Raw genomic sequence first — 229,813 nt, 5'->3', positions numbered from 1 at the left:
GGGGATGCAGTAGCCTTACAGGCCAGATTCAGGTGTGGCATCCTCTGCAGCCGATCTCACTCAGGTTCATCCTTTGTGTTCCATCCCCATCCCTCTGACGCCTGGCGTCTTTTCTGGCTTTGAGCCATGAGTTTCAAATGACCAGTTTTTTTTAAATCAATGATGGAGGAGGGAGCCCACTTCCACCTTTATAAATACCTGGAGCACCCCTGTGTCTCCTCCTGTATTCTCTGCTGCTGCTAAAGACAATATGATGGCTTATTATGCTATTCAAAAACTTTTTCTGTTATTAAAGTGTGCTTTCTTGTTTATAAATGTATGATTTTAAAAGAAAAAATGGCATATTTAACTGTTTTGCTGTGATCTTGTTATTTTGTCTCCCCCACCAAAACAGATAACGTTGTACAATGAAGAACTTTGAGAGGTGGAGAGAGAGAAAAGAAAGCAGGGTGCAAGTGTACATAGTACCTTTTGCTCAAGAAATAGAAGGACTAGAACTATATATATCCCCATGTGCTTGTGTTTAAATAAAACACGGAGAAGATTAGCGAGTAGTAAGAGCTGTGTCAGCCAGGGAGTGGAGTGGACGGAAGCAAAGCTGAAGGGAGGCCCTTAGTAGATGCTTTTTAGTATTGTTTTGATGTTTTGAACCATAGAATGTATTATTTAGTCAAAATAATTAGAAATATTTTGAGGGGGGAGACGGGGAAAAAGTATTAGCAGTAGATAAACTGCCCGTCATCTTTTTTTAAAAAAAATTCTATAGCCATGTAGACCCCACTCCCACCCACCACTGTAAGAGTTGCCTTTTCTTTTTTATTTTTCTTTCTCTGAGTCAGAGTCTCACTGTATAGTTCAGGCTGGCCTTGAGCTCACTTTGTAGCCCAGACTGGCCTCAAACTGATCCTCAGCCTCAGCCTCCCAAATGCTGGGATTACAGGTGTGCACCACCGTGCCCAGTTCTTTCAGGCTCTTGACATAGATTCACTTAATTCATCTACCAACCTGATGAGCTAATACTGACATTAACATCTTCATTTTACAATGAGGAAATAGGAGGTTAAGGAGACAGCCATCTCGCACAGCTAATAAATTGCAGTTGTAATTTGAACGCATGTTTGTCAAATCCTGGCTCTCCCAAAAATCTTTGTACCAACATCATTGCACACTTGGTCGATTACTTCTTTAGGGTACATTAGAAGTGGGTGCATTACATTTTTTATTAATATAAAAGTGCCAAATGCCATTGTGCATTTGTGTTATTTTACATTCCCATCATAAAAGCGTGAGGACACTCACACCCCTACACGATTGACCAAACTGAGTTACACCAAAATATATATTTTTGTCCAAGACAGCTGACGAAATACGATTCATTTTTAATCAGATTTTATTGCTACATTTTAGATATGCGTAATGACCACACTTATCGTAGAGAATTTGTACCTGTACTGGAAATAACTTGATTTTTTCACATTTCCCTACACTCCTGCAGTCTCTCCCTATTTACAAAAGCTGCGTTGCCATTTTCCCGTCTTTTCTCTCTCTTTTTTTTAACTTTTCGAATTACGATTTGCTGCTATTGCTCTAGCCCTTTCACGCTCGAAAGATTGCAATTAAGTCATCCAGACTCTCTGCACAGTCTCCATCTCGCCGGCAGAGGGCGCTAGCCACGACGCGATTCTCTACTGTGGTCCTCATCGGCCTCTCAGGCATAGTACGCGTGCGCAGTTTCCTCCTCAGCTGTCCATCTTTGTGCCTGATGGATGTCTACCCGGATGCACTCTACGGCGCACTTCTCAGCCAGGGCAGAACTGTGGGAAAGAACAGCGTGTTCCCTTGGTCCAGAGCGCCTCTGGGCCTCTGGCGAGAAGGGTGCTGGAACGGAGCTGTAGGGATCGGGCGGCTGGTTGGGCAGCCCAGGAAGGCGGGGCGGCGGGGCGACGGGGCGGTGCCCACGAGGTCTTGGGCGTCGGTCGCCGGTGGCGCCGGAGGTGGGCACGCAGCCCCTGACAGGACAGGTACAGAAGCGGCGACCCTGGGGAGCGTCGGCCCCGCCACCTGCCGCGTGACTGTGAGGTGGACTGCGGGGACTGGGGGTCCGGCGCTAGCCTGCCAGGCGCGCGGCACAGAGCCAGGTGTACAGGGCGGGGGCCGGCAGGGCTGGGCCGCGTCGGAGCGGACGCCCGCCGGGGTCTGGGGTCTCTGCCTGAGTGTTGGACCCCTGGGTTGTGCGACCCACTTGAGCTCTTTGGCCTGGCAGTGTTCGCCTGGGCTCAGAGTCCCTGTACCTCAGAGTCCTGTAGAACTGCTAAGGTCTCCTTCTTTGCCGGGAGCGTCCGAAGCATCCCTGAACTCATACTGAGCCAGAGGTTTCCCGTGAGCACATGAATAAGAAAACTGTGCCTCACGAAAAAAAGAAATCACTGAAGGCTAAAGCATAGGAACTTGGACGAGGGTTTGGTGTGTGTGTAGTCCTATTTTGGGGGTCCACCGTACCTGGCGAGATGACTCTCCTGAGGTCATCTAGCTCATTCCTGTTGACTTTAGGCAGGATCACAGCTAAATCAGCTAAATTTAGAAACTTACCCTCATTGCAGTGAGAACAGCAAGCTCTTCTTGACCATTTGCTGAGTATGTATACTTAAAGTACTGAGCATCAAAGAGCTAAGAGGTCAAGATTGACATTCTTTGCCTGTACACTGGCAAAGCCTAAGCTGTAGGATGTTAAAGGAGATGATAACTTTTCTTTCTTTAATAAAAAGCATTTGGTGCTCATCTGTGTTTGGAAAATTCACAAAGTTTTCTAATATGACAGACTATTTCACAGCCTTAAGAATGATAATGTTATGCATCAGGAATGTTCAACTCGGGGTACATATGATGAGTTGCTCAAAGTTTACTGGGAAACTCATGCTGTTTTTCATGGGTTGTGCCTCTGTTTAATGTCTGGTGCAGTTGGATATGCAGTTTCAGAATTAGAAACTCGTTGTGTGGAAGGGGCATTGTGGGTTAGTACTTTTCCAGTGTTCATGAGGTGTTGTTAAAGTACAGATTCTGATTAGTTCTAAATTTCTAACACATTCCTAGGTAATGCTAATGTTTCTGGCTCATGGACCCCACTCTTGAGTAGAAGGGTGCAGATCACTGGATTCAAAGTTAGAGATCGTGTTCTGCTCCCTGCTCTCCAGATAAACTGTGACCTTGGTTAAGTCGCATCATCTGTCCAGGCCTTACAGTAGGAGTCTGGTCTAGGAGATCTGTACAGCTCCTTTCAGATGTAAAACACTGTAATTATAGTCCAGTTTTCCTTGTGATAGTTTAATTCCATATAAAATATTCTTGTCAACTTAGCAAATTTTGTGCTTTGGCTTAAACATTTCTAATAATGAAGAATTAGATACAAAGCATCCTGCTGCCTTCCTTGGGATTGATAGCACAGTTAGGTTGTTCTTCAGGTTGCTGAAATATTTTTCTGCAATTTTCCTGTTGTTGGTTCTAGGTTATTTATTAGAGTTGAACAATACAAAAGTAATCCCTCTTTGTAGAAATTGATCCTTAGCCTGGCATGGTGACATGTGCCTGTACTCCCTGCAGACTAAAAGGTGAAGGCAAGAAGATGAAAAATTCAAGCCTAGCCTGAAGAAAGTAGGGAGGCTCTCTCTCTGAAAATAAAAATACACAAACGAGCTGTGCATGTAGTTTGGTGCAAAGGCACTGGGTTCCAGTACTGTTTAAAAAAAGTTGATTCTTAATGACAGCTATTCCTTCCCTCCTTCATGTTTAAGGAATTTCTTTCTTAAATCTGCATGTAATGTGACTTTAACTGGATTTTGAAGAATGGATTTGGCTCACAAGACTATAGAATGCATCATGAGCTCGAAGTGGTGCAGAGATGAGACCGCATATATCAGATCTAGGATTTTGTTTGATTAAAGCAAAAGACAAGATGGTAGGGGGAAATGTTGAACAGATCAAACTGTATTTTTGAAGACGTATTTGTCTTACTGTGGTTGGAAGTGAGGCAGAGTCAGGCTTCACATACCAGTCGTAGAGGACTTGCTTTGATGATAACAGTAATGCCTTTTTTTTAATATACAACACTACAAATTACAAAACTTTGTGTGTGTGTGTGTAATGAAGATTAAATCTAGGGCCTTTGCACTAAGCTACATTCCCCCTTCCTCCTTCTTTGAGAATAGTCTCACTAAGTCACTAAATCACCAGGCATGGGCCTTAATTTGTAATCCTCTTGCCCCAGACTCCCATAGTTAGAAGCACAGCCATGTGTAACCATGCCTGGCTCTAGATCATAGAACTTCTACATGGGCCTGATGTCATTCAATTTAATAATTTTGTGATGTAGACAGACCAGCAGACAAAGCACCAAAAAAGAATGGCAAAATGATTTACCATAATTTAAAAGCTATTGAATGGCAGACCCAAATGATGACATTGATAATGGAGGAGAATTGAAAGGTGCTGGAGGTAATACTAAGTCAGAATTGGTAAGTTAGGCCTGACTGCATATGACAGTACAAAGACGAAATTGTTACAGAAGAGTCAAAATAGTTGGGAGAATCATAAAACCATTGACAGCTGCCATTAGGTTTTTTTTTTCTTTTTCTTTTTTTGTTAGCTCTATCATTGCTAGTGGCTACCTAGAGTTACAAATTGGGAGAGATTATAGTAGGTGATTCCCAATTGCTTTGCCTGTCTATAATCACTGGGTATTTCCAGGGGGTTGGAAAATCTCTCATACCAAGGGAAATGCAAGCTGGGTCTTCAGTGTCTCTCAGAGAAGAAAGAAATGAGACATGGCTTGAATCAATCTTGGAGATTCTGACTTTGGCTTAATACCATTTTTCTTTTAAAGTTGAGACTGGTACCAGTTGACCCTGGCTGATGGCCAGATTAGTTCAGTCTGCTTTTGGACTGTGTACCAATCTTAATACATTCTAGGGGCTTCACTGAAGCAGAATAGGTCTTCAAAGCCTCAACGCTGTTTCCCAGAAAATCTGCATTTTGCTACAGCCCATTCTGTGATTCTCTTACTTGAGGTTTAATGTCACTACCAAATTCCGTAAGTCCTGGGGCTGTCCCTTAACTTTTAGTTTATTAGTCTTTATCTGGAAAGCAGAGGGAGAGAGACAGAGACAGAGACAGACAGATAGAGACACAGACTGATTTAATGTCCTACCACTGGTAGTGGTTTTTAAGGGTGCAGCTACTCTCAGGGACCATCAGAGCCATATTATGCCTAAAGCCAGGTGTTGGTACAAGCTTCTGTTCCTTGTTCACAGTGCAGTGTGCATATTTGATGCTTAGATATTTGAGATGGATAAAACGCTCTCCGGAAAGAAGCCATGACACAATAAAGTACACAGTATTTTAAATAAAATATAGTTTCAAAATGGAGATACTGCTAAGGTGCTGTGGGAAAAATCACTGGCTCTGCTTGGAGAATTTGGGAAAGTCTTCAGGGAAGAGGTAATTATTAAGCTGAGTCTTGAAGGCTGAGGAAGGAGAATTGTTCTAGTGATAATTGCAACATTTGCAGAGGTATAAGAGGAAAGGTAAGCAGATCCAAGTGTCTGGAGTATAAGCGAACTTTGGTATCAAAGGAGAGGCAATTGATTGACTGATTCACCATGGGTTTCAGTGGCCCAGTAATGCTATGCTAAGAAGATTCAATTTTGTGGGCAGAGAAACCACTGAAGAGTCTAAAGACATGATTGCATTTTGGGGTGCTAACTGTGGAGATAGACTGAAGGAGGAGAATCTGGACCAGGGGTTTGGGAGACTTGGGATAAGAGTAGTTAGGAGCTGAGTGTGGTGATACAGGCTTATGATCCCAGTACTCTGGGAGGCTGAGGCGGGAGAATTGTAAATTCAAACCCATTTTGAGCAATTTAGCAAGACCCTGTCTCAAAAAACCAAAACAAAGCAAAGCAAAATGCTGAGGATATAGCCCAGTGCAAGTCTCTGGGTTCAGTCCCCAGTTGTACCACACACCCATGCGTATGTGCATGTGCACTTGTGTGTACAGCCCCCTACACACACAAGCTAGTTAAGACAGAATGCTGAATTAAAGATTAGGCCAATGGGATGGACGGGAGGGGACACATCTGAGCAATTTTAGAGACAGAATTAACCTGAGTAATGACTAGTTGTTGAGAATGAGAGTGAGGGAGTTGTTGAGGATGACTCAGTTTTCCAGTTTGTGTGGGTGATGGTGCCAGGAGCAAAGAGGGGATACAGAAGAGGAATCTCTCTTGAGGGAGAAGACCTAGAATATTTTGAGTTATCTTGAACTTGTAGGGTCTACAGCATGGAGTGGACAGGTAAAGAGAGGAGCTGAGATTCAGAAGAGAGTGTCTGCCTAGGACTGATAGGTGTAGGTGGTAGCTGAAGTTGTGGGAATGGACAGACTCTCCCAGCCACACTTGTAGAAGACTGGAAATGGCAGAAGAGACCTGAGGGATGATCGTATAAGATAAAAAAGACAGTGTTGCCCAGGAAGCTGAGAAAGGAGAAAATTCTTGGGAAGGGATCAGCAGTTCCGGTTGCTGTAGGGAGATTAAGTAGGACAAGTTTGGGAAATGCACCTTGAAGTTGGGTAGGTAGGAGATTATGATCACCGAGACTCTTACAGTTTGTGAACAGCTTCAGTGGAGTGGTAGAGACAGTGAGATTTCAATGATTTTAGTTGTGCATGAGAACTGAGCATAGGGAGCATGTACTCACTAAGAACTTCTGCAGAGAAGGGAGGATGAGAGAGATTGCTTATGGAGGAGGAAGCAGGGACTAGAGACAGTTTTCCCTAGAATGTGAGAGTGCCAAGCATGATTTCCTGATGCTATGTAAGAGCCAACAGAGAAGGTGCAGTAGAAGAAGGTGTTAGAGAAAGATGATTGCTACATCAGGTCCTCTGAGGAGGGAAGGGAGGTGGGCCTGAGTAGGAGGAAACAAGGAATTTGGGAAGAAAGACCTGCAAATATATCTACATTTACAAAAAAACCCTTACTTATTAGACTGAATTTTCTTTTTCAGCATGGTAGTTGTAGTTATTGGGGTGGGGATGGAGGTGTGGGTTTCATAAGAAATAGGAACTTCAAAGCAGTAAAGCAAGCTTGCAACAACATTCAGAAGAAAGATCAGAATTGCAGTAAACTCCAAGAGTATCAGTGCTCTCCGAACTGGTATCTTACACTTTTAAGTTTCTCCTGGTCTTCCTCACAATAACAGTGCTTACATTTATTGAGTGCTTCATACCATGTACGGTTAAGTGCTTTTCAGGCATTCTTATGTGATTTTTTTAGTAACTGTCTCTTTAGAAAAGTGTTATTGTTACCCCTATTTTACAGAAGGAAAAATTGAGGCATGGAGGATTATGTAGGCTTCATATTGCTTCTGTTTGTTGAATGTCAGAAGTGAAATTCCTTTCTGGAGTCATCAGAGAAAGCAGCAATTTAATCCTAACTCCTAGTTTTTAGACTTTGAAGCTGCTGAGGAGTTACTTAGGGTGCTACTCTGGGAGCATCATGGCAGCATGAAAGGGCAACGCAGTGGAGTTAGTGTTGGCTGCCAGCCTTTTGTGAGTACGTAGGGAACTGAAATTCTTGAGTGATTTTCCAGCATCCTGAACAGAAAGACAAGTGATTGATAGTGATTTTTCAGGTATTGCAGGCTGAGACTGGCACCTGAGATAGTGAATAAGGAAACCTTGTTCCCAGCCTCATCACCCAAAAAAAGAAATTTTTTTCTACTGTGAAGTTATGAGACTAGGCAGATTTACAAGCTTACATAATAACATAAAGATTATTAACTCACCTTATGTGTTTTCCCAGTGGGTATGATAGACAGGGTTTGCAGGTAAGGTGCTCACCTGACCGGAGTGAAAGGGGAGAATGACGAGATGGCAGGATGGACAAAAATGAGCTTACCTTTTTCTGCTGCAGCCACTGAAGCATCATCTCTGTGTCCTTCCTCTTGAGGTTGCCATGGTTACACCTTTGCATGGTGGCTCAAGGAGATTGATTTCCATTATGATCAAATGATGACGTGGGTTTAAAAAGAGAAAAGACAGAGTGATCTGCTTCTGGGGAGTGGCCCCAGTGAGCTGCCAAACAGCAGAGCCCAGCATAGCCGAGGTGGCTGTGGCTTTGTTAGCTGCTTTAGCTTTTGCTGAAGTTGTGAAATGGTGCATCTTTCGCTTTAGAGCGCAGGCTCAGGATTCCCTGCCTGCAGGGTCCTAGTGCCAGGAACTTGCTGGTTGGTTGAGGAAAGAAAACAGCAAGAACTTCAAAACAGGCTAAGTAGGACTCCTGCTGTTGCTGGGAGTGTTGTTGTTCTCAGGTACTGGGCTGAGTGTCTCTTGCATTCCTATAGAAGTTCTTTTATTGAAGACAAGTGAGATGTACTGTGTAGCTTTCCTGCCTGACTCTGGAGTTGGACCTGAAAGTCGTTGGGTATGTTTTGGGAAGTGACACTTTGGGAATAGGTAACCCTATAGTCAGATTGAGAATGGGCTACAGACATTTCTGAGAATAATAGAGTTGGAGAGATGAAGGAAGTCCATTTAGGGTCTGCCCTTCTGTATGAGATCTGTAAGGCAGTGCAGCAGTAGGGCTTAGGAACAAAGGGCTACGTGCGTATCATTGTCCAGGGCTCCTGGAAAGGGTATCTGGAATCCAGTTTCACCCATTCCCTTCTCAGCAAACCTTCCCCACGGGCCTTTTCCCTTCCTAACTCCTGATAGGTTTACACTCATGCTTATCTCTTCCTTACTGGTGCTTTCAAAGGTGCACATTTTGTCCTGTTGTCCAATTGCCTGGGTTTCAAAGCAGCTCCTATAGGAGTGGGATCAGGCAACGCAGATCCCACTAGTCCAGAATCAAGATTTGATGACATGAGATAAGAGACCAAAGTATCAGGGGATGTTGGATTGCTAGTAACAAGGTAGAAATGGTTCTGGGTAGAAATGCTAGTAGGAACAGAAAAGCTTTTTTCCCCTAATGTTTCCTCCTTACCTAAAAGTCTACTTGTTTCTGTCATTTTCTGCAAGATTATTGGTAGCTTGTTTGCCACATGCAAAGATTTTTCCCTCCTCTTCCCATTTTTCCGAGATAGTTTAGTAGTACTTAATGTGGTGGCGGAGGAAAATGGATTATAATTCCAAAGAGTATGTGTCTTTTCCTTGGTTAAGAACATGTAACTCAGGAGAGCACTGTGGAATGTAAGCTGGGGCCCAGTAGTGCTATGGAAGGGGCCCTAGCCGTACAGCTAGTCAGGTGTGTTTCCCTGCCATTTTTGGTTATAAGATTTAGGCAAGACATTTGACCTCAGACTCAGTTCTGTCCCCATAGAATGAAGGTAGTGGAATCTGTTTTGTTGGAAATATTTTATTTTGAGAGGATACATTTTCTTGCAGTTTTAAAAAAATAGTGCAGAGAGATTACAGTACCCTTAGTTTTCCATAGTAGTTAACATCTTGCAAAATGATAGTACAGTATCACAGGTAGGATACTGACATTAATAATCAGTATTCTAAACACACATAGTTCTAAACAGTTCCATAACTATAAGGATTTCTCATGTTGCCCCTTATAGTTTCACCCCTTCCCATCTCCTTTTTTTTTCACCCCATTTGATTAATAACTACTTGACATCACTCATCTAACAAGTTGCTATTTGAAGGCAAAAGTGAAATACATGTTTTAGTATGTGTAGGTAAATTTACCCTAGGGAAGGCTGTAAGAACATTGCTATTTTTTTTTTCTCTTCTAAGATACTCATTTTCCTTTCCTGTTGCCCAAATTCTGTTAATGTTTCAACCATCATTCTTACATTAGTCGTGCTTGAAAATGCCCCAGTTCATTTGTTGATTTACTAATTAATACATTCGCTCATCTACCTATTTGTCCGAGCAACATTTGAGTTTTTCCTGTGTATACAGCATCACTGATACACCATTGCATTAATGATGAGATGATACCTATAATATATTGAGCACACACTCTGTGTCAGATATTGGCTAAATGCTTTATTTAAGTCTTACTTGTTACAGCATTTCTGTAAGGTAATACTGTTTTCTCTTTGCAAATGAGGTAACTGGGGCTCAGAAATTTAAATATCCTGCCCAGAGTTATATGAATGAGAAATGGGAGACCCAGAGCTGTATCCAGGTCTGTCGCCAGAGCCCATACACTGTCTCTTTCCTGTGTCGTGTCCGTCCTAGGGCCTTCTCAGAGCTGTTCCAGTATCGGTGATTAGCTTCTTTTCATTCATGACCTTCATTCACATCCTCCTGACTCCATGCTCATTACTGCAGCAGCCTCCTTGCTGTAATCTCATCTTTGCCAAGTTGTTTCTGCTTCCATTGTGTCCTACACATGCCACCAGTTTGATCTTCCTAAAATAATTTCACTATGCCACTCTACTGCTGAGGAACGAGACTAGCTTCCTGTTATTGGATCAAGTCCATCTGTCTCTGCCTGATGTTAAGCTTTTGTCTATCCACACCCTCCTCCTAGTACCTTTCAGTAAATATTTGACTCCACTAGCTAAAGACAGCTGGATCATAAAGAGGAGAAGTTGTGGGCTTTGCTGTAGGCTTATAATAATGTGATAGAACTCATTTAGAATTTTTCACTTCAACTAAGCTACCCTTCTTTAAACAGAATTATTTCTGTCTCTACTCATACAGTATTCACAACTTATTGTTCTTTTGGGCCTTTCCTCTCCACATAGCAAAGCAACAAACAAAATAACACCATGCACCATGACTATAATCCCAGCATTTGAGAGGCAGTTCAAAGCCTCCAGTTCAGAGCTGGCCTAGGCTCACATAGTGAGTTCAAGGCTTAACTGAGCAACATAGCAAGATTCTTCCTCCACCAAAAAACAGAACAAAACAATGCCTTGATTTAAGGTATAGTCGGATACTCCTTTTCTTTCTAGTGCATATTTTTCCTATCTATAATTTCTTATAATATTTATTGTCTAGACATCATATTTTAAGATTTATATACCAGCTGGGTGTGGTGGCACATGCCTGTAATACAACACTCTGGAGGCTAATGAAGGAGGATGGCTGTGAGTTTGAGGCCTGTCTGGGTTACATAGTGAGTTCAAGGCTGACCTGAATTACATAGACCCTGTCTCAAAAAAAAAAAAAGAAAAGAAAAAGAAAAAGTACACACACACACATTCTCTCTCTCTCTCTCTCTTTCTCTCTCTCTCTCTCTCTCTCTCTCTCTCTCGTTAGCATTCTGTCTGTAATAATTTGTATTTTTTCAGCATTAGTATTCTTTATCCCTCCCCCCCCCCCCGCCCCAGTAGTGGGAATTGAACCCAGGGCCTTCATCTTACCGTTTTTTGAGACAAGGCCTTGCAAAGTTGCCCAGGCTGGGATCAAACTTGGGGGTAATAGGATTACAGGTGTGTGTCACCACACATGGCTTTCTTTTTACAAAATACTTTTATGTGCTTAATCTTGAGTCTCATAACACAGATATAAATATGGCAGATATTTTTCCCATCCTATAGGAAAATAAACATCTCTCAAGAAGTTAGTAACTATGTATGCATGTATTATTCTTGAGTTGTGAGCTGTTCTTAGAATTATGACCCTAGAGCATCTCTCTGTATCTTTAATCCTATCTGGACCCCTAAGAAACAATTCTCCTCCCCTGCAATACCTAAGAAGGAAGGAACCTGGAAGACATACCTCCTTGGAGACTTCTCATTAGAAAGCATAATCTCAGCAGGGGGTGATAGCATACAGCTGAAATCCCAACCCTTTGGGAGACCAAGGGAGAAGGATCAAAAGTTCAAGCCCAGCTCCCGCAATTTATATATTTTTATTTATTTATTTTTGCAGGTGTTTTTCAGTTGACACATTTTAGATATACACAGTGATAACATTCATCATAGGAACTTTGTATCTATATGTGATATATCTTGTTTCTTTTTTCCCATTACCTTTCTCTCCCTTCAAGCCCTTTTCCCCTCATTTACAAGAGCTTTGTTTTCATTTTTTCTTTTTTCCTTGCCCCTTCTTTGCTTTCTCCCTTTCTCTCCCTCATTCCCTTTCTCATTTGAACATATCCATCCCATTTCCCAATGTAATATGTTTTGGTCCTCATGTACACTTTTGATTTCTCACACCAGAGAAACAATGCAGTATTTATACAAATGTGTCTGATTTATTTCACTTAAGAGTATGGTCTCAAGGTATATCCATTTAGCTAGGAATGTCTCATTTATTCATCTTCATAGCAGAGTAGTAGTCTGTTGTATAAAAAAAGCCCTACATATGTATCCATTCATTGGTTGATGGGCATTTGGGCTGTTTTCAAGATTTAGTGGTCACAAACAGTGCTGTTATAAACATACATGTGCATATTATCACTGTGGTATGCTTTTAATTCTTTGAAGAAGCTACCAAAAAGAGAGTAGCTGGTTTGAATGGAACCTACAGTTTTACTTCCTTTGAAAATTCTTCACACTGATTTCTACTGTGGTTGCATCAGTCTGCAATTCCTCTAACAGTGGAGGAGGCTTCCTTTTTCCCCACTGACCCCCAAGATTTATTACTGATTTCTTGATAATATCCATTCTTCTGGAGTAAGATGGAATTACAGCTTTTTTTTTTTTTTTTTTGGTAGTTTTTTGAGACAGGGTCTCATTCTGTAGTCCAGATTGGCCTTGAACTAACTGGTTAGCCCAGGGTGTATTTGAACTCTTGGCAATCCTCCTCCCTCAGCTTCCTGAAGCATTATTTTAATTTACCTCTTTCCAATGACCAGTGATGTTGAACATTTTTTTATATGTTTATTTGCCATTTTTACTTCTTGATCTGAGAAGTGTCTATTCATTTCAAATGCCAGTTTTTGGATTGGGTCTTTAATTTTGAGGGATCTGATTTTTTTGAGTTCTTTATATATTATACATATTATAGTCCTTTGTCTGAGGAGCTGGCAAAAAAAGTTTTTCCCACACTGTGGGTTGTGTCTTTACTCTGTTGGTTTTTCTTGCAGTGCAAAAGTAATTTTAATGAGATGAGATCCCATTTGTGATAGTTCCTGTGTGATTGAGGTTTCTTTATAGTGTTTGTTTGCACCAGTGTCTTTAAAAGTTCTGTCTATCCTATCTTTCAGCATATTTAGTGTTTGTTTTAATATTTGTATCTTTGGTCCATTTCAGTTTTAGTTTAGCGCATGGCAAAAGATATTGGTCTAGTTTTAATCTTTGGCATGTGGGAAAGAATCAGGGCAATTTCACAAAACCTGTCTCAGTATAAGAAGTGGCTAGGGTGTAGCTCAGTGTGAAGTTCCTGAATTCAGTCCTCAGCCACCCCCCCCCCCACCCCATTCACACAAAACCATAATCTCACTATTTTAAATAATCTTTTATGAAAGTAATGTGTGATTATTAAAGAATTTTTTGAAATATGGAAATATAAAAAATAAATCATCTCATTGGGTGTGTTAGTAGACAGGTCCCAGGGGCAGGTTGCTGATGTGGACTGGACCTTAGGCTACCCGGGGAAAGTGGAGCTCTGTGCTTGTGAACACTGCTTTTAGTAATCCAGTTGAATCTGGTACTTTTGGGGTTCAGAGCCTGATCTCTTGTAACAACCAAGAGGGAGGAAGAATGATTGTGACACTTTTGCTAGCATATATCTGGGGAGCTGGAGTAAATGTGTGGAATTGCCCCCATTATTGCCCTTCCTCTGCTGGTTTGGGGCAGAGCCTGACTCCTTTGGCCTAGTGTGAGGTTGAAATCCAGACTCTGAGTCCGTAGGTTAGAGTGCAGGGAGATAGAGGAGTACTTGCTAATGTCACAATCATTCTTCTTCCCTTTTGGTTTTTATAACAGCTCATGATCTGAATCCCAAGGGGTAAGAGATCCTGATTTTGTATGTATGGAGGCTCTAGGCAGCTGATAATTTTGAGGTATCACTTGATACTTGTGAGCCTGCTGAAGCCTCGTATCCTAGGGGTGGGAGAGACAGTGATGGTAAGAGAGTACAGGCTAGGAGAAATTCTCAGGATGGTGCTGTCAGCTCTAGGTCTGTATCCTCCAGAAGTGAGGGCTGAGAGTCTGTGGTTGGGCCTGTCCGTTCTTCCTCTCTGCCCCTCTTATCTGGCCTGAGAGAAGAAGGGGAGCACTAGGACCCAGAGGCCAGCACGGTTCCTGACAAGTCTAGAGCAGCACTAGCGCAGAGTGAGACTCATCAGCTGGCAGGCAGGATTCAGTGTTTCTGGGTTCAGGATCCTCCGGCAGCAGAGAGGACCAGCTCATCTGTCCCCAGCACAGCCCCCGCCCCTGTCCCTGTCGGCCACTGAAGGAGGCCCATGGACTGGGGAGGGCTGTGACGGTCCTGTGTGGGTCCTTGGGGCCCAGGGTCCTGACCCTGCTGCCTAGGTTTCTGCCTTTCTCTCTGTCTTTGGTCAGCTGGGGGAGGGGTTATAGCCCGGGAGTGCAACATGGCCCAAAGCAAGAGGCACGTGTACAATCGGGTAAGTGGCCCTAACCTGGATGGCCCTGGGGTGGGGGGGATGGTGCTGGAGAAGGCCTGAGTGCCTGTGGACATCACTGCAGTGGGGGCTGGGGCAATAGGTTGGAACTTGGCTATGGGTACTCACAGACTGTTTCAAAGGAGACTTGGAGCCCTAATGATGACAGGCTGGACAGGTTTTGTTTCCTAGAGTTGGGCCCTAAATGGGCACTGACAAGGCCCGGCTTCTGACTTAATTGGCCTTTGGGGTAAGGGGTTCCTGAGGGGCCTCACTGTCTTGGGGACTCAGCGTATGTTGGTGGGTCAGAGGGGGCTGATAGCAAGGTCCTCCTTTGTTGTTTATTGTTTGCTTTCTTTCCTGCCTGAGATTGAATCTGTACCCACTGTTGTGTCCTCCTGGTTCTGAGAGGCTCGTTGGGAGCTTGGGGGAGTTTCTGAATTTGACTATAGCCTTGATGTCATTGGAAATTTCCTTTATCAGCTCTGTGAGATCTAGCTTGCTGTCCAGGAGTGATTTGAGGTCCTGAGCTCCTGAAAGCTGTGTTCCTCCCTTCCTGGATGAGCACTTTGGAGAGGGAGTTAGGGAATGACAGGCTGGAAGTATTCGAAATCTTCTCTGGCTCTGGCAGGCTCCCTTCTGAAGCTAAGTGAAGGTATAAGAAAGGAGCACCACGGAGTCCTTAAGACCGTAGTTAAGAATCTTGCCTCACTACCAACTTGCTGCAAGGCCTCTGGTCCATGGAGCTGTTACTGCTAAAAATGACTTAGGTGTGATTTTCTTCTAAACCATGAGCTGATTTGGAATCTAATTTTGTGTTGTGTCCTGTCATCACGGATGCTGAGAGTTTCCCAAGGATAGTGTTTTTAGTTCATTCCTTTGCCTTGAACATCTGTGGAGTGATAAGATATCCATTTGCAGTGCTGGGCAGATGAAGTACAAATGGGACAAATTTGAGGTACCTGATACACTTGGCCTGTGTTTTTCTTTTTATAGCAACGTGACATGGGAGAACAATCCAGAGCCTAGGGCCTGAGTGGACAGAGCAGGATATAGGCCAAGAGGAGGGGAGTTGGATGGCTGAATGGGTTTCTGGGAGGCATCAGGGGTATCATCATGGCTATGTGGATGGGTGTGACAGGAATCAAATCAGGAAGGAGTAGTGGTGACTTGAGGGCCTGAAAAGTGTATTGGTTATATGCCTCTGAAAGGGAAAGGCTGGAAAGAGCTGTATGAACCTAGGGAAGACAGATGACAGTTGAAAGGGAAACAGAATGCGGTGGAGACGCCCACTGAATCACCTATCTTCCCAGCTCAGACCTCTGAGTCAGGGCATTAGGCTATGAGGAGCCTGGTATAAACTGAGTTACTTGTTTAATTTTTCTCCTTAGGAGCAATATTCCTGAGAAAATCACCATGTGGCAAATTTCACAGGGCTATCAAAGAATTCTGATGTTATAAAATTTAAATATAACTTAAAAATTCTAGGAGATTCTGAGGAATTTGGAGACGCTTTAGAAAGACCTATCACTGACATTTTTTGAAGGGGAGTTTGGAGGCCTAACTTCATCCTAAGTATCAGGTTCAAGGAAACAACTTCTGGTCTATTTTTTATGCATTAGGGTAATTTTTTATACATTAGGATACCACCTTTGACCTAATGCCTCTGACTGAGTACATTTGCATGTGTGTTTCTTTCAGACGCCCAGTAGCAGCAGGATGAGTGCAGAGGCAGGTGCTCGTCCTCTGCGTGTTGGCTCCCGTGTGGAGGTGATTGGAAAGGGCCACCGAGGTACTGTGGCCTATGTTGGAGCCACGCTCTTTGCCACTGGCAAATGGGTAGGCGTTATCCTGGATGAAGCAAAGGGCAAGAATGATGGAACTGTTCAAGGCAGGAAGTATTTCACTTGTGATGAAGGGCATGGCATCTTTGTGCGCCAATCTCAGGTACATATACCTTACGTCTCTGTGTGTGTGTGTTAGTACATGCATATATCTTCTGCATGTACAGCTGGTGTGTCAGTACTTCCTTTTCCTGATTGTGGGCATAAGCTTCTGGTTGGGAGAGTGGGAGGTAGCAGCAGTGGGAAGATTGGCAATTCATCCTTGTGAAAGCTGCCCTGTACTCTGTCTTGCTTGAGGACTGGGGAGGGACCCATATTAGAGTCTTTATTAATCTGGATGTATTGAGTCTATTCTGTGGCTTCAGATCCAGGTATTTGAAGATGGAGCAGATACTACTTCTCCAGAGACACCTGATTCTTCTGCTTCAAAGGTCCTCAAAAGAGGTAACAGCCACCCACTTAAGTTGTCTTATGTCTGGAAGTCCTAGCATTTCTTGTAATGGAGGGCCACAGTAGATAGTGAAGTTTTTCCATCACAACCATATTCCTGGATTATATCTCCCCCAGCCCCACCATGATATCGTCTGTCCCTAGCCCTTTATACAAATGCACACTTTGTTTCTGTTTGCTTTCTGCAGAAGGAGCTGATCCAGCTTCGAAGACTAGCAAACTGGTGAGTGGTTTGTTGGTGGGCATAGGGAGTACGAGAGAGAGAGAGAGAGAGAGAGAGAGAGAGAGAGAGAGAGAGAGAGACCCAAGGCTAGGTAGAAGCAGTAGGTAAGTCTGAATTGAGATAATGTAGTATCTTCAGCCTCTCTGATAAGGATGCTTCTGAGTGAGTTGTTGTATTAGACCTAGAGTGAAGGTGGTAGCAGGGAAGGACTATTAGGTTCCAGAAGTGCAGGGTCAAATGGGACTGAGTGGAGGGTAACAGAAAGGACAGGTCTGACTTTAAGAGTGTGGCCAGCTTCCTACATTTTGCTACCTAAGATACCAGGATCTAAATAGTTTGTGGGTAGGGTAAGGTAGAAATAGAGGGGAAAGGAGCTCTGTTATTCACAGGTGGTGACAAGGAACCAGGCTTTCTGCTACCTGTTTAAGACTGTATGCAGAGGGTCCTTCCTACTCCCCTGTACACTCTTCTATACTGTTGTGAGGCAGGATGCAACTTCTCTGGACCAGGGTGTAGACTTCCTCAAAACAGATCCTTGAGGAACCACTCATTTCACTCAGGGCTTGATACTGATCTGCTCTGTCCCCTATCCCCTGCCTGTGTATGCCTGAGTTGGTATTAACACCTACACCCAGATTGTCTGATGAGCTAGCACAATATGATGTCTGTTTCTAACTCTGCCCTTTCCTACTCCTCATGCAGCGGGGACTGAAGCCTAAGAAGGTGGTGTGTTTACTGTTTGTGCCGGGATGGGTGGGGGCCATAAGCCCTCTTCCCTGCTGTCCTGCATGTCTTTGGCCTGCTGCATGCACATGTGTGTAACCTGGGGGGTGGGATGGCCAGAGGATATGGTGGCCTTGGCTTCCAGAGCTCCTTTGAGGGGTGCAAGGACATTACGCTCAGTGTCTAGTCCAAGTAGCACTCACTAGAGATAATTTCTTCCTGCTCCCACTCCTAATTAGAAATGCCAACATTTTCTGTAAACAGTGGCAACATGAAATAGAGTGTTTACTGGCTTATGGTGGTTTCTCCCTTAACTGAGTTTAGACAGCAGTGGAGGGTAAACTCGAGGGAGGACGGGGCTTGAGAAAGTACTAGGTAAAGTGGTTGTGTAGAGAAACAGGAGGTGAGGGAACTGCACAGAAGGAACAGTTGGAATCCCTGAGAGTCTGCCTGCTTGCCTCTGATGGGTCTGCCATTGCGTTACCTACCCCTGCTGTGCCTTATCAGTCTTTCCTTGTCACCTTCTTCCTCTGGTATGTGCCTGAGGCCCACCTCTCCTCCACATATATAGAGACTTTGCTGTGCCACCTGTCTCTTCTCCAGAGTTTTAAGCACATAGAAGTGCTTCCATGACTACTTCCTCATGCCAGCCCCTGTTTTGGGCTTATGCCTAAGCTGTCTCTGTCCTGCATGTACTCTCTGAGCTTTATGTATGTGCTGTGTGTACTGTGGTTTTCTTGTTGTCATCCTCTGTCTGGCCTTTCTGATGTTGCATGGAAAGCTGCTGGATTAGGGCAGTGGGAAGTGAGAGGAAAACTTATCCTTTGACTCCTAATTGGTAATGGGGCCTCACTTTGGAGTCTTGCCATGGTAGAGACCGCATACTAGTTCTTTGCTTTGGGTCCTTAGTCCTGGTTCCAGGTGGGAATGGGACTGCAAGAAAAACAATGCTCTAAAGGATGCTGGGCCCATTCTAACATCATGGAAACTTGGACCATCCCTTGATTATTATCTCCTGGTTGAGGCTCCTATCTTACTTCAGTCCCCTGTATAGAGAACATGAAACTGCAGTCTGAGATCTATGGAGGAGTTGTAGTTGCAGCCTTACATGTCCCTGGCTGGGATCTGAGCCATGCCAAACCCATGGAAATGTGGCAAAGCCCAACCTGGACTGGACTGCCCATCCTGGCTTATAGCTCCTTTTAGTAGACAGTATCAGTCAGGTAATAGAGTACTCCTGTTCTCCAGTCCTCCCACCCTGGTGGTTCTCTCAAATCACTTAGCCAGGGCCTCTCCTGTCATTTCCTGTGGAACAGAGAACTAGATCCAGAACCAAAAAAAGTGTGCTTTGAGGCGGGGGCAGAAGAGAAAACATAGATGTCTCTGCAAAGTACCTCGTCCTTTCTGGAAAGGCCCTAAGGGAGAGTTTTAACCTGACCATTAGAAGAGGAGCCCAGCACTATCATCAGAGTTGATGCTGTCCTGATAGAATGTTTTCCAGGGTTTCTTAACTATTCTGTTGCTCCTCAGAGCATAAGCTGGATGCTGGAGGGGAGCTCTGGGTATGTGTTCCTGATGAAACATTAGGGTGTAGCCAGTGTGTGTAAGAGAATTGGAAGCAGTGGGGTCGTAGGAGGAGCAGAGTGCAATTATGAAGAAAGATGGAGCAGGGAAGCCCTGTGTCCCTGCCCACTGATGCCATCACCCCATCAGGTGCCATTTCTGGCATTGTCCCTGGCCCAGTTTTTGAAGCAAGCTCTTGGGGATGGGCAAGGGAGGGGGAGGCAGAGCCTGAACCTGTTCTTTGGAGGAAGCAGCAGGGCGGGCTCTGCGCAGGACTTTGTCCAGTCATGATGAGAAGGAGGAGCCAGCAGGGTCCTGTGTGGTTGCTAGGTGACCGAGGAACATTGGCTCCACCCCCATGAAGCAGAGGAGGGTGGGTGCATGACGTCAGGTGAAGCTGGTGCTGCGGCCACTGAGGCTGCCATCAGCCTAAGCTGGTGAACTCGGCCGGCTGGGTACCGCTCTGGTGCCTGCCCGTGCCTGGTTGTCCTGCCGGGCACCTTCGGTGTCCTCTGTGTTGGAGCGGCAGCCGTTTGCAAGCTGGGAAGCTGCTGGCTGGGAGCTAAGGCTGCATTGTTGGGATTTGATGCACTAATCTCCTGTCTCGCCGCCTTTCCCTCTGTTCGATCTCTTTCCCTCCCTCCCTTCATCTGCCCTTCCTCCCGGTGTTTGTCTATCCTTTCTGTCCCTCCTTCTCTTTCCTCTTCTTGCTTTCTTTGGTTTTCTGCAATGATGAGACAGGCACCGACAGCCCGAAAGGTACTCTTGCTTGCTCTGGTCCTGCTGCTGGGTTGCCAGGTTGATGGTGGCAGTAGGCTGCTGGGGTGGGGGTGGGGGCTGATTGACTTCATCTGTCTACCTGGTTGGGGGAGGAGTGTTAAGAAGAAGGGAGGGGGCAGGGAGAGGAGTGTATCACCACTGTGCCTCACCCCAGGATTTGCCCTGTGCCCTTCCTCTTGGCTCTGATTGAGTCTGTGTTCCAGGCCTTGTCTCCAGTGGCCTCATAGGCTTAGGCTTCAGGAATCCCCTACTGCAAAAAGGCGTGAGAAGGTTTTCTGTAGTAGAGCCTGAGAAAGCAGACCCAGCTGTCTCAGTGCCCCTAACAGGCCTGCCTGCCTCACCCAGCCATTCTAGAATGACTCTTGGTGGTTCTCCCAACATTTACCACCCTGGGGTTTGTGTCAGAGGGCTTCCAAGAGTAGGATAGGGACCAGAGAATATTGTTTGACCCACAATGATGGAAGCTTAGGCTCGGGTTGGAGGGGTGAGGATAGGTCTCCTTGGGCTCGGTGTCCCCTGGAAACTGGGCCCAAGCCAAAACTTATTTTTGCCAGATCAGTGAGACACGGGGCAGTAAAAATACTCTATAGAAATTGGAGTTAATCACCCATGTATCACTTTGCAGTAATCTGAAATGTTTCTGGATTTGGTTTACAACAGTAGTTTCTCTGTGCTGCTCCCCACCCCCACCTCCGTAGTCCAGCTGGGTGGGGTTACTTTGCTGAGCTCTGGGCTTCTGCTAATGCAATATTCATAGTCCTGACACCTGAGCCCTCTGCCTCAGGGATGGGTACTGCTCCAAGATGTAGTTCTGGGGAGCTGGAAGGATTGCTGCGTTGCAAGGCTCTGACCTCTCTTCGGGGCTTTTATCACTGTTGTCAGGGAGGAGGGTCTTTCTAGGGAGTCTACAGAGTCTGGCATTTGAGGGAAGAGGCTGATCTGGGAAAGTCCTTGGGGAGTGGTAGATGGGCGGGGCCTCTGGCTCTGGGTTTGAGTGGGAGAAGTTGTCCACAGAAGGCTGGGTCCCTGGAGATCTCCTCACAGCTGCTGCCTTTGGTCTCTTGTGGCTCAGACTAGGAGACGAGACTTCTGGGGTTTCCAGGTTGTCTGAAGGGGTGAGGCCTGCAAGGGTTAGGCAAAGCGGGAACAGGAACCAAGGGGAATAGGAATTCTGGTTTCTGGAGTAGGAATATGGTGATTCACTGGAGGGAGAAGGGGATGGGATGGTGTGGGGGAGTGGTGGCTAACTATAGCCCGTTGCTGTTACTTCTGCTCTCATTGCTGTCCCTTTACTGTCTGTCTTCTGCCATTGTCCTTTCTTTCCTGACTACTTCTCTTCTGGCTCCTGTTGCCTCTCCAGACCACAACTCGGCGGCCCAAGGTGAGAACAAACAGGCCTCTGCGTAAAGCCACTGCTGAGTGTACACATGTTTCAAGCATGTGCATGTATGTGAGCATGTGTACCATCAAGTAAAAGTTGGCCGTAGTGCAACATAGGTTCTTTTTGAGGGGAAAGAGGGCCCTCAGTTTGGTGACAGGGGAAGGATTAGAAGAGGTAAAGAACTCGGCAGTATAGGATATCAGTAAGGTGAGTGTGTCTGTGAAAGCCTCTGGATAGGAGCATTTGGATTGCATGTTCTTTCTGAGTGTCAGCCCACTAGAACTTTGGAGTTCAGCACTGCTAGGGAGAGCACTGGGCAGGCTTGTCTGCTCCAGAGCTTGAGGCTTCAGGGCAGCTCCTCAGCACCCTCCTCTACCAAGCCCCACTGTGCTCTGGGAAGGCTACCAGGTTAGAATGCCTTTGCCGTGGGGAACTAGGTTCAGAAGGGTGTTTCAAGCGGAGTCTTAAGTTTACAAAACTTTCATTTTGGCCCTTTTGCCTGTGGAATCCCTTGACAGCAAGGGAGCGCACTCGCTTGACTTCCAGAGAGTAGGAAGGGCCTGGCAGTAGTAGAGAGCCTGTGCCTCGCTTGCATTTATTTTTATTTATTTATTTGTTTTTTTGCACTTCATTTTCAGCCTGGTCCTCTGTGGAAACATGAAAACTGAGAACAATCTCTAATCTGTACTTTCTCTCTGGAAATGATACTGATATATCTTGCTACTCTGGGGGAGTTAGGTGCAGACTCAGAGTAAGGATGGGCATGGGAGTATTAAGAAATTGCTAGAATGATCACAAGTAGGTCATGGGGAGTTTGGGGGAGGAAAAGATTTTGTTCTAAAGGATAGTGCCATGGCTGGGAAGAATGTGGGGCCTGTGCCAAAGGAGGAGCCTTATAATCTCATGTTTTGTCCCGTCCTTTTTCCCTTTCTTCTTCCCCTCCTCCCTCTGTCCTTTGTTGCTTTGTGACTCTCATCATTTTCCCTCCCTTTCACTCTGTCTCGTTCTCATTGTGCTTTCATACTCTGACTTTCCCTTCTCTGCCCCTCCCTTGCTATATTCTCCTGCCCTGTCTCCCTCCCTCTTACCGCACCATTCCTCTGTTCTCTTTCTGGTCTGCCCGTCTTCTCTAAGCAGCCCGCTCGCCCAGCCAGTACTGGGGCGGCTGGGGCCAGTAGCTCTTTAGGCCCCTCTGGCTCAGCCTCAGCAGGAGAGCTGAGCAGCAGTGAGCCTAGCACCCCAGCTCAGACTCCATTGGCAGCACCCATCATCCCCACGCCGGTCCTCACCTCTCCTGGAGCAGCACCTCCACTTCCTTCCCCCTCCAAGGTAAGAACTGGGATTTGGGGCTAGAAGAGACTAGAAATGCCAAAGTGCCTGTGACCCCTGGCTGAGTCATGGAAACTTTCCTGTAGTTGGAGAAAACCTAGAACTTGGATTGCAGAGTTGGGGACCTAACATGGGTCCTAATGTGGCCCTAACATGGGTGTCTTGCTAGTGGTCAAGCTACTACTTCCTGCCCTTCTTTCATATACTTTTGCTGCATATACTGTGCAACAGTTTCTGCTCAGATTTTTACATGCCACTTGTTTTTGATGCTAGGACTGGGGTGGTGACTGCACACATTTTTGTCTTCTCTGCTGTTGCTCAGTCATTTTGGGGAGCAATGTTGGTCTGTGCTCAGATCATGGGGCCTCTTATTGGCAGGAAGAGGAGGGACTGAGGGCCCAGGTGAGAGACCTGGAGGAGAAACTGGAGACCCTGCGGCTAAAACGGGCAGAAGACAAGGTAAAGCTGAAAGAGCTGGAGAAACACAAGATCCAGCTGGAGCAGGTGCAGGAATGGAAGAGCAAAATGCAGGAGCAGCAGGCGGACCTGCACCGGCGCCTCAAGGAGGCACAGAAGGTGGGACTCGGGATGAAGGGAGTGGCCGGGTAGGATGAGGGTCCTGAGGGTGTGACTGGAAACTGGATCGGTGCCAGAGTCCAGAATGCCATGTGAGGAAGAGCAGCACAGACATTTCTATGCACATGCCCACCCAACTCGCCCCTCAGGAAGCCAAGGAAGCGATGGAGGCCAAGGAGCGCTACATGGAGGAAATGGCAGACTCTGCTGATGCTGTTGAGATGGCCACTCTGGACAAGGAAATGGCTGAAGAGCGGGCCGAGTCTCTGCAGCAGGAGGTAGAGGCGCTGAAGGAGCGTGTAGATGAACTTACCACAGACTTGGAGATCCTCAAGGCTGAGATTGAAGAGAAGGGTGAGGGCCAGGACCTGTGCGGGCAGCGGGTGAGAGACAAGGTGGAGGAGGGAAGGCAAGCCTGAGCACTGCAATGGTTTTCCCCAGGCTCAGATGGGGCTGCATCCAGTTACCAGCTCAAGCAGCTTGAAGAGCAGAATGCTCGCCTAAAGGATGCCCTAGTGAGGTAGGCACCTCTCCTGTGCTCGGCTCTGGAGCTCACTCTCTGGCCTCTGAATGTGTTAGAGCACCCATCACCTACTGATTCTGTCACACGCTCTCCCCCTTTTCTCTTTCCCACTTCTCCACAGGATGCGAGATCTTTCTTCCTCAGAGAAGCAGGAACACGTGAAGCTCCAAAAGCTTATGGAAAAGAAGAACCAAGAGCTAGAAGTTGTGAGGCAACAGCGAGAGCGCCTGCAGGAGGAGCTAACCCAGGCAGAGAGCACCATTGACGAGCTCAAGGAGCAGGTCTGGGAAGCCAGCCTGTGCCCAGAACCCCCATACCTGATTCTCCTCCTGCCACCTATTAGCAGCACTTTTCCTCATCCCTTCTCCATAACAGGTAGATGCTGCTCTGGGTGCTGAGGAAATGGTGGAGATGCTGACTGACCGGAACCTGAATCTAGAAGAGAAAGTGCGAGAGTTAAAGGAGACTGTAGGGGACTTGGTAAGAGAAAGGTAGACCCCTGCTGGAGAGTATTTGGAAGGGACCTGCTGAGACATTGACGCGTGACCCTCGACCTTTGAATAGGATTGTGTGGGAAGCCTTGCTACCCTGACCTTGCCTTTGCTTTCTCACAACTACCTTGTGTTCCAGGAAGCAATGAATGAGATGAATGATGAGCTGCAGGAGAACGCACGTGAGACAGAGCTGGAGCTACGGGAACAGCTGGACATGGCAGGTGCCCGAGTGCGTGAGGCCCAGAAACGTGTGGAGGCAGCCCAAGAGACAGTTGCAGACTACCAGCAAACCATCAAGAAATACCGCCAGCTGACTGCCCACCTACAGGTGCCTGCTCACACCCCATTCTTTGCCTGTGATCATCCCAGGACTCCCCTACTACCTTGCTGTGTCTCACTGTCTCTGCTCCCAGGACGTGAATCGGGAACTGACTAACCAGCAGGAAGCATCTGTGGAGAGACAGCAGCAGCCACCTCCAGAGACTTTTGACTTCAAAATCAAGTTTGCTGAGACTAAGGCCCATGCTAAGGTTAGGAAAGTGGGTGGTGGTATGAGGCCAAAGTGTAAGGGATCCCGGCCTGGATGTAGCTGTGGGCTGACCTGGTATGAATTTCATATTCCTCAAGGAAGATATGCTTTGTTTTGTAGTTTGAAAGACTGCTGGCCTGAGCTTGACTTTAGCATGGATCCTAGTAGAGCAGGATAGGGTGCTTTTGGGGCTCTACCTTGGCTGAGAGCCTTCCTCCCTATCCACTGCACAGGCAATTGAGATGGAGTTGAGGCAGATGGAGGTGGCCCAGGCCAACCGGCACATGTCCTTGCTGACAGCTTTCATGCCTGACAGCTTCCTCCGACCAGGTGGGGACCATGACTGTGTCCTGGTATTGCTGCTTATGCCTCGTCTCATCTGCAAGGTATGGCCAGTTATTTATTTGTACAATAAAAATCTGTTGAACTGCCTCTGTGAGGCAGGCATTGAGGTTGCTGAGTGAAGATAGCAGTCAGCATCTTCCCATAAAGAGTTTATGAGGTAGCAGAGGAACTTAGAGTGAACAAACTCAGAGATGACAGATGACTATGGAATCTCCATAACTGTGGATTCAGCCTGCTGTAGTTCAAAAATATTAGGGATAAGTGATATCTGTACTGACCATGTATAGACTTACTTCTTGTCATTATTCCCTAAACAATATATGTGGTATTAACATTTATGTGGTATTAAATATTATAAGTAGCCTTGATGATTTAAATTATATATAAGGATATACATAAGGTAGTATGTAAATGTTGTGGCATTTTATATAAAAAAATTGAAGCATCCATGGATTTTTATATCTGGGGGCAGTTATGGAACCAATTCTCTACAGATTTAAGAGATAGCTATATTACAAATTGTGTGTGTCTGTGTGTGTGTCTGTGTGTGTGTGTGTCTGTGTGTGTCTGTGTGTGTGCGTGCTGTGCTGTGGTCCTAGGGATTAAATCCAGGGCCTTGTGTATGCAAGGTAAGAGCTCTACCACTGAACCCCAGCCCCAGCCCAAATTATGTGTTATATAAAAGAGACTCTTTGAGGGAGCATCACTGGGGCTCTGACTTAAATGAAAGCAAAATATAATATATAACTGAAGAAATAACATTTTAGCTGAGAACCAGAAGATGGCTAGGAGTTAGCTAGGGGAATAATTGGCAGCATAGCATTCTAGGTGAGAGATAATGTATAGAGATCCCTTTTCGGTCCTTCTTGCAGTCCAGGAAGGTTTATATTGTAATCCCAAGGAGAAGTTATTGAAATTCTAGTGAGTTAATTCCAATCTATCACTTTCAGTGCTATCCAAAGCAAGAAGAAAGATTCTAAGACATATACAGTTATGGGGAGCCAAAGGTTCCTAAGTCTAGCCAAGATGGTGATTCACTGGAACGAAGGCCACATCCAGAGCCCAACTTGGGTTTTATTGATTCTCCATGAGGAGAGTGGTAGGAAAAAGGCAACTGCCGTGGCTGCTATGCACAGGGCTACGTAGAAGGTTTGAGATCACCTCTGGGACATGCATAGGGCAAGAAATGCAGAGAGTAATCTGCATAACACAGCTGAGGTAGTATCTAATAATTTGGGGTCAGTGCTTCAGTGCTTCTGATGTATAATCCTGTTTGCCTTGGGAAGTCATAGAGGCTTGGTTCCAGCCGATAATGTGGAGCTCAGCTCTCCTTTCCGCCGGCTCAACCAGGTATTTGGGGAGTCAGTGGGAAGGGTAGCATTGACCTTTTGCTTTGCTTCAGATATTATACATCAGCTCCTCAGCCAGCCCAGTTTACATTGTTTAAATTGAAGGGACAAAGAAATAGCCTTTCTAGCTCTGTACATATCAATACACAGAGATGGTGCCAAGTTTATCCAGAATTGCTCTTCTTTGCAAGGAGAGTCATCTGGGTGGATCCCCACAATCAGTGGGGCAGCAGCTTTAAGTCAGGGAAGACTTGGTTCTCACAGTCTCACTGCCCTTTCATTTCTTATACCTAAATCCTCACAAGCTCCAGTAACACATCATTACCTTTCCCTAGCAGAGACTAGGACTCTGCTTTCTCTCTCTCATCTGTCTGTATCCATGCTTCCCACATAATTGTTAAGTTGTGACCACTATTCCTGAGTCTGTTCTCCAGCCTCTGCTCTAAGTTCTAGGTCCCTGGTCTCACTGCAGGCAGAGCTGATCCGGAAGCAGGCCCAAGAGAAATTTGAGCTAAGTGAGAACTGTTCAGAGCGGCCTGGACTTCGAGGAGCTTCAGGGGAGCAGCTCAGCTTTGCTGCTGGACTGGTATACTCACTGAGCCTGCTGCAGGCCACACTGCACCGCTATGAACAGTAAGTGACTCCTGCCCTCTGCTCCAGGACCATGGGTCCAGGATGAGCTGGAACTGAAGTTCCTTGGAAGACCTCAGCCTCACACAACCCTTCTCTGGTCTCTAGTGCCCTCTCTCAGTGCAATGTGGATGTGTATAAGAAGGTGGGCAGCCTCTATCCTGAGATGAGCGCCCATGAGCGCTCTTTAGATTTCCTCATCGAGCTGCTGCACAAGGATCAGCTGGATGAGACTGTCAATGTGGAGCCTCTCACTAAGGCCATCAGATACTACCAGGTCTGGGACAAGAATTCAGGCCTGGGGCAAGAGGGAGGGAAACTTTTACCTGGTTTGAGCTATTCAAGTAATCAAGGTTGTGTATCAGACTGGCAGCTTGAGACCTGTTTTACTCTTTGATAAACTTGCCTTATGACACAGCCGCCTGGTGGTTTTGGATTCTGCAGTACATCTGGAGATTTAAAATGTCCAGGACTTACGTTATAGTTTGGAGAGAACCACGGCTTCTTCCACAGACTGAAGGCTGTTTTGTGTCATCTCTCCCCAGCACCTATATAGCATCCATCTTGCTGAACAGCCTGAGGACTGTACCATGCAGCTGGCTGACCATATTAAGGTGAAGTGTCTGGATTAGTGGTTTAGTTCCCTGTACAAATCAGAAGCAGAGGACATTACATCAAGGGATCAGGCCCCCAAGGTGTCACACAAAACTAGGATAGGGCCACCAAAGCCAAATCAGGGAGCCCAAAGAAACCACTTATAAATGGGGATCAGCACAAGGTAGAAATTTTTTAGAGATGAGATGAGGTAGAACGTTTCTACCGGGGACTGATGACCTCACGCTTGTGTCCTTACAGTTCACCCAGAGTGCCCTGGACTGCATGAGTGTGGAGGTGGGACGGCTGCGTGCCTTCTTGCAGGTGAGCACCTATCTAGACCCGTGAGAGCTCCTTTTCCTTCTTGGTCTGCACCCCCACCTCTAGTGCTGACTTAGTTCCCCATCCATTTCCTGTTTCCTGCCTAGGGTGGGCAGGAGGCTACAGATCTTTCCCTCCTGCTTCGGGACCTAGAAACATCTTGCAGTGACATCCGCCAGTTCTGCAAGAAGATCCGAAGGCGAATGCCAGGGACAGATGCCCCTGGAATCCCGGCTGCACTGGCCTTTGGATCCCAGGTTTATGGCTTTGAGTAGGGAAGGGAATGAAGTTGAGGAGAACTGGGGAATGGCCTAGCATGTTAAGATCTGGATCTGGTCAGGGAACAATACTTTTGGGAAGCTGGGAACTGTAATGCTGCACTCAGGATGGGCTCTTGACTACAGTCTGTCACATAGGTATCGGACATACTCCTGGACTGCAGGAAACACTTGACATGGGTAGTGGCTGTGCTGCAGGAAGTAGCAGCTGCTGCTGCTCAGCTGATTGCCCCCCTGGCAGAGAATGAGGGGCTACCTGTGGCTGCACTGGAGGAGCTGGCTTTCAAAGCAAGCGAACAGGTTGGCTTGGATGACTGAGTAGAAGAGGATGAGAAGTTAGTGGCCAGTGCGGGGCTCTTACTCCTGCTTTTGGGTCTTTGTAGATCTATGGGAGCCCTTCCAGCAGCCCCTATGAGTGTCTGCGCGAGTCATGCAACATTCTCATCAGCACCATGAACAAGCTGGCCACAGCTATGCAGGAAGGGGAATATGATGCTGAACGGCCCCCCAGCAAGGTAGATGGAGATTTCCTTGGAGGAGCACCTGTGGCCTGGAGGAGCAGGACTTGTACAGTCACTGCTAATTATGGGAGGCCAAGGAGGCAGGAAATGGGCATCTGGAAAGCAGTGTCTTGCATAGATGGCAAGAATATTTTCCCTGTAATGATCTCTCTGAAAGGAGCATTTTGATGATATCTGCTCCCAACCCCCACCCTTTGACCCACCCTATTTCTTAGCCTCCTCCGGTTGAGCTGCGGGCTGCAGCCCTTCGTGCAGAGATTACCGATGCTGAAGGCCTGGGTTTGAAGCTTGAAGATCGAGAGACAGTTATCAAGGAGTTGAAGAAGTCACTCAAGATTAAGGTGAAGATAGGGGTAAAATGTCAAGTGAAATAAATCTGACAGATGAGCTTAAATATCTCATGGTTTCTCTCCTATGAGAAACCTAAAGTTTAAATAAATTGAAGAGCAAAATAAAGGATGTATAGTAGGAAACTGGGAGATAGATCACTTGTACAAGGGAAGGGGACCAAGAGAAGGAGCAGAGTGGAGGAAGGCGAGAAGAAGGGGAAGTAAAATGAATTAAAACGTGTTGCATGCATGTACAAACTCTCCATGATGGGTGTGATCATTATGTACTGCAAACATAGAAAAAAGAAAAAAAGGGTGAGAGTACGGTAGACTTGGGATTTGGGGCCCAGGAAGTATGGTGGGACCCGGGGCAGCAGCAAATGCAGGATTAGGACTGAGACGTTTTGGGGGAAAGGGAGCATGGGAGCTCTCAGGGAACTTTCTGTTCTTCCTTTGTGTTTTCTTTTCCTTTCCTGTCCTTTTTCTTTTCTTTTTCTATTTTTTGGTACCAGGGATCAAACTCATGACCTTGTGCTTGCTAGGCAAATCCTTATGCTACTGCGCTAAATCCCTGGCCCTTCTTTTCTTTTCTTTTTGTTGTTGCTTTGGTAGTGCTGGGCCTTGCACATGCTAGACATATACTCTGCCACTCAGTCACATTCCCATTCCTGTCTGGGAACTTTCTAGCTCATGTGGTCTAATCTAGGTCTTGAGGATGTGGGGAGGATCAGAGAACTAGAAGCTCCCTGTCTTGTCCAGGGAGAGGAGCTGAGTGAGGCAAATGTGCGACTCAGCCTGCTGGAGAAGAAGCTGGACAGTGCTGCCAAAGATGCGGATGAGCGCATTGAGAAAGTACAAACTCGGCTGGAGGAGACCCAGACGTTGCTGCGGAAGAAGGAGAAGTCAGGCACCTTCCCTGGGTCCCTACTTCCTCCAGCCTCCTCTCATTCTGGAGGCTCTCTAACTCCCCCCCCCCCCTTTTCCCTTCCCCTCATAGTGAGACTTCCCATTTTTCTTCTCCATTCCAATTCTATTGTTTTACCCCATCCTAATCCTGTGCTGGCTCATATCCATCTCCTCACCAGCAAGGCTACCCCAAGGACCTATCTAAACTGGAAAGTCAGGTGGGTTCTTGAGGAAGGGACACTGCCCAAACCCACATTCTCTTTTACAGAGAGTTTGAGGAAACAATGGATGCACTCCAGGCTGACATCGACCAGCTGGAGGCAGAGAAGGCAGAGCTAAAGCAGCGGCTAAACAACCAGTCCAAGCGAACGATTGAGGGGCTCCGGGGGCCCCCTCCCTCAGGCATTGCTACGCTGGTGTCTGGCATTGCTGGCGGTGAGTACAATGGTTTAGTCAGTGCCGGCCCAGAGGACACTGGCTGTCTTGCTTTGGAGGACTTCGCTATGGTTTGACTTCTGCCTCTCTTCCCTGTGGATGTTCTACTAAGAACACGTTTGCCCAGTTTCATTCTGTGCTTGGTTTTACAAAATTTTCACTTTCCCGGAAGATATGCACAGTTCCTCTGACTAAAATAGGGCATGCCAAGTTTGTCAGGGAAACTTATTAAAGTGCTGATGACAGTTGGACCCTGATGGCCGGCCCTTTGGGATCTGGCTGTTAGGTCCCAGCTGTGTGTTCCTGAGGGTCAGTCTGCTACAGTCAAATTTTCCAGCTTGCCTGAAAGCTGCTTTTGCCTTTCCCTCTGTTTTGGCACCTTGTTTCCCCACTGAGCTTATGTGGCTTCACCTTACGGCGCGGTTGTCTTTTTCAGTGTATGATTCTCCCAGCTTTACTTCCAGCTTCTACTGTGACTTTCGCCTACTTGTTCAGTATGGGTAGGGCTCAGAGTTTGTACAGCTTCAGGCCACTTTTCAGTTTTCTGGGTAAGGAAGTGGCTGCTGCATCTTGGTTCTCAGCCACCCCATAGTTTATTTTGTTTCCCTTTCAGGTTCTTTCTTACTCTTTTCATGTCCAGAAGACACCTTGTTGTCTTAGGATTAAACCATCTGGACCTTCAGACTTTCCTCACTGGTCCTATATCTGTCTGTCTGTTCTTTTTTTTTTTTTTTTTTTTTGGGCCTTCTTTTAATATGTGTTTGCAAGATAGAAAATTACATGCACTAAAGGGAGTTGATACATGTATATAACACATCTTGGTGCTCCTGTGTCTTGTCTACTTGTTCCCATCAAAGTCCCTGTTACTGGTGCTGCTTGCTTTTGCAGGGTAACCAAGTACTATGATGTTAAACTACTGTGATATAGACAGCTACATGTTCTTTGGGGAAGGTCTTCAGAATTATCACGCTATACTGTTTTAAGCAGTTTCTTTAAACAAATGTTGGTTTTGAAATCATAAAATGTCCCCAAGTCATGAAACTTTGCCTCAGAGCAGTGGGGGAAAATCAGAAAAGAATGTGCTTGTATCCTCAACCCAAGTTTTGCTGCTGGTAAGCACAAAGGGTACCCGCTCTCTGGAACATTCTTCATTCCCTTCTTGGAGCTGGAGTTAGAGATGGGGAGAGGAACAGCCCCACATCTCTGGCATGCTCACTTTGCTATTCTCCTCACAACGTGATTTATGGCCTTCTTCCCCCTCCTTGTTTTTCCACACAAGTCTACTCTTAACTCCAAGGACAGGGACAGAGGCTCGTTGTTGTAAAGAGGGTAGGATGATTAGACAAAGGGTTTTCCTACAGGTTGAGTCCAGGATTCCTCTGGTATGTCCCTCATCTTAAACTATCTAATTCCTCTCTCCTCTTTTCCTGCTTCCCCATGGGCTATCTCGAGCACAGAAGAGCAGCAGCGAGGTAGAGACCCAACCTGGCTGGGGCTTACCCGGGTGGTTGGCAATGGGACTAGGGGAGCAGGGTGCCACTTCCTGCTGTTTGGGAGCAGCTAGGATTGGAAGTGCGGAGAATGTAGAAAAGGAAATAGCCGCAATGAAGCCGGTTTCCTACTGGCACTAAGGACATTTGTTTTGGTTATCCACAGGGGGCGCTCCCGGGCAGGCTCCAGGGTCTTTGCCAGGCCCAGGGCTGGTGAAGGACTCACCTCTGCTGCTTCAGCAGATCTCTGCCATGAGGCTGCACATCTCTCAGCTCCAGCGTGAGAATAGCATTCTCAAGGTGAGCTCCCAGGAAAAATTGGGGTGGAGGATGGAGCATACCTGTCCCATTGATGATGCACGGCAGAGGCCTTCTATCATCTCTTAACATTACCCCTCTTTTTTCTCCCACAGGGAGCCCAGATGAAGGCATCCTTGGCAGCCCTGCCCCCTCTGCATGTTGCAAAACTTGCCCTCCCACCCCATGAGGGCCCTGCTAGTGAGCTAGCAGCTGGAGTGCTATACCGTAAGACCAGTCAGCTGCTGGAGACATTAAATCAGCTGAGCACGCACACTCATGTAATAGATATCACTCGTTCCAGCCCCGGTATGTATCTGTTGACCCCTGAGACCAGTAACAGACCCCTTCCACTTCCCAGGGTAGGATGAAAAGGCAAAACCCTTTGCCTAATCATCCTACCCTCTTTACGACAACGAGCCTCTGTCCCTGCCCTTGGGGTTAAGAGTAGACTTGTGTGGAAATTTTGCTCCTGCTCAGGCAGTGCCTGCACATAGATGCTTTTCCCAGCAGTGTCCTTTACCTTCAGTGTTTCCGTCTGATTCTCTCACTGTCTATCAAGTGCCTGCTCTGTGAGAGTCTATTACCTCCACTCCTGACTTAGTCCATTTCACCTGCCAGCCTGGGCCTTACTAGTTTTCCCTTCCAACAGCTGCCAAGAGCCCATCGGCCCAGCTTATGGAGCAAGTGGCTCAGCTGCAGTCCCTGAGTGACACCATTGAGAAGCTCAAGGTCAGCTCAGACCCTGCCCTTCCCCACCCTACTGAGATCTCTTCAGAGCGTTCATTATAGAACCAAACACCTTTGGAATTCCTTGGGGACCAGCCCCATAGTAAATGGTATAGTGGGGAGAAGTGGAAGGGAAAGCAGAATTTTTGCCTGGGGTACTGTGACTGTCTTGGTGCAAACATAAGATGTTATCAAGAAAATGCATGAGGTGGGGTCATCTTAGGGTGTGCAATTTAAGCTAAGTTTGAGCCGTGATCACTTTGGGTAGAAATGTTTGGGCCTGGCTTTTTAGCAGCATTAGAAGCTGAATTGAGTCTTAAAAAATGAGGCTCTGTAATGGAGGAAGTTAGAGTGGGTATGTGGTTGGAGGTGAGAGCAAAAGCATAGCAATAGAGAAGACTTAGTCCTGTCCTGGCATTAGTAACTGTGAAACCAGGGAGGTCTTGTACCAGTTGTAGGAGCATCCCCTAAATGAATTCTTGTGTTTCCCTCCCCAGGATGAGGTCCTTAAAGAGACAGTATTGCAGCGTCCTGGAGCCACAGTCCCCACGGACTTTGCCACTTTCCCTTCCTCAGCCTTCCTCAGGGTAAGGGTGTCCTGGGGCATGGTGTGGAGTGTCCAGATGGGCCCTCTTTTTCCTGCAGAGTTTGAAGAGACCTCTGGAGTCTCATATCCAATAACTGCACACACTCTGCTTTATCTGACAAGTCCAAGTCTTTCTTGCAAGTAACTCACAATTGCTTGCTGTTCTGATATCTTACCATGTAAAACAGTACCTTCCATGAATTTTGATAGTATGAGTCAAAACTCCTTTGTAAGGCAGTGTACCACTGTTCTAATTTAAAAAATTGATCACAGTGGCCTAACAACTCAAAAGCCTCAGTCTTCTAGGGGCTGCCTTGGCAGCAGGGACCTTTTCAGTGGCCCACAGTTGAAGTGGACCCCTGACCTGAGATCTTCTTTCCTCTCCAACCCCAAGGCCAAGGAAGAGCAGCAAGATGACACAGTCTACATGGGCAAAGTGACCTTCTCATGTGCAGCTGGCCTTGGACAGCGACACCGGCTGGTGCTGACCCAGGAGCAGCTGTACCAGCTTCACAGTCGCCTCATCTCCTAAACACTCCTGCCACTGCCCCCTTCAACCCTCAGCCTTCCTGGTGCCACTAGGCCCAATGCACAGCCACCTCAGCCAACCCTAGGTAGAACTATGTGGGGTAAAAATTCCTCCTGCCCTGTTCCCCTCTGCTCCCATCTTTGAGAGTCCTACTCCTGCCCCTTAACCTGAGTTCCCCCACTCCCAGGCATTTTCCATAATGTGCTGTTCACCTGCTCCCTCTTTCCTGAGGGGCCTCAGGGCATGTGGGGGTGGGCTGAGACCCCCACCACCAAAGGTCGAGTGTGGTCCCCCTGATTGAGGACTTCACCCCTTTATTAAAGCAACTTCTGCTTCAGTACTTTCTGTGTGATATTGGCATGGGCCACTTGGCTCCGGGCAGGAGTGGATGAGAAGAGGTGCTGAAGAAGCGTTGTGTCAGATTCGAGGGTCCCTCTCAGTAGTGACCAACACAGTGCCGTGCCCCCAAATGTGTGTGCCGTGAATTGCTCTGAGCAAGGGGAAAAGGACTAGACTTAGGTGTAGGTCTGCAGGTTCACTGGGGAATTTGGGAGAACTGAGGGTGGGTAGCTCTGCTAGCCCTGCTGGGTTCCCACTGTTCTTCAGTCCAGTTTCTAGAGCTGGGATGCTGATGTGATCACCACTCCAGCCAGCTTTGTGGTGCACTGACAAGAGTCTCCTATTAAACCCAGGAGCTTTAAGAGGAACATTCACTAAACAAGGGGAAACCAAAGCAATAAACTGGTAAGAAAGGATGAAAATTATGAAAACTATTTCTAAATCCTACTATAAATTATTAACGTGGGGAGCTACTTAAAAACGTTTTTAGATTTCTGGGTCATGACCTAGACTTACTGAAGAACCTCAAGAATTGGGATCCATTGGGCCTGTGAGCAGTACCCCAGCATTTTAGAACTTAGTTCCAGTTTAATTTAGTTGGCTGACTCCTTGATATGCTCTTTTATTGTCCATTTGGGGAAAAATATTCTGTCCACACTCCCAAAGGGCTGTGATCCAGGTGAAGAAAGAATTCCTTGGTGCCTTGGAGCTGTGTGTGTGGGCTGGGTCCTCCACTTGAGCAGCTTCTCATGAAGGGAAGGGGCAAGCCGGAAGAGTGACTCCAAGCTGGGATTCCAGGAGCACATTCATTTAGAACACCCAAAGGCAAGGTAGTGAGACGTAGTATTCAATTGCCCACTCCGTGCCTATAACCTTTCTTAACTGGGGTTCTGAGACACAGTGATTTGAATGATTTTCCTGAATACTCTCAAGGATGCTACATGGCCAGTTCCATTCTAGATGTATAAGATATAACTTGTTAATTACAAAGGATGCCTTAGAATGTTAGGGCTTAATTTTCACAGAACTGGTTAACGGGTTACTATGTCTTGATGCCAGATAGTCTTTACCTTATCCCTCCAAATTTGGCTTCTCTGGTGCTAAGGAGTTGCAGTGCCCTGTCTTTCCCCTGTGCTTGGATTGTATTCCTGTCTTTTCTGCCCAAGCTGCTGGCCTGCCTTCTGATTGGTGGTCAGCACACTGAGAGCCAAGACTGGGCAATTCTAAAGATACTTTTGAAAAGGGAATGCGGTTTTTTGTTTCATCTTTTTTCCTTGGTGGTAGTTTTTCAATTTTTGATTTGAATCCCAGACTCTCAGTTACTTGCTGGCTACATCCCCATGAGTGCCCACAAGTATCTGTCTCAGAGTTGATGTGTCTTAAACTGCTATGATCTCTTGTGTATTGGATGTGACAAGCCACAAGCCTGTGTCTTTGACTCTCCTTCATTCACATTAGCTAATGTACCCAACCCTGTTGAATTTTTCCTTCAGTATGAACCTAAATCTGTCCACTTTTTCACCTGCTTCTTACTGTGTGTGTAACTTCTTGCTGTGGGTATTTGGCCTCTGTTGCCTTTCTTGAGCCAGTTCTTCACATGGAGGCCAGTGGGACTTTCTAAAATGCGCACTCATCCATGTCATTCCCTGCTCTAAATCCTGAAGAAGTCCAACTGGAGTGAAAGCTGAAATGGTTCTTTCTAGTGTCTAGGATTTAAAGTTTTATATTCATTAGAAAGGCACTTAACGGCCATTCATGATTTGGGTCCTGCCCACCTCACCAGCCTCTCAGGCTGCTCCAGTGTCCTCGTGCTCCAGCTTCAGTGAAACCTGGCACTTGCCCTGCCACGCTGCGCTGTCTTGGGTTCTTCTCATGATACTAGAAGAGAATGCCATCTTTCCTCTCCTCCTTGCTGTCCTGGTCTGCACACCTCATTCTAAAGTTGAAATAGTGTTCTTGGGTTGTTTTGTTTTGTGGTTCTGGACGCTGAACCCAGCTCTGAACATGCTAGGCAAGTGCTATAACACTAAGGTATATCCCCAGTCCTCATGTTCAGTTTTTGAGATGGCTGCAGTGTTACCACCTCAAGAAATGTCCAATTCATGTCACTTATTAGACGCTTCTTTCTGAAGACAGGTTAGATTTTTTGTTTGTCTGTTTGAAATAAGGTCCTGCTATGTTCATTGAATTCACTACATAGCCCAGACTGGCCTCAAGCTCGTGGCGATCCTCCTGCCTCAGCCTCCTAAAGGCTAAGATCACAGACATGAGGCCCCACACCTTCCACTGAAGACTGTTTCCTTTATTCTAGGAATGCTTGAATTTAATTGCTGTCATATCTTGGTAAGGCTTCTGATAAGATCTGTTTGCTTATTCACAGAATGGAAATGACATGTTTTTTGTAATGGCTAAATGAGCTAACACAAGCATTGAGCACTGCGTTCAGCACACAGTAGGCTTCTTTATCTTCTTCAGTGTGTACCCCTCCTGTACTGCTTTATACTATTAAGTGTCCGTCTCCATTGTAATTGGCTGTTAGCTCCTCCATCTCCCTCTCCTTCCAGACAGACTCCTTTAGTCTGCCTTCCACCTCTGCATCGCCCAACACGCATAGCTGAGAAGGAAAATGGTGTTTCATTCTGGACAATGGATGTGAGGTTTCTGTGAAAACGTCTGAGTGGAGATGTTCATTTGATAAGTGGGTCTAACTGGGTCTTGAGCTTAGCAGGAAGCCCGCCTGGGAGATAAAAGTCAGGAGCATATCAGTGGTGATTGAAGAAATAGTTTGAATGACTTTATCATCGCAATTCAGATTACTTAAAACCAGACTTGGGGCAAAATTTAAATGCCAGTGCTTTAATTGGAAGGTGCAGTCCTAGAGCAGTGAGACTGAAGGAATGGAAAAAAAGTTTTGTTTAGCAAGTTGCCCACCTTGCTTCACAGGGTCCCAGCTGGTCCTCTGCCTGTGTGAGATGTCTGGACAGACTGCACAGAAACACCAGGCCTGGAGTTGATGGAGGGGCAGAGAGGAAGTTCACCTGCCCTCCCTCTTCCCTGTCTAAAGTCTGCTGTGGGGAGTGTTAGCTCCCTCTGTGTAAGGCGATTGTATGAGCATCGCAACTCCTGAAGTACTGAGGGAACAATATGGGACCAACCAGGCTGTAGGAGTCAGTTAGAGATGGAGGCCTGGGAACCAAGCAATGTTAAGAGAATCCGAAGCAGCAAGTTGTCCTGTAACAGTGTACCGGGTGGGTGCACATGCTGTAATACAGCACTCGGGAGGCTGAGGCAGGAGGATTGCCATGAGTTTAAGGCCAACCTGGGCTACATAGTTCAGGACCAGCCTGAACTACATAGTAAGACCCTGCCTCAGAAAACAAAACAAAAAGATCACACAACATAGCCTGAAGGAGCATCTACTGTGCCAAGCAGTGACCCAAAGAGAAATTTGTCCCAGTGTCAAAGGAAGAGACTGAGGAGTTCAAAGGACAAGTGTGTTCTGGAAGGTGACCGCTAATTCACAGACTCCTGGTGAGAGTCTTCGTGAGATAGAGCAAAATCAAGGTTGTGCTGGTGACCAAAGAAGGGGAGCTCCCTGCACTGCTGCCTTCCAGGCAGCATCAGCTTATTATGGGGTGTGGTGGGAGCGGTAGAGTCAGTGGGTGGCAAATGACGATGGGAGTGGTTCTGGAAACTACAGATAAGATAGGAGGCCTGGCAAAGAGCTTTTTGTACCAAAGACAGCATAGCATGGTAGTGGTTGCTTTTGCTCTGCCCAGATCTGATGTGACAGAAGGAAGACAGTTGGCGGCCTGTTGGTAGAAGCAGGGTATGAACATTCTCAGTCCTGCCCTAGGAGCTCCTTCTTCTTGGAGGATTCTTGGACAGATTCCCAGGAACAGCATCACTTCCTCTAACATGGAAAACCAGTTTGTGAAGTAAGAAAATCCCAACTCTTGGGAAGTTTCTTAGTATCTCAGCATCAGTTTATCTGTAATATGAGGCTAATGGAACTTTTCCTAAGTACTATTCCTTAGGTAATATTTAGAAGGAAATAGAATGCTTGACACAGATGCTTAATTTAAAAGGATACATGGGAGAAAAAAAGAAGTAGCAAGATACATCATGTATAGGAACAAATTCCCTATGATGTATGTTATGTGTATCTAAAATGTACCAAAAAAATTGTTTTTTAGGAAGGATACATAGGAGACAGTACACCATAGAAAAGCAAATGAAATGCACGCAGCCGTATTCCCAAGACAGATAACCCTTGTAACACCAAAGCATGAGTAGTCTGCTGTCCCAGCTTTCCTGTGTGGTTACTATCATATTTTCCACTACAGGCACTGTTTCCTATTCATAGCAGGCCAACATTGAGGGGAAAACTAAACTTGAGGCATTCCCTTACCCCCTCCCCCACAATTTGAATTAATCTAGCTCACATTTTTTGTGTTGCCCCAGTGAGGCAGGGGTGGGGACCATACAGAGACCCAAATTTGCTGCTTGCTAATTCTACGGAATGTGTGAGGACCCTAAAATAAGCTCACTGCCAGCCTTGGGGCTGAATGTGGCTAAGCAGTAAAGTGTAATCCATAGCTGAAGTGCATACTGGGAAGCTTTATAGCACTAGTAATTTCCATGACTCTGAAAAAGGCCCACGGCACCAGGAGAGTGCGCCTCTCTCCATCTCTGTCCCGTGTGCCAGCCGGTCACTGCTGCTCCTGGGGACAGACAGCCTCTGCTGCTAAAGTTCTCAGAGCAGCAGCCTGGGGCATCTGGCCTTCGTCTGTCTACAGAAGGTTGCGGACTTAGGGTCTGAGACTTAGACTCTTGCTCAAACAACTGGTGCCAGAGTAAACTTATATCCCTCACTTATTTTTATTATGGAAAATTTTAATGTACTAATGAGAGTAGAGTATAGTAAATCTCTGTGTACCATGCTTTTCATTTTATAGCTGGTCTTATTCCACCTATAATCCCTGCTCCCCTCCCTGCAGATTATTTTGAAGCAAATCCAAGACATTTATCATTTAATTATTTCATTTTAAAATATTTTTGTTCTGTTTTGTTTCTTGAGACATGGTTTTGCTGTGTAGTTCAGGCTGGCCTTGAAATCACTACGTACCCTAGTCTGGCCTCAAATTTATAGTAATCCTCCTGCCTCACCATCTCGAATGCTGGGATTAAAGGCATGGGTCACCAGGCCTGGTTTACGTATTAAGTTTTTTTAGTATTCAAAAAAAACATAGAGCTCTTTAAAAAGCTGCAATACTACTATCAAACTAAAAATAATTCACCAAATGTCCAGTGTTCAAATTTCCCTGCAGTCTTTTTTGTAGTTCACATAATAAGTCCCTGTACTATAGCCTACAATGGCACACAGACACCTGACACAAATACTGTTTCATTTATATTCTTCATAAAAGAATTATAAAATTATATTCTTTATAATTCTTTTACATTCTCTAAAAGCAAAAACTTCAGCACTGGGTCCAGCACTGTTCTATACTATAATATTGCAGCCGCCAATTGTGTCCAGTGATAAATAGTATTGGCAAGATATCAAGGGAAGACCTGAATTATAATTTTATAATTATAAAAGAATTATATCCTTTTCCCCCCCGTGTATCTTTTTAAGTTAAGCATCTGTGTCAAGAATTTTATTTCCTTCTAAATATTACCTAAGGAATAGTCAAAAGAGCCGAGGATGTAGCTCAGTGGGACAAGCTCCTGCCTGGCAAGTGCAAGGTCCTGAGTTTGATTCTCAGTCCAAAAAAAAATAGAAGTAATTACATGGCTTGCAAAGTATTTTAACTTACGTATGGTCATAAGACTGAATAAGTAGCTGAAGTATGATCAATAAGGGTAGGCACTTAAAAGTCTCAAATATCACTCTAAAACTGTTTCTCCACCTTTCATTACGTGGTTAGATAGCAAGACTTTATGTTGAAATTTTCAGTTACTATATATAGTAGCTTAAGATAATGAAGCTTTAGAAAGCACAAAAGCTGTCAAAATCCATAGCCTCATCACATGCTTTTCTAGTTCGTTTCATTTCTTTATTTGTAGTAACCAAGTCTTTAACCCTAGCAAACCTCTTTAAGTCCTTTTAAATCAAGAGATGCTGTCTTGGGGCTGGGGATTTAGCTCAGCGGCATAAGCACCTGCCTTGCAAGCAGGCGGTCATGAGTTCGATCCTCGGTACCAATTAAAATGAAAAAGACAAAAAAAAAAAAAAAAAAGAGATGCTGTCTTCAACTTGTATTCAGTTTGTCCTCAAATTGGCAGTGGAAGGTCATCATTCATTGATGAACTCTATAATAAGGTCTTCAAGACTATCCACTGGCTCAGTGTTGGGATTCTGATTCTCAAATGTCTTTTTTTTTTTTTTTTTTGCCAGATCCACCTTTTGCATATCCTCTAGTGTTTTGTGTTTTTTAAAATTTTCTTTCTTTTTGACTTTCCTTCATTTTCATAGGTGGTATTTTCTCCTCCGTCTTTTTAGGTCTTTCCTTGATATCTTGCCAATACTATTTATCACTGGACACAAATGGTGGCTGCAATATGATAGTATAGAACAGTGCTGGATCCAGTGCTAAAGTCTTTGCTTTTAGAGACTGGAGCTGGTGCTGACGTTATGAGAGAAGCAAGAATGTCCCCACCTAAAACGATCTCCATCTCACTGCCTCTGTAACTAGATCTGGAGTGACTGATGAGGTGACATGATTACTGATAGAGGGGGCGTAGTGACACCTCCAGCTGGGGCTGGGAGTGGAGTAGACTTGGACCTCTAGTCCCTTGCAGTTCTGGGCTTAGGAACATCATCTCTTGGTTGTAATGTTCACGTTAGTCAACTGTATGGTTGGACAACTCAGATACCTGCTTTATCCCTCTTACAGTGATTTTGCTGACGTTAAAAGCATTGATCTGGCCAATGACAATGAAAGTACCATGCCTGCACCACTGTCATCATGGAACCACGTTACAAAGTAGAAACGAATCTATCTGTGGTGCCAAGATATTATTCTACTGGTGCTTGAACAAATATCTTCCCTAGCATTTTATACCCAAATTGCGATAGGTGTTCTTCCTTTCTAACATGATTTGGAGGTAACAGCCTATGCAGACTGGTTCAAATTCTATCCTGTAGCACTGTTGGAGGCATTTGTTTTCTGACTTGGCCACTATCCTGGCTCTCTTGCCTGTTAAGTCTCTTTAATTTGTGGGTTATTTATTGCTTGCCTTTAAAAATTTTTAAATTATCTTTTTCAGTACTGTGGGTTAAACTTAAGGGCCTTTTCACAGAGCTATGTCAAGTCAGCCTTCCTTCCTTCCTGTCTGCCTGTCTATCTTCTAAAGAAAAGGTCTCACTAAGATGTTCATGATGGGCTCAAACTTATGATCCTCTGTTGCAATCTCCCAGAACGCTAGAATTAACACATTGGCGATGAGGCTGTAATTCGTATTTTTTTTTAAACCAGAAATCAAACTCGCAACCTTACACTTCCCAGGCAGGTGCTGTGCTACTGAGCTATACACCCGGCTATAATTCATATTCTTGCTGCCAGGGGACTTGAGCCACATATGCATAACTGTCCCCTGCTTGAATGTACCACTTCTGTCACCAGTGGTACATGCCAGTTGATGGAGCAGTCATGCATGTACCACTCATGGTTCAAGCCAGCAGGAATGTGTTTGGTGCCACCACGCCTAGCTTCTTGCTTGCTTTTCCTTTTTATTTGTTAAGGGGACTATTTCTCAAAGCCTGTCCTATATAGAAGTTGTTCCATCTTCTAGTGGGTAGGCCCACTAGAAGTTTCTTCAGTGTTCTGAAATTTTCATTGTAGAGATCTTTTACTTTCTTGATTAAATTGATTCCTAGAGGTTTTTTTTAAAAGCTATTTTGAATGGAATAATTTTATTGATTTCTTTCTTAAGCAGTCCATTATCAGTATATAGAAACATTGATTTTTAAATGTTGATTTTACATTCTGGTACATTACTGAGTTTATCAGCTCTAAAGTGTGGATTAAAAAGAACCTTCATTCTCATGGTGTTAGATTCCTCTGTTTTCTGTATTTCTTAATTATTAAATAGTTAGATTTACAGCAGTGGTTCTCAAAGTGTACCCCTTTACTAACATTTGTCAAAATTACCTAGAGAGATTGTAGGAAATAATTACCTTCTACCTACCCCAGAGAATCTGCCATGAAGATCATCGTGTTAGTGTGGCCCATGATCCCATTTCTATGAAGTTACTCACTGAAGCAGAAAAATCAGAACAGCTGGGGTGCTAAAGTGTGAAATATTGAGTGAGGTTATAGTTATTTGTTATTATTTATAGCTTTTTGTCTTCTATCAGTAAAAGCTTTGGATTTTTTTTTTTTTTTTGGGTACTGGGAATTGAACTCAGGGCCTTGTATTTACCAGGCAGGCACTGTGCCACCGAGCTACATTCCTCGCCCTGAATTCTATTATTTTCTTTTTTTTTTGCATATTATCATAGCAAATGGAATGATTAAACACTTAGCTGATCTAATTTACCTTAAAAACTGTATGGTTACTCATGGTTCATTTGTTCTCTGTTCTTCCCTAAGTAAGGGGATAACTGTTCACTGTCCCTGATGCTTAGGCCACCAAATCTTGACTTTCTGTAAAATAAGATTGCTCGATATGGCAGACCCTTTTCACTCAAGATTGGAGTTTTAGGTTACTTACAGAAGCAATAGCCAAAAGCACTTTGTTTAGAAAGATTCTTGGCCAGGACTGTTAGCTGCTGCACTAACTTACCAAGGTTCTGTGGAGAGCACAAACTACACTTGTTTTTTCCTTTCCAGAAGAGCCCCTCTGGTCTTAGTAGAGAGGGTCAGCCCAAGACTGGCCATCCTGGACGGAAGTCTGGGCCTACCCAAGCAGTTTAGTAAGAACTAGTAAGTGGAACTGAACTTGCATGAACTCCAGGAGTAAACACAACTTGTGTACTATGCTGTGAAATCAAACTTTCTCCAAAGTCGCAGTGAACAAGTCGAAGGTAAATCATTTCTAATCTGTTTTGATATTCCTTTGTCAAAAACAAAAAACAAAGGATAGGCTACATACATTTATTAATACTCATGGAACTAAAACTAAAAGTTGATTTTTCAATATATAAATTTTAAGAAATTGAAAGGATCACAAAGATTAACATGGTAAACCATTATTACACCTTATTGAAGTTTTCATAGATACTAGAATTAACAATGACATTGAAAGTTCATTTTTAGTGAACAGTAATCATAAGTGTATTTTGGAAAGTAGGTCATTATTCCTTTACTTAAAATCAAGCCAGTGTTATTTGAAAAGTAACATGGGTATGAAACCAGTGGGAGGGCAAAACGAAGAAGGGCAAAGAGGCTGGAACTTATCCTTTGTACTTTTGATGGACATTTGGGTTGCTTCCAAGTTTGAGCACTTATAAACTATGTTACATAAACATCCTTTCTTATTCACGTGCCCTGATATACCTATGCAAAGCTTCTCTAAGGTAATTAGTTGGTCATTTGATTTGTATACTTTCACTTTTATCAAATATTGTCACATTGTCTTTGCAGAATGGTTGTACAGTTTTATGCCCCTACCAGTATGATGAATAATGTTGATTGGATTCAAATCAACCCCTTTGGGTAGGGGAGTAAGGAGGTGGGAAGATAAGGCTGGAGAGGAATGAGGAAGCTAGGGAGGTAAAGGCCCTCAGTGCCAGTCTCAGGAGTCTGATTTATTTGACTGCACTGGGAACAGAACAAAATGCAAAAGATGAATTTTTAGAAAAGTGATTCTTTATTTTATTTTTGGTACTGGGAATCGAACTGAGGACCTCACACTTGCGGGCAGGTGCTGTGCCCCTGAACTGTATCCCCACCTCAAAAGGTGAGTCTTTAAAGGTCTGTATTGGTTTTTTTTTGCGGTGGGGGAGGGATAAGGTGGTGATGGTGGTGGGATTGGCTTAGGCCAGCAGCAGGACTCAAATTCACATAAAAAAGAGCATAAAGGTTATACTGACCAAATGCTTGGGCATAGAGAATGGGAGCATCCCAGATCTACCAACTCTTGTCTATGTATAATCCAGTTATACTCTCATAATTAACATTCCTGGTGGTAGTGTAAACTGCTACAACCACCCTGGAAAATAGGGTGCATTATTTAGCAAAGAAGAAGGTGCATATTATCCAGCAAAATATATCAAAGCAAAACAAATACACCCTTACAAGAGAAGACAAGACCATTGACAATGTCAGATGTAATAGAGAAGTCTATTGCAAATAGACCTTACAAGTGTCTGTTGGGTTTGATAAAGGGAGGTCGCTGACATGCTTTGCCACAGAAATGCTTGTGACCTGGTAGAGAGTGAGTAGGTGGTAGGAAAGGCAACCTGAATATAGGGTCTGTTGTCAGGCTGGTTGGCTGAAAACAGACTCAAACACAGTGGTTAGAATTGCTGTATGTGCATTTTGTGCTCAAAACAGCATTTCAAACCAGTGAGTTTAGAATGTATAATTTGATAAATGGTGACACAGGGAAAGGTGACAAATCCTTGTCTGACACTGCACTCCAAATTAAAGTCCAGATGTATTGAATATTTAAATATTTAAAAGAAAAACCTAAACTTGAGGGTGAGTAAAACTTTTTCAAAACAGGCAACAAAACTAGAAAATATGGATAAATTTTACATTAAAACTTATTCTCTCTCACTGGAAAAGAAGAAAAAAATTGAATGACAGATGACAAACACAGTAAAGTATTTACAAAATAATTGACCCCCTCTATGTTTATAGGCTTTGTATTCAGAGATTCAACCAAACTCAAACAAAACATACAGAAAAATTTGTATCTGTATTCAACAAATGCAAACTTTTTTCTGTCATATTCTCTAAGCAATATATTTAACACCTACTTGCATAATATTTAAATTGTATTAGGAGGGCAACTCACCCGGGACCCATTCTGTCTTTCTCTCAGACAGAAGCTTTCTTTATCTCAATAAATATTCTACTCTTAACCTCTGTTGTTCTTAAAATTCATTCTTCGATTTTAGAGAACACAAACTCATACTGGACGTATGATAGGTCAGGAGTTTCATTCCCCTATATCATATGAAGGTCTTCCACCGAGATCTTTGGATGGAGACATGGGCAACTCAATGCCAAAGCCCCTTACTCCTTTGGAATGCATTCTTAAACACTGGAAGATATTCAGCCCTTGCATGTTGAAAAAGAGCCAATTGGTATTTCTCTGCATAAGTGCATTGCCTACCTACAACCTAGAGCCAAAATGGAACACAGAGGGAAATTATGATGTTCTTTTACAACTAAAATCATATTGTAAGAAAGAGGAAAAATGGTTAGAATTGCTGTATGTTCAAACTTCATATTAAGAAATAATTCTTGTCTATGCTCCAAGTATAATTATAATCCTTATGAGACCACTCCATTCATAGATTGCTTTCTCTCAGTGACTTAAAGCAAATCAAACTAAAACTAGGAAAATTTGCAGATGACCTTGATAAGCACATCAATGTCTTTAGAAGATTTATTCAGATCTATGCGCTAGGCTGGAAAGATATAATTGTACTCTTAAATCTAGTGAGAGACAAGTAGCATTCTAAGCTTATATTGCCTTTGGAGATAAATATCATATTGTTAATTTTAGAAGGCCAGAAGATAGATAGGGAACTACCAATTCCCACTGGATCACAAGCAGTCCCTATGCAAGACCCTTACTGGCCTAATGACCAGATGGGTGATTGGATTAGAAAACATTTTCAGATGTGTATTCTTGAACGTCTAAGAAAAATAAGAAGTAAACCATTCAGTTATATACAAGAAAGAAAAGAACACCTCTCTGCCTTCTTAGATCATTTACGAGAGGCATTAGTAAAACATACTTTCTTAGATCCTGATTCAATAGAGGGATGAATTATTCTTAAAGATAAATTCATTACCCAGTAGCCTCAGATATTAGAAAAAGCTACAAAAGATAGCCTTAACTCCAGATAGTTCACTTGATTTTTTTAGTAAAAACTGCTTCCTTAGTATTCTATAATCAGGACTGGGTGAAAAACAGAGAAAACAGAGAGACCAAAAAATGGCTGCCTTTATTGTGACCTTAAAAACACAGACTTTAATTCTGATTCTCGGGGTCCCAAGAAGAGCTCAACGACGCAAGCCAGGCCTTAAAAGTCTCCCCAGGCCATGACCGACTGCAAAGGAGGCCACTTGAGGCCAAAGCCCCAGAGTTCAGGCCCATCCTTTCAGCCTGTCAGTAGGATTGAAGGCCCTCCGGGCACTCATTTCCTCCTCTGACCTGACTGTCATCTCTGCCTGTCATCTCTACAGAGGAGCCCTGAGTAATCATGACAAAAGACCTAAAGCTGTACAGCCACCAAGATGACACTGCCTGGTGTCTATTAAGGGCTGTTAGATAGAACCTCTGTAGAATATCTGACTGTCGATCAACAACTACGCCCCTTTTCAGCCTAAAGAAGCCAGATTGGTCATCACTCATTTCTCTCACGCAGTTTGGGATACTTCTTGGGGGGTGGGGTGGAATGTTATAGGCAGCTGAGCTAGTTAGAAATATTATAGGCAGTCAGACAGGGGTAGGCCCTCGAAGAAGCCAGCACAGATGTCTGATGACCTTGGAGGAGACACACACCTCTTGCTGTGGGCCAGATCTCAGGACAGAAGGCAAAACAAATCTAAGTATACCCTTAAATATAATCCTGAGGGATTCAGTCTGGATCACCTCGAGAAGTCAGGAGTCACCATTCCAATCCCTGGGGAAGAGTCACTGCTCTCTAAGAATGCCCACCTTCTACGTGACTTGCTTCCCCATTTTCCCCAATGTAATCAATTTTACCAGAGCTATTAATCCTGTTGGCTAAACATAGCTCTGTCCTACCTCATGCCCATCTATCTAATAAGTTCCCAGTTTTCCCCAATTTTAGACCCGCCTTTCTTCATGGTTTTACTCTATAAAAATCCCAAGAAAATATAGAATCTTTGGTAATCCACTTGGAACTTCTTTTGTCTCTCTCTCAGACAGAAGCTTTCTTTCTCTCAATAAATATTTCTACTCTAAAAAATTTTGCATTAGGAATAAATAATATAGATTATTTAAAGTATATGGGATAGTTTACAATGATTCTCTGGAAATATGACACCATTTTATGTAAGGGACTTGGTCAAGCATACAAGGATTTTGGTACTGGAAGTGGCCTCTCCAATGCATCCTTCCACATGTCTGTCACAGGTGGGCCCTAAGTCCAGGGCTCTGGCCTTTCCACTGAGGGAAAACTCCACATGATCTAGACCAAGTGAGGACTTTAAACCAGAAGATAAGCTGGGAGTGGTGGCACATGTCTGTAATCCAGCATTCAGGAGGTCAAGGCTGGAGACTGCAAATTTGAGACTCATCTGGAATACATAATGAGACTCTGTCTCAAAAAATTGAAACACATGCACATGCACACACACACAGCAGAAGATAAATTTCCTATGTGAAAGGGAAAGCGAACTGAAAGACAGACTGCAGAAAGGATCGGAAGAAGAGGATCGCGGTTATTATTATTTTTCCTTTGTATTGAACTCAGGACATTCTGCTTGCCAGGCAGGCACTTGTACCACTGAGTTAAATCCCAGCATAGTTAATCTTTAAGCAGAGATTCTGGCCTCTGATTTTCTTCCTATGAGTCCAGAGGCAAGTAGTATTCCCTGAAACTCAGTTTCTAAATTTGGAAGGTTAGGCATGAGGGTGCTCCCCTTGCAGCACTGTTGCGAGAGTCCTAAGTAGCCAGACATGTGTGTGTCCAAGACCAGAGCCTGGCATCTGGAGATGCCCTGACTTCCTAGCACGCTCCTCCGTGCCCCCCATGCTTCTCCCTCCATCTCCTCCCCTCTAACTTCTTTCTTTTCTCTTTCATCCCCTCACTCTTTTCTCCCTTCTCACATTCCTCCAAACGTCCTATTTTTCCCTTTCTCCTTCTTCCTACCTTTACCACTTACAGAAAAGGAAGTTTTAAAAGGAGGACAAAAATTAGTATAACATCTAGGAAAATCAGAAAGTATGCAAATTTTTTTCTTGCAGGCTTTGGTGTACTTAAATGCCTTCTTTGTTTTCTTTGTCTGTATGCTTCTCTGAAGAGTCAGAATTTGGGTTTTGCTGAGCTGGGGTGGTAGTGGGATGTGGAATTTTCTCCTTGATCTCATGCCATGGAGAAAAGAGCCAAAAAGTCTGATATCTTTTTCTGAGGTTTTTCTGTTTTAAAAGAGCTGATTCTTCCTGGGTAAATGCCTAGGCTGTGTCACACTTGCACAAGCTAAACAAGCAAGTAATAACCCTCCCTACGATGCACTGATTAGATAAACCAATGAGAATCATTGAAGGCTCAGGCTTTAGATTAAAAAACATAAAACAAATGTTACTTTTACAGTGTCTATGAATAGACAAAGACTTTTTGATTAAAAAATAGTTGATGAGACCACAGAGGAGGCTCTATGCTAATAACAGAGGTAGAAAAAAAGAAGAGGTGGGTGGGTTCTAACAGCAAGACCCACCCTAAAGGGATTGGATTTGAGGGCCCAGGAACCACACGGCACTAGGGGTAAGTAGAGTGGATTTTAAACGTGTGGAGTTGCAGCTTGGTTGTAGGTTCTGATTTGGGAATGTAAGTGAAAGCAAACCGAGTAGTCCAGGCAGGAATCCTTACCCCATCTTAGGTCAGGCGAGAATCTTTTTGCTTTCTGCTAAAGGCTATAGAAAACTTAGATGACAAAGATAAGGGGCAATCAGACGGCTTAAATTAAAATTAGTCTATAACTAGGGCAATAATAGAATGGCGCAGTCATCCTATGTAGTGTTGCTATTTTGTGCTTCTGCCCCGACCCCAGCGTTCTCTCTTTTGCAGAGGGAAGTGGATGTGTGTGTGCATCCATTATGCGGCGTCAGACTTGTATAGTGAGTGGCCGAGCTCTACTGTAGATGTATTTTCTGTACAGAGGCCTCACTACTCTCTTAAGTCTTATGCTCCTGAGTGGTCAGTCTTGTGCCTGTTTCATGCTTTTTCCAGTTTAATAAGGGTTTTTACTGCATCTTCTCTGAGTACCTAGAAATATATAAAAGATGACACTTGTAAAAAGAAAAAAATCTGCACTTCAATTAGCTTTCTGGCTCAAAGAAGGAATCCTTTTATCAAGGATCTGATTCTTGGGTCTTCAGGGAATGAAAAGGAGGAAATACATGAGGTCTGAGAAACTAGTTTGTACCTTTTTTCTATGGAAATAGCAGGCTATATCATTCTTATGCATCAGGACTCCTGGAGATTAGTTGACTTTCCAAAGAGTCAGCCATCTGTTGATGATGTTCTGGTTTAGTCAGGTGAGGTAGCACACACTGTAATCCCAGCACTTGGGAGGCTGACACAGGTGGATTACTACAAGTTTGAGTCCAGCCTCGGCTACCAAATGAGTTCAAGGCCAGCCTGAATTATATAGAGTGAGACTTTATCTAAAAAATTATTATGGCTTTGACACTCAGTGCCCTTTGCTTTGTGGGCTTCTGTCCTTGACAGACGATATCTTACTCTTCCTCTAAGCAGGCATCTGGGAATTCAGCTGTGAGCTCATGAGCTGAGGAATGTCCCCAGGAGTACCCTGGAGACCAACCTGCTGAGCTGTTTCCCTGCCTCACACTTAGGTTGAGCAGACCAATTTGAGGAGAGTAATCTTTCCCTTTCACTGCTAGTGTTCAGTAAGCGGCTTCTTGGCTGACTGAATGCCTGTCTGTCCTCCCTCCAGTTACATTTATCTTTTCAGAGAGGCAGTAGCTAAGCAGTTAGTAATAGAGATATTTAGACATCTCTTTTACCTCCATGGTGCTACAGATAAGGAAAGTGGCCTTGCCAATAAAGGAGGCTCTTTCGCACAATTGACATCATAAGGAATGGATGGTGGAATGTGTCCTCCAATGTTACCACTCTGCAAACCAAAATCAACTGGTCGTGAGCTGCCTTCCTCGGCCTGAATCTGTAAAGAAGTTTGTTTCCTGAGCTACTTGAGATCGGTCTCCCTACCATAAGAGTGGTGCTTTGCTCTCTTTCTGCTAATTTGTTATCCCAAAAATACATTTTTGGATAATTTCATGTAAGATTAAGGACAAGATCTCCTGAGGATTCTCTTACTCAACAATGGATTTAACTTGGTTTAAGGCCCAGTAGATCACTGTCTTGCTCACTTCTAGGAGGATAGAAACTGAGCTGAGCTGAGCCCCACTCTTATTCCAAAACAGGAACGGCCCTAACAAAAACAGAAAATGACCATCCACATTCATTTCTACCCCATCTCACTCTAATCTGGGAAACCAGCAACATTATCAGACTTTAAAGAACACAGACTCTGTCTTTAGGGAGAATCAATTCAACTCAGAATCAGAACTTACTATCTCCCTAATACTGGCCTGGATATGAGATGAGTACAGTAATGCCAAAGGTCTTCCTGATGTAGAGTAATCCCTCTTGGAGAGCAGTTCAGCCAATAGCCATGTCAGAGCCTACTGTGTACCTGCAGGGAAATTTCCTAGGCTTTGGGAACCATCTGGGGATAAAGAGCACAGGGACTCTGACTCCAGAGAGCACACAATCTAGCAAGGGAGGCAAGATGCATGCATATTACTTACCAAATGAAGATAATATTGTGAAACTATTCCACTGGACAAGCATAACTCACAAGGTAAAATTAGAAAGCAATTTGATTTTTGCCTCACACACACCTCTGCTAGGTTTATTCTGAGATGTCTGGCCTTTCTTTGCCCCTTAATGAAGATTTAGAGAAGTTATATGATTGTTCTGGTTCTCGTTGGTCATGGTCTCATTTAAAGAATTGTAATGTCTGGTCCTGTGTAATAATCCAGCTTCAATCTGGATTTGGCATGAAGGCCACTTCCCAACCTCAGTTTGCTGCTTTGAAAGAATGGAGTCTATGTTGGATAGTCCTGACTGAGAGTCTTTGGTTTCTACTCTTTCTCACTCATTTAGTGATGAGGAGGACTTTCTATTCTCTCAGGATTATTACCTGGGGAGTCAGAAGAGGAAAGAGGAAAATTCTCTCTACATGTTTGTGAGCGTCACCCACACTAGAATTCTCAGTAACATGTGGTGATGCTCTTTTATGGGTCCCGGTCTGAGCCCTTCGTTAGACCCTCCTGGACCAACCTTTTCCACCCACAGCTGATCACTCCTCCGCTCACCTTCTCATTCAGGGAGAAAGCCGATGTGACCAGGTGTGAATTTTCCCTCTTTTGATCCCACTTCCATTGCTTCCTTTCTTTTCTTTCCCTGGTTTGCACAAAGTTGTTTCCTTTTCTGATTTTGAACGCCAAAAAGTCAGCCAGCAGAGCCAACCAGATCTGTCTGCATAGAAAATGACACCAAGAGACCAGCCTGCTGTACTCTTTTCCTGCTTCCTTTTTTTTCCCCAAGAGTCCTTTTAGATAGTACTGTTCTTTGTTGTGACTCAGTGGTTCCTTTAATTAATCGTTACTTTTAACATACACTAATCAAAGTCACAGAGAAATATTTTATTATTGAAATTATTTTTCATAACTAAGCACAACATAATTTTACTATTTTAACCTTTTTTGTTAGTATGAGGATTAAGCCCAGGGAATAGTGAGCTACATGCCAGGCATCTCCTACCCCTTTTTGTAAAATGTTGACATAAGGTCTCTTTAAATTGCCCAGATTGGCCTTGAACTTGTGACCTTCCTGCATTAAGCTTATAAGTAGGTAGGACTAAAGATGTGTGCCACCGTGCCTAGCTCCATCTCAACCATTTTTAAGTATACAATTCAGTGGCATTCGTTACATACATAAACAACCATCACCATTATTTTTCTCTAGAACTTCTTTTAAATCATCCCCATCTAAAATGGTACATTAACACTAACTCCCTGTTTTCCACTTCCTAAGATGTGAGTAATTGGCTTTCAGTTGCTATGAATCTCTATGAATCTGACTATTCTAGGTACCTTGTATAAGTGGAATCAATCATATGGTCTTTGTCCTTTTGCAACTGGCTTATTGCATAATGTCCTCAAGGTTTATCCATGTATGTAATATGCCAGAATTTCATTCCTTTATAAGACTGAATTCTACCATATATATATATATATTATTTTTACCCATAATCTGTCAATGAACAATTGGGTTGTTTTCACCTGCTTTCCTCCTTTTGTGAAGTATGTTGTTATGCACTTTGCCATACAAGTATCTGCTTGAGTCCTGGCTTTCAGTTTTCTTGTGTCTGTATCTAGAAGTGGAATTTATCTACTTGATTTTGAATATGGAATGTATCCAAGACAGGAATCAGGTTTCAATTTCTTCCACGTGTTCTCATGGTCATAACTCAGGCCCTGGTGTTAGCCTGAGCCGCTCCATCTCTGGAGTATTAAATTCCAGGATCCTCCTGGTACCACCACTGTTCTCTAAACTCTACCCAGCACACTGATCTATCTCATCATGACTCTTTCCTGCCACTTCACCTGCCCCGTTGCCAACCTTCCTGTCACCCAGCTGAGTTTCTTGGCCTCTCTGGAGGCCCTGCTGGGCTCTAGCTACACCTGCCTGGCAACCTTAAATTCTGTTGCATGGTGCCTAGTTCAGAGTCAGCCCACCCCTGGGATCACTCTCATTTTAAAAATCTCTGACAAAGTAAGCATAAACTGGAACCCTTTTGAGACTGCAAGGGAACACTACCAATAATGAAGCTAAGAAGGGCAGACAGTGACTGTCCAAGGCAAATCAGAATGCAAGTTCAACCCCACTCTTAAGGAGCAATCACATTTAATTTCAGCGCGGAGATAACATGTGCTGAGTCCAACCAACGATTAAGTTGTTGCTTTCATCCAATGCCCAAGCTTCTCTTCTAAACTGATTTTTCTAAAATAGTGCATTTCTCAACACTCTTTAAAATATCCATCCTTTGGAAAACCAGTTTGGGTCTCTAAACTTGAGAGTGCAGAAACATTATTTTATTTATTTTTATTTTTATTTTTTTGGTGCCATGACCTTGTGCTTGCCTAGCAGATGCTTGTGCTGCTGAGCTAAATCCCCAGCCCTCATTAGCTTATTTCTAAAAGTCTCCAGCTTCCATTTTTAAAAAGAATTGGCTCTGAGTTTCATTTGTAGTTTTCACCTTAGAGCTGACATGGAGTGGACTGTAGATCCTAGACCTCAAGACAAAGGTCCCTACCCTTGGTGCCACCTGTCCCCATGCCATCTGGCCCTTGCTGTTGGTGCCTGCAGGTCCTTGGCGAGATCCACGTCTCTCTCCATCTCATTGTGCTGCCTGAGTAATCTTGCCTGGGGCCCTCTCATCCTGTCTACCCCCAGCAGCTGTTTGTTTCCTCCCTTGGAAGACACAGGTTGTCTCCGTGTTCAGACCTACGGATCCATGAGGGGCGCCACATTCTCTCTAGGGCTCAGGCCAGGAAGCAGGGGTCAATAACGAGGACTACAGGACCCACCATCAGCAGTGATTCTCAGCCTCCGTCCACCCTTTACTTGCCCTAGGGAACTTTCTGGGTAAAGAATAGGGAGGAGATGGGCTTGAGATTCTTTTGACCACTTTCTCTCATTTTTTAAGTCTAGATCAGGGATCTTTCTTATTTCCCTAACCAGCTCCTTCACTTCTTCTTATTTTCACACAACCCCCTGAGACAGTGAGTATCACTAGTGTGGCTATTTGAATGGGATAAAGGGAAATGAATTTTCAGGCTTGGGGCGGGGGAGACATTTGATAATATTTCAGAACATTATTTTGCAAGGCATGAATAAATGTCTCATGCTAAGTGTGTTTCCTTGTACTAATTGCTAAGGTTTTATAGTTTCTTAGATCATGTAGGAAGGCCTCCCAACCCCATCCTTTGAGCCAGTTCAGCCATTTATCATCTGTGTGAATTTGGGCAAATTGCTTTATCCTTTCTAAGCTTTAGTCTCTTCAAATAAGTGAAGAGACTAAATAATAATAATAGTTTATATCAAAAGTGCTCACACTTGCCAGGAACTCTTTCAGATGTTTTATATATGTTAGTGCATTTAATCATGGGTGTAAACCTGTGGGGTAGCTATTATTATTATTCCCATTTTACAGATAAGAATCACATCTCACAGTTTAAGTAATTTGGCCAAAGCCATGTGATCTCCTGCACTTAGCTACTGTTCAACTCTGTTCTCCATGAAGGTTAATAATGGCCTCATTGGGTTACGATGGGGATTATGTGAGTTAAACACCAAATCTCTCAGCCCAGAGTCTTGCATAAAGTAAAAGTTCAGTAAATTCTAAACTAATGCTTTAGCTAGTGTGTGGAGGGTGGCCTTTACCTATAACTGCAGCACTCAGGATGTCAGGGCAAGAGGATTGCTGAGTCCAAGGCCAGCCTGAGCTATATAGGAAGACCCTGTCTCAGAAAAACCAAAAACAAACACTCTCACACAAACCTAATACTTTAGCCACTGGAATTATATTTGAAATGCACATAAAATTAAGTACACATACAATGCCTTACTTTAGGCTTATACAGATATAGTAAACATGCATTAAGTTTGCACAAAACTGACACATAAAATCTAGATTTAAAAGATGGAAACCTTGAAAAAATTTTTTGAACATTTAACATATCCCAGGTTTCCTACTCAGGAATATGGTGCTCTGTTTTATATTCCTTAGCAAAATTTTATCATATAACTTCTCATAAGACATGCATTTCTTTTTTTTTAAACATGAATTTCTAGCCAGGCATGGTGATGCATTCCTGTAATCTCGGTACTCGGGAGGCTGAGACAGGTGGATCATTATAATGTCGAGATCAACCTGGGTTACAAAGTGAGCCTGAACTGCATAGTGAGATCCTGTCTCAAAAAGACAAAAAAACAAAAAACAAAAAAAAAACAAAAACAAACAAACAAAAAAAAAAAACCATGCAAAAACATCTGGAGGTAAATTTGCCTAGAAATGCTTTTTTTTTTTTTTTTTTTTTTTTTGTCTTTTTGAGACAGGGTCTCACTATGCAGTTCAGGCTGGCCTCAGACTCAAGAGTTTTTGCCTCAGCTTCCTGAGTGCTGGGATTACAGGTGTGTGCCACCACTCCACTGCATATTTCGTCATTATTGAAAGTGAAATCTTCCCCCCATGATATCTTTTAATCAATGTTAATTAGATTCTCATTAATGACCCATACACACACACACAGATGCTTGCAGGGGGGTGACTTTCCAAAGTCCTCCCACTTTGGGTTGACAATATCAAGATCACCCATCCTCCAAGGTCCTCTAATAGGAAGTGAGGAGCAGCTTTCCAGGGAAGGCATAGGTTGGTTAAGACGACCAGAACACTGTCCCCTAGCTCAGAACAGCCTGGAGGAGGAGAGGAAAGGGGCCAGCCTTGCTCCCCTCTGGTCTGAGTCCATCTAAAGTCACATCCAAGAGATGAATTTCCAGGTACCCACAGCTCCTCTCTGGCCTTCGTGATTTCCAGTAGGGTCTACCGACAGATGGTTCCAGTGGCAGATTTTCCAAGGACCAGGCTTGCCACTTTGAGGGTCTGGCTTCCTTAAGGAGAAGGACTGTTGTCCAGCAAAGCTTCATTTTTCTCTCACGAAAATAATCTGGGGTCCCTAACACGGTTGGTGTTCCGCCTGCCTTCATCGAAGACCTCTAGGGGGCAGCAGAGGGTAGAAAGAGGAGGCGAACCGAAGCGTGATGGAGGTCAGCAGGGAATATTTGTTCCCAGACAAGCAATAAACACTGCTCTCCTCCTGCAAGGTGGCAAGATACTACTCACTCCTTCCCTTCCTTTCAGAAAGGACGGACGCGTTGCCAGTGTTCTGGGAGTGTGATAATTACACTGGTGTTGCCAGTTAATACTATGAGTTATTCCCTGCCGGCCAACACTGACCCGAGTTCATGTTCAGTGATTCTAAGAGAAGCAGATGTGATTACTACTCCCATTTTTTTTTCAGTTGAAGCAAAACAAACAACCAAAACCTGAACCAAACCAAGACAAAATACCCAAAAAGTAATTTGTCTAAATGTCCAGAGGTTACCGAGCTAGGATTTGAAGCAACCATTGTGCGACAGGCTCTGTTCACACACTACTGAACAAAATCCTTGTCATGTTATAGGGACAGACAGAAATAAACAGATGAACGTGCAATGTGGTTTGGGATAGAAATTCTTTATACACAAGCGAAGCAGATTTAAGGACCAAGCAAAACATGTTAGATGTGCTGGGCAGGGAAGGAATTTTTGGGTAGGTGATATTTAACCCAACACATGAATCAGTGTGAGAGAACACAGCACGTAGCCAATATACAGAATGGCAGAGGTAGGTGTGTGTGTGTGTGTGTGTGTGTGTGTGTGTGTGTGTGTGTTTGTGTTGGGTAGTGGGCAGGGAAGGAAGGGAGCGAAAGGTTTAGTCTCCTGTTGCCTGTGAAGAAGCAAGAGGACATGAGGGAATGAATCATGCTAAAGGTTGGGGAAAGAGTAAGTGCAAAGGTCCTGAGGTGGAAGTGAGCTTGAGGTATTAGAGGAATAGCAAAGCATGCAGAGTGAGCTGCAGCTATAAATCACAGCAGCAATTAAGGAGAAATAGAGACAAGGAAAGGAGAGCACCTATCCATAGTATAACCTGCATGTAGCCTCTTAAATTTTCTCAGCTTTAAGATGTCTCATCTTTTTCTGCCTTCCTGTGGAGTTCTGACTCCATCACAGTATGTTCCCTGGTCAATCCTGGATTTGGTTCAAAAGCAGCTAAAGCCGACAAGAATCTGGGGCAGCCAGTTATTGTACCACCAACCAAAGCTTGGTACAAACAATCTGGAAGTTAGCACTGCTCATACTGAAGTGAATCTTGCCCAGCTTGAGAGGATTGTCTCATAGGTAAAGGGTCTAGAAAAGCCTGCCAGGCCCCAAGATGACTCCTTAGTCCCACTAACAATGCTTAAGCCTGCAGGCCTCGCCAGGCTAGACAACCTCTTCTGTCTTCATGAAACTTGCCCCATGTCTGAGTCCTTATCAACCGTGCTTAAACCCCACCAAGCAGGACTCAAATGACACATAGCCAAGAGATGAACAGCCAGCCGTGTCTCCAAAGAACTGGAGGCCCAGAAGTCAAATGCTACAAATTGCTAAGCATCTTTGGCAAGCCTCCTGCTAGGGTCTGGTGAGTAAACTGGGCCCATGTTGAGTGCTACTTTGTCTGTGGAGCTGCAATCTAGGACTATAGCAGTGGTGGCAAACCTGTGGCCACAGTGGACATGCAAAGCCCACCCTGTCAGCATGCAAGCCAGCTTGCCCCAGCAGCTGAGCATTAGGTAATAGTTGTTTTTTTTTTCTAAACTAAAACGACAGTATTCAGGTTTTGCACTGTTGGCATTTTGCAGTGAGTTAAATGGGTTTTGGGTTGCAGGTTGGGCAGTCGGTCTCTAAAAGATTTGCCATCACTGAATAAGAACCTGAGTGCTCTAGTCCCAGATTGATACTGATTTCTTTCTTTCTTTTTTTAGACAAGTTCTTGCTTTTAAGTTCACAGCAATCCTCCTGCCTCAGTCTCCCAAGTGCTGGGATTACAGGTGTATGCCACCACGCCCAGCTAATTCAGGATTTCTTTTCAAGTTTTATGTTTTAAAATTTTATTTATTTATTTATTTTTATCAGTACCGGGGATCGAACTCACGACTGCCTGCTTGTAAGGCAGGTGCTTATGCTGCTGAGCTAAATCCCCAGCCCTAAAATTTTATTTTAAAGAAAATAAAACCACACAAAACAAAACAGAATAAAGCCAATCAAAACAAAACAATAGAAGCGATACAGGACCTCAGAACAAGATAATAGGAACCAACAATGGCTACTATAATACTTCTTGTTATCTTCAAGACTGTAACACTTTTGACAGCTGGAGCCAGATGATTCTCTGGTGTGGGGGCTTTCCTGTGCACTGCAGAATGTTTGCAACATGCTTGGCCTCTACCCACTTCAGGCCAGCAGTACTCTCCCTCCAGGAAGATGGAACAAAGCAGGAAACAAAGATGTCTCAGATACTGTCAAATGTCCCCAGGAGGCAAAGACACCTTGGCAGAGGCCCGCTTGGCCATGCTCTCCTTTCCCCCATCCCCATACGTGACTCTCAGCTGTTAGCCCCTCTGCTAGTGAGGAAGCGTCCAAAGCACTCCAAAGCATTTATCCCTCTGCTGAAGCCAGCCAATGAACCAGCCTCTGCCCACAGTAAAATGGAAGAAGGCCAGAGGGCAGGGAGATGAGGTAAAAGGATGGCCTGATCTTTTCTCAGCAGTATGTTTTTCCTCTTCCTTTTCTATGTTGAGAGAGGACCTCGCTAAGTTGCCCAGCCTTGGCTCAGATTTGCAGTCCTCATGCCTCGCCTCTTACAGTGCTGAGATTACAAGCATGCCCACCATGCCTGGCCTCCACAGGTTTTTAGCTCACAAAACTAAACCATAAGGAAATTTGGGAATGGAGTTGGTTAAGGAATCATAGGATGAGGCCTTTCTCTCCCCACCCAATCCCCTCTCCAACACACACACCCCACACTCCTCTACAGCTCTGTGTATTGGCTGCATTGCTGAAGACTCGCTTTCTCCAGAAACGAAAGCCAGCTTAGCACAGGAGGAGAAACATAATGGATGGGCTGAGTTTCAGACCAAGATAATGGCAGGACAAACATAAGGGGTTATAAATAGCAATGAAGGAAGAGAGAAAGGGCCACATCATGAGGTCCAGACCAGAAAGGGAGTAAATGAAGCCATAATGGGCTGGTGTGTGGGGAAAAAGATGAAGCTGTTTGAAGGTTAGAGGCCTTCCTTGGGTTGAAAAGCAGGAAAGAAGGGAGCCAGACATCAGGGAAGCCCCGACATCTGACCCAGTTTCATTAATATATGTCATTCTGCTATTGAGGTAGATCCACTTAGACTTACAGAAGTGTGGAGGACTACAGTTTGGAGGAAAGTCAAGATCAGTAAGTCAATCTCTTCCACGCAGGCTCTCTCAGCCATTCATTAGAACTGGTCTTCTCTGTGCATGGGAGCAAATGAGAAGTAACATACAAAGCCCAAGCAGCTAAAAATTAAAATACATGTATGATAGAGCTGATTGGAGAGTACTGTTTAGGATACAATCAATTCTCCTAATTTTGTCCTAGAATCAACTGCACTGACCAACAGCTCAAAGACCTGTAAGCCACGCATCTCTCCTAACTGCAAGCCATGCATCTCTCCTGGGAAGCTGCCTCTGGAAGGAGGAAGAGAGGAAAGATGTGCAGGCTTTCTCTAGGAGAGTCGGTTCGTGAGGAGGAACCCAGAGGAACCTGGGACATGGCGCAGGCCTGCTGTATTCTATCAAATTTTCTAAGTGAATGGGCTGGTTATTCCCTCTTAGGTAGAGAAGTCTTCCTTTTCTTAATGCTCCAGTAGACACAGAAGCACCACATTACAGGGCGAGGTACAAGCTCTTGAAGGTTAGCTCCTAACAACCACCAATTCATAAGTGCAATTTCTACTGTGAAGAACACTGGAACCCAGAGAGGTGAAGCGATTTCGCGAAGATCCCGGAGCTCTGGAAACAGAATAATGTCCCCCAGTTTCCTAATGACAAAATTCTACCGTTTACCCATTTATCCACAGCAAGTCTCATGCATGCAGGGTAAACAGCAGGTTAGTGACGATGTTCTTCTATGACCTACGAAGACTTCTGCCTCCTCCCGCCTTCACCCCACCGCTCCGCTTTCTCAGTCTGTGCCTCCACCTCCGTCCACAGCAAACACTTCTGCCTACACCTGACATTCCCATCTGCCCCTTCGGCCTCCATTTACACCTGTACCATCTCACACCTCCGCCTACACCTGACCGCTTCCGGCTGTGTCTCTACTATCATCCTCCTTCCACTCATGTTTCCTAGGAAGGGATGAGTAGCTCTTGTACTTAGAGAATCTGGTGGAGTACAACGGGCCTGGGCCTGTGCCGTCACCCAGTGTCTTCTGGGTTTCCTCCTCCCAGAAAAGGCCCGCACATCCCTCCTTTTTTCTGCAGTTAACCCCTACGTGTCTACCATTTCCTCCATCCTCCCTTTTCTCAGCAGGAAACAAGCAGCTCCCTTGTTTGAGTAGAGAGGCAGGCAGGAACTGCACAGCTATCCACATGGCTCTAATCCAGACAGTTTTTCAAGGAGTTAGATCAAAATTGTGTCCAGTGTTTGATGTCATTTGAACTCTCCAAAAAGATGGACTTGGGTATTTTGTGAAAATTGGGATAGTGGTATCTAAACATAGGCACACGTTTATACAAACACATCAACTATCATACTGATTGCCGCAATACCTAGGCCATGCCCTAGTATGACAGCTGAATGTTTAGGTGCTTGCAATGTGATACATTGCAGTGGTTTTTAAATCTCTAACTATTTAATGCTGAAGACATTCAAATGAGTTGTAATTTTGAGCCAACTTGGTCAGCCTGGTATGTCACAATAGGTTCTTAGAAATGCTCTTGCCCTCTCTTGACCTTAGTTTTCCCCAGCATAAAATGGGCAACCTTGAAATGGAGCTAGATCTTCTCCAAATTTTCTTCCAGCTTGAATATCCTTCTAAGAATCCACCCCCCCCACCCCCCCCACCCAAAAAAAAAGTCTGGGATAGAAACCATGCAATGAGATAAACCAGCATTTCAAAATCAAGGCTGGAATATACCACTGTCACAGAAAGATCACCAAGTTAAAACCCAAGAAGAAATTTAGAACCAAGTCATAGAACCAAGTCATCTGCTTATGAATGTGGCCAGCTGTATTCAGACTGTGCTTTACTCTGATATATCAGCCGACTAGGCACCAGTCGCTGACCCTGCAGGAGTGTCCCTTCCCCCACCCTGATCACATGGCTAGCCACCACTGAGCCCCAGAAGTCAATCTCCAATGCCCCAAATACTGCTCAGCCTGGAAGCCACAGACAGCCCTTCCTGCCACCCAACAGGAGCAGAGCAAGTGGCTCTGGCTTCCCGGGATTTGGATCCTGCTTTCCGAAAAGCACTAATAACAGGAAGGTAAGTTTGCAGCTTGAAGCTTCAGAGACAATAGAGAATGCTAAAGGATAAGAGAAAATGTGCTTTCTGGTAGAAAGAGTACTTACGAGTGAGTTCCACACATACTGAGAAGAATACCAAGAAAGCTGGATAAATCCTCCAAATGAATGTTGGATGTTTGCCTTTCCTTTAAAAATTATACCATATTTGTCACCCTCGTGCCTTGAGCTCACTGTTCTGGGCGTAAATACTTGTTCCAAATTAACAGAGATGGCAGAAGACTCTTGTCCTCTCTGACACCTTGGTGCTTAGTTCTATCTTGTTCTTATCCAATAGAGCTGAAAATCTTTTCTCCTCTAGGCATGTAAATTTCTGTTGTCTTTGCCGAATTTGTGAGATTGGCCAAAAATACTGGCAAAGTATGTGAAAAGCCTAAGACCTGCCTCTTCTTCAAAAAACATGGGAAATAGATTATATTTATTAATATAACACCTTGGGATAGAAACAGAATAATAAGGAGCCCTTTCTATTGCATTTGTTTATTTCTAGGTTTTGGGTGTGGTATCATGTGCTGTTGCTCCTAGTGTTTTGGGTCATTTTCTTTGCTTGTTTAGTTTTTTTTTTCCTGAAGCGTACAGGGTGCTTGCTCTGCAGGCCCTGAAGTGATGCACAAGCTATTAGCTGCAAGGTGGCCATTCCCTGGTTTTTAGCTTGGTTTCCTAAAGCCCAGCATTATCCCATGTCATACTTATCAAGTCAATCCATGAAATAATCCCAGGTGAGCCCCTGGAAGAGTCCTTTCCTGAGATACTTCAGGCTAAAAGAGGGGGGATCACCAAACACCCTGCTGGCTGGTTTAGAGTTCTCAGACATAAAGGTCAAATGGTCTAAGAGAGGGAAAAAGGAAAAGCTAACCTGTAAACGAGACATGTGTTTTCTAGTTTTCTTCCAGAGACATGGTGTCTAATCCTGAGGATGTATTACCCACATTTGGCCTTTCTTCTCTAATAATTAAACTATTCTGTTTGTTTGTTCCATATCTGGAACAAAGTGGCTACTCACTAAGGACTTGTTGGGTAAAACTGATGTGTCCTCATGGGAAGGAATGGGTCTTCACGGACAGATGATTTCATCACCAAGGTTTTGATGCCTAACATGTGCTGTGCACCTTTAAAGGCTGGCTGTATAGCACATCTTTCCTGTACTGAACAGGAGGGTCGACCTGGGCAGGAATCCTCGAGCTGTTTGCCAGGAAGACACTCTGATCCTTAGCCTTCATGGCTTTCAGCGTTAATTTTGTCAGTAGAATTTTTGATTCTCAGGGATCTCAAATGGGACTTCAGGTTGGTGGCAGGGACGATGATATAGAAAGAACCTTTGAATGACTCAGGACAGAAGAGGGTTTTGTCTGACCCCATACTACAAAACCATGATCAAGACCAAGGCAATCTATGATCTAAAGATGGATGGGAGAATCATGGTGAGTTAGCTGAGCAACAGAGAGTCTAGGGGTAGAGAAAGCTACCTTTGCAGGTCATCATTTGCTACATGCCAGGCACTATTGCCACAGCTCTTCGGCAACATGTTACAGCGGATGACTATTACAGGCTAGTCCTTTTTGGATGCAAGTAACTCAAGCCAGCTGAAGCTGACTAAGGAGAAAAAGAGGGGCTTACTAGAAGGCACCTCAGCCAGACTTCAGAAATATCTGGGACCCAGAAGCGGACAGCTATGAGAAACCAGTACCGGACTTCCCTGTGTCTTCTATCTTTACTTGGCGTTCTCTTCTCTTTCTCCTTGTCTCCTTTCTTTCCTGACATTCATCCTTTCCTTCTTTATTTTCTGATTCTTGGGAATCAGAAAGTATCCAATCTGAAACCTGGCTGTGCCATGACTGATCCTGTGACCCAGGGCAACTACTTAATTCTTTTTGTCTCCATTTCCTGTCTGTAAATGTGGGTGGAAACTGTGTCCTCACTGAATTATAGTGAAGATTAAAGGGGATTATGGAAGCAAAATATCCAATAGTCAATTAGTATACATTGTATGAAATGCTGGAGGTAGAAATTGTGTTTCATGAATTAGGCCAGGGATTTCTCTGGTGGGCAGTGCAGCTGTGAGCCAAGAGGGAGCTACTACAAACGCTTTCCACATGCCCAACACTTGAAGATGCTCTGAGGTAGCCTGGGTTCTCCCCCTCCTTCAGCGTATTCCTGGGAGGGAGCGTCCCTCTGGCCCTGAGAATGTAGGAACCAGCTAGAGGAGGTGGGGTGTGTGGGATCGATGGTCTCAACTAGTCCAGAACTGTAACAAATGCATCTGCCTGAATATTAGCTATATGATGTCTATACTTCCAAAGTTTTATGCAGTTCTCATCTGTATTTGTATCTGTGTTATGATTTTGTATTCACTTCTGTTTGTTTTCTCAGTTGAGAATCCACAGTACTCCTAATGAGAAATAACACATTTTTAAAAACATGCTGGAAACGATTTCATCTGTATAATCAGGGACCCTTGATTGACAACATTAAAAAGTGAACTCAAATATGAGAAAAAGTAAGGTGAACAGCTCAGTGCTACTAAGGAGTCTGTTGTAAGATTATACAGCACAGGGAATCTCTTTGGGATCATTTTGCCGCTGGTCTTCTTGAATGGTTCTCTCCATGAGGCAGGCACAGTGGTGACTCCAAGCTTAGCAGCTTAGCAATGCCAGGGTGAACAGTGTTTGGGGATGGATCCAGCAGAAACGTCCTGAGAACTGTTCTGACTGGCCCAGCTTCGGGCAGGGGCTCTCTGCGACTAGGGCTGGGAAGTGTTTGGTTGGGCTTCCTGCTGGGATTTGGAGGACAGAGGGGGAGCCAGGCCCACTAAACCATTTGAAGGTGCTTCTGTGTGGGAAAGGGCATCTGTTACGCAGGTTTTCTGTACTCAGTACTGTGCCGGAGGAGGAAGCAATCAACTTCCACAGAACTGTCAAGTGACCCAATTCAATAGAAAATAAAAATTGGGAGTTATTCCCTTAAAACAGGCAATAGTCAATTCCAATTGCCATTTCCCAGGCAATGGTTTTAGCGTCTGGAAGGCTGAGGCAGGAGAATTGAAAGTTTCTTCCCAGTCTGAACAACTTATCAATTTAGTAAAACCCTGTCTCAAAAATAAAATTAAAAAAAAAGAGCTCAATGTGCAGGTCCTGGGATCAATCTCTAGTATCACAAAAATAAATTTTAAAAAATTAAATTAAAAAGTTAAATTTAAACCCCAGAAGTCTGTAAGTATAGGATCTGGATCAGCAGCCATTGCATCAAACAGGAAATGCAAATTTCCAGGCCCACCACAGATCTACTGGATCTACATGCCTGAGGGCATAACTGCAATCTTTCCCTTTTTGTGAAGATTGAGCCCAAGCCTTTGCACAAGCTGGGCAAGTGCTCTACCGCTAAGCTATATCTCTAATCCCAGCAACCTTCATTTGAACAAACCCTCAAGTGACTCTGATGCACACTTAACTTTGAAGACCACAGTCTTTTTTTTTAATGGAAAAAAGATAAAATAAATTTCACAACAAGGTAATAGGAAAATGACAATAGTTAATACGTTGCATATAGTTAACTTTAAAGTATTTACTCAGAGAACAAGGGTGAGGATAAAAATTTTTCAATCAATATTAGCATGACCTTCTTTTCTGTGAATTAAGAGACATTAATAGTATAACAAACTTGCATTTTTTTCTCTTTTCCTTTCCTTTCCCCATGCTGGTTTCTTTTTTCTTTTAAACAATTTCTTCCCATTTCACAATATTTATTGTACAGTTTAGACTTTACTTACTCTTCCAATTTCCCATATAAAGGAGACAATACGATGTTTACACATGTGAGTCTGATTTATTTCACTTCTGAGTATGGTCTCAAGTTGCATCCATTTACCTAGAAAAGTCTCCAGTTTATCCTTCTTTATGGCTAAGTAGTATTCTATTGTATAAAAAATACCACATATTTTTTATCTGTTCCTCAGTTGATGGGTACCTGGGTTGTTTCCAAGATTTAGATATTACAAATTATGTTGTTATAAATGTGACTGCACATACGTTCCTGTGATATAATGTTTTTAATTCTTCTGGGAAGATACAAAAGGGCAGAGAAATAGTTGGGTCAAATGGAGCTTCTAATATTAGTGTTTTGAGGAATCTCTATACTGATTTCCACAGTGGTTACACCAGTCTACACTCCCACCAACAGTGGAAAAGGATTTGTTTTTCCCCACATCCCCTCCAGCATTTGTTATCCTTTGGTTTCTTGATGATAGCCATTCTTTCTGGAGTGAAATGGAATCTCTATTGTTTTAATTTGCATCTCACAAATGACCAATGATGTTGAACATTTTTTCATATATGTATTTGCTATTTGTATTTCTTTGTCTGAGAAGTGTGTATTCATCTCAGATGCCCAGTTTTTGGATTGGATCTTTGAATTTGTGGAGAGGCTGAGTTTTTTCAATTCTCTATATGTTCTAGATATAAGTCTTTTGTCTAAGGGACAATTGGTTAAAATTTTTTCCCACTCTGTGTGTTGTCTTTTTACTCTGTTGATGATGTCCTTTGACGTGCAAAAGCTTTCCAATAAGATGAAATCCCAGTTGTTGATTCTTTGAAATATTTCCCATGCAATTGGTTTTGTTAAGCCCAGCGTCTTATAAGGTTCTTTGTTTTATAGTTCTGCTACTACTTCTGTTTGGTTGGTTGTTTTATATTTTGAGTCAGGGTTTTTCTAAATAGTCCAGGCTGGCCTTGCACTTTCTGTGTGGCCCAGCAGGCCTCAGACTCATTGTGACCCTCCTGCCTCAGCCTTCCAAATGCTGGGATTACAGGCATGCACTACCATGCCCAACCTAGTTGTGCTATATTTTTAAAACATCTTTCTCTTGAAACAAATAGAATTAACCTTGACTTTCAGGTATGTAATTATCACATAAAGAGGAAACGCATGTCATCGATATATGTGTCTTAAAATGTTTAAAATAAATGTAACATATACTTATTATTTAAAAATCATTTAATGTATGTAGGAATATGATAAAAAGCAGTAGAACGCTATCCTGGCTCCCCCTATACATTATAGCCCACTTTCCACAGACAACCACTAGGAATTCTTTTATGTTTTTCTTTGTTGGTTACTTGTGCCCGTCTAATAATGATGCTGATATATTGATAGTTTATCTATCTATGCAAAATATCAAAGATAATAGGTAAGATATCAGCATTAAATCTTATTCCTCCCCATAAGTAACCTAATTAGTGTGTATAATTCCTCTGCATGATTTTGTGTTTCAATTACTTATGAATGGAGCAATAACAAATACTGACAGTTTTATGTGTTTTAAAGCATTATATACCTTCACTTCAAGGGTGCTGAAAAAAAAGTTCTATATACCATAGTATTTATAACTTTTTACAAATTGCTTTTTAAAACTCATTATGGTTTTTAGATTTATTTATTTATTTATTTATTTGAGGCGGGGTCTCACTACACAGTTCACGCTGGCCTTGAGCTTACTTTGTAGCCCAGGCTGGTCTTGAACTTGTGACAGTCCTCCCGCCTCAGCCTCCAGAGTGCTGGGATTAGAGGTGTGCACCACCATGCCAGGCTTTTTTTTTTTTTTTTGAGAATTATACATGTTGACATAAAAATCTAGTTCATTTATTTTTAAAAGTAACATAAAACTTGGTTAACAGTTTATTTATTTATTTATTTATTTATTTTTGGTATCGAAGATGAACTTGTGGTTGCCAGGTAGCTAAACTGGGCTAAATCCCAGCCCAACAGTTTAAATGTGTAAGGCAGACATTTTCTCCTGCACCATGAAACCCAGAGATAACAGCCCAGAGCTCAGTTATATTTTCAGGACATCATGCTAGTTCTGTCCTGATTTATGCCTTTGGTCTTCATACCTGTTTCATGGTCTTTGTGTAAAATGACTGTTTCATTTCAAAAGGTTGTATCCAAGGTCTGTGTAGAAACAGGAGTGAAGTGTGTAAAAGATGAATTCCATTTCTGCTGTGCTTGTCACTTTTTATCAGGAAAATAAGCTTTCCTAAAAGCTCTCAGTGGACTTTCATTTAAATCTCATTGGCTAAAACAGGGTCACATGACAACGCCTGATGTCATGGACCATCAGCCCTCCATGCATGGTTTATACAGATCACAATCACACCTAGGGTTGGGGAAGATAGCTTCCAGTGTTCATGGTCCTGTGCCTCTACTTCAACAAAATAGGGTTCTGTACACAGGGAAGAAAAAAAGGGAATGAATGTCGGACCATGTAGTAAATACTCCTGCATGAGTCTCCTTTTCCTCTAACAGAAGAGTCTTTTTTTTCCTTTTTGGTCTTTTTGAGACAGAGCCTCTCTATGTAGTTCAGGCTGGCCTTGAACTCATTTTGTACCTCAGGCTAGTGTCAAATTTGCAGTAATCCACCTGCCTCAGCCTTTCAAATGCTGGGATTGCAGGTGTGTGCCACCACACCCAGCTCAGAGCAGTTTTATTAAATTATTACACTGTGTTTTCCCAGAGTTCTTTGTCATATGACTCAGGTGTGGTTGAGAAACAAAAGTTAATCATAGTAGTTTAAATAGGTAAGTGGTTTTATTGTTCTCCATAAGATGTTCAGGTATAGACCACCTAGCACCATTAGCATTAAGGACATAACTCTTTCTGCCCCCTCGTATCTATAATTAGTGTGTGATCTTCAACTTTATAATCATAAGATGGCTGCTACACTTCCAGGCATCACATCTATGCTCCAGAGATAGGGTTGCTAGATAAAATATTGTTTTTCCCAGTTGAATTTGAATTTCATGTATCACTGAATATATTTTGTTTGTATAAATATATGTGCATCAAATTATATGAGACATATATTAAACATTGTTATTTATTTGAAATTCAAATCTAAGTGGGCAAACATTATTTGCTAAATATGTAAGCCCTGCCTACAAAGGAAGAAAAAAGGAGAAGCCAAGGGCCTGTCTTCTCTAGCAGCTTTATCTAGGAAGGGACTCTGACCCCAGGTTTGTCCTCTCATCTCGTTAGCTAGAAATAGCAGAAGGGCCCCTGGGGAAGTGCTTATTTTTAGTTAGCTATAGTGCTGCCCTGAATCAAATCAACACAAAAAGAAGAATGGGTATCAGGCAGGAAGCTTGTAGCATCCTCCCCAAATGTTTTCTACCTGCCATTTCCCCCTCCAGAACAGTTACATCCATAGGTGACACATAAAAACGTTTTCCAACAGTAAACATAGTGTTGACTGACACAGTTACAAACAAACTGACCACAGGGAACAAGGCCAGCCATTAAAATCACCCAATCTAGCCACATTGGAGGAAACCAGCTCTGCTGATACCACTTTTTATGGCAACGATCCTCTTGCCTCAGTCTCCCAAGTGCACATATTTATACAATTTATAGAATTATAAATTAGTATTTATTCTGACTATACATAGCTGAGTGTGTGAGTGTGTGATGCCATGTTTACCTTTCCTTTCTATGAGTCTTTATTCTTCTAATTTATTAGCTTTTATTTGTTTGGTGGTGCTGGGGATTAAACCCAGGGCCACATTACATGGTCTACCACCGAGCTATTCCCCTGACCCACTATAACTCTACTCCTGACAGATTTAGATGTCTTTCCAAACACATCAAGATCGTTTTTCACACCCAGATGTTTTTCTTGAAGGCGTTGTGTCCAGAGCCTGCTCTAGGAGCCCCTCAGCCCTCTCCGGGCTGCTGCTTGGCTCTTTCCCAAGCACTGGACTGTCAGTCTTGTGTGGGGAAGTCCATTTTCCACATCCGATGTTCCTTTCTAATGCTCCCTCATCTTGCTGGGGTTCATCCTTTAATTCCTTCCTGAGGAGAACTGCATAAGAGGTTAGGTGTTGAGACATTTTCTGGCTGAAAAATGTCCTTATTCTGCTTTCACACTCAGTTGACGGGCTGGTTAGGAATTCTGTGTTGGGAATAATTTTTCTTACTTTTGCAGGCATGATTTCCGTTGTCTTGTAGCTTCCCCTGTAGCTGATGCCCATTCTTGTGACTTACTCTGTATAGGTGACTCAGTTCTTCCAGCAGCTTTTACGATCAGTTTATCCACGATGTTTTAACACTTCGTGCTGGTGTGAGTTGGCACAGATTTTCTTAAAATGCCTTTTTCCTGGGTTGCCAAAAACAGACTTTTTCGGTAAGAAAATGCAAGTCTTTTGGCTCCTGGAAATGCTCTTACGGTGTTCCCTTGGTAATTTATTCTTTTTTCAATCTCTTTTTTGGGAACATCTTTTGCTTTTGATGTTTGGGTTTGCTGGATTGATCTTTTTACTTTCTTGTCTTGACTTACTTCCCTTATTGTATCTTTTTGGTTTGTGTTTTGTCATCTGATATATTCCTTCAACTTTGTTCCTTTTTACTAAAATTTTTCTTCTAACATATTTTTAATTTCCAAGAGTTATTTTCTATTCTTTGAAGTTCCAGGTTTAAAATATTCTACATTTGGTCGTTGTGGAAAGAAAGTTTTTTCTTTGTTTTTATTTGTTTTCTTGTTTGTTTTTGAGACAGTCTCACTATGTGATCCAGACTGGTTTTGAACTTGGACTATGTAGCCCAGGCTGACCTCAAATTCATAGTGATCCTCCGGCCTCAGCCTCCCAGGGCTAGGATCACAGGTGTGGGCCGCCACGCCTGGCTCTTGTTTCTTTAGAAATGTGATTTGTATGGCTTTTATGGCTTATTTTGCTGCCTTTACTACTTTTGTCACCTTGGACTTCCTCTTTTCCTGTTTGTTTTTGTCTCTGCCATTCTGGACATTCCTATTTTGCAGTGGAGCTGCATTCCCGTTATTTTTGTAATAAAGAATCTTTTTATTAACCTTATGGCTCGGAGCTGTATTATGTAGACGGGCTGGATATGTGGCCCGAGGGACTCACAGTAAACGATTAGATGGAGCCCTGTCCATTTTGTTAAAAGTTCGAAAATGTAAAATCTATAAACCCTGCAGTCTCCAGCATGGAGAGTTTAAGTTTCATTCCTAATTTTTTTTAACCTCTTCAATTTCTGGAGAAGGAGGGCCATTCTAGGAGAATCTAAAATGGAGATCTGAGAATTTAACCTGCTGCTTAGGGAAATTAATACCAGCTTTTTTGTCTTCAGTCCTATTCTACATTCTGGTCTTTAGATGTACCTACTACTTCAGATTTCTTCTTCTTCTTCTTCTTCTTTTTTTTTTTTTTTGTCTTTTTCCTTTTCATCGGTACCGGGGATTGAACTCACGACTGCCTGCTTACAAGGCAGGTGCTTATGCCGCTGAGCTAAATCTCCAGCCCCTTCAGATTTCTTCTTTAAAAATTTTTTTGAGACCATTATACATAGGTAGAAGCTATCTAACCCTACAGGTTCAGATATAACTTTAAAAAAACCATCTGCTCCTAATGTTTGTTTATTTGGTGATGGTGGGGGTTTGACACAGGAGCCTCACACCTGCTAGGCAAGTGCTCTATCACTGGCTACCTCCCAAGAACTATTGACTTTTCACTGTAGAAAAATTTTCAAGAATAACAAGAATAGAAGAAATGCTGACTCTTTTGTATCTATAATTAATATTCATTGGTTTAGCTCAGTTTTTCTACTTCTTTTAAAATTAACTTTGACATTTTTAATATTTTTAAAGTATCTTTTTTATTAATCTTCTGGCTCAGAGCTATAGCTATAAAAACAGATTGTCTGGATTGGAATCTCTGCTTCTCTACTTGGACACTAATTAACCTTTCTGTGCCTCAGTTTCCTCCTTAAAATGGAAATAATAAGTCAAGGAAGGTAGCTCAGTGCTAGAGCACTTGACTGTCACTTGTAAGGCTGTGAATTCCAACCCTGTAACTGTAAAAAAGTAACAGTAATGTTATTTATCTCATAACATTATTGAAAAGATTTCAATTAAATCATACATGTAAACTACTTAAAACAGTGCCTGGCACATAATAATAGCACCAATTATTTTTTTAAGGTTTTTTTTTTTTTTTTATCGGTACCAGGGATCGAACTCAGGACCACGTGCTTGCAAGGCAGGCACTTATGCCGCTGAGCTAAATCCCCAGCCCCTATTTTTTAAGTTTTAACATTATTTGCATGAAGTTTTTCATGTCATTCTTTTATAATTTTAAATTATTATATTTTTATGTAAGTCTATTTTTTAGTGTTGTCATTTTTAGTGTTGTCTGCTTGTATTTTTTTTTCTTCTTGATTAATCCTCCAGTCCCTGCCTGTATCAGAGAGTGAGCATTTACATTAGGACATTTACACTAACATATGTCCCTAGCCCTTTTTATTTTTTATTTTCAGACAGGATCTCTCTAAGTCACTAAATTACCCAGTCCAGGCTTGAAGGTGTGACTCGCCTTCCTCAGCCTTCTGGCTTGCTGGGGTTGTAGGCATGGCCACCACTCTGGGCTTCTTGATTAACTTATATAGTTTGATTTTTTATTAGTCTTTCCAAATAATTGCCTTTGGATTTGTTAACCATCATTATGCTTAATTGTTTTGTTTCATTTTTTTCCTTGCTTTTATTTCTTATACGTACAGTGTTCTACTTTCTCAAGGTTTTATTTCTTGTTCTTTTTTTTTCTTTATTTGAATGCTTATCACATTTATGTTCTTCCTCCCTTCCTTCCTCTTTTCCTTATAACTTTGAATAAAACACTTGAATTTATGTATTTAATGAATATGCTTTGTGGAAAACAGTGCCCAGCCCATAGCAGAGAAAGATGAAAATACTAATCTGAAGCTACATAATAAACATTACATAGTTGCAGCTTTTAGCTAGCAATTGCCCAGCGAGGAAAAATGGAATGGTTCTTTTCTGCTTGGGTCTGGTTAAAATCATGTTTCCCATAAGAAAGAAAGGAATAAAAAGATGTCTAGTACCTATAGACAGGCCAGTAGGCAAATCCCAACAATTAATAGCTACTTTTTAATACTCTGCAAATCACAAAAAAATTAGACTATATAAAAATTAAACCTACCATCATATTACAAATATGCTTCACCTGCACCACATGCATCAAAATGGGAAGAAAAAAATTGTGTTAACTCACTTAAGAGAAAAAATATTACTTACTTATTAAAATTGTAACTATTCTTTCTTATTCTGAATGTGCTGCATTCCATGGATTTCCATACATAGTGACTACAAATATACTTAATTATTTCCACGTGGTTTCCTGTCAAATTCATGATTAAAAATTATTTTAATATATGTACATACCTTATAGAAGTATAATCAATTTCCTGAGGCTTTCTGTGCCTTACTAGGTATGCTCTTTGTAAATGTTCCATTCATGCTTGAAAAGACACACGTTCGGCATTTGTGTCTATATCCTTACCACCCTGTGCATGCCTGATCTCATCTGATCTCAGAAGATATTTTTCTGTGTCTGTTAGAAATATATACACTATATTATTATGTTATATTTCATATATATTTTTATTTTTTGTCTTTTTCCTTTTTATCAGTACCAGGGATCGAACTCACAACTGCCTGCTTGTAAGGCAGGCGCTTATGCCGCTGAGCTAAATTCACATACATTTTTAGATTTTTCTTTTACTCTATTTCTTCTTGAAATCCTGTCCTTTTTCATTGCATGCGTTTTGAAGCTGTGTTCATTTTTTCTTGGCAGACATGAAGGTGAAAGAGGAGAAGGCCGGTGTTGGAAAGCTGGACCCCACTAAGTACAGGAGGAGATACCTGGATCAAGGTAAAGACACTCAGAAGATTATGGAGTTCCCAGGAAGGTCTGAGACTTCTGGAATGCTAGGCTGTAAGACAGCGCTTGCAGCTGGAGACCGCAGAGCTCACCTGTTTCCATGGCTTGCTACAGACTGACCTTCACCGTGGCTTAAAAATGTAGTGGCAATAGTCTGGGTCCATGTCTCACAAAATGGAAGAATGAAGTTGAGGACCGAGGAGGTAGACAGGAAGAGTGTTCATTAAGAAGAGAGAAATCGGGGGCTGGGGATTTAGCTCAGCGGTGTAAGTGCCTTCTTTGCAAGCGCATGGTCGTGAGTTTGATCCCTGGTACTGATTTAAAAAAAAAAAAAGAGAGAGAGAGAGAGAGACAGAGAAATCGCTCCTAATATTTGGGAAAGGATCTGAAAGTGGGTTGCCATGGGGACTCCTTGTCTAGGAGATTTTATCCTAAAAATGACCAGGTTTCACCCACACTAAGAGCAACCTATAGGATTAAAACAAACTTGGTTAAACTAGAAATGGACTGAGGAGTTGTGGCACATAGCAAGTATGTGTCTGTAGGTGCCTATTGGCCTCTAGTTCATCTAAATAGTTTATTAAAAGAACCAAATAAGAAGGAAAAAGCATTTTCCAGATAGGTAAGAGCAGATGCTGTCACAGTGATCATCCATCACCTTGGTTGTTACCTCCCTGGAATTAATCGTCTATCTGGCTCTGAACTCTTGACTTCAGGATCCTGCTTCACTGACCAACATGTGGTCCTTCTGATTCTGTATTGGGCTCACTGCTTCTTTAGCATCATGCTGTCTTCCACCTAATTTACTTGTCCATAATAAAAGGACCACAGAATTGGGCAGGGGGCAGGAAATTGGCTTTTGCACCTGAATAGATTAGGGCATGGCTTTCCTAACGCAAACTCATCCAACTTTACCACATCTGCAAACCGTGATTAATACCAAATATCAACACACTGCAGATTCTGAAAACAGTAGCTCAGAGCCAGTGCAAGGCCATGAGGGAGGCATTTTATTGTTGTTGTTACAGTAGTGACCCAAAAGCTCCCAAGTCTCCTGTGCAGGTGGCCCCTGACATTTTGTTAATGGAGGCATGCTTTGAATTTTAATCTTTTCTGACCTAGCAGTATATTGTAAAATGCTCTCTTGTGATGTTGTGTAGCATCAGAGTCACAGCTCCCTGTCTGCCAGGACATCACTGATGTTCTCTAGGTAGGCTGCTCAGAATTTTCAATTAGGATGTTTTCAATTTACAATGAGTTTATTTACATGTGACTCCATCATATGTTGAGGAGCATCTATGCTTTACAAAGAAGCAGGTTCAAGGCTTGGGAAGAGGCAGCCGCAGGGCCTTCTGCCTCATCATTACCCCGCTTCAGTTGGAGGGAAGTACCGTGCTCTCCAGCTCGATGCTCGTGGAGCTGTGGATCATATGGGGCCCCCTGCTGCTGTGGACGGATCAATGGCACTGCGGTGAGGAGTCCACTGGAGGGTCTGGCATGTGTCCCGAGACAAGCAGTATACGATGCTCACAGTGAGAGAAGCAACCTGGCAGAGCCAGGAAAGAGAATTTATACTTGGAAGAGGATAACTCCCCTCCCCAGTTCACCAGTAAACATTCATGCACTGATGATTACGATAGGAGCCAGGAAAAGATGAGACAAGTCAGATCTGAAACAGAAAGAAAAATGTTTCCTTGTATTCTTTATTAAATATATTCCTTATGTATATAACCCTGCAATTATAATTGTCATAATCATGTTCCTAAACATGCTCCCATTCTATTGTGTCAAAAAAACTTTGCCAAGTCAATGAAGATTTTTATACCCATGTTATAGATGAGAACACAGAGTTCCAGAGAGGTAAGATGCTTATGGCCCCAGAGCAGGTGAAGAACAAGCCAGAGCAGCTGTTTAACATGCGGAGACCTTTCTGAGGTACCTGCTGCTTTTTGTTTCCTTTCCTGGCCCCAAGGAAGGAGAACAGGGAGCTAACATTGAAGACCCAAGTATGGGAAGCCCTTGGAATAGAATTGCTTAATGCTGGTATCCATGACTTACCCATAAACACAGCTAGCTTAGGAGATGTGGTATAGGGGCTGAGGTTGTGACTCAGTGGCAGAGTGAGCATGTGCAAGGTCCTGAGTTCAATCCTGAAACTGAAACACTAGAAATTTACCAAAGATAGAATATTATTTTAAAAAATAATCACTTTGAGTTTCCCCTTGGACATGTAAAGAGCTTCGAAGTCATCATTTCCATCCTTCTAGCAACAAGAGATCAATATTTTCTTAGCTACACAGAAGAATGAAGACTACAGGGGAAAACCCCCCCTGTAATCAGAGAGACAGAGAAATGTGGAGAATACAGATCATCTCATTTGAAACAGAAGTTGCCAGAGCCGGTGGCTGGTAGGGGTATTTACAAAGTAATTTCAACAAATTATTGAAGGCTGACTGTGGACTAGATGAAAATTTAAAACTCCCAGGAGCCCGTTCTAATGAGAATTATACCTCTAGAACCCCTACCTAGTTCTTTTAGTGAAATGGAAATTGTTCTTACGTTTGGGCAAGAAGAGGGGGAAAAGTAGTCATTTGAAATATTCCCGGAGCATTACCCACTACAAAGATCTATCTAACAAGGAAAAATCTACACTACAGCTTGCTACAACTTGGAGGAAAAGCTCGCTCTAGCTTTCCTATTTCAACTAGCTGAGGGTGAAGCCCTTTTGAAAAGTACAGTCTATGGTAGAGCCTTGCTAAAAGATTTTTACACATAGTGTGATTAATTTCACTTGTCAATATGGTCTTGAGTTACATCCATTTACCTATAAAAGTCTCTAGTTTATCCTTCTTTATGGCTGAGTTGTATTCCATTACATTAAAAAAACCCACCTCTTTTTTAAACCATTCCTCAGCTGATGGACATCTGGGTTGTTTCCAAAATTTATTATAAATTATAACTGCTATAAATATGGGTGCACGTATATCACTGTGGTATGACGTTTTTAATTCTTAAGGAAAGATGCCCAGTAGGGGAATAACTGGGTCAAATGGGACCTCTAATACTAGTTTTTAGAATCTCCATACTGATTTCCACAGCGGTTACAGCAGTCTACACTCTTACCAACAGTGGAGAAGGGTTCTTTTTTCCCTATAGCCCTGCCACCATTTGTCATTGGTTGGTTTCTTGATGATAGTCATTCTTTCTGGTGTAAGATGGAATCTCTGAGCTGTTTTAATTTGCATCTCACAAATGACCAATGATGTTGGACATTTTTTCATATATGTATTTGCCACTTGTATTTCTTCATCTGAGAAGCGTGTATTCATCTCAGGTACCCAATTTTTGGATCAGATCTTTGAATTTTGGGGGGAGTCTGAGTTTTTTCAATTTCTTTATATGTTCTCGATAAAAGTCCTTTGTGTGAGGGATAGTACTCAGGAGGCTGATGCCAGAGGATCACTGCAAGTTCAAAGTCAGTAGGGGCTACATAGTGAGTTCAAGGCCAGCCTCCACAACACAGAGACCCTATCTAAATAAATAAATGTCAATCACAAAATATGCTCAATGTTATATGTATCAGGAAATTGAAAATTAAAACAAAAATACTACACATTTGTTAGAATGGTTAAACTTAGAATTAACAAACAAACAAACAACCCTGAGAATACCAAATGCTGATGAGGATGCAGAATGACAGGAATGTTGTTTTGCTGATGGGAATGCAAATGATGTAATCGCACAAAGCTAAACATAGTCATACTATATGAACCACCAATCATGTTTCTAGATACGTATCCAATTGTGTTTAAAATTATATCTGTGTAGAAGCTGGCACAGGAATCTTTATGGCTACTTTATTTGTAATCACTAGAAACTGGAGGCTGCTGAAATGTCCTTGAGTAGGAGAGTGAATAAGCAAACTATGATACATCATACTATGGAATATTATTCGGGGTTAAAAATAAATGAGCTATTAAATCGTGAAAACATATGCATGAAATTTAAATGCATATTGCTAATTGACAGAGCCAGCATTTTGTACTATGTACTATTACTGACTCACTCCTGGACCATGTGTGAAAGTTATATTTGATCATCATTGCTGTGGAAAAGCAAGAATGTAGAGATGGGAACTTAGCTTATTCAAATAGAATTCTAAGTACAACACCTGGGGTACTGGGGCATTGCTGTGACTACCTGACCGTGTGGTTCAGAGGCCTTTAGAAGTGGCTTTCAGGAGGATTTTGGCAAGTTTTGGAGATGCTGGTTGGGGAAGCAGCTCTGGAATGCTGTATGCCAAACCTAATGGGAGATTCTTGTTGGGGCTTCAAAAACCAGAATGTTGAGAGTACTGAAACTGGTAAAGGCTAGGCTCAGGAGGTTTCCGTTACCACGGGTGATGAGATGCTGGATGCATTTCTAGATTCTTGTGCACAATGAAGAATTGGATGTGGCACACGATGGTAAGGTAAAAACAACAAAGTTTAATTAGTCAGTAGTATGCTCAGAGTGAGTGGGCTCATGTTGGTGGAAAAAAATGGCATGAGTGCTGAATGCATTGGGGTTAGGAAGTTAAAATGTTATATTAGATCTAAGGCAGCTCCCATTGGTCTTTTAGAGCATGACAACGTGATAGACAGAGTGCTGAATCATGTCAGCTGTATTTATTGCCCATGTCCTTTCTCCTAATTTCTTCTATTATAATTGAATGTATGAACTTCCATATACATGAACTTTCAGGGAACTCCAAGTGAATAAAGGTTATTACAAATTATGCTGGCGGCTCTGGCACACATGCATCCTGGTGTGGGATTCTGGAATTTTCTAGGGCAGGCTCAGTGTTGTTGTTGTTGCTGTTGTTGTTGTTGTTGTTGTTGTTGTTGTTGTTTTCTTCATCTCTGCTTCCAGGCAGGAAGCCTTAGGACAAAGGTAGGTGGTTGGCCCTGGGCTGTTGCCTAGGTTCAGGTGAATGGAGGAGAGCGGTCCTTTAGCTGTACTATCAATATTAATTGTACTATCTATATTCGTTGGACTCCAGACTATGTGTGTTATCCTCTAGCAGAAAATTTGTCTGCATTTTGTTTGTGTTCAGAGACTTAGTAGGAGACCAAGATTAGGATAGCAGACTAATTAACCTGTCAGAAGAAATTTCACAGCAGACCAACATTCAGGCAGTTAAATAGATATGGGTGGGGCTTTTTAGACAGTCCTACATTGAGAACATAGAACAAACAGCCCAGAAGAATTATTTTAAAATTTTTGAGTTTGGCCAGAAAGGAAGCTACTGGTATAGTGAGGGCCTGCAAAAATGGAGCAGAAGAGAATTTCACAGATGAAAAGATTAGTCTTAACAAGAAGCTAAATACTTTGGAAAAATGACCTGGGGGATGTAAGGAACCAGCATGGCCCCACTCTTTGAAGGCTCAAAATTACAAAAGTGAAAAACTTTGCCTTGTTAAAAGAACCCCAGGGCACTATGTTCCAGAATGGCAGCAGTCTAGGGAGGCAGCCTAGGGAATGGGAATTGATTTTGCAGGATTTTTCAGGATGCTCAGCCAACCAGGCACTTGGGTGCAGCCATGAGCAAGATGCAGAAGGATTTGGCTACAGCTGAAGCTGGTGGCAGATCTTGGTGTGGTGTTAGTTTTACTTGCATGCAAAATGAAAGAATTGTGGGATCATGGAGACTTCCACTCAGACTTCAGCAGGTCTGGGATGCCAGGCAGTGCATGAAGCTGTGAGAGTGAAGCTGGAGGTGCAGTGGAGACCCCAGAATACTGGAAAAGCCAGGAATGTGGGACATCTGAGGAAAGTTGCAAGGAGTGAGCAAAGCCAGCCCAGCAGAAAAGCCATGAGATTACAACTAATGGCAGCATCATAGGGGTGGGATGCCCAAGCCCTTTGGCACTTACTTCTCACTACAGATTGCCCTAGCTGTTAGGCAGGGAACTACAAGATTTAATGTTTGTCCTGTTGGGGTATCTCATTGCTTTCTATCACTGTATTCCTCCATTTTGGAATAAAAATGTTTATCCTGTGCCTTTGTATGTGAACAGTATTTAACTTTCTTTTGAACTTTAAGGGGGTCACAGCTAATAATTTTCCTTAACTTTCAGAGGAGACTTTGGGGTTGGACTTTTCAGCAATGCTAAAACTGTTATGTCTTTGGTAACTCTTAAAGATAGATGAATAGCATTTTTCATAAAGAGATGCCCATGAGTCTTTGGAGATCCAGGGAAAGAATGTTATGGTTCATGTGCTCATAAGGTGGGGCTTTGGTGATGTGATGATACTCATCTGTGCAGGTTAGTCCACTGGTGAGTTGACAGCTGAAAGTGATGCTGGTTGGTGAAGCCTGGTTGGAGGAGGTGGGGCACTGGAGGCGTGACGTGGAAGGATGGATTTCCTTTTCTCCTCCCTTTATCTCTCTTTGCTTCCTGCTGCAATGTCCTGAGCTGTTTCTCCTCTGTTGCACCCCTCTACCGTGCTACTCTGCCTTGGAGCCAGATGACTATGGACTGAAACCTCTACAAACTGTGAGCCAAAATAAGCTTTTTCTCCTTACAGTTGTGGTATTTAGTATTGTGTCTCAGCAACAAGAAAGTAACTAAGACAGTTTCCCTTCCAGCAACTGGAATCTGAGTTGGTTTAGAAATGGAATTCAGTCAAACTCAAGCCCTTGGCCTTTGGCCCTGTCCAGACACCTCCTATCTCACATTTTGCTTCTGTAGCCCCATCTCTTTGTTGGTGGATATTACCAAAAAAATGTCAATGTTTAGTAACTCTATTTCTCCCCTTTATGTGCTGTGTCCACAGACTGCCCTTCCATCCATATCGGACTTCCAGTTCCCAGTTATACTCAAAGAAAAGGTGACCAGAAGGGGCATCTCTCAGGCCTACAAAAAGTCCACTGGGACCATCAATCAGACAAGCCGCAACAGGAACTGACCAGCCCGGGGAGAGGAACTAGCAACAGGGACAGGAACATGGATCTTATCAGCAGGACTCGTGAGTTCCTTGAGGAGCATGTTCTGGGGAGCCATCCTGCTGGCGGGTTTAGGCAGGACGGCAGGGCAGGAGGATTCTCTGGAGAATGTGGATAATGCCCCACATGGCTTAGCCTGCCTCTCTGGCCACTCTGCTCAGCTGCCTGAATCTGCTGTCTTTCTCTGCTGGTTTGAGACCTCCCTTCTAACCCATTGTATGAGGATTTTATAGTTTAATTCTCAGAATTATTCTCATTATTTTTAAATTCCTAAGGGTTCCTAAGAACCAATAATAAACATGTGTTTGCCATGAGGCGTTGTGCTCAGGAAACCATATTCCTCGTTGCATACCTGCACCTTCTCCCTTTCCTTGAGAAGGGAGACAAAAGTGTGTGGTCACCCTGCATGGGAAGGGCCCTTCAGGAGACTTTCCCCAAGACAACAAACCTCCCCAGGCCTTGCAGAAATTACTGGTATGTTAATTAAGTATAAGCATTTTCCTGCTTCCTGTGGAAAGAAAATTATCAATCCTAAGAAGAGTAAACATGTGTGAGACTTTGGGTTAGACTCTAGTACTGGAAGAACACAGAAAAAAGACAAAAAGAACTGAAATCCTTAGAGGATGGCTGTGATATTTTATTTTTCTAGGTTTTAATAATGTATCTGAGGGTATGATTTCACTCTCAGTATACTTGAAATTTGCCTTAAAAAGTTTTTAATTGATTTATATTATATATTTCTACTGTCTTAAACATGGAAAAATGAGTTTATTTTACCATTAACACCTTCAAAAGAGTATCAGATTAGTGACTGCATCTTCTTGTCCCAATAGGAAACCTGATATACCGTCTTCTAAAGGTCATCATAGCCATCTCTAGCCTTCCAGAGCCATGTACATCCCCCTCACTGGCACCAAGTCTCTCAGGGGCTGTGTCTCTGTGAATCAGTGTGTCTTTGTGATAGGTGGAACAACAGGAAATTATTTTTGGGAGTCTGGTGTGGGAGATAAGCTCTGAGTAAATATACACATATATTCACACACAATCATGCGTATATATGTACAAGTGAACGCACACATGAATAGAAGCATTAGAGGCCAGAAGAAAGCAAGCCTGATGGAAGACCTGCTCCCCATGTGAATTCTGGATCCTCACACACACTGACATAGTCTCACCCTACTGCCCCCTTGATGTTCAGGGATGAGGTTGCCCCCTGAAGTGCAAGGTCTTATGTTCCTTCTGAACCAGTGAGGAAAGCACGTTAGAGTTGATACTCTCTGATCAAAAGGATTGGCAGAGGTGACATGACACATTGCAGAAATGGTTATGTACAGCGGATTTTTGGTTGCTTTGGTGGTTTCTGGTTCACTTAAGGGGATATAGGTTTTAAACTAAAAATCAAAGGAGAGAGAATGCAGATTCCTTTGGAATATTTGCACATGGGGCAATACAGTGTTATTCAGCTTTCTAGTGCTAAAAGATCATACCCCAAATCCACGGTTTGAAAGAAGAGAGGTTCAGTTTGCTCATGGTTTCAGTTCCATGGTGGCCTGGGAAACAGTGCAGAATGAGTGAGGGATCAGATATAGACCCCAAGGCTATGCCTCCATCATCTGCCCAGACACACCTACAACTGTGCTTCACCATCCCCAGGGGTGGATTCCAGAGCCAATCAAGTTGAAACTTCAACCCAGCGGCCACAGTTACTGACTTGTCCTAGGCATGGCTATGGGCCAGGGAAAGCCTGAGAGGACAGGAAATTTCAAGCCATGTCTATCAATCTGGAGTAAAGTAAGGCCCACTTTTAAAGGGAAAACAAATTCACACTGTCCCATCAAAAATGGAAGCATATTTGTAGAGCCCCAGGGAACCACCTACCCTAGTGTGAGAAACAGTATCTTAACTAACTAGAGTTTTTATTCCATGAAAGACATCTTACAATTACAAATTATCACCGAAGCAAAGTTTCACCTTTATATTTAATAAAAGAAATCTTTTTAAGATCATCAAAATAGAAACACCAAATTTAAAAGTTCAAGTAGAATCGACCTACCCCTGAAAATAACATGCCAAACCCCAGTGCCAGACATGTTGGTTTCAGGGAGCCACAAAGACTTCTAACAAAGTCGACAGCCATGGTGATGTTTCTGTGGTCCATGGGGGCTGATTTATTTTTTGTCATCCTCCACGGAGTGGCAGAAGGCTGAACCCTCAGCCATTTACTTATTCCAAGCAGAACAGGTGTCAGTGTGGATGCAGGGCTAAACTCTGCTCCTCCCTTCCTATAGCCAGTGCCCCACTGCAGGGGAAATAAGACAGTGCCAGAACAACCGGACTGGCAGCTTTGGATAATTGTCTGACTCTCCTTCCCACCTCCCACATTGTCTTTTTTCTGACCAGGTATGTTTTTATGTTTTTTTTTTTCTCTCTGAGTGTCTTCTTTTTATTTTGTCTTTTTTGAGACAGAATCTCACTATGCAGTTCAGACTAGCCTCACTTTGTAGCCCAGACTGGTCTTGAATTTGAAATGAATCTCGTGCCTCAGCCTCCCAACTGCTTGAATTATAGGCACGCACCACCACCACATCCAGTTTGAATTTTTTTGAGTGTCCCCCCCCTCTGTCTCTCTGTCTCTGTCTCTGTCTCTCTCTCTCTCGATCTCTCTTTTACTTTATCTCTCTCTTTCTTTTTTTCTTCCTTCCTTCTTTTTTTGGTGGGAGCAGGGTCTCACTATTTAGTGCAGACTGACTTTGAACCCATTTATGTATCCTAGACTGTTCTTGAACACATGGCTAGCCTCCTGTCTTAGCCTCCCAAGTGCTGGGGTTACAGGCATGCACCACGATGCCCAGCTGTCCTATATTTCCTACTAATTCATCCAGACAGTCTGGGTAAGGGTCCTAACTGGCCTGACCACATAGTCCTAGTGGGAACTCTCACTTCCGAGAAGGGTATCCTGCAGCATGTGGGTTGGAGGGGTGGATATTGCTGGGCCAAGACATCAGACAGACTATGTAGATGAAGGATTGAGAGAGTAACGGCAAGGATCCCACAGGACAATGTGTGAGCAGAGGCTTTGCACCTGTGAAAGCACCCTGCCATTGATTGTTTACTATAGTTCTGTTAACTAAATGTATAGTATCAATGGTGATAACTAGAAAGTTGGATAAAATGCCAGGTAACTCACTGTTATTCTTTTCAAAGAGACCCACAAAGGCACCTTTAATATACAGTCATACCTTGGTATTGACTGATTTGAGACTTATCAAACTTGATACTTAATGCATTTTGACTCCAAACTTTTGTCACAGTATCCATCGTTTGTTTAGTGCTGGACATGTAACCTAGAACTTATCAGTGATGATTGCCTTGTGACTCATTACCCTTTCCAGCCACAATATATTCAGCATTCCTCATTTTTGGTATTTGTTGCACCTTTCTGAATGAATTAATGACAAGTGCCCAGGTGGACTCAGTATGCTGTAGGGTTCCTGCCCACCAGAATGGTTTTGAAATATGCAGCCATCTGTCTGACAGGTTAGCTATGGTGCAGGCTTGCATTTCTATATTTTTCTATGAGATTCCAGTACATCTGGGTAAAAATTCTACTGTCCTAAAAGAAATTTGAGGCTTCCCTGAATCACATACAGACCTACAGAATCTTGTGAAATTCCTGCAATAGTTAAAGCCCAGGCAACTTCTAGCTCTTTTTTTTTATTTAAAGAGAGAAGAAAAAAAAAAAAAAAAGAAAGGACATTAAAAAAAACAATGCAGTAAAAGGGTACAAATAATACAGTATTTCAAGAAAAAAATATATACAGTACGAAATCACCAGTTAATAGGTTACATATTATCTTCCCAGAAACAGTTGTCCATATCACTAAATTAAAGCACATAAAGTAGACATTCATACAGTGAAATTGGAGACAGTTCAGTTCAATGATCCAACAAAAGCTCAGTTATATGGTTTTCCATCCTACACACTCGAACATACCCGCGGTTATATCCCTTAGTCCACCTTACTTTCCTCTCTTTTTTACAGTAACAATTAGACTTTTAGGGTTTATTACTCTCATGGTTCTTATTACTTTTTTGAAGAGAATAAAACCAAATGTTACTAAGCAAAACAGAGTCAGTTAGAACAGAAGGACGGGCATAGCACATGATGCAGAAACAGAATACCAGGTGATCAAAAGTGGTTACCATTGTGCCTCTTGCTATTTTTAAATTGAGTTGTCTATATCATCAGGTATAATAGAATTGATCAAAACAGTACAGAACAAAACCAATCAAGTTCTAGCTCTTGGTCCTCCAACAGGTAAAGGGTAGTTAAGAGACCAGTCCTGGGTTCCTGGTCATTCTTGTGATGACTCTGTGCCCTATGAATGGAAACCAACTACTTATTTCAGAATTGTACTCTGGATCATCACAGAGCCTCTAAGAGAAAACCACTTGCAGTTGGGGAAGGCAGAGCCACAAACAGATAAGCGTAAATCTGTGTGAGTACAGTGATGGGGGCTGCACAGGGAATGATGGGAGGAGCAATAAGAGGTTACACACAAGCCTAGGCAGGGAGGGTGATGGCGGGCACAACACAGTCTTCCCAGAGTGTGTGATACCTGTGAGTGTTGACTGATGAGTGAAGATTAGCTAACGAGGGTGGCTAGACCAATTAAAGAAAAGGAAATTCATACGTACCTCTTCTCTAGGGTTAGGATTGAGGTATAATTGACAAGTATAAATTGGATATTTAAGTACAAAATGTGATGATTTGGTGGATGTCTAACTTGTGAAAGGTAATTAACACATCCATCATCTCACATAGATAATTCTTTGTGTGTGTGGTAAGAGCACAGTAGATCTGACTTCACAGATTTCAAATACAGAGCGCAGTGTTATTACTCTGGTCATCATGCTGACATCTTGTGGTTTTGATTTGCAGCTCAGTGATGTTGAACAGATTTTCATATACCTATTGGCCATTCATATGATTTCTTTTGGAATAAAATGTCTATTGAGGTGTTTTGCCATTTTAAAATCAGATTGTTCATGGTTTTAACATTAAATTGTATATGCTGGGAAGTTAACTCAGTGGCACAGTGCCTGCCTGGCAAGTGCAAGGTCCAGTTAAAAAAAAACTTTAAATACTAAGGTGTATGAATTCCTTACATATTAGATACATGGTTTATTTCCTCTTATTTTGTAGAATAATTTTGTTAATTGTTACCTTTGCTAGGTAAAAACTTTTTAATTAGATGTAGAGCCCCTCTCTGCCACCTTGGTGACTGCCCTTTTTGTGTAAAATCCAACAAAACATTGCTAGGACTAATGTCAAGGAGGTTTTTCTGTTTTCTTTTTAGTTTTATGGTTTTGAGTCTTACATTTAAGTCTTTAATCCAGGTTGAGTTAATTTTTGTAAATGTCGTGAGAAATATGTCCAACTTCATTCGTTTTTTCTTTTACAAAAAAGTAAAACAAAATTTCATAACAATGATATGACAATAGTTAACACACTGTTTATTGTTATCTTCAAAGTAGTTACTCAGAGTACAAGACACAGACAAAAAAAGATTCTCTCTTATAAAGAATAAAGAAACAGATATTAGCACAACGGTCCTTTTCAGTGAACTAAGAGAAACTAGAAGAGTAAATGAGTTAAATTAGTGTATGCTTGGGGAACCACCTGAACCTTTCTTTACTTCATATTCATCTATCTTGTATTTTGCTCATTTGCATATATTTTTTCTCATATAAGAGAAACCTTTTGATTTTTAAGCTTGTGTGTCTGACTTAACATTATGTTTTCAAATTGCATCCACTTACTCTTCAAGTTTATCTTTCTGTAATCCCAGCATTCAAGAGGTTGAGGCAGGAGGATCACAATGAGTTCAAGGCCAAGCTAGGCTACATAGTGAACTCAAGGCCAGCCTAAACTACATAAGGAGGCCTCGTCTCAAGAAAACCAAAATGAAATTGTGCTGCTACAGACATGAGTATGCATTTATTCTTGTAATATAATGATTTTAGCTCTTTTGGAAAGATACTTAAAAGAGGATAGCTGGGTCAAATGGAACTTCTATTTCTAGTTTTTTGAGGTGTCCCCATCCTGATTTCCACAGTGGTTGCACTATTTTGCATTCCCATCAACAATGTAGAAGAGTTCCTTTTTCTCCACATCCTGGCCAGTATTTATCATTCTATTTTTTGATGATAGCAATTCTTTGTGGGGTAAAATGATGTTTCAAAGTAGTTTTAATTTGCATTTTTTGAATGGCTTGTGAGCAGTGTTGAACAGTTTTTCATACATTTATTGGTCATATGTACTTCTTCTTCTGAGAACTATTCATTTTGATTGTCCATTTTTTGATTGGGTCTTTTATTTTGGGAAATTTAAAATTTTTTTGTCTTTTTCATTTTTTATCGGTACAAGGGATCGAACTCACGACCACCTGATTGCAAGGCAGGTGCTTATGCCGTTGAGCTAAATTCCCAGCCCTGGGAAATTTAATTTTTTAAGTTCATTACATATTCTAGATGTTAGTCCTCTGTCCAAGGAATAGGTAGCAAAAAATTTTTCTCATTCTGTTTGTTGTCTCTTTACTCTGATTGTTGTTTCCTTTTCTGTGCAGAAGCTTTGTAATTTGATATTGTGATTTTCTGACACCCGATATTATTTATTTTTTCTTTTTTTTTTTTTTTGTCCCAGAGATTGAACTCATGACCTCATGCTTGCCAGGCAGGCACTTTTGTCACTGAGCTAAATCCCTGGCACGATATTATTTCTTATGTCATTGGAGTTCTATTAAAAAAGTCCTTGGCTATACATATGTCTATCAAGTTGTACTTTTGTCTTCAGCAGATTAAATGTTTATGTTTTAACATTCAGATCTCTTTTTAAAATTTTATTTAAGGAGAAAAAGAAAAAAAAAACAGAAAAAGGGTACAAGTTATACAGAATTTCAAAAAAGATAAACAGTAGGAAATCACTAGTTAATAGATTACATATTGTCATCTTAGAAATACTTGTTCAAGTTACAAAATTAAAGCATATAAAGTGGACTTTCAAACAGTGAGACTGAAAACAGTTCTGTTCAATGACCCAACAAAAACTGAGTAATATGGTTATGTTATACACTTATATATACATGCAATTATATCCTTTAGAGCATTTTCTTTTCCTCTCTTTTTTACAATGACAATTACATATTTTGGGTTTTATTACTCCCACAGTTCTTATTAATTTTTTTTGAAGAGAATAAAACCAAATGTGACATAACAAAACAGAGTCAGTCAAATCAAAAGGATGGACATAGTACATAATATAAAAGCAGAATACAAGGTGGTCAACGATAGTTACCATAATGCCTGTTGCTATCTTAAAAAGAATTGCCTATATTATCAGTTATAATAAAATTGAACAAAACAGTAAAGAACAAAACCAATAAAACCAAAACATTGGAGACATTACAGGTCTTCAAAAGAAGATAATAGTCAAGCCAGAATGGGCATCATAGTGAATCTTATTGTCTTCACAGTTGTTGCCTATACTCTCAAACTTGGTACTATCAAGCAAAACAGAATAGAGTAAAATCAGTCAAAACAAGATGGTAAGAGCAATACAGGATTTCAAATCAAGTTAATAGGAAATCGAAGTGGGTTTCTATAATATATCCTGATATTATTTATTTATTTTTTCCCTTAATTAAAGAGATTTTTTAAAAAAAGGAGATTGAGATAAAAGAGGACATAACAACAAAACAGCACAGGTCAGAACATAACCATTTAAGCAAAACAGTGTTTCACCACAAGATATCCTGACATAAAAGTAGTTACCATAGTGTCTCTTTCCTTGAAATCTTTGAGTATAACTTTGTATACTGTAGCATCAAACATATCAAGACAATGTAAAACCATTCAAGAGAATGACAGTATTACAGGGTATTTAGAACCAACTAACAGAAAATGAACAAAGGTTTCTGTATTATCTCCTTGTCTATAAAAGTTTTTGTTTATTATCACATATAATAAAATCCAATAAGATACAACCTGTTAAGACTGATGGAGACAGAAGAACAAAAGCTTGATGGGACTTCAAAACAAGATGATATTAAATCAGCCCTAGCCATTATGATGTCTTGTTTTCTCCAAAATAGCTGTTCCTACCATCCAACCTTCTCTGCCTCATTTCTGTTGAGTTCTTTTTCTGTCATTAGTTGTCAGTTTGTCTTCTTCATTTCACTTTCTGCTCCATTCATTGTGGCCTCTCTGCCACTGTTTCTGGAATCTTGGTATTTTTCTCTTTTAGAATGTCCTGCAGTATTCTCTGTAGAGTTGAATTGGTGGTTGCAAATTCCCCTAGTTTCTCTTTATCCTGGAAGCACCTTGTTTCTCCATTAATTTCTAGGGACAGTTGTGCAGGATATATCAATCTTGGCTGGAGGTTATTGTCTTTCAAAGCTTGAATTATTTCCCCCCACGCTCTTCGTGATTTGATGGTTTGTGCCAAGAAGTCTGCTGTAATTCTGATGGGTGTTCCCTTGTAAGTGATCTGTTTCTTGTCTCTGACAGCTTTTAATATTCTGTTCTTATATTGGATTTCTGGAATTTTGATTATTATATGCCTGGGTGTAGTTCTGTTTGGGTTGTAGGTAGCTGGGGTCCTTTATGCCTCATAGATCTGAGTATCTTTACCTTTTCCCATATTAGGGAAGTTCTCCTGGATTATTTCTGTCAATAGCCTTTGCAGTTCATTTGTTTGAATCCCTGCTTCTTCCTTTACATTCTTAATTCTTAAGTTATAGATCCTCTTATCATCTTCTAGTCTTTGTATTGTTACTGCTTGTTTCCTCATTATTTTTAAGAAGTTTTTCCTTTCACGCTCCCACTTTACAGTCTGTCCTCCAGTTCAGATAATCTATCCTTAGTTTCTTTCAAGCTGTTATGCCAGCTTTCGATAGAGTTTTTAGTTTCCTCGTAATCTCTTTGCATCTGCTTCATGCATTCTACGTTTTCTCTATTTTCTCCATCAAGCAATTCTCTCCTTTTTTTGTTCTTCCATTCCACCATCTGTTTTTTTTGGGGGGGTGCTTAGCATTTCTCTAACTATTCTACTTATATCTTGCTTTATTTCATTAAATACTTCACTTTTGAACTCGTCTATGAGGCTCTGGAGATATTGCTTTATGTCTATTGGTGCCATGTCTGATATTGCATGTTTTCTGTCCTCATTCTCCTTTGCATTTACCTTTCCTGGATCAGTGTTCTCAGGATTGGGGACTGAGGACCCTTTCTTTCTTTCTTTCTTTCTTTTTTTTTTTTTTTTTTTTTTTTGTCTTTTTCATTTTTATCGGTACCGGGGATCAAACTCATGACTTCCTGCTTGCAAGGCAGGCACTTATGCCACTGAGCTAAATCCCCAGTCCCTTAGGACCCTTTCTTGTTGCTCCCTCTTCCCATACTTTTTGTTCCTTCCTATAAGCATATATAGGAGGCCAAGTTTCTTGCTTTGTTGGTTACAGTTTGGTTGAATCAGTTCCCGCTCTCTGCAGTGTACTAGGGAGACACAGACCTGGGCAGCCTATGCTGGGCCCACCCCTCCAGGTCAGTCAACCTGCTGAAGGCTTCACTGCATTAGGGTGCACTGCCAGACATAGGGACCTGGTTTGGGCTAGCCTACTGGGTCTTAGTCCGTGGCATCACCCAGGTCAAGCACTCCCCACCAATCCCGCTTGGGAGGGGAATATGTGACTGAAGTCACTGCAGCATCCTGTTCTGGCTTGTCTGCCTGGTCCCACAATGTCCTCTGTTGGAGCCTCCTAGCCTATGGAAGGGTCCCCATTCCTCTCATTCACCACAGGTCGATACAGAGCTCCCCGCCAGCTTTGCTCTCAATTTGGTTCACGGATTCTGCTCTCAGAGCTTTTGCGTGTCTCTCTCCCTGCCCTGCCGATTCAGATGCAGCAGCGGCAGCAGGAAATTCAATTCATGGTTTCCAGAGGCACGGATTCCAGCTTTGGCACTGAGACTTTAGCTGTTCCAGTTGTAGCACTGAGATTGCATTTCCAGTAGGTTTCTCTTAGCTTTAGTTCGTTCCTGGGTCAGCAGGGTATATTTCACCCTGCTTAGAACTCCCCACAATGCACCATTCCTGGAATCTAAGCTGGCTATCTCAGAGAGCCTCCATAGCTGCTATCTATCCACCATGTTCTCCTGGAAGTCCAACATTTAGACCTTTGATTCATTTTGATTTTAGTTTAACACAGGATGAGATATAAGAGTCTAGACTCAGACTTCTGCATGTGGATATCCATTTTCCCCACCACCATTTATTAAAGAGGTTATCTTTTCTCTAGTGTACTTTTTTTGCCCCTTTATTAAAAATCAAATAACTGTATGTGCTGGCTTTGTTTCTGCTTCCTCTATTATGTTCCATTGATCCACATGCCTGTTTTTGTATCAGTACCATGCTGTTCATTTTATTTTCTCAAAGAAAATGATTCTATTGATACATATTGGGTGAAAATGATGATCACATTCATCATAGGGAGTTTGTACCTGTACATGCTGTAACTTGATTCTGTTTTTCCCTATCCACTACCCTCTCCTCAGCCCCTCTTCCACTCCTCATTTCCAAAGTTTTGTTTCAATTTTTTCTTCTTTTCACATTTTTTTTTTACTTTTGTCTTCCTTTCTTTCCCCTCCTCCCCACCTGTTCCCTTTCCCACTTGAAATTTTCTTCCTATTTCACAATATCTGTTATACTTTTTGGTCCTTATTTACACCCTCAGTTTCTCACACCAGAGAAACATTGTGGGAATTACCCATGTGTTTCCAATTTATTTCACTTATATGTATAATCTAAAGGTGCATCCATTTACCTAAAATATCTCAAGCTTATCCTTCTTTATGTTAGAGTAGTACTCTATTATATATATATATATATATATATCACATCTTTGAACAGGGATTTAGCTCAGTGGCATAAGTGCCTGCCTGGCAAGCGCAAGGTGTGAATTTAGTCCATCTCTGGTACCAAACAAAACAAAACAAAACAGCACATCTTTATCCACTCACAAGTTGATGGGCATTTGGGCTTTTTCCAAAATTTAGCTATTATAAACTCTACTTCTATAAGTGTAACTGTGCATATATCACTGTGGTATGATGCTTTTACTTCTTTTGGGAAGATACCGAGAAGGGGAACAGCTGGGTCAAATGAGACCTCTAGTCCTAGTTTTTTTGAGGAAACTTTACATTGATTTCCACAGTGGTTGCACCAGTCTACACAGTTACCAACAGCGGAAAAGTATTCTTTTTTCTCCACAGGCCTGCCAGCCTTTGTTCTTGGTTGACTTCATGATAATAACCATTCTTTCTGATGTGAGATGGCATCTCAGTGTTGTTTTAATTTGCATTCACAAATGACCAATGATATTGAACATTTTTTCATACATTTATTTTCATTTCTATTTCTTCATCTGAGAAGTGTCTGTTCATTTCAGATGCCCATTTTTGCATTGGGTCTTTAAATTGAGGGGTGGGGCTCTGATGTGTTTGTGTTTTTTGTAGATAGTAATCCTTTGTTTGAGGAACAGCTGGTAAAATGTTTCCAATACTGTAGGTTGTCTCTTCTCTCTGTTGGTAATTTCTCATGCTGTGTAAAAGCTTTTTCATACAGTGAGATCCCAGTTGTTATTTGTGATAATTCCTGTGTGATTGGAGTTTTGTTCAATAAGTCTTTGCCTACATCAATGTCTTCAAGAGTTCTACCTTTTCTATCTTCCAGCAGATTTAGTGTTTCTGTTTTAATATTTAGGACTTTGATACATTTCAATTTTAGTTTTGAGTATGGTAAAAGATACAGGTCTAATTTTAATCTTCAACATGTAGAGAGCCAGTTTTTCAGCACCGTTTTTTGTTATTGTTTTTGTTTCCTTTTTATTGGTACCGGGGATCGAACTCACGACTGCCTGCTTTCAAGGCCGGCGCTTATGCCGCTGAGCTAAACCCCCAGCCCCAGCACTGTTTTTTAAAGAGGCTTATCGTCCTTCCTGTAAATGTGCTTGGCACCTTTGTCAAAGATAAGGTGACTATGTCTAGAGTTGTTTCTGCATCTTCTAATCTGTCCCGCTGATCTATGGGTTTGTTTTTTGCCAGTACCATGCTGTTTTTCTTTTTTTTTTTTTTTTTTTCAAATCATAATAGCTTTGTAGTATAATTTCAATTCAGGGATTGTTATGACCCCAACTTGCCTTTGTTGTCCAGATTTTCTAGGTCTCTGCTAGTTTCAAATGAATTTTAAGATTGTTTTTTCTAATCCTATGAGATATGCTGTTGAAATTTTGATTTGGATTGCATTAAATCTAACAATTTTATAAATATGGCTATTTTCACTATATTTGATTCCTCCTACTCAAGAGCAAGGAATATCTTTTCATTTTCTGATATCCTTTTCAATCTCCTTTTTCAGAGTACTGTAGTCTTCAATGTAGAGGTCTTTTACTTCCTTTGTTAGATCAATTCCTAGGTATTCATTTTTTTGGATGTTATTTTGAAAGGTGTTGTTCCCCTAATTTCTCTCTCAGTGAGTTTTCTATTCATGTACAGGAAGGCTATTAATTTTTGAATGTTGATTTTGTATCCAGTTACTCTACTGAAATTAATTATTAAATCTAGAAGTCTTTTGATAGAGCTTTTGAGATCTTCTGTGTAAAATATCTTATCATCTGCAGATAATGGTAACATTTTCCTTTCCTATCATGTTTATTTCTTTTATTTCTTTCTCTTGTCTAATTGCTCTGGCAATTATAGTTTCCAGAACTATAAATAAGAGTGATGGCAGTGGACCACTGTTATTCAATATAGTTCCTGTCTTGTTTGATTTTAGAGTGAAAGCTCTCAGTTTTTGTCTGTTTAATATAATGTTGACTGTTGGTTGTCATAGATGACTTTTATTAGATTGAGATAAACACCCATCTATTCCAATTTTCTGTAAGGTTTTTTTTTTATCATGAATGGATGTTGGACTTTGTCAAATGCTTTTTATGAATCTATTGAGATGACAATATGATTTGGCTCTGTTAACATAATGTATTACATGTACTTATTTGAGTACATTGAACCGTCTCTGCATCCTCGGGTTGAATGCTACTTGGTCACAGTGCATAACCTTCTTGATGATTTGCTGCATTCTGTTTGCCAGTATGAGAGCTTTTGCATCTGTGTTCATTATGGACATTAGCCTGTAGTTCTTTCTTAACTGGGATCTTCTCTAGTTTTGGTATGAGGGTAATACTTGCTTCCAGTAATAAATTTGGGAATACTGTTTTCCTTTCAATTTCATTAAACAGTTTGAGAAGCAATGGCATTAGGTCTTCTCTAAATTTCTTGTAGAATTCAGAAGTGTATCCATCAGGGCGTGGGCTTTTATTTGTTGGCATGTTTTAATTATACCTTCAATTTTATTGACTACTTTGATTTATTTAGGTTTTTAAATATCTTTTTAATTCAGCTTTGGTAATTTATATGTATCCAGGAATCTGTCAATTTCTTCTCTGTACTCCATCTTATTGGAATACAAGTTCTTGAAGTAGGTGTGGATGATTTCTTTTATTTTTAAAGAATCTGCTGTAATTTTACCCTTTTCATTCCTAAATGCATGAATTGGAGTCTTTCCTTTTATTAATAAGGTTGACTGAGTTTGTCGATTTTATTTAATCTTTCTTTCTTTCTTTCTTTTTTTGAGACAGGGTCTTGCTATGTAGTTCAGGCTGGCCTTAAACTCATGGCAATCCTCCTGCCTCAGCTTCCTGAGAGATGGGACTACCAGCATGCACAACTGCATCCAACTATTTAATCTTTCAAAGAACCAACTCTCTAACTCATTGGATCTTTGTATTGTTTTCTTAGTTTTCTTAGTCACCAGTGCATTAGTTTCTACTTCAATCTTTGTAATTTTTTTCCTTGTATGAGTTTGGGTTTGACTTGCTCTTCTTTTTTCAAAAAACTTGAGGTTCAACATTAAATTGTTTCTTTGAGCTCACTGTTTTCCTGATATGGGCATTCAACACTATAATTTATTCTTTATAGAACGCTTTCATTGTGTCCCACACATCCCAGTATGTTGTACTGGCATTATCATTTGATTGTGGAGATTATCTTCTTTAATTTTATCTGTGGCCCACTTGTTATCAGGACAGTGTTATTTAATTTCCATGTGTTATGAAGTTCCTGTGATCTCTTTTCCCAGTGATTTCCAGTTTTATTGCACTACAGTCTGACAATATGCATGAGATAATTTCAATTCCTTTGCATTTACTTAAGCATGTTATGAGCTAGTATGTGTTCTATTTTGGAGAACATCCCATGTGCAGCTGAGAAGAAGGTATACTCTGGTGTTGTGGAGTGGAACACTGTAGACATCTACTAAGTCCGTTTGTTGAAAAGTTTGGTTCAGTCTTAATATTCCTTTGTTGATTTACACAAATGCATGAACTGGTATTTGTTGCATAGATATTTATGATTGCTATCTCTTTGTCTTTGATTGTTCCTTTTACAAGGATGTAGTAGCTTTCTTTGTCTCTCTTAATCAGTCTAGGCTTAAAATCCACTTTGCCTATGAATACAATAGCTGCCTCTGCTTTTTCCAGGTTCTTGTTGCATGGAATATTATTTTCTGGCCTTTAACTTTCAGCCTGTGAATTTCTTTTTGAATTAAATATGTTTCTGTATGCAGTATATTGTTGGTTCTTGATCCATTCTGCAAGTCTATTTCTTTTGATTGATGAATTGAGAGCATTAACATTGATGATTACAACTGATAAGTATTGATTCATCCTTGTCATATTATTTTCCTGTTATTGGTTCCCTTTTTTCCACCTGTTTACTTGTTTGTCTTGCCTGGTAGATTCATTTCTGCTGGAGTTTCTGGAGTTGTAGTGCCTGCTATCTCTTTCTAGAATGTCTTTTAGAACCTTTTTGGAGTGCTGGTCTGGTGGTCATGAATTTCGTCCTGTGCTCTTTATCATATAAGTATTTTATTTCTCCATAAATTTTGAAATAGTTTTGCAGGGTACATCAATCTCTGTTGAGGTTTCTTTCTTTTAGGGCTTGAAATACTTCACTCCAAGCTCTCCTTGACTTGATGGTTTGCTTTAAAAAGTCAACTATGATCCCTTTTTTTTTTTTTTTTTTTTTTTTTTTTGGTCCTTTTGAGACAGGGTCTCACTATGCAGTTCAGGCTAGCTCTGAGCTCACTTTGTACTCTTGAACTGGCAACAGTCCTCCTGCCTCAGCCTCCCAAGTGCAGGGTTACAGGCCTGTGCTACTATGCGCAGCTTGGAATCTTGACTGTTACATGCATTGCTGTAGATTTTTTTTTTCACTGTGACTAAATGGCACTCTGTATGCCTCACTTATCTGTATGTAAATTCCTTTTCCCTGCCAGGGAAATTTTCTGCTATGACATCTGTGAACAGCTTTCTTATGCCATTTGAGCTGTCTCTTGCTTTATTCTTCTTTGTAACATCTAGCAGCTGCTGCATTGATTTCTCATGGTCCTTTGCTATTTTCATGAGATCTTTCTTTTCATGGTTGCTAACTGCAATCCTGCCTTCTATATCTGAGATTCTGTCTTCATACTGCCTCATCCTGAGGTATGTACTTTCAATGGAATTTTTAATCTCCTAGATATCTGTTTGAATCTATTTTGTGGAATCCGCTTCTTTCCCTGTGTAAGGCATTCATGGTCTCCATCATTTTCCTAAGTTTCTTAATTTTTTGATTTGTGTCTGCTCCAGAGTCACTAACGATGTCTTTTATTGTGATCACTATTTGTAGTTATCTGAGAAATTATTTCTGACCTGATTTTTTCTACAGCCTCATTAATTTGCCTTGTTAATTCCACTATTACCACTTCAGAGAGAAACCAGATGGGCAGCTTTTGGATTATCTCACCCCAGTGCCCCCTAGATTTACCTCTGATGAACTGGGCATCTGGGGTTACATCTTGTTTAAGAGTTTTTTATTTTCTGTTGTTTTTTCAAAAAGGTCAGTCAAGCCCAAACTAGGTGCATGGACTGTAAAATCTTAGTATTTTCATCTATAAGATCAAAGATTGTGTAGGGTAGCTAAATCTTTTAGTCTTTGCAGAACAAAAGGCTTTCCCAGGATGAGGGGACAGAACTTTTAGTGCTACAACCAACCAGTTCCAGGCAAACTGAATGACTGATCTCACTAGACTGTCATGAGTTGCTATAGGAGAGATATTAAATACATACAGATATTAAATTATTTATATGATATATGAACTTGAGAGGCACTGAACATGTACTCTTTGTACACATTAACCCAGGTTAAGAGCAAGGAGCCCAAGTCTTTGTCCTTTGCAGGTGGGCATTTCAGTGGCTGCTCTCACTGAGCACTGTAAAATCTCTCACTGAGAAGCTCGTAAAATCCTTCTAATGTGAAAGGCGTGAAAAAACTATGAATGTCTTTTTTCTGTTTTCCTGTATTGAACTTCTCTAGGATCACTGAAGAATCCAAGCTACCCCAAGAAAACCATAAGGGAGAGAATGATTGATTTCTATTCAGACATTGGAGCTAAACATGGTTCCAACGCTTTAGGACCAAAAACATATTTCCTGTTGCCTTTCTTTCCCTAATTCAGATGAAAAAGGAGCAAGAAACAGGAAGAAGACTGCTTTCTCTCTAAAACATTCCTTCTACTAAGGAGTTGCAGAGGCCAGCTCTTCTTCAAACATAGGAACAAAATAATTGGGTTTCTTCTTGAGCTTGAAGCTTTAAATCAGGTGACTCCCTCTCCTTTGTTTACTTAACAATTTGAATCCTGGAGGGAAAGATGAAGAGAGAGAAGAAAAAAGGGAGAAAGAAAGAGAAGGGGGAGGGATGAGAATCACCCTAGACTGATCAAGTCCTCCCTCCCTGTGAGGAAAGCAGAAAGGCAAATTAAAATTGCCCAAACATGTCTATATTTACTATTTAATCTCTTCTTGACTTCTGAAACCTTATGCCCTGGATCTGCAGAAATTATCAACATATATGGCATTCCCCTTTCAATCACAGGGGCTATTCTCCTAAAAATAAACACAAACAAAAACCTTATTAGAAGAGAATCCTACTTATTCACCTTAACACTTTAAGAGACCCTCATCTGCAAGAGAAGCACTAAAAACCCTTAATAAATATAAAGTTTTCATAGCCTTATGCCCTGAGAGTTAGCTAAGATGGACTCCAGCCTCCCTGCCACGTTGGGGGAGGTTCTTGCCTTTTCCTAAATTACTGTGAATTTCTAAAGACTTCTCATCTCTCTATCTCTCTGGTTGCAAGCCCCTGCCTGGCGAATGCTCAGTCTTACATTTCGCCTTCTGTATTTGTTCACCGCTTTCCTCTCCAGTGTACAAGCATGGAGTTCTGTTCTTTGTTTCCTCAAGTAAGTCATCTAAGGCATATATGTGAGTAACAGATCTTGTTGAAGGTTTGGAACCATGTAGGGTTTTTACGTTGCAGAGATACACAATCTTTAAAGTGAGATACTAGATATCTCTATTCTTTAAAATTTTCTGTCCCGTGGAAACTTCCCCTCAGGCACCTTTCTCTGCAGTTTCGGCCTCCTAGCTTACTTTTGGCACCTCCTAACCCCCTGTCATTGGCCTCCGGGTTTCTTCACACTTCTTTGTTGCTCAGTTTCTGAACTCTCTCTTAGCTAAGAAGGGAGAAGCAGCAACTGTCTGTTTTACTTTTAATAATAATTTCTTCACTTTACTGTATCTATATTCACTAAACCAAAATGATAAGGGTAACACAAGAACAGAAGACTTTGAGTGGTTTCATACATCTTAAATTATAAATAATGGATATGGTACATTTATTTACCTCTTATCATTTTGGCACTCCAGGATGGGTGAGTGCCAGAGAGATGTTTAGCATCGCCTCTTTTCTTTGTGGGATCTTCTACAGATGCTTGAGGACTTCCCTGGCCTGGCACAGCAGAGTAATATGGGGCACTTGGAAGCAAAAGGCTGATTTTAATTTCTCAGTGAGTCTTTGTTGAGTTCCCTTACCTGCAATACAGAGATTTTTCTGCCTGGTACCGACTATGAATACACTGAGGAGTCACCCATGCATGAGCCAAGCTCTGCCAGCCCCTCTGACCCCACTGAGCTTCTTGCCTTCTCCAGGCCCAGGGTCACTGTGTCTTTCTTTGACTTCTTTTACTTCTTTCGTCTTCTCTAGCTCTATTTCACTCCACTCTATTTTCCTGATTCCCAGCACCTTGTTCTGTTACAGCAGTCAAGCCAGAGGCCTGGCTCTGGGATTCCCAACCAGACAGATCTGGCCACTCAACCCCCAAAAGCAAAGTAGGAAACGAATGTAATCCATACGGCCATATTGGAAAGACAAAGGTGGACCAGCTAACTCTAGCCCTGTCTTTAGGGTTACTGATCTAAGTTTTAGGTTTAAATAGAGAAAGAGGGCTGCAGATATATCTCAGTGGCATAAGCACTTGCCTGGCAAGCACAAGGTTGTGACTTTGATTCCTGGTACCAAAAAAAAGAGAAAGAATTAGAGCAAGGGAACAAGAGACATGTATAAACAGGCTCGGTCAGACTTTGCTCTAATTGATCATTATCTTAGTTCTGGTTCTATGAGGCGGTTCTGGAAAAGTCCTTGTTTATAGAAGGGGGAAACCCGGTTCTCTTAGCAGGTACAGGCCCCATTTCTCTCATGGAGCAATTGCTCCCACTTAGGGGGTGATCTCGTCATGGTGATCTGTCTGCAAAGCTGTACCTGGAATCCAAGGTGACTTTGGGTTTAGACCAATGACTGGATACTTCTAGGTGTTGCTACAGGGCATTTGGAATAGAACATTGTAAAAGATGACAATTGGATTTTCCTGAAAAATCTTGAAAATACCTTATTCTTATCTTGATGTTCTCAGATTTGAAAGAGGATGAGACAGGTTAGGTGAATTTAGGGCTAATAAACATTTTATCACTAGTTTTTATACAGACATTCTTTAGTTGATTGACATGCCTACATGGACCTAAAGCTTAGAGTGTAAAGGAAACAGATAGCAAATAGAACAGAGACACTAAGCTTTATACTGCTTTTAGTTACCCATTGTGCATCTGCAGGCCAAGTGAAGGGGCACTGCTTTTTAGCAAAACAGTTCCTGTTGTGTAAGTATCCTTTTCACAAGGACTCGGCATTCTTTTATAACCATTATACTTTCATTTTGAAGAAGGCATTCCATACCCTAGAATTTCATATATGGAGACTTACTATTGAGAAATTAATTTTTTTTTATGGTACCAGGGATCGAACTCACGAACGTGCATTTGCAAAGCAGGCGCTTATATCAGCTGAGCTAAATCTTTAGCCCCTGAGAAGTTAATTTTATCTCTGTTGAAAATCTTCACCTGGCTTGAGCAAGAGGACAGGGCATGGGAGAAAAGGAGGAAGGGAGGAAGAGAGAAGAGAGAGGACAGAGAAGAGAGAATTATAAAAGCAGAGGAGTTTCTCGCAGAGCCAGGCTCAGTGAGCGGATGAATGTCCTCTCTGTCCCCACTGCATGGCTTCTCCCCTGATTGTTGTCCACATCTTCTCATTCACTGCCCTTTTGTCTGAAATCAGTCTTTTCTGCCCGGCTGTGGCCCCAGCTTCCAGTTTGCATGATCTCCTCTCTCCAAAACATCGGCAAAGGCCCCCTTAACTCTGAGACTCAATCAAAGTATCCAGATTTGATCAAGGGTCCAACTAGCTGCTTCTGATGCTTAACTTTGGCCAGGAGCACAGGTCTTGGGTTATCCAAAGACACCTACAGGGGGACACCCTTATTGGGGTGGGCGGTGGGGGACTAGGCAGACATCTCCAGGATTCCCTAAGCACAAGTGGACAAATGCTTTCCTGTTCTTTGAGAAAGAACATTTGGAGTTTATGTACAGTTTCAGAGAAAAGAACTTATTGCTCATAAAACTAGAATTTGAGGCCTCCAAATCCACATTAGGCGCGAATACTTTTGGTGCCTTCAGATTCTGTCACCCTCCGCAGCTCTGCCAGCAGCTCCGCTCCACCCCCAGCCCAGCTCTGCTTCCTTGTTCTTGGTTTCTTTCTTGTTGCAGCTAATACCAGCCAGTGCGCTTATAAGTGCTGACACTCAGAGTTGCTCACCCAGCAAATATTTATCAAGTGTCCATGCTGTGTGAGCCCCACATCAGGGGCCAACCGTGTGATGTGAACAACACAGAACCTGACCTCACAAAGCTGACGGTGTAGTAATCCAGTGTGGAGCCTAAGAGAGAGGGAACTCCTGGAAGGGCATGTCAAAAGCTGAGGGCCATGAGACCATGTACAGGGCTGAGCTCCTTTTGTCATAAACGCCTCCTGAGTCTTTATCAGAGTCAAAGTCTACACTTCCTGCTGGGTGGCAGTACCTTGGATCATTTTGTACACTGCTCTGTGTACCTCTTTAGTATGCTCCCTGAAGCTCATCCCTGGGGTCTTATGGTTCTCCCCACAGCTGCTGGCTGAGTTCATTCCTGCTGTTGGGCCTGTGCTATGTGACTCCCACAGAAGGGCGATGACCTGTGGCATTTCTCATGACATGGATTAGCTTGTGACATGCTGCATGCACATGGGAACAGTGCATTAGAGAAACCCCATGCAGTAGCTCTGCATGTGGTAAGATAAACCTTCTGTGGGAAGGAGGGAGGGGCTTTGAGAGGGAAGAAACAAGGAAAGGAAAGGAAGGAGGAGTTAAGAGGCTGGAAAGGACTGAGTCCTTGCAATGTTTAGAGGGGGCAGGCTGGTGTCTGGTAACAAGAAAGGAAGAGTCACCTTTACAGGCGACAATAATAACAGTGACATCACTTAGGAGTGACTGGTGTGTGCCAAGCTCTGTGCCATATACCTTACATATAGCATCTCATTTAAACCCACCAGAACACAGGGAGGCAGGTGTGATTATTATTATTCCCACTTAATAGAGGGGAAAATTGAGTCTCAAAGAACTCAGTGCCTTGCCAAGAACCTACTTGTAGGAATTAGCAGAATCCAGGTCTGGACTCTTAAAAAATATTAATAGAAAGGTATCCTTAGCAACTCTTCTTTGGATATTGAAGTCACTCAAATCCCTGACCTGATGTGGACTGCAGCAGCTGCTCAACAGGCCTAGGAGGGCTTGGGCCATCCTCAGCCACAGTGCAATGCAGGCTGTAGCACTTGGGGTTCTCAGGGAGCCCAGCTCCCCACTGACCACAAGGCAGTAACTCCTGGCCACTCTGCCGCAGGGTATCTATGTGATGGTAGCTTTGCTTGGAGCCCAGCATTCTACACATGACTTTTTGTCGTGGTTGTTTTCAGCTTTATAATGGGCGTTCTCAAGCCTCAGGTACAAAATGTGGCCATTGGAGACAGCAAACAGGGCAGCGTGGAGTGGAGGAGGTCGGGAGACACTGGCTCTCCTCTGAGTCGAAGCCTAGAGATCTGTGATGAAACTAGATGTGAGTTTTTCTTATTTGTGAAATGAATTTGGACTCGAAGGTCACTAAGCTGTCTCTCAGCTCAAAGACTTAGCGAATTCAGGATTTGTAGCTCCTTGGAGCACCCGCCTGCTCAGTGACCTCTAATCAACCTTGGCACATTCTAAGTCCTCGGTAAGCACTTGCTGAACCAAACCCAGGAGATTAGAAGTTTCTTAAAGGAGCAAAATAATTTCCCAGTTCGGTTCACCACACACCTCAAAGTGACCAGTTCCCGCTGTGCCATGGGCCGGCCTTCAGAAAACCCTCACTGAGGGGTAAATTTGGCACTTTGTCTTGAAGGCACACAAACAGACTAGGAGTTTGGGGTTTAAGTCTGAAGAAGAAAGAAACCAGCTATTTGGAACACTGTAGACCAAACATTGTTTAATGTGAAATGTGAGACCCCACAGCAAACACTTCCTTCAGACAGCCCCACCTCAGCTCCCCCCACTTTCCCAGCTTCGGACAGCAACTGAGAAGAGGCCCTCCAGGCCACTCTCAGCCAGCTCACCTCCAGCCAGGCTCTTAAGGAGGCCCCCGGGAGTCTCAGGGCCAATCCTACCCGGCCTTTATAAAGGAGCCGGAGGAGAGGAGCTGACCGGGCTCTCCTAGAGCCTCCAGGCATGGGGGGGAGGCTCCCGGGGGGGAGGGGAGACAGGCAGGTCTGCCAGTCGGCTCTCAGGCCCTCAGCTGCCACCACCCCTGTTGCTGTGGAGAACAGGCTTCCTGCTTGAGCCCTCCTCGTAGCCACTGAGCCCTTCTCTTTGCAGTGCACCTGAGATACCTCTGTCTTCTGTCTTCTCTCTCTCTCTCTTTCTCTCTCTCTCTCTCTCTCTCTCTCTCTCTCTCTCTCTCTCTCTCCCTTTCCCCTCCACTCCCTCCTCCACGCCCTCCCTTGCTGCTTAACTGGAAACAAAAGTGAGCTTGAATTGTGAGGAATTAGGAGCGTGGAGGCAGTGGCGAAGGTGGCAGCAGCGGAAACAGGCTGGGGCCGGAGGCAGCACCTACAGCAGGGGACTCCAGTGCTCACCTATTCCAGGGAGCAGGTAACGCATCAGACGGCTTCTGGCCTGTCGGGCTCTGTTCTAGTCTCATTTCTCCATTATAGCTCCATTTATTCACCTTCTCTCCAGCCTTGAAAGGGCAAAAGGAGTCCAGAATGAAGACACAGAGGTCCCAGGGGTGGCAAGTCTTATTCTTTGTGTGCGGTACCACCTGGCTGGGCTTGCATAAGGCTGCAGACAGGGCAGCTGGGTGAAGGACACACTAGATCCTAGGAAGGGAGGCTAGGATCAGTTTCCAAGGCATGTTTCAAGCCATATCTCCAACCCTAAGTTTAGACAGTGGAGACCCACTGAAGGGTTTTCACCTGGACAAGCTGATCAAATCTCCATTTTAAAAAGACTAGTATTTGAAGGCTGGAGGTGTGGTTCAGTGGTAGAGCACTCAACTAGGATACTCAAGGCTCTCAGTTTGGTTCTCTGAAAAAAATAGTTATTGAACTGTGATCCTTCAGAGAATTGGTGAGGTTCATCAATCAGATATTTTCTGCTAGTAAAATTATTTGACTCATGTATCATATTTTATGGCACAGCCCAAAGAGCATCGAGAGTCCACTCAGGAACAAGTTTGAAATGTTTTTAAGGCAAGCTCTGCTGCTGTCTGCGGCTTGGGGCTGGATGGGGCAGTCAGAGCGGGACAAGGCTACAGCGGTGACAGGAGCAGGGGTAGGGCGAAGCGGGCAGGGAGGGATGAAACCAAGGCTCAGGGCAGAGGAAGGACTCGCTTTGGGGCAACATGGGTAGGGACAGAAGAACTAAAAGACAAGAATCTGTCTACAGGCCTGTGCTTTCTTGATGAAGTGGGGTAGGAGGTGGATCAAAAAACTTATCAGGAAGAGCAAAGGTTAGGAGTGGCATAGAGGGGCTGAATCGGGGCGGTGACCGGGCTGAGTGAAAGGTTGCTGCGCTTGAGATCCATTGAGGGCAGAAACCCTCTGTTTGCACCATTGAATGGCTTTCTACAGAGAGGCTTATGAGCTGGGTTCTGGGGTGGGTGACAAAGAGAGTTGAGGACCTGTTACATTCTAAGCCTTGTGTCAGGTGTTTCATTCTTCTTAACTGATTTATTCATCCCAATAACTCTGTTCACTCAGACTGAATTTACTCATGCCCAGGGCAGTTCTGAGATGCATATTTATATCTAGGTTAGAAGCCCATTGGGAACCTTGCTCTCCCCTAGAACCCTCAGACACACTTGCAGAGATGAAGACGGGGCCAGTGGATTCAGGTTTGGGCATTGCTTTTATTGGGAAAGCAGGAGATGATTTGATTCATGTGATGAGAGAGTACTTTAAATTACTGTCCGTTGGGGGTTCATTGTGAAATAAGTGAGGGGAGGAGGGATGGGTAAACTGAGGAAATATGAGGCTGGGAGTAAGGGGAAGCTAATGGGGCCCTGGAGACTGCTGATGAGAAAATGAAGCAGGTGGGGCAATGGGGTGGCTAAGGAGGGACTGCATTCTCGAACACTCTAATATGGAGTTAGAAGCCAGAGAACAGTGTGGTGACAACTACTGGAGTCCAGTCTGTGGGGTGGACAGGGATGCCTTTAGCCAAGTCATTGGTCACTCAGCATCAGATTGTGCTCTCCCCTTGGCTTGCCATGTCCCAGTCACACTGACCACCAAGCATATTGCCACCTCTGGATATTTTTAGCAGTTGAACCTCTTTTTTCCAGATGAGCTGACTCAAATTCTTTAAATCATGGCTCAAATGCCTTTTTCAGAGAGGCCTTCCTGACCTGCTACCTCCTGGAGCCCTGCTTTTCATGTGTTCTGTTCAGAGCACTTCCATTGCCTGAGATGGTGGTTCATAGATTTGTTTACTTCTTTGTTATCTATCTCTGGAACATAGGCATAGACCAAGCAAAGATGCCTGGGTTTTCCAACACTTAAAACAATGCCTGGCACACAGTAGGTATTCATTAAACACTGGAAAAGAGGGAGGGAAAGAGACAGGGAGGGCCTGAGAGATGGAAAAGGCATGTTCAAGGAAGGATACATGTGCAGTGCTGAGATGCTGGACTTTGGGGTGCCCAAAGGACATCCAGGAGGTGACTTCCGGTGGGCCATTGGAAAGTAGGCTGGGTCCTCAGCAGACCGGTGAAGAAAGTGGATCTAAGTGGTACTTTAGAGCAAACCTGTCCTCCTTCATGGACTTCTTCATATCCACTTTGTAGCTGACTCATTTGGAGCCTGTTGGGAGAAAAGACTCCTCTGGGTTTGGTGCTGAAGTTGGATCAGAGCGTTCTCACTTTACTTTTTCTGTTCTCTTTCTTGCTCTTGGTGCTATCCTACTTTGGACATTTTCCATTCTTCTTTGCTGTCAGCTATAAGACCTGTAGTTTAAATATAGTCCAAATCTTTTCCTCTCTTTATCTCAAAGACTATCTTGTCCACATTCAACCCAAAATGATGTGAATTCATCTTTGCCCAGAAGCTATGCTTGATTTAATGAATTACGAGATACTTTTCCTTGCCCGTGGCTCCTGTCCCACCTCGGTCAGCCTGTGGTCTCCTGTCTTCCACGGACACTTGGCCAACTATCACCTTCCTTTTGCAGGGTCCCCAGCTGCTGAGCAGCTCCAGGACATCCTGGGGGAGGAAGATGAGGCTCCCAACCCCACCCTCTTCACAGAGATGGACACACTGCAGCATGATGGAGACCAGATGGAATGGAAGGAGTCAGCCAGGTGAGGTGGAGCCCAGGAGGGAGGTAAAGGGAGGCCTTTTCATCACAGTGTTCCCTGGCAAGAAGTGCTTCCTCACATCTTGGGTTTTCTAGGGAGCTTGCTGGTCACAGAGACCTTCCTGTTTGCCTTTCTTGGTGTCCAGAACTTGTGGTACACTAAAGAGTAAAATAAACTTATGATTTTGTTTTTATTCTCAGAGAAACAAAAATCTAAGGAAAGGTAGAGAAGTCACCCATAGGAACCTGAAAACATAGCATAAGCATATATATTCTTTTTTTTTAAATTTTATTTTGAAAGTGGTAAAATACAACGCAACAAGACAGAATAAAGCCAACTAAGATCGTACAGTGAAACTGATACAGAACTTCACAGCAGGTTACCGGGATAACAGTATCACAGTATATTTCATTATCTTTATAATAGTTGTTCTTTCAATCACATATATCAAAATGAGATGAAATACAGAACATTATAGAACTAATCAAAACAGAATATTGAATAGAGCAGTACCATTAATCAGAATAGAGCAAAACAGTAATAAAAAATATTTGCCTTCAAAGAGATGGTAGGAGGAAGTCCCCCTTATTTGCTATAGTCAAGCTCCCAGGAGACTCTCAGATTTCTGTTTCCCATTTGCTAACGGGGGGGACAGGAGAAGGGGGATAGAGGAAGTGGGATGTTTGACTCTAGGCCGTGCATCAGTAGGTTCACTATTGCTTAGCAGAGAGGCAGCTGGTTGTTTGGTTTCACAGCATCCTAAGTTCCAACATGGAGTGGATCTCAGGAACTGCTGGTGGTTCTCCCCCTGGAAGGGCCGCAGTCTGTCACACCACCACCGCTTACCAGGGAGGGGAGGTCAAGCATATATATTCTTAACATCAAGTGACTTGAACTAAATGTTGTAGATGGGAAGTGGCACACATTCTGGGATAGACAGGGAGAGGTTTCTGGAGGAAGAAGAATGCCTTCCAGCTATACCAAGCTAAGTGGCAGGGAAAATTCACTGAAAAGTTCTAGGGGCCACTGAATAAAATGGAGTTAGCGGCAGAGTGTAGTGGGAGGCTGAACGAGCAGAATGAGCTGCAGAGGGGCAAACATGGAAGAAATCAGGGGGAGAACTATTCTCCCATTTTATAGACAGGATTCCAAGTTGTGAAGCCAAGGGTCAGAGCAAATGGGTAGCTGAATCTGGGTTCCAGTCCAGGCCTGTTTGACTCCCCTGGCTTCAGGGCTTACACACTTTGTCACACAGTCCTCGTTTTCCCAGGCATTTTGCTGGCCACTCTAGCTCTCAGGGATTATTTTTGCCTTCTAGAGGAGTACATGGGTCTGGGGACAGTTCTACTGGTGTTGGAGATAAACACTTCTAAGTAGTTGGGGTCTGAAGCTACTGTTTCGCCATGTATAGGTCTCTTCTGCCCAAGGTAGGTCAGTAGAGAGGAGGCATTTCCTCTCAAAGGCCCAGGAAAAAGAAAGTGCCTTCTCCCCATCCTGGGAATGTGGGAGAACCCCTGGCAATAACTGCCAAGACTAGACCCATTGTGCAGGCCCATCATGCATACCCGTGGAGCCCTTGCTGAGAAGGCTTCCAGCCCTCAGAGACTGGAAGTTACCCTATACAAAACATAGTTTCTGTTCTGCCTGCATGAATCTAAACAGCCTGTTGCACAGCTGTAAAACTGATAAAAAAAATACATCAAATGCTTTTGGGAAGAGGCTGCTCTTAAACTATAGAGGCTTCTGGCAGTTACCATCTGCCAGGCAATGGGTTTCCCTGTAAGGCAGGCTTTCTAAGCGGCAGAATAACTATCTTAGGCCCATATAAAAAGAAATAGATGTCCAAAAGGCTGAACCCAATTCCAGGCAGATCCCAAAAGGGGAGTGGCTAAGGTCCAATATGGGGGGCAGGAGTCAGTGGAGGAGAGCAGCTGAGGGCCTTCCCACTGCATCTCTCCTTTCCCACCCTCCTGTCCAACCTTTCTCCAAGTAAACCCGTCTAGTTTCCTTCTAACCTTTCAAGGTATGACAAGTAAGGCCCCAGTAAAGTCAGAAAGCCTCGGCCATTGACTGAGAAGTCTACTGTGGCCTGGACAGACCAGTTGGGTCCTCCTCCAGGTAAACTGCAAAAGTAGAGTTACTTAGGGGCCTGTCATCTCATCAAAAGAATGGAAAACATTTCCCCCAGCCAACAGGCTGTGGGACCTATCTCAGGAAAGTTGGAGGTTTCAGAAGGTTGCAGAATCTAAAAATCAGCAACTCCTTGTAGATTCTTGGCCTCTTTGAAGAAACAGAACAGAAATGCTGGGGAATAGGGGTCAGCCCCTCATGTAGACACTCAGGATGAGAGGTTATAGGTCCTACCATACCCCTATCAAAGAGAATGGGGGAAGGGACCCTTTAATGAACTATTTAATTCATTGCAGAGAGTGTTTTCTTTATTGAGTTAAAAGATTAAGAGAGTGAAAATCTCAAATCTGCAAGGAATTTTCCCTGGTGGTGCTTTGTCGGGAGTTATTAGCTTGGGGGATGTTCAGGCACTTGGAGGAGTCATACATGGATTTCAGTGGCTTTTTGAGCTCTGCTGAACCTTGTCCCATGCACGTAATGAGGAGTGTGTGTGTGTGTGTGTGTGTGTGTGTGGTGGTGTTTCTAATGTGATCAATGTTGGTAGGTCAAGCTGTTAATAAGATAGATTTTTATTAACTCTGTCTCTAGCATTCCCATGTGGGAATGCTGCTGGCTGTTTGCTGATAATGACCTTGCCTGAAGGGAATGTTGGATCAGGTGGGGAGGGAGCCGCCCTCTCATTGTAAACAGTTTGCCCAGGATTAAACTCTCTCTCAAGCCCACTTCTGGCTATCAGGGGAGGTATGGGGAAAAGAATCACCCAGGTTGGAACTGACCCAAGTGTTCCCAAGTAACCCCTTTGGGGTTACTCAGAAATGACCAGAGCTTAATGGCTTCCAAGAGTCTTGAAAGCAAATTCCAAATCCAAGCTCATGGGCTCAACTTAGAGCAGACCACGAGCATGAACTTTCCAGACACATATGCTCTGAGAACATTCCAGCAATGACAGGGAAAGGGCAGGAAGAGACCCCTAAGAAGCGGGTCACCTCTTCTAGGGTGCAGCTAGATCAGCACATTTTCAAAAGCCCTGAATGATTCTCCACGTGCAGGCAAGGACGCTGTCTCACTGCTGGCAGAAGAGAGGAGAAAGCTTCACCTTTCTGTATCAACCTTGAACCTGCTCCTGTTTAAGAGCCTGTACAATACCTTCTTTATGGGCGTCCCCCTCTTCAGAGATAGAATGCATTCCCATCCCTCTGGTCTCACCACCCATCTGGAGTCTACTTTTCAGAGTTGCTATGTATAAAGGAGAACGGGCAGCTCAGGGCAGTCAGTGTGAACATCAGCAAACCTCACTCTTTCATTCAGTTAGTATTTACTAAGTGATTTCTATCTGCAAGTCTTGAGCCAGGTGGTAGCGATTTTTAAATGAACTATGGCAAATGCCATCCTTGCTCAGCTGGGCTCTCAGTTTGTGATGTAAACACAAATAAACAGGCAATTAATAATGCGGTGCTGTGAATGCACAGCATAGGAGCATCCAACCCAGACAGGAGGGATCAAGGAAGGACTCCAGGAGGAAGAGGTGTTTACGTTGGAGGGTGTATTGGAATTAGCCAGAAGAGGGCGGGTAAGAGGCCAGAGCCTCCTGGACTAGGATAAACCATCACATAGAGGAACAAGCAGAAGATGCCTGTGGCTGGGGCAGGCATCAATCATGCAGGTCTTATGCAAGCCATGCCTTAGAGTCTGAACTTGTTTCTAAGAGCTTCTAAGGGCCACTGGTGGGCTGTAGGTAGAAAAGCAGCAGAATTGTACATGTGTATAAAATAGATCATCTAGCTTTAGTGTGGAGAAAGAATTTTTTAAAAACTTGGCCAGATAGGAAGCTGGTCCAAGGGTGAGACAAAGAGATCCTGGATCAAAATGTTGGCACTGGGGATAGAGAGGAGTAGTGTATTTCAAATGTACTTTTAAAATAGCATGTGAGGAAGAAGGTAGTCAGAGGAGTGTCCAGCTTCCCAGCCTGAGCAAGTGGGTACCAGTTTAGGAAACAGAAAGAGGGTGTCAAGGAAAAGTGTGTTAGGAATCGTGCTTTATTTTGGGGGTGTTGCTGATGACTTCCATTTCAGACAAGTCATGTTTGGGGAAACTCCAAGTGGAGACGTACAGTGGCTCATCATACTGGCATAGAGAATTTGGATTCAGTACAGAGGCGGAGGTCTGTAAGGTATCAGCACCCACATGGAAATCAAATCATAGACAAGAAGATGGTTGTCCCTGAGGACTGTGAAGCATGAGAGAGATCAGGACAGAGCCCAAATGTTCAAGAATGGGCAGAGGAAGAGGACATTGAAGGCTAAGGAAAAACTGGAGAGGTAGCAGAGGAATGAGAAGTCTGTATTTTATCCTGGAATCCAGGGACAGACAGAGGAAATATCCATAGGGCAGAGCCCCAGTCGGGGTAGGGTAGGAACAGAGGCCAGAAGACAGCGGGTCGAGAAGAGTCAGAAGAAGGTGGTTTTACTGCACAAGTGTACCAGGATGTTTGTCAGTGAGGAGCAGGAGCCAAAGAAATTTCTCGTAGAGAACATGTGCCCAAGAAGGACTCTGTTAATTGTTTTTTTTATTTGTTTGTTTGTTTGTTTACCATACCAGGGATCAAACTCATGACCACGTGCTTGCAAGGCAGGCGCTTATGCCACTGAGCTAAATCCCCAGCCCTTGTTAATTGTTTTTGAGGAGAGAAATGTGAACATCTTGAATGCTGGTAGGGAGGTGCCAGAAGAGAGTGCTTTAAAGGGGCAAAAAGCTGAGAGGGGCTTGTAGGTGGAGCCAGGCCCTAGGTGCAGCAGGGAGCAGAAAGAACTCATTCCAGACTCATCCCAGGTTGGGAAGAGAGGGAAGGGGAAGAGCGGGAGTGATGTGGGTTGCTGGTGTCCTGAGCCAGGGAGGCAGGGCTGGTCCCGTGGCCAGCCCTGGAGTCATGTGCGGAGAACTGCTGTCAGGTGGAAGTTTTTAAGGTTATTTGGCTTCTGCCTTCTGCCAATCTACTGGTTGGAATAATCTGATGACTTGTCATGATCAAGGTACTTATACATTCAGTATCTAACTCGGTTCCTTCCCTCTGTCTCTGCTAGTCAAACACCAGTCTTGGAGGCTTACACTATGCAAGCAGCAAAAAGGGAAGGTTTTTTTTTTTTGTTTCTTTTTAAAAAATGAACCACCAGAAGCAAGTCCCAGATAAAAGAGAGTAAGTTTCCCTAAGGCTCCAGCAAGTGCTCTCACCTGATAGCAAGGGGTCAGAGCAGAGGCCCTTGTTCCCGGGGACCTGGTGATGCTTAGTAGAGCCAGAGATGGGGCTATAGGATAGACCTTCAGAGGTCCTGCAGTCAGCCTAGGGAAGATTTGGTCCAACCTGAGGAGACGGCAAAGCAGCAAGACAAGGGTATTCCACGACTGATTTGGGATGGCAGCGCTGGATTCTTAGCAAGAAAGGGAGACAGAAAAGTTAATAAGTCAGGCGAGATGGCAGGGCTGCAGCACTCAGAGCTCCTCTCCGATGGGGTGATGGGGTACAACTGGCTGGGAGCTCCTCAGAACCCCTGGTGGGGAAGGTCAGCAGGAGGGATCTCTGTTCCCAACCAGAGACATCCTTGGATGGTTTCCCTCAGCTGCAGCTGTCACAAAAGGAGGACATCAGCCCACTGTCAAGCCAAGATCCTCACTTAATTTACCTACCTGTATTTTTATGAATCTATATCTGTGCATCTATGTATCTATACATAGCTATCTATATATCTATACATATATAAGTACTTTTTAATGGAACATTTCAAAGACAAAAAGTAGAGAGAATAGTATAATGAATCTTCATGTTCCTACTGTTCACCTTGGACCAGGGATGTGGTCCGCATCCACATCCATTAGCTCAGTGGCATAAGTGCCTGCCTGGCAAACATAAGGTTCTGAGTTCTATTCCTGGAACACACACACACAAAATCCTACAACTAAGCTTTATCAATGATTTACATTTTTCTATCTCTACCACTTTTTTGTTTTTATGAGTTTTGTTTTGTTTTTTGCTTTTGCTGGAGTATTTTAAAGATAACCCCAGACTCTATGAACATTTCAATACTTATCTCTATGAAATCAGACTTCTATTGTCTAATGGCCAAACTCATTTATTTTTCTTTTCAAAGATTTGTGTATTTCTTTTAAAAAATACTAATATCTGGTTCTCAGACCCTGAGATTCTGATGTAGTTAGACTGAGATTTAGTCTTAGAATTTTTAAAAAGCTCTCAGATGATCCTAACGCAGCTTAAGTTGAGACCTCCTGACACTTATTCTGGCCAGCGTATGAATAGGGCAGACTATCATTATCATCTTTAACAGAGGAGTTGAACTAGAACTCAGGCTTCTTGGTTTTCAGGCCTTTCCAGATCTTCCCTGAAGGGAACCTCTCTTCTCACATCCCATAGTTTGATGTTGGAAGCCTTGCCCATCCCTGTGGCAGCTCTGTGACTTAGTCTCCTGCTCTTGTTATTACTGTAACAGTGGTGACCTCTTATTGCATCTGACTGAACTACTAGGCACAGAAAAGGCCTCAGTTCAGGACCTCATCTACGTGACAGAGAGCTGCTTTCTGTGACATGTGACTTCCCCAGGTTCTGGTCAGCTTTATCCGAGCTGCAAAAAGGTCCACCCTGGCACGCACAGAGGCCAGAGGCTACACCACTACCCAAGCCTGGGAAAAACCCCTAAAAGTCTTTTTCCAATGTGGAGATTTTCTTTCCACTTGACCTGTTTCTCCAACTCTAATTCCCCACTTTTTGAAACCAACTGTGGTATAAACGTCATTTCGCAATGAGTTGTTTGGGATTACTTTAACCATTTTAGCTGCCATGAGTTGTTAAGCCTGGCTTTAGCCAGAGGCTTTTTAAAGAGCTCATTCTTCTTTTTCCACTTAGAAAATATATAAGCATTTTATTATGGAAGATTCACTTTTATGCAAAACAGGTATGTAATAGAATGCACCCCACATGCCCATCTCCTCACTTCAAAGGTTACCAGCTAACTCATGGCCATCTAGATGATGTTGACTCAAATCCCAAACACCATATCATTCCATCTGTAAAATTTTCAGGGTATATCTCTAAGGGAATAAGAGTTCTTTACTTTTAACATAATTACAATAACACTGTCATATCTAAAAAGAAATAGCTAGAATTCCTTAATTTCATCACATTATTCACGTGGTATCCATATTTCACACATATATATTCCTTTTTTCTTCTTTTTTAAAAAATAAAATTGTTTCACCCACTACATTTGGGAACCACATCTCTTAAATCATTGCTAGCCTACAATTTTCCTTCTTTTTTCTTGCAGTTTTTAAAAAAAAACTGCATAATTTTTCCTGCCTAGTTTTCCATTCTGGAGTTTCTTCATTCAGTCTTTGTGGTGGTAACACGCTCTTTTGTCCCCTATATTTCCTATAACCCGTAGTTCAATCCAGGCACATCTGACTTTTCTATACGACTTTGTAGTTGGCTGTGTGTACATCCACCAGAGGGCAGCTCTGGCCTTACTAATCTTTGTGCCTATGTGATGTTGCTGGGTTATAATGACCGTTACTTAGGCCACTCTGAGTATTTCAGAGTATATTAAATCAAATGGATTTCAAGTTCCTTTTCCCCCCAGTCATTTTCTCATAGTCAGACTCATCTGAATTGATCCATGAGGTCTCAGGACTCTCAAGCAAGAAGGAGCAAGAATTTAATCTGGAGGAGATCATGAGAGGACACCAGAGAGGAAATAATGGTTTCTTCCCTCAGAAGTTTGGTGTCTGTTTGGCATTTGTTATATACTGAAACAATTAAAAAGCAGAACTGACTACAATTAATGGTTATTTTAGGCCCTGAGTCTGAGAAATTGAGAACTTTACCTAAAATAGTCTGTAGCACAGTTTCCTGGCTTCCATCCCAATATGCCACTGTCATTTGGTACAGGATATGACCTAAACATCAAGATTTCAAAAGCATTTCTTGGTATTCTTGTGTGCAAACAGGTTTAAGAATCACCATCTTGGGACAGTCATTTTCAAAATGTAACCCCTTGCTAGGGATTTAGCTCAGTGGCTTAAGCGCCTGCCTGGCAAGCGCAAGGTCATGAGTTCGATTCCTGACACCAAAAAACAACAACAACAACAACAAAATGTAGCCCCTATATTAGCAGCATCACTGCCACCTGGTGACTTGTTAGAAATGTTCAAGTTCTTGACAACCCTCCCCTGGCCCCAGACTCACTGAATCAGAAACTCTAGAGTAGGGCAAAGCAATCTGTACTTTCAAAGGCCCTCCAGATAATCTCATCATGTGCTTCACTTTGAGAAGAGTGTTTGTTATAGGAGAGATAAGCAGAACACCTGGGAGAAGCCTTGTGGAAGGATGGCACATTGCTACACAATGGGATACAGGCGATAAGAGTACCCCAGACCATATTCAGAAGGGATCTTCACACCAGCAGTATCAGCAATCCAGGATCTTGTAGCAGTGTAGAATTTCAGACCTATCCCAGACCTGTAGATAAGACAAAATTCCCATGCACATTGAAAGTCTGAGTCACACTGATATAGGGTATATACTGTAAATACATTCCAGCAATAAAGCCAGGGAAACTAAAGCACAGAATGACCATGCCAGAAAGGAGCCTGTAGGGACCCCACTAGCCCTGCAGTTGGAATAGTCAGAGCCAATCCTAGAGGAAAGAGGCTGTGCACACTGTTGTATGAGGAGAATGTGATATGTGTGCCTGGGGTTATGTTTACCTGCACTGGGACAAGACAAGTCAAGCAACCCTCAGTCCCACCGCCCTATGTGGCTACAGAGTGGCACACTGTTGACTTATCTGGAAGCTTCCTTGGCCAGGCTGCTCTCCTGGTGGGGTAAATGTTCAGGTATCAGCATTTGTAAGAATATACCCAAGTAATGCCAACAGACAGTCAAGGTTGAAAACCACTGCTTTCAATCTTTCATCCTCCATGTTTCTTTGTTCCACTGAAGGTGAAAGTGAGCTGAATTTCTAGCTGTTGCCATTAAAGACACAAAACCAGCTGGGCATGATGGCACGGGCCTGTAATCCCATCACTTGGGAGGCTGAGGTAGGAGAATTGCCATGAGTTTGAGGCCAGCTTGGGCAACATAGTGTGTTGAAGGCCAGCCTGGACTATATGGAGAAACCTTGTCTCAAAGACAAAATAGAACAAGACACAAAACTAAGTTTAAGTCATAAGTTTATTAGTTTATTATTTATATTTACAAAATAGTTGCAAACTGAGTTTAAGTAATGTTTATTAGTTTATTATATATATATATATATATATTCCAAAACAGTTCCATAAAGATATGGACCTAGTGAAGTCATCTAGTATCCTAGAATTTTTCTAGTTTTTTTGCTTTTTTCTAGAAAAAATCTTGCTATGCAGTATGGGCAGGCCTGCCTCTTGAGTATTGAGATTGTGGGTATGTGATGTCCCAATGCACAAAATGTGGGTATGTAATGATGGGATTGTGGGATTACGGGTATGGTCGTGTCCTGGAACTTTTAAAAATACAGTTTTCAGGATTCTAATAGTAGGGTCTAGCTCTGTTATTGACTTGAACATGGACACAGTTGCCTACTTTTCTACAGACCATATTCAGATGGCTTGGTGCCCTTATCTGTCTGTATATGGAGCAAATGTTTGGTGTGTGCCTGATACTAAACAGTACAAATAGTTTGAGTCAAGGAGGAAGAAAAGATGATTTTTTTTTGCTATTTAGAGTTCAGAGAAGAGACCTCAACAAGGAGGTATTCTCTTAGTCAGCTCCTTCTAGGTTGAACTGTGTTTATACAGACAGAGCTGTCTTCCAAAAACATGTGTTTTAGTCACTTTCTTTTTGCTAAAAGAAAATACCTAGAGCTGGACATGGTGGCTCACGCCTGTAATCCCAGCACTCGGGAAGCTGAGGCAAGAGGATCATTACGAGTTCAGGAACAGCCTGGGCTACCAAGTGAGTTCAGGCCCTGTCTGAACTGCATAGCAAGATCTTGTCTCAAAAAGAAAAGAAAGAAAGAAAATACCTACAAAGAAAGAAAGAAAGAAAAGAAAGAAAGAAAATACCACAATTTAAAGGAGGAGAGGCTTATTTTGGCTCACAATTTAGTCCACAGTCAGCTGGCTCCAAAACAGACTTCCGTGGCAGAGGTGCAAAGATCTGGTCTCTGGCTCCAGCCCCCAAGTTTTAGGTTTTCACTTTCCAGGCCTCTTCTAATCACATCTACCCAATTTGTGCCCACCTCTGGCATGTCAGTTGCCTGGTTAACTTATCTCATATTTTTGCCAACAGGATCAAGTTAATCAAGAGTTAAACACAAAGTATCCACAATTCTGTGAAGAGGCAATCCAAAGAAAACATGTTCAGCCTCACTAGTAATCAAAAGAATGCAAATGTTGTATATTTTTTTCAATTACCAAATAAACAAAGGTGAAAATATCAAAATACTAGAGTTTGAGATACTTTAGGAAAATGTGAGAGGCGCATCATATACACTAGTGAGGGTGACCATCAACACAAGCTTTTGAGACAGCAGTTTGGTAATATCTGTCTATCAACCGCATAAAAATGTATAGAAAATCTACTTCTGAGAATGTATTCTAAGGAATTGATTGATTAGGAGCCAAGGATAGCCAAGCCAGTGTTGTTTATAGTAAAGAATAACTAGAAATAAACTAAATGTCTGCCAAGGACTGTTCATCTCAATTATAGTACATTCATATGATGGAAATATAAAAAAAGTCTTAAAATGATATGAACATTTATAGGCATAAAAGATATCCACTAGGCATTATGTCCTTAGGCTCTGTGGTGCCATTAATGTAAAGTTGATGCATACAAACACGCACGCGCACACACACACTCACACATACACACACACAAGTACTTACATGCATGGGGCCATCTGGAATGGCAGCCTTGGACATATCAGCCATGATGTTTTCTGGTTGTGGGGGGGGGGTCTTACTTTCTTCTTCCTTTTTTGTGTCTAAAATTGCAAAAGTTATATTCATTATTGTTAACGAATAGCTCACACTAACAGTATATCTTATGTGTCAGGTACTTCACTAATTGCTAACATCATTCTTCCTGAATAAGGTAATAAGAAATTAAAGAATGTCCTTAAGTCCACTCCAGAAAATGGCGGAGCTGGGATTCAAAACCTTATAGTCTTGCTCCTCAGACTTGGCTGTTGCTACACTAATGAGCCCAGTGGTCTACAGTCTCTGAAATCCTGGCCTCCTCAGCAGTCCTCCTTTTCTCAAAAGCAGCAACTGTTAGCTTCGCAGAAAACTGTTATCCCAGTACTCTGGGAGGCTGAGGCAGGAGGATTGAAAATTTGAATCCAAAGCGTGCAATTTAGTGGGACCCTGTTTCAGAAAGTACACAAAAGGGCAGGGCATGAAGCTTAGCACGAGGCCCTGGGTTCCATCGGCAGCACCGCACACATATGCACAAAAGAAAATAGCCAGCATTAGTCATTTGACATGCATTCTTCCAAAACTTTCCTCGGGAATTTTTCAGAAGTGTGTGTGTGTGTGTGTGTGTGTGTGTGTGTGTGTGCACGCACATGTGTGTGTGTATACATATACATGCATGTTGTCTTTCTGTTTATAAAACAGGATGGTGCCCCCTCCCTTCAGTATGTAGGGTTCGCCCTCATACTTTGTATTTATCTCTGGAGAACATGAGATATGTGGAGCAGACGTAACCATTCTTTCACTGGAAACTGCTGTTTTTCAGTTCTTCCCCTTAACAGACAGCTGCAGGGAGCAGCCTGCACAAGGCTTTGGGTGTAGCAATGTGGTATATTCTCCGGATAAGCCCCTAAAAATGAAATCACTATGCTGAGAGGCATGCACACTAAACCAGAAAACGCCCTCATCAAACTGCTACGCCCCCCGCCCCACAGAACCTGAGCAGTCAGGGCCTCGTGTTCCTACGCACACAAGAAAGTGCCAATCTTTTCAATTTTTACCAACATGAGAAGTGAAGATTGCTGTTTGACTTGTAGTAATTTAAAGCCGTTGATTACCAGTAGAATTGAGCATCTTCTTATTTATTGGTCATGTTTCTGCTCAGAATCATTCACTTTTTACTGAATAATTTGAGTTTTTCTTATTAATTTGTAGGAGCTTTATTATAAATATTTGTCTCTTGATGCTCTGTTTTTCATCGGACATTACTTTTCTTTGCATTTGGTTAATGTCTTATTTTTGTATGAAGGTTTTTGTTTTATTTTTATGTAATCAAACTTGTCAGTTTTTTCCTTTATGGTTTTATATCTTGTTTAGGATATCCCTCTCCACAGTATTCTCCAAGAATATAATACTCTCCTGCATTCTTTTCTAGTACATTTACATTTTTGTTATAGGCTTGATTTTATGTTTATACTTTAATTCTAAAAGAATTTAGTATTTTTTAAAGACAAAAAGTAGAAAAACTAGAAATAAAGTTTTAAAACAGGCTAATAGGACAGTAACAATAACTAATAGACTGTGTATTGTTATCTTCACAGTAATTGCTCAGAGTACAAGATATAGACATGAAATACTGTCCAAACCATATTAGCACAAATCTTCCATTTCACCAAACTAAGAGAAACTCACTGTATAACTAACTGTCCTAACGATCTTGTGTATATATGTTTTCTTCCTTTCTCCTTTACTCTATCAGTTTCTCTTTCCTTTTGAACAGTTTCTTCTCACTTTACAATATCTATTGTATGTTTTGGATCTTACTTACTCTCTCAGGTTCTTACACTAGTGAGAGAATTCAATGTTTACACCTGTCTTATTTATTTCACTAATGAGTATGCTCTTGAATTGCATCCATTTACCTACAATAAAGAATTTAGTATTGCATTTGGTGAAAAGTAGGGATTTAAAACTTTCTAAATTTTTAGGCTTATCATCTTTTAAACAATACCTTTAACAAAACTCAACTTCCCATGGGTGCCCTGTGTATTTCTAGACTGCTCTGTTGGTCCCTTTGTGTATATCTTATCTGGAATCACTTTACTTTATTTACTTAAACATCTCAGCAGCAAGTTTTTATATCTGCTAAGATATATCCTATCCCTGTTTCTCTTCTCTTAAACTTTCTCTAATCCTCTCCAGAAATTTACTTTTTCAGAGGAACTTCAGAATTAGATCATCATGGCCCTAAAATATTCCCTTGAGATTTCAGTTAGGGCAGACAGAAGCTACTTACTAATTGGAGGTTAATATCTTACAAAGGTGGGCTCTAAACTCTGCTTGGGAGACTCAGGGAAGACCTGTCCTCAGGGCACTGGCCATGCTGAGCCCCATCCTTACCCCTTCCAGGTGGATAAAGTTTGAAGAAAAGGTAGAGGAAGGAGGCGAACGCTGGAGCAAGCCCCATGTGTCCACACTGTCCCTGCACAGCCTCTTCGAGCTCCGCACCTGCCTGCAGACAGGGACGGTGCTGCTGGATCTGGACCGTGGCTCCTTACCACAGATCATAGGTGAGGCAAGATCACCTCTGTATCTCTCTTGTGGTTCCCACAAACCAGGGCATCTCTCCTCGCTTCATCCCACCTGCAAGTCTGTGGGACTGTCCTGTCCTTGATACCTTCCTGATTCTACAGAAACCAGAGGGCTGATACTTCCCAGTCCACATCCCAGCAGCTCCAAGTTTCAGCACCGTTTAGAGCCCCATAGTGAGCAAACAAATTGTTCTCCGAATTGCTGTCCAGCAATGCAACAGAATGGGACAAAGGCCTCCTAGTGTGGTCAGAAATACCTATTGCCATGACAACCTATTTCTTTTCAGGATAAAATGAGTCATTAGGAAATTAACTCCCACTTAAAGGAGTGTCAGAGAGGAGGTGGCTTACCTTGATTGTCCCTAAGAATGTCTACAGTTTCATTCTAGCACATTTGGTCTTGCCAGGAGTATTTTACCTAAAATATCTTTCTAAAAATAATTCATTTTAGGATTAAACCCATGTAGTATGGTTCTTTTGTACTTCCTGGAGCACTCAAATGTATTACTTAACTAATTCCTCACAACATTGATAGAAGGAGCAGAAATTTCTGTATACACCTATACATACACACAGACACACATGTACCCAGAACGTGAAGAGACTGAAAGTTTCTACCTGGGTTTCTACCATTGGTGGCAAAGTCAGGAGTATTTCCATGTCCTTTGTCACCTTAGCTCACTTGCAGTCCCACTAATAACAGGTAAAACTGAAGACCCCCACACCCGGGTTCTACTCTGTCCCTCATGGACAAGACATGTTTGTTTCCCACCCAGATGATGTCATTGAGAAGCAGATTGAAGATGGCCTTCTGCGGCCAGAACTTCGGGAGAGGGTCAGCTATGTCCTTTTGAGGAAGCATCGCCACCAAACTAAGAAGCCCATCCACCGCTCCTTAGTGGACATCGGAAAATCAGTCTCCTCCACCTCAAGTGAGTTGGGCTATCTGTGGGTGTCCACTGGCTAAGGAGCAAGTCTCAGGCCCAGGCCCAGGGGAGCCTACCTTGGTGGCTGAGAATGTCTGACTTCATGATCCTGGACAAATTATGACAATTCCTCAGGCTCCTTCTCTGAAAGGCCCATGAGGTCCTCAGCAATACCCCAATGTTGTCCCCACCACCAGAATAGAGATTGCTGAGAAGAGCTGGTTCCCAGCCCAGGCCACACATTATTGTTCTTTGGGGTTTGACACCTGGAGAATTGGATTCAGTGGTCTGAGGTCTGGCCTCAGCTAGGGGCTCCTTGTACATACACTCTTTGAGGACCTATCAGGGATGGTATGCTTAGGAAGGGCCTGAGAGCTTTCCACAGGATCCCCAAAGAGACATCAAAAGCTCTGCAGAAAACAGAGCTTATGGAGGTGGTAGAGGGGCTGGGTTCGAAGATGCCAAGGCTTACACTTCTGGCCACAGAGCTCATTCTGAAAAGCAGAGCAAGGGACCATCTAGGGGGAGCAGTGCCCACCTCCAGCCCTCCACTCTCAGGATCTGAGTCAAGATGCCTGCAGACCCAGTCAAGGGTAGAGTCGACAGTTACTAAACAAAGACCTTAAGGAAATTCTTTACGTGAATTGTGTTAAAATGGGAAAGTGTTTAACATATCCAAATAAGAGCATACTCAGCACTTCGTGTTCCAGACACTGTTTGGAGTGCTATTCCTGAGTGAACTCACTTCATCCTCACAATAACCTCTAGTGTAGGTGCTGTTCCCGTTGTCCTCAATTTAGACGCCTGAGGCACAGAGAGGTTAAGTGACTGACCACACAGCTAGTAAGTGGTGGAATTAGAAACCAGCCCAGGCCGTCTCTCACTCCTAGTGCCAATATAAACAACTGTACCTATCTCACTTTAAACATTACAAATGTTTTCTCTGTAATCTTGTTCAGACTATAAACTTGGTTCCAAAAAACAAGTTCTTCCTGGAAGAGAAAGAGACACGTCTCACAACCCGGCTTTATTTAGTTAAATGACCATACAAGGATATCAGGCTAAGCCAAGAGGCTGCCCTGCACCAGCCCTGCCAGTGGTGCTCAGGGAGCCCAGTGGCCTCTGTTCCTCTCCCTAGGCCGGAGCCCTGCCCGGAGCCCTGCAGCTGGGCCAAGTCTGCGCCGCTCCACAGAGGACCTGAGGATACGGCAAAATACAAATTATGGACATCTGTGTGAGTGTGTGCTCTTCCACTGGGTGAGAGCTTTGTTCCTGGTGCGAAGGCTGTGAACTACATTTCCATGGATGGAGGAGGAGAGCCCAGGATCTGGCTAGGATTCTCAGGATGCGCCAAGGGAAAATCTAATGTTCACCTTGAATCCGGGCCATCCTCAGGGCCCGAGTCACAGTCATAAAGTCCAAATAATTGTTTGAAAAGTGAGGTCCTAAATCAGTTCCTGACATGATCAATAGCAACCCTATGTTCTGCTCATGTGGATCTTAGTCTCCACTTGGGTTTTCACTCAACAGATCATTTCCCTGTTTTCTGGTAAGAAATGTTTTCTAGAAATGAAACAAAAAGCCTTTCGGGTCCTTTTCCTCCTGAGCAGTAAGACAGCATTGCCATTCTTAGTAATAGTCTACCAGACAAAAGAAATGGGGGCAGAGCCATAGGATGGACGAGGAGACCTGGGCAGTGAAGGTCACAGGCAGGCCTTTTCCAGTGGCTCATGGCGGTGAACAGTCAGGTGAGCTGTGAGGAAAGAGAAGAGAGAGATTGGGAAATGAAGAAATAAGAAAAAGCAATGTGAAGGATTCTTTTCCTCTAGATAATTCTACTCAAATGTTGACATAGCAACAAGGGCATCCCAGGACTATGCTTCGAGCAGACTGGAGAGATGACTGGGTTTTTCTCACTGTCATAATGTCCAAATTCTCTTAGTCTCCTCTGACCTTATTATCCTACTTAGAGCTGCCATAGGCAGTGGTCAGTAGGCAGAAAGGGCTTAAGAAAGACTTACACTCAGACACCGTTGTGTGTGGTGTGCATCCCACCCACACACAACCCCATTAGGGCTTGTCCCAGGACTCAAACCCCAGTGGGGGAAGACTCAGAGAGGAGGAAACACATAACCAAGTCTTGGAGGATAATAGGAGTTTTCCAGGAACAAGGGACAAGAAGACAAAAAGACCTGTGAGCAGCTGCCTTCCCCTAACAAATCTTCTTCTCTCCTAGGTCACGCCCAAAGCAGAAGCATGAACGACATTTCTCACACTCCAAACACAGACCAGGTAGTAATGCCTCTGTACGTAGCTGCAGTGGAGGACCATGGCAGGGAGAAGCCTTTGGTTTTAGGGGCAGAGTCCTTTTGGGCAGAACTCACTCCTATGAAGGAGGGCAGTCCCCAGGAAGGATCCTGGTGGGAGCTTGGAGCTGCCTTGGTGACTCCATTCAGACCATCAGTGAGGCCCTCAGTCCTAGCTGTTGGCTCCAGTCAAGCCCTGGGAAGAGTGGGTGATGGAGAACATAATCAGATAAGGTGCCGGCTGTCCCTGAGTTTGGGATTTTGTTGAGAGAAAACCAGCACACGCAGCTACCTTTCTCCCATATCTCTCAAGTGCCTTTAACAGCAGCATAGTGATTGAGGCTGGCAGAGAGGAAAAAGTGAACCTCCCCGTGGAGAGAGCAGTGACGGCTAAGTAGTCGGATGCCCTGGAGTATGTCGTCTTCCTCAGATAGGACACTAGAACATGGGCCCTTGTCTCCCACTAGCACAGCTGAAATACCCTTGATGAGATCAGAATCCTTCAGACTCCAAGGCCTGCAGCCGAGAACCTGTGACTGCCTAGGAAGGCTGAGAAGGCTCCTAATTGTAACTCCTCCATACCTCAGGGGCCTAAGGCCCCGTAGTCCCCGGGTCTGTGCCTACAGGAGTAGGAAGAAAGGTGACCATGAAACCAAAACTCAAGGAGGGGTTTAAGGTAGGGGAATCAGAAACAAAAGAAGAAGCAAGATAAATCATATACAGGAACAAATTTGTTATGATGAATATGGTCATTATATATGGCTAAAATTACCAATAAAGTTTTTTTAAAACATAAACACAAAACATAAAGAAAGAAAAAGAAAGAAAGAAAGAAAGAAAGAAAGAAAGAAAGAAAGAAAGAAAGAAAGAAAGAAAGAAACCTGAAACTCAAAGAGAAGTCCTTGGAAGCTTGGGTGACCACCAATCCTTTAAGGAATCCCCAAGTTTGGTAGAAGGCAAAATAAAACCATCTCTTGTGTTAGTTTCAGGAAGTCCTTTGTGGCCAAAATATTATAAAAACAATCGCATTAACCAGCATTTAAGGCCCATGTACTGCATGTGCTGCTCTGTGCCGAGGTTGCCTGTGCACTCACAAAGGTGCTGTGTGTGTCCTTCCCATTCCACTGCTGAGAGATCACTGAGGCTTGAAGCAGTCCACTAACACACCCCACTTCATCCTGCTGCAAGGTGGCAGAACCTGGATTTCCCCCAGAGAGCCTGACTCTGGGACAGAACCCTATTTGGAACTAATTTAGGGATCTGTCAGTATTCTAAAGTATTATTTGGAGAAACACACCACTTTATTATGTACATAAACAGGAAAGCCATGATAACAAAGCATTATCTGATAGAGATATTTAATATCCTGTTTTAGTCAATGCATAAGTGGCAATAGCAATTGGCTGTCACCTTTACCAGGCAATGCTTCCTTGATATAAGGACTAGAATCCAGCCTGGTGCCAGGGTGTGTTTCTCCTGGCTGGCACCCAGATCTGCTTCTCAGCGTTTGTACATCTGCCTCGTACACCAGGATGCTCTTTCAATGCAAGCCCAGAAGCATCTGCCTTTCTTCACCATTGGTTTGTGTAGAGTTAAACTCCATGTCTACCCCAGTGAGTTCCTAGTGAGCACAGAGTGGGTCCACAGAGCACTGCTGTGTGTGCTGAGGAGCTGGGACAGTGTTCCCACAGGTCTGAGAGGTGGGCTCAGTGAAACCTTGGTTGGAAAAGCCCATATCAGGCTGTGGCAAATCAGGGTAGGAGAAACACCCCCATTTCTGGGATGCCACCACCCTGAGCTCCTAACCAAACATCAAACCTGCAAGGAAAGACCAAAGCCATCTTTTAATGCCTCTTCTGTCCTGGATTATAAGTGGGTTCACTGGGCCACTCCAAAGTGTTGCTTTCAAAGCCTTATTCTCTAGTGTGTACCGCCCACCTGTCCCTGGGCCCTCCCCATCCATTCAGAAACTGGCATGGGGAAGGTGGCTTCCCTGGCATACCAGCCCTCCATCCCAAAGATCTGCTTATTAATCTGTTGACTATGTCTGGGACAAAGGAATTATTTGAGTCTTGGACACTGGCTTTCCTGCATCTCTGCCCTTGGCTTAATCTTACTATATTATGATCCTTGAGGTTATTTCTGGTTGCCTGGGTAAGGAGTTTGGGGTTTCCTCACTGGATTTAAAACACTCCAACGGTGTGGCCCTTGCTCACATGCTATTTCTCATGTTTGCATGTGGCACAGTTCAGTGTAACACCCCCCACTCCAGCCAAGAGCCCAATCAAAAGGCAATCGTAGGCACAAAGAGGAACAACCAGTTGGAAGAGACACAAAGGACCTGTGTCTTCACTGAGTTGATGAGAAACAAGCATTCTTTGATCTTCCTGCGTTGGGCACATACTAGTCAGAGGGACCACAGGGAGGCTCCCTTGATTGTCAAAACGGGAAAGCCTCAGACAGTAGGAGATTTCCAACCAGTTCTCTGGAAGGGACCTGGGACCGTGGAAGTCTCCCATAGACTTAGAGACTGGGCCAGGGGTCCTGTAAGCCGGGAAGCTGGGGGCAAAGGGAAAAACAAACCTGTTCACCCTGACCTCAGGATAGGCCTCCTTCGTCTGCCACTACAGGTAGAGGCAGAGATTCTGGGAGCTGGGTTGTCAGTGCTAAGACTCCCGTCTGCTCAGGGAAAGGAGGCTGCAGGTGACGCCTGGGGCACGTCACACTCCAAGGTTCTTTCCTTCAACCCCTTAGCCCATATTTGAACACTTCTCACCCATTAAGGAATGCTCTAGGGGTCAGGTCATTGCGATTCTCTCCCATCTCCAATGGCTTAATAGGTCTCTGGGAGAGTATTGGGTTATTTCTTTCAGTTTCTTTTCTTCGTCAATACTGGGGATTGGACCCAGAGGGCTGACACTGAGTTACATCCCCAGCACTTTTTATCTTTTATTTTGAGGCAGTGTCTCATTAAGTGTCTATGTTGCCAAGGCTGAGCTTGAACCTGCCATCCTCCTGCCTCTCTCAAGAGCGCACGTGCCACCAGGCCCAGCCTCTTTCAGTCTCTCAAGGAGCATCTTTGGAAGTTAGGCCTCCAGTGCAGACCAAAGGGGCATGGGGGAGTAAGAGCATGCAGAGTATTCTGGGGTGTCTCCTTTCCCCCTCCCTAACAGAGGAAAAACAAGTTCATGAAGAAGATCCCCAAGGATTCAGAAGCCTCCAATGTGCTTGTGGGTGAGGTGGATTTTCTGGACCAGCCTTTCATTGCCTTTGTGCGTCTCATCCAGTCTGCCATGCTGGGAGGAGTAACCGAGGTGCCAGTTCCCACCAGGTAGGAGCCACTGAAACCCGAGGCCACACCTGTGGTGGGGAGCCAGCCTGATCCTAATGTGACATCAGCAAGCAGTGCTGTTAGGGACCTTTCTAAAGGAACAGAGGGACATCTTCTGACCAAGGATGCATTTTAGCTGGTTTATTTTAAATAATCATGAACAATAAAGAGGAACAAGCAGGAAGAGAAGCTGCTGGGTGAACTTGGGCAAAGAGCTTAGTGGAAACAAATGTCTTTCCAATGAATCTGAGATTCAAAGGAGGGAAACTGAGAAAGTTAACAATGCATACTGGTGAAGCCTGAAAAGTTCTTCTCTTCTGGTTTTCCTTCTCATTTTTATTCTCCTTGTTTGTGTTTGCAGATTTCTGTTCATACTGCTGGGACCTTCGGGAAGAGCAAAATCCTACAATGAAATTGGCCGTGCCATTGCAACTCTCATGGTGGATGATGTAAGTGGTGACAAGAAACACATGCGCCTGAAGGTCATGGCTTCTGCACCAGGGACTGCATTTGCATGCGCTGAGTTATCCCACAGGGACATTTGAGCACCTGCTGTGTCCTGGGCCCTGTGCAGGGTACTGAAGATACAGAGATTCAGGGAACAGTCACTGTCCTTTAGGAATACCTATCCAGCGAGAAGGACAGATCTGTAGTAAAAAAATTACCCATGTTAGCGGTTAAGGAGTTAAGGAGAGCTTCACAGAGGATGAGGCTTTACAGCTAAGGATGAGCAGGAGGCAGTAGGCCCAGCATGAGCTTGGGAGACAGGCATTCTAGACAAAGGGAGCAGAGCTTCCCTTTGACATGGTTCAAAGAAGCTGGATGCAAGTGAGGCTAGCTCAGTACAAGAGCTCCAAGGGCAGAAGGTGACTCCAGAGAGGTGAGCCAGAGACTACACAAAGCCTGTGGGCAGAGCCTAGCATTCACACTTTACCTCCAGAGTGATGGGGAGTTAGAGGACTGTAAACACAGGCATAACCCAGTCAAATCTGTGAGTCAGAAAACACGCTCTGGAGATGCCATGCACCCTGACCTCCTCCAAGTGGGGAGGGCAGGAAGTAACAGTGCATGTGAATTATCTGAGCCTCTCAAACTGGGCTCTGCAGAGGTTTTCTAATGTGCTTTCTCTGCAAGAAACTGAAGCAAGGAAGATCAGGTCACTCAAAGTCCTCCAAAAGGATTGTGGAGACCTGAGCTTTAGTTCCCAGGTCTTCCTTTGGTGCCAGCTCCTTCCTGTTGGGTCCTATCTTCCCTGTCAGGCCAGTTCTCATCCATCCCAGCTGGCAGCACACCAGCGGCTGGAGTGGCTCCTCTGAAACTAACTGTGCTGAGCTCCTGAGAGGTGAATACCTGGGCCATGAGAAACACAGCTGACCCGCTGTCCTCCCTTGTTTCCCGCCAGCTCTTCAGTGACGTGGCCTATAAAGCCCGAAATCGGGATGATCTGATTGCGGGAATTGATGAGTTCCTGGATGAGGTCATCGTGCTTCCTCCTGGAGAATGGGACCCAAATATTCGCATTGAACCACCCAAGAAGGTGCCCTCTGCTGACAAGAGGTGTGTGTGTGTGTGTGTGTGTGTGTGTGTGTGTGTGTGTGTGTGCCTGTGAGGGGTGGGGTGCTGAGGGGAAAGAGAGAGAGAGGCAGGAACAAAAAGGACTTCAATTTTATTGGTATCTTTTAATTTATATAAAATTTACATAAATTTATATTAAATTTATATATTATATAAATTTATATTAAATTTATATATTATATAAATTTATATTAAATTTATATAAATATGGTTAAATAGGACATGGGTAACAGTGACCATTTTCTGCATTTTCCCGTCTTTTAGGATATTTTGTGAATTTTTGGAGAGGTTAGGGGAGCACTGCAATCAGTCCTTGCGCGGCAGGACCCTTTCCTTCACCGGGAGCCCCACTCCTAACTCCTTCTCCTCCAGGAAATCCGTGTTCTCCCTGGCCGAGCTGGGACAGATGAACGGCGCGGCGGGAGGCGGCGGCGCCTCTGCAGGCGGAGGAGGCGGCGGCGGCGGAGCTGGCGGCGGCGGGGCTGGCGGGGCCGGGGGCGGGGACGACGCGGAGATGCCGGCCGCGCACGAAATTGGGGAGGAGCTCATCTGGACCGGAAGGTGCCCGCCGCAGCCCGACCGAGATCCCGCGGTGCTCCTGGCTTCTCTCCTTCCCAGCCCTGCTTCGGGGTCCTTCTCCTTCTGTGGGTCGCACCCACCCTGGTCCATGGGTCTGACCGCTGGGGCCTTTCCTTCCTTGCGCCCTCTTGGATCCTGGGAAGGGTTGCCTCATAAGAGGGGGCTGCGGGACCCAAATTTTTCTCTTTGCCTTTGATGCAAATATGCACTTCTTAGGTCTGCCAAAACACAATACGGAAAACGAGGTGGCACAAAACAGCCGAAAGTTGTTCTCACTCAGTTCTGGAGAACAAAAGTTCTAAATCGAGATGTCCACAGGGCCATGCTCCCTGGGAGGCTCTCGCCTCCTAGTTTCTGGCAATCAGCAGTTCTTGGCTTGCTGCAGCGGGGCACCAGTTTCCACCTGCGTCCTCACAGGGCCTCCTGCGTGCGTGTGTCTGCCTTTGTAAAGAGTCGTACTGGATTAGAGCCCACCCTAACAACTTCATTATAGTTTGATCATATCCACAAAGGCCCTATTTCCAAACAGTCACATGATATTCTGATGGAAAGATCCTTGTTCCCATCCACTCCTGATCAACTTGCCTTCCTCACCCCAGTTGCTGCAGGACCCTGTGAGTAGCCCTGTCCCTGCCCTGTCCCTGGGCTTGTAGTGAGAAAAATAGCTCCTGGGCCTGTCTCAAGCAGGTTCTTTGGCGGACTGTATCTGGATATCAAGAGGAAGCTACCCTGGTTCCTGAGTGACTTCTACGATGGCTTCCACATCCAGTCCATCTCTGCCATTCTGTTCATCTACCTCGGCTGTATCACCAATGCGATCACCTTTGGTGGGCTTCTGGGTGATGCCACCGACAATTATCAGGTGTGTGCGAGCTAGGGACTTAGGTGTGAATGCTGGAAAATCTGCTGCCACCTAGCGACGAGAAGCTTCATCCTGTAATCCCAACACCAAGCCTTAAGGCACCACCCAGGTCCAGGTCATCACTATATTTTGTTTGCTTGCTTGCGTTTTGAGAGAGAGTCTCACCATGTAGCTCAGGCTTGCTTGAACTCACTATGTCACTCAGACTGGCCTTGAATTTGAAGCGATCCTCCTGCCTCAGTTTCCTAAGCACTGGTATTACAGAAATACACCACCATACTCAGCTCAAAACCATCACTGTTTGTAACCCTTGATAATAACAGCAGTCATTACTAAGGACCAAATTTAAGGATGATATAAAAAGGTCATACTTTAAAGAAGAATCACCTGCTTTGTTATTTATTTGATACATTTCCCAGAAATACTTGAGTGAATTTAATCAGCACCATTATTCACATTGCTAATTGTGGCCTTCTCCCGTACTTGTTTTATTATTTATTTATTTTTGAGACACGGTCTTACTACGTAGTTCAGGCTGGCCTTTAACTCACTATGTAGTCCAGGCTGGCTTTGAGCTTCTAGCAATCCTCTTGTCTCAGTCTCCTAGTGCTGGGACCACAGGCATGTGCCACCATACCCGGCTTCCATGCTTTTTAAAAAACCAACTTTTATTAAGTTGGAGTTGAAACTTTTACAGAAAGAGAGTAAGTTACTATCATGACAACAACACAAGGAAAATTTTAACTCACCCGAGATGCCTGTCCATATCCTAGGTAGTCTTCTCCATCGGGTGCCTTTAGGGTAGAGCCGTTGGAAAGCTCAGAGCTCCAAGGAAAGGCCCATTATCTCAGATAATTTGAGATCAATGCCTATTGCCAGCTTGCTTCTCTCTCCTTAGCTTCATCTCGAGTGTCCAGCTGCCTCCTGGGCATGTCCATATGACTGCCCTGTGGACTCCCCCATTTCACAGGTGACATTGCCTCTATTCTGTTCTCTCCTGGTCTGCTACTCACAGGCCTCTCCCAGCATAGCAAATGACACTGCAGTTCACCCAGCTGTCCACAGCAAAAACTAAGCATCACCCTTAACTCAAAACCCAGCGTCCCCTGATGACTCTAACTCACCTCTCAGGCCTCATTCAGGATTCTCTTTCTCATATTTCTGCCCTGCTCACTCATTCCACAATCTGTTTCTCATCAATCTTGGTCATCTTTAAGTTCTTCAAAGACATGTACCTGTTTGCTCCAGACTTTGTACGCACTTTTCCCTCTTTGGGGTACTTTCTCTTCCTCCACTTTATTTCCCTGGCCAGTCCCTGCTTTCCACATGTGTATGTCTAGGGTGACCTTCCTGACTGTGCTTCTGTGCCACCCAACTTATCACACTCCCAGGTGGTGGCTCTCATTCAGGGGAAGTTTTGATCCCAGGTGACATCCAGAGATAGTTTTGGTTGTTATAATTAGGAGGGAAATGGCTACTGGCATCTAATGGGTAGAGATTGGGGTGCTGCTAAACATTGTACAATACATGGCACAGATCCCTAACAGAGAATTATCTAGCCTGAAACATTAGTAGTGCCAAGGTTGAGGAGCCCTACTGTGTGAAGGTTGGCTACTGGTCTGTATACCCCACCAGGCTGAAGATGTGCTATCTTGTTCACTGAAAGGTCTTCAGTGCCTGGTAGATGGCAGGCTCGAATAGATTGTGAATGACTGAATGATCAGACACCAAATATGTGCTTGTTGGAGGAATAATAGGTGAATGACCTGTCCTCTGGGAGTCGGATGGACACAGAACAAGCATATCTACTGTTTGCTCGGCCCTGAGCTACGAAAGGGAAGTGCCAAGTGATCTTTATCCAAACAAATAAAGTAGCGCTGGCCATGGTGGCAAGTTGCAGGGTAGACAGTGAAATTAGAGGAACAGAGGACACAGAACAAAGGATGGACGCTTGTCTGGGCCCTTGGAGAGCTGGCGAGGTTGCACCCTATGTGGGGAGACCCTTTCACCTCCCCTTACTGTGCCTCACGCTTCTTGCACCCCCAGGGAGTGATGGAGAGCTTCCTGGGCACTGCCATGGCCGGCTCCTTGTTCTGCCTCTTCTCGGGACAGCCTCTCATCATCCTCAGCAGCACCGGCCCCATCCTCATCTTCGAGAAGCTTCTGTTCGACTTCAGCAAGTAGGTGCCCCCTAGTGGCCCTCTGTGCTTGCTTTTGCATTTCAAACCACTGGGGCCAGGGCAGAGGAATAGGCCCAAAGGAGAGACAGGGGTAAGAGGTGTCAGTCCCATCCTTAGCTCTGAGAAGGGCTGTCAGTTACTCCTCCTGATTCCTGCTAGCTATTTGCTTTTGGTTATCTTAGCATAGCCGTTAGAGAGCAATTCAGGTAGGACAAGAGGAGAAAATTTACCTATTTAGCTCACGAGCAGTTATGATTTGAAAGCTAGGGTAGTATATTAGAAATCTATAGTGTTGGAGATCAGAATGCTGCACCCTGACCCAGGAAGTCCAGTCATCCCAGGGTCAGCTGCCTCAGCTACCACACAGAAGTTGGATCTAGCCCATCTCTAAATCCTCCAGCAGACTTACTTATCTTAAATCTTGTTTTTCACTCCCCTGTGAATGTCTCTTACCACCATGTGAGCACAGAGGTGTCTTCACACTTTCCTGCCACTCCCATTACATTCTTCCCACACCCATGAGCTCTTGCAGTCCCTAGAAGGGCGTCTGTGCCACGGAAGAGAGAAGTGAGCTGCTCAGGATGGGTGTAAGGAGCAGAGTAGAGGCAGGAGCCCCAGACTGGAGGCCCCCTGGTTCCCCTCTGCTTTCCAGAGGCAATGACCTGGACTACATGGAGTTCCGCCTCTGGATTGGCCTACACTCAGCCATCCAGTGCCTTATCCTGGTGGCCACAGATGCCAGCTTTATCATCAAGTATATCACCCGCTTCACTGAGGAGGGCTTCTCCACCCTCATCAGCTTTATCTTCATCTACGACGCCATTAAGAAGATGATCGGAGCCTTCAGGTACTACCCCATCAACACGGACTTCAAGCCCGACTCCATCACCACATACAAATGCGAGTGCGTCGCCCCTGATACAGGTGACCGGTAACCCCAGACACCCTGGGCCTCTACTCTCTCACTCCCCCTTGCCCCAGCTCTTCAAAATGCAGGAGAGTGAGCCTGTGCAGGAAGGGGCTGTTCAGCCAGGCAGTTACTGTGCCAAGGGAGCAGGGTTTTGAACTTAGTTTTTGGAAGGAAACCAAAGGAACAGTAACCTATTATAGTAAGAGACACAATAGGGTCTGAATCAGGAGAGTGTAGGGATAGCTCAGGAAGGAGTAAGGAATGGTTTGCCTGAGTGTAGGGTGGACAGCTGCCCACACCAGAGGTAGATGGTGCCTCAAGTTCCTCCAGCCCTAGCAGCCCTCCAACACACTACTGTCAAAGTGGTCACATATCTCATAGGGTGAGACCACAGCAAAGGGATGAATATCCCTACAAACTGAAACATGCCAGGGTAGAGGATGTGCCAGTCATTCTATATGAAAACAACTGGAGAATTTAGGGCTATTCCACCATTTCAAGGAGGGCATCTTTACCCTCTGTAACTACACGATGAAGGACGAGGGACAGGAGTTCCAGGGACCAGATGCTGGCTAGGTTTAGGGAAAAATTAACAAAGGAGGGGTCACCATCATGGATGGTATCAGCCCCTTTGGACTGATGCTAGATGTCCATATGCCAAGGGTGTTGTAGAAAGGATTCCCACACTGGGTGGGAGGAAGAATCTAAGTGGACTTCCTGTGGACTTTCTTTCTGGCTAGAAATCTGACATCCAGAAAGTTAAGGCTCCCCATATATCTGACCTGCTAGCCTTCTTCACTTGCGCCCCTAAGAGTCTTCAATAGGATACACCCACAAGGCCTAAGCTGCCATAGTGGAAGCCAGAGACCCCTTCACACTGCCTGACACACCAACTAGACTGGGCTCACAGAGAGCAACCTGAGGTCCAGAGACACCCAAGGTCACACCAAACCTGAGTTTCCCTAGTTGTAAAGGAGTGATATTAATGTTGGCCCTGCTTAAATCTATGCTCAGATTGGGTCAGAGGAAGTAAATAGGTATTAGATTGCTCAGTCCCTTAATATTACTATGGCTGAAAAACTGATCATCAGACAATCAAAAATATTTGCAACATAATTATCAGGGGTCCTACTTTAGGTTTTATGGAAAATAAAGTTGCTCTATCTGCAGGAAGTTTAGTTTTGCCAGTGCACTGATTTTGTAAAGAAGTCTAGACTTAATTTTTGTTTCTCAGTTTTTTCTGCCATTAATTTTGAGTTATCCTTACCCAGAACACTGAAAAGATCCTACCTTCAGGCTCTTATTATTCTTCCCCATAGCAGATGCTGCCTTGGTAGCCCAAGCCCCAGCTGGGACTCATGTTTTTCCTTGTGGTTTCCAGACTCTGAATTCATTGCATTGAGCACTGACTTTCCACAGGCACAGAAGCATATGTTCAGAAACATTCTAACTTCCAGGCCCATATGAGGAGCTTTAGCTACTCTGAGGATCATTTATCAGCTGGAAAATCCACAGCCAGGGGTGTCCTGGAAGAGGGGATGGAAGAGCATACACAGTCGGATAAAGGGGACATGATAGAGCCATTTGTTGTCAGGTACCTTCCCTCTGTGCTTACCCAGGTGCCTGATGTCACCTCATTCTTTTGGGTCACGCTGTTGTCCCAGGTCACGAAGTGTGATCCCCAGAGCAACATCACCAGGACCATCTGGAGGCTTGTCAGAAATGCAGATTCTGGGGCCTCACCCCAGAGGTACTGAATCAGCAACTCTGGATCCAAAATATAACAAGCTTTCCAGTGCTTCTGATGCACCCTCAAGTTTGAGAACCTCTGCCCTACTAAACTGTTAGTAATACTGTGCCATTTCTAGTTACCAGTCCATTGTATGAGACCTTTAGTTTCTTCACAGCATAAAGCAACTGCACAAGTTAGTTTTGATTATGAAACTGTGGAAAGTGAAGTCCTAGATATCTAGAAGACTAGGGAGTGGGAACTAGCTAGTTTCATCCTAGTCTGGGGACACCTACTTACTACATTCCTGGCTTTATACTGCAAAACCCAGTCTAGCTAGGGCATACTATCATTCTTTTGTCACTTTTCATCATAACATTTTGTTTGGGGGCTCTCTCTTTTTTTTTTTACTTACTTTTGTTTCCATTGTAACTGATTTGTATTCTGTTTATGAATGCTGCAAACACTGATTTGGCTGCTTTCAATCCCAAGTGAGTACCACTTTGTGAACACCAGAGCCTTTCTGGAATTTTCTGTGCTATATTTCTCCATCTTCATCTCAAGTGACTTAGCCCATCCCTGAGAAGCTCTCAGGTTGTCTGGCCCGAAGATGATGGATACTGGAAAATGTCTGGATTCCTGAGGTCAAGCATAGGCAGGAGGTCCTCTAGTGTTTGTGTGCGGAGCCCTGATTCAGCCTTCTTACCCAGCTTCTTGTCTGTGGCTTTAACTGTGCATGATGTTCTCTTGGTCAGTAATGTGAGGGAAAGTAACAGATGTCCCTGATTTCTAAGAAGTGAAGCTGTCTTCATAACAATACTAAGAATCCTTGGGTTTGTAGACTTCTAGGAACATTTTGTCCCGGTTTGAAACTGAGTTCTTTAGTAACCAGCCACAATGTACAGGATTGAGCAACATAGAGGAGACTTGTGACCATGTCCTGCCCTGTTGGTTTATTGGAGGTGTCAAGTGGAGTCTCAAGATTAAAATCTTCTCCCTGGGTTTCTAACCAAATGTGGATAGTGGCAGCAGCCAAATGGGGCTTGCAATGATTTTCAAGCTATTTGGCTGTACACTGGCCTGTGTACAGGCCACCCACCATCCCTGGGTCTGCTATAGAGAGACTACTTCCTCTGCCTTGCCTGGAGAACGGTGAGGAGGAGCTGGCTTTCGCTCCACCCTTAAGGTTGGCAGGAAGAAAGAAGACAGGCAGGGGTCTTACAGAAGACCTTTGTGAGAATGGCCACATCCCCTGGGGAGCTCTGCCTGTGAGTGATGTGCTGTCCCCAAAGGAAGCCGCAGGGAGACCAATGGAGAGTAGAAGTGGCAGTGGAAGAGTCCATGTGGAAAAGAGAGGATGCAGATTACGGTTCTTCTAATTGTCCTCATGGACTTGAAGGGACCCTTAGATGCACTTAAGCACATGGCCCAGTGGACAGCCATGCACGACAAGAGAGCAGCACCTTTGGGTTCCTGATGTTCCTCCAGGTCTCAGATGTTTTCCGATTAGAGAAGATACTATCATGGCAAATAAGTTAGGACAGGCCCAGCTGACCTTAAAAAGCACGTGTGCAGAGGGGCCGGAGTGAAGGGAAGTGTGGGTGCAGGGGAACAGGACAAGGAAGCCCAGTGTGCAGCGTGGGAGAGTCACGGCTCTGGGCCATGCTGCCGGGGTAGGTCGTAACTCTGAGTGTGAGCTGTGTGACCTTGGGCAATGGGCAAGTTAACTTCTCTGGGCCTCAGTTACCTCATCTGTAAAACAAGGAAACTTTGTAGAGATTTGGGAACTTAACAAATGAATACATATAAGTGTTTGGCATAAGTGCAGGGCATGGAATTAGTTCTTCAAAAAGTTTTTAAGTCTAACAGCACAGAAATGGGTCTAGTGGGCAGCAGGGATTCACAAGGCGCATCAGTCAAAGCTCTTCTCAGTACCAGTTTCTGTATGTTGATTTTGAAAGCCAGCTGTGCATCGTCAGGCCACAGCCATCCTAGACCCAGTGGACCCAACTGTTCTGGTTCAGCTGGGGCCTGGGCTCCCTCCCATCACCCTTCCCTCCCCAGGGTAAAGTGGGGAGGGAAAAGGGGCTGGGTATGAACTTATGTCACAGTGGAAGCCAGTCCTTGGCTCCAGGAACCAGAAAGATTCAGGAACGCAGGAAGGTCTGTGCCACTGCCCAGAAGCCACTGACCCTTCCCCATGTTGTGTGCTCATCCACAGTGAACACAACTGTCTTCAATGCCTCAGCCCCGCTGGCACCAAACACCAACAGTTCTCTGGTAAGTCCTTGCTCCTCAGACCATTAAAGTGCTTTTCCATGGTTTGTTTCAGATCGGGGTGGGTTGTATGTGAAAAAAAGAGTTGAGAGTTGGAGAAACTCCAACAGTTGAGAAACTGAGACCAAAGCACAACAGCCTAAACTCTCAGACGTTGACCCCATTTGCAGAGCTTTGCAAATGCATACCTAAGTATATACTGTAAACATCTCATTTAAGAACTATGCCTCATCCCATTAAATCCATATGCATAAATATGACACAGAAGGGAAGGAGAGGGAGGGGAGAATGATACACAAGGCTACACACATCCTTTCTTTTTCATCCTTCTTCCATGTCTTTCCCCCTCCATGAGGGCCCTCCCACTTCCCACCAGCAATGTCAGTTCCCGTGGTTAATCAGGGCCCCACCTCCAGTGACTCTGACCTGTCCTTTGCACTCCCCACTCCCCTTGATTTTCAGGTTTCATCTGCCTTTCCCAATAATGACAAGCGGTGGTCCATAGAAGCCTGAGTGGATTTAAGAGTAGGAAGTTCAAATTCAAGTGAAGAGTAGCACCTAGAAAGCCTGCAGACTGTTAGTGTTCCTGAGATTGCTTCATGAATTGCCTGATGGCTCTATCTCCGCATACCCCAGTTGGCAATTTGATCTAAAATTTCTCAAATATCAGATTTTGAGGGAAGAAGTATAAACTCATCAGTACCTGCTCCTCAAATGTGCAAGATACTATGTACACTGAGACCTAAAATGAAAAAAAAATCTGAGAAGCCAATGTGTGGTGTGTATATAATGGTAGCGAGTTTGTGTAGCATGCACGTGGGCCTTGGTTCTGTTGTCAGCATCGTGAAAAACAAACACATAAACTAAAACATTATCTTAGTTACTTTTCTCATTGGTAAGACAAAATACCCAATACCTGAAGTTAAAGGGGAAAGGTGTATTTAGTTCACAGTTTGTGGAAGTTTCAGTTCATTATCAGCTGGCTCCAAGGCAGAGTAGCACATGGCAGAGGGGCAACGGTTCATGGTGGTGGAAGACAGCAAAAGCAGCAATAGGGCAGAGACTGTCTCTTTCCGTCCCTTATATCACATTCAGTCTAATGAGATTAGAGCAATGCCCATCCAATCAAAGAATTAATCCAGCAATTATCCACCCTTAATCCCACTGTTGCACTACACATCAATCACATACTCTAGATTAAAAAGAAACTGTATGACTGCATGAGACTTTGGAGGAACATCTAGACACAAACCATAACAAATACCAGTGTGGCCTCTGTCCTCCAATTTGCTTTCCAACCTGAAAATCTATTAAATGACACAAGCAAAATGTGCCACACATCAAATACAGGCTGCACATGTACTTCTGATCTTGGTGTCAGGAGAGGAGCCGTGCTGGAGAAGCCAGGGGGAAAGCCTCATGGAGAGAGTGGAATGTACTTTAGTGTTCCAGGTTGAGAGGAGGTTGGCTCCGTAGAGAGGAGCATATTCCAAGCACAGGGAACATCACAGAGCAAGGGGAAAACACAAAAACTGTGCAGGGGGCAGTGGGTAGGCTAACACGGGTTGAGGGTACGAAATCGCATGGGGAAAACCACAGAGACAAACTGGAGAAGAGTCACTGAGGCCAGGTGAGTACAGGTGCATACAGTAGATGAAGCCCCAGGATACAAGACAGCGTGGGAGGGCTGCACCCCAAAGCTCCTCACTCCTATCAGCTCTTGCGTAACAAGCTGTGGTCAAAATCCGTGAATGAAGGCAGCAGCATTTATGATTCTCATGCTGCTGTAGGCTGGCCGGCTGTCCCGCTGGCCCCCCTCCTACAGGGCTGACTGAGCCAGCAAACCTGCTGAGGGGCCGGCCTCCTGCAGAACAGCTCCGAGGGCTCCTCAGTCCTTCGCACAGCATGATGGTCTCAGTTTCCAAGAGTGAGGGCAGAAGCTGCTAGGCCTCTTGAACTAACTCAAAGTCTCTTCCTCCTTAGTCTACGCAGTTTAAGGGCCAGTCCAGATTAAAAGGGGTGGAAAATTGATGTCTCCTTTGACAGGAATATCATCACTGTCACGCTGTGGACACTGTGTGGACGCAGGGAAGTACAGTCCCTTGAGGATCTTATTTGTAACGAGTTATTACACTTGTCTTAATCCAAACATTTATTATAACTAGTTTCAAGTATCTGTTTACTTCATTACATAGCTGTTCTAAACATTTCCACATTAAGAGTTTTTTTGCAACAAGGTCTCCCTCTGTAGTTCAGGCTGGCCTTGGGCTCACTTTGTAGTCCAGGCTGGTCTTGAACTTGCAATGATCCTCCTGCCTTAGTCTCCCCAGTGCTGGGATTACACTATACCCAGATTTTCCACATTAAGTTTAAAAAATATGTATTACTGTACAATCAGTGTGGAAATTCCTCAAAAAATTAGGATTGCAGGTCCCATTGGCCCAGTTATTCCTCTTCTGGCTATCTTCCCAGAAGAATTAAAAAACATTGTACCACAGCGATATATGCACATCTATGTTTATAGCATCACTATTTGTAATAGCTAAATCTTAGAAATAACTCAAATGCCCATCAACCAACAAATGGATAAAAAAGATGTAGTCTTTTAATACAATGGAGTATTACTCAGCTATAAAGAAGGAGAAACTTGAGACTTTTATAGGTAAATGGATGCAGCTTGAAACCACAATTATAAGTGAAATAAACCAGACTACATGTGTAAATAGCATATTGTTTCCCTAGTGTGAGAAGCTGAAAAAGTAAATAAAATTCAAGATGTACAATAAGTATTGTAAAATGGGAAGAAACCGTTCAAAAGGAAAGAGACACTGGGATGGGGGAAAGGAGAAAAAAAAAGGAAAAGCAAAAAATGTATTATATATAAATATTATATATAATGTATAAATTTATACAAAATAGTAAGATAGTTATATTAGTGATTTCTCTTAGTTCATTGAAAAGAAAGGTTTGTGCTAATGTTGGTTGGACAATTGAATGCCTATATCTTATACTCTGAGTAACTAATTTAAAGATAACCATATACAATGGATTAACCATTGTTACTCTCCTGTTATCTTGTTTTGAAACACTCTATAAGTGTTTAAAAAGTCTATTAAATTTTATTATAAATTACTCTCCTTTTCTTCATCTTATTATTCTTAGGAATATATGAACACAGTCATTCTTTAGAGATTGATTCCAGAATCCGCTAGGAATGCCAAAATTTGCAGATAATCAAGTCCTTTATATAAAGTGGTGTCTTACTTAAATATAACCTGTGCCCATCTTCCCATATAATTCAAATCATCTCTGGACTATTTATAATACATAATGCAATGTAAATAGTTATTGTATTATATAGTTCAGGGAATAGGAATAGGAGAAGGTCCATACATGCTCAGTCCAGAGACAATTTTTTAAAAATATTTTTGATCTGCAATGGGATCAATCCCATAGATACAAAGGATATGAATACAAAGTTCAAATCCTTTGTATTTATATATCTAATTTCCTTGTTTTGCGTGTCCTGGATTTTAAGATCTGGAACACTAAGGGAGGAAGTAACTGAAATGTCCCAAGAGGGACTAGTAAGGTTGTGATAGAGGGGAAGGAAAGGAGAGACTAAACCGTGAGACCCCAGGACAGAGGTGTCAGCAAGGCCACCCGAGGCTGTTCACCAAGCAGGAGCCTGGCCTGCCTGCCGAGGGACAGGGCTTCCCCTGCCCTCACACTACTCCTTGCTAGCAGAGCCTCGTGTCCTCTGGGTCAGCTCCTGATCGTCTCAGAGAACTGCCTGCTTGTCATTCCGTGAGCCAGCCTGTCCCTGGCATCCCACACTGGTGCTGAGGGTTCTACTGTGGAGGGCTGGGGCCCCTCAGAGCGTGGGCAGCAGTGTGGGCTGCCTGGACTATAGAGGGACGGACACAGCCGACCCACCAGGAAAGTCCTGACTCTTCGTCTCCTGTGCTTGCCCTCCCAGTACAACCCCCTTAACCTCACAGCACTGGACTGGTCTCTGCTGAGCAAGAAGGAGTGCCTGAGCTACGGAGGGCGCCTCCTCGGGAACTCCTGCCAGTTCATCCCAGACCTGGCGCTCATGTCCTTCATCCTTTTCTTTGGGACATACTCCATGACCTTGACTCTGAAGAAATTCAAGTTCAGCCGCTATTTCCCTACCAAGGTAAGTGCACTCTGCAGTTCTGAGGGACCTAAAGCCTGACAAGTAAGCAAGGCCCCTGCGGAGCCTCCTGAGAGGGACTGTGAGCTAACATAATGGACACCACATGGCGGGGCCCAGGCAGTTTAAGTTAGGGGCACAGACTTTGGAGTCATGGAGGACTGGGTCCTTTGTTTTCAAGCTCCCTTGACAACACTTGGTATTTTCAGGCTTTTATATTCAATTTTTCAGAGTAGTAGTAGTTTATTGTGTTTCTTAAATTTTTCATTGCCCTGATAACTAATAGAACTGAAAAGATTTTCATGTATTTACTGAATACATGGTCATTTGACTTTCTTCATGGAAGTATTTGTATAAATCTCCTACACATTTTCTTCTGGATTGTCTTTTTCTTTCTGATTTGTAAGAGTTTTTTATACATTGTTAAACCCTTTTATAATCATATGTGTTCTCAATATATTTCCTATTCTGTGACTTGCCATTTGCTTTTATAATGGGATCTTTTGATAAACAGAAACTCTTAGAGTGACTGTAACTTAATAGAGTAAAATTTTTCTCAAGGAAAATGCTGGACACAGGGCTAGGGATTTAGCTCAGTGGTGTAAGCGCCTGCCTGGCAAGCACAAGGTTGCAAGTTTGATCCCAGTACCAGAAAGAAAGAAAGAAAGAAAGAAAGAAAGAAAGAAAGAAAGAAAGAAAGAAAGAAAGAAAGAAAGAGAAAATACTGGACACAGATATCTTCTCTGTTATTTTTAGATGCTTCACTGGTTTTTGTTTTGTTTTGTTTTAATTTTTTTGTTGTTGTTGAGCTTTTTTGTTTGTTTTGTTGGTTGGCTTTTTGGAGATAGGGTCTCGCTATGCATTTTAGACTGGGCTGGACTCACTGTGTATCCCAGGCTGGCCTCAAACTCATGGCAATTCTCCTGGCTCAGCCCCCTGGGTGCTGGGATTATAGGCATGCACCACCATGTCCAGCTCGCTGTTTTTTTCTTCCATGTTAAATCTACATCCCAGAAAGACTGATTCTGATGTATATAGTATGAGATAGTGTTTCTTTGTGCTTTTATATAAATAGTCGATTGTTCCAGTATTTATGTAAGACCATTGATTCTCTGCTGTTTTGCAAGGCTTCCTCTGCTATATATCAAATGTTCCTATATGACACGGTCTGTCTGTGGGCTCTGCATTCTATTTCACTGGTTTATATGTAAACCAGTATCACAGTCTTTGTTTCTATAGCTTATAAGTATTTAAAAAATTTTATTCTTATTAGTACATGTGTGCAGTACAAAATAATTCCAGTCATTATTATGTGGGAAGTTGGCACAGGTACATAACTCATCCTAATTCTTCTGATGTCCCTCTCTCTCCCTCTTCATGCCTTCCATCTCTTAGAAAGCTTTGTATTGTACAGAGAAAACGTTTTCCTTGTCCTTATTCAATGGTATTATCTTAGACTTTACATGTCCACGTGAATTTTTTTGGAGTTCCAAAGATAACCTTTACTTTTTAAAAGTGAATGTGTGCATTACAGGAAACAAAACCACAAGGAGCAAAGAACAAAGTCATCTGCAGTCATAAGCAGCCTTCATACCCAGCATGCCATTTGGTGCGACTGAGATTGTACAGTGTGTGTCATGCTTTCCCACACACCATGAATATTCACCAATTCAAAATCCCAAAGCTAGAAGAGAGTTTTTAATACCCAAGAATGCACTTCATTAACTCAGTTTGGTAGAAAAAATTGTCATCCTGCCTTTCTTGGGAAGAAAAATTTCACTGAAGATGAAAATGACAACAGGCCTCTAGCTAGAAGTCTTTGCAGAGTTACAACTGAAATACTTCAGTCCCTTAATGCTCAATTTAAAATGAGATGTGAAGGGACAGAGTACACCAAACATGCTTTTGAGAGTTATCAGATGTCTGCTTTTTTTTTCCTGAGACAGAGTTTCATTCTATAGTTCAGGCTGCCCTTGAACTCATGATGTAGAACTGCTAGTATCTTTGCTAGTATCCTCATATCTAGATGATGGTTTGAGATTATAACTGTGGGCACACATGTGTGTGTGTTTGGTACAATACTTGCACTTATTGTATACAAAGTTCATACTCTGTTGCACAGCATCCCCAATAGTGAGTTTATAGGCATGCACACCTGGCGGGACTTCTACTCTTGAGATACTAGCAAGAAAGTATGTTCCCACAGAATTAATGCATCCCAATCACACAGCTAGGGGCTGGGGATTTAGCTCAGCAGTATAAGTACCTGCTTAACAAGCATGAGGTCCTGAATTTGATCTTGGTACCATAAAAATAAAAAAAAACATAGTCACACAGCTAGAAGATGCATGCACATCAGTGATTCTCACCAAAATGTAAATCTGAACACGCTGCACACATCTTTCCTCTATGCTTTCTTCTGCCCCTCTGCTCCAATCTCATGATAAGTCTGGATACACACTCCCTTGTAACAATTACAAGATGCATCTTTTCTATCAACCGTAACAAAAAATATTTAATCTACCTCTAATTTTTTGTCATACATTGTTATCTCAGGGACATCCATAAGGCTGAGACGCTGTGCAGTAGAGTATGAACTTTGTATACTGTAAGTCCAAGTACGGCACCAAAAATGCACATATATGTGCCTACGGTTATAATCTCAAGCCACTGCCTAGATATGAAGATACCAGCAAAGAGCTTTTGCGCACGCTGACCCTCTCTCCTTTTCCCTCCTCACACTTCAGTGACTAAATGACTACAGTGACCACATCTAGCTCCGAGAGGTGCTAGATGGTCACTTTCAGAAGACAGTTCTCCCTAAAAACTAACAAAATGACATTTATATAGGTATATTTTGCAGCCAAGTATGGTGGCACATGCCTGTAATCCCAGAACTCTGGAGAGTAAGGCAGGAGGATCATTCTCCATAAGTTAGAGGTCAGTCTGGGCTACATAGGGAGTCCAAGGACAGTCTGAACTACATAATGAGACCCTGTCTCAAAAAACTTAAACCTAATTTGGGTTTTAAGTTTTATCTTAACCTAATTTGGGTTCTAAGTTTTATCTTTTAATACCTTTCAATATTAACAAAATATACATAGAGAGCAATAGCTAGACAATCTGAACTTATTTAACAGGCAAAGAATACTTCCTTCTCTGCAAACCTCCCCTTCCCCACCCCATGAACTGTCAGCATATGCTCCACGATAGGGGCTATGGTTTCCTCTGAGTTCAAGTCTCGCCCCCACCACACCTGCTGGTGTGCACTATCCCAGAAAATGGCCATATGGATCACAACTCCCAGGATGACTACTCCATGCCAGGTACTTCAAATGCACTGTGGTTCCCTTGCTCTTGATGTGGGTACCATCATCATCTCCACCTCAGAGGAGCAAAGTGAGGCTAAGAAAGATACCATGTACCCCAAGGTCACACAGTTGCAAGGACCTGAGTGTAGGTGCTGGCTTCAACACAGCCTTTAACTATTCTCTTTGCTGCCAGAGGACTGGGGGAATATGGAATGAGTAGATATTTTGCTCACTTGCTCCTCTCCGTTCTGCAGGTCCGGGCCCTGGTCGCTGACTTTTCCATCATTTTCTCCATCCTGATGTTCTGTGGAATCGATGCCTGTTTTGGCCTGGAAACACCCAAGTTGCATGTACCCAGTGTTATCAAGGTTTGCCCCTTGCCCCTCCTCAGGACACTCGCCTGCCTGTGCACTAGTCCTAGCACTTGGTCCTCTGTGCTCCTCGAACTTTCTTCTCTCAACCTAAACCCCGTTGATTCTGTGTGTGCACCATCCCTTCCTCCCTGCGTAATTTTCCAGGCGCTTCTATTGAGAGGGGGTAGGGACATAATCACAGTGAAATCCTGCAAGGATTTCAAGGAGGAAGATGCCAGCTGAAGCCGAAGCCAGCTGGTGTTTCCAGTGCTCTAACCTTCTTCTGGGTGCTTCCAGTGCAGTCTACAAGTGGGATCAGCTGGGATCTGTTGAAAATGATCCCTTGGAGAAGTGATTCTCGGGGCTGGGGATTTAGCAGCATAAGCACTTGCCTTGCAAGCAGGCGGTCGTGAGTTCGATCCCTGGTACCGATAAAAAAAAAAAGTGATTCTCAAAGCATGGCCTCTGGACTAACGTCACATGGTCACTTGGGAACTTATTAGAAATGCAAATTCTCAATCCCTTACACCTATAAAATCTGAAAACAGGTGGGGGCAGCAATTTGCATTTTCACAAGTCTTGTGGGTGATTCTGGGCATACTGGAAGCTGAGACCCACTGCTTCAGAAAGTACCCATTAGTCTAAGTTGGTGCCATTTACCTGTGGCTGAGCTCAAGCTCAGTTCGCTCGCAGATGCACCAACCATGGAACCAGGGTCAAGAGTCCAGGTACTAATCTAGAACCACCCTCCTTGCTTTTGAGGTCTTGACTTTCAAGGTAATATTTCAGGGTCTGCTCCAGTAGTTTAAACACATAAAATTGTTTGCCTGAGAAGAACCTGTTTCTCTTAAATACAACAAAAGAAAATCATCAGCTCCTGTACAAATAACCTCTTATTCTCAAAGCGCACGTGTGAGTTGATTTTTTATTTTATTTTATAAATCTAGAATGCTTCTCAGACAGGGGACTCAGGAGAGGCGGGGCGTGTCGGCCCTTGGGGGTCCCATTCAAATGCTTTATTCTTGCCCAGTAGCGCCTCACTTCTGCTCTTTGTTGTTTTGTAATTAGTGACTGCGTGCTTCCTCCCAGCTGTCCTCTCTGATTGCCTTCCCATGTCCCAACAGACCCCAGGGAGCTGCAGCAAATTACCTCCTTAATTCTTCAGATCCCTGCTGTGTTCACACTCTTTTCCCTTGCCTGCTGCTTCTGTTCTGTCACCTAAAGTTGCAGGTGCCTAATGTCATATCTGTAAGGGAACATACTGTACTTAGAAGTACCTCCGGGTGAGGGAAAGGTAGCAACATGGGATAGTGGCCAGCGGACAAGGGCCAGAACTAGGGAGAAAGGAAAGGACCCTCTTCATTTGCTCTGCTCAGCCCACACGGCCTGACCGAGGCTGGTTCGTGGCCCCCTTTGGGAAGAACCCGTGGTGGGTGTACCTGGCAAGCATCCTGCCCGCGCTGCTGGTGACCATCCTGATCTTCATGGACCAGCAGATCACAGCCGTCATTGTCAACAGGAAAGAGAACAAACTCAAGGTGAGGTGGTGTTGGGCGCAAAGTCAGGAGGATTAAGGCGGGAGATGTTCTTTCAGTACCCTGAGCAGAAGACAAGTTCCCACTTTGTGTGCTGGGGGATGGTGTGACTTGATGTGGCTGAGACCAGTTGGGCCCCTGGGCACAGCCCTCTTGCCTCTCAGAGTAACCCTCCAGCTCTGTGCCTACTGAAAGTCAACTTGGGGGTCTAAGCAGATGCTGACAGAGAGATAAGCCTGGAATTATGATGCCAGGAAAGCTTCTTAGACCCCCTTGTCTCTGAAGCCCCCTGCTTCTCGATCTGAGAAGACTCAGGCTGCCCCCTCCCTGACCTCACTTTAGGCTACATGTGATGCCTGTCCCAGCTCAGGCTCCTCTTTCAGGAATTGCAGAGGCACTGTGGCCACTGGGCAAGAGCCCTTCTCCCCAAATTTGGGGCCTTTCATCTCCTCCTTTACCTGAACACTCCTCTCCTCTACCTGTGTCCCTTACCCAGCTGACCTTTTCAGATAATGTGGCAATAAGCCACCTCTGGGGATGGTGCGATCTGAACACCTCTGAAGTCCTCACAGGGAACAGTTCAGGATGACAGCGCCCTCACAGAGTAGCTCCCGAAGGGGGTTGGACTATGTTCCACAAAAGGGTTGCTTTACAGAAGAACAGACTCCCAGAAGCTTCTCTGTCCCTCTGCCCCTGCAGAAGGCCGCTGGCTACCACCTGGACCTGTTCTGGGTGGGCATCCTCATGGCCCTGTGCTCCTTCATGGGGCTCCCCTGGTACGTGGCTGCCACAGTCATCTCCATCGCCCACATTGACAGCCTCAAGATGGAGACGGAGACCAGTGCCCCTGGAGAGCAGCCCCAGTTCCTGGGGGTCAGGTACGAAGGGTCAGGCTCTAGATCACCTGAGTGGGAGAGGGGAAGTCTGCTTTTCATACCTGCAAAGAATGTTGGTAGAAAAGGCCCCTACTGTGACATCCCAGGAACCACAGGGCCAGGACATCACAACTGGAAATAAGGAGAGAGGAAAATTCATTTCTAAGTGGTACAGTTTTCTTTGTAATCTATGAGCAGCGCTCTGTCTCTGTCTCCGTCTCCATCTCTCTCTCTCTCTCTCTCTCTCTCTCTCTCTCTCTCTCTCTCTCTCTCTCTCTCTCTCATAAACACACATGCACACCCATGAGCCCCAGAAGCTCTCACTACCTAGGCAGTGTCCTGCCTTTGGACTCTCAAGACTCTCAGGGTGGGTTCAGGTCCTGCTTTATCTCCATTCCTCCTGAAAGACTTCCTGGGCCCACCGCTGCTGTCTGAACTATGGCCGTGGCCTGTAACTTCTGTTCTTCTCATTCCATGTCAGGCTCCCAGGTTCTTTCAGGCAGGGAAGCACGCCCTTCTTAGGGTTCCTTGGTCCACACCAGACCAAGGCATCTTCCTAAAGAACTGCCCTGTGGGCTTCGCCCCCACTGCCTTGGCACAAGTGGGTGCTGTGCAGCCCTGAGGGTGGCTTCTCTGCCTAACTACAAGGCCTGGGACCGGGTAGTCCCTCGCGCTCCTGGGTCTAAGCCACCTGTGTTGTTGCACAGGGACCTGGCACTCAGGGAAACCTGCCTACCTAACTACTGTGCCCTGTTCTGCCAGCAGTGGGGGATCTTTTCACCAGAGGGCAGGGTAACAGGTATATAGATCCATGTGATCTCTGTCCTACTTGGCTCAAGATCTCCAGGCCTTTGCCTGATGCCACATAATGAGTAGGTGGCAGAGCTAAGATTCAACCCCAGCCCATCCAGCTTGAGCAGCCCCATCATTAGACACTACTCTAAACAACCTTCCCGATGCCCCTGCCACATGTCCTGCCCTCTGTCAGAGGCACCTGTCTTCCCTGGGTGGGTCAGCTGGGCCTCAGGCTGATACAGAAGCCCTTTGAAGCCATGGTCTTGGACATAACCTTCAGGGCCCACAGAGGGGCAGGAGGCTGAGAATGATCACTGAATGTCTCAGAGGTCACCCCTGAAAATGTGCTCTTCTCTGCCAGGGAACAGAGAGTGACTGGCATCATTGTCTTCATCCTGACGGGAACCTCAGTCTTTCTGGCTCCCATCTTGAAGGTGAGACTCTGCACCCCACCAGGCTTCAACACCTGAGGAAGCACAGAGCTGAGGCCTTGGGGGTGGGAGGTCTACTGGCCTGTGGACCCCTAAATGACAAGACTTTATCATGCCATTCTACTGTGCCACTCCAATGCCATCATCGCTGTCTTGTATACGATTGCCAATCCTATCCACTGTCTCTCACGAGCCCAGGGTGCACTGTTGCCTTCCTGGAGAATTCTCCCCAGCCAGTTCTGCCAACTTCTGACCCTACGTAGCTCAGGAACTTCCCAAGCCAGGAGTGTCCATGCTGCTGTGATTTGAAGCATGCTCAAGGCCTTCTTGCTCATCCGTTTTCTGGTTTAAGCCTTGCGGGGTAGGGTTGGGGATGCTGAACTGTTCTCTGGCCTCTGCTCTGCTCCTCTATCTGGCATGTCTTGGCATGTAAGTGACTTGTTCCCACACAGTTTGAAGCTTCTCTTGCTTATGTCCCACCAGGCCAGCAGGAAGACACTAACACAACAGTGGTGCTGCATTAGAGGCGGGCAGGCGTCTGCTACTACCGTAGGAGGAGGTGTTTCACGGTCACTGCAACCAGTCTCTTACCAATGGTCCTTACCCCTGACGGGTACCCACATAAGACTTCCCTTTCTTGAATTATTTGTAGTTGCTCCAAACATTTGCAGCTTTTTTCCCCTCCCTTGAATGTCTCAAAACAACTCATTAGGGGGCGACCTGGTAAAAAGCAAAGGCCAAGAATCGTGGTTCTAATTAACTCACTTATAAAAAATGTTTCTGGCATGAGAATTAATGCTGGGCACACCACAGTAGTAGATTTGAGTTGGGTAGTTTTAACAAAATATTTAGGCAGGTGGCTATGTTGTTTATTTAAAATGTGTTTTAGGGATTGAGGGTATAGCTCAGTAATATAGTACTTATTTAGCAGGGGTGAGGCCCTGGGTTCAAACCACAACAGTGGAAAAAAAAAACAGGTGTACTTTATTTTATTAAAGTATATTTTAAACGGCCAGAAAATCTTTGTGGAAAGGGCTCTGAAGAACCACTGTGAATGTCAGTCCTGATACTGTTTGATAAGCATTTGTGTCAAAAGCTTCCTTTTGTGGGGCTGGGATTTAGCTCAGTGGCATAAGCACCTGCCTTACAAGCAGGCGGTCGTGAGTTTGATCCCCGGTACCGATACAAAGTTAAAAAAAAAAACAAAAAACTCCCTTTTGAGAACAGCATACTTTAGGGGCCAAAAATTCCCAGAAACATTTTGCAGATAGCCGTTCCCATGTGCCTGTGATATGAACTCAGAGCCTGGGCAGGCCAGCCGCCCCGCTGTTGTTCAGCAGTTCAGCCATCTCAACCAGCCTTTATGTGTATTTGAACAGAACGCAAAGCAGGCAGAAAATTCCACGACAGTTTCCTTTCTTGTTTCACTCATAACGTGATCAGTTCTTTTATGGACATATTACATTCTGTGTATAGATTTTCACATCTGATTTTGATAAATTTTGATAAATTTTTGTCCTTGCACTAATACTGTCTGTCTTCTGAATGTAGGTAACATGGATACAACAGTCTGATTAAAATAATTCAAGTGAAGGGTAAGGCTGTAACTCAGAGGCAGAGTACTTGCTTAGCGTACACAAGGCCCTGGCTTTGATCTCTACTGCTGAAAGGGAAAGGAAAGAAGCAGAGTTCTACACATAAGATTTGACATTGCCAAAGCTTTTGGTGGTCATGACCTTTCAGTGATGTACAGTCACATTGCTTACTCTTGGGTGGCATGTAATATTTCCACATTTTGAGTAACAGTGGAAATTCCCATCTACTGCATTGGTAGCCCAAATGGAACTCATTCAAACTGTGCAGTGTATCCCTGTATTAATTGATGTATTTTATAAAATAGGCTGTATACATAAAGCGGCAGATGCACAGAATTTTCAATTATTGTTCTGGTGGTCATGGAAATGTTTTTGGGGGTCTATGTAGTTCCAAATGCTTTTGTATTATCTTTGCATCCAACACAACAGGATTTGTAAACTTTGCTACATGTGTTCATTCACAATGAGTGGGAAAAAAGCTGTAATATGCTTTATTTTGCCAATAGTCTATTTGATAAATATACTTATCTAGATTTTTTATTGATCATAATATTTAAGATTTGATTATATCAAGGTCCATACCTTTTATAAAATAGACCTCTAACAATAGACCTTTTATAAAAATACACATTCAAAACTGTTAAGTGATTAAAGCATCATCACTAGCTGACACACCAGTATTAAATACTAGACTAAATCTATGCTAAGGAAAAGAAATTTGGTACAGCCAGTTCAAGTAAAATATAACTTAATATGTGAGATCCTAGACTTAATCTTATAATTTATTTTCTTTCTTTCTTGTGTGTGTGTGTGTGTGTTATCTTTTTGAGACAGGGTCTTACTGTGCAGTTCAGCCTGGCCTTGACCTAACTTTGTAGCCCAGGCTGGTCTTGAACTTGCAATGATCCTCCTACCTCAAAGGAAGAAATGAGTGCTGGGATTATAGGAGTGCACCACCATGCCCGGCTTTATAATTTATTTTCAATCAAGATAATTTTCCCATAAATATTGTTTAATTTTTTGCAACTGTAAGTTTGCATGGGCGAGTATTAGACGTGCAGAGTGCTTAACCTGAGGGATAGGAGGTGTATCTCGTGTTAGACTATTTCCCTAGCATGTATCAAGAATCAATGTTTGATCCCCAGCATGTCCAAAAAGAAAGAGGAAAAGAGGTAGAGAGAGAGTTAAGAAAGAAGGAGAAGAGGGAGGAGTTACACAGCACTGTTGTTTATTCAAGACCACACTTCAGTTAAAATCGTATTTACCAACAGAGGAGATAATCACAAATTTTGGAACAGGTAACTTGCATTCTACCTGCTGGCATCACCATTTTTATTGATGTTTCTATATCACCTATTAAATATACTTTTGTTTGTGTCAGTTCTTCCAATAGAGTTCTGTTTCAGGGTATCTCAGTCTTTTTATGGCATCAAGGCCTTCATTGAGCTACATCCCTAACCCTTTATTTTGTATTTTGAGATAAGGTCTCATAGTCACTAAGTTGCCCAGGATGGATAGATTTTAACTTTTCAGTCCTCCTGCCTCTGCATCCCAGAGTACTGGAATTACAGGTGTGAGCCACCATGCCCAGCTATGTCTCAAACTTTAATGTGTATAAAAATCAACTGGAGATCTTATTAAGCAGATGCTAATTCTAATTCAATAAGTTTTGGTGGGGGGCCAAATTTTGCAGTTTTAACGACCTCACAGGTGATGCTAAAGATCTTATTCCACTATACTTTGAGTATCAAATATCCCCTGTCCATAAGAATTAGTGAATGATCGTATTGATTTCACATTGTAATCAGTGATAACCTTCAGACTTTCCAGCACCAATTTGCAAATATTTGGTTATCTTATCAAACAAAGGTACAGAGGGATGCGGTTGCCACAGAGCTGATGAGCAGCATACGTGACTTACACACTCAATCTTGTAGATTTTCCACTCTCTTAAGGCTGTGAAGTTTTGTTTTGTTTTTTATTCGCACTTCATACAGTTCTTTGGGGCTGCCTCTGAGGAGCACCTGGCAGTGTCCCTACCCAGATCCCCTGTGAATCTCAGGGTCTCAGCCTCAAACTGCATGCGAAGGCTGTGATCATTTTTGACAGCTTTAACTCATGATATCAAAGCTGACATTGAAGATAATGTTTTGCCACTTTTTGTGCTTCTAATTGAAAAGAGCCTATTCTTGGAGATTCAAGGAAGATTTGTGCTGATTAATCTGAAATTCCAGGTCACTGCCTCATCACTGGGATGAGTGTGATTTCATAGCCTTTTGGGGTTTGCTGGAAGAGCTGCAAATGACAAGATGAGAGACAATTTTGTTTGCTTCCTAATGGAATGACTTAATGCTCAGTGGCTGGCAATTATAAATCATCTAACACTTCATCCAGCTGTCATATCTGATGTGGTTTTGTACTTATTAGCGCAAAAGGGAAATTTTAAATGACTTTAAATTTGTATTGCTCCGAGTTATAGCTACATTTTTTACTTAAGATTTAATTTCTCTCTCAATTGCTCCCACACTTTGAGATTTATTAGGACAGTGTTACTCACTGAAGTTTTTACCTCAGTTCATAATTAGGGAAAAATCTTATAAGGCATGTTCTAACGGACTGATAAAGGTCATATAGTTTCCTATAAAACTTTTACTTTAAAATATTGTACTGTAATTCATGGTAGAACACTTACCTAGTATGTTCAAGGATCCGGTTTCAATCCTCAGCACTCCCTAAATCAATAAATGAAGTTTTAGTTTATATGTCTTGGAGTGGGCTGGGAATATAGCTCAGCAGCATAAATGCTTGCCTGGCAAGTACAAGCTCCCAAGTTTGATTCCCAGTACCAAAAAAAAACTCCAAAAAATGTTTCGTGGATTGAAATTTACAGTGCACACGCCCAAATAATGCTTTGTGTTTGAAAATGAATGCAGTCTAACCTATCTTAGAAGAGAAGCTATTTACTTGGTTGGACTACTGACACTCATAAATGCCACCTACAAGTTGGGCAACCACATTGGCACTGTTCTTTATGGTTACCAATGTTCTTCCAGAGCCAGGCAGCCCCTGGGCATGGCAGTCAGTATCAGGTAACTGGCAAGGAAGAGAGAAAAAAAGGAGCAGAAAAACAACTTAGATAAAGGAGAAATGCCTCTGAAGGCTTTTAAGACTTGGAGTGATCATCGGAGGACAGCGTGAATGATACCCAATTTTTTAAAAAGCAAACTAACTGCTGGTGTGCATGTTTGGAAGGAAGGCTTGTTGATGATTATTGATAGTTTATATATTTCTAGTTTTACTTCTTTGTTATTTGATGTACGTGATGGATGATTTTAAGTGTCCTGGGTATTCCCTGCTCTGTAGGTCAGCTCACTAAAAGCCCCCAGCTCGCTACAGCTTTGGGGGCCTTGGGCTGAACCTGGAGGTGGGAAGGGGCTGGCAGGAATAAGTACAGCGCAGTCCATGGAGCTTTCCTGTCTTCCAAAAGGAAGCTCTTCAGCCAGATCGTGTGGCTCCCACAGGCCTGAGAGAGGGCCCAAGCTGGGAGCAGCTGCGTGAGCGCTAGCTCAGCTGTCCACCCCGCTGGAGGAGGGAGCAGTGCACTTGAGTGGTCCTCATTTCCCACCTTACCACTCACTGGCTCCAGAGCTGCTCTCAGGCCTCAGTCCCTCCCAATGTCCAGCTCCCCAGCTGCCTCTGTGGTTGACAAACACCTTTATACAGATCAGAGTGGGCAAGGTCCCTGCCCCTGGCAGAGACCCAATCCAGAACTCTGCTTCCATTTCAGTACATCCCCATGCCGGTTCTGTATGGAGTCTTCCTCTACATGGGTGTGGCCTCCCTGAATGGCATCCAGGTGAGGCTATCCCCTCCCCGGCTGCTGTGACCCTCAGTTGGCCCTCACATGTAGTTCTAACCAAGACCCTAAATGCTTGCTTTCCCAATTCAATAAATGAACCTTAATAATGATAGTATCACCATTTACTATGTGCCAGGCAAAGTAACAATCCTAGGCATCTTACAGGTGTTTAATCTCTATAGTTAGGTCCCCATTTTACCAGTGGGGAAGCTGAGGCTCAGAACTGAAAGCCCAAATCAAGCTAACTTCAAAGGGCATTTTGTCATACTTCCTAAGGCAACTCTGCAGAGGAAGTATTGTATTCTATACCCATCACAAAAATCCCAGAATTTCTTGGATAGTTTGTGTTCAGTTGCATTTGCCTTGAGTATGGACTATGTTCATTTTGAGACCATCTCCAAGGCCTCTCCACCTGGGGCTAAGGACCCTTTCTCCCGCATTATATGTCCACCTTGCTCGCTAGCTCCCTCTCCCTCTCCCTCCCCTCCCTCCTCTCCCCTTCCCCTTCCCTCCCCCTTCTCCTCCCCCTTCCCCTTCCCCTCCTCCTTTCCCTCCCCCTTCTTTTCTGCCTCCCCACACTGAGACCCTACCAAGGCACTCCTTCTAGTCCCAGGCCCCAGCAGGCCTGCCACCTCCTGGACCTGGCTGCCTAGCTGAAACCCACACTCTCCTCGCCAGTTCTGGGAGCGCTGCAAGCTCTTCCTGATGCCCGCCAAGCACCAGCCAGACCATGCCTTCCTGCGCCATGTGCCCCTGCGCCGCATCCACCTCTTCACCCTCGTGCAGATCCTCTGCCTGGCTGTCCTCTGGATCCTCAAGTCCACTGTGGCCGCCATCATTTTCCCAGTCATGGTAAGGCGGGGATGGGCCTCCCCTCCTGTTCAGCAGGGTGGTGTGGACAGGAGTCTTCTGGGAGGCCCAGTGGGCTAGCTTCATCTTCCACCCCCTTTGCCTTCTCGCCACTGATGACCTGGCTCTGTCTAATTGAAGAAACAGACACAGGGCAGGTTCTGAGGTATGGCCAGATGCTATGCAGTGGGAGTGAGCAGGAGGGCAAGGTAAAGAATTTCTGGGGAGCACATAGACTCTGCATGCAGGACCCAAATGCTGAGCTCAGGGCAAAACATCCAAACTGCTGGGCTGGGGCTGGGGATGTGAAGATGGGGCCAGCGACTCCCTAATACCAAAACTCACACAGACCTCAGAAGGAGATGCATATGAAATGTAATTCTTCTCACCATGCAGAATAGCTGAACTGGAAAAGATAAAGGGGATAGGGGTTAGGACCCCAGATCAAGAACCTCAAAAACTAATGACAATATGAAATTTGAGTTGGGGAAAGGTATAGGAGTGCTTACAATTATTGTGGAACCTTGAAATTTCGTAATTTTAAAAGGGTATAGTACCAAAATAAATAAATAGGTATAAAAAAGCCAAAACTGTGCTGCATTTGACTCTAAGTAATCCATGGGAAGGAAGTAGGCCCAGTCCATGCTAGAGGACCAGAGCATGGGGCCTAATGCTCCCGGATCACCTGCAGGCCTGGATGAGGACCACAGTAAGGTCCTCACATATGTGCTTTGGAGGTCCCTAATCAGCTGCTCTTGACCTAGCTGCTTGTTAGAATCAACACAGATCAGTTAAATCAGAATCTTTTGGGAAAGCACAGGCATTGGTATTTTAGTAAGTCTACAGGTAAATGTAAATATGCAGCCAGGGCTGAGAATCAGCACTCCATAGAAAGGGAAGTGGGTCCCCTCCAGTAGGGTCCTTATGGGCTTTAGAGAGGAGGAAGGGAAGGCTAATAATAGCTACCTTTTAGCGTTTACTGAGTGCTGTTCCACTTGGTCTACACCAGCTCCCAAAGTACTGATACTAACTACGTCTTGCAGATGAGAAGGATGAAGCTCAGAAAGATGAGTGAGTAACCAGGTTACAACCAGGACAGAGCAGAGCATTATCTGCACCTCCCCATTTATTTTTTAAAAAATAATGTTTACAGGTGGAGGCAAGAGGGTCTTGCAAATTTGAAGCCATGATGAACTACATAGCCAAAAAGAAAAAAATTGTTCTGAGAACCTGAGATGGGAGTGGGGGCTTCAGAATGGTGCCAAAGACACTGATCACAAGAGGACCTGCCATAGGGAAAAAAAATTATGCTGAGGAGAAAAAACCTTTCTAACCCACAATTTTCCCTGGACTCCCACAAAACCTTAGCTTGCTGTGTCTTCCCATCACAGATCCTGGGCCTCATCCTGGTTCGAAGGCTTCTGGACTTCATCTTCTCCCAGCATGATCTGGCTTGGATTGACAACATCCTCCCAGAGAAGGAGAAAAAGGAGGCAGATAAAAAGAAGAAAAGGAAAGGGGCCCATGAGGACAGTGATGAGGAGGTGGGGGAAGAAGTGAGGCTTGGACACAAGGGGAGATCAGGGGAGATTTCCTCCTCTTCCACCTGGGCAGGGAGACATGGCTTCTCAGGGGCCCCACAGCAACATGTGACTCCCGTCCAGGGTGGGCTGGGGCTTCTGCTGCTCTTGGTCTGAGCTGCTGAGCTCATCTGCTTCTGGGACTATCTTCAGGGTGGGCTTCCCTATCCAGGAATCAGTTGATTGGCCAAACCCACACTCTCATTCATATGAGTTCTTGGAGCCATTTTCAACAGTAGCACAGGTCAGTGAAGAAGTAGGACGGGAGATGGATCCAACATGGAAAGCAGATATAAAGACTACTTCCAAATAAGAGCAGGCCTGAGGGAGTGGTCTGATGGGGACTTATAGATAGATTGGATTGGAACAGGCGGGAAGGGCTGGGCTCAAACTTGGCTTGGGACTGTCTGGAAGATATTGTGGATAAAAATGGGAAGAGGCAAGTGTTCTCAGTGAAGGGAGAATGACTTTATTTTCCAGAAATGTGGGACTACCTGGTTACCCCATCTACTCCTTTCTTCTCCTATGCTTCTTTTGTATCCCACCCCCAAAACACTCAGTGAGTCAACAGACAATGAGCCAGTCCAGAAGCTTATCACAGAAGCTTCAAGTGATCATTACAAATGAAGACACTGATGTTGTGAAGAAAACTATCTCTGACCTTGACTCTTGATTTCCAGTATACTGAGCCACCCATACCATCTCCTAACACTGCACCTGGCTCCTACTTTCCCAATTTGATCCAGACTTATAACTCTCTGTCTACTTTGTCTTGTTCTTCTGGCAAGCTTGTCTTTTGCAAAAGAAGGCTGTTCACAGACTCACAGGGTTGGGACCCTTGCTGACTGGTTGGTGGTGATTAAGCTATCTTCTGATGGTGATTGGCCAAAATTCCTCTGGTCCTTAATTGCTGTCCTCTTCCAGGAAGGAGAGAGTACCATAATTCATTCATATATATTTTTTGTAAATAAGTTGCAAAGGCAGATTCTAAAACCATAGTCAGAGTCCTAATATTTTTGCAGATAAATACTTATTTTTTCACTGATTCATTTGGATGGCTCCCACATGCCTGAAACAAATTGCATGTTGGGAAAAAGTATCTCTTAGATTATATGATAAATTCAATAAAAAATGGGATTCAATTTACACAAATTCACTTTACATGTCTTCATAACAACACAGCTATTATGATGTTCATTCCCAAATCACTGACGTCATGATAGATGAAACTCTTGAGAGGAATGGCATTCCTAGCTGAGTGTCTAGAACTGTGGTTTCCTGTCTGCTGAGTGTCTAGAACTGTGGTTTAACTATTCCTACTTCCTCTCAATGGGCCCCAGAATGTTCGCAACAATCTACCCCTACTGTTTAGCCTGGAGGTGAAGAGGACAGTGGTTTACACACTCTGGATGTATGAATTTTCCATCTTGGCAAGAAAGCCAAAGTGGTTGCGTTGGTGTGTTCACCAGCTTTTCCCACTGTTTTTCTCCAGCCCCAGTTCCCTCCTCCCTCAGTTATAAAGATCCCCATGGAAAGTGTCCCATCAGATCCCCAAAATGGTATCCACTGCATTGCCAGTAAGTAAAACACATGGTGTCTCTCCCTTCCTCCTCACTGTCACTAACCCTCTGTCTGTTCCCTTAAGGAACTTCCATCTGTAACTCGGGGGCATTCTGTGCTAGACAGAGATCAAAGAGAACTGAGCCGCGTAGGTTGGGACTCTAACCATATGGAAACCCCAAAGCAACAGCCTATAGATTCTTCTCACTGATCTTCACTTTAATTTAGCCCAAACCTCTCACTTCTGCCCTTCCTCTGGTGGCATCCCCTGGCCCTCTGCTCCGTTGTTTCAGGCCATACCAAGCATGTCCCCCAGAGCCATCTGTATTTTCCAGGGGTTGTTAAAATGATTGTGAGCTCAGATGAGAGTCAAGCTTTACCTTGGGAAAAATGGGCATCTGGATGACAAGTTGGAACTGAAAGTCCTAGTCTTGTCTGTATGACTCACAAGCCCTCTGCAAATGCCAAATGGGAAGCTGCCTGCAGGAGTCACACATTGCTTATGACCCTGTGGGAGTCTGTGGCTGCCTCTAACTGCACGGTCTGTCCTGGAAGTCTTCAAAAAATCCCAACACAAGTCCAGGCCCTGATGTTCATGTTATAGGACTTTCCACTGTCCTCAAAGATGGAGATTAAAAATGGGTCACCAGGAGATCCCACCAGCACCATCAAGGGCCCCTGAGGACTTCCTGTCACCACCCTCTACCCTGATACATCATGATCTTTTGGAGTCCCTCATTCTCATGCCCTGCTCTCTCTAGTTTCCTTCCATCATTCTTTCTATCCCCTGACCCTTCCCACACCTCACTGACTCCCGACCCAGCTAAGAGCCCTTTGTGTGAAGGACTGAGCTCAAAGCCACACTGCCCCGAAGGCCCCTGCATTTCTCTTAGTGTTGCCAAAGGGTGAGAGAATAGAAGAGAAAGGAGATGGTGGGGAGATCCTGGAGAACTAGAACTCAGACCTGCTTCATCTCTGATATTTTAATTTTCCTGCCAGGAAAAAGATCTTCCAGTTGGAGTTACTCACTCTGATGCATCCTTCGGTGGCTCAGAACTGGATCGCAGGTAAAGGCTGTTAGGTTGACTTTGCAGTTTTACGTAAGAGGCTAAGCAATGACCAGAAGTGGAGTTCTCAGGCTAGCTATCTCAGTAGAAAGCCTTTGCTGCCCCACCACTGGGAGACAAAGGCTGACCAATCTGATCAGCAGAGTCAAGTCACAAGGAAGTCTCCTCCTTACTGACATCAACATACTTACAACACACAAAGGCATTCAACTTTAGAAAAAAAATTATTGCAAAATATTACAAAGAGGGGGGCTGGGCATTTAGCTGAGCAGCATAAGCACCTGCCTTGCAAGCAGGCACTTGTGAGTTCGATCCCTGGTACCGATAAAAAGGAAAAAAAGACAAAAAAAAAAAATTACAAAGAACATTGAAATCAAATATTTTAAAAAGAAAACCACATACAAGAAAACTATGTATGGCTTGAGTATATATTAGTGAAAACCAGAATGAATGCATGCTGAGGATCAAAACACCAGATACACTAATACTTAATGTACTACAATAACAATAGAGTTAATTATCAATGGTCAGAAAGGGCATTAAGGGAAATTAACTAAAAACCAGTGATTATGTAGGGTATGAAGGTTTCAAGTCCAGGTTCCAGGAGCCTTGAGGCCAATAACGTGATTTCTTGATGTTCTTAATGAGAAGCCACCCATGCAAAAAAAATGGCACTAGTTGATTACATAAAAGGACTCAAAAATTAAGAATTCCAGGACAAGAAAGCCCTTGCCTCCATTATCACTATGAAGCTGGTAGAGGCAATCCTGTACCTCACCATGTGCCCTAGAATAAACAAAAGTCAGTTGGTCCTAGATCCAAATTTGCAAGAGCACAGGCTACCCCAAGACTAGTGGCAGATAAGTCTACAGCATTTCCAAAAACCTATTAACTTACATAAATCTCTAGGACAAGATCAGAAATGCAGAAAACTTGGTAACTAGAAATGATACTACCAAACCACACTGAAATTTTGCCAAATCTATGAAAATACTAGATGGAAGTAAAAATCACCAACTAGCAGGATTTCATCTCTATGGACAGAAAGCCTCAGCAACATGATCTAGTTTAACAAAGACTAAGCATCCAGGACTCACCAGACCTCATGCATGATCCCTGGAGATGCAGAAGCACAGGTAAACAAAGACATGGAGCCCTGAATGCAAGGACAATAATGGGCACACATTAGAGAAAGGTGAGTGACCTTCGGGAGTGAGTCACCTTCTCTGGAGAATCTAGAGCAGATCAGTAGGATCCTGTCAGATGGGTAGAATGGGCAGAGCAGAGGAGGAAAGACATTTTAGGCAGGGAGAACAGGCCTGAAACAGAAACACACAGGGCAAAGAGCAAGGACAGGGATGCTGGGCATCAAACTAGGAGTATAGGCAGGAATTCAAGCAGAGAAAGTCCTCCTTGCTATGCTAAGGAGCTTGGGTTCTGTCCTTTGAACAAGGGGAAAACAATCTCATTCGTGATTTAGAAAGTTTGCTTTGGCAGTGATTTGAAAATAGGTTGAAACACAGCCAGGTCAGTTCAAGGACTGGCCAAAGCTTGTATGGCCAGACACTTTCGTCAAGGCAGAACTATTTGCACTAGAGTCCTGCCCTGGGCATGGTGTTTAAAACACTGAAAAAAAAAACAGTTAATCATTCCTCTTTCCTACTTCGCTCTTTCCAGCATCACCTTGCACTTCAAAATCTCCTGTCCAGCTTCACCTGCTTTCAATTACTCGCGGAACCCCCTCTTCATGGTGCCACAGGTGAAGATAGAGATGGAGTCGGACTATGACTTCACAGATGTGGATGAGTATGCAAGAGAGGCCGACGGTGAGACCACCCTCTAGGATGATGCAGCTTCTCAGACTGGGGAGAGGGTGAGGACCTGACAGAGCATCAGTTTTATATCTGGGTCAACCTTAACTTCTCTGTGTCTGTGTCCTTACTTACAAATGGAGCGAGTCCTTTTGGCTAATAGAAAACTGGAGACCTCTCAGTGAAAAGTCCTCCTTAGATGCAAAGTTCTCCCCTTCCCTGTGTTTCAAGTGCAGTGTAGCTAGAAATTATGCTTCTTTTTAAATAAAAAAATACACATTTGCCAAAGTCTTAAGTAACATAAATGGGCAATAGTTAACTTATATTTAAAACAAATATCAATTAAAAATTTTAAATTGAAATCCAGATGATTTGAAAGAACTCAAAACACTCCTACTGCCAAGTACAGTGGCGCCCACCTGTAATCCCAGCACTATGGTGTTGAGGCAGGAAGGCTGCAAGTTTGAGACCAGGCTGAGCTGTATAAATCAGATCGTGTCTCAAAACAAAAACAATGCCAAACAAATTCTTGTGTCAATGGACCAATGTTGAAACATTTGCTTTGTAAATTTGCATATTAAGAAAGGCTGAAGAGGTTACATCTTTTCTGTGCATCTCATTCTCATTCTGTTAAGTTTGAACCATCTATCTTATGGGGCCTTGACTAGAAATGGAACTAACGGTATTCCAAGATGAAAAGCCAGTCTTAAAAGTTTCTGAGTGTATCTTTTAGAATTAAAATCATCCTTTTTAAAGTCAAGTCTCAAACTTTATGTTAGATCAACATGTGGTTAAAATGACCCTAATTAATATCAAATTTTTAACACCTGGAATCGTATTTTTGCCTGCATTTGGGTAGGTCCTTTCTGCAAGTTTCCAGTGGCTGGTACCCAAAGTCAAACCTCCATTCACATGAACTTACATGTTAGACAGCTAACATTTTAGAAGATTGTAACTTTGCACTGTTAATCAACTAGTACTTTAAGGTAATAATTGGAAGCAATTTGGGTAATTAAAACCAGCTATTAAATAAGCAAGACTTGTCCCCATGAAACTGAAGATTAGACATTATTTTCAATCCACATTTAGTTAGTATGAACCATATTTATGTAACACCTATTATTGCCCAATAGCCACAAAACCTATTTCCTTTTTCTAAAACAGCTGTGGACTTGAGTCTTGAGTAAATCACATTAGTTACATTTACTCAAGACGATGAATACAGGTACTTTTTCATTTTTTTTAGAGACAAATGACACTAGCTCATTAATATCTTGGATTAAAAGATCAGGTAATTGACTCTGTAATCTTCAGAGCCTAACAGTTCCTGGTCCATAAAACATTCTCAGAAAGTTTCATGAAATTTAATTTCAGAGATCTATTCCAAGGGTTACTGTCAAGAGGTAAAGCTCTAAGCCTCTATTACTCCTGATAGCAGAATCACTTAACAGTCACTAACCCAAAACCTCTCAAATTTAAGTGTAAATTCTTTATCTTCCTTTGTAGCAATACAGGGAAAGCTAACAATCTCACCTGAACGTGTTTTAGTCTCACTGATTTGGAATGGGACTTTGTCCAGATTGTAGAAATGTTATATGGCTTCAGGAGTACGTGCTTAGATAAATCAAACAAACTGGAAAACTACGTTAGTTTTGTTGTTGTAAATTGATCTGTGTAATTTTTACCTTATATATCATTTGTATTTTGTATATACACAAGCCTTTCATTTTCAATGGCCATTAACAGGGTGACATATTGTTACTTCTCCGTGCAGTAAGCCAGTAATTTTTTCCATGTTTAATGTAACTATAATTCAATAAAACTTAATTCTGTCCACTCATCTTTTTGTTTAATAATGTAGCTTAGGGTTAGTAGGTGTGGCATATAGATACAAGCTATATCTTATAAAGTCCAGCAGACTTTCCAAAGAGTAAAGCCAGCTGGCACAGAAACAAGGAAGAAGCAGGTCAGCCTCCCAGTGTTTTTCTTCTTTCTGCCTCAAGCTGCCGAGAGCAGAAGCTACTTCCTTCTGTATGAAGCCCAGCTATACAGCTTTGGTTAAAAATACACACGGACCTCTCCCAGCCTCAAGATATGCGCGGCAAATACCCTCCAATCTGTCAGAGCAAACACATACTCTAAACACTCGTGTGCATACATACACAGGAGGATACAAAGTAGGATTTTTAAAAATTTATTACAGTAAGATACATTGCCATTAATGCCCCTCACAATTACCCCCCCCCCACACACACACACTGCAAACACAGATGTCCCATCATGTTTGCTACTTTCTAAAGTCCTTTTGGTTGTACTGTTGTGGCTGCTGGGTGTCGTGAGATTCAAAATGTTTCGGTTAATGATTATTTTGACTTTAAGAGCCAGAAGTTGCACACTGTACCCAATGAGTAAGGTGAATGAGGACACACCATGTTTTTATGGGCTGCCTTTCTGTTGAATATGGCAGCAGCACTCACCATATTTTGACTACAGTTTTATAAAGAGACACACAAAAAACGACCTTCCAGAACTGCTTCAGAAAGTGACAAGAACAATGGGATAAGTACGTTCAAAATGGGGGGATATGTTGGAGAAGGGTAATGCCAATGATCCTTTACTGTAATAAATTTTAATAAATATTCATCTATTTTGATCATACCTTGTACATATTCATTGTGGGGTGTGTGCATGTGTGTGTTGAGAACTTGGCAAGGGGGAAATCCTTTGTAAATCCCTTGTAGCAATGTATAAATTGAATGCATGTTTAAAAAATATTCAGGGCCAGGGACTTAGCTCAGTGATGCAGCACCTGCCTGGCAAGTGTGAGGTCCTGAGTTCAATTCCTGGTACCCACCCCCAAAAAATATTCCTTAAATACTAAAATAAATAAACCTTAAATACTAAGCTCCTGGCTTGGCACTTCCTATTGGGATTTGAAAGGACCCGGCTGATTTAAACATAGTTCTTTAAATCAATTTGTTGTAGGTTATAGGTTGGGTGTTACCAAATGTCTAGTAATAACTAGACTGATTATATCCAACAAGGAAAAAATTAGGTCACAAGTAAGATAACAGGCAGACACAGTATTTCAGAAACTCATTTCACACCAGACAAATATGTTTTATTTAAAAAACAAAACCAAAAAACAACCCTTTATCAGAAAGTCTAATTAAATTCAATATTAACTCAAGCTCTTAAAAATCTTTCAGGAAAGCCAACAGTTTATATGAAAGAAAAGCAGGCAGCTGCTGACAATTCTTTGGTGGAAAAGTACGTTGCATACTTATGATACAAGCTGCCCTAATGATTATCAAGCCCAAGTTTTGTTTTTCAAAAATAGATTTCAAAGTATACCAATGTATACTTTCAAAGTATACCCATAACAATACAAAAATTGAACAATGAATTTAAGGATATAGCAAAAGCCAAATATGACAATACACACAAATAATTTATAAAACCAGCCTTTCAATCCTAGAAAACTAAAATGGGGAGAACTCACTGAAGGGTAACATACATAAAATGGGGACAGCAGCAAATGGAACAAACCTAAACATTTCCCCAATGACTAAGTCACAGAAAGACAACCAGTGACATACAGTTTTTTCTTTTTCCCCAGCCAATTCAGTTCTCTTCAGATAAATTTGGTTACCAATCAATACGTACAAAGTTAGTCTTCTTCCTCTACTCAGTTACCACCGTTTCTTCCTTTCCACATTTTTTCTGGTTTTCCTCTAGCAACGTTTTTCCTTTGGTTTGACTAGTTGATCTCAAAAGGCTTAGAACCTAAGATGAGTATCAACTCTTATTGGAATAGCACTTGGGAAATGCAACTCTTGAAAAGGCAAATTTTTAACTTAAGCAACTTGACGGAGTTAAGCATCCATTCTCAATGTGACAGTGTCTCCCACGATAATCACTAAGTTAACGGCTTCTCTCAGCTGGATTACACAACCCAGCGTGAGCCTGGAAGAGCTCCTGGTGAATCCTGCAAAAGCCATGTACACGCACAACCACCCACTTAAGCTTTCAATAAATATGAAGCATATTTTAAACCATTTCAGCGAATAAATAAAAGTCTTGCATTTCTGTTGGCCTGCTTGCTTCTTGGCTGGCTTGGAGTACCGTTCGGGGCACAGCAGACACACAGTGAGTTAATTGGTGGCTACTCCGAGCTCTTTAGATTTCAGCACTTCCCGCTCTTCAGGCCGCAGCACTTTTTTTGCAGCAATAATGGTATTCTTCATGAGCATCGCCACCGTCATGGGACCAACGCCCCCAGGGACTGGAGTGATGTAACTGGCTTTCTTCTTCACTTCTACACAGAAACAAGAGAGTCTGCTTCACTGATAGCAAAGGACATGCACACGTATGTATTTTAGCATACTAAAAAAGAATCACGCAAAGAAAAAGCAATAAACAAGCACCTTCATTAACTCCAAACTCAGTTAAAAAAAATACATCTACTGCAATTTGAGACCATACTCATAAATGAAATAAATCAGATTCACATGCATAAACATTGTACTGTCTTCCTAGTGTAGCTGAAAGAGTAAATAAGATCCAAAATGCACAACAGATAATGTGAAATGGGAAGAAACTGTTCAAAAGGAAAGAGAAACTGGGATGAAGGAAAGGACAAAAGGAAGGGAAAAGAAAAAAAATACTTTATACACACACACAGACACACATACAAGACAGTTAAGATAGTTATATTACTAATTTCTTTTAGTTCATTGAAAAGGTTTTTATCTATATTGTTTGATCAATTTTCATTCCCATATCTCATAATATGAGCAACTACTTTGAAGATAATAATATGCAATGTATTACCTATTGTTACTCTCCTACAATCTTATTTTAAAATTTTGTATCACTGTTTTTACTCTTTAAAAAAAAACTCACATCTCCATAGTAGGAGTAAAGGTTTCTGAACACACTAATGAAACACACATATAATACACAGTTGTCAGTATTTACATATCTAATAACCTAATTGTTTACTAGCCATAATCTCCTACCACATTAAAGAAATTAAACTCAGCAGGTTAATTACATGGGAGGTACAACACTAATATAATAAGAATTACCTCCATACTTATCTATAACATTTAAAATTTTCACTAGGCAAAGTAAAACTTGATCTTTTTTTGGCCAGGCAGGCGCTGTGCCACTGAGCCACGCTCCTGGCCCTTAACCTGATCTTAAGAGGAAAATACTTGGACACCTAAAGTGCTTTAACAAAAAGCTGGAGATAAGATTTTAGTGCAAATTTAGATAAATATCTTAATTGAAAGCAGATCCTTCCTAAATATCCATTCAACGTAGTATTTACTAATATATTTTTAAACAATTACACCATTTACCTTCAAAATCCACATCTCCAACCAACTTAGGTTTAGAAGTTACAGGATCCTGAATTCTGTTTATTCCCACGTCGATGACTGCTGCTCCTTCCTTGATCATATCTGCTGTAATCAGATTTGGGATACCTGGCAAGAGAGACAGGAATGACCAATTTAATACTGAAAAGCTTCCAGCTGCATGTGGTGGCCATGCTTGTACCCGGCACTCTGTGAAGCTGAGACAGGACAGCAAGGTAAAGCCACCCTGGGTAACTCAGCAAGACTCAGTCTCAGAAAAAAAAAAACACACACACCAAAGGCTGGGGAAGCAGCTCAGGCTGAAATCCTGGGGTTCCATCTTTAGTACTTAAAAAAAGGAGAAAAAGCCAGGTGTGGAGATGCACATCTGTAATCCCAGCACTCCGGAAGCAGAGACTTTAGAAGGATCACTGTGAGGTGGAGGCCAGTGTAGACTATGCAGTGAGCTCGAGGCCAGTGTGAACCTACCTCAAAAATATAACACAAAATATCCACTGGTCATACAGTTGTCCTTCAATTTCCAGAGACCTGATAAAAACTAATTGTCATGTTTCATAAAAACCTACATGTGAGAGCGGTGGCACAGGCCTGCAATCCCAGCACGCTGGGAGGGTAAGGTAAGAGGAACTCAAGCTTGAGCCCGCCGTTGGCAACTTGGTCATTTAAAGAGACCCTGATTTAAAACATTAAACAGGGTTGGATGTAACTCGGTACAAAGGTTTAATCCCCAGAACTGAAAAAGGAAAAAAGAAAAAAAAAAAAAAAAAAAAACTATGACAGACATTAACCCAGGAACCATTTAAATTTCATGCGGCAAATGGAAGCGTCTTGAGGTGTCAGGAATAACCTGCACCTATGTAGTCTGTAATGCAACACCAGAACCAGTATTCCCACATCTTCATCCGCATGACAATGACAGCTCCAACAGTTATGAGGGGACAGACGCACGAATGGCACCAGAGAGGTACAACCTCATGCTTCTAAGTGAAGTCTTTCCGCTCCCATTTCCGAGTTCTTACCTGCAGCAGACACTACAATATCGGCAAGAATTGTGTGTTTCTTCAGTTGTTCTTTAGGAGTATAGCGATGAGATATTGTGACAGTGGCATCACCTATGAAGAAAAATAATGCACAATTTGGTTTCGAATCATGGTTGGGATTGAATTAGTTCTTAACCAGTTAAGTTATTACAGAAACTCAACATCTCTGAAAAACTGCTCATCCTGTATTTTCTGGATAGTTCACTGTCATTCTTTTGTAAGTTAATATTCAACATAGTTCTTACATATTGGTTCTACATGCATCCTTTGAAGTTGTTCATAATTAAGTTTATTTTTAACCACATTCCTCTTCCTATTTCATAGCCTGTCAAGAATTTTACTTTTTAATTTCAACGCTTGGGACACCGAGGCAGGAGGACTGCTTTGAGTTTGAGGCCAGACTGAGCTACATAACAAAACCTTGTCTCCAAAAAAAATTTACCTTTTACCTTTTTTAAGCAAAATACCGCTAGAATTACTCATGTTTTTCAAGCATGCCGCAAAATATTTAAAATAGTTTGTTATTGATATAATCATATAAGGCCATTATTAAAATAATTATGTGTTACGTGGCAAATCACAGTAACAGAACTTGATGTGCCAGCTGCAGTCATTAAGTTAACCCCCTGCATTTTTCTACCAAATGACACAGATCAGGACACTGACCTCAAATAAGAACTGCTTCTTAGCCTCAACCCACGCTTTACTCAAAACTCGAATTTTGGTTTTTTTCTTTTTTTGGTCTTTTTGAGACAGGGTCTCTCTATGCAGTTCAGGTTGGCCTTGAGCTCAATTTGTAGCCCAGGCTGATCTCGAACTCTCAACAATCCTCCTGCTTCAGCCCCCTGAGTACTGGGATTACAGGTGTGCGCCACCACACCCAGCTTCCAAATTTATTTCTGAGGCTAGTTCTGTAGCAAATGAACAGTAAATACTTTGAGAGGAGTAAATACTTCTGTACAAAGGTTACTCCCTGAGTAACTTAAGAATTACAACCAACAGAAAGCATCACCAAGTCACTGTGTATATAATTCCTCTACACAGGGAGAACATACTGTTCTGCAAGCAATTCCCTTACCTCCAGGACGTTCGTGTGCCCCATCTGTGTGCAGTAACATTGCGATGGGCATTCCAACGTTTTTTGACCTTCCAGCCACAACCACATTCTTTCCTAGGGTGGGAATACCTATGGAAAAAACAAACAAACAAAATACATACATGTACCTACACGTCCACACACACACACAGACAGGCGTGGGCGCAAAAAGCAGTGCCACTCTTATAATGAATATTAAAAGAAGTCAGATGACCCCAGTGGGGTGGGGTCCTACTCTTCAGTACTGTATACCTATTTTTACAACTTGTGAATATAGAGTGAATATTCCTTTCTGGAAGTACTTGGGACCAGAAGTGTTTTAGATTTCAGACTTTCAGATTTGGGGATATCTGTATAGACTCTACCAGTAAAGATCCTTAATTCAAAAATCAGTAAGGTTCACAAAGCTCCTCAGGGATGCTCAACTTGTACTGCTTTTGAAATAACAATCACAGACACAATGCTGGGATGCACCTACCAGTTCGCTTAATTATTTCCCATACGCCCCACGGGGTAGCTGGCAACATGGAATACTGGTCCAAACACATTCGCCCCACATTAATTACGTGAAAGCCATCAACATCCTTGTCTGGAGAAACGGCATTGCAGATCCTTCTTTCATCAATATGCTCTGAAAAAGAAAACAGAGCAGCGGCCTTAATCATGGTTACGCAGTCAGGAGTGCAGGACTCCAGCGCCTGTGGTGTGTTATGCAAATCCACTCCCCGTCCAGGCTTGCCTCCCTGGTGTACTTCTTCATTTGCACAGAAGGAACTCACATTAAGCAAAGCCCAATGCCAGTATCAAAGCCAATGTCCTCTTCCACTGCTGCTCTCCACTGTCCTTTGAATTCAGACCTCAATATTAAACCAAGGGTGAATAGGTAGTCAGAGGAGGTCTGTCCCATTTCTACTAAAACACTGCAGCTCTTGAGTTTGTCTTGCCTTTCAGCAAACCCTGCGGAAGGGTCAGGCGTAGAAAGCAGCGAGGTCCCCCGCTGCTCAGGAATCAGTGGAACTGGTGAAGACCAAGACTCACCCGGGAGAGGCAGCTGAACAAGAAGGCCATCTACGTTTTCATCATTATTGAGTTTATTGATCAAATTCAACAGCTCTTCTTCTGATATTGAAGCCGGTTTCACAATGGTCTCACTGTTGATTCCTGTTATTAAAAAATACCGAGGTACTGCATGAGTGCTGCTGGGTGGCCTGCTGAGTTCTGCTGCCAGAGGGGTTTTTATCCCTGCTCCCACTCTGACAGCTGAAAAACTGACCTGTCTGCAAGGAACCTAAAAACTAATTCACAAATAAAATACAGGAGACAAACTCAACACTTTCCATGCATTTTCTACACAATCCTGACTAACCTTGCTTTATAAACAAGGAAAGTAAGGCTAAGACAGACGGAAAAGCCAACCAGTGACACCATTTTTCTCGTTCCAAAGTTCATGCTCTTTGCACTGCACCATGCTAACACCCAAGGTCTTTGTTTAAAAAGGGTCGTGATTTGCTATTTTCCATAGGTTTCTAGAGGTTTTCAGCTATAAGAGCAGGGGGCACCAGTCCTCAGTGATCAACAAGAGAGTAAACCAAGGACTCAGGGGCCAGTAACTGTGAGCAGCCACAGCAGAAGGAAGGGGCACTGGTGCCCAGCTCACTGACCCACGCAATTGGGCAGAAGCACATCTAGACTGAAGTCACATGATTCTTTGCAATACTTTGAGACCTACAAACCTCCCATCACCCACACCCAACCAAACCACTTCTAACTGTATGTATGATTCGCTTTGGAAACAATCTATGTTGAAATCGGAAGCAATTTCCCAGAAGTCAGTCATTTCCTTCAGTTCTATGACTGCTTAACCACATCACTGACATCACCTAACATCCTATCCGTTAGACTTCCCTCACCCAGTCCTTTACTGCTTTAAACACCCAGTCAGAGACACATATTAATACTCAAGGAGAGCAAATGTGTTCAAGGCCACTTGTCCTCTTTCACTGCTACTCACTGTGAAAAGAATTCAGCCTATATTCCAGACGACACCAAGGATGCCATCCAGGTTCCTCCTGTCCCACTCTACGAGCCTCTCCAGCAGATAGGATCTAATTTCCTCATGACAGAGATTTGTACACAATTCAGTCACATTAGCCTCTTCTGCTAGGGTTTTCTCACCAGAAAAAAGTCAGAACTTACAGTGGAGTTGGCGCCAGGCTAACCTCAAATGAACAGCGGTGGGGGCTGACGGCGACACTTACCCACATCTGCAGCTGCCCTGGTTTTGTTGAGAACATACGAGTGGCTTGCAGGGTTCTCGCCAACCAGAACCACGCTCAGGTGTGGCCGCTTGTTGCCCGCGGCCACCCACTCTTCCACCTCCTGCCGCACCTCCTGCTTGATCTGCTGGGCCAGTTTCCTCCCAGAAATGACAACAGCTTCATTTCTGCAGAAGGCAAGAGGGTCACAAAACCAAACAGCATGAATTTCTGTAAAAAGTAAAGCTCAAACCACAAGTTATTATTAAACACCCAAAAATTTAAAGGTTAGATAAAAATACACAGCGCCTAATCTGAGGGACAACCGAAGGACAGACTGATTGACTGATTTTCAGTAATAGGGACTGAACCCAGGGCCTTTGCACTGAGCTGTAGTCCTGGTCCTTTCTTTTATTTATTCATTCATTCATTTACTCATTTTGAGACAAGGTCTCCTTAAGTCACTAATTTGCCTAAGCTGGGTTTGAACTTGTGATCCTCCTGCCTCAAGTCCTAGGGTACTGGGATTATAGGTGTGTGCCACATCTGGCCTGGGAGTGTTGCATTAGTCTAGGCTCTGAGTGGTACATTGGTGCCTGCTGATCATCGCCAAGTTTTCCATGTTTCAATCTGCATTTCTTTGACCCTTTAACACTATGAGGTGCCACTTGTAGTCTATGTTTTATCTGGGAGGTTTTCAAATAGTTTCACTGTTAGTCCACTGGCTTTTTATTTGCATGATGCTTTTAAATACAGTTGTCCTCAGTATCTGTAGGGCATAGGTCCCAAAATCCCCTCCTCACAATGCTCAAAGCCTCATATAAGATGAGGTAGCAGTGCATACAACCTATGTACATTTCTACCCACATTCTAAATCATCTCCAGATTACTTATACTATCTAATACAATGCCAATCTAGGTAAACTTGCTAAGTGATATTATTATGGAAAAAATGACAAGGTAAAAAAAGTCTGCACATGTAAACATATATATATGTATAGGTGCAATTTTCCCCAAAATATTTTCCACCTACAGTTGATTGTAGATCTGACTATATATAAATTACGTCACATAGTTGGAAAAATGAATACTACACTGTGAAGGTCAAACCTAAAGATGCCCGTGCTGCCAACAGCCCTGTGGGGAAGACGGTCCTGGTAAGAAGGGAGGTCCTCCCTCTCCCACGTGGCATGCTCTCTACCCCAGGACCCACAGTCCACCCCCAGCTCACAGATCAACAGCCCACACCTGTTGTGCCAAGGACAATTCCCAGGCTGGCCAGGAGTCCAGCTAGCACAAAAGCTTAGTCCACTAGGGGCAGTGGAGCTAAACTGACCAGTAAGAGATCCTCCCAGGGCGCTTCAAGCTAGAGCTGCGGAGGCTCTGCTGATGAGAGCAACAGAAGAAACAGCCAGGAAGAAACAGACATGGGAGAACGGCAATCACATCATGAGAGATGATCAGGGCAAAGGGTCAGGAGATGGCTGCTGCCAGTGGGGCAGCAAGGAAACCCAGGATCTAGGAACCTCCAGTTCCCACAACTTTGTTCCTGGTTTCGCAAGCTGTCTGTTCCCAGAGAACTGGTTAAGAAGCAATTTCTGGGTTCTACGAAGACAAAAATGTGAAGCTTCCCGGTTCTTGTTTCCACAGTGTCATTACCAAAAAGAATTCCTTGTTAGACAAAAAGGTCGGGGGAGAAAACCAACTTTTCCCCTTAGGCTTCTGTCATGTAGGCAAAACCAGTGAAATGTCCATGTCCCCTCACAGCACATGTTCAGTTCTCAGAGAGCACATCAAATACTAGGTACCTCAATGATCTGACAGGATTAATTCTAAAGATAATCTTATTTAACATGGAATTTCGAATTTCTAACCTTTAAGTCCTCAATGCGTCCTTTTTATTTGTAGTATGATCAAAATATCTACTTCAAACCAAATCTCAATGCCTTAAATATCATACAAAATTTCCTATCTAAAATTTATATTAATCTATAATGTACCTTGTGAGACATTAAAATATCATTTTTAGCAAACAAAATACCTTTATGCAGATTTTATATAGTGATATTAGCGAGGCACGACATATATAATAGCATTTAATGTCCACTAATACTACATTACAGAAATGAAAACATGTTAATATTTACAAATCCATTTGACAACTAGCATTGAAGAGGACTTCATTAAAAGGGCTTTGCTGATACAAACACCACTGGCAACATTCCTGGTCTATATTACTACCTGGAGTAGCCACTTTCAGTCAGAAATACAGTCCCAACTCCAAAATAATATGAAGTCAAAGAATGCTCAAAAAAAGGGCTTAAGAGAGTCACCTGTACTGATAAAGTAACAATATAAAGTGCCAGGTGAGTAAAATTAATTTCTCATTCTGCTTTTGGTTATTTATATGTGTATCCTTGATATGGATATTCTTACATTCAATAAGTGATAAACACACTCAGTGAGAAGAACTTAGCTTGCACTTCATTAAAAAGTTTCTTTTGAAAGCAGTAAACTCAGAGAAAATGGTAGCAGCCCACTTGGACTAAAATTTATAATACTAAAGGACAGAGGGTTCTGAGAGAAGCCAGTGTTCCAAGTTCCAATCTTTGCTTCCAGAGGCAGGTTCTGGATGTTATGCCAATTTGCTTTTTAAAAAGTCAAAGTGTAACACAAGCTAAAGACAAAATTACAATGTAATGAAGATTTTTCATACTGTATCTGGATTTTATCCCTCCTCTGTTTTCCACAACTTTACCAAAGTTGAAACCCATTAACTTCTTATCATCTCCTTTGCCAAACAGAAAATAAAGTCTATGCCACCCAAAAACAAACAGGGAAATGGGAAACTCAGCCTGGCCCCGTTGGAAATCCAAAAATTATAACTCTACTAAGACTTATTTAGGAATTAGATGACTTAGATGTTTAGAAAATTTTCCATTAAAATCATAAATCAACAGACTGGAAAGAAGTCAGGAGGTTTGTTCCAATAAAACTTGAAACTAAAATCCAAGACAGCAGATCTTCAAATTCCTCTAAACCCAACAGTTAAGTAATTTTCCATTAAAAACTTAACATCAGCCCGAGGATTTAGCTCAGTGGCATAAGCGCCTGCCTCGCAAGCACAAGGTCGTGAGTTCGATTCCTAGTATGAAGGGGGAAAAAAAAAACCTAACATCAGGGCATTTTACAACTTACAATTAACTTGTTTTGAAAGAGCCCTGATATCTACTAATTAATGGGGATCCGTAATGGGTGAAAAGATCCAAAGGGGAATGAAACTAACTTCTATTAAATAGGTCTTTTGCCTACACTACTCTGGGTTACTTTGGGCCATTATAATAATTCTGTGATACACATGAGGAAACTGAAGACAACAGAAATAAGAAAATAAGTCTCTCTGCCTCCAAAGTCCATTTACCTCTATTCTCCTCTGTCTCCTAGGCTACGTAAATATAAGGCATAAGCCTCATGTTCCTTCAACCCTGCAGGAGCAATGCATGGGCACTGTAAACACAGCACCACGTGTTCAGCCCAGATAAGGTGGATTGCCTGCAGAGAGGTGGAGCCCACCTGCAGGTTCAGAGAGACAGGTGAAAGAGCATTTGTATGTAAGTGAATTGGTCTAGTTCTTTAGGCAGTGAATTAGAGGTTCTCCATAAATATCTTTGCAATCAGAAAAGTCTATGAAAAGCCTTGTCCACAGGCACAAGCAGCCAGCACTCCAGGACCGGTGAGGGAAGACCATATGGTAAGAAAGATGAAGCTGGAAAAGCAGGCCAGGGCCAGACCAAGTAAAAGTCTTGAATGTTCCAAGTCTCAAGGAGCTCTTCTGAAACTCACTAGTAACACTTCAACAAGCAATGCCTCGGAATGGGGGGGGGGGGCTTACTGGTATTTGAACCCAGGGCCTTCACACTGAGCAGTATACTCATCCCTTTCATTTTTAGACGGGGTACCACTAAAGAGCTAAACAGCCTAGCACTGGACCTTGCAATGAAAAGAATTTAAAGGCTGACAGAAAAGATGGTGTATATGTGGTGGGGAAATCCTAGCCCTGCCTCCCTTCCCCGCCAAACCTCTTTAACCCAGGTTTAGAAATTAAAGTTTGAAGTTCAGAAAGACTATTAAAAATCAAATTACTTCCTTAAAGGAATCCAAACAGAGTTTCACCTGTCCTCCTCCCTTGTATGTTTTTAACCAATTTTTTAAAACTGTGGTAAGACGGACATAATATTAAATTTACCATCGTGACCACTTTGAAGTACACAGTATGATAATAAACACATTCATAATGTCGTGCACCCATCACCAGTATCCATCTCCAAGACTCATCTGGTAAAACCGTGACTATTTATGAAACAATGCTCTCACTCTCTTTCTTCCTCCAGTCCCCCGCAACCTAGGGTATTTATCACCTCAAATTACCCCGCCTGGCAATTACCCAGGGATCACTTTAAATTCATCCCCTGCGGGGAAGTAGCAACACTCAGCACTAGGCGACCCACACCCACCTCGGAAGGTGGAGGGAAGTGCGGTACCCGAGAGCAAGCCGGCGCGGAGATTTCATCAGACTGCACCAACCCGGGCCGCCGCTAGGGTCCCGGCAAAAGATGGCTAGCTGAAGGCTGCTCCCCTGGAATCCCTCCCGGAGCTCGCCAATGGGTCTCCCCGCTTTCCCCAAAACTCGGCATCACAGGTGGTGCGGCCCGCAGGCCCTGGCCCGTAACCTTCGTGCGTTCCCACGCAAACAAGCGAGCCCCGGAGCCCCGCTGAGTCTTCGCTCCGCGTGGTCAGCCGCCTGTGGTCGGCTGCGGCCGCGCTCGGCGACAGTTCGTCCCGCCACACCCCTCTCGGGGCCACCACCGTCCGGCAGATACTCGGGAAGGTCGTCCCTAGGCACCTTTCATTAGCCTAGGAGGCCCTCGCCCTCCGTTACCGGGACATTTTGAGCTGGTCAGCTTCCAGACTCACTTACCGAACTGAAGATAGATGGAAAGGGCGACGGCGAAGATGGCAGCTGTGCGATGGCCTGAACAGCCGGGCGGCCAAAGCGGACAGGGAAGAAGTTGCAGCCATTGCCCGCGCCGGTGCCCGCGCCCTGAGACAAACGAGCGCGCGGGCCGCGCGGTTATACCACCGCGGACTGGCAGGCCCCACCTGCCGCCGGCATCCATTGGTCCGTCCAGCTGTCTGTCGGTCCCGCCGGAACGGAAAAAGCCAATCGATTGTCTTCATTAAACGTAAGCGAAGCCCGGTAGAGCGCTTCTTGTGATTGGTGCAAGAAGAGCCAGCAGCGAGGCTGTGGAAGGCTCGAAAGCCTCAAATGCAAGTACTGATTGGCTGAGGCAGTCAAGCCCCTTTTTGACGTAGTTGGTGTCACGGAAGCCGGGCTGCAGGAGCCAGAGTTCATTCATTCATTAAACAAATATCTGAGCGCCTACTTTGTGCCGCGCAGTAAGAAGGCGCCCTAACAGGCAGAACACTAACGAAGAAATATAGAGTTAGAAAATCACCGTTTGGCAAAACCATGGTAAAAAATTAATTTCTGAGTCATCAATGAATGTGAAAACAATTCGGTGAAAGTTGGACAAAAAACAAAACAAAAAAATTTATATATGGATTTGCCAGCCCTCGCAAATAAAAATAGAAGATGCCCAATGTAATTAGAATATTTGTCGAATAGCTCTGGGAGATCATACTTTAAAACGTATTTATTATTTATCTGTAATTCAAATTCACCTAGGCTTCTTGTAGTTTATCTGACAGCTCTCTTGTCAAGGTATCTCGCTAGCAAAATACTTAACAATACAAACTAAGTGATAGAAGTAAATGCTATCAGCAAGAAGAAAAAATATTGATGCGTTGAAGAGAGAGCACATCACTTTGCAGCTTTAAACAACTTTGAAAACTCAGTGAAGCGATGTTGTTAAATCAATGGGTATCCCAAAAATTCTTTTCACATTGACAAGAGAGATTGCAGAGCTGATATATAACATTATCCAGAAGAAAAACATATTCCTGAAATTTCATAATATCCTAGAAGGTCTTAGTCTAATCTTGAGGAAATATCAGACAGGCTCAAACTGGGAGGCATTCTATGAAGTAAATCACTTGTACACTTTGAAAATGTTAAGATGATAAAAAGACAAAGAATAAAGAACTGTTCTAGGTTAAAGAAGTTTAGTATGACTGCTGGATGCAATATGTAATTCTGGACCTCACCCCACCCATATACGTACTTTTTTGTTTTTCTCTTTTGATATAAAATGGCATTGCGGGACAATTGCCAATAATGAATAAAGCCTGTAATTAGCTACTAACCTTATATTAATGTTACTTTCCCAATTCAGCTATTTAGCTAATTATATTGTGTAGTTAAGAGGAGTTACACTACTTGCTTTTAGAGATAGAGACCTAATGTTTGCACATTATGGTCCACAAAAATGGTCCCTAAAAAACAGATTTTCAAATGATCAATAAAAAAATGGGAGGAATACATATATAATCATTTGCTAGGGATATAGTGACAAGATACTACACAATAAATGGCTTAAACAACAGAAATGTTTCTCACAGATCAAGGTGTTGGTACAGTTGGTTTCTTCTGAGGCTCCTGTTCTTGATTTAAAGTTGGCTGCTGTGCTGTGAGCTTTTCTCTGGACCTGTCTGTCTGTCTGTCTGCCTGTCTGTTTTAATCTCCTCTGCTTATAAATCAGATTGTATTAGCGCTCACCTCAATGGCTTCATTTTAACTATTGTTTTAAGAGTTTGACTTTAAATACAGTCACCCAGACCAGGGATATAGCTCAGCAGCACAGCACCTGCCTGACAAGCACGAGGTCATGAGTTTGATTCCCGGTACCAAAAATAAAAATTAATACATACAATCACTCTAAGGTTAAAGCTTCAACAGTGAATTTTGCAGAGAACACAAGTCAGACTATAACAACATGTATACCTAACGAAATGCTGTCAACCAAATGGCAAATGTAAGATAGTAACTGTAGGAAAGGTGGAAGACTATACAAACATTCTTTGGGTCTTTCCGGCCACTTTTCTATTTTTGAAATGTAATATTTTTGTCCCCAGAGGGCTTGGGGTAAGGCAAATATACAGTGAACAGAAGAAAAGGAATATGCTGCTTATAATCCTCATGCTAACAGATTAGAAAAGGTTGTATGAGTTGGCACATGGCTCAAAGCTTATGTGACAAGGGAAAGTGATACCCGAACTAGTTCAGTTTTCAGCAAGCAGTATTAAGGAGGCATCTGAGGGTCACCTGAGCTTGTAGCCATGACTGTGAAGAAAGAAAGGATACAGACAAGCACTGCTTTCTACGTACCAATTTATTTATTCAGAAGCAGTCTCTTGCACTGTAGTTCAGACTGGCCTTGAACTCACAGCAATCCTTCTGCCTCAGACTCTCAAGTGCTAGGATATAGGCATGTACCACCATCCCTGTCTAGGCCCTGTTCTAAAGAAGACTAATCTTATCTCACTGTAAAGTTTTAGAAATTCTCTTTTCTCAAAATGTTAATTGTTTTATTTGTTTGTTTGTTTGGGGTTTTTTTGAGACAGGGAATCACTATGTACTTCAGGATTGCTTTGAACTTACTATGTAGCCCCCAGGCTGGCCCTTAAAGGCATAGCAATTCTCCTGCCTCAGCCTCCCAAGTTCTGGAATTACAGATGTGCGCCACCACTCCTGGCCCAAAACATCAACTCTTAAGAGTGAAACTATGTGCTGGGCGTGATGAACCTTAATCTCTGGACTCAGGAGGCTGAGGAAAGAGGATCACTTCAATTTTGAGGTCCGCACAGACTACACAGTGCCTTCTATAAAGACTCAAAAAGCAAAACAAATGAAAAAGTGAAACTATTGTGAACATTACCGTATTTTTTAATATGCTTATCAAAAGGGCTTGCCTCTATGCTCCCCATAGTATTATATTGAAATTACGTTTGTGCAAAATATCTCCCAAATTTTAATTCAAATTCTGTGGGTGGAAGAGCTCAGGCTCCTCTGGAGCAAGCTGCAATCAGCCTTTCTGCTTGCTCTTGCCTTGCCTACCACAGCGAACATCCGTCCTTCTCTGGTGTTTTGTTGCATTCTTTCCTCTGCCACTCCTCCCTCAAGGCTGTACCCAAGGCTGCCTGGCTTCTAGGCCTCCATACCCAGCTCTTCACTGCAATGTCAGTAATTTCTCTTCCAAATAGATCTCAGTTTTATCTACCTCACTCCTCCTTGACCTGGTCCTGGTGAACGCTACCTCCTACCCAGACAAATACAGTGATCTCTTAACTGCTTCAGTCCCCACCTCCTTTTGTTTACTTACTTATTTGGTCTTTCTGAGACAGGATCTCACTGTGTAGCTCAGGCCAGCCTTGAGCTGTTGGCTATGTTCTTGCTCTAGGCTCCCAAGTGCTGGGTTTACAAGTCTGTGCCGCCACCAGGCTACAAACTGACATGAGGAAGGAATGTGATCTGCACAGGACTATATTGCTACCCAGTATCCCTGCAGAGATTCCAAACCTTGGCATTTCAGTGACAGCATGTAAACTTGTGACCACGGCACCACAGTGTTCAGTGGTTTGATTTCTTTTTTGGTTTGATTTCTTTTTTATTGGTACCGGGGATCGAACTCACGACCGCCTGCTTGCAAGGCAGGTGCTTATGCCGCTGAGCTAAATCCCCAGCCCCAGTGGTTTGATTTCTTAAAGAGTGGATAGCATCATGCTTCTGAAGCCCTTCCAGTTGTTGACTACTTTCTTTCAAACAGGCCGAGATTCTTAATGGCTGGTTTCATCTCCCTTCACTTTACCCTTTGCCTGTTACACTCTGTCACACTAGTTTCTTTCAGTTCCTTAATCACAGCAAGTTCTTGCTTGCTTCAAATCCTTTGCACACTCTATTGACTCGGAGCAGGGATTCTCTCTCTTCATTTGGCTAACTGATGTTCTAGGGACCTAGCTTAGATGACATCTAAACTCAATCTCTGTGTGTGTGTGTCTGTCTGTGTCTGTTTCTCTCTTTTTGTCTCTCTCTTTGAGACAGGGTTTCACTATGTAATCTCGGCTGCCCTTGAATTCAGAACGATCCTCCTGTCTCAGCCTCCTGCATGCTAGGATTACAGGCATGCATCACTCAGCCTCAGTCTCTCTTTGATGACTCCTGTCACAATTCCCCTCTCCTGCTTTTTTGAGACAGGGTGTCATGCTATTGCTTTGGCTGTGCCTCAAACTCTCCATTCTCCTGACTCAGCCTCACAGAGTGCTGGGATTACAATTCTGTACCACCTCATTAGCTTTATGTTAGTTACTGGGAGTTGAGTTTGGGAGCTTTGCACTGAGCTACATCTCCAGCCTCTTTTTTTTTTTAATGAGATAGGGTCTTGCTGTGCCACTAAATTGTGTACAGGCTGGGCTCAGACTTGTACTTCTCCTGCCTCGACCTCCCAGAGTGCTGAGTTTACATGCTTTGCCATCATAGCCAGCCTGCCACATTCTCTTAATGCTCTTAGTGATTTTTGTGCTTTTCCTCACAGCAGCTACCACAATTTGTAATTAAACATCATCTACTGGTGTTTTGTAACTGGTGTAACTATCTGACTGGTGTAACTATCTGACTAATTGGCATCTTGTGCACCTGAATGTCAGCTCTAGGAGATCAGAGGCCATATATTTTGTTCATCAATGTATATGGCTAACAGGTATGATCTTGGATAAAAGATAGTTTCAAAGTGGAAACTGTCACATGGCTTCTTTCCTTGGGTTTTGGGTGTCAGATGCATTGAGATTTCTCTCTCATAGTCTGCAACCTGAATCCTGAGATAATGGGCAGGAACATCACAGAACTTTACTGTCTTTTTTCACTCACCTGTGACAGAGACTAAAACTTGAGCCCCTGAGAGTACCACCTGGCTGGGAGGCAGGAACTTACAGTGACCACAGTGAGAGGAACCTGAGCATGGGAGAGGTTGCTGGGGTAAAATGAATTTTGCAAATGATGGGGCAGAATACACTTACACAGAATAAAATACACTTACACAGAATAAAAATGCAAGGTTGCAAGTCCTGCTCAAGGAAGACTGAAAGGAAGTTGTGTGATGAGTAGGTCTGGGAGCTGGCAGAGAGCTACAGGAGAGTCGAGCCTGGAGGCTCTGTAATTTGCCGCATAGCTTCTGTTTTTAGCATCTGCTGTAAGCAGATGGTGTGCAGTGATCTCTTTCTGGCTGAGCCAAAGAGAGAATAAAACTTCCTCAGTCTTTGTATAGCCTCTGTCTGGTGGGGCACAATTCATAATTAGCAGTTTTCTCCTGTTCATCCTCTCTTTTACCAAGAAATCTTATCTTTGAGCCTGAAGTGGAATATATTGATATCCTGGTCAAATACTGAACTGGGAGTTTCCCTAACCCCTAAAGTTTCCTCCTTCTCTCCCTAAAACAAACTCTATCAAAAGTTTTTAAGTAATCAGTTTTCATGAACTTAATAATTCTCCAACTTGAAGAATAATCCCATTAAATAATGGGAAAAAATTCTCGAGTTTCTTTATTCTCATGGGAAATTCTGTTGCTTTTGTTTTGAGACAGGGTCTTGCTGTGTAGTTCAGGCTGGCCTTGAACTCCCCGTGGAGCCCAAGATGGCCCCAAATTCATGGTGACCCTCCTGCTTCAGCCTCCCAAGTGCTAGGTTTACAGATGTGCCACAACAAGCCGTTCATGTTATATTTTTATGATAACTATATTATATAAATAGTTACTATAAAAGCATGAGTCTGTGTCCTTATGTTTCTAGCTTCTGTCCAGCTATATCAAATTACAGTTTTAAATTACAAACAAAACTACAAAAGTTAAAATAAAAATTGACATCATTAATGATGATGTTTGCTATTAATTTAGGCATGACAGGTGATGTTTGCATGAAGTTAAAGCAATACGACTATCATGGTGACACCAAAAATTTTTACACTGGGCCTCCCCACATTATTGGCTGAGCTATTTGACCCAAGTCTCCCACCGTTTCCTTTGTTTTCTTCTTTCCACCAGGATGTTATTTAGCTGTGACTTAGTATTAGTGGATCCTTATCCCACACAAAAACCTGTCTGTGAATGTTCATGGTGGTGTTATTTGTAATTGCCACAAAGTGGAAACAATCCAAACGTCCATCGACAGATAAAATGTGGTATATTCCCTAGTTGAATACTATCCATTCATAAAAAAAGAATAAATTCATTTTAAAGGTCACTTAAACAATGAACTTTAAAATATCTTACAAAATGGAGTTGCAAAAGATCACTTATTGAATGTTTCCATTTACAGGAAGTGTCCAAATTCGGTAAGTTCATTGAAATATGAAATAGACTAGTGGTTGCCAGTAAAGCTAATGGGCATAGGATGAAAATGTTCTAGAATGAGATAACAGTGACAATGGTTATGTAACTTGATGGATACACACGCACACAAAAACTGGAAAGTACAGTTTATGTTATATTTATTTATTTAGTGATATGATAGGGAATGACCCCAGGGCCCTGTGCATGCTAGGTGGTGCGTACATTATAAAAAGGTGAATTTTTGCTATGAAAATTTTCCCCTTATTAAAATCAGATTTTTTTTTAATAGGAGAGCTGGACAGTTGTCACAGAGGCCTTTCCTCTGCCTAGAGAGAACAGACTGAACACAGTAGCACTAAACATGACCAAGAGCCATTCGTCCTTTCGGAGGGCTGTGGTCCGCACCACACCTCCCGGCAGAGGGAAGTCCCAGTTTGCGGAATGCTGATTGGCTGACTCCTAAAAGGAGGCGGGGAAATAGGGGGCCGCTGGTCCTCCTTGGCAGGCAGGGGCGGGGCGAAGTCTTGGCTCGCGAGATTTTGCTGTTCCGCATTTCAGGTCTGCGGGGTGGGGAAAGAAGGAGCGGCGGCAGCCTCGGTCTGCACCGTCTCGCAGCAGCTCTACACCGGCTGGGATCCCGGCTTCCGCGGTCTGAGAGCTGAGGGACCGTCCGCTGCCTCTCAGTTCCCGCGCAGGTTCCGAATCTTGCCCGGGGTGGGGGCCAGTGGCCCCTTCCCTGCCCTCCGAGGACCGAAGATGAGCTTCCTCTTGTGAGTGGGGCCGGGCCCGGGGCGCCAGACTGCGGGCTGAGGTCGGGGGTCTGGGTCGGGGTCGGGGGCGGTGGCGGTGGCGGTGGCCTGCGTCCGCCCTGTCCCTGTTCGGTTCCGGAAGGTGGGGAGGGGAGAGACGAAGCCGACGGTGGTGAAGGTCGAGGCGGAGGAAGTGGAGCGAGCGGTTGGGGAGTTGAAAGGCCCCGAGGCCGGCTGCGCCTCCAAACTTTTCCGCCCGAGCGCCCCTGAGGGCGGAGAGACGATCTGGGGCGGAGCGCCTGGCCCGGCTGCGAGCTCCCTGTTTCTCTCAAGTTTCGATCCTCTTTGGTAAACGATTCTTGCTGACTTAGCTCTTCGACTCTGTTATTACTATTTAGTTTCATTATTGTCAAGTGTTCATTTACCCGCGTCGAAAAATGCTGCCCCAGGAGAGTGTGAACGCCTTACTTGGAGGATCTTGAAGTTACATGTAGGCCTGCAGCCAAATCCTTCTGTCCTAGTCTGGTTCTGCCCACATTGATTTTGTGACCTTAAATACTGCTGTCCTTGGTAGAGTCTTGTTTGAAATAATACTTGGGCTCAAACGAGGCTTAATTGGACAAGTTTGTAAATTCGCTGATCACTGTTAGGTATGTGGGGGTTTAAGCTCTGGCACCTTATTCTCAGGTAGTGTTCTCCACCTTAAATATTATTAAACTGTTTTATGATCCAATATGTGATCATTTTTAGTTATGAATGGAATCCGCTAGCTTGACGTTTTGTTTTGCCGAATTACAGTGTTTCATAACCAGAACTACCTACTTCTTTAATGTGAGAAATGTGAATTCTTTCGAGTATATTGCTGTTATAAAATAGCATTACTAAAAGTTTCTGTCTGAATTTCATTTTTCCTGCCTTTAAATTATTTCCTGATGGGTATAGGCACCAAAAAATGGTCATCATGTCAAAAAGTCTTAATGATTTAAAGCCTGGCGCGGTGGTGCATGCTTGTACAGTTATTCCCGCTGCTTGGAGAACCCAGAGTTCAAGACCACTTCATCTCAAAAAATAGGTTAAATTACTGATGTCCATATTATCAGAAGTATTAGACTCGTAAGGCACATCCAAGTCTGAGTTGATATTTAGTTAGAAATTTGTCTGTGGATGCACCGTTGTTGCCTTTTGGACCTAAATATTTGGCTTTATTTCTTTGAAACTTTGTCGTTTTTATGAGCATTATGTTTTACACTTTCTGGCTAATTTGAATAATGCTGTCATGAACATTTTTGTACAGGTTTTTGTGTGGATATGTGTGTTCCTGTTTCTTGGATGTATACATTGGAGTGCAGTTGATTTGTATCGAACCTCTGTTTTACCTTTTGAGAAAATGCTAAACTTTTTCTAAAAAGCACCGTGCCATTTCATGTTTACAGCAGTGCTGTGTGAGGGTTGCAGCTTCCCCACACCCTCTGTAGCACTTGCTAATGGTAGCCATCTAAGTATGGAGTAGAAATTCTTAATTTTGATTTGTAATCCCCTGATGACCAATTATATTGAACATCTTTTTTGTTTATTGGCCATTTGTACATATTCTTTAAAGTCCGTTTAGATCCTCTCCTTTGCCCATTTTTAAATGGGATTGCCCTTTTGCTTTCAAGCTGTAAGAGTTTTTATTGGCCATAGTGCTTTTATCACATCTGAGATTTGCACATATTTTCTTCTATCCTGTAGATCATTCTCACGAGGTTGACAATGTCATTTGAAAGACAAAAGTTTTAATTTAGATGAAAATCATATTGAGTCTTAAGACGTGATTACTGTTTTCCATAGTCTCTTGTCATTTCTGTGTATCCAGGACTCGTCCTTCTAATTTAATACTTTCCTATTCAGTGTGACTTTTACCACATTAAAAAGAAACTGTCCATATTTGATTTTTAATATTTTCATATTCTTTTTAAAAATTTCTTACACTTATTTAAAATTCAATTAAGACATATTATGTAAATGTACCAACTCCCTATGATGAATATAATCCTTATATGGTACAAACATGTACTAATGAGATTTTTAAAAAATAGATGAAAATTTCTCAAGTAAAGTAAAGGTTCACAGTTCTTTCCTCTCCCTTTCCTAGAAGATCACCACCTTGTGTGCATTGTTCTGATACCTTCTGTGCATTCAAAGGGGTCTTGCTGTACATTTGGTTCTGTAATGTGTTTAGCTGTGTTTTGAATCTTTTTGTATGAATATATCTATTCTTTATCCTTCTTTGATACTATAATATCTTACATGCTATAAATGTGCCATCATAATTTAATCCTGTACTGGTAAACTTTAGGATGTTTCCTGTTTTTCACTATTAAAAACATTCTTGGAAAGCAAATCTTTATTCTCACATAGAAGAGATACCTAGAAATGGAATGGTTAGATTGAGAAATTACTTGAATGTTATGCACTTTACACTTCCAGACACTGGCCAAAGTATTAATTTCTCTGTTCTCTAGTCTATACTTAACCAATGTAGTCATTTTTTCTGTTCTAAGGGTTTTTTGCTTTTGGTGTTTGGTTTGCTTTGGTTTGGTACTGAGGACTGAACCCAGGGCCTTTGCACTGAGCTGTATACTCCAGTGCTTGTAAAAAAAAATACTTTATTTTGAACATGGTCTCCCTGAACTGTAGGATTAGGCTGGTGGAGCTCAGATTTACAGTCCACCTGCTTCAGCCTCCTTTTGTGCTAGGATTAAGGTGTGTGCCACCACATCCTGCATCATTCTAACTGTTGAGTCACAGAAAAATAAATCTTACTTTAATTAAACAGTTTTTCACATGTTCATTCATCATTGTACTTTTAAGTTGCCTTTTTCTCTCCTTAGTCTATTTTTCTGAAGAGTTCCTTTAAGGAGTTCTAGAAGTATTCTTTGTCCAGCTAATCTTTCAAAACATGTTTAATGTACTTTTTGTTACTTTTGTTTTTGCTCAGTTACAGGAATGTCAATTGTTAGGATTTGAAATCAGTTCTTTTTTTTTTTTTTTTAAGTTTCTAGGTTTTTTATCGTATTAGGAGCACCTTGTGAACGGTATGAAATAGCAATTAAAACCTAACTTTTCCCCAGTAATTGTGTTTATCTCATTTTCCTAGCTACACTTGAAGATGTTAATATTTCTTTTATCATGGTTTGCTTTGATGGCTTCACAAATATTTTGATATAGAACTGGATCCTGAAAATGAGGATGTTAGAGTGAGTGCCGTCCCTTTACCTTTTCTGTAGGTAATTGAGGATAGAGGAAAGTGAGGTTTTTCTTGTTAGTACAGAGTTAGTGACAGAGCAAGGACTAGAATCTGAGTGGGGTTTTTTTGTTTCTTTGGTCATTGTTTTTTGTTTGTTTGTTTTTATAAAAGTACCCTTTATGCCAGACTTCTTTATGGGTGTATCACATTTTACTTATTTGTGAAATTATGCTACTTACCCAGCTTTCATGTATGGTAATAAATTAGACACCCCCAACACCCCACCTCGATGCAGGGTAGGCAAGCACTGTACTACTGAACTATACCCGCAGTCCTAAAATTCTCTTGTTGTGATCATCATCTCCTTTTTCCATCCTGGGATCTTTCAGAGAATGTTTTCATTTCATTTCACAGATGAACTTCCGTACCTAAAATTACGCTGTTCTACTTTCAGTGCTAAAAATTCGTTTCTACTTTTAACCCAACAGTAGCAGCCGCTCTTCTAAAACATTCAAGCCCAAGAAGAATATTCCTGAAGGATCTCATCAGTATGAACTCTTGAAACATGCAGAAGCAACTTTAGGAAGTGGAAATCTCAGACAAGCAGTTATGTTACCGGAGGGAGAGGATCTCAATGAATGGATTGCTGTTAACAGTAAGTTTTTAACAATGTTCAGCTTCATTGGTTTGTAGAAACATTTTGCTGAAATCTTTATTTTGTTGTTGTTGTTGTTGTTTGTTTGTTTGTTTTTGAGACAGAGTCTCGCCACATAGTTCAGGTGGGCCTTGAACTCACTATATAGTCTGGGCTGGCCTCAAATTTGCAGTGATCCTCCTGAGAGCTGAAATTACAGGCGTGTGCCACCATGGCCAGCTAAAAGCTTGTTGTTGATGGATTTTCTCTAACAGGCATAACTGTTGTGATATGACAGATTAAAAAAACATAAATAGAAATACTTGGTAATTTATGTTCTTCAGAATACTTGGTAGCATCTTTGGTTGAGTAGTGAGGCCTGAGAAGTGATGAGTGCTTCAGGCCATTCCTGAGGAAAATACCATGAAGAACTGAATAAGGTCAAATAAAAGATTAACAAATGCAAGGACTCTCCTCCCGGGACCGTGTGTTTGTAGGAATCCATTGCACAGTTTTGCCCCCACTCCCGGCAGTACTGATTCACATTCACATTCACAAAAATCTATGGCAGTTCCAGTGGGCAGTCAGTTGTTTGTTGTGAGTGAAGAATCCTCAGAAAGGGCTGGGGATTTAGCTTAGTGGCATAAGCACCTGCCTGGCAAGTGTGAAGTCATGAGTTCAATCCCCAGCACCCAAAAAAAAATCCTCAGGAAGAGATTGAAAGACTGGGAGAAAGTGAAGGGATCCAGGAGCCGAGTTGAAGAGAACCAGGACTTGATGTGCTGAGGCTAAAGATTGGAATGTGTCAGCCTCTCATGCTGAGGTGGGATCCGTACTGGGACCTTTTTAATGGAAAATTTCGGACATAAGAAAGTAGAGAAACTAGGACAGAATTCTCAGGTACCCATCATCCCTCTTCAGTAAATATCAGTGTGTGGCTAATTGTGCTTCTTTATGCCCCCTATTTCAATGCAAACCCCAGACATATTATTTCATCTATAAGTATCTCTAAAGACAGGACTCCTTTTAAAGATAATGACACCCAGGCACAGTTGCATATGTAATTGCAGCTGTTTGAGAAGCTGAAGCAGGAAGATCACAATTTTGAGACCAGCCTAGGCAACCGAGCCTGGGATAGCCTGGGACCCTATTTCAAAATAAAATTTAGCAAGGGTTGGGGTATAATTCAGTGATAGAATGCTTGTCTAGCACGCTCAGAGTCCTAGGTTCAGTCCCCCATACAACACACACACACATAAGTCGTCTTTTAATGTTATTGAATTATCTATTTAGTGTTCACATTTCCCCGATTGTCCTATCTAATATTTTTTTTTTAATTGAATGTTGGTTTAAATCAGGATCCAGCAGGGCCTGTATATATGTTTTCTCATATCTCTTAATCGATAGGTTTCTCTTTATTGCAGTCTTTTTTTCCCTGCTCTTTATTTTTGAAGAAACCAGGTCACTTATTTTCCACAGTATGAATCCCCTAATTCTACCCCCAAGGCATCCATTATCATGTTCTGTTTCTCCTTTTATCTCCTGTAACATTAGATGTGGAGCAGCATTGTCCTATAGAACTTTCTGCAAAGATGAGAATGCTCTATACTTTTAGTGTGGTTATTTATCCCTTAACATGTGGCTAATGTGACAGAGGAACTGAATTTTTAATAGAACTCAATTTTAATGTAAATATGGTAACCAGATGTGGCTAGTGGTGACCATGCTAGTGGCTTGATTTTGTTTTATGTACAGTTACTTAATAGGTGGGGGTATATGTTTCTATATGTTTTTAATTACCCAAAATTCATAGTTTGCAGTAGAATTCACTTTTCTTATTGTATATTCTGCGGATTTGGACAAGTTTATAATGACAAGTTTATCATGTTCACCACTGTGACATTATCACAGAATGACTCAAAATCCTCTATCCTTTGCCTGTCTTCTCTCCCTTTGCCCCCGACTATTTTGGCAACCATTGGGGTTTTTTTGCCTTTTTTAGAATGTCTTCATATAGTTGGAGTCAGATAGAGTATATAGCTTTTCCATAGTGACTTTTCTTTGCTTAATAATATTTAAGTTTCTTCCATATCTTTTCATGGTTGACAACTCATTTATTTTAAGCCCAGAGTAGTCGGTTTACTAGATATATCACAACATATTTATCCATTCACCTACTGAATAATAGCTTGGGTGCTTCCAAGTTTAGGCAGTTAAGAATAAAGCCTTTGTAAACATCCATATGCAAGTTTCTGTGTGAACTTAAGTTTTCAATCCTTTGGGCAAATACCAAGCAGCATAGTGAGCAGATGTGGTAATTCTGGGTTTGTGAGAAACCGTTGGTCTCCCACAGTGGCTGGACCATTTGTTTCCCACTAGCAGTGAGTGAGAGCTCCTGTTGCTCTGCAGCCTTACCAGTTTTCAGTGTGGTCAGTATTCTGGATTTTCGCCATTCCAAATAAATAGGTAGTGGTGTCTCGTATTTTAATGTGCATTTCCCTGTTGATATTTGGTGTGAGGCATCTTTTCATATGCTTACTTGCTGTGTGTGTGTGTGTGTGTATCTGTTGAGATGTCTGTGAAGATCCGACTCATTTTTGAGTTTATTGTTACTGAGTTTTAAGTTTTTTGTATATTTTAGAACACATTCCTTTATCACCTATGTCTTTTGCAGATATTTTCTGCTAGCCTGCTGCTTAGCTTTTTCTCTCATGAGTTTCTTCTGCAGAGCAGAAAATTTTAATTTAATGAAGTTTGGCTTATTAGTGCTTTCATAAACTGTGTCTTTGATCTTAAAGGTTATTGCCAAGGTCACCTAGACTTTCTCCTCTGTTTCTCCCATGTCTCTTAGAGGTTGTATGCTTTTGCATTTTACATTGTGATCTATTATTAATTTTGAGTAGATTTTCATGAAGGGTTTAAGGTCTGTGTGTAGATTAATATGGGGGTTTTTGAGACAAGAGTTTTGCCCAGGCTGGCCTCAACCGTGCAGCCATTGGCTGCCTCAGCCTTCCAAATACTGGGTTTATAGGGATGCACCACTCTGCCCAGCTAGATTCATCTTTTTGCGGGTACCGGGAATCGAGCTCAGGACCTTGCCCTTGCCAGGCAGGCTCTGTGCTGCCAAGCTGTATCCCTGGCCCCTAGATTTCAAGTTTTTGCATATGGATGTCCAGGAGATGTACACTATTGCTGAAAACTGTCTTCTCCATTGTGTCAACTGTGTTCCTTTGTAAAGCCCGTGGGTCTGTTCTGCATTCTCTATGATAGTCCATTGAATTATTCATTGTGTTACCAATATCACACTGACTCAGTTACTATATTGAAACTGAGCAATGTCAGTCTTCCCACTTCGCTTTTTCATATAAAATTTAGAATCAGATTTTTGATACACTGAGGTTTTTATTGGTCAGTTGTCTTTTTATTGCTCTTAGCAACATTGATAATCAGTTTTTGTTTTGTTTTTTGAGACAAGATCTCACTATGTATTTTGTGCTAGCTTTGAATAATATTATCATCAGTGCATTTGGATAAAAACCTTGTGTGAGCTACATGTGTAATTTAAGTTTTCTCAATCACATTTAAAATTTTTTATTTTTCATGTTAAAAACTATTCACATTGCTTGAGAGAAGAAAAGGTGCAGAATTATGTGGTATGTTGTCTTTTTTTAAATTTTTATTTACTTATTTATTCTTTTCTGAGACAGGGTCTCACTATGCAGATCAGGTTGGCCTTGAGCTCACTTTGCAGCCCAGGCTGGTCTTGAACTTGCAGTGATCCTCCTGCCTCAGCCTCCTGAGTACTGGGATTACAGGCTTGCGCCACCATGCCCAGCTATACGTTACTTTTTGTATAAGAAATGATAAAGAAACTTAGTGGGCAGGAGACAGAAAATGAGTGGTTGCCTCTGTGTTGGAATTTAGAGTTTTTTAGTATTTTTCATATTGTTTTGATATTTGAGCCATATAAAGTATTATTCAAGATAAAACTTTTTTAAATTTTTATTTAAATGATCATTGCTTATTCCAGAGGCCTTAGATTTTTCTTTGAGACATTCTGCTATAAATCAGGCCAAACTTTTGTTTGTTTATTTGTTTGTTTTGAGACAGGGTCTACCTGTATAGCCCTTGAATCTGCCTCAGCTCCCTGAGTGCAGGGATTACAGACAGGCATGTGTCTCCATGACTGGCTCAAACCTTCTGGCCTCTTGTTCCCAATTTTCTCTTAAAAATTGCTGAGAACTTCAAAGAACTTCTAACTGTTATGTAGTTGGTTACTGTTACAAATTTTAAATATTCTTCTTATTAAGTTCATTTAAAAATAATAAATCCATTGCATGTTAATATATTTTTATTTAAAAGTGTTCTCCAAAACTGGTTTCAAAGAGAAATATAGCATTAATATTTTTGAAAATCTTACGTATTGCCTGGATTAATGAACATTTAGATTTTCAGATTTGCTTTTGCATTCAAGAGTCCTTGAAAAATTCTACTGTACCCTCTTGACAGAAGGAGAGTGAAAAGGGCAATTAAAGTGGTTTTGGCCCACAGATCCCGCTGTGGCCTCACAGGAAATCTCTACACCACCTTTGATACTGGGGCTTCCATGTCACTTTTGTAGAAACATGACTGATTAAGAGGAAGTAATTATGGATGAGGGAGTTTTATGTAAAATTCCTTTTGACAAGGTGAATTTTTTTAAGTCTGTTTTTTAAGAAGCTTGGAAAAACCCTACTTGATTTTCACATACTTCCATAGAGGACCAAAGTATTTATTTAAAACACTTTCCAAGTTTCATATGACTTTGCACAGAATAGTTACACTTTATTCATCCACTTCCGTTTTCTTCTATATCTAACTGAAGCTTATGTTGAAACTACCCACTAATTACCCCAGCTCTCTGCCTTTTGCCTGAACCTTTGCACTTTAGAGTTGCCTTTGGGTCCTCTTTGTTCTTTGTGTAAGGGTAGTGCTAGGTGTTAAACTTGGGACCTCACACATGCCAAGCAAGCACTGTACCCCTGAACTACATCACCAGCTATGTATGTAATAATTGACTGATTTATTGATTGATCATTTACAGAGTCATGCCATGTTGCCCAAGCTGGGCTCCAACTTGTGATTCTCCTTCCTCAGCTTCCCAAGTAGCTTGAGATCACAGGTGTGCACCACTGCACCTGGATGGATCCTGTCTTCTTATACTGTATCCTGTATTACTCATTTAAAAAAATTTTATCCCTTCTAGGGCTAGGGGTTTAGCTCAGCGGTACAAGCGCTTGCTTGGCAAACATGAGGTCATGAGTTCAATCCCCAGTACCAAAAAAAAAAAAAAAAAAAGAGGAAGAGGACAATTTTGGACTGGGGATTTAGCTCAGCGACATAAGGGCCTGCCTGGTAAGGGCATAGTTGTGAGTTTGATCCCTGGTACCAAAAAAAAAAAAAAGTGTAATATATCAAAAGTTAATGTTTAGTTGGCCATGGGAGGGAGCATGCACCTGTGGTCCTAGTTACACAGGCAGCTGAGGCAGGAGGATCCCTTCAGTTTGGAAGTCTAAGGCTAGCCTGGGCAAATATAGCAAGACCCCATCTCAAAAAAAAAATTCTTTTGTCCTTTTTTTTCTTCAGCTGAGAAGTCTGACATTTTTGTTATGTTTACTCAGACATTTAACACAATTCTGCCATTACCTCTGCAGCTGTGGATTTCTTCAACCAAATCAACATGTTGTATGGAACTATTACAGAATTCTGCACTGAAGCGAGCTGTCCAGTCATGTCTGCAGGCCCCAGGTGCGTCAGCCTGATACAGAGGTGTTGGCGTTACTTTTGCTTTATCACTAATGGATGTGTAATAATAGGTCTTTTTTATTATATGTTTGGTTACATAAAGTTGATTCCACTTTGTTCATGAATATTGACCTATAGCTGTTATTTCTAAATACTTGGACATGTGGTTATTCAGAGTTTGATTTTTATATTGCATCATAGTAACTTTGAGTATTATGTTGTAGGAAGAAGAATACAGAAATTTGAATTATGTTTATCTTGTATCCCAAAACTTTTTATCTGATTAATATTTATGGCTTCTGGCTAGCTTTTAAATGAGTTTTGGTAGTTTTTAATGGGCCTTTAAATATTTGATTATTTTTTCTTTCATTTATTTAGAATTAAGTGGGCAACACAGTTTAGAAATGATTAGCTGGATTAAAGATGCTAGGTTAACAAATATTTCAACTATAATAAACTTCAATGAAAAATCTAAAGAAGTATAGAATTCTTTATCACCTATAATATTAAGTCAGATTGTGATGGGATTAATGTTTTTATGTTTCTCAGTGTTTTTTTCTTATAATAAATTACAGATTTTATGTAACAATAAATAATATCAAGATGTTTGTCTCTTGTACTTTGACTTTTCTATAGGTATAAGGAAAAAAGATCCCCAATGAGTTTTGACCCTATTTTTGTTGCAGTTTAGGAAGGCTGTTATTTTATGTTTCATTAATCAAACTTTATTTATTTGTTTTTGTCTTTTTGAGATGGAGTTTCACTAAGCAGTTCAGGCTGGCCTTGAACTCACTTTTTAGCCAAGGCTGGTCTCAGACTCGCAGCAATCCTCTTGCCTCTGTCTCCCGAGTGCGGGGATTTCAGGTGTGCACCATCACGCCTAGCCCTACATTCATCAAACTATAAAAGAAATCAAAATGAATGGGAAATATAAATTTGTCTATGGTTTAAATGACTGGAGAAATTTTGCAAAGTCTTGTTGATTATTCTAGTTTAGCAAAAGTAAAAGGAAAAAATGTGCATGGCTAAAAATGTATTTGTCTAAGGTTGTCTCTGAGAAACAGGATTTGATCATCTTGGCACTGATGATAAGTTATGGCCAAGGGTCTCAGAACGCAGTGGATCATTTGCTCCTTACACTGCCCTCAGCATCTTCCTGCCCTGCACATAGGAGTACAGTTCCTTCGTCTGTCCTGGACTGTCTTATGAAACATCCTTTCTGGTACTGCCAGTTGCCACTGGCCGTGATCAGAGATGTCTCCCTGATCTCTTTAGTTATAACCATCACAGTTCATAGTAATTGTGTAGGAAATTTACAGTAATCCTCAGTAGAACCTTAGGTAATTTATTAAAGTTATGTAGTTCATATTAATAAAATGTGGAAGTAGCACATTTATTAATGTTTTTGAAAATCATCAGTAAAACATATTTCTCTTCAGGTATGAGTATCACTGGGCAGATGGCACTAATATTAAAAAGCCAATCAAATGTTCTGCACCAAAATACATCGACTATTTGATGACCTGGGTTCAGGATCAGCTTGATGATGAAACTCTCTTTCCTTCTAAGATTGGTGAGTTAATGAATATTGCAGAACTATTTTTCTTTCTGAATTATGTAGTCTTTTTTTACTGCTCTGTTACTTCAAAGTATTAGAGTGGGCCAGGACATAGCTCGGTGGCACTGTGCCTGCCTGGCAAGTACAAGGTCCTGAGTTCAATTCCTGGTATAAAAAATTAAGTAATAGAGGTAGGCATGATGATCCATACCTGTAGTCCTAGCCCTTAGGGGCTGAAGCAGGATTATTTGAATTCAAAGCCAACCTGAGCTACTTACTGAGAACTTACCTAAAAAAAACTTTCTTTTTTAATAGAGACTGCCATATTCTTCTCCAAAGAGTCTGTATCAGTATATATGCCCTCTAGAATGTTTGTGTCTGCCTATTTTTCTTTTTTTGAGGGGAAGGGGGAGCTTTTTTTGAGACACAAGTCTTGCTATATAGCCCAGGCTGGTCTTGAACTCGTGGCAATCCTGTTGCCTCAGCCTTCTGAGTGCTGGGATTACAGGCATATGACACCATGCCCAGCTCTGCCTGTTTCTTTACCATACCGATTATTACTCACTTTTTCTTTTTAGTCTTTTGTACATTAAGTGAATACATTTTTACTTCAGTGTACATTTAAAAAATATTGATATGATAGAGAATGTATTTTGTTTTGTTGATCATTGTAACTTTTCTGTTTATATCCTTTGTCTGTTTCCGTTAGGAATATTAGCTCTTTATATTTTTTCCCATATTGTCTTTTGTCTGATTTGTTGATGGACTGTTTTGCTCTGCATATCTCTCATTTTGTCTTACTAATCATTTCCTTGTGACTTGAGTTTTCCTTGGTGTTTTTTTTTTTTGTTGTTTTGTTTTTTGTTTTTGTCTTTTTGAGACAGGGTCTCCCTATGCAGTTCAGGCTGGCCTTGAGCTCATTTTGTAGCCTAGGCTAGTCTCGAACTCGAAACAATCCTCCTGCCTCAGCCTCCCAAGCTCTGGGATTACAGGCATGAACCACCACGGCTGGCTATGACTTGAGTTTTAATACACTAATGAAAAACTTTTTCCCTACTTCTGGATTATTTAAAAAAAAAAAACCTTACATTTGTGATTTTTTTTAATGTAATACTTTATTCTATCAGTTTTTCTTCTGAATGCTGCTTTCATTATTTTCCAAAAAGAAAATTTAGTCAGTTTTTCCCAGTTCACTTACTGAGTACATGTGTCTTTTCTGCCCTGATTATCTTATGTGTACAATGGATTACCGTATATTTGGAGGTCTTTTAATGTCTTTATCACTTCCTGTGGAAACTGCAATTTTCATTCACGTGGCCATGTATCTTTTACCATCTTACAAGGGCAAGCTCCTTTCCTTTCTCTTCTTTTTTAGAGTATTCACAGCTATCCTGAGGTATTTCCCAAGAATTTAGACATTTGCTCAAGGTAAAAAAACAAATAAAATCTTTAGATTGCATCTAATTTTTGTACACAGATATATTCTTATTCTCTTTATACTGAATCTTCTAGCCAAGAATAAGATCTTCATTTAGTCTTGTCATTTATTTAGTGAGCCTTCTTTCCTCTGTAAAATTCTATTTTATTTATTTTATGTTATGTTTTGGTACCGGGGATCAAACTCATGACTTTGCACTTGCCAGACAGGCACTTAGGCTGCTGAACTAAAATCCTCAGCCCCAAAATTTTATTTTTATTTATTTATTTAGACTTTTTGAGAGAGCATCTTGCTAAGCAGTTTAGGCTGGCCTCAAGCTTACTTTGTATGCTAGATTGGTCTCAAACTTGCCACAAACCTTCTGCCTCAGCCTCCCAAGTGCTGGGATCACAGGCCTGAGCCACCACACCCAGTTTATTCCTAGGCATTTTTTTCTTTTTATTAATACTTGGTTTCTTCTCTCTCTCTCTCTCTCTCTCTCTCTATCTTCTTTTCTCTCTCTGTCTCTCTGTCTGTCTGTCTGTCTGGCTGGCTGGCTGTCTCTCTCTCTCTCCCCCTTTCCTTTTCCTTTCCTTTTTGAGACAGGGTTTCACTGTGCAGTTCAGACTAGCCTTAAACTTCCTTGGTAGCCCAGGCTAGCCTCAAACTCACAACAATCCTCTTGCCGCCTCCTCTCGAGCACTGGGATTACAGCCATGTGCACTATGCCTGGCCGGATAATTGGTGTCTAATTATTATTTGATGTATATTGTCTGTTGATTTTTGTAACTGTTATACTCTATCTTGATAATTCTTCTTTCTCTTAAATTTCTGAAGTATGCAGCTTCATCAGATGAAGATGACATTAATTTGGCCTCTTTCTGATGTTTTCTTATTGTTTTATACTCTCCTAACTGCACTGACCAGTACTTCCAGAACAATGCTGAGTTAGAGTGATGATGCAGAAATGTACATCAAGTGTTGCACTTGATCTGCTTGATATTGGTCAGTTTTTCCATTCTGTTATTCAACCTTTTCCTTTCTTACAAATTCTTTATTATGTATTGCTTCTATTTGAATATCTGTTAAATATAGCTTGGAAAGTATTTAGATGAAAACAAATTAGTTATTCTTGAAGGTCTCCTCTTTATGGAGATAAAGAAATTTTTTTAGTTCATCCTTTTTTTTTTTTTTCCAGCTTCCTCTTCTGCATTAATTCACTCTCATGTTCTGGAGTCCCTTTGTCCCCATTAAGTTGTTGTCTGCATGTTATTTTTGCTAGTTATTTCATTAGACATAACTGTTTATTGCTAACTTTTTACTAATAGTTTCAAGTTGTTAATGTTATTAACAAGATACTTCTTGGTACATTCAGAGAAAAAGGGGTTTGGTTTTTAAAACATTTTTTCAGTACATGAATGCTCAGAGAAATATGTTTCTGCATAATATTCAAAAAATCAAGTTAGCCAGAACTTGGAGGAATAGACACAAAACCCAGTGATGTTTAACAAATTCCCAGCTGTTAAGGGCTGCCAAGAGAAAAAGAAAACAAAATTCAGGGAAATATTGTTTTAGTAAGTCCTTGTTTTTGAAAGGTTGAAAGGAGGTGTTTCAAGAGTTGTATCAAGGAATAGGCCTTTAAGGCCAATGAACCTCAGTTATTTTGGAAGCAGGTGCGCTTGTTTACTGCAGCCAGTACAGTTGAAATGACTTTATCCTGTCTCTGTTTTCTAAGAGACATTGATATTCTCAGCATAATTCTCAAGAACATAGCCAGTTGCAACCCTGAGATGACTTTACTGTTCAAGATAGTCCAACAAACCTTCCGGTTTACTAAAGAAATGTTTTATTTTCTTTGAAAAAATCAGGGGGTCCAACTCCCCTTTTTTTAGAAAGTACACTGTATTTTTAACCATCAGGAAAGTGGAAACTTAATTTCCAGGTAATTCAGAAAATAAAATAATAAAATTTATACTTGCTGCATTTAACCTGGGGAAGAAACCGTAATATTAAACCACTAAAGTTATGTTTATTTGAACTTTGATTCAGAGGCATCTTACATAATCTGATGTTCATGCTTACTGATCTAAGGCAATTAGAAAAACTGTGACCTTTGTCTCTTAAGTATACAGTAATAAGCTTATGAGTGTTTGCAGGTATGTTTGTGTGTTAAAGTTGGTCATGGAAGTATTGAAATTTGCTGCTGAATATTGGGTTAAAGGCTGGCACAGTCACTATAGAGATCAATATAGAGATTCTTCAGAAGCTTAAAAATGGAAATTCCATTTGACCCACCTGTGCCTCTTCTGGGTATATTCTTGAAAGAGTTAAAGGCATCCTACCATAATGATAGCTGAATATTCATCTATAGCTATGCAACTCACAGTAGTTTAGCTCAGGAAATGACCTGGATGTCTGGCCACATGCGCATGGATAAACATATGTGGTACACCATGGAATATTATTTCGCTATAAAGAACAAAGTTATGTCATTTGCTGGAAAATAAATGAAGTTTGAGACCATAGTGTTAACTGAAATAAACCAGACACAGAAAGTTAAATACTACATGGTTTCTCTTCTATGAGAAAGCTAATATATAAATGAGTAAAAGTGAAATAAATGAAAGATGGTTGGAAACAAACATGAACTTTTTGCAGATGGAGAAGAGGATGAAGGGAACTAGGAAGAGGAGGTAAGGGAATCAAAAATGGTCAAAAATTATCTCTCCCAAAACAGATGTTCGCTGTTACATTAATTATTTAAAAAGACTGACTGATCTACTAATATACGTATGTGTGTATTTGACTACAGGTGTCCCATTTCCCAAAAACTTCATGTCTGTGGCCAAGACAATCCTCAAGCGTCTCTTCAGGGTCTATGCCCACATTTACCACCAGCACTTTGACTCCGTGATGCAGCTGCAGGAGGAGGCCCACCTCAACACCTCCTTTAAGCACTTTATTTTCTTTGTTCAGGTAAGGAGCCTGTGGGTTTCTGAGCAGTGTGTCTTACTTGTCCGCACAGAGAAGCTAAATACAAATAGTGTTTTCAGTTTTATTTTCCACATTGTTTTGTTGATCTGTGTGGCAGCATACAAAGATGTCGCTCAGCAGGCTATAATCCCACCCGTTTGGGAGGTGAGGGAGGAGGCTGGCAAGTTTGAGGCCAGCCTGAGTAACTTAGACCCTACTTCAACATGCAAATGAAAAGACTGGGAGTGTAGCACAGCGGTTAAACTTCTGTTTAGGATATATGAGACCTTGGGTTCAATCCCTAGCTTGGGTCAAACAAGGCCTTGGGCCCTCCACCTCTAGCCTCCCTGGAGCTCCAGTTAGGGTGTGTGTCATTTTAATACGTGCTCTGTTGTGAGCTAAGTCAAAATATGTAATGTAGAAGTTGTTTTTTCTAAACTAAAACCTCAGCATCCATTTTAATTGCAGAGTTGGCACTTGGTGATAAGTCAGTGAGTTTGGGTTGCAGTCAGGCACTTGGTCTCTCAGAGGTTCACCATCACTGCCCTACAGGTTGGCAGTGTAGAAGTAGAAGGTAGGCATGGAGGCAAAGTCCCCATACCTTAGTTGTCACGCCTTGGTCTTCCTCATGAGCAGCCCCGATCTGATGTTCTCCCAGGGCCCACAGCCACCAGCCATTGCATTAACACACAAAAGGCGCCTGTCTCTCCAGACATCCCACACTGTTAAGGAACTGTGTGTCAGGAAGCAGGGAGGAAAACTGGTACGTGTCACAAAGAGTATCTGTGTTTTTAAACGAGTAAAAAACGATTGTTATAAAATGTCCATAGAGCCAGGTATGGTGGCACACACCTGCAATCCCAACATTCAGGAGGCTGAAACAGGAGGATTGCTGCAAGTTCAAGGCCGGCCTGGGCTACAGAGTGAGCTGAAGGCCAACCTGAACTGCATAGCAAGACCATGTCTCAACAAGACAGGAAAAAATAAGTTCATAGAATTTCATAAAACTAGGATTGAGAATCTTTCAAAATCATTTAGTTTTAATTTAGGTTAGTTTTAAATTTTATTTCTCTTCTGTTTTTAGGAGTTTAATCTGATTGATAGGCGTGAACTGGCACCTCTTCAAGAATTAATTGAGAAGCTGGGCTCAAAAGACAGATAAATGTTTCTTCTAGAACAGTTGTCCTCTTGCTTCATCTCCTGCTAGAGCTATCTCATTGCTGTGTGTGTAGACTAGTGATACAGACTTTAAGAAGACAGGATAAAGGACATCTTGTGTGTGTCTGCAGGGAAACTGTCCCAAAGGTAGGTCGCCTAGTAGCTTCACAGGCAGGACAGAGTCAGAGGACACAGTCACATCAGAGATGCTGTGTGAACAGTCCTGTTACTGTCAGCATTGTACTCGGTTGTAACATGTGATGACTAACCTGTAGTTTATTAGTTCACTTATTTTTTTATTCACAAAAATTATTGCATCTGTTTCAGGTGTCAGCATAATGGATATTAAGAGTTTTTACCATTGATTTATTTGTAAGTTTTCAGAAAAAATTTCCTAATACAATCATATTGGTTTTACTCTGCTTTTATCTTATTAATAGAAAAGGTATTTTTAGGTTTCCTTAAGATTTAGAACTTCTAGACTGGGTGTGGTGGCGCATGCCTGTAATCCCAGCACTCGGGAAGCTGAGGCAGGAGGACTGCTACGAGTTTGAGCCTAGGCTAGACTACATAGCAAGACCCTGTTTCAAAAAAATATTTAGAACTTTTGTGTCACTTTGGATAGCCTTTTAGTTTCAAGTTTATATGCTCGTGTTTTTATAGATAAGAATATATATTTTTCAAAATTCATTATTGCAATTTAAATCATGTCATATGTGGAATGGGAGCAACCAAAGTTATTTTTAAATTAGTTTTATTTTTTAATTATTATTTGGGATTGTATTTACATCTATCTAAATTATTAGAAGTTTTCATGTATCAGAAATAATTTTAGGTTCTGAGGATGATCTTACAGGTTTTTATTTTAAAATGCTTTTTTAAAATTAGTATGAAGCTTTTGGCTGAGAAAAAACTAAATATACATGATAGACTTAGGTCTCACAGCCATTATTTTCATTCATATTGTTTTTCAGAGGCTTTGCAGTTTTGGTAAGAGTGAAATAAAGTATTTAGAGTATTTAATAGGTTCCTAAAAAACTTACCTCTGTGTTTCTGTTTTTTGGTACTGGGGATGGCAAGGTGAGGGCTGTGTCACAGAGCTGTGTTTTAGTCAGGGTCTGGGTTTCCCAGTCTGGCCTTGAATTTGGGATCCTTCTGCCTCAGCCTCGAGAGTAGTTGGGATTACAGGTGTGTGCCCCCAGCCTGGCTTTGTTTTTTATTGTGACTTGAGACTTAAGAGTAGTATGACAAAATGAAAGGCAAAATAAGTACAAATAAATAAGTAATCTTAATTTCATTCTGTTAATAAAGGATAGATTGAGCTTCCATAGGGAATTTAACCTGCTTTCATTATTTTTTATCAAAACTTGAAATTTTTCTTTTTATGGGGATAATATCATCTCCCTTTAGTGAAGAAAATGCGTTTTTTGTTGAGTTCCTTGGATTTAAATGTTTGACTATTTAAATGTACTGAGGCATAGTAGATATCCTGGAGACTTGCCAGACTGACAAAGCTTTACTTCATCTGAAGTCTGGATCAGAGCTGACCAACCTCATGGCTTTGATAAAGGTTACATTTGATAAGGGTTCTTTTGTTACTTATTTTTATTATTCCACTAGATTATAAAGAAAAGAATTGCTTAACACTCTACCCCACCCTCTTTGGGGTTTTTTTTTTGTTTTGTTTTTTTGGTACCAGGTATTGAACTCACAGCCTCAGGCTTGCCAGGGCAGGTGCTTAAGCCACTGAGCTAAATCCGCAACCCTGCCTTTGGTTTTTTGAAACAAGGTCTTGCTGTGTAGTCCAGGCTGAGCCTTGTACTCACTGTGTATCCCAGGCTGGCCTGAAACTTGCAGTGATACTCCTGTCTCAGCCCCCTGAGTGTGAGGATTACAGACATGTGTCACCATACCTGGCAGAAACTCCATTTTTAATAACCTAATTTCAGTAAATTCTTAAAGACACACAGATTTTAAAGGATTTCAAAGTGGGATAATCACCAATTAAAAAGAGAAAAGCCCTGTATAAAACATTACACAGCCCATGTTTTAAACTTACCCAGTGGACCAGCTATCAGCCATCTTGTCTACTTAATGTTGATTATTTAGAAATAAAACAAGTTTCTGGGTGCATCTCCATTGTAACTTCCTCATTGTATATTCATTTGTAATATTTCAAAGATTCTCAGAAGAGTTCTTGCTTCTCTCCATTCATTTTCACTGATAGAAATCCCCTCATGATGGAGCCCCTAAACCAACCAAAGACGGTCACATGCCAGGGAAGCAGTAAAGGCAGCTTATTAGTGGGACATAAATCAGAAATGTGTTGATAATTTTGAAACTTACAATAAATGCCCTTTTTAAAAACTTTATTTTTTTAACAAAACGAGTTTCCAGGGCAGTCTGGTTTAACCAGCAGCACATTACACTGAGGCGGGAGGAGAGCCAGAGAATGGGGGGTGAGCGGGAAGCAGAAGGCGCCCTCCCGACAGGGCGAGGGGCCACCCTGTATAGGGGTTGGAAGGAGCCAGTGAGTGTGGCTTCGCTCACTCTGCATTTTCTGCCCCAGCCCACGTCTCCTGTAGTCCCTCCACTTCCCCTGCTCCGCAGACGTCCTCTCCCGTCAGTGGCCGATGTCTGCTCCTCAGTGGTGATTACAGTCCTGGGTGGAGAGTGCTTGCCAAATGATGCAGGTCATCCTGTGGTGCTTTAGTTTTTAGGCCTTTTAAAAAACTTGGACAATGATGTACAGATACTTGTTTATTCAGACCTCTTTGAACTACTGTTTTTTATCTTGACAGCCAAATGTGTCCTTCCTTCTCCTTCATTTTGTGAATAAAGTGACTTTACAGGCCTGGCAACTAACAGGGTGTTCCGTCCATCCTAGACTTGCAGAGCTGTGGCTTATGTGCTGCTTCCTCAAGAAATGCAAATCTGTGTTCACCATGACTTTGATAACAGGCAGTTATTCTAGTAGTGCAGAGGAAGCGGAAGCTGACATCTCCAGTGTGATGCCTTACCTCATATGAATAAACAGAGCAGGCCCAAAGAGTGCAATGTCCTAGAAATGTGTTTCTAAGCAGCTCCAGTCATGGTGCTGGGGCTACCGCAGCCCCATTGCACCAGGCTGGCTCCTATCAGAGGGAACTGTGGCCTAGAAAATGCAAGCCTGCACCCCAAGCACTGAGCACCTTCCACATGGTGATTGGTTCGGTGTGGATTTGGTTTCTATTGTAGAATTCTGGCAAAGAGGAAAAATAGTTCTTTGCTCTTTCTCTTGCATTCAGTTTTACTGTTTCAGACTGTAAAAGGCTTTGGGTGATGATGTTCCATGTGGTAGCACTAATTTTATTAAAACACCTAATTCACTTGGATTTGGATTATGAGACAAACAAGTATTCTGTAAATCCAAAAGAATCACCAGTGTGCTATGGATTTACTATACAGCAATATTCAATATTTGGTCTACATTGAAAGTAGTTTGTATAAGTTAGCCTTAATTACCATCCAGAATATTTTTAAATGTTCTTTACATTCAAACTTATGTTGTATTTTTACATCTTTGGGGGGCTTTATCTATTTTTCTAAGTCAGTCAACTGTACTTTAAAAAAATGTATTTTGTATCTACTTTTGTAACTTCATCAAAATAAAATATATTGAAAGCAAGAAATGACTGATTTTATTTTAGTATGGGAACTTGAGATTTTTGCTGGTTCTGTGGGATCTGAGTACAGCTTAAATTTGGAAGGTTATCGTTGAATATAATTTAGTAGTTACAATTGTTTTTAGCCCTTAAAGATAAGTTCCAAAATAAAACAAAATACCAGAACCCCACTCCCAAGAAACAAACCATTTTATTGTTACCGAAACCCACCCAAGACAAAAATAATTAGTTCCAACACTAGCCAGCCGCTGGATCTCTTTTGCATATTCCTAATTGTGGTACCGGGAAAAGAGAATATGAGACTTAATAAACCTAATAAAGTTGAGTAATAGTGTATATCCTTAAACCTTTCCCTGCCCCAAACATCTGTTTTTCATTATTGTAGAAGAAATTCTAGGAGAATTAGTTTTAGACAAATTACTAGTGCATTCTAGGTTTAAAATAGTGCTGGAATTATTTTGACTTTTTTTTCAGTAGGGTTAAAAAATGAATGTGACATACATGAGTTAATGTTCAATTTGTATAAAACAAGCTGGCATTCGGTCGGGAATTTTTGTTTCAGACTTAAAAGCAATTGTAAAAGTGATGTTAAGAATACCTAATGGCTGGACTAGGGATTCAGCAGCATAAGCGCCTATCTGGCAAGCATGAGGTCGTGAGTTCAATCCCTGGTACAATATCTAATGGATAAGTCTTTGAAAGACTTAGTAGACTTTATTTTAAAAAACAAAACAAAAACAGTTGATTAACCCAGGTAATTATCTTTGGGCCAGAGCTGGGCTTTGAAGTGCCACAGCCAGGAACAATGTTTGAACAGATCTGCAGCCTTCAGCAAATCCCCTGGGTACCTTCTGTCCCTTAACGGTTACCTCAGCCTACACCCTTACTGCTGACCACTAGATATCAGTGTCCACTAGAGGCCTGACAGCTGTGCCTCTGTTTTGGCCCTGTTGTCACAGTCAGTATGCCTCTTGCTGGCAGACATGTGCCTCTGTCCTGGCTGCAGAAGGGGCTGGTTTTTACTTGGGGCTTGGAATTTGTACCAAAATTGTTTGAAAGATGGTAAAGTGATCCAGAACTTTGGACTGGCTGCCACTGATAGCTTTTTCTTCCTGTTGGGGGGGGGGTGAGTCTTCAGCAGAGTGTAAGTAATGTAACTGCTTAGCTCAGTTGATGTTTTTGTAGCAACTTTAAGTGGAGGGAGTAGACTACTGGTTTAGATTCTAGCCAAGCTCGTTATGGTATGTCCAACCTGTACTTTGAATAAACTTATTAGGGGAAATTAGCCTGTTTTACACCAAGTCCTCCAGTAGGTTCTCTCCATTTAATCCTTACAGCAGTTTGCAGAAACGGTAATTGAGAGCCAGCTGGTTTTTCAGTGTTTGTCACAAAAGCTCAGACAAGATCAAATAGCTGGTTCATAGTCAACTTCTCTAGATTTGCATGTGCAGAAATATGTTCCTGAATGGTAGGAGGCTCTTTTTAAAAAAACGACTACAATTTTAAAACCATCCTAGTGAGGAAAAAAGGAGCTTCATCCAAAGAGGCCCTACCTAAGAAGATTCCCGTGGTTAGCTCAAATGTAAATATCTTTTTTTTTTTAAATGTAAATATCTTTATGAAGAGTGGGAGTCATCATGGGCCAATATAAATAAAAGCATCTCAGTTCATAGCAAAAAATGAATTAATTGTTTATATCCTGGGAATAAAGGAATTTTAATCATAACAGAAAATATCGTAATTGCTTTTGCCATAAAAAATGAGACCTGAACTGTTAAGTTGGCACTAATTTGGAAGGCCAAGATCAGATTTTCCTGCATATCCTTCTTTAAAGATTCAATTCAAACTTGTAGCGCTCCAATTGTTCTTTTAGTTCTGTTCAGTGACCACTGTACGTGCACTTTTTGTCCTGTGCTGTGCTATGCTACGCTGTGCTGATGACGTAGATGACTAAAGCAAAGTCCTGACCATATGTGGCCTACATACTGGTGGGAGCCAGCACAGATATAAATCATTAGTTCTAGTAGCTGGATGTGGTGGTGCACACCTGTAATCCCAGCTCTTGGTAGACTGAGGCAGGAGATTGCCATGAGTTCAGGGCCAGCTTGGACTATATAAGGAATTCAAGGGCATAGCAAGATCCTGTCTCAAAACAAAACAAAACAAAAAAATCTAAAGGGCTGTAAAGACAATACAAATGTAGACATTTCAGGCGCTACACTTTCTTAGACTTATCAGAGGTGGTCCGTGGAGAAACAAGGCTGAACTGGCATAGAAGATGGGCAAATGTTACAGCATAGTGTGAGCAGTAAAGGTTCCAGGATTCTGAAGGTTAAACTGCACCTGAACGGGTAGATAGGGATTATTAAGTCATATGAAGATGCATTATTGCTGGCAGGTAATGAGGAATCTGCAGACTTTTAGGTAGTAACTATTTTCATTTTGGATCGCTTTGACAGCCTTGTGGAAACTAAGGGTATGGAGGTCACGGCAAGGCAGACAACCAGTAATTCAAAGTCAGAATTTTATGTGGGCAACTGTTAAATTATGGAGGAAGATGGTTGGTATATGCGATGTACCACTTTTAATAAAAGGAATTTCACAACTCCAATCAGTGAGTAACTGGGCTGCTTAGTTAAAACTAGGGAGTGACAGACTCAGCTGAACTGGACTTGGTGCTCATTTCCAGTGCTTTTGCTTCCGGTTGTATCAGTAGTCAGACATCTGTTTCCTCTTAGATCTGCTTTTTCTGTATGTGCTTCATTTCCAAAAAAGCTCTGTCCAGAGGATTTCAAAGATGACTGCCAGCGGCTCCAGGCTTTTAGCTTAACAACAACACAGTTGAAAAAAGATCATTTCTTTAGTTCCAGAGTCCCTGCACCAACGCTCATTGGTTTGGCTCAAATCATGTGGCTATTCCTAAACCAATTCCTGACTAGTTAGCCAGACAAGGTCATACGTCCACTCAGAGCTGTGGATGGTCTGCCTTATTTCAACCATAGTTTGAGTAACAAAGGGTGATTCACCACTACATGCTGGGAAAGCTTTTGTGTGTATGTGTATGACAGTTTTGTGTCCAAAAATGAGTGAATAAAACTTAACAAATTACCATACTAACAATTTTGAAGGAATCAAGCTAAAAATGTACTATTGCAAAGGAGAAATAAATGGTGAGGGCTGGTGCAAAGAAGTCACAGTATTAGAACGAATGTGTATTTTTAGTCAATCACTAAGCAACAAATGCAGGTGCGATGCAGGTTCAACGCTGGAGGTACTGATTGCACAGGCAAGTGTACAACGCAAAAAGCTGAGAAGTATCGCGGGTAGTGCTGTGCCACAAACGAACAAATTCATCTAATCTAAAGAGGACTTGGCTGCATTTCAGCCTTGACTTGTCTGACAGTACCCCAGAGGAGGGCCGGTTCACTACTAGTTCCTCAGGGCTTCAGGCTCAGGAATCCCCAGTTTGCGGCTCCAATCTAGTTCTCCATTAAGTAGTGGCCAGCAGGGCCTTAAACTTAGGCAAATCCAAAACAACTTCGTTGGCTTCCTTCACCAGTCATTCCTTTCGTTGTCCAAGACTAAAATTTGGGAGTCACCTCCTTCCTTCCTCATCTTCCATATCCATTCCCTATATTCCAGTAACTTCCGGGGTCACAGGCCCCCTGCCCCATCCTTTCTGCCGCTGGGTTAGATCAGGCCCCTGAGTTCTCACCTGGGCACTGCATTTCCCTGGGGACTGTGTCCCTCTCCACTTTTGGCCCTCACAGTCCCGTTATAGAAGCCAGGATGATCTTTCTATGACGCAAATCTAAAAACCACTTCTCTGTTTAAATGCTTCCTCGAGTCCCCTTACATGGGAAGAAACTCAAGCTCCTCGGATCAGGAGCCGGGCGAAGGATGGGGCGTGAGAAAGCAGAGGTTCCCAGGGACGCTGCCCGCTAGGGGCACTCGATGAAGGAAGTGCGACTGCGCGCCCGCAGCCGTGCAGGGCTTGTAGCTGCGGGCAGGAGGACCGCGCGGCGGAACCGGGCGCCGGAGGCGGAGGAGCTGAACCAGGGCGGAGAGCGGCCACCAGCTCTGCAGGTGCCACTGATCCGGAGCGGGCGGCCCGGGCCGGGCGGGTCAGCGGCCTCCGGGCGACAGGGGGCGGCCTCGCCCACCGCGACAGCTCGGGTCCTGGCACCCGCGCCCTTCGCGCGGCACGGCGACCTCGGCTGCGCGCCGCGTCGGCCGGGCATGGCGGCCTGGAGCCTGGCCGCGGGGCCGCCTGTGCTCCGCCGGAGCCGCAGGGTGAGCGGCGGGCGGGGACCCGGTCCTCCGCCTTCCTCCCAGACCTTCCCTCTGGCTGTGGGGGTGCGGGGAGCCCCGGGCCCTGGCGTGCTCCGGGGCGGGTGGGTGGAAGTGGGGGGCCGGCCAGGCGCACAGGCAAAGCACAGCTCGTAAGGGAGCGAGAAATGCTGTTTTGACACAGGACTCACAGTCCGGAGTCCAGGAGTGGGTGCAGGGCACTGCAGAGGGCTCGGGGCTGGGAACCTCTCACCTTGAGCCTCCAAAGCCCGCGGCCGCGAGCGGAGCCTGGCAGAGGGCACTGCCTCATCCTCCCCCACGGCCTCATCCTTCGCTTCGCTTCTTCCGCCTTCCTCCCCTCCTTCCCTGCTGGTCTGCAGCCTACCCCGACCCCTCGTGCCGAGGAGTTGCGTGGCGACTTTCAGTGTGGGCAGCGGTCATCTGAGGACTCGTGGGCCTGTCACTGTCGCTGCCCGACGGTTGGCTAGGATGATAGGCTCCCGTGGATTCTGCAGTCCTTCGTGATTGCCCACCCTGCCTGCTGTCTGGTTACCCTCTCCTACTCCCAGAAGCAGCACAGCCCCCCACTAGCCCCTCACCGCTTTGACTCCACCCAAGCTCACAGCCTGACATTTCTGTTCCTCTATACAGCGCTGAGACCTCTAAGCTCAGCCTTTTTTCCTGACCCATGTGTCACCTGCTCAGCAGGCTTCTTTGCCGAGCCAGTGAGCATGCCCCTTATCTGCTCATTCATGGCCCATCCATCCATGCCAAGTTCCCCAAGGCCCTCCCCAGGGTCAGCCCTGGAATGCTCCCAAAGCAGGACAGGCTCAATGTTGCCTTTAAGACCAGGAGAGAGGGCAAGTGGAGCCCAGGGATGACCAGTGCTAGCAGGATGAGTCTGTGGCAGGCTGCCTAACCTCTCCTGGCTCTGTGTCTTACTGGTACCTGCAGTCTTGGGCATGCTCCTAAGTGTTACCATTTCTTTGCCTGTCATCACAACAGTGTCTTTCTCATAGCACTGTCATAAGGAGTTAAACACCTGTTGAATAAGAGCTTTGGCTTTGTTTCTAGAGTCAGTGATGTTTGTAATTACACCTCACTCTTCTCGAAAAACAACAATCAGTTCTGTGTCCTGGAGAACTGAACGACCACCCAGCACTGAATAGTCCCTCTGACAGCCCACAGCTGTGCTGGTGGAATGGCTGTGGGGGCTTGCACAGTGGCCAGCCCTGGGGGCAGTGGCACCTTATGCTGCCATAGCCCTCTTCTCTGTTCTGTGGCAGCTTCCTCTTCTCTACTTTGTCCATCGGATGTTTGCTTCCCAGACGGAGGGGGAGCTCAAAGTGACTCAGGTTCTCAGAGAAAAGTTCCCTCAAGCTACAGCTATCAAGGTCACCGACATTTCAGGTAAGGCTTTCTCTTATCCTTCCTGGGAGCTTTGATAAGATTTTGCCCTGGGGAAGGTCAGAGGTGGGGGACGGGGAGGAGGGAACTAACTGCCTTTGAGGAGACAAACATCAGAGAGAACCTAGAGACAAGGCCCAGCTGGGGGGACCTGAGGTGCCAGCATGGCCCTACTCAGTCAAGGACTCTCACAGTCACCCCAGAACTCAGGTCTGTGGTCTCTTCTGTGACAGCAGGATGGACCTTACTTCCATTTCCCCACATCAGTCTGTCTCCTAGAATGACAGAGCTCAAATGGGCCCTGGTGGCAGGTTTTGTCAACTGCCTTACTTTTCTCAGGAGGAAATAAACCTCTCAAGGGTATGAATGACCTTTCTACCCCTCGAATCAGCTGGGCCCTGCCTTCCCCAGAAGTTCAGGCTAGCTATGTTGGGGGCTCTCCCGCTGTACCCGCAGGAGGGGAAAGATAGGCCCTTTATCCAGTCACATACGAGGACAGCATAGCTGGGACAGCTAGATAGGGGTCCGCCTGGGTTGCCACACCCAGAGAGCTCGGCCATTGTGCAGATCACTGGCTTCACTGAGAGCACGGCATTTACACAGATTGGCAGAACATTTAGAGTGGATTTTATTCATGCATCTGCGGGAGGCTCATCTAAAGATCTGTTGGAATGAAACATCAGGCGAGGGCTCTGCCAGTCCCCAGGCAATGCTCAGGCCTGATATTACCAGCTCTGTACCTGCCTCAGGTCCAGGGCAGACCTGGAACTTGACCCTCAGGCTAGCTGTGCCCATCCCTGGATGAAATGTGGAAAGGTCATTGTGATGCGATGATATATAGGTGTACATATGTTTTTTGGCAGTATGATCGTACTAGGAGTACACTGAGCTACATTCTCCCTCTTTGAGATAGTTTTGCTAAGTTGCCTAGGAACTTGTGATCCTCCTGCTTTAGCCTCCCAGCGTGCTGGGAGGCGTGTGCCCCGCAATGTGTGGTCTGTAACTGCATCCCTGAGGCAGACCAGGGAAAGAACGATTTTTCTTCCCTGGGGTGGGTGCATCATGGAAACTCTAACCTTCCCACATGGCTGTGTTGGGGGCGCCCCCGCTGTACCCACAGGAGGGGAAAGATAGGTCCTTTATCCAGCCACATACGAGGACAGCATAGCCAGGACAGCTAGATAGGGGTCCACCTTCTTAAGAGAAGGGGATGCTTCTTAAGAGAATGCCTTGTAGTACCTTTACCAATTTCAGAAGGTCCTTATCAGAGCAGAGCCAGGCTGACAACCTTGGATTCTCCCAGCTGGGCCTTGTCCAAGGGCTGCCCAGAGAGGTCATGAAGGATCTGAACAGACAGGTCGGGCTGAGTTGCCCCAGTTCCCATAAAAGCCCCAAAGGACAGGGTTTTGAGAGCTTCTGCACAGTTGAGCACAGGGAGTTTCCAAGAGTGGCAGCCTACAGAGGGCAGGGGAGCTCTGCATCCCTTACCATACCTCGCCCTGTGCATTTCTTCATTTGCACCCTTTGTGAGGCCCTTTACCATAAAGCAGTGTGTGTACCCAGGTCTGTGGGCCCCTAAAGCAAACTGATTAAGCTCAAGGGGGTTGGGGAAGCCCTGCTGATAGTGCTGGTCCAGATGCACGAATCAGGCAACCAAGGGTTTGTGCCCCCAGGTAGTTAATGTCAGAACTGAATTAGGTCAGTGGTGCCCGGGCATCTACTGCTGCAAGTGCTTGCTCACCGGCGTGGAGAGGCCCCCCACTACGTGGGTCATGGAAGTGTCTGTGTTTCGAGTGTGAGTGTGAGGTAGGACAAACAGTATGAGTGGGTTTCCCTGCTCTGTCTTCAGTCACCGGGGCCAGGAAGCTGTGTGCATCCAAAGTGTAGACTCCTACAACACACTATAAGGGGAGCAAAGTGAACCAAGCATGGGGGTTCATGCCTATAGTCCCAGTACTCAGTAGGATGAGGCAGGAGGATCACCATGAATTGAAGGTCAAGCAGGACTACATTGTAAGTTCAAGTCCAGCCGGAACTACATAGTGAGACCCTGTCTCCAAAAAGAGAAACAAAGCCTTTTGAATAGGATGCAGTTCTCATGTGGTGGCCTGGTGTTGTCGGCACAGCCCCACCTCTGTTTGGTGCCAGCACGGCACACATGTCATCTTCAGTAACTCTGCACTTGAGCTGGGCTTGGAGGGCTCACCTCAAAGGCCCCATCTAAAGCTCCATTCCAGCCAGCGGGTGCCAAGTCCTCCCGCCCAGTGAATTTGCCCTCCCTGGCTCTCATGCTTTTTTATTCTTGTCTTTTAGATGAGTTTACAGTTTTCACACCAAATAGTGCATTTGTATTAGCACTGATTTCAGGTCCTTTGGAAGTTGCAACACTGAAATGCAATCCTTCCCCCACCCTCTTCCATGGCGTTTGTTGGCCATGTTCCCTGCATTTTCCACACTTTGCACCTCAGCACAGTGACCTTATGAAACCAAGAACACATTTGAGTGGAGGCTGCCTGCCAGGAGGGTGCATGGTCAGCTGGGAAGCTGCGACCTTCCTTTACAGCTCTCAGTGACTTTCCTTTATGCTGAGTGGTAGTATTCAGGCCTTCTTCGGATTGCACAGTACTTCAAGGACACATGGGCCATGGCTGCCATACTTAATAATTGAAGCCCTTCTGACTCGTGTTTATTTTAGGAGGCTGCGGGGCGATGTATGAAATTAAAATCGAATCAGAAGAATTTAAGGAGAAGAGAACTGTCCAGCAGCACCAGATGGTTAATCAGGTCAGTGGCAGTAACAGCAGTCCTTTGCCTCTGGCCTTCGGCACCTTACAAGGTCTGCCGAGTGGGCGTGGTGGTTTTCAGTCAGTATTTGTTGAGTCTGCAGGCAGGGAGGAGAGCTGGCCTGTGTTTTCTGATTGACTTACAGAGAGTTAAACACTTAGCTCCTGAAAGGCATTCCTTTTGGGGAAATTCAGCCTAGCTTACTCCGGAGGTCGCTCCCTGTGCCCACCCCCCAGAACTGTCTTATCCCAGCAGACAGAGGTGGACCAGGAGGGAGGGACATCCCCTGCCCGACCTTCACAGCTGTGTGGTGGCCCTGAGAATCACAGTTGAGCACACTAATGTAAGTGTCTGAATGTACTGGTGTGGCCATAGGGACTTTTGGATGATTCGGTTTGAGGATTGTTGTGCTTTCACAGAATTGCATGATAGGAATAAAAATGAAACCCAGTGAAAAGCAGATCTGTTGCTCTGCTCAGGGCGCAGTGTTGTGAGTCAAAGTCCCCACTGCGGAGGAGGCAGAGCGGGAAGTGACCAGATGTCACTGCCTAGGGCCTGCACCCCGCGCCAAGGCCCCCGTGTGTGCAGTCTGCAGGAGCAGGGTGGGAGGGCTCGGACCCCTGTGCAGCACACTTGGGCCTGACCATCTGGTTGCAGGCTGGCCTGGGGATGAAGCTTACCTCTCTAACCTTGCCTGGTGCTTAGTAACGGTACCCTAGAATCAGAAGGCCATGAACAGGTTACCTGGCCTGGATCTTGCCACAGTCCCCTCCCCTGCTGACTCCCCAGGGACAGGGTGACCCTGTTCCCTAGGCTCTCTCAGTTTCCTCCAGGAGTGGACTATCATTCCTGGGGGGGACCTGCTGACATATGACATAGACCTTTGCCTCCACTGAGTCACTTGGGAAATACTCAGCATTAACTCAGGGCCAAGCCCCAGGGAGGCAGGCCAAGGAGTGGCTCCCGTGGAAGGAATGAGCTTAATAGCTGCTGTCCCTCCCCCACTCTGGCCTTTTTCCCTTGAGCTTCCCGGTCACCACCTCTGCCCTTGGCTTCCCCGGCTCACAGCCCTTCAGCAGTCCTGTTGCCCACAAAGTCCAGCCAAATTTCCCAGCCTGGGCCTTGCCTTCCTCAGCGCAGTCTGCCTCAGTCTGCCTCCTTGTGCCTGACTAGAGGCCGTGCTTCCCTCACAGGAGCCTCCCAGCCTCTGCTCCTGCACTCTGGCCCTGTCCTTTGAGCCTATTCCACTCCGGCTGGCAGCCCCAGGGCTGCCTGATCGCCAACTCCTCCCACCGGTGTGACAGGGATACCCTTTCCTGTGCATGAGTCACAGACTGACAGGCCGCCACTCTGGCCTCAGGTCTGCTTTGGTGGCTTTATGTGAGCAGGTTCAGTACTTTGTCACTTACCCATGCCTGTCTGTGTCCCCAGAACCCAGCTTAGTGCTATGGGCACAGTGTGTTTACTGAAGCTCCATTTTCTTACCCAGTGGTCTTCAGCCTGGTCACTTCCACTGTGGGCCTCAGCTTTAGCTGTGAAGTGATCCCAGTGATCTCCAAGGCCTTCCATAACCTAGAGCAGTGATGTGTGACATGTGATGCCACGGTGTGCTTGGGGGTCCATCCACGGGGGCTGCAGAGGGTGGGGAAAGGTGTTGGGAAGGGGAGTAAGCAAGGCCTGAGATGCCAAAGCCAAGAAGGTTCCTGAGGGTGTGACGGGGGCCCCCCTTAGAAGAAAGCTATGAGGAGGGAGGCTGGCTGTGGCCCAGGTGCAGACACAGGGGCAGCCTCTAGGGAGCAGCCTGGGCCTGCAGACAGCAGGTATCCTGTGGACCGTGCGATCTGCTCAGCTATGTTCTCAGGCTTTTTCCATGGACATTCCTTACTTCTCTGTAGAGCTGAACAACTTCCCTGTGAATGTGGAGATGGAGAGTTGTGTTGCAGGCCAAGTGGGGCCAGCAGGGCCACTCAGGTGTGGCCAGGACTTCCTGACACCTGCATATATATCCTGGTTCTGTTATTCACTTGCTTGCTGACTTTGTATTAGTGGTAGACTCTTGGTGATGGATGGATGGATGGATGGATGGATAGATTAGAAAGAAATAAAAAAAGAAAAAATAAGGTGATAAGACTAGCTTTTCTCTAAAGATCCTTCAGATGCTATAAACCTGCCTACAGTACAGGTATTAGAATTATTTTTGTTTTAATAATAGAGACTAGGTTAAAACTAACAATCAAGCCAAGGGAATTAATTGACCATGTAATGGAATCACCTGGTATCTGGCATGTCTACATTCAGAGTCTTAAACAAGTTTACCTGCCTGCTCTCTCGTTCTGTCTCTGCTTTCGGCCTGTCTCTCGGTGTTGCTGTGGTCTTCTCTAGTGAAGATGGGTTTTTCTCTCCTTAGCAGAGAACGTGGCTTCCTCCGGTTGCCATTATTCCAGCCTGGTAACCCCAGAGTCAAGGCTCCACTCTGAAAAATCCCAGGGGTATTCTTTTTTTAAAATTTTTTCCTTGTTTGTCTCTTTGAGACAGGATCTCATCATGCAGTTCAGGCTGGCCTTGAGCTCACTTTGTAGCCCAGGCTGGTCTCAAATTTGCCACGATCCTGCCTCAGCCTCCCAAGTGCCAGGATTACAGGCTTGCACCACAGCGCTTGAGATTCTTATTGTACCAGTTTGGGTCATGTGCCTCCCCTGAGCCAGTCACAGGCTGGTCAGTCAGGCTACTTGATAACCCCCCTGGGAGGGTGGACTTAGAGTGTGAAAGGAACCATTTCCAAAGAGAAGGGAGACTGCTGAGCTGGGAACAAAGCGTCCACCCACCTTGATGATCAGGTGTTAGCCTAGTGAAGGAAGCCGTCCCCTCTGCACTGACCATGTGCTCCAGCACTCCAAGCCCCCTGCAGTCCTGTGGCCTCTCTCTCCCAACACTGTGGGGGTTCTGATCACTTTGACTCTGGTGGTTTGTTTAGATTTCGGTTCTGACAATGTAGCAAGTCTCATAATTTCCTGTGTGACTTTATTTTCTGCCCTAAAGTAAAATTGGAGAATTTATGGCAATTGGTAGAATATTAGAGGACAACTGCTCATTTCTTAAAATAGCAAATCATGGGAAACAGCTTTAAAGTTCATTAGGGGCAGGTTGGAAAGTTACACTCCATCCATGTCTGGGGTACACACTTTGTCTGTGAAGACTGAGGGTACACTTTATGCCAGATGGGACAGAGCACCAAGATAGAGGGCTAGGGAAAAAGCAAGGTAGAAACAATGTGTTTGGAATGTTAAGCATTTGTGTTTGTAACACATGGGTGGAATATATATTCATATTGGCTCAAATATGCATTTTTAAAGCCCTGCAACAATCCACAAGAGACAAACAATAATAGCTCTGTGTTTGGAAACAGAGGTGGGAACTGAGAGAGAACATCTGTGGGAGGGAGATTTCACTATATGTCTTTTTATACATTCTAATTTTTAAGCCATGCTAGATTTTGTTTGTTTGCTTTGGGTTTGAGAGTCTCACTATATTGCCCAGGCTAGCTTTGAGCTCCTGAGCTCAAGGGATCCTCCTCCTTCAGCGTCCCAGTGCTGGGAATGTAGTTTGCACCTCTGTGCCTGGTTCAGACAAAAATTTATAAAGGAAAAGTTGCTGAGTCAGAACATGTAAAAAGTCTCCTTCACGGGCTGGGGATTTAGCTCAGCGGCATAAGTGCCTGCCTTACAAGCAGGGAGTCGTGAGTTCGATCCCTGGTACCGATAAAAAGGAAAAAGACAAAAAAAAAAAAAAAAGTCTCCTTCACATACAGAGCTTTATAACAATACAGTGAGACCTTGGTTTACAAACTTAATTTGTTGTATGATTTTGGGGACAATGGCTGTATTGTGTTTGTGTACAGAAGATGGCCATGGTCGTGTTTGCCACCTGATGTGAGCAGAAGCAAAATTTTGCTGAATGCTTTTGTGTGTGAATCAGAATATAATTGTACTCTGTAATAATTGTCAAAAACACAAAAAAATGATGATGCTCTTTTACTTAGGCACTAAAAGAAGAAATCAAAGGGATGCACGGACTGCGGATATTTACCTCTGTCCCCAAACACTGACTCTGCCCTAGCTGTGTAGATGCTGCTGCCTAAAGCCCTGGATGACTTCACCTACAGCATTCTTCGCTGAAAAATTTGTCTATTTTTGTTCACAGAGATTTCTATATTATAATTATAGAAGATATATTATCTACATAGATGTTCATTAAAAGCCATAGACCACTGACAGTTTCCAAGAGTCATCAGTAATGCTTTAAGTCCTTTTATTTCAGAAGACATGTCAGTGTCCAAAGTGCTTTGTCCCTGGACAGTTCTGTCCACCACAAGAATCAGGACGAGTGCCAGCTTGTCGTGTTGTGAAAAAGAGTCTGTGTTTCTTCTCCTCTGTCTTTGTCACTTGCCTCAGCACTGGGACAACATACCTGACATTTGCAACTTAAAGAAAGTTTATTTCAGCACACGGTTCAGAAGTGTTAGTCCTTGTTTGCAGGGTGAGACACAGAAGCCGCGTGGCAGAAAGGTCTGGGCAGAGGAAAGCTGCTCAGTACATGTTGGGCAGGAAGCGGAGAAAGAGAGCAGAGCTGGGGAGGGAGGTTTGCCCTTCCAGGTCACACCCCTAGTGACCTGCTCCCCTGACCTGGACCTGCCTCCTAAGAGCAAGTCAGCTAAAGTGCCCCATGGTCTAATCCTCTTCCAAAAGCCCGCCTCTGAGTGCATGACATTCAGGAGATATTCGAGATCTAAAGGAGTAACTCCCTCTATTAAACTGCTCAGTACCCTTAGTTGTGGCATAAATGAGAAAAGAGCCTTAGCTTTGGCTGTTCCCTTAGTTGATCCCTTTTGCCCTTCCCTTCCAAACTTCCTTCAAGAGTGACCGTTCCCCCTCAGTTTCTCACATTCTTGAGTAGACTCAAAGATTGGAGGTGCCTGAACCTGGGTCCTCCACCTGGCTTTGAAGGTCCTTGCCCTCTGCATCTTGACAGGAGGCTGAGCCCACCTCCCAGAACTGGAGCCCAGAGGACATGCTTTCTCAGCCTTCTCCACTCAGCCATTCAGGAGGACAGCCCTGGACTCTGGGGGCAAGTGACAAGAAGTGAGGGCATGGGGCAGTCACTCCAAGCATGCTGGCTGCACTACCTGGTGTTCTGGGTGCGAGCTGTAGTGGTCACAGAGCCCATGTCATATGCTGGTGGCTCTAGATCCTTGGTGTCTTACTTTTTTCACTGTTGAAACATACCAGCCACCCAAAGTTAAAGAAAGAAAGGTATATTTAGCTCACAGTTTGTAGAGGTTTTAGTTTACAGTTGGGTGGCTCCAAGGCAGGGTGGCATGGCAGAGGAGTATCAAAGAGGAGAGAGAGCCCATGGCAAGCAAGCAGGGGAGAGCACGGGAGGGACCATCACAGTTTTTAAAATCCCTTTCATCTTACCCAGGCTACTTAGCATGGTAGCATTAATATCCTGAATCCTGGTGCCCTTGATTTTAACGTTGCACCATGAATCAATTTCAGCATCATACACTCTAGATCCAGCCACCACTGAAAAATCCCCACCAATGACCACATGAGGCTTTGGATGGACATCGAGACAAGCCATCACATGGAGTCATGCCAGTGTTGCTCTATAGCTTGATTTGGGCTTCAGCCACAAAAGTCTGTCTTAATCTTGCCCATTTACAAAAGCTGGCTAACTAGCATTCCCAGAAATTCTGTGACTGCCCCAAATCCTTGCATTAAACTTTCCTGCTCGCGTAAGTCTAGTGTTTGTTACATACAGCTAGAAGCCGTTATGGGTTGACCAGCTTCTTGCTATGTGACTGCTGCCCTCCTGTCCTCACCTCCCTACTAAACAGCATCCTGATAGGTCCATGTCCACCGCGAACCTGTCATCTTTCCCCAGTCACCATGGCGGGTAGGAGGCTGACTATCCGCTCCTCCCTCAAACTCTTCCTTGTAATACATGGATCTGGCTACCCGGTAAGTCAGTGGACGCTGTCTGTTCTAAAGGTGCCTCCCTGAGAAAACAAGGGTAGTACAACCTCAAGCCCCAGATTTCTGGGCAGCACAAACTTCAAACGCTGTTCACACAACTGCACTCCCATTTTCTGGTTTAAAAATACTCTCTGTATTATGGAGTTAGGAGGGTCCTTGCACATGGAATAGACATTTAGTTCCATCACAGCTAAGAAAGGACAAGACTAAAAGAAGTGTGCTGAGGGCCCGTGGTGCCTCTGAAAAGGCTAAGCTGCCCTGGGGACAATTTTAGGGACTCCCTGGGACTGCTCGCTCTGGGGAAAGCTTACCCGCTGCGTGGGGGACACACAGGCAATCTGAAGCACCTCATTTCAGGGACTTGCGCACATTTCTCAGGTTGTGCCCCTAGAAATGCAGAAGAGCCCCGATGTACTTTGGAAAATACATTTCTAGAGAGAAAGATGAGAAGTCAGAACTGGAGGATGCCAGGCAGTCTTTTCTTCTACAGTGAAACTAGAGGAAGCAGCCACATTGACACTTAGTGCACAGCACAGCTGTCTCACTTGGCTGGGAGTTGAGTAGACAGCAAGGAGCCAGCTGGGAGGTGACTGTCTTGTCCCTCCTCCACTGTGTGGAAAACAGGTCCTCGGGAAGCAGAAAAACAAAGACAGAGAGCAAAAAGTTAAAACAACTACTGATGTTCATGTAATGCTTTTAGTGTTTTCTTTCATAATAGTCTTTATTGTCAGAACAGTTTTATTTATTTATTTATTTTTGGTACTGGGGATCGAACTCAGGACCTTGCCCTTGCCAGGCAGGCGCTTGTTCTGCTGAGCTCCTTTCCTGGCCCCAGAACAGTTTCAGATTTAAGAAAAATTTGGAGACGGGACAGAGTTCACTCATAGCCTGCACCCAGCTTCCCTGATAATGAACATCTTATTTTAGCCTGTCATTCCCTGTGTGCAACCTCGTTGTCCTCTTAAGGGTGCATTGATTATAATTAATGAACCAGCACTGATACATGAAAGCCCTTCATTCCGACCTCCAGGTTTTCCAGGTCTGCTGCCCACAGCTCCACTGCATTTAGTTATCGTGCCTCTGTGACTTCACAGGGCTGTGACAGTTTCTCACACTCTCCCTGTCTTTGGTGACCATTCGGTGCTTCCCTAGCACTACCTTTAAATACACTTGGAGAAACTTGGGATATGTTAGGTGGACAGCAGTTCTAAAAACAAAAAACCAGAAGTGATCCATTGACCAATTTAAAGTTACCCAATTCCAAGCATTTCTGCAAACTGCATAACCAAATTTAGCCATCACACCAAAAAAACTACACTGACGTTAAATAAACATAAAACCACTACCAAGTTAAGGACGTTGGGAAATAGCAGCTTTGCCCAAAGAGAGCAGGTATAAGGTGGGCAGTGCTTGCCATCAAGTTAACAAGGTTAATGAAAAAAAGGCTTTTCCACAGGCTGCTTTTGTTGTTGTTTTGTTTTGTTTTTTGGGTGTTTTGAGACAGGGTCTGACGATGTAGTTCAGGCTGACCTTGAATTCGCCATGCAGCCCAAGTGGGCTGGAGCTCACCTTGATTCTCCTGCCTCAGCCTCCCAAGGAGTGCACCATCATGGCTGGCTCTCCAAAGGCATTATTAACCGGAAAGTATACTTCAAAAGTTTGGGAAGAAAACCATTCTTTTCTTCTCTTTAATAGAGCACTGTTGGAAGAAAACAAAGAATATCCTGGATGGAAACAGACATTTTCAGTACTTTTTTCTGGTAGTTCAGGCATTGACCAGGGACCGTGACATTGCCTGTTCAGTTAGTGTCACGTAGCATCATCTCTTCCTGGTCCTGAGACGTACAACTTAAATTTTTCACCATAGATTTATGCATGCAACCCTGTCCCCTTGCTCCCTACAAAATGAACTATTTTCTGAATCAAATTTGTGCAAGTAAAAAAAAAAATCTTCCCAGAATGACATGTTTTTCAAGATGACCATTTTAAAAACTAACGATGATTTGCCCCAGACTTTTTCAGTGTTTAATTTGCCTTCTTAGGTAGTTTGGAAATGAATTCATCAACTGGAATAAGAAAGGTCAGATTGTAATACCTTCATTATCCCATTTGCTTGATTAAATTCCTTTTTTTTTTAAATTTTATTTGAGGAGAAAAGAAAAAAAAACAGTGAAAGGGTACAAGTTATACAGATTTACAGAAGAAAAAAATGAACAGTAGGAAATCACTAGTTAATGGATTACATATTGCCATCTTAGAAATAATTGTTCAAGTCACAAAGTTAAAGCTTGTAGAGTGGACATTCCAACAATGATACTGCAAACAGTTCTGTTCAATGATCCAATAAAACTCTGTGATATCATTTTCTATCTTATACACTTAAATATACATGCAGTTATATAGTTTAGAGCACTTTCTTTTCCTCTCTTTTGTATAATGACTATTACACATTTTGGGTTTCATTGCTCCCACGGTTCTTATTGCTTTTTTGGAAGAGAGTAAAACCAAGTGTGACATAACAGACCAGAATCGGTCAAGTCAAAAGGGTGGACATAATAGATAATATAAAAACATAATACAAGGTGATCAACAATGGTTACCATAATGCCTCCCGCTATCTCTAATAGAATTGCCTATATCATTAGTTATAATACAATTGAACAAAACAGTAAAGAACAAAACCGACAAAACCAAACCATTGGAGACATTGTAGGTGTTCAAAAGTTGATTAAATTCCTAAAGCGGAGAATTTACCTTGTGCCAAAGAAAATGGGGGAAGCATTTATGGTTCATTAAAACTGATACCCAGATCCCTTTACCATAAACCTCCCCAAGTAGGACCAAGGGGCTGAGAAGCTGATGTTTTCTGTTTTTATTTAGCCACTCTATGCAGGGTCAGAACGTCAGAGCTATTATCTCCTTCTGGTAGCGGGACAATTAGCTGGTGTCACATATAACAATCAACAGGCTAATTGACCAAATGTTTCCAGAGTTCAACAGACTCTTTCGGGTCAAATAGCTATTATAGGACAATCATGATGAAAGCAGTCAGATAACTAGGTTTATGGAAAAATACAAACTTTTAGTAATGGCATAAATACCTGTTTATTTCTTTACCCAAAAAGAGTGAAGTTTTGTTTATGGTTTGTTCTAAGTAAACACTGGTAAAATGTAACAAGCTAGCTTTATTTGTTTGTTTGTTTTTGTTTTGATTTTTTTGCATCAGGGTCTTGCTGTACAGTCCAGGTTAACCTTAAACTTGTGATCCACCTACATCAGCCTCCTCCTGAGTGCTGGGTCACAGGTGTGTGCCACCAACTCTGACTACACTTCAGGTTATTAAGCTACAAAATGTAACATATTCTCAATATATTTCAGTTTTTGGCAGGCACTATATGAAAGCTGAAATCTGCACCCTCGGGAATACTATACTTTTTTTATTCAGAATGACTGGAAGCTAGAATCCAGTGTTAATGTACAGATGCTGCTAAAAGAAGAAATGCTTGTCAGATTTCAAATGACACAATTGTGAATTGGCAGTTGGCACCTTTCTGTGTAAAATGTCATTTGAGTGAGTGAAACTTGATTAAAGACACCATTAGTCCAGGAAAATGATGTGTGTGATGTCTGAGTACCCACTGTGGGGCTCTGCAGACCTGTGCTGTATCATCACGCCATCATCCACCTATCCATCCATCTGCCTATCCATCCATCCACCCATCTGCCCATTCACCCATCTACCCATCCACCCATCCATCCATCCACCCATCCATTCATCCATTCATCCACCCATCCACCCATCCACCCATCCATCCATCCACCCATCCGCCCATCCGCCCATCTGCCCATCCATCCATCCACCCATCCGCCCATCTGCCCATTCATCCATCCACCCATCGACCCATCTGCCCATCCATCCATCCACCCATCCGCCCATCCGCCCATCCATCCATCCACCCATCCGCCCATCTGCCCATCCATCCATCCACCCATCCACCCATCCGCCCATCTGCCCATCCATCCATCCACCCATCCACCCATCCGCCCATCTGCCCATCCATCCATCCACCCATCCACCCATCCGCCCATCCATCGATCCACCCATCCACCCATCCACCTACCCACCCTTCCACCCATTCCATCTTTTGAAGAACTACCTGTAACAGACTAGAGAGACAACTCTACAACTTTTAAAAATATAAGTGATATTAAATACATCTTAGCACCTTTGGCACTTTTGTCTAAATATATTTGGACAAATAACCCTTTCATTTTCATTTCTCCAAATGCAGATTCACCCATCACCTGCATTTCCCTTATGCAACGTTTCTGTCTCAACCACAGACCTTCAAATACATGGTGTCTTCCAGGTCCTTCTGTGATAGAGTGTGTGCCTAGAATGTTCAAGGCCTTGAGCCTAACAGCCACTTGAAGACCCAACACAAAAAATAGTAATTCTGGCCCAATTCCTAAGCACACTCTCCTGCCTTTCTTCTTGGTGTAACTGTATCCTCCCATATCCTCCCAGGCTTTTTTTTTTTTTTTTTTTTTTTTGTCTTTTTCGTTTTTATCGGTACCAGGGATTGAACTCACAACTGCCTGCTTGCAAGGCAGGCGCGTATGCCGCTGAGCTAAATCCCCAGCCCCATATTCTCCCAGTCTTATGCATAGTACTTTGGAATTTGGGATTTTTGTATATTCCACCTTGCTCAGTTGGTGACAGTAAATTCTCCCCAACTTCAGTGAACCAGACTTCAAATTCTGGGCCTTTTTATATTTTGTTCAGATTTTATCAATTTGTGACCCAAATTATCTAGGTCTCCCATTCTTTGAGACAGTCTTGTTATGTAGTTTAGTCTTTGAATTCATTAGGGAAGCCCAAGCTGAATTCAGACTCATAGTGATCTTCTTGCCTCAGCCTCCCAAGAGCTGGAATTGCAGGCATGAGCAACCATTCTTGGTTTAAGGATTTTTTTTAAAGTAGATGTTCTTCATTTTCTAAAGACATTGTTTAAAAGACATCTACTTATATGTTTAAAGATTTCTACTGGCCCTGAATCAAGCCCAGCAGCTTCCTGATGATGTTGGTTTCAAGCAGGAGCCTAAAGAGATGCCCTTCTATGATCTGTTGGCCATTTCAGAATTTGGGCAGTGAAATGGTCAATTAATTAGAAAGAAACAGCTTGAAGCACCCCCCCCCACACACACACACACCCGTGAGCGACTGTGAGTGTGGCAGGCTCCGGAGGCCCAAGACTGTAGCCTCCTGGTATTTACTGGGACCCGCACCAAGCTGGGACCTGGAGCGCAGGGAAACCAAGCAACCCCTCACCCCACCCACCTGTTTTGTTTTGTTGAACTTCAACATTCATGAAAGTATGGACAGCTATTTTGAAGAGAATGAGAGACTCTACAGCAGCCATTGGTTACTTTCCTATTGTCTGGTTTTGAAAACCTAAAACACCTTCCTCATTCTGTTCGGATCAGTTTTATACTATGCGGTTTTATATGAATTCTCTGTATGCAAAGACATGGACAACTATTTGGAAGAAAACAAGACAATATGATAGACTGAAGATCTCAGGTTGTCTAGCTTTGAAATTTATATCTCTTACATTGCTTTCTTATGTCCTATTTTATTCTGTTTTGTTGTGTTTAATTGTATCCCCCTTAAAATAAAAATAAAAAAAAGATTTCTAAACATCGTGACAATACTTCATAGGCCACTCTATATAACAAAACAGGCAATTAATAACATGTAGATTTTACAAACATAACCACTGGTATAGTGTAGTCATCTGAAAGCCTATGAAGGACAATCTAAATCTCCTGAGGAAGTGGAAAGTACAGTGAGTCAGCACACATGAAGTTGCTTACAGAGATCAAGACAGCCCCCAGCCCTTTGGTGGTCCTGGGAATTAAGCCCAGGGAAACTTGAGCTACATCCCCAGCTCTCTGTAAAAAAATTTTGCAACAGGGTCTTACTAAGTTGCTCAGGCTAGCACTGAACTTTCAGTCCTCCTGTTTCAGACTCTCAAGTAGCTGGGAGTGCAGGTGTGCACCACCATATCTGGCAAGAAATTTTCTCTTTCACAAATCAGGCAAACCAAAAGGACATCTCTTCATTTATTGAGGAAGTTGCAATGATTTTATGTACAAACACAGTGCTTGCTAAGTCAATGTTGTGATGCACTTTTGCAGAATCAAATTTGCAACCATACATAAAACAATTAAGAATTCTCTAAAAGTGCACAGTTTATTCCTCTGCTACTGAAGGTGATGCAAAGATGAACTACACATCCAGCAAAGCATAAAAAAGGCAGCCTGAGGTGTACACTTCAGGGGGAGAATGCTTGATTCCCATGTGTAAGGCCCTGGCTCCAATCACCAGCATCACCCATACAAAAATAATGCTGATGATTTTAAATAGCAGGAAAAAGAACTAAAAGAAAAATTCAACATACAAAAAAATATTTAATACAGGGATAAATTATATACAATTTCATGGAGGTAGTTCATAAATACTGACCAACTTTCAAGCTCATTAATGGTATTTTGAAGTTTCACATTAAGATGAATTGGTTCTTTTTTGTAAGGTATGGCTCTCCTCGGAAAATACATTCACATTCTATGTGCTCCTCTTCTTGAAATTCTTCTATACTTGAACATATAGTGACATAAGCGTTTCCTACTCAGATATTTCCTCCCATTTTGTGTACAAGTTCCTTTCACACAGAAATCCATTCTGCACATGTGCAAATGCAGACCACAAGTTTGCCAGAAACGACACTGGCTAGGGGACAGTAACACCATTGCACTATTGCCTCCCATCATGCAAATAATTTTTTGCAAACAAGTCAGTAACTTCACTGGCTTATTCAGACAACCATAACATTTTTTTTTGGAGATAGAATCCAAAAAAAAAAAAATCCAATTTTTAGTCAGGGCTAGGCCAAGAATTCAGTGTATAGTCAGGTGACCTTGAATCATGATCCTCCTACCCAGGCCTTCTGAGTGCTGAAATTACAGATGTGCACCATCACACCTGGCTCTGACTCTAATTTATTAAAATTTCTTGGAATGTCATCAGGTGCAAGGAACACTAACATAGACAAATGACACAAATGACACAACTGAAGTTTTCACCATTGCCTTCTCACATGACCAATATTTGTGTGCATTTTCTGTCAAATACATTGGGCTAAATGGAAAAATTTTATTGGTAACACCTAGAAATTCACTTTTAGAAGTTTTTTTAAGAGTAGGAGAATTTATTGGGGAAAAGGGATGGGGAATGGGAATAGGTCCTGGGAGACAGGAGGGGTCCCAAATGGGTTCCCACTTTTAGAAGTTTTGATCACACTTAATTCCAATCTCTCATGACTTGGGAATTCAACTGAAACCCATTCACCAAATCTTCAAATATGCTTTTGGAAAGCATTACAGTTTTTCCCAGTCATTAATGCATAAGAAAGCAGAGACATTGTAGAATTTTCAGATCTAACAAGGGCATGGATGGAATGTATTTGAGTTAAAAAAAAAAATTGGGGACAGTTTTGAAAGTGTCATCCATTAGCCAAAGTGAGGCATGCTCTAATTTTTCAATGTTAGCCTTAGTGGTAAATATAAGAAGTTTGTCTTCTTCAACTGTCAAATCCTAAACCCATTTAATGTGCTAACACTGAAGGAATCTCTCTATCTTCAAGTGCCTTTGGTTTAGAAGGTAGAAAGAAACTTGTCAAATTCTTTTGTTTTCAAGTCTATATATATAGAAAGACCAATGAGATGCATATGCAGATATATGACAGAGGACCTGTTGGGGGAATTGGCTCACACATACAGTGCCTGAGAAGTCCCATGACAGACTCTCCGCAGGCTGGAGTCCTTGGAGGGCAGGAGAATGGCTTAGTCTAAGCCCAGAGACCTCAGAAACAGAGAAACCAGTGCTGCAACTCTCAGTTCAGGCCAAAAGGCCAAATATCAGTAGCCATGGTGTAAGTCCTAGAGTCGAAAGGCCCTGAGAGACTGGTTTGCCTTCCATACTTGTTCACCAGGCCTCAGGCCTACTGGATTATGGCCTCCCACATCAAGGGGGATATTCTCACATCTTCTACTCAGACTCAGACATCCACCTCCGCTGGTCACACCTCACAGACACACATGACATAAGCTTGGGCAGGGTCTTGATAACATTCTACTTAACAGGATGCAACTCTCATGCATACAGCTGAAAGTCCCTTCCTCATGATCCTGCTTTTTACCTCCCGTCCTCCTTTTCTTTCTGTGGGAATTGTGATTTTCAAGACTTGGCTTCCAGGATTTCAACATTTGGGATTGTAATTTTTCAGGACTGTGATTTCTCAGGCTTTTGGACTTTAGGGATGTTGACCTTTTGGGATAGCAACATTTGGAATCACGTGTTTTGCAGGGTTAGGACTGCAGCGCTCCTCCAGTGCTTTCTCACAACCTGCACGGTCTGCCTTTCATGTCATGTGTCTTCTTGACATGTATGGCCACTTTACATTTAGATGCTTAACATCAATTGCAAGAGTTTTTAGAAATCTCACTTAAAATGTGGATCAAACACATGAAGATTAAAAGTGCCAACAAGGTCAGCCAGAAAAACACCCTGTCCAATTCTAATACCAAGCACTGAAGCATCCAGTGGAATCTTGTGTTTCTGTGTCCGCCTTATTATTTTTATTATTTTTTTGTCTTTTTCTTTTCTTTCTTTTTTTATGGGTACCGGGGATCGAACTCACGACTGCCTGCTTGCAAGGCAGGAGCTTACACCACTGAGCTAAATCCCTAGCCCCCATCTGCCTTATTATTTGAGTGACACTCTCCTCCCTAAATCAGATTTCTCCTACATCTCCTCATTCTTGGAACATTTGTGGTTCTGCCCTGCAGACAGCATTCCCATGTTCTCGGTCCCCAGCACCTCGGAGCCTTCCTCCACAGGGTCACCCCCTCTGACTGACGGTGCCACTGTGGTACAGCTGCTGCCACCTTTAGCTCTGCTACCTGGTTGACTGGCCTGGTGTCCTGTTGGGGCCGCCAGCTGTTTATGTTTTTAAGCCAGTTCTGATCCGTCTCCATTTGGATTTATACAATTCATTCCTCTCTCTAGTACCTTTCTCCTCTGTTGAGATGGACGATTTCTGAAACCCCCCAGGCTTTAACCTTTGAAGCAGTGGATTTAGCATTTGAAGAGCTCCCTTTGTTGCTTGGGAGACTTATTTTTATGAACAGCTGTAACTTGCCTTTGGATTTGTCCCCAGATGTGACCTATGGTTGGCCTTCTCCTCTCGAATCTGAAAGACTATTCTAACGTGCTGTCTTGACATCCTCAGATGTCTCCAGGAGGTGCAAACGCTGACTTATCACTGCATTTCCCAGCTGGGACCCTCTCTGAGCCCTGATTCAGCCACCTCCACATTCCCTCCGCACCGCTCTCATTGACTGCACCAATGTCAGTCAGCCTCTGCCACAGCTCTCTGGATTCTCCTTGCCTTCTTCTTTCCCCATCACTTGTATTTTCTCAAAGAGGTTGGGCTAAGAGGAAGGTGACAGTCATGCAGTTCACGGTCCAGCTTTGTCCACTGATAGGTAATCTGCTTTGCTGTCCTCTGCTGTTGGGGGCACCTGCTTGTTGGTGCCACCTCAGCTACTTTTTAAAATGCATCCATCAGCATCACTTTCTCAAAAGTATGTCTGTGCTCTGCTGCTTTTTTTTGCAGTTCCCTTTTACTTGATTTGAACTGCTCCCAGCAGGGCTCCAGGGGCTGACTAGAATGCAAGCGAAATTTTCTGCTTGGGGTCTTGAAGGAGGCAGGCGGATGGGGAAGGTCAGGTTCATTACCTGAGGCTGGGCGTGGTGACTCATTTCCTTCTATGGGCCAGAAGGAAAGATCTGCACGATGATTCCTGTAAACCGAGTTCCTTTTAGGTTGGTTCTTCAAAAGATTCATGAGTTGCTTGCATAGTTAAGTTTAATATCTGTCCCTTGACGAATGGGATGAATTTCTCTAGAATATCAGCTGTGTCTGTCTAAGCTCGCAGTCTGCTCCCCGGCCAGCTTTGCTCCTGGAGCAAGGACACGGTGCAGCTGCAGGGCTGGGCTCCCGTGGCCCCTCCTGCTGGTCCCCTGCTCGTCAAGGCTCTCCTCCGGGGTGCTCCACACCTACACCACGGTGGCTGAGGAAGGGGATGCCGCAGTCCTAAGTGCTCTTAAGTGGGAGGGACCAGGTGTTAGCGGGGGCCAGCAGAGCGCAGAGTGCCAGGGTGTGGCCAGAGCCCATGCACGGGAGCAGAAAGAGCAGGGTGGAAGCCTAAAGTCTGCTCCTAGGCTCCAGCAGAGAGCTGCCGCGAGGTCACCAGGCCTCGGCCCAGGCCTTGGCTCAGGCTCGCAGGTGGAGAGTCCTGGGGCTGGAGCAACGCGGAGGCCCTGGAGCAGCACACTGCTAACTGGGCAGAGAAAGGAGGCTGCAGAGTGCTGTGGTCTCCCCTGCCAACACCCCAGACCCGACTGTCTGTCCCCTCCTTCCCTCTTGGCCACCCCCAGTCCGACAGCACCCTCTGACCTCACTCTTGCTCTGGGTGAAGTGGACCAATCACATTCAGGCTATAGTGCAAAAGTAAATATTAGACCAAAGTCAGGAATTAAAGGGAACACCAGCATGGAGAATTACACCTAAGATTCAGCAATTGTGACATTTTACACTTAAAAATTAACTGAAACGATAGAAAGTATACTACAGAGCCAAGATCTCAGCAGCGTCAGAGGCTGCCTGGTGTTGTGGCACACAATTGTTATCCCAGCAATCTGGAGGCTGAGGCAGGAGGATTGCAAATTCAAACACAGCCTTTTAGCCTGCAATTTAGCCAGACCTTCTGTCAGAGGTTTTTTTTTTTTTTTTTTTTTTTTTAAAAAGCTGGGGATGTTGGTCAGTGCAAAGGCCTTCACTCCTTTTCCAGCAACACACATACACACTGTCAGAAGTAGACGGCTCCTGGGGTCTACAGGCTGCACGTTTGCCTCAAGGAGCAAATATTCATGTTTACAAGGCGTATTAATTATATCACTAATCTTAATTCAAGAGATTTTTCAGAAAGGAATATTTCTTTTTCTTAGGAGTCAATACTTGAATGCAAATAAAAACCTTTTGTTTTGACTCAAATAGTTGACAAGCAATAGCCTTCTTGTTCATTTACATTTTTAGCTTCCTCAAAAAGCTAGAAAATAAACTGGGCGTGGTAGTGCATGCCTATAATGTCAGTACTCAGGAGACTAACGCAGGAGGATTACTGAATTTGAAGCCAGTCTAGGAAATATAGTGAGTTCAAGGTTAGCCTGAACTACACAGCAAGAGCCTGTCTTTAAAAAAAAAAAAAAAAAAAAAGACAGGGTTAACAACAAAAAAGAAAATAAAATATACATTACTGAGAAAGCGACATAGAAATAAAAATGGTAGTTCTTTGGGGAGAATTAACAACACAAACTGATAGCTAATAGCTAAACTGATTTTTTTAAAAAAGGGAAGGAAGCACAAAACTATAAAACAAGAAGTGTTAAAAGGGAAATAACTATTGGAATAGAGAAACTTTTTTTTTATCGGTACCAGGGATTGAATTGATGACTGCCTGCTTGCAAGGCAGGCGCTTATGCTGCTGAGCATAATCCCCAGCCCCTCTTTCGGTTTTTCTTTTTTTGAGTAGAGAAACTTTTAAAAATATGTGCAACTACCAACATTTTGTATAATTTTATGCAAATAAAGCTTGAAAGCAAAAAATGGGTAATTTCAGAAGAAAATAAAATTTACCAAAATTGACCCTGTAGAGATAGAAAGAATTAGAAGAGTGATCTCTATAAAATAATAAATTTAAACTGGGCATAGTGCTACACACGTGTAATTCCAGCATTCAGGAGGCCAAGGCAAGAGGATTGCAGTGAGTTTCTGAGCAGCCTGAGCTACAGTGAGTTCAAAACCAGCCTCAACTAACTATACAGCCTGTTTCAAAAGAAAAAAAGATAAAAAGTAATAAATTTATCAAATATAGCATATGTAGGAAAATTTTACTAAGCCTTTAAATGCCCAATAATACTAATACTGCATAAATTTTTCAGAGTAGAAAATGCAATAAAACCACCAAAATCTTCTGTAAATATAAAATTTGTACCTACATCTGATATAGCTAGCACAAAAAATAATCAATCAATCTCACCTAAGAATTAAACAAAATTTACACTCCTAATGCAATACATCATTAAAGAAGTGAATCTTCATGACCATCAATACAAAAGAAAGTAGATAGTTCATATTTGGAAATCTATTAATATATCATCATATTTTTTCCAGGTTCTGTAGTATGCTGCAAAGGCCTGATAAAACCTATTCTTGAAAAAAACTAGCAAAAGTAATTAGAATTTTAGAAACAATGATATGCACACATACCTTTTAAAACCCGCATCTTATGTAATGGGGGAAAGAAACAGGGATACTTGTTATTCCACTGTCATTTAATTAACCAATTAGATGAGAAAATAAACAAGTATGAGAATTAGAAAAGGAAAAGTTATTTTCATATACAGAATATGTATTTTGAGTTCTATTTTTAAAAAATTCACAATAAATAGCAATGTATAAAATTAATACAAAGTAATAGCCTTCATATGTAAAAATACCCAGTTAGAAGACAGCATAAAAGAAAAACTAACTTCTGGCATGGTAGTGCGTGCCTGTAATCCCAGCACTCGGGAGGCTGAGGCAGAAGGATCACTATGAGTTTGAGCCCAGCCTGGGCTACAAAGTGAGTCCAAATCCAGCCCCAACTGCATACTGAAAACCCTGTCTCAAAAAGATAAAAAAATTAACTTACAATGTCAAAGTAAAAGATAAGCACCTAGGAATAAATCAGAGATGTGTAAATTCTGCATATGGAAAACTTTAACATCCTAAAAAGATACAGAAGAGACTTGAGCAAGTGGAAAATGTGAACTTTTTCTAGATGGAATGGTGCAACAGCATGAAAGTGTCATTGCCCCTTTAGTCAATTTA

At 43.1% G+C, this 229,813-nt stretch overlaps 5 protein-coding genes, 2 long non-coding RNA genes and 1 other non-coding gene across 24 annotated transcripts; 5 read left to right on the top strand and 3 right to left on the bottom strand.

Moving 5' to 3' along the window:
• Positions 1-1,819: 1,819 nt before the first annotated feature.
• Dctn1 (dynactin subunit 1) lies at positions 1,820-34,619 on the top strand. 13 transcript variants are annotated; one of them, XM_023564773.2, is made up of 32 exons: positions 1,820-2,021; positions 16,227-16,472; positions 16,735-16,813; positions 17,008-17,042; positions 17,745-17,765; positions 20,070-20,087; positions 21,469-21,489; positions 22,624-22,818; positions 23,197-23,394; positions 23,544-23,748; positions 23,836-23,914; positions 24,039-24,198; positions 24,293-24,397; positions 24,548-24,739; positions 24,825-24,941; positions 25,174-25,326; positions 27,107-27,267; positions 27,373-27,541; positions 27,810-27,878; positions 28,120-28,182; positions 28,287-28,436; positions 28,596-28,757; positions 28,841-28,972; positions 29,194-29,319; positions 30,067-30,209; positions 30,482-30,648; positions 32,106-32,120; positions 32,305-32,438; positions 32,552-32,744; positions 33,088-33,167; positions 33,662-33,751; positions 34,145-34,619. In XM_023564773.2, the coding sequence occupies exons 2-32, from the start codon at positions 16,245-16,247 to the stop codon at positions 34,280-34,282; spliced, it is 3,798 nt and encodes a 1,265-aa protein (XP_023420541.1). In that variant the 5' UTR covers positions 1,820-2,021; positions 16,227-16,244; the 3' UTR covers positions 34,283-34,619. The 13 variants fall into 13 exon arrangements, with proteins under 13 accessions (XP_023420541.1, XP_003469030.1, XP_005003394.1 ...); XM_003468982.5 differs by lacking the exon at positions 1,820-2,021 and adding an exon at positions 14,241-14,528 and having other exon boundaries at positions 22,627-22,818; XM_005003337.4 differs by lacking the exon at positions 1,820-2,021 and adding an exon at positions 14,241-14,528.
• A 14,624-nt stretch (positions 34,620-49,243) lies between these two features.
• Positions 49,244-162,619, top strand: Slc4a5 (solute carrier family 4 member 5). Of its 3 annotated transcripts, XM_063229611.1 has the most exons (27): positions 49,244-49,259; positions 73,443-73,520; positions 80,349-80,540; positions 105,683-105,812; positions 119,307-119,467; positions 120,265-120,420; positions 121,553-121,648; positions 122,651-122,706; positions 125,894-126,051; positions 126,413-126,500; positions 127,454-127,608; positions 127,999-128,187; positions 128,893-129,067; positions 131,114-131,247; positions 131,900-132,171; positions 136,108-136,166; positions 140,143-140,343; positions 143,906-144,019; positions 145,381-145,542; positions 146,239-146,417; positions 147,571-147,643; positions 153,023-153,091; positions 153,773-153,946; positions 155,335-155,487; positions 157,016-157,100; positions 158,083-158,150; positions 159,828-160,016. In XM_063229611.1, exons 2-26 carry the CDS (start codon positions 73,445-73,447, stop codon positions 158,115-158,117), a joined length of 3,342 nt encoding a protein of 1,113 aa, XP_063085681.1. In that variant the 5' UTR covers positions 49,244-49,259; positions 73,443-73,444; the 3' UTR covers positions 158,118-158,150; positions 159,828-160,016. The 3 variants fall into 3 exon arrangements, with proteins under 3 accessions (XP_063085681.1, XP_063085679.1, XP_013007012.1); XM_063229609.1 differs by lacking the exons at positions 49,244-49,259; positions 157,016-157,100 and having other exon boundaries at positions 159,828-162,619; XM_013151558.3 differs by lacking the exons at positions 49,244-49,259; positions 73,443-73,520; positions 80,349-80,540; positions 157,016-157,100 and adding an exon at positions 102,594-103,105 and having other exon boundaries at positions 159,828-162,619.
• Positions 153,940-155,373, bottom strand: LOC106027522 (uncharacterized). Its single transcript, XR_001201109.2, has 3 exons — positions 155,307-155,373; positions 154,295-154,349; positions 153,940-154,074 (listed from the first exon to the last, which is right to left on the bottom strand). It is a non-coding gene; the product is annotated as an uncharacterized LOC106027522 (long non-coding RNA).
• A 438-nt stretch (positions 162,620-163,057) lies between the features above and the next one.
• Mthfd2 (methylenetetrahydrofolate dehydrogenase (NADP+ dependent) 2, methenyltetrahydrofolate cyclohydrolase) lies at positions 163,058-174,887 on the bottom strand. Its single transcript, XM_003468986.5, has 8 exons — positions 174,715-174,887; positions 169,740-169,924; positions 168,520-168,642; positions 167,960-168,112; positions 167,464-167,571; positions 166,365-166,457; positions 165,328-165,453; positions 163,058-164,279 (listed from the first exon to the last, which is right to left on the bottom strand). The coding sequence occupies exons 1-8, from the start codon at positions 174,813-174,815 to the stop codon at positions 164,116-164,118; spliced, it is 1,053 nt and encodes a 350-aa protein (XP_003469034.1). The 5' UTR covers positions 174,816-174,887; the 3' UTR covers positions 163,058-164,115.
• Positions 174,888-181,610: 6,723 nt separating this feature from the next.
• Positions 181,611-202,245, top strand: Mob1a (MOB kinase activator 1A). Its single transcript, XM_003468987.5, has 6 exons — positions 181,611-181,842; positions 185,539-185,705; positions 191,378-191,471; positions 192,908-193,041; positions 197,256-197,419; positions 198,501-202,245. Exons 1-6 carry the CDS (start codon positions 181,829-181,831, stop codon positions 198,576-198,578), a joined length of 651 nt encoding a protein of 216 aa, XP_003469035.1. The 5' UTR covers positions 181,611-181,828; the 3' UTR covers positions 198,579-202,245.
• A 2,563-nt stretch (positions 202,246-204,808) lies between these two features.
• LOC134471307 (uncharacterized) lies at positions 204,809-207,817 on the bottom strand. Its single transcript, XR_010040676.1, has 2 exons — positions 206,783-207,817; positions 204,809-205,064 (listed from the first exon to the last, which is right to left on the bottom strand). It is a non-coding gene; the product is annotated as an uncharacterized LOC134471307 (long non-coding RNA).
• Bola3 (bolA family member 3) lies at positions 206,178-214,989 on the top strand. 3 transcript variants are annotated; one of them, XM_013151560.3, is made up of 4 exons: positions 206,179-206,325; positions 207,816-207,939; positions 210,632-210,720; positions 214,760-214,989. In XM_013151560.3, the coding sequence occupies exons 1-4, from the start codon at positions 206,194-206,196 to the stop codon at positions 214,823-214,825; spliced, it is 411 nt and encodes a 136-aa protein (XP_013007014.1). In that variant the 5' UTR covers positions 206,179-206,193; the 3' UTR covers positions 214,826-214,989. The 3 variants fall into 3 exon arrangements, with proteins under 3 accessions (XP_013007015.1, XP_013007014.1, XP_003469036.1); XM_003468988.4 differs by having other exon boundaries at positions 206,210-206,532; XM_013151561.3 differs by lacking the exon at positions 210,632-210,720 and having other exon boundaries at positions 206,178-206,325.
• A 6,813-nt stretch (positions 214,990-221,802) lies between these two features.
• On the top strand, positions 221,803-221,939 carry LOC111756585 (small nucleolar RNA SNORA2/SNORA34 family). Its single transcript, XR_002791012.1, has one exon. It is a non-coding gene; the product is annotated as a small nucleolar RNA SNORA2/SNORA34 family (small nucleolar RNA).
• The last annotated feature ends 7,874 nt before the right edge of the window (positions 221,940-229,813 follow it).

This window comes from Cavia porcellus, unplaced genomic scaffold (genome assembly GCF_034190915.1).
Source record: "Cavia porcellus strain 051 isolate PalLab524CR breed Dunkin Hartley unplaced genomic scaffold, mCavPor4.1 scaffold_18, whole genome shotgun sequence".
Classification (NCBI taxonomy): domain Eukaryota; kingdom Metazoa; phylum Chordata; class Mammalia; order Rodentia; family Caviidae; genus Cavia; species Cavia porcellus.
Note: the sequence above shows the minus strand (reverse complement) of the source record. Positions and strands in the feature narration are given on the sequence as shown.

Coding starts and splice junctions, on each gene's coding strand:
- Dctn1 (XM_005003337.4), top strand. CDS start 14,496: ATGGCCCAAAGCAAGAGGCACGTGTACAATCGG. Junction 16,814..17,007: donor TTCAAAGGTCCTCAAAAGAG/GTAACAGCCACC, acceptor TGCTTTCTGCAG/AAGGAGCTGATCCAGCTTCG. Junction 30,210..30,481: donor TTGCTGCGGAAGAAGGAGAA/GTCAGGCACCTT, acceptor TCTCTTTTACAG/AGAGTTTGAGGAAACAATGG.
- Mob1a (XM_003468987.5), top strand. Junction 191,472..192,907: donor GTCATGTCTGCAGGCCCCAG/GTGCGTCAGCCT, acceptor ATTTCTCTTCAG/GTATGAGTATCACTGGGCAG. Junction 193,042..197,255: donor TCTCTTTCCTTCTAAGATTG/GTGAGTTAATGA, acceptor ATTTGACTACAG/GTGTCCCATTTCCCAAAAAC.
- Slc4a5 (XM_063229609.1), top strand. CDS start 73,445: ATGAAGGTGAAAGAGGAGAAGGCCGGTGTTGGAAAGCTGGACCCCACT. Junction 126,501..127,453: donor CAACTCTCATGGTGGATGAT/GTAAGTGGTGAC, acceptor GTTTCCCGCCAG/CTCTTCAGTGACGTGGCCTA. Junction 146,418..147,570: donor CCCCAGTTCCTGGGGGTCAG/GTACGAAGGGTC, acceptor CTTCTCTGCCAG/GGAACAGAGAGTGACTGGCA.
- Bola3 (XM_013151560.3), top strand. CDS start 206,194: ATGAAGGAAGTGCGACTGCGCGCCCGCAGCCGTGCAGGGCTTGTAGCT. Junction 206,326..207,815: donor AGCGGCCACCAGCTCTGCAG/GTGCCACTGATC, acceptor GTTCTGTGGCAG/CTTCCTCTTCTCTACTTTGT. Junction 210,721..214,759: donor AGCACCAGATGGTTAATCAG/GTCAGTGGCAGT, acceptor TCTTTTACTTAG/GCACTAAAAGAAGAAATCAA.
- Mthfd2 (XM_003468986.5), bottom strand. CDS start 174,815: ATGGCTGCAACTTCTTCCCTGTCCGCTTTGGCCGCCCGGCTGTTCAGG. Junction 168,643..169,739: donor CAGGGCAGCTGCAGATGTGG/GTAAGTGTCGCC, acceptor TTTTAATAACAG/GAATCAACAGTGAGACCATT. Junction 168,113..168,519: donor TGTTCAGCTGCCTCTCCCGG/GTGAGTCTTGGT, acceptor TTTCTTTTTCAG/AGCATATTGATGAAAGAAGG.